At 37.0% G+C, this 288,358-nt stretch overlaps 8 protein-coding genes across 17 annotated transcripts in view; 4 read left to right on the top strand and 4 right to left on the bottom strand.

The window, feature by feature from the left end:
* LOC137392204 (caspase-3-like) overlaps positions 1-48,648 on the top strand; it is a 49,621-nt gene extending 973 nt beyond the window's left edge. The window contains exons 1-7 of one of the 4 annotated variants that reach the window (XM_068078856.1): positions 728-825; positions 7,033-7,143; positions 18,188-18,275; positions 34,636-34,811; positions 45,193-45,365; positions 47,502-47,682; positions 47,772-48,648. In XM_068078856.1, coding sequence (XP_067934957.1) covers positions 7,074-7,143; positions 18,188-18,275; positions 34,636-34,811; positions 45,193-45,365; positions 47,502-47,682; positions 47,772-47,968 — 885 coding nt within the window. In that variant the 5' untranslated portion in view covers positions 728-825; positions 7,033-7,073 and the 3' untranslated portion in view covers positions 47,969-48,648. Of the gene's footprint in view, positions 1-727; positions 826-7,032; positions 7,144-18,187; positions 18,276-34,635; positions 34,812-45,192; positions 45,366-47,501; positions 47,683-47,771 lie in introns of those variants that run through there. The other 3 variants (XM_068078865.1, XM_068078878.1, XM_068078871.1) reach the window with 3 other exon arrangements.
* LOC137391064 (uncharacterized) lies at positions 2,072-3,886 on the top strand. Its single transcript, XM_068077412.1, has one exon. It carries the CDS (start codon positions 2,072-2,074, stop codon positions 3,884-3,886), a length of 1,815 nt encoding a protein of 604 aa, XP_067933513.1.
* On the bottom strand, positions 48,600-68,732 carry LOC137392184 (UDP-N-acetylglucosamine transporter TMEM241-like). Of its 3 annotated transcripts, none has more exons than XM_068078837.1 (13): positions 67,910-68,732; positions 67,559-67,605; positions 67,169-67,243; positions 66,646-66,727; positions 64,407-64,484; positions 64,094-64,168; positions 62,481-62,535; positions 62,278-62,359; positions 57,286-57,320; positions 56,639-56,708; positions 54,989-55,113; positions 53,572-53,629; positions 48,600-49,028 (listed from the first exon to the last, which is right to left on the bottom strand). In XM_068078837.1, the coding sequence occupies exons 1-13, from the start codon at positions 68,015-68,017 to the stop codon at positions 48,953-48,955; spliced, it is 966 nt and encodes a 321-aa protein (XP_067934938.1). In that variant the 5' UTR covers positions 68,018-68,732; the 3' UTR covers positions 48,600-48,952. The 3 variants fall into 3 exon arrangements, with proteins under 3 accessions (XP_067934938.1, XP_067934930.1, XP_067934945.1); XM_068078829.1 differs by having other exon boundaries at positions 53,572-53,633; positions 54,993-55,113; positions 67,910-68,731; XM_068078844.1 differs by lacking the exon at positions 53,572-53,629 and having other exon boundaries at positions 54,993-55,113.
* Positions 68,733-69,347: 615 nt separating this feature from the next.
* Positions 69,348-88,858, bottom strand: LOC137400555 (apical junction molecule-like). Of its 2 annotated transcripts, XM_068086886.1 has the most exons (20): positions 88,741-88,858; positions 88,430-88,558; positions 87,699-87,929; positions 87,382-87,558; positions 86,997-87,089; positions 85,550-85,633; positions 83,409-83,604; positions 81,383-81,580; positions 79,195-79,294; positions 78,661-78,931; positions 76,777-77,257; positions 76,060-76,207; positions 75,732-75,914; positions 72,798-72,978; positions 72,381-72,473; positions 71,867-72,036; positions 71,308-71,535; positions 70,709-70,927; positions 69,630-69,795; positions 69,348-69,573 (listed from the first exon to the last, which is right to left on the bottom strand). In XM_068086886.1, the coding sequence occupies exons 1-19, from the start codon at positions 88,751-88,753 to the stop codon at positions 69,631-69,633; spliced, it is 3,360 nt and encodes a 1,119-aa protein (XP_067942987.1). In that variant the 5' UTR covers positions 88,754-88,858; the 3' UTR covers positions 69,348-69,573; position 69,630. The 2 variants fall into 2 exon arrangements, with proteins under 2 accessions (XP_067942987.1, XP_067942983.1); XM_068086882.1 differs by having other exon boundaries at positions 69,348-69,795.
* A 1,517-nt stretch (positions 88,859-90,375) lies between these two features.
* Positions 90,376-126,180, bottom strand: LOC137410624 (cAMP-dependent protein kinase catalytic subunit 1-like). 4 transcript variants are annotated; one of them, XM_068096073.1, is made up of 12 exons: positions 126,056-126,180; positions 125,477-125,674; positions 122,766-122,795; positions 121,832-121,893; positions 119,245-119,373; positions 113,737-113,835; positions 110,235-110,317; positions 109,195-109,321; positions 106,916-107,011; positions 98,532-98,654; positions 97,451-97,615; positions 90,376-91,443 (listed from the first exon to the last, which is right to left on the bottom strand). In XM_068096073.1, the coding sequence occupies exons 2-12, from the start codon at positions 125,517-125,519 to the stop codon at positions 91,318-91,320; spliced, it is 1,083 nt and encodes a 360-aa protein (XP_067952174.1). In that variant the 5' UTR covers positions 125,520-125,674; positions 126,056-126,180; the 3' UTR covers positions 90,376-91,317. The 4 variants fall into 4 exon arrangements, with proteins under 4 accessions (XP_067952174.1, XP_067952175.1, XP_067952172.1 ...); XM_068096074.1 differs by lacking the exon at positions 122,766-122,795; XM_068096071.1 differs by lacking the exons at positions 125,477-125,674; positions 126,056-126,180 and adding an exon at positions 123,102-123,177.
* A 302-nt stretch (positions 126,181-126,482) lies between these two features.
* Positions 126,483-132,155, top strand: LOC137407632 (sterile alpha motif domain-containing protein 15-like). The gene is made up of 4 exons (XM_068094084.1): positions 126,483-126,596; positions 129,490-129,588; positions 129,701-129,788; positions 131,355-132,155. The coding sequence occupies exons 1-4, from the start codon at positions 126,483-126,485 to the stop codon at positions 131,486-131,488; spliced, it is 435 nt and encodes a 144-aa protein (XP_067950185.1). The 3' UTR covers positions 131,489-132,155.
* Positions 132,156-133,309: 1,154 nt separating this feature from the next.
* LOC137393680 (inositol 1,4,5-trisphosphate-gated calcium channel ITPR1-like) lies at positions 133,310-222,672 on the top strand. The gene is given in 56 exon segments (XM_068080324.1): positions 133,310-133,405; positions 134,169-134,265; positions 141,154-141,224; positions 148,628-148,746; positions 152,211-152,297; positions 155,984-156,142; positions 158,720-158,875; positions 159,180-159,353; positions 160,696-160,872; positions 161,604-161,783; positions 165,277-165,437; positions 170,831-170,984; positions 171,182-171,319; positions 175,569-175,762; positions 176,187-176,339; positions 176,525-176,728; positions 177,363-177,509; positions 178,316-178,420; positions 179,511-179,525; positions 180,353-180,503; positions 181,287-181,446; positions 183,019-183,194; positions 184,988-185,099; positions 185,952-186,003; positions 187,510-187,675; positions 188,927-189,073; positions 189,669-189,800; positions 191,629-191,775; positions 192,010-192,135; positions 192,992-193,009; positions 195,230-195,430; positions 195,647-195,898; positions 196,122-196,286; positions 197,165-197,375; positions 197,577-197,749; positions 198,201-198,349; positions 199,864-200,020; positions 203,504-203,674; positions 204,643-204,774; positions 204,895-205,072; positions 205,201-205,283; positions 206,357-206,554; positions 206,823-207,023; positions 208,605-208,715; positions 208,858-208,986; positions 210,131-210,352; positions 211,713-212,031; positions 212,560-212,729; positions 212,982-213,146; positions 213,317-213,512; positions 213,642-213,698; positions 214,923-215,050; positions 215,167-215,332; positions 219,962-220,122; positions 221,408-221,569; positions 222,268-222,672. Coding segments are annotated over 55 exon segments (8,223 nt in total). The 5' UTR covers positions 133,310-133,405; positions 134,169-134,170; the 3' UTR covers positions 222,358-222,672.
* A 47,674-nt stretch (positions 222,673-270,346) lies between these two features.
* On the bottom strand, positions 270,347-270,802 carry LOC137391058 (protein FAM200A-like). Its single transcript, XM_068077406.1, has one exon. The coding sequence runs from the start codon at positions 270,800-270,802 to the stop codon at positions 270,347-270,349; it is 456 nt and encodes a 151-aa protein (XP_067933507.1).
* Positions 270,803-288,358: the final 17,556 nt, after the last annotated feature.

The raw sequence follows: 288,358 nt of genomic DNA, 5'->3' as shown, positions 1-288,358 counted from the left end.
ATACCGCAAATTAGCCAGAGAAGAGAAATTGTATAAATCGAATCGCCTGATGGAGAAATAGAAATGATCACGGATACCGAACGTCATAAACGGTCTTTTTATGATTTTGTCGTCATTATACTTTTATTTACAATACACATTCACAAGGTTTTACAAATCTTAACACACTTTTTACATAGTATTATATTTTTAATAAGTATTTTTAAGTAATATATTATTTAAACGTTAATTTAGGACTTGCCACCTATTTTTCGAAAAGTGTTGGCATCGATAACAAAGTCCAGGAAAGTAATCACCTCATCATCCTCGTGAATGCAGATCATAATTAAATTTAGGTGAAAGAAGATCGAAAGAATAGTAAAAAAACAAGATTAGCAGGACAACCTTTGTACTAGTTTATGGCTCTCGAAGAATCCGTCTCCACGACATGAGAGCTATGCGCAGCCACTGCGCAGTCGCTGTTTCCTTGCTGCGAATTTGCACTGGCTTCGCACTGATCAGTGCGCAGTGATTTCAGTGCGAAGACGCCGTTTCCATGATTCGGAGATAGCGCAACTCCGAAGCACTGCGCATCATGGAAACATAGTGATTGAGTGTTACACTCAATGGCTCTGGATTTAAGCTAGAGATAGAAACAATAGGTAACCGCCCCCACGTTTTATAAAATTGCAGACTACGTTCTAATACTAGTTGCGTATAATCAATAGTGAAGCCATTTTCCGCTCTTGGAATTTTTAAAAGGAAACTGCCCGAGAATTGCCATACTAAAAGTTTATATCGCGAACTATCGCGTCCGTATTAACATTAGGCGTTTTCGCCACTACGGTATGTTGTTGTTTTTGTGGGACTACCAATATTTTTAACAAAATTTATTATAGCAGATTAGCTCGGTTTCGCTTTTGTGTTATTAAAATGCCTATGCACTATAGCAAATGCTTAGAAAGTGTGGTGAAAGAAGAAAGTCATGACATACAGCTTGCGCTTGTAGCGGGGCATTGTTACATAGTTGTGGTTTGCCTTTGGAATGTGTTCGTTACTGGCAGTAAGCCTTACTCTTATGTCATTGGCTGTGCCCTTTTTGTCTATCTTGTGTTGTTTGAGATTATGGTATTAGTAGGCACTCACTTCTCACTGGCAGTGGTACAATAAAGTCATATAGTGTACAGCACATTTCAGCACAAGCTATTTCGGCATTATGACAGTGAAGCTTTCAGATTTAGTACAGAGTTATGAAGATAAAACTAGTGGGGACTTTGGAGAGTGGTGCGACAAACTCGAGTTGATAGCAAAGCTCCAAAAAGTAGAGGATTTGGTATCATTCTTGCCGTTATTTCTTTCCGGGCCAGCATTTGCTGTCTATAAACAGCTAGATGACAGTACTAAAGGCAATTATATGAAGCTAAAAGAAGAGCTACTCCAAGCATTCAGTGATAATAGTTTTAGTGCATACGAACAGTTACGAACACGGACATTGGTCGATGGGGAAACTGTGGATGTGTACTTGGCCGATTTACGAAGGTTAGTGGCCTTAATTGGCCAGACAAAACCGGAACCGCTCTTAAAATGCGCTTTTGTTTCTGGGCTACCCGATGAGATCACTACCCAGCTAAAATCTGTAGCATCTGTAGAGAAGCTAAGCTTGACGGATCTGGTTAGCCGAGCGAGAATGATGATGTCCAGCAGAGCAACAGATGCTGGTTCTTGTGCTATTGGCTATACAAAGAAGGACAGTACTTGCTACGGATGTTCTAAGGTTGGGCATACCTATCGCCAGGGTGGTGCGAGCAACCGCAACAATGCAAGGCGGCAAGTTCAATGTTACAGATGCCAGCAATTTGGTCACATCAGCCGACACTGTAAACAAGAACAGGGAAATGACAAAGGGGGGGTATTGTTGTTGGATGCTTCCCCTGCCCTAAAGTAAGCAGAATGTTACCATTCAAATCTGTTAAAATTCAAGGACATGACAATGTGGCATTAGTTGATAGCGGATGTGAACAGTCTGTTATACGCCAAGATTTGATTCGCCGACTAGGGGTTACAATTGCAAGGGCCACCTCAGCTAGTGACTATGCTAAACGGACATGTTGGTAAATGTGCAGGAGAAGCATTATTACAAGTGACAGCCGAGGGTCAAACAATTGAGCTAAAGTGTCTCGTGGCGCCGTATTTGGTGTGTGGCTGTTCCATGATTCTCGGTATGGATGCCATTATAAGACTTGGTGGCATGGTGGTCTCCCAAAGCTGTGATGTGAGTTTTATGGCATCTACCAGAGTGATCAATGTTGGAGTAGTTGAAAATCAACAAAAGTTACTCATGAACGAAAAGGAAACAGTTGTAATCGACGACAAAGACTTTAACGCTGTCTTCGATGGCTCAAAGTGGACAGTAAGCTGGAAGTGGTTAGCAAAAGAGCCTGTGTTGCGAAACAATTGTGCCGAGTCTCGCGTCGCTGAAGACAAACAGAAGGCGTACGAGCTGGAAGTAGAACAATGGATTAACAATGGATGGCTACAGCCTCACAATGAGAAATTACATGGAAAGGTAACAGGAGTCATACCGCTAATGGCTGTCGCCCAGCCAAACAAACCAACCAAAGTTCGCCCTGTGATGGACTATAGCAAAGAATTAAACAGTTACATTAGCAATCATCCAGGGTGTGATGTGGCACTGTGCCAGGATAAACTAAGGAATTGGCGTAAACTTGGTGACAATGCATGTGTTTTGGATTTAAAGAAAGCTTACCTGCAGTTACATGTACATGAAGACCTTCATAGGTTTCAGGCTGTGAACTACAAGGGTAAGTTGTATGTCTTGACTCGAATGGGGTTTGGGTTAAATGTGGCTCCAAAAATTATGTCAGTTATACTACAAAAAGTTTTAGCGTTAGACGAAATTGTGGCCAAAGGTACTGATCACTATGTCGACGACATTTTTGTCAATGAGGCTGTTGTGTCTGCAAAGCGAGTGCAGCACCATTTGTCAAGTTTTGGGTTAGTCACAAAGGAACCTGTACCATTGTCTGATGCACGGGTATTAGGGTTAAGGGTGACTACAAATGGTGCTAAAGTGAGATGGTCGAGAGATGGACCCTTGCCAGCGGTTGGCACTAAAGTTACAAAACGAGAGCTGTTTTCTGTTTGTGGCAAGCTAACCGGCCATTATCCAGTAGCGGGCTGGCTGCGCGTGTCATGCAGTTATATGAAGCGTTTAGCAAATGTAGTTGAATGGGATAGCGACATACCAAATGATGTGGTAGGGATGCTTCATGAGACATTGAAATACACAGAGGAACATGATCCCGTCGGAGGTGTATGGACAGTACCAAGCTGTGACCATGGAACAGTGTGGTGTGATGCTAGTAGCATTGCTGTTGGGGTTTGTATAGAAGTAGGTGATGTTGTGGTCGAGGATGCGTCTTGGTTAAGGAAAGAGGATGATGGAGCACACATAAATGTAGCAGAATTGGATGCTGTGGTAAAGGGATTAAATTTGGCCATGAAATGGAACCTGAAAAGATTAACTGTAGTAACCGATTCCAAGTCAGTTTATGCATGGGTGCAGTCTGTTATAACGGATAGTCATCGACCGAAGGTTAGCGGGTTGTGCGAAATGATAGTGAGGCGTAGGTTGGGGCTAATTGCACAGCTGATTGATGAGTATGAGGTGGAGTTAACTATCAAATTGGTTAACTCATCCAGCAACAAAGCTGACGTGTTAACCAGGGTGAGGCAGAAATGGTTAGTGAATACTACTAAAGTGGCCAATGTAGCAGTAGTGGATAATGCCGCTAGTTATGACGATGTGAGGAAAACCCATGACCTGCACCATTTTGGGATCGACAGAACCTTGTATATTGCTGAGCAAAGGTTAGGTAAACGGTGAGCAGGAAGGCTGTAAAAAACATTGTTGAAAATTGCCCGGCATGTCAAAGGGTGGATCCTGCCCCCATGCGATGGACTAAGGGAAATTTGGAGGTAGAAGGAGTTTGGGAACGGCTTGCTACAGATATATGTCACTACAGGAATGTACCATACCTAACTATTATAGATTGTGGTCCAAGCAGATTTTCAATATGGGTAAGACTACAAAATGAGACAGCATATGCAGTGTCACTACAGCTAGCTCGCGTGTTTAGAGAAAGAGGGCCTCCTGTCGAAGTGCTTTCAGACAACGGACCCTGTTTTCGTGGCAATCGTTTTGAGTCATTGTTGCAAACATGGGGAGTAGAACACATATATAGTTGTGCATATCGTGCATCTGGTAACGGAATAGTTGAGAGAATCCACAGGACAATCAAGCGTATGGCTGCACGCTCGGGTGGTAGTGTCAGTGACATGGTATTCTACTACAACAATTCACCTAATGCTGAAGGAGGGGTGCCGGCAAAGAAGTTGTATGCGTATGTGCCTAGGCTGCATAGATTAGTTGGAGAGGGAGATGGTATGCGACGACAGCGAGACGTGACCTGTAACCCATTTAGAGTAGGTGATCAGGTATATGTCAAGCCAGCAAATGTAAAGTGCACATCTGTATGGAAGTTAGGTACAGTGACTGCACTAGTATCAAACACTGCTGTGGAAGTTGACAAGATGACTCGTCATGTTGCAGATCTGCGTCACGCTTGCAGAGAAAGTGAGGACGACGATAGCAGGGAAATTGAGATTATCCAGAATGATGAATGTATAGAAGCAGATTTGGCAAATGTTGAAAGGCATAGTGATTTGGCCGTACGCAGTAATAATCACCCGCCAGTATCGGTGGTAGATAACACAGTTACCAGTAGAAGTGAAACACGAGATCGTAGGCCGCCAAAGTGGCTAGCAGATTTTTACGTAGAGTAAAAGGAAAAAAGGGTTTTGTGATCTATAGGATCAGGGGGAGCTGTGGTGAAAGAAGAGAGTCATGACATACAGCTTGCGCTTGTAGCAGGGCATTGTTACATAGTTGGGGTTTGCCTTTGGAATGTGTTCGTTACTGGCAGTAAGCCTTACTCTTATGTCATTGGCTGTGCCCTTTTTGTCTATCTTGTGTTGTTTGAGATTATGGTATGAGTAGGCACTCACTTCTCACTGGCAGTGGTACAATAAAGTCATATAGTGTACAGCACATTTCAGCACAGAAAGTCCTGTGCGAATTGAAAAAAGTAAACATGGCAGTCCGCGAGTCATGTTCTATGAATATTTTGGTATAGATAAATATTCTATTGCTCATTGTTAAGGTTGTCATATGGAGTTTTTTTCAAATTCAATGAAATCTCCTAGGTTTCATCGCTCGTTGATCTTGTCTGAAAATTGACATTGGAACAGTAAATAGGTAAAATGGTTTGTTTTTCGTAAATCCATTAAAATACTGTCATAAGCATACTCAAGTTATCATATCAAAGCTCACAGGTTAAATCACGAAAGAAGATTTACACGCAAAATCAATATTGCATTCTTAATTCAGTTGTGTTTTGAAATCGCTTTGCAGATAACATAGTGGTCTGTATGACATGATGATGTTACTATGGCGCCTTACAGTGCCTCGCGTTGTGTGTTAGCAACGCGAGTTGTACAACTCGAGTTGCTGTTCAAAGAACTCGGCCTGGATTTTTAATGAACTCGAGTTGTGTTACGCAAAACTAACCTGGGTTTGTAAAAAAGCAAAGTGAGTAATTGGGTGTCTCATTTACAGAACTGCATTTGCGCATATTATATACAATTTAATAATTGATTAATAATAATTTAAATATATATTTAAAATATATGTATTGGCGATATTTGCACATGTTTATTTATATAAATACAAAGACAATTGTAGAATGTAAAAAGCAAACTAAAAACAATCTATGTGGGGGCCGGGCCACTTCTTTTTCAAATGAAAAAAAGAATTCTCTTTCTAAAACCTGACAAGAAACTGAATGAACACTGAAAATGAACAAACCAGAAATTATGTCTACGACGTTTAATGATGCACCAAAAAAATCCCATATAAAAAATATAGCTAGAGAAAATGAAATGATGAGATGTTCTCAAGCCGAGTTGTTGAACTCGAGTTGCTGTTGAAAGAACTCGGCCCGGATTTTTGATGAACTCAAGTTGTACAACTCGAGTTATATTTACAAACTCTAGTTTGTAAATATAACTCGAGTTGTACAACTCGAGTTGCAAACTTGGGACACTATAATTCGCCATTAGCTCTAGTTTTACAGTACATACATACATAGTTCTATTAGCTAACGGGTGCCTATTGATGTACCATTGTTAATTTAACCAGATCTACGGTTATGCTATCGTAATACCAATATATTGCACCTTACTTTTGCAAACTCGCGTTGCGTGTTCACAACTCGAGTTGTGCAATTCGAGTTGTACAACTCGAGTTGTGAACACGCAACGCGAGGCGCTGTAAGGCGCCATATGTTACTGTCCCAGTTTATTATTATTGCAAGTTACTACGGATTATAGTCCGAACCTCAACGGGTTTGAAGCTTGCCGAGTTTGTATATCGACAACGGTTGGTCTCAATCTTATTATAATAATAAGTAAGCTTATCAATATTATAATTATTATACTTTTGCATTATTATTTTATTTATGGAAGTTTATAGTCTTACAATCTATAGTCTTGTTATTTTCTTGCGTTCATTGATTTTCTTAATTTCTTCTCTTGAGCAGTTCATTTACAATTTTGGTATTATGATAATGATTATGCAAAGGCATGCTATCAATTTGAAACTCGGTTAGCTTAGGCTTATATACTTCATCAGATAACCACTGGAGGCTATTTCTAGTTTGTGGGTGTAAAAATTTTTCTATCACCGTGATATTGGTGGTGTACAGTACAGCATAAATTGTCGATATTCAGACCAACCTTTGTTTAGATTCGGACCAACCTCTGTCGAGATTGGGACTTGTCTAGGTTTGGACTTGTCGATGTTGGGACTGTTTCATGTTACTACAATCCTGGTTGAATCTGTTTGTACCTTTACATCATTTATTATTACTGTGTGAAAAAGGTTTACTTCATGCATGGTTTAATAAATTGCAGAATAAAATTTTGGCAATAGAGAACAGCTTTCATATTCTTTCATGGCTAAAAACCAGACATCCGATGGAGCAGTGCAGAGGTTACCACGAATCACTTTCCCTCCTGCTGCTCGTAAGTGCCTATTAATGCTGCAGTTCTAATATATGGCATTCGATGAATGTTTCTAATGACACATTTAATCGTTTTTCTGTCATAATTTCTCATTAATTAAACAATTTTTGCACACAATAATATTAAATACTTGTGTTAATGATCCACCTTTTTGCCGCCGAAAGTCATTTGAAATTACTGTCCAAATAGTAACCTGGTGAAGATACTTTTCAGTATTATTGACTTACATACTTCAATTTGGCAAATTCTTTTTTCTTGCATTCAACATCCATATAAAACTATAATGTGCAAACTATATGTAAGTTGGTGGGGTAAAGGTATTAGCAGTTTCACACAAAGTACAAATGTGAGCCAAAGACAACCTGGTTTTTCAAGTATCGCAGTTTTTGAGAATCCACAATTGCAATTAATTCAGTAAAAGGATGATGTTAATCAAATTTTGGTTATGAAAGGAAAAATGGCTGTGGCCCTTCTGAGAGAAATAACACTTGGCTATAACATATTTGATATTCGCAGTGCAAAACTTGAAAATGTAATCTTTTTATAACTTTCAAAAAGGCACTATGAAATATTTAAGCACATTTTTCTTCGGTGTGATCAATGCTGTTGATCATGCTAAATATATATACCAGCTTCCAGTTTTTCAGTATTAAGCCATTTCCCATTTTTGAATGAACGAAACCAAAAGTAGAGAATGCTTGAGCTTAAGGCGATTGTAGTAAAGAGTGTGATGTCATAATGTAATTTATTACACAGAGTAGTAAGGGCAACTGTACCAGTTACAGTTGCCACCTCAAAATAAACCCTGCTTGAAGATTTACTAAATATGTAAACTCGTATGTCCTAACTTCATAGGTCCTAACTTCATAGGTCCCAACTTCAAAGGTCCTAACTTCATAGGTCCTAACTTCAAAGGTCCTAACTTCATAGGTCCTAACTTCAAAGGTCCTAACTTCTTAGGTCCTAACTTCATAGGTGTAGCTATGTTCCGTATAGATATGAGAGGGGTTTGTGACTGATGCAAACTTTATTGGCCAAAGTTTACAACGTAAAAACTACAATAGAATTATGCATATTATAAAAAGCATCAATAGACAAGATTTCGCATTCAGTCAAAATTTACACCAGTTTTATGATATATAAAAGTTTTACATCACTCTTTAAGCAGTTGTTAAAAGATAGCATTGGTAAAGTAGCATATAATGAGGTATAAATTCAGTATTGTCACAGCAACAAACAGATGTAAATCATTGAAATGTTAAACTACAGCCATTCTGCTTAAACTATAAAATTGCAGTTGAGAAATATATAGTGGCTATATAAAATGAGAAATTGCATACCTTGTACTCTCTGTCACGAAACTAGCTAATACTACAATCTGCTTGAGAGATACAGTCGAAAGTGTCACTCGTACCTTTGAGCGCACCTCTTCACTTTTCGTGCTGTACTGCGGTCTTGAGACGGTATCTCGCTTTTATACAGTGGCAATCTTGTAAACATGTAAACAACTACTGCTAAGTATAAAATTAGAACTTATAAATCACTAAAATAACTTTTGCAATTGGTAAGCAATAGGGTTTCGCCGATTCATTTGTTGCTTTTACTATAGGTGACAGCGTTGCCACTACATTTTCATCATTGAAAGTTAGTGCATTGCGCAATGATGACCAGTTCAGGCAGCCTACCAATTAATTATCCACCAGGTCAAATAAACAGCAAACAGGAAAATAGACAGCCAACCCAAATACATGAATCATGGCAGCACCATGCAACCCTTCAAAACACAAGTGTGTTGATCACGCTAGGGCTGCCGTTACACTCCCCCCTTTAATTCGGCCATATTTTATTGGGACGAATTCAACAACTTGCAGCTTAATAAGATAACATGTGAGTAATATATATAAAGGCGGGGTGAGCGAGTATCAGCTAATACTAAACTATTACTAAATTAAATTGGTGCATTTACGAATTGACAGGCTTGCAAAGAAAAACTAATTTGTGTATAGGTCTCTCTACGATAGAATGTGGTGAAACACGCTTTCCTTTGCTGTTCATGTTACTATCTGCCATTAGTAGTTTGGCTTTTCTAACTAACCCATCTTTGCTTGGTATTGTTGCTATAACCCTGGCTAGCGACCAGTGGTTTCTGTGTTTAGTTTCATCTTTTAAGATGACTATGTCATTAATTTCAATGTTTGGAGTAGCTTCTGTCCATTTCTGTCTGGCTTGAAGTGTTTGCAAGTATTCTTTGCGCCAGCGTGACCAAAATGTGTTGGCCAAGCTTTGTACTACCCTCCAACGCTTTCTGGAGTAAGCATCAGTTTGGTCAAACTTGCCGGGTGGAGGCAGGACAACTTTTGATTTCATTGTGAGTAACTGATTAGGAGATAGCGCAGTCGTGAATTTATCTTCGCTATTCTGCGCAGTCAAAGGTCTGCAGTTGACAATAGCCATAGTTTCATAAAGGAATGTTCGAAGTGTGCTAGTGTCTAGTCTATTGGAGCTATTCATGAGGATAGAATTTAGAATACTTCTAATTGTGCGAATGTGGCGTTCCCACACTCCTCCCATGTGGCTTGAATGAGGTGTATTCGTAACAAAGTCAAAATTGTTCTCTTGGGCATACATTGATAGTTTGGAATTGCTGCTTTCTGCTAGAGCCTTACGTAGTTCGTTTGCAGCACCTATGAAGTTGGTGCCCCTGTCAGTGTGAATTTGACGAATTGGACCTCTGATTGCGATGAAACATCTAAGAGCGTTAATAAATGCATCTGTGCTCATGTCATCTATGACTTCGATATGAATGGCTCTAGATGCCATACAGGTAAAGATAACCCCATAACGCTTGAATTCCTTTCGATTTTCTTTGACTACGAATGGGCCAAAACAGTCACACCCTACGCAAGTAAAAGGCGGGTTGCATGTTACTCGTTCACTTGGCAAGTCTGCCATCTTTTGCGTCTCAGTTGGACGTCTTTGTTTTCTGCATGATACACACTTGTGGATATAAGAGGTTACCATAGAGTTCAATCCTATTACCCAGAATCCTGCTGACCTGATCTCACACATTGTCATGCCTTTTCCTTGGTGTTTAACCTTCTCATGGCATTCTGCTATTACTAGTCTTGTGACATGTGAACTTTTGGGCAGTATGACTGGGTGTGTTTCTGCGAAAGGCAATCTGGCTGATTTCAGTCGACCACCGACTCTCATAACTCCTGAGGCATCAATAAAAGGGTCAAGTTTGGCCAGAGTACTAGACTTGTTCAGAGTTCCTTGCTTTACTTGCTCATACTCTGTGAGTCCATCTTGTTGGGCCCACATCATGATAGTCAGTTTTGCCTTTTCATATGATTGTACGCCAAAGTCAGGATTCGCTGGTGCCTTTTTCAATCTTGCCCAGTTCTGTAGCTTGCGCACTGCTCTCACTGCCGATGAGAGTTTTGAGTATACTTTGAGTCTTTCAGCCATTGTCAGGTCCTTTGATTTAAGTATGCTGTGGCATTTAGCTTTGACTTCTGGGTCAACGAGTTTAAGAAGAACATCTTCTTTGGCCGGAGGTATAGGCTCAAAGCAGCTGTTCCAGAATATTTCTGGCCCGGTAAACCAGCACGAGTCTACCAGCTTTGCGACAGTAGCTCCTCGTGAGGCTATATCCGCAGGATTACTGTTTGTACTGATATGGTGCCATTGGTCAACAGTTGTTATGTTGCATATCTGTTGAACTCTGTTAGCAACATACACATGGAACCTACGTGCCTCATTGTGAATATACCCTAGTACTAACTTAGAGTCAGTCCAGAAGACCTCTTTAGTAACGTTTGCAAGTTTTAGTTCTGCCTTTAGATTGTGTGCTATTTTTGCAGACAGCACAGCAGCTTGTAGCTCTGCTCTTGGAACTGTTACTTGCTTCAGTGGGGCAACTCTGGATTTGCCGCAGAGTAGAGCACAGTGTACTCGTTTGTCTGAGTTGACATAACGTATATAAGAGCATTGACCATAGCCTGATGCACTTGCGTCTGAGAAATGATGCAGTTCTGTGACTATAACTTGGTCGAAGTCTGGTGGTTTCAAACACCTGTCAACTTTCACCCTGTTTAGCGCTAACAGATCATGTGTCCATGACTGCCATTTTGCTTGTAGGTGTTCTGGTAATGGGTCATCCCAATCCAGATTGTCTCTGCACATCTGCTGCAGGACTTGTTTTCCCATCAAAATGAATGGTGAAATGAAACCTAGTGGATCAAACACTGAGGCTATGGTGGATAGAATTCCACGCCGAGTAGTTGCTTGGCTTTTGAGCATGACTCTAAATTGAAACTGATCATTTTCAACACACCACTCTATGCCTAAAGCGCGCTCTATTGGAAGTGTGCTATTTGCAGCTTGCAAATCAAGATCTTGAAGTGTCTCAGCTTTTTCTGAACTTGGTATGGTTCTAAGAACCTCTTTGTCATTGCTCACAAACTTGTGCAGTCTGATATTGCCCTTAGAGCATATGTCAATAGCTCTATTTATTACAGCTACTGCTTGTTCTTGTGAGTCCAAGCTAATGAGTCCATCATACACATAAAAATCATGCAGCATAAAATCTTTGGCTTGTACACTGTATGGATCATTTGGATTGTGTTTGTCAGTAGCCAATTGTCGCAGGCCAAATGTTGCACATTCTGGAGAGGAAGTGACTCCAAAAAGGTGAACAGCCATCCTATACACCGCTACCTCTGACATGCTATCATCTTTGAACCAGAGGAATCTGAGATAGTCTCGATCAGATTCATGGACTTTGAACATGTGGAACATCCGTTGTATGTCGCACATGACAGCTATTCGGCCTTTTCTAAACCTATGCAGTACACCTATGAGGCTGTTCAAAACGTCTGGGCCTTGTAACAAGTGGTTATTAAGAGACTCATTGTGGAACTTCGCACTACAGTCAAACACGACCCTAATCTTGTCAGGTTTTTTGGGATGGTACACTCCAAAATGAGGAATGTACCAAACCCTGCCTGGTTTTGCCTTGCTGTCTGTGAGCACCAATTCGGCATCTCCAGACTCTATGATAGAATTCATGAATGAAATGTAGTCATTCTGATATTGTGGGTTGTTTGCTAGCTTTTTTCGTAGAAGCTCAAAACGCTTTTTAGCCATGCATAGGTTGTTTGGCATCTCTGGCCGAACTTTGAATGGCAAAGGCATTGAGTAAAAGCCCTCTTTAGTTTGCTCTGTGTTTTCAGTAAGTGTACAGACAAACTGCTGATCTTCTTTTGACATGGAAGTTTGTTTAGCAACAGAGTTCTCAGAGAAATCTTGTTGCAGCAAATCTATGATTTCCTTGCATGAAGGATCTTTATTTACTTTGTACGCAAAGCTAACAGACATGGGTTCACGTTCAACGTGGCCTGGATTTTGAAGCGTTGTTACAAGATGACTAACACGACTTGATCTATCCAAACCTTTTCTAGTTTTGCCTACTATGCTCCATCCTAATGGTGTTTGCACAGCATATGGATCAGAAACATTTTCACCTATTAAAGATTGAAGAGGTATAAGAGCTCTAGATGTGTCATAGCCTATGAGCATGCCTACCTCTACATTGTCTAACTTGGGAAGTTCGCACGCTATCATTTTCAAATGGGTCCAAGATTTCGCTACCTCTGCTGTGGGTATGTGATCTCTATCTAGGGGTATAGAGTCTCTTGTGTATGCACATGGAACTTTTATTTTGTCAGTATTTTTGTAACCACGAATGGTTAGGTCATTGTGCATCATACATTGCGTGTTTTTGTTCTTAGATGTCATTGTTGTTAGTTTCAATGTGGTTTGTCGACCTAGTGTATCTAACTGGGCTACTGCTTGATTGGTTACAAATGTGGTATCCGACATTGTGTCTAGCAGGGCATATATCAGTACTTCATGATCAGGCTGATTGCTACAAGATAACCACACTGGCACTATCATTGAGTTGAGTCCTGTTGCAGCTTTTAACCTATTGCATGTTGCTTTTGATCTTGTTTGACTACTTTCCTTGCTTTCTGTGGGTGCATTGTTACCTTCTTTAATTGTGTCAGCAGTTTTGGAAGTAGGTGCATATGTTGCAACAGTCGGTGGGACAGAATTTGAAACATGTTTAGGTTGCATTGCATTATGAGTTGTGTTTATGTTCTGTGTGGTTTGCACTTCTGTTCTACTGCTTGTTTTGTCAATAGGTGCGACTAATTGAGTTGCCCTTTGTTTGTCAAAGTGAAGTGCTGTGGGATGTGGCCCACTACATCTTGTGCACTTAGCCTTGTGTCTACATTGCGATGACCTGTGGCTTGGTTTTAAGCAAGCCCAGCACAGCTTGTTTTCTTGAACAAAGCTCTTCCTTTCATCCTGTGTTTTATTTGCGAACCTTTTACATTCTGTAACCCTGTGGTTAGGAATGTTGCAAAATGTACATCGCTGACCATCATTATTGCTACTTGACAAGCGTGCCATTGATTTTGGTTTTTCTGGTCTTTTGGCTTGTTTGAAGTCATCTGCACTTGCAAGACAGCTCATGAGCGTGGGGTCATTTACAATGTCTGATTCGTCACCAAGAAATTTTACAAATTCTTCAAATTTTGGAAATTTACCATTGACTTTTTTGTGTTTCACTACTTGCCGCTTCCACCTGTTTGCTAACCAGTCTGGAAGTTTGCTCATCAGCATGATGTTTTGCTGGGAGTCATTTAAGACTGCTAGTTCTTCTATTTGTTGCATGGCTGTTTGGCACTGACCTAGAAAGTCTGCAGACTTTTGAATGCCTGTGTGATCATTGGCTCTGAGTTTTGGCCATTGTTGCAGTTTAGAGCGAAATGCTTCTGCTACAGCAAAATCAGATCCAAAACGATCTTTTAGCTTTTGCTTAGCTGTTAGATAAGCCATGTCCGATTTTAATATAAAGGCACCACTGATCGCTTCTTTAGCTGGACCTGCTACGTACTTTTTAAGATAATGAATCTTGTCAGCATCTGGAATGCCTGAGTTTTCAACTAGTGTCCTAAAGGAAATTTCCCAGTCTACATATTCTAGCGGATTGCCTGTAAATATAGGTGGGTCAGGCACTGGTAGCCTGCTACTGCGCATAGCTTTAGCTATTGATTCAGCAAGTATGTGCATGTCTGATGCACCACTTTTTTATGATCTAGTATTTACTGTTGATTCTGAGTTGCTTGCAAGCTTTTGCTCCATTTTTGGTGCATTATGGTCATATCTAATGGCTGAGTGAGAAGAGGCAAGAGTATTACTAACAATAGAAATGTGTTCAAGAGCATGGGTAATCTCTTCTCTCTCATCTAAGTCATGTTCTTCAAGAAGTTGTCTTCTCTGATTTATTAGTTCCTTTTTAGTCACAAGCTCATTTTCTTTCATGCGCAACTTTTGAGCGTGTAGTTTACTTTCTAGCTCTTTGAGCATGCATTCGTCTTCATATTGACGACGAAGTGCTTTTATTTCTGTGTCTACTTCAGCAGCCTGTATTCTGGCAGCTGCCAGTTTAACTGAACTTTTAGAACGCATGCTGATAGAAGGTGCTTCAGTATGCAAAACTGCTTGACTCTGAGACATTTTTTGGTCACTGCTTTCATGCTCACTTTCAACTTTGCTAGATTCTACATAATTTTCCATGAGTTTCACTTGCTCATCATGTTGGGTTAGGCCTGAGTATTTTGGGTCAAAGCCTCTCAAGATTTCTAAATCAGCTTTTGTATCTAGGTAAATGTTGGTCAACAATTCCTGCTTCTCTAAATCTAAGGTGATCAGCTGATCACCAGTGAGTTTATTGAACTTTCTAATATTGCGTTGAATGTTCTGTTTTCTAATTGCAATAGCATTCTTGATTGCCTTATCACTTTGTTTACGGTTTGTCTTGCCTATTGTGATATCTATTACCTATTTGATGACACCTAGATATGGAGTGTTAGGTAGCGCTGCGTCATAACACTATTGTGAGTTTGAAAAGGTTCCAAAGGAAATACCACAAAACAACAAGGGGTCGCCAAATACCAACCTATGTGCTGCTAAGCAAGCCAGTGAACAATCAAAATATAGGAGCTTGACTGGTTTTCATAAAAACCCCAATTAACTGCCCAATTTTAATTACTTGGTTCACGACCTAATTGCTATTTACTTACTACAAATTTGTGAAATTCCAATGGCTTACCAATTACAATTACAAAAGTGAAGGTCGCTAAATAACCTAGTCCTATTAGATTGCCACAAAAAGGAGCGAGATTTTTCACGGTTGCTTTGTTGTGACTCACCGAACCTTCTTTCTTGATCTTGAGATTGAGGATAATCTGGATCCTTAGATGTGTAAATAGTTTCACTTCTACTTCTTTGTTTGTATCCTTCTTTAGGATATCTCTCCACTTGGCTTGAATCCCTCTTTAGGAGACAAGTTTTTACTTTAGCTATGTTCCGTATAGATGAGAGGGGTTTGTGACTGATGCAAACTTTATTGGCCAAAGTTTACAACGTAAAAACCACAATAGAATTATGCATATTATAAAAAGCATCAATAGACAAGATTTCGCATTCAGTCAAAATTTACACCAGTTTTATGATATATAAAAGTTTTACATCACTCTTTAAGCAGTTGTTAAAAGATAGCATTGGTAAAGTAGCATATAATGAGGTATAAATTCAGTATTGTCACAGCAACAAACAGATGTAAATCATTGAAATGTTAAACTACAGCCATTCTGCTTAAACTATAAAATTGCAGTTGAGAAATATATAGTGGCTATATAAAATGAGAAATTGCATACCTTGTACTCTCTGTCACGAAACTAGCTAATACTACAATCTGCTTGAGAGATACAGTTGAAAGTGTCACTCGTACCTTTGAGCGCACCTCTTCACTTTTCGTGCTGTACTGCGGTCTTGAGACGGTATCTCGCTTTTATACAGTGGCAATCTTGTAAACATGTAAACAACTACTGCTAAGTATAAAATTAGAACTTAAAAATCACTAAAATAACTTTTGCAATTGGTAAGCAATAGGGTTTCGCCGATTCATTTGTTGCTTTTACTATAGGTGACAGCGTTGTCACTACATTTTCATCATTGAAAGTTAGTGCATTTCGCAATGATGACCAGTTCAGGCAGCCTACCAATTAATTATCCACCAGGTCAAATAAACAGCAAACAGGAAAATAGACAGCCAACCCAAATACATGAATCATGGCAGCACCATGCAACCCTTCAAAACACAAGTGTGTTGATCACGCTAGGGCTGCCGTTACAATAGGTCTTAACTTCAAAGGTCCTAACTTCAAAGGTCCTAACTTCAAAGGTCCTAACTTCTTAGGTTTTAACTTCATAGGTCCTAACTTCAAAGGCCCTAAATTCATAGGTCCTAACTTCAAAGGTCCTAACTTCTTAGGTTTTAACTTCATAGGTCCTAACTTCAAAGGTCCTAACCTCATAGGTCCTAACTTCAAAGGTCCTAACTTCATAGGTCCTAACTTCATAGGTCCTAACTTCATAGGTCCTAACTTCAAAGGTCTTAACTTCAAAGGCCCTAAATTCATAGGTCCTAACTTCATAGGTCCTAACTTCAAGGGTTCTAACTTCAAAGGCCCTAACTTCAAAGATCCTAACTTCTTAGGTCCTAACTTCTTAGGTCCTAACTTCTTAGGTCCTAACTTCATAGGTCCTAACTTTATAGGTCCTAACTTCAAAGGTCCTAACTTCAAAGGTCTTAACTTCATAGGTCCTAACTTCATAGGTCCTAACTTCATAGGTCCTAACTTCATAGGTCTTAACCTCAAAGGTCCTTCTGTAGCATTGTACTACATTTGCAATCAATCATCTTCATCACACTTGCTAATTCATGACAGAGGAGTATTTAAAAATTTGTTACACACACTTAGATAAGACAGTTTACAAGTCAAGCAACATTGATTTTTGCCAAATTATAAATAATGATGAAAGTTGTGGTGTTTTCTCTGAAAAAAATTTGTTTTTTGTGCTACACCCGACTGGGAAGTTTGCCTGTTACTGGTTTTGCTGGTAAAATTATTGGGGATAGATTTACACGCATCTCTAAGCTATTAGATGCTCTTTATGACAGAAATTAGTTTTCTATCTATAACATCTCAAGACTGACATCTGTTTCTCAACAGTTGAACACTTATTAAACAGTTGAACAGTTATTATATCCGTTTTTGACTACCAGAACACAATTTAAAATCTTTTAAATGTTGTGGATGCTTATATTATCCATAAAGTTTGACTTCTGGCAGCGAAGTAACTGGCCTAGCAATTCTAACTATGAAAGTTAGTGAAGTCTAACAATATCTAGAGAAATTATATTCAAAGGATGATATGTGCTTTCAAATTTTACCCTCACGAGTTTTAGCTGATGATAGTTGTAGTTGTAGCCTCTGGTTTCAATAGAACTTGTCGGTTTGATACATAAGGCTATTTTGTAGATACAATTAAACCTCTACTTCTGGAACATAATTTGTCTATTAAAACAGAGTGTTTGGGTCAAATTTTTTTGTAGTTCATTTAATTTGTTCCACAGCCTAAAAACCTATGAGAATTTTATAATAAATGCTGTAATGTTTACATGTAGCAACATAATGAATGCCTTATGTAAAGATTTGTATAAATATTTTAATGGAAAAAAATAATGAGCAAAGAATATTGTTATTTTTAATTTATATTAGAGACAAAAGAGTGCAAGGGTAGACCTGGTGATGTGTGGATTCAGCGAAAGTGGTGGCGAAGATAGGAAACATACCTGATTCTAATTTGCACTAAATCATGTCGTTACTAATAGATCTGATGCTTGCTTCATCACTTTTTAAATTATTAATTTTCACCCATTGTTTGCAAAATGGTGCGCTTCAAGGGACATCAAATGCCATATCTTTAAAGTTACTTGGAGTGTAGAATCAAATTTCAATTGTCGTTTAAGGTCCTATGTTAAAGCAATCATATGTAGAGGTTTGATTGTATTGTAATTGCACTGTATACGTATACTTGTAACCATTACTGCTACTATTGCTAGCCTATCAGCCAGTCCACTGGCGGGGCCCGCGGCTACCTGAATACTCCGATTATGACGATTCGACGTTTGAGTACCTGGTGAAACGGAGGTTAGTTGCTGCCAAAAAGCTTTTGATTGTGACCAGACAAGCTATATTGTCACATCATATGTACTTTTACCGCTATCATATCCTAACATCAATGTAGCGTGACAACTATGCCAAGATGCATTATAAATTGGTGCCATTCGCAAAGCCTTCATTCCTTTTGTTTGCTTCATATATTCATGCGTGTCACATTCATGGGTGATGATGGCAACTAATGATACTCTTGTGTGGTTCATATATTCATGCGAGTGACAGTCATGTGTGATGATGGCACCTAATGATACTCTTGTGTGGTTCATATATTCATGCGTGTCACAGTCATGTGTGATGATGGTACCTAATGATACTCTTGTGTGGTTCATATATTCATGCGAGTGACAGTCATGTGTGATGATGGCACCTAATGATACTCTTGTGTGGTTCATATATTCATGCGTGTCACAGTCATGTGTGATGATGGTACCTAATGATACTCTTGTGTGGTTCATATATTCATGCGTGTCACAGTCATGGGTGATGATGGCAACTAATGATACTCTTGTGTGGTTCATATATTCATGCGAGTGACAGTCATGTGTGATGATGGTACCTAATGATACTCTTGTGTGGTTCATATATTCATGCGTGTCACAGTCATGTGTGATGATGGTACCTAATGATACTCTTGTGTGGTTCATATATTCATGCGTGTCACAGTCATGTGTGATGATGATACCTAATGATACTCTTGTGCGGTTTATATATTCATGCGTGTCACAGTCATGGGTGATGATGGCACCTAATGATACTCTTGTGTGGTTCATATATTCTTGCGTGTCACAGTCATGGGTGATGATGGCAACTAATGATACTCTTGTGCGGTTTATATATTCATGCGTGTCACAGTCATGTGTGATGATGGTACCTAATGATACTCTTGTGTGGTTCATATATTCATGCGTGTCACAGTCATGTGTGATGATGGCACCTAATGATACTCTTGTGTGGTTCATATATTCATGCGTGTCACAGTCATGGGTGATGATGGCAACTAATGATACTCTTGTGCGGTTTATATATTCATGCGTGTCACAGTCATGTGTGATGATGGTACCTAATGATACTCTTGTGTGGTTCATATATTCATGCGAGTGACAGTCATGGGTGATGATGATACCTAATGATACTCTTGTGCGGTTCATATATTCATGCGTGTCACAGTCATGGGTGATGATGATACCTAATGATACTCTTGTGCGGTTCATATATTCATGCGTGTCACAGTCATGGGTGATGATGGCACCTAATGATACTTTTGTGTGGTTCATATATTCATGCGTGTCACAGTCATGTGTGATGATGATACCTAATGATACTCTTGTGCGGTTCATATATTCATGCGTGTCACAGTCATGTGTGATGATGGCGCCTAATGATACTCTTGTGTGGTTTATATATTCATGCGAGTGACAGTCATGGGTGATGATGATACCTAATGATACTCTTGTGTGGTTCATATATTCATGCGTGTCACAGTCATGGGTGATGATGGTATCTAATGATACTCTTGTGTGGTTCATATATTCATGCGTGTCACAGTCATGTGTGATGATGATACCTAATGATACTCTTGTGCGGTTCATATATTCATGCGTGTCACAGTCATGGGTGATGATGGCGCCTAATGATACTCTTGTGTGGTTCATATATTCATGCGTGTCACAGTCATGGGTGATGATGGAACCTAATGATACTCTTGTGTGGTTCATATATTCATGCGTGTCACAGTCATGGGTGATGATGATACCTAATGATACTCTTGTGCGGTTCATATATTCATGCGTGTCACAGTCATGGGTGATGATGGCGCCTAATGATACTCTTGTGTGGTTCATATATTCATGCGTGTCACAGTCATGGGTGATGATGGAACCTAATGATACTCTTGTGTGGTTCATATATTCATGCGTGTCACAGTCATGGGTGATGATGGCACCTAATGATACTCTTGTGCGGTTCATATATTCATGCGTGTGACAGTCATGGGTGATGATGATACCTAATGATACTCTTGTGCGGTTCATATATTCATGCGAGTGACAGTCATGTGTGATGATGGTACCTAATGATACTTTTGTGTGGTTTATATATTCATGCGAGTGACAGTCATGGGTGATGATGGAACCTAATGATACTCTTGTGTGGTTTATATATTCATGCGAGTGACAGTCATGGGTGATGATGGAACCTAATGATACTCTTGTGTGGTTCATATATTCATGCGTGTCACAGTCATGTGTGATGATGATACCTAATGATACTCTTGTGCGGTTTATATATTCATGCGTGTCACAGTCATGTGTGATGATGGCGCCTAATGATACTCTTGTGTGGTTCATATATTCATGCGTGTCACAGTCATGGGTGATGATGGCACCTAATGATACTCTTCTGTGGTTCATATATTCATGCGTGTCACATTCATGGGTGATGATGGCGCCTAATGATACTCTTGTGTGGTTCATATATTCATGCGTGTGACAGTCATGGGTGATGATGGCACCTAATGATACTCTTGTGTGGTTCATATATTCATGCGTGTCACATTCATGGGTGATGATGGTGCCTAATGATACTCTTGTGTGGTTCATATATTCATGCGTGTCACAGTCATGGGTGATGATGGTACCTAATGATACTCTTGTGTGGTTCATATATTCATGCATGTCACAGTCATGGGTGATGATGGTACCTAATGATACTCTTGTGCGGTTCATATATTCATGCGTGTCACAGTCATGGGTGATGATGGCACCTAGTGATACTCTTGTGCGGTTCATATATTCATGCGTGTGACAGTCATGGGTGATGATGATACCTAATGATACTCTTGTGCGGTTCATATATTCATGCGAGTGACAGTCATGTGTGATGATGGTACCTAATGATACTCTTGTGTGGTTCATATATTCATGCGTGTCACAGTCATGTGTGATGATGGCACCTAATGATACTCTTGTGTGGTTCATATATTCATGCGTGTCACAGTCATGGGTGATGATGATACCTAATGATACTCTTGTGCGGTTTATATATTCATGCGTGTCACAGTCATGGGTGATGATGGAACCTAATGATACTCTTGTGTGGTTCATATATTCATGCGTGTGACAGTCATGGGTGATGATGATACCTAATGATACTCTTGTGCGGTTCATATATTCATGCGTGTGACAGTCATGGGTGATGATGATACCTAATGATACTCTTGTGCGGTTCATATATTCATGCGAGTGACAGTCATGTGTGATGATGGTACCTAATGATACTCTTGTGTGGTTCATATATTCATGCGTGTGACAGTCATGGGTGATGATGATACCTAATGATACTCTTGTGCGGTTCATATATTCATGCGAGTGACAGTCATGTGTGATGATGGTACCTAATGATACTCTTGTGTGGTTCATATATTCATGCGTGTCACAGTCATGGGTGATGATGGCACCTAATGATACTCTTGTGTGGTTCATATATTCATGCGTGTCACAGTCATGGGTGATGATGATACCTAATGATACTCTTGTGCGGTTTATATATTCATGCGTGTCACAGTCATGGGTGATGATGGAACCTAATGATACTCTTGTGTGGTTTATATATTCATGCGTGTCACATTCATGGGTGATGATGGTACCTAATGATACTCTTGTGTGGTTTATATATTCATGCGAGTCACATTCATGGGTGATGATGGCACCTAATGATACTCTTGTGTGGTTCATATATTCATGCAAGTGACAGTCATGGGTGATGATGGTACCTAATGATACTCTTGTGTGGTTTATATATTCATGCGTGTCACAGTCATGGGTGATGATGGTACCTAATGATACTCTTGTGTGGTTTATATATTCATGCGTGTCACAGTCATGTGTGATGATGGCACCTAATGATACTTTTGTGTGGTTCATATATTCTTGCGTGTCACAGTCATGTGTGATGATGGCACCTAATGATACTCTTGTGTGGTTCATATATTCATGCGTGTCACAGTCATGGGTGATGATGGCACCTAATGATACTCTTGTGTGGTTCATATATTCATGCATGTCACAGTCATGGGTGATGATGATACCTAATGATACTCTTGTGTGGTTCATATATTCATGCGAGTGACAGTCATGGGTGATGATGGCACCTAATGATACTCTTGTGTGGTTTATATATTCATGCGAGTCACAGTCATGGGTGATGATGGTACCTAATGATACTCTTGTGCGGTTCATATATTCATGCGTGTCACAGTCATGGGTGATGATGGCGCCTAATGATACTCTTGTGTGGTTTATATATTCATGCGTGTCACAGTCATGGGTGATGATGGCACCTAATGATACTCTTGTGTGGTTCATATATTCTTGCGTGTCACATTCATGGGTGATGATGGTACCTAATGATACTCTTGTGTGGTTCATATATTCATGCGTGTCACAGTCATGTGTGATGATGGCACCTAATGATACTCTTGTGTGGTTCATATATTCATGCGTGTCACAGTCATGGGTGATGATGATACCTAATGATACTCTTGTGTGGTTCATATATTCATGCGTGTCACAGTCATGGGTGATGATGGTACCTAATGATACTCTTGTGTGGTTCATATATTCATGCATGTCACAGTCATGGGTGATGATGATACCTAATGATACTCTTGTGTGGTTCATATATTCATGCGAGTGACAGTCATGGGTGATGATGGCACCTAATGATACTCTTGTGTGGTTTATATATTCATGCGTGTCACAGTCATGGGTGATGATGGCACCTAATGATACTCTTGTGCGGTTCATATATTCATGCATGTCACAGTCATGGGTGATGATGATACCTAATGATACTCTTGTGTGGTTCATATATTCATGCGTGTCACAGTCATGGGTGATGATGGCACCTAATGATACTCTTGTGCGGTTCATATATTCATGCATGTCACAGTCATGGGTGATGATGATACCTAATGATACTCTTGTGTGGTTCATATATTCATGCGAGTGACAGTCATGGGTGATGATGGCACCTAATGATACTCTTGTGTGGTTTATATATTCATGCGAGTCACAGTCATGGGTGATGATGGCACCTAATGATACTCTTGTGTGGTTCATATATTCATGCGTGTCACAGTCATGGGTGATGATGATACCTAATGATACTCTTGTGTGGTTCATATATTCATGCAAGTGACAGTCATGGGTGATGATGGCACCTAATGATACTCTTGTGTGGTTTATATATTCATGCGAGTGACAGTCATGGGTGATGATGGTACCTAATGATACTCTTGTGTGGTTCATATATTCATGCAAGTGACAGTCATGGGTGATGATGGCACCTAATGATACTCTTGTGTGGTTTATATATTCATGCGAGTCACAGTCATGGGTGATGATGGTACCTAATGATACTCTTGTGTGGTTTATATATTCATGCGAGTCACAGTCATGGGTGATGATGATACCTAATGATACTCTTGTGTGGTTCATATATTCATGCATGTCACAGTCATGGGTGATGATGATACCTAATGATACTCTTGTGTGGTTCATATATTCATGCGAGTGACAGTCATGGGTGATGATGGCACCTAATGATACTCTTGTGTGGTTTATATATTCATGCGTGTCACAGTCATGGGTGATGATGGCACCTAATGATACTCTTGTGTGGTTTATATATTCATGCGAGTCACAGTCATGGGTGATGATGGTACCTAATGATACTCTTGTGTGGTTTATATATTCATGCGAGTCACAGTCATGGGTGATGATGGTACCTAATGATACTCTTGTGCGGTTTATATATTCATGCGTGTCACAGTCATGGGTGATGATGATACCTAATGATACTCTTGTGTGGTTTATATATTCATGCGAGTCACAGTCATGGGTGATGATGGTACCTAATGATACTCTTGTGCGGTTTATATATTCATGCGTGTCACAGTCATGGGTGATGATGATACCTAATGATACTCTTGTGTGGTTCATATATTCATGCGTGTCACAGTCATGGGTGATGATGATACCTAATGATACTCTTGTGCGGTTTATATATTCATGCGTGTCACAGTCATGGGTGATGATGGCAACTAATGATACTCTTGTGTGGTTCATATATTCATGCGTGTCACATTCATGGGTGATGATGGCACCTAATGATACTCTTGTGTGGTTCATATATTCATGCATGTCACAGTCATGGGTGATGATGGTACCTAATGATACTCTTGTGTGGTTCATATATTCATGCGTGTCACAGTCATGGGTGATGATGGAACCTAATGATACTCTTGTGTGGTTTATATATTCATGCGTGTCACAGTCATGGGTGATGATGGCACCTAATGATACTCTTGTGTGGTTCATATATTCATGCAAGTGACAGTCATGGGTGATGATGGTACCTAATGATACTCTTGTGTGGTTCATATATTCATGCGAGTGACAGTCATGGGTGATGATGGCACCTAATGATACTCTTGTGTGGTTCATATATTCATGCGTGTCACAGTCATGGGTGATGATGGTACCTAATGATACTCTTGTGTGGTTCATATATTCATGCGTGTCACAGTCATGGGTGATGATGGTACCTAATGATACTCTTGTGTGGTTCATATATTCATGCGAGTGACAGTCATGGGTGATGATGGTACCTAATGATACTCTTGTGTGGTTCATATATTCATGCGTGTCACAGTCATGTGTGATGATGATACCTAATGATACTCTTGTGTGGTTTATATATTCATGCGTGTCACAGTCATGGGTGATGATGGCGCCTAATGATACTCTTGTGTGGTTTATATATTCATGCAAGTGACAGTCATGGGTGATGATGGCACCTAATGATACTCTTGTGTGGTTTATATATTCATGCAAGTGACAGTCATGGGTGATGATGGAACCTAATGATACTCTTGTGTGGTTCATATATTCATGCGTGTCACAGTCATGGGTGATGATGGTACCTAATGATACTCTTGTGCGGTTTATATATTCATGCGTGTCACAGTCATGGGTGATGATGGTACCTAATGATACTCTTGTGTGGTTCATATATTCATGCGTGTCACAGTCATGGGTGATGATGGTACCTAATGATACTCTTGTGCGGTTTATATATTCATGCGTGTCACAGTCATGGGTGATGATGGTACCTAATGATACTCTTGTGTGGTTCATATATTCATGCGAGTCACAGTCATGGGTGATGATGGTACCTAATGATACTCTTGTGTGGTTTATATATTCATGCGTGTCACAGTCATGTGTGATGATGATACCTAATGATACTCTTGTGTGGTTTATATATTCATGCGTGTCACAGTCATGGGTGATGATGGTACCTAATGATACTCTTGTGTGGTTCATATATTCATGCGTGTCACAGTCATGGGTGATGATGATACCTAATGATACTCTTGTGCGGTTTATATATTCATGCGTGTCACAGTCATGGGTGATGATGGCAACTAATGATACTCTTGTGTGGTTCATATATTCATGCGTGTCACAGTCATGGGTGATGATGATACCTAATGATACTCTTGTGCGGTTTATATATTCATGCGTGTCACAGTCATGGGTGATGATGGCAACTAATGATACTCTTGTGTGGTTTATATATTCATGCGTGTCACAGTCATGGGTGATGATGGTACCTAATGATACTCTTGTGTGGTTCATATATTCATGCGTGTCACAGTCATGGGTGATGATGATACCTAATGATACTCTTGTGCGGTTTATATATTCATGCGTGTCACAGTCATGGGTGATGATGGTACCTAATGATACTCTTGTGTGGTTCATATATTCATGCAAGTGACAGTCATGGGTGATGATGGCACCTAATGATACTCTTGTGCGGTTCATATATTCATGCGTGTCACAGTCATGGGTGATGATGGTACCTAATGATACTCTTGTGTGGTTCATATATTCATGCAAGTGACAGTCATGGGTGATGATGGCACCTAATGATACTCTTGTGTGGTTCATATATTCATGCAAGTGACAGTCATGGGTGATGATGGCACCTAATGATACTCTTGTGCGGTTCATATATTCATGCATGTCACAGTCATGGGTGATGATGATACCTAATGATACTCTTGTGTGGTTCATATATTCATGCGAGTCACAGTCATGGGTGATGATGGTACCTAATGATACTCTTGTGTGGTTTATATATTCATGCGTGTCACAGTCATGTGTGATGATGATACCTAATGATACTCTTGTGTGGTTTATATATTCATGCGTGTCACAGTCATGGGTGATGATGGCGCCTAATGATACTCTTGTGTGGTTTATATATTCATGCAAGTGACAGTCATGGGTGATGATGGCACCTAATGATACTCTTGTGTGGTTTATATATTCATGCAAGTGACAGTCATGGGTGATGATGGCACCTAATGATACTCTTGTGTGGTTTATATATTCATGCGTGTCACAGTCATGGGTGATGATGATACCTAATGATACTCTTGTGTGGTTCATATATTCATGCGAGTCACAGTCATGGGTGATGATGATACCTAATGATACTCTTGTGCGGTTTATATATTCATGCGTGTCACAGTCATGGGTGATGATGGCACCTAATGATACTCTTGTGCGGTTCATATATTCATGCATGTCACAGTCATGGGTGATGATGATACCTAATGATACTCTTGTGTGGTTCATATATTCATGCGAGTGACAGTCATGGGTGATGATGGCACCTAATGATACTCTTGTGTGGTTCATATATTCATGCGTGTCACAGTCATGTGTGATGATGATACCTAATGATACTCTTGTGTGGTTTATATATTCATGCGTGTCACAGTCATGGGTGATGATGGCGCCTAATGATACTCTTGTGTGGTTTATATATTCATGCAAGTGACAGTCATGGGTGATGATGGCACCTAATGATACTCTTGTGTGGTTTATATATTCATGCAAGTGACAGTCATGGGTGATGATGGAACCTAATGATACTCTTGTGTGGTTCATATATTCATGCGTGTCACATTCATGGGTGATGATGGTACCTAATGATACTCTTGTGCGGTTTATATATTCATGCGTGTCACAGTCATGTGTGATGATGGCACCTAATGATACTCTTGTGCGGTTCATATATTCATGCATGTCACAGTCATGGGTGATGATGATACCTAATGATACTCTTGTGTGGTTCATATATTCATGCGAGTGACAGTCATGGGTGATGATGGCACCTAATGATACTCTTGTGTGGTTCATATATTCATGCGTGTCACAGTCATGGGTGATGATGGTACCTAATGATACTCTTGTGCGGTTTATATATTCATGCGTGTCACAGTCATGGGTGATGATGATACCTAATGATACTCTTGTGTGGTTCATATATTCATGCATGTCACAGTCATGGGTGATGATGATACCTAATGATACTCTTGTGTGGTTTATATATTCATGCGTGTCACAGTCATGGGTGATGATGGTACCTAATGATACTCTTGTGCGGTTTATATATTCATGCGTGTCACAGTCATGGGTGATGATGATACCTAATGATACTCTTGTGTGGTTCATATATTCATGCATGTCACAGTCATGGGTGATGATGATACCTAATGATACTCTTGTGCGGTTTATATATTCATGCGTGTCACAGTCATGTGTGATGATGGCACCTAATGATACTCTTGTGCGGTTCATATATTCATGCATGTCACAGTCATGGGTGATGATGATACCTAATGATACTCTTGTGTGGTTCATATATTCATGCGAGTGACAGTCATGGGTGATGATGGCACCTAATGATACTCTTGTGTGGTTTATATATTCATGCGAGTCACAGTCATGGGTGATGATGGTACCTAATGATACTCTTGTGCGGTTTATATATTCATGCGTGTCACAGTCATGGGTGATGATGATACCTAATGATACTCTTGTGTGGTTCATATATTCATGCGTGTCACAGTCATGGGTGATGATGATACCTAATGATACTCTTGTGCGGTTTATATATTCATGCGTGTCACAGTCATGGGTGATGATGGCAACTAATGATACTCTTGTGTGGTTCATATATTCATGCATGTCACAGTCATGGGTGATGATGATACCTAATGATACTCTTGTGCGGTTTATATATTCATGCGTGTCACAGTCATGTGTGATGATGGCACCTAATGATACTCTTGTGCGGTTCATATATTCATGCATGTCACAGTCATGGGTGATGATGATACCTAATGATACTCTTGTGTGGTTCATATATTCATGCGAGTGACAGTCATGGGTGATGATGGCACCTAATGATACTCTTGTGTGGTTTATATATTCATGCGAGTCACAGTCATGGGTGATGATGGTACCTAATGATACTCTTGTGCGGTTTATATATTCATGCGTGTCACAGTCATGGGTGATGATGATACCTAATGATACTCTTGTGTGGTTCATATATTCATGCGTGTCACAGTCATGGGTGATGATGATACCTAATGATACTCTTGTGCGGTTTATATATTCATGCGTGTCACAGTCATGGGTGATGATGGCAACTAATGATACTCTTGTGTGGTTCATATATTCATGCGTGTCACATTCATGGGTGATGATGGCAACTAATGATACTCTTGTGTGGTTCATATATTCATGCGTGTCACATTCATGGGTGATGATGGCACCTAATGATACTCTTGTGTGGTTCATATATTCATGCATGTCACAGTCATGGGTGATGATGGTACCTAATGATACTCTTGTGTGGTTCATATATTCATGCGTGTCACAGTCATGGGTGATGATGGTACCTAATGATACTCTTGTGTGGTTCATATATTCATGCGTGTCACAGTCATGGGTGATGATGATACCTAATGATACTCTTGTGTGGTTCATATATTCATGCGAGTGACAGTCATGGGTGATGATGGCACCTAATGATACTCTTGTGTGGTTTATATATTCATGCGAGTCACAGTCATGGGTGATGATGGTACCTAATGATACTCTTGTGCGGTTTATATATTCATGCGTGTCACAGTCATGGGTGATGATGATACCTAATGATACTCTTGTGTGGTTCATATATTCATGCGTGTCACAGTCATGGGTGATGATGATACCTAATGATACTCTTGTGCGGTTTATATATTCATGCGTGTCACAGTCATGGGTGATGATGGCAACTAATGATACTCTTGTGTGGTTCATATATTCATGCGTGTCACATTCATGGGTGATGATGGCAACTAATGATACTCTTGTGTGGTTCATATATTCATGCGTGTCACAGTCATGGGTGATGATGGCGCCTAATGATACTCTTGTGTGGTTCATATATTCATGCGTGTCACAGTCATGGGTGATGATGATACCTAATGATACTCTTGTGTGGTTTATATATTCATGCGTGTCACATTCATGGGTGATGATGGCACCTAATGATACTCTTGTGTGGTTCATATATTCATGCATGTCACAGTCATGGGTGATGATGGTACCTAATGATACTCTTGTGTGGTTCATATATTCATGCGTGTCACAGTCATGGGTGATGATGGAACCTAATGATACTCTTGTGTGGTTTATATATTCATGCGTGTCACAGTCATGGGTGATGATGGCACCTAATGATACTCTTGTGTGGTTCATATATTCATGCAAGTGACAGTCATGGGTGATGATGGTACCTAATGATACTCTTGTGTGGTTCATATATTCATGCGAGTGACAGTCATGGGTGATGATGGCACCTAATGATACTCTTGTGTGGTTCATATATTCATGCGTGTCACAGTCATGGGTGATGATGGTACCTAATGATACTCTTGTGTGGTTCATATATTCATGCGTGTCACAGTCATGGGTGATGATGGTACCTAATGATACTCTTGTGTGGTTCATATATTCATGCGAGTGACAGTCATGGGTGATGATGGTACCTAATGATACTCTTGTGTGGTTCATATATTCATGCGTGTCACAGTCATGTGTGATGATGATACCTAATGATACTCTTGTGTGGTTTATATATTCATGCGTGTCACAGTCATGGGTGATGATGGCGCCTAATGATACTCTTGTGTGGTTTATATATTCATGCAAGTGACAGTCATGGGTGATGATGGCACCTAATGATACTCTTGTGTGGTTTATATATTCATGCAAGTGACAGTCATGGGTGATGATGGAACCTAATGATACTCTTGTGTGGTTCATATATTCATGCGAGTGACAGTCATGGGTGATGATGGCACCTAATGATACTCTTGTGTGGTTCATATATTCATGCGTGTCACAGTCATGGGTGATGATGGTACCTAATGATACTCTTGTGCGGTTTATATATTCATGCGTGTCACAGTCATGGGTGATGATGGTACCTAATGATACTCTTGTGTGGTTCATATATTCATGCGTGTCACAGTCATGGGTGATGATGGTACCTAATGATACTCTTGTGTGGTTTATATATTCATGCGTGTCACAGTCATGGGTGATGATGATACCTAATGATACTCTTGTGCGGTTCATATATTCTTGCGTGTCACAGTCATGGGTGATGATGGCGCCTAATGATACTCTTGTGCGGTTCATATATTCATGCGTGTCACAGTCATGGGTGATGATGGTACCTAATGATACTCTTGTGTGGTTTATATATTCATGCGTGTCACAGTCATGGGTGATGATGATACCTAATGATACTCTTGTGTGGTTTATATATTCATGCGTGTCACAGTCATGTGTGATGATGATACCTAATGATACTCTTGTGTGGTTCATATATTCATGCGTGTCACAGTCATGGGTGATGATGATACCTAATGATACTCTTGTGTGGTTCATATATTCATGCGAGTCACAGTCATGGGTGATGATGGCACCTAATGATACTCTTGTGTGGTTCATATATTCATGCGTGTCACAGTCATGGGTGATGATGGCAACTAATGATACTCTTGTGTGGTTCATATATTCATGCGTGTCACAGTCATGGGTGATGATGGTACCTAATGATACTCTTGTGTGGTTCATATATTCATGCGTGTCACAGTCATGTGTGATGATGGCACCTAATGATACTCTTGTGCGGTTTATATATTCATGCGTGTCACAGTCATGGGTGATGATGGCAACTAATGATACTCTTGTGTGGTTCATATATTCATGCGTGTCACAGTCATGGGTGATGATGGTACCTAATGATACTCTTGTGTGGTTCATATATTCATGCGTGTCACAGTCATGGGTGATGATGGTACCTAATGATACTCTTGTGTGGTTCATATATTCATGCGAGTGACAGTCATGGGTGATGATGGCAACTAATGATACTCTTGTGTGGTTCATATATTCATGCATGTCACAGTCATGGGTGATGATGATACCTAATGATACTCTTGTGTGGTTCATATATTCATGCGAGTGACAGTCATGGGTGATGATGGTACCTAATGATACTCTTGTGTGGTTCATATATTCATGCGTGTCACAGTCATGGGTGATGATGGTATCTAATGATACTCTTGTGTGGTTCATATATTCATGCATGTCACAGTCATGGGTGATGATGATACCTAATGATACTCTTGTGTGGTTCATATATTCATGCGTGTCACAGTCATGGGTGATGATGGTACCTAATGATACTCTTGTGTGGTTCATATATTCATGCGTGTCACAGTCATGGGTGATGATGGCAACTAATGATACTCTTGTGTGGTTCATATATTCTTGCGAGTGACAGTCATGGGTGATGATGGCACCTAATGATACTCTTGTGTGGTTCATATATTCATGCGTGTCACAGTCATGGGTGATGATGATACCTAATGATACTCTTGTGTGGTTCATATATTCATGCGAGTGACAGTCATGGGTGATGATGGTACCTAATGATACTCTTGTGTGGTTTATATATTCATGCGTGTCACAGTCATGGGTGATGATGGCACCTAATGATACTCTTGTGTGGTTCATATATTCATGCGTGTCACAGTCATGTGTGATGATGGTACCTAATGATACTCTTGTGTGGTTCATATATTCATGCGTGTCACAGTCATGTGTGATGATGGTACCTAATGATACTCTTGTGTGGTTCATATATTCATGCGAGTGACAGTCATGGGTGATGATGGTACCTAATGATACTCTTGTGTGGTTTATATATTCATGCGTGTCACAGTCATGGGTGATGATGGTACCTAATGATACTCTTGTGTGGTTCATATATTCTTGCGTGTCACAGTCATGGGTGATGATGGCACCTAATGATACTCTTGTGTGGTTTATATATTCATGCGAGTGACAGTCATGGGTGATGATGGAACCTAATGATACTCTTGTGTGGTTCATATATTCATGCGTGTCACAGTCATGGGTGATGATGGTACCTAATGATACTCTTGTGTGGTTCATATATTCATGCATGTCACAGTCATGGGTGATGATGATACCTAATGATACTCTTGTGTGGTTCATATATTCATGCGTGTCACAGTCATGGGTGATGATGGTACCTAATGATACTCTTGTGTGGTTCATATATTCATGCATGTCACAGTCATGGGTGATGATGATACCTAATGATACTCTTGTGTGGTTCATATATTCATGCGTGTCACAGTCATGGGTGATGATGGTACCTAATGATACTCTTGTGTGGTTTATATATTCATGCGTGTCACAGTCATGGGTGATGATGGTACCTAATGATACTTTTGTGTGGTTTATATATTCTTGCGTGTCACAGTCATGGGTGATGATGGCACCTAATGATACTCTTGTGTGGTTTATATATTCATGCGAGTGACAGTCATGGGTGATGATGGAACCTAATGATACTCTTGTGTGGTTCATATATTCATGCGTGTCACAGTCATGGGTGATGATGGTACCTAATGATACTCTTGTGTGGTTCATATATTCATGCATGTCACAGTCATGGGTGATGATGATACCTAATGATACTCTTGTGTGGTTCATATATTCATGCGTGTCACAGTCATGGGTGATGATGGTACCTAATGATACTCTTGTGTGGTTCATATATTCATGCATGTCACAGTCATGGGTGATGATGATACCTAATGATACTCTTGTGTGGTTCATATATTCATGCGTGTCACAGTCATGGGTGATGATGGTACCTAATGATACTCTTGTGTGGTTCATATATTCATGCGTGTCACAGTCATGGGTGATGATGGTACCTAATGATACTCTTGTGTGGTTCATATATTCATGCATGTCACAGTCATGGGTGATGATGATACCTAATGATACTCTTGTGTGGTTCATATATTCATGCGAGTGACAGTCATGTGTGATGATGGTACCTAATGATACTCTTGTGTGGTTCATATATTCATGCGTGTCACAGTCATGTGTGATGATGGTACCTAATGATACTCTTGTGTGGTTCATATATTCATGCGAGTGACAGTCATGGGTGATGATGGTACCTAATGATACTCTTGTGTGGTTCATATATTCATGCGTGTCACAGTCATGTGTGATGATGGTACCTAATGATACTCTTGTGTGGTTTATATATTCATGCGTGTCACAGTCATGGGTGATGATGGTACCTAATGATACTCTTGTGTGGTTCATATATTCTTGCGTGTCACAGTCATGGGTGATGATGGCACCTAATGATACTCTTGTGTGGTTTATATATTCATGCGAGTGACAGTCATGGGTGATGATGGAACCTAATGATACTCTTGTGTGGTTCATATATTCATGCGTGTCACAGTCATGGGTGATGATGGTACCTAATGATACTCTTGTGTGGTTCATATATTCATGCATGTCACAGTCATGGGTGATGATGATACCTAATGATACTCTTGTGTGGTTCATATATTCATGCGTGTCACAGTCATGGGTGATGATGGTACCTAATGATACTCTTGTGTGGTTCATATATTCATGCATGTCACAGTCATGGGTGATGATGATACCTAATGATACTCTTGTGTGGTTCATATATTCATGCGTGTCACAGTCATGGGTGATGATGGCGCCTAATGATACTCTTGTGTGGTTCATATATTCATGCGTGTCACATTCATGGGTGATGATGATACCTAATGATACTCTTGTGTGGTTTATATATTCATGCGTGTCACAGTCATGTGTGATGATGGCGCCTAATGATACTCTTGTGCGGTTTATATATTCATGCGTGTCACAGTCATGGGTGATGATGGTACCTAATGATACTTTTGTGTGGTTTATATATTCATGCGTGTCACAGTCATGGGTGATGATGGCACCTAATGATACACTTGTGATTTTAGACGTGGAAGAATTTTTATGATCAACAACTACGATTTTCAAAGTAAGATGCCTAACAGAGACTTTTCTGGCTTTGATAGAGATGCTCTCTTCTCAGCCTTCAGACATATAGGCTACAAGGAAATTGAAGTCTGTGAGAACCTAACGAGTACTGAGATGCAACGATTGGCTGAACATAGTAAGAACATTCGCTACCTACTTCTGTTAATGTTTAAGCATCTTAAGCGCCTGATATCTTTAATGGTACAATAAGATAATTTTACAATATTTATACCATAATTACTTTTTCGCATTTGAACTTATGTTGAAACGGGTTTAAGATTTGTAGATACAGGAAAAAGTCTATAAACTAATATATAATATAGATAATATATAGTATGAATGAATATAACTAAGAAATGATCTTTTCATTTTTAGTGCTAATAAAATAGTGTTCTGCCTCTGCTGTTCTTTTCATTTTTAAACAAGTCTGATCAGATATATCGAAAATTCAAGTACTGTTAAATTTTGCCGATATAGTGTGATAGACTAGTTTCTTAGCAATGCATTCATAAGACAACTTGGGTGTGATAGCGATTCTCCTGTTATTATGTTTGTAGTAGGATTTGTTTTGCTGAGGAATAAATAAAGTTTGTCAAAATTCTCAAACAATTGAGAGCTTGTTTCAGATAGCCGTATAAAATGCTGGCTACCTCACTTGATGATTGTGTAAGTAAAACTTGTACTTACAAAAAGTTTTACATACATGTATTAAATTTCCTGGTTATGAAACGCCTTTTTGTAGAAAGATTGCTTCGACATACAAAAGATGTTTTAGATGCGAAAGACCTAAAGGCCATTCTAATTTTATGGCTCATCTATTTTTTTTTGAAAAGCACAAAAAGAGAGAATTTTCAATTTTGCTGCGTATTCATTTTTGATTTATTGTGTATGTTTTGAATTTAGTGTGTCTGTTCATTTTAGTTTTTAGTACTTCAAGTTTTGTGTTTTCTGTATGATGACACAGTTTTTAAGTTTATCTTGACGTTAATAAGCCTTCTTTAAACATTTTTGCCAATAAATTTATCAGTGGACTCAAATGGTCATGTTTTGTTAAAATACATATTTCACCATTTATCAAAACATCTTCAACACAAGAAATTATATTACTTGCAAAGAAGATTTTGCAATACATTTGGGACCCGTGAACAAAGTAGAGACTATTTCAGTACAAATTCATTTGCAGTGGATTCTCATTCACTCTATATAAAGATATAGCATTTTAATTGTTACTCACTTTTATGAAAATAATTTTACATGTAGTTATTACAAAAATAATCATGTCTTTTGTATATACGCTGCCTAAGTTAATGGCAGACCATGTATTTGGGTTTGTGGTGCCAGTCGGCACATTCAACAGCTAAAGTGTTGAATTATGTTGTCACTATTCGATGCTAATATAATAATTGTATTCAATTTTCACATGTTCATTGTTAGTCATCTTCTACATACTTAATGTCAGATTTGAGAAATTGGCTTAATATTGAGATATTTATTTTTCTATGTACGAGAAAAGCACTAGTGATCATATTTTCTACCACAGAATGTATGACTTTCAGCTATAATTTTCTGGACAGTTCTCATAAGAGTGCGGGTGACTAAGCGTATACCTTGTTGCTAATAAACGGTAATTACTTGTAAATATTTATCATAGTGATCGACGAGGCTACAAGTGGCTTATAAATGTATATTGAGATTTTAGCAACTTTGAAATTCTTTGAGTAAAAATGCGGGAGGTGAACATGAGTATGTTTCGAGGGCTTTTAGGTTTTGTTACATTTGAGTAGTTTATAAAGTTGTTTGAAACAGATATGAGGATGTTGTGTAAGATCTTGTACAGGGTCACAAGGCTTTATGATGAAACCTACGCACTAATTGCGTGGCATGCTGACTTTTCTCGTAAAGTTATCCCTTTTTGATCAGAGTGACTAATATCGTCACTCTTTGACTTTGTCCTTGATTAAAGAAAGAAAGGTCAATACAGAGACCTGATGGCGAAAATTAGTTATTAATTATTTATATATATATATATATATATATATAGATATATATATGTATATATACTCTTCTATATATATATATTTCTCAAAGTTTGTCGTTTGTAGGATTGATTGTCTGGCTATAGATCTTAAAATCTTGGAATAAATATTCCGTACCGAAGAAGATTCGATCTCGGACCCTGCTGTTCGCTAGTTCGACGCTTTACCCACTAGACTGCAAAAATCGAATTGCTAGCCTGCCTATATAAGTCATTACATGAGAGCAAATACCTAACTGCTTTGCGTCAGAGCCGTATAGTTTTACAGAGTCCCGCGATCAACAGAAGCGTATACGGGAGCTCGCTCGATTCCAAACAAACCGGCCACGCCCACTATTTTTTATATAAGTTATAATGGAGAGGCCGCAACATTAACCACAAAAAATCACTCCCATGGGCAGTCGCTCTAAAATTGATGGTTGCATTATAAACCATTTGAAAGAGGACAAAATTCCCTACAAGAAGATATTGATAATTTTTTTCTATTTAAGAAACTAACCCCTTCAATGCCTAAATTAAAAAACATCTTACCTAAATTGATTTATAGCTCGAGTACTGATGGGATTTGTATCGGCAACCAGTTTCTGTTTGGGTTTCTAAAGGAATTACGTTTTAATTTTTGTGTAAAAACCATGGATGCCGCGACTAATCAGATATGACATAGTGGCTGGCAGCAATATCCATTTGAATATATTAAACTTGAAGGAAATGTATTCACAAGCAATATTCATTTGAATATTGCTTGTGGATACATTTCCTTCAATTCTCCGTCTCACAAACACCAAGGTACTATCAGCTGAAGATCAATTAAGCAAAACATATTGTATATACATGTAGTATCGCAATACATATGCAAAAACCAGGCTCGGGCAACATATGCCTTTGATATTAAGATCAAAGGAGCAGATGATCTTAATATCAAGTTACAGATATTAAGATCATCTGCACGCGACTAAATAAAAATATAATTTATGTAGCAGTGACAAACCACAAAAACAAAATAATAGTGCAGTAAAATTTGGAATTCTGTTAAAAAGCATTCGCAACAATGGTTTCAGGTGAGCAGTTGGATACTACTAATATTTTGACAATATATTAAGCTGAAAAATATTAAGCATAAGAAAATATAAACAGAGCGAGTAATGAAAAGAACATTCGGCTTAAAAGGCGCTCTTCGGTTCTGCTCCTCAACAGACGCTTTAAGCTAAGAGTTAACTGATGACGCCAACTCTTCGCACAAGATCTCAAGAAGTGCAAGTGCAGCAGTATATATCGCAAGGTTATTCGCGGAGAGAGCCATTACAGGATGGCGGCTGTTCATCAGATCAAACCATTTGTCAACGGCTTTGACAAACCAAGCTGTGGTCAGGTATGACACAGGTCGTCCCTCCTTCTCCACGAGATACTGCAGGCCTGCACCGACTGAGTTACTAAATATGTGCAGTGCCTTGCCAACATTCATCGTTCTAAAGTGAGCGCTGTTAGTCAGATCGCCTAACTTAAGGTATGGTGTCAGTTTAAGATCTTTATTTTCCTGGAATCTAACGAGGTCCTCGACATGACCTATCTCCACTGTATTCGCAGGCAGATGATGTTTGTTGACTGTGGTAGCAGAAAGAGTTATTGTCCTGTGATTGAGAAAAGCGTTGGCAAGGTTTTTGATGACATGCGGCACATCAGCTATGAACTCAGTAGCACTGCCTTCAATTACCGCGGATGTAACTAGAGTGTTAATTTTGCTGGTGACTCCAAACTGTCTCCACATACTCCGGTTACCAGGACCCTTGTCTGAGGTGATTGCTATGACATTCAGCCCGAGTGCTTTCGCCTTGGCAATGATATCTATTATGGTGATCTTTAAGCTCAAAGCTGACATTGAGCGACCAGTAAAATGATACCCGACCACCTGCTTCCATCTTTTGGCTATGCCTGCAAAAATCACCCAAATGTAAATGTGAAAGGATAAATGGGTATAGTTTGAATTTGTGATAATAATGAAATTGAAGGATAAGTTGAATCAAGCTAAATACAAATAAATGATGTATTGCCTATCACTGTTTAGTTCATGAACAACCCTTGGACTCTAAAAAAGCCATGAAAATCATGTATATAAACAGGGCCGACAACAATATGCCGACAACAGGGAAAACCAAAAATCTATTCAATAAAAAAGCTTGATCCCAATATGTAGTTACAAAGCTAGCTACTGTCTCCATTACATCTATGAATTAAACCACTATTCTTTATCAATCAGAAGACATGCTCTTACCACCCAGCATGAAGACCAATCCATGATTTGCCTCCCCTTGATGGCCTGGCAGTGTTATCTGGCCCAATACTTTTTTGCTGCTACGGTCATACTCTACAGCTTTCTTCAGTTCCATCTCATCAAGGGTGAGACAACAGAGCTTGTCAACATCGCTCATAGAAGCAACCTAAAGTAGCATACAATAATCACTGTAAGATCTAATGTATAAATTATCTTAATATATATACATCTTTGGACTTTATAAAAATGATCTCTGACAACTGGGTACATTTTAACAAACATGAGATAGGAGCGAACGCCAACAGTTTCATATGTTCACAATAAACAAAACTTTTGCAACTTATTTATGACTTTTTTGCTGGATCAAGACTTGTCTAGAAAACATAACATATATATATATACCTTTGGGCTCAAATATTCAAACACTGAGCACAGCACACCGGGAGAAAAGTTTATATGTTGCGCACGCTGTTGTAGAGTTCGTATGGAAGGAAGAGGAAATGCCATGGTTAACAATTCTGTGTAGCCCGTTGTTCCACATGCAAAGCGTAGCTTTAAAGACTTTTTAACAGTCTCCAGCTCCCAAGCAAGACCGCGAGTGCTTCGTCGAGATAATGCCGATAGCTGGTCCTTGTTAAATAACATGCACATTTTTATCTCGTGCTGTCTAAGCTTGGCTTCACCCGCCCTTTTCTCTTTCTGTGCCTAAAACAACAAAATTATGAACACAACCCAAGCAAACGGAAGTATTTTAAGACACATTACAGAAATACATGAATGATTCAATGTGCAAAAACACCACCCACTGTAACAATTGGACAAAAATGTTATTCTTTACAGAAAAATGGCAGTATGTATATATAGTGTATATAATTACCTGATTGAGTCTTTTTTGAAGGTCAATAACCTTGCGTTTGAGTTGGTCAACCTCCGAATCACCGGTATGATGGAGTAAAAATAGAAAGGAAAATGAACATTGAGGAATAGACATTAAGCTTCTTTAAAACAACTTAAAATATTCAATTACTCAGCTTTCACGCTGTCCTGTGCTTCTCACTCTCGTGTCTAAGGATGATGTTTAAAGTAGATGAAAGGTTGAATGACGAAAATGTCACAGCTGTTAGTATTTTGTTAGCATCATTCTGTTAGTATTTCTTCAACCAGACACACAATAGTAAAAATGTTAGCTGTTTGGTGATATGTTAGCCATACCATGCATTTCAGGATGCAGTAAGGCACAACACATATTAGTGTTAATTGTGATGGTAGCAGAAATCTATTACTGAAACAGATGAATCACGTGCAATACTACATTAGCAATACCATATGCCGCTATCTACCACAGACACACACAGAGCAGTTACACACTTAAAATATGTACCACTTTGCTGAATTGGCTGCATGTGAAAAAATAGAGCATGGCAATAAATTGTGGTCAATATGAGGAGTTCTTTGTAACAGGTTAAAATGTAACATTAAATTTGATTAAAATTCCACCAAGTCTCACCAAACTGTCCAACACTGCCAGACTCATGAAAATCAAGGCAGCTAGTCATGGGTAAAGCAACTGCATGAGATGCATGGCTGCTACTGCTTTGGTGTCGGCCTTCTATGGCCTTGTGCCTCTTGGCTCTCTCTGTCTGAGGGTGTGGTCTTTTGTGAGCAAATACAGTAGGGATAGCTCCGGGTTTCAAACGTCTCTTCTCAGTCTTAGTCAGAGTAAACCAATGCTATTCAAAATGTTTCTGTTAAATATTTATCAAACATATCATACATAATACATGTATATCATATAATTTTCGGTACACACATAAAATCAGGCCAGTAAGTACATGTACAAGCAGTATGATTGCAGGCTTAAGGCTGCTGCTTGATTTTCTTTTTGAAACATATATTGATGTGATCCATGTCATGGTCATAGTGGTGGTGGTGATAAAGACTTGTTTTTAATCTACAATTCACCCAAATCAATGATACTTAACTCATTTCTTTCTTTAATTTCCCTCTAGCCTAAAACACCAACTAGCTAAATGTCATTACTGTTCCAGAAAAAAAGTAGTAGAAAAAATCTGAATTATTATTGGTTTTATTATTACGAAAAGGGAGACTCACCTCACAGATTACAGTTGCGTTGCCTGGCTCTAGAAGTTTAGGGGCTCTTGGGTTGCTGCTTGCGTTTAACCTACTGACATTTTGAACCCATATATTTTTTAATGAACTGTCTCGAGGGAACCGGAAAAACTGCAAACCAGCTTCAGATCGGTTTGTGCACTTAACTGCCCAGCAATTTACCATTTTAATAGACAAACCGCAATCGTGTCTACGAGGCAAAAGATCGAATGCGCCTTGCAAATTATTTTGGCGCCTGTTCTTGTTTAGACAGGTATTAATCAGATTAAAATGGTCGGAAACCACACTTCTTGTATATGATTAGAAAGCAAAATTTTTGCTTATTTAAATGGTATTGTACAGGTCTAAATCCACGATCTCTTTCTTTGCAAAAAAGTGAAGTATTGAGAGCAAAGTACAAAAATTCCATTAGAGATCAGTATGCCGATCGGGTTTGTTTGGAAACAAGCGTTTTTGTTTCCGGTTTTCGGTCACGGGACTCTGTGAAACTATACGACACTGCTTTGCGTATGACGCGGGTCATAGCATAACGTCACAAGAAGCTGTTCGCTCACATTATTAAACTGGCTAATAGCGAGCAACTCTCACTACTTCTCATTGTTTATAAGACAAAACCCTTTTTTCATGATATGTAGTTTTAAAGTTAGAATGGCAAATGTTCAAATGTTATATGTTAAAAACAAATCAATTTTCTGTCCAAAGACCTTTCTATTACCCGAGCAACGCCGGGTGGCACTCCTAGTAATATATACATGTATATATATATATACATTTCTCAGAGTTTGTCCATCTGTTTGGATATCTGTCAGTCTGTCCGGCTATAGCTATTAAATTCTTGGATATTAAAATTTCGCATTCTGCTGGATTCGAACTCACGAAGATTGCAACTGCAGGTTTGCAATATACTTATCCATCCACGAGATCACAGAGGCACTTATGATTGGTAGCTTTTACTGCCTATATACTTTATACACCCTTTTCTCAATTGCACGCGCTAAAGTTAATGGCGTAATAATCGAAACTCTTAATTCTATGAAACACGATGCTTTTTCGGCTTTTCGTGAACTTCTATTTCCGGTTTAATTGAAAATCGGCAAAGGCCAATACTTTTCACGCGGACAATTGTATTATCTCAAGTAGGAATAGCCTCTAAATTCTCTCTCCATTCAGGCAGACAAAGTACGAGGCATAGACAGTCCGATATCTCATTTTTACATTTGTACCAGTATCGAGAGGTACCAGTATCGTCGTATTCAGAGTTTTGATGGATAGCTTCTGTTGGAACAATAACCTTTTTATATAAAAGGTTATTGTCGCTATGCTCAAATAATATGTTATTTAGCATGTGCATACGGTATACGGTAAGAGCGTAGATCAATAAGGCTTGTATAGCCTGTGGTTGCAATCTTCATGAGTTTGAGTCCAGCAGAATGTGAAATTTTAATTCCAAGATGTTAATAGCTATAGCTGGACATACCGAAGGACAGACGACAAACCTTGAGAAATATATACCTATGTATATACAGTGCACCCTCGGGATACGGTATAGTTCCGTTCCAGTGTTGGCATTGTATGGTGAAAAATTTGCATGTAGGGTGTTGAGACCATTTTAATTATACAATGCAAACACCCCCTGGTAAAAATGGTCAAAATTTAAAAAAAGTTTTACATATTGAAAATTAGTAACAAAATAGTATGTTAATTTTAGTAACTATAGTTACCTGCAGTAACTGCATTGTATTTAGGGGTTATGATCTGCAATAAAATGCAACATTATAATGTGTGTACCAGATGCAGTACGTACGGTAAGGAGTTCTTACCTTCAAGCCGTACGTATAACATAAACTTTGAATTCACTTCAAATAAGTTTGGCTTACTAAACACACACTTCAAACTAAGTTTCAGAATGTATTTTCTACTATTTCACTGAATTTCAAATTTTTTATGATTTAAATTTTATCGCGTGTCAGTTTCTGTCTTCGGTTTCACTATAACATTTAGCGTGTCTGGTTTAAACTTTTTCAACCTAATTTGACAAAAAAGTCCGAGCGATGCAGTTCTCGAAAGCGGCCTCTCGCACACTTGACCATTTAATTGCCATCGAAAAGAAAGGTGAAATTTTATTTACTATACAGTACATACATACATTTGGAGTAATGGGACTTGAGCTGGTACATGTAGCGAGTAGAGAGGAGGCAAAAAGGTGTCAATGCTAATTACGTTACTGTACACTTGAAAATAAAATTACTACATAATGAAATAGAACTTTTAGCAGCTCTCTATTCCTGTCGAAGGGATCGCAACTCCATTTTTCTACTGGTTTTAAAAGAAAAAGTTTACCACTTTTGAGTCCTGAAAAGCAGAAATGGCCGGGAAGACACAGCTTTCCTGCTGGTGCAGAGAGTGCTCGAAGAAAACAAGCTAACTTGGTGCAATATGGAAGATATCCTACTCGATCGCTTATCGAGGATGATGCTTGCTAATGCAATGCAGACAATTGCTAGCTAGCTGATGCTTATAAAAAGGATCCAGAGAAGGTTGTAGTTTGTCTTATATGAATTGTGCACAATATTCGATGTAACCATACATACAGAAGTTTGTACGGTTACACTTACAACTTACACCTTGGAACTTTAGCAAGTTCTAGAAGGTAATGTAGATGCGTCCACTATCTTGAGTAGCTAGTTATATGAGTTACATACATACGATGATTTTTATTTACGTAGTAGAAAACAGGCCCGCTTGCAAAGACATGATTAAACAAGAAATAAAATAAAACATAAAATGAAATACATAAAGCATGATTAAGCATGAAATAAATTAAAACATAAAATGAATAAAATATGCACTATATATATATATATATATATGTATATATATATATATATATGTATATATAGAGAGAGATATGGAATAATCATTATTCTATATGCACTGCCTTTACGGCATTGAGCACTTTTTTAGTCAGAAGATTTCCATTAAATATATTAGTAATAGATATATATATATATATATACATGGATTGCTTATTGCTGGTTTATATGAAGGATTGTCGAGAGTAGCTTGTACAGCTGTTATACAAAATGTTGCAATAAACTGTCAGACATTACTATTTCACCCAATATGAGGTCATGCTAATTAAAAGTACATGTTTCAGTAAAAAAGAATCATCTCATAGCGTTCACCCATAACCAATAATAGGCTGTAATTAGGAAAATGCCAGTTTCTCATTTTAACGCCAGGAGGCGGCTTTGCCAAAGTGTGAAGGAAGCAGATTCGCTGGAACTGTTTGTAGTAATGTAGCTTATAAAATGCTCTATTTAGACTACTAGATTAATCCAATGTGACGATAGACTGCAGCCTTGATTGAATAGCCTTGCTCCTTCATACATAGAACCAGGTGAAAATTATTAAATGCGCTTTTAAGCATGGAGTTCTTGATAACCCATAGTTGCAGGAGTTCTTGAGAACCCATAGTTGCAGGAGTTCTTGAGAACCCATAGTTGCAGGAGTTCTTGAGAACCCATAATTGCAGGAGTTCTTGAGAACCCATAGTTGCAGGAGTTCTTGAGAACCCATAGTTGCAGGAGTTCTTGAGAACCCATAGTTGCAGGAGTTCTTGAGAACCCATAGTTGCAGGAGTTCTTGAGAACCCATAATTGCAGGAGTTCTTGAGGACCCATAATTGCAGGAGTTCTTGAGAACCCATAATTGCAGTTCTTGAAAACCCATAGTTGGAGGAGTTCTTGAAAACCCATAGTTACAGGAGTTCTTGGGAACCCATAGTTGCAGGAGTTCTTGAGAACCCATAGTTGCAGGAGTTCTTGAGAACCCATAGTTGCAGGAGTTCTTGAGAACCCATAGTTGCAGGAGTTATTGAGAACCCATAATTGCAATTCATTCAGTAAAAGGATGGTATTGATCCAGTTTTGGGTATGAAAGGAGAAATGACTGTTGTCCTTGTGAGAAAGATAACACTTAGCTGTGACATATTTGGGATTTGCTGTGGAGACCTTTGCTTTTCTTGACCTCAATAACTAGTACAGAAGATAAATATTATTGGTTGTTTTCTGGATATTGCAGTTGCACAAGCGGACTATGAGGAGTATGGAAATATGGTGCTAATAGTGCTCACCCATGGCGATGAAGATAACCTGTATGGGGTTGATGGTGAAAAGATAGCGTACAAGCGTTTGCTTCATCCGATCAAGAACTCTTCGAAGCTGAAACGTATACCGAAGTTTTATATAGCGCAGGTATGTGGCGATGAGTTTAATTTACAATCTTTGGGAATATCACGGAGCCTCTATGTACAAGAGGCATGTTTTAAGCAGTGATCTTGTTTGGATGTCCACGAAAAAATTTTAAGGTACAACGTTCAGATAAATGGCTGAGCGATCAAGACTATGTAGTCCTCAGCCTCAGTCGAACGGTTATCCTGAGAATTACAAAATAGTTCTCAATTTAAGGTAAACTTATATATTATGTGTAACTGCTTACATATTGTAAAAAGTTTCTCTTCTTTGTGTATCTCCTTACCTTTTTGCACACCCATCTCACTCTACCACCATGTAGATGTATGCCGCACACCCATCTCACTCTACCATGTAGATGTATGCCGATCACCCATCTCAATCTCACTCTACCATGTAGATGTATGCCGCACACCCATCTCACTCTACCATGTAGATGTATGCCGCAGGCCCATCTCACTCTATCATGTAGATGTATGCCGCACACCCATCTCACTCAACCACTATGTAGATGTATGCTGCTCTAATAAAGTGCTTACAACAAAATTTTACTTCGTTTGAATTATTTTGTTGCATTATTTGTATATTCAATTATTTTAGGTAGTAACTAGTGTTTTATAATATTTAATTAATAAGTTTTTAGTCATCTATATAGTATATACACGTATAAATGTGCATCTCTGTCTGTCGTGTGTCCAATTACACTGCGCCCTTGGGTTTTTGATGACACTGTTATATGATTTTTTCTCCTTATGATATGGAACACAAGGTTTTTTGCCTTCGCCATACAAAGTTTTTTTTTGTTATACGATATCAACAAAATTTTTTTCTTGAAATCCAAATTTGGCAGTCAGTGTGCTGAATACGTTGGAATAATGAAGATGCTGATAGTTATTTGCCGAAAGCCTTCCCACAATGCAGGAAAGAGATATGAAGCTCGCTCTCCCTCAGTGCAGCATTATTAGTTATCGTGAAAACGAAACCGGAAACAGATAAGTGAAAAATTTTTAGCTGATAACAAAGTTGAAGTTTAGTAAAATACATACTAAAACTTAGCTTTATGTACATGTATGTGTTTAGTAAGATAAATTAATTTACATTAAATTCAACGTTTATGTTATACGTCTGTCTTGAAAGTAAGAACTCTCTATGGTATGTACTGCATGTAGTACATTGTAATCTTACATTCATCGTATCTTACATACATTACATTGTATCTTATTGCAGATCATAACCACTGAACACACTAAAATTACTAAGATAACATATTATTTTATTACTAGTTTTTAATATGGACAGTACTTATATAAAATTTTGATGATTTTTTTCAGGGGGTGTTTGCATTACATATTAATTACGGGTTTCTATACCCCTTTATATGACATTTTTGCCTTGTAATGCCAAGACTTGAATGAATTAAAATTGTATGGTGAGAGACCACTGTATAGCGATAAAATACACACGAACAAAACCTGCTTTGCACTAGATTTGAACTCAGAACCACTGGTTTTGCAGACAGACAAGCTAACCATTACACCAAGCAGCCACATTGCTATACAATGGAATAATTGTGCACATGCTTATTGCACCTGCCAATGCGTTTGGCATTTTTAATGGCAATTGGTTAAAACACACGCATCATGTTTTAACCAATTTACTAGAAGCTAAATTTTACTATGGCCCCAGACTTCCCACTAATGCTATAAATGTATGCATATACGTATATAGCATGAACTTGATTAGACTTGTAGCATACACAGAAATAGACAAACACCTTCATTTAAAAGTTAGAGTGGTGAATGTTGTAACTTAATCTTGTTTTGATCGAAATAGTCAGTGAATAGTGAGCTGCAGGTTAATAGGTTCACATACAAGTTGCACAACTAAATATTTTTGTTAATATCTATCTCCATCTTGTTAATATTTATCTTCATCCTGTTAATATCTTTCTCTACTCTGTTAATATCTATCTGTATTCTGTTAATATCTATAACTATTCTGTTAATATCTATAACTATTCTGTTAATATCTATCTCTACTCTGTTAATATTTATCTGTATTCTGTTAATATCTATAACTATTCTGTTATTATATATCTCTCCTTGTTTTATATCTATTTCTAATGTGTTTTTATCATAGGCATGCAACCCCACGGTCAATGCAGTACATCCTGTTGCAACAGAAGTGTTTAACGGTGTTCAGCCAACAGTCTCTAATCTTGTACAAAATCTTGCTGAAGATGCTGCGAAATGCGCACCGGACCGTCATTGTACAACATACCCACAATCAGACATGTTAATTGCCTATTCTTTCATACCAGGTAATAGATATCTTTGTATCATTTCCAGTGCTATATGTCACATCACTTGTTACCAAGAAAGATAAAATGTTGCAAGTCTTTTTTGACAGGTACTCCAAATGGATCAAGATTTATCCAGGCTTTTGCAGAAGTTCTGCGAATAGATGGTAGGAGGCTGGGGGTTACCAAGATGCTCACAAGAGCCATGCGTCTCATGTCCTACACGCCTGGCACTACTATGCCAAACAAATCCCTTCCAAGCCCTGTGGTTATATCTCAGCTAACCAGCGAGTTTTACTTGGCCTAGGATGGCAGGTCCTACAGCAACAACCTTGCACATTCTATTTCCCCTCCCCATCATACACGCATCGAAAATCGATTTTGATTTCACTCAGAGGTTTATCACAGCTCATGCTGAGGTTTTCCAACCTCAGCATGATGTTTCCTCTAGATGCCTGTAAAAATGGTAGGACAGTAACACAGGATTTTGCCTTGAACTTGCTTTGGGACAGCGGTTGAGCTATAGTGCTTCCAAGGCAGCTCTATTGATGCAATGAAAAATTGGGTTTTTGGTTTTGTGGGTCACTTCAAACCTCCTGTATTTTAGGTAAATAATGTTCATACTTTGCTTCTGTTGTATGTTAAATATTGCCATGCTAGAGATATGTGTAGGTGCATTTGTTTCAGCATCCGTTTCTTAGTTTGGATAATTGTAAAGAATCACTGCATGTGCAACAAGCATGTGCAATCCACATCAACTTTTTAGTACTTGCTAGTATGCCCTGTTACTATGACTGGGGTAAAACAATCAAACAATTTCCAAAAGCCTAAGACTATTTTTTTAGTTGCATTTGACCTACTTATCTCTGATATATGCCAAGTAACTGCTTCTCACTCATATCGATTAAGGTTCAACACGGGCCGGATGGGTATTCATGTAGTCATCAAGTGTACATATATTTTCAATAAATCATACAAAAACTTCAACAGACTGTGTAACTTTTACACACCAAACAGCTCAAATAAAACTGTTAATAAATTATGTCATTGGTTCTTTAACCGAAACCAAATGTACCAGTTTACATGAGCATGCGCATTAACTAGTAAAAAATAGCACCAATATATAATTTAAGTAGGATAGCAAGTTACTACCTCTGTGACTCCATTAGATCTTTACACAATCATGAAAGCCTACCATGTATGTTGGTTAATCATTTGTCATCAATTAAGTTCCTTGAGCTCCCATCAAGTGAAAGGTGTCTTACACAGCATGAGCTGTTTTTTCATAGCTTTAAGACTCTGACACCGATGTAAAGTTTGCTTCGCTGGACTGTATCGCAGGAACGACCAAGCATGATATTAGACACCTGGTTGAAAACATTCAAATATGAGTAAGAACCTCAAGGTGAACTGTACCATCTATACTGACGCATCACAGCAGTTAATTGTTCAAAGTAATAGATACCCATTCTTACTAGTAAAATACCATCAAATGATGCTAAAGCTTCCAATATTGTACCGATATGAAAGGGAAAAGGGATTCTTTGACAGGAAAACAATCATCAGACAATGTTACAAACCTCACAAAGAAACCACCGTTGACAGCAACGTTGTTATTGTCTACACTACTCGTGTGTGTAGTTACTGTACAATTAAAAAACTACATCTAGTTTTTTCCTTTTTGAAGGGTCAAAGGGGTGAGTTGGGGAAGATCTTGTCTAGGGAAGTCTACGAATTAGACTATTTACTTGTATTTTAAACGTAAGTGGTAAAACATATTTACAACGTACGCAGCCTCGGGTACGAACTATTTACATTGAAGGAGCGTCTACTATACATACAGCAGAACATACATGGCATACATCTATTTAATGTATAAACACTCAACAAAATCTTTTAGATAGCATGCCCTTCAACAGTATGGATGTACAACTAGACAACATATCTATTGCATAAATACATAAGCTTTTAGTGACTGTCGTGCGCTAGAAATGAGCATTTTATTAATTTTTTCCCAAATCCAAGTAACTTGGCTATAAACTATGGACCATATACACTCTCAAATATCCACACACTATGTCAAACCGTTCCAACATTTACTTTGTATAATGCATTAGTCATATCTAGGAGCAAATCTATATACGTATGTGAGTCTGTGTGTACTTTGGTTTGTCCAGCTATAGATATTAAGATCTTGGAATTAAAAGCTCACTGCACACTGGATTTGAACTCACCGAGGCTGCAACCACAAGTTTCAAATCACTGAGCTATACAGTCCTTAGCACTATGCTCTTATCATATACCCGTATGCGCACGCTAAATGTGCACTTTTGATTATTAACTAATATTACTTCTTGCATCGGTTATTTTTAGGAAATTGTTTTAAAAAACTAATTTTTAGGTACCATTACCTATTATTTGTAATTTTTAAATTTGCTGTTTCAATTTCAAATGTGCTGTTACACTTCAATTTTCGGTTTTTCATAAGGTTCGATTGCTAAATCGGTAAAGGGTTATACTTTTCATGTGGACAATTGTATTATCTCAAGTAGGAATAGTCTTTACATTCTCTCTCCGTTGAGTTCAACAAAGACAGTCCGATATCTCATTTTCACATTTGTACCAGTACTGAGAGGTACCAGTATAGTCATATTCAAAGTTTTGATGGATAGCTTCTGCTGGAACAGTAATCTTTTTTATACACACACACATTTCTATGCACAAATTGTTATTACCGTATGTTAACCTTAGTAACTATAGGTACCTACAATGACTTTAGTGCATTTTGTGGTTATGATCTGCAAGATAATATAACATTACAATGTACAATGCGGAGTAAGTTAGCAAATTTATTGCATCCAAAAGGCTTAATGTCACTCCGCCCGAAGGAGCGTGCAAAATATAGGCACCATTCCCTTTGCTCGTAAAAGGGTTACCTAAATTGTTCTTTCCAAAATTCTGACAAGCTATTTGAAAAATACAACGCCAGCCTCTATTTGATCACCACTTCTACTTGACCACTACTATAGAAGGGTTGAAAAATAGAGCGCCATGGCGTTCAAATAGAGGTTTCACCGTATATAGCACAAACTTAAATTTATATTACACATAAAAATAAACAACACCTTCATTTAAAGTTAGAATGGTAAATTTTGTACAGTAGGCGCTCCTACAAAGTAAATAATCAGTTCCAGGACCGTTTACGTTATTGGGAATTTACGTTATAAGAACAATAACAAACATGTAAATTGCCTGATCCGTTCCTAGATCATTTCAAACTCACCCATTTGTCCACGTAAAAGAGAAAACTTGACTTTTTTAGTTTGTGCGCTGTAACGCAACTGCAGCACTATCGGTTTGCATCGACAACTTTTCTCCTTTTTATGATCAATCTCAATGGTTTTATAGACCATGATTGCGGGAATTTTACGACAAGTTGATGGGAACTGCACATTTCCAATATTCATTCAAGTCTATTATGCAATGTAAAGCTAATAACAAATATCTTGTATGTGTACAATAAGGCAAAACAAAATATTTTTATTATAAAAAGCGGTTCTACCTGGCCATCGTCTATCTGTATCCAGGGGGTCAAGGTTAGGCTATAAAATAATTTTCGACAATACTCCAACTCGTGACATTCAGATTAGTAGACCGACGCTTTAACACCTACACCTATCGATCACCTTTGTATTTATGAACAATTGAGCAGCTATCCTATTCTCCTTTTTGTCGACACATTTAACAACCTATTACGACTAACTAGAATGTCGCGAAAGTTATATACAGTAATACTTCAACTTACGAGTGCTCCAACGTACGAGAAACTTGAGATACGAGCCAGCTTTCAAGCAAGTTTTAGCACTAACATACGAGCCATGTTTGAGATACGAGCACTTGAGTCAGTTGCCAATTATGCCGGATGTGTTTTATGAGAACAGCATCACTCTGTATTTTTCAACTGCTCAGGTTATACTGTTGTACCGTGTTTTTTGTGCACGATTTTCTGTGCAGAATTATGTGAATTAAACGTACTGTGCGTAGACCGAAAGTTTGCCAGTAAAATGAAAGAAAATACAAAGAAAAAGCAAATGATAACAATCGATATTAAATGGAAAAATATTGAAAAATATGCGAAATGTGTATGCGTGATTGAGCTAGCTCGGCAATATGACAAAAATACATTCATAATTATCAAACAGAAGGATTATATTCAGGGCATTTAGTTCGCAAAAGGACTAACCATAGTTTCTAAACGGTGCAGCGATCTTCACGACCGCTGATGGCATTGGACAAACAATTGGCCGGTGACAGCATAACTGAAACGATGCTATGTGAAAAGGCCGGCGCTATCTATCCAAACTGTTTAATAGACATTCGGACAAGTTGGCTAGTGGTCGTGCATTAACCATTTGTGACGACACCTGTGTTCGTCCTAATCGCAACATGTTGCAAGGGCGACAAAGGCAAACGTCCTTAGATAGGTTTATCTTAAAACGGCCGGCTAGTCGTGAAAGCGAAAAAAAGGAAATACTTCTCGCTAACCAGCAAGAAACTTCAAACTATGAAAGCCGAAGAAATGTTAAGTGAATGAAAGTTTGCTTTTAGGTTTGCTTCTAAGTTTGTCTTTTAACACTTTGATAAAATCTAAATTTATCAAAGTCTGTCAACTGTTGTAACGAAGGATAACTTATATCTCCCTCCCTGGCAAATGCGAGTGTTAACTGCTATTGTATGTATTTAATTTTACATTTTAATTAATCACATTTCCTTGCATTATTTTTTATTTGTTGCTTTATTGAAAGCATGTAGTACGTAAGGACAATAACCAACATGTTCTTTCTGTTACAATATCTTGTTTTGAGTGTTTTATTTGCTTTTTTAGAGTATGGAAACCAATCAATATATATTTAATTGTTCTATATATAAATGAATTGCACCAACATGCGAGTAAATTGACGTACGAGCTCAGTCTCGGAACGCATTAAGCTCGTAAGTTGAAGTATGACTGTATAATGCTGTACGCACGGCGGTTTTTCTTCCACAAGTGCAGAGAGATAAACTAACAATAAAATCAAATTTGAAAACTCGCCCGACTTGACACTATGTTATATGGAATTTTTTACGTAGTAAAAAATTCCATATAACGAATTTTTTACATAGTAAAAAATTTCTCATAAATGTTTTACGTTATCTGGAATTTACGTTAAAGGAAGGATACGTTATAGGAGCGTCTACCGTATATGTTGATTAACAATAAATTTTCAGGGCAAAACCATTTTTATTACCCGTGCAACACCAGGCATTCAGCTAGTATTCTTATAAGAATACGTGGTATTTTGATTGAACCACCCCGGAGAAATTAGCCCTCAGTAAGTACACACTTCAAGTAATTGTATATAGTATTAAAACTAGCACGTGGCATGAACGACGAAAGAAACTAAAAATAAACATCTGCATCATACGTAAAAAACTGCAGTAAAATGATAGTCAGTAAAAGCCATTGTTGTTACTGCAGAGTCATGAGCGAGAGGGTCGCCTCAGCAATTTGTAACTTCTGTGCTAGAGCAAGTGATAGAAAGTATACGGTATAGCCTGGTCTAACATTCACTAAATAAAGCTTCACTTGATTTATATAATCTTTATTATTTTAAATTTTTACTCTTCAACCTTTATTATGTTTATTTACCAAATTTTAATGTTCTGATAAATTTTGGAAAATTTGTTGGAAATAACTTGGTATTTCAGGACAAACATTCGTTAATATTTTTCATCAAAATGTGAAAAAATCCATAAATAGAGTTGATCGTAAGTCGAGGTTTGGCTGTTTTTGTTACAGTTCCGTTCACGGTGAACTATCACACTAAAAGCACATTTCTTATTTAAACGCAAGCGCTTTCAGACACTTACCATATTGTAGTAATTGCCAAAGTTCTCTCGAAGACAAACTGTGAGAGTATTATGGCCACTATCTACAATTCAATGATGTGTTGTGCAAATACATTGACAACATAAATAATGTAGAGTGCACACGACCAGTGCATCGGAAATCTCAGAAGGCTATACAATGGTCCTTCACTTATATCAGCCTGTGAAATAACGCCAAGTTCGATCTTTGCATATATTAGATCAGCAGTTGATATAAGCTAGCTTAAAAAACAAACTATAATTAAAATACAGCCATACCTTGGCTTTCAAACATTTCTGATTTCAACTAAATTGGATTTTGACCAGGAAATTTAAGATTGTTATGCTTCGGACTTGGACCAAAGATTTGCTTTTCAGCCGAAGCGAAATAAGCTGAGGCTGGTCTCAATATCCTACTGTACATTTTTTATTGTTCATTTTATTGTTCATTTTACTGTTTTTATTGCTAAAATTGGTCATAATAGAAGACGAGAAAGATTTGTGCCGCGCTTTTTTATTTCACACAATCTTTGTTAGGATATTCTACTGTACTCTTTCATTAGAATTTTTTAGATAGTAACCTTAGCATAACTTTAAACCTTAGGTTTCGCTCCATTAATGCCTATGTTAAAATTTGTAAAAATAAAACATGAAATGTTGTTTTTTTTCAGGATCTTAGAAAGGATATATTTTATTAAAACAAAACACAAAGTCCATTTCTACACTTTTATATTTATGGTATACAATTCACAAGACTATGAATGTGACACGCAAGGGTGTGAGTTGCTACAGCGCAAGGGTGTGAGTTGCTACAGACACGACGGTAGATTCACCAACCTAGTCTAGCATATTATTATATTTTATTTGACAATCACTACTTTACATGTTGCATGCTCCCTTATTACCTATGTATACAGTTTATGATATAAAACAACAAAAAATGTTTTAAAATTTTGTTTTTCAGAATTGGAACGGCTTTAAATAATTAGCAATGATTATAATGGGAAAAAGTAGTTTCAGATTTTGAACAAATCCCTATTCGAACAGCCTTCTGGAATTGATTATGATCAAATACTAAAGTTTGAATGAATTTGGTTTACTATGTTGCTTTACAAAAAATAAATGGTCTAAATTAGCTTGTTTATCTCGTATGTGGTAAAGAAAATGGAGAGATGAGAGCATGAGAGAGAAACAATACGCGTGAATAGTCTGTGCCCAAGTAGCCTTTAAAAAAGAACAAGCAATCTTCATTTCCTGAATCTATTTTTAATTTAAGAGGCTCGTAGGCAAATAGCTTGTTATTTTATCAGTTTATCTCCCATGTAAGTCTACAACTTGTATAATTTACGATGTGATGAAGAAGAGTAAGGTGAGGCGTGACACGGCAAGTGATCATTGTATATTGAAATGTTAAGACAACAAACCCTTGATAGAGCGGTGTAGCCTGAGAGAGAATTGGCTCCAGTTAGGTGAGCAGAGGAAGAGTCCCTATCCTGATTTGTAAACTGAAGGTAGAGCGCACTGGAAAAGGCACTAAATACTCCGCTGTAACAAACCATTAAAACCGGTGTTATTAAAGCTACGGTTTCGATCAGAGTCCATATCTACTATATAAACGGCAATCGTTGTCTGTCTATCTATCTGTCTGTCCGCCTTATAGAGCGGTCTTTTCTTTTATCGTCGTACGAATTTCGGTCGTACGAAGCGAACTGAATTAATATGTGTAGTAACGGTAAATAAATTATAGAGCGGTCTTTCTTTTTCCATTCGGTCGAACGAAGCCAACCGAATTAATATGAGTACTAATTATCGTAATTTCGTAATATCGTAATTTCGTAATATGGACTATTAGCCGCTACTTTTCTCTGACGATTTGAGCCAAGCGGCTTATATAAAGGTGTGGCGATTCTGTTGTTTTTCTTTCACCGCTCGAGCGCATTAACCGAAATCCCCTGTTAGCACGCTTTTTAAACGGCAAATTTTCTGCCGTGTTAAAAAGCACCTTTCCTGAGTTCTGCGGCCTATACAAAGGTGTCTATACAGCTATGCAAATGTACTATTCATTAAATAAAATAAATTAATGAGTAGTTATTTACATGCAATTAATATTTACTGCCAACGTGTACCGAGAAGGTCACGTAAACGTTTGTTTCTTGGAGCCACTAGAAAAACGCATTTCTCACCTACTAAATTTCCACATCAAAAAGGTAAGTGTTTCTTATACGATGTTGTATTGTCTATGAATTGCCACATCTCCACTACTTAATAACGTTGGATTTGCCGCTGTTCGTGATAGTGGGTCATGTTCATTTCCTTCAGCAGCCGAGTTACTAATTTTTTTCCAGCTCTGAGTAGGCCTACTGTAACTTACTATTACAGAACTTTCACGAGTACTCCGAGGGTTGCGATACGCTATTGTGAAAAGAAAGAGAGCAGCTGCTATCGACTTACTGTCACCCTGCATCAGCCATGACCAGCTATACGTCGCCTGCTCAAAAGTAGGCACACGCCGAAAACTGTTTCTTCATACGCCCGACAGAAAAACCAAAAATGTTGTCTATCCGCATGTGTTGCGTTGAACTAAGGGAGAGAGAGGGAGAGAGGGAGAGCGAGGAGGAGAGGGGGGGGGAGAGAGGGAGAGAGAGAAGGGGAGAGAGAGGGAGAGCGAGGAGGAGAGGGGGGGAGAGAGGGAGAGAGAGGGGGAAGAGGGAGGGAGGGAGAGAGAGAGGGAAGAGACGGAGAGAGGGAGAGAGGGGAAAGAGGGAGAGAAGGAGAGAGAGAGAGGGAGAGCGAGGAGGAGAGGGGGGGGAGAGAGAGAGAAAGAGGGAGGGAGAGAGAGAGGGGAGAGGGGGAGAGGGGAGAGGGGAGAGACGGAGAGAGGGAGATGTAACTGCATAGTTGGCGTTGTTTTACAGTATGAAAGACAACTCTCAATAAACCTCTTGCTGTACAAGAATCTGATCCCGTTGACGGGTAATGCAGCTAGTAAATTATAAGCAGGAGATCAGCATTGTACATTTTCTGGCTGGCATTAAGTAAATACTAAGGAGTGAAAAAGATCGGACCTTACCTCAATACTACTCCAATGTAGAACTTGGAGAAATAGAGATTCGGGTATGCTTTGACAGCTTGTAAATCCCCTGCAATAACATCTAGCTAGAGACAAGGAACAGGAACATGGCTGTAAAGATGGCAACAACCATGCACTGAATGGAACAAAAGTTAAAAAAGCAACTTGCGACAATAAGAACATCTCTGAGTACAACAATAAGAATAAGAACATCTCTGAGTACAACAATAATAATAAGAACATCTCTGAGTACAATGATAAGAATAAGAACATCTCTGAGTACAACAATAAGAATAAGAACATCTCTGAGTACAACAATAAAAACCAGAACATCTATGAGTACAACAATAAAAACCAGAACATCTCGGAGTACAACAGTAAGAATAAGAACATCTCTGAGTACAACAATAAGAATAAGAACATCTCTGAGTACAACAATAAGAATAAGAACATCTCTGAGTACAACAATAAGAATAAGAACATCTCTGAGTACAACAATAAAAACCAGAACATCTATGAGTACAACAATGAAAACCAGAACATCTCGGAGTACAACAGTAAGAATAAGAACATCTCTGAGTACAACAATAAAAACCAGAACATCTCTGAGTACAACAATAAAAACCAGAACATCTATGAGTACTTACCAAAAAAGAAGGTGCAAGGAGCTAATGAAAGGAACCTGTAACAGACACAAAAAGAATAAATTTGACAGAGTTACAGTAATTACAGTGGAAAACCAGGGACAGAGCAGGTACAGTTAAAGCTTTAATACACCAAGGTAATGTATTCTTAGATATGCACCTTGTAGTAAAATTATCACAAGCCGCTGTAAGGGTTACTAAAAGGGTTTCAGTCTACATCCTGAGCAAAATCTTAGCTAATCCCTTAGTGGATACTGCAGACAACAACAAACACAATTACACAAATGCGCTATACAACACCATGTAAAAGATTATTTGCAAAAAACTAACTTGTGTGTACAATGTCCCCTTAGGATGCGATTACCCTGATATACGATCTTTTCACTTTACGAAGTGGAACATGATGATTTTTTCACCTCGGCAGTCGGTGTGCTTATTACGTACATCAAAATAACAAAGACACTGAAATGCTGTTGACCGAAAACATTTTTACATAGGCTGCAAGATGCAATATGACCGATTTCTCTCAGTTCAGCAATTATCATGTGTAAAATGGTAATATTTTCCCTTTAACCCATTCAGGCCTGTTCCCGGTTACTACGGGAAGAGTTGTGTTCTCCAGGACCCGTTCCCGGATTCTACGAGTTAAATTTTGATTCACTCTATTGCTTAGCTGTTTAGGTACATCGGTTTTATTCATTCACCAAACGAAGTTTAAGAGCTTGGGCATCATTTTGATACCAAATATGTGATTGGACAAGAGAGTTTTAACAAACAAATTACGTGATAGATATCAACTGTTTTGAAAATTTGTTGGTCACCATTTTGGAAAAGGTTTATCCGAACGATGGCAAAATTTTTAAGTGAATTAGATGCGGTAATCAGCTCAGGGGAAGAAAATAGCAACGAAAGTAATGTTCAAGAAGAAAATGAGAACTTTCTGATAGAAGAAGGTAAGTTTTATGTGGCTATTTATAGAATTTTACCGAAAAAAAAAACGATAAAACGCCGATATTTTTCTTGTGAATTTCAAACAAACTTTATTCTAACAGTGTAAGATATAGATTTTTTCATGATACACATGATTATAACATTTTCAATCCATTAAAGTTTAGATCTTTTTGCAGCATGAACTCACCACTCTATTACCCCATAATAAATAATAATTTAATGATTTCCTTGTAGAGCTACAAGATAATAAAAATTTCCTATTTCATCTACATGTATATCCAATTGTTCAACCCACAGTTAGTCAAGCATATAGTTCTCAACCTCAACATCTACTATAAACTAGCCCCAACCACTAGGCTCTAATAATGGTTGATTGGGGACACTTACCACAGTAATCATCTTCATGACTTTCTGTGTTTATATCTACAGTATCAAAAAATATTTGCAATTTGTATTACTAATTGTTAGCTGCAGTAGACCACTTATTTTCAATTTTTTATCAGGTATTTACCCTGACAAGCTACTAAAACACAATTTTTTCTAGGCTGTACGAGAAGTTTGAAAGCAAATAGGTTGCTTACTACCGATCATATTTGCTACATGTAGGTGAAGACAGTCAAGGGCTTGTGAGTGATGATGCCATTGATGATGAGCCTAGGGCTTCAACATCAATATCTGATGAATACTGCATCAACTAACTTATAATGGGAGCAAATATGCAAGTGTAGTTGGCATCAAATAACTCTCACTGTGTCATCATTTTTTTATGAACACACCCATATTATACATGTATATATTGTTTCGTTTTCATGCATATTCACTTTTACTGTATTTTTTACAATATATTTTACTGTATTTTTACACATATTTTCTTTGCTGGTGAATGTCTGTTAGCTGGTAACTTGAGTATCTTTTTATATGCATAATATATTCATAATAATCTCTGCAATGCATTTCAATATAAATTAACAAATTGTTTGATTATATAATTGATAAAACTGTCAGTGACGCAGTGATGGTTAGAAGCTTGTGACACCTGTTCTATTGCTTGGAATTGAGAAATCTTTTTTTTTATTTGCTGCTGATAAACTTTGCTATCAATCTAACATAGGTCCAACAATGTCAGTACCAAAAAACTGCTTGTGAGCTGCTATGAAACATAAAAAATAATTTTGATCAAAAAAAAGTTCACGAAAGTAGTAGAATTTGTGGTTAAGAGAATTTGTAAAGGTGCACAGACATTTATATCAAATTGTAGCCTGGAATGTCTTTGTTAAGCTGCAAAAAACAAATCAAGATTATTTTGAAAAGAACTATAGTTATACTCAATTTTGAGTTGCTCTATTTTAATTGTAAGGCTACTGAAAAATTAATTAGGCTGGGGGGCAGTCAACCAATAACTAATTAGTCCTGAATGGGTTAAACCCAGTAGCAAAGTTGGAGTTGCAATCCCTTCAAACAAAAGGTCAGTGGTCAGACACGTTCAGGCTCTCTTGCCGAATTACATTGAAAAAGGTTTTAACAGTAACGGCTAAAACTACATTAAAAACGAATGCAGAAACTAATAGGCAATAAAATTTTATTGATAAAAAGTTGAAATTCAGTAAAATAATTAAAAATATATACTCAAACTTAGCTCTAAGTGTCTGTTTAGTAAGCTAAACTTATTAAAGTGAATTAAGTTTCTGTTTCCATACGTCTGTCTTAAAGGTAAGAACTCTCAACGGTACGTACAGCACATAGCTCATTGCAACGTCACATTTTAATGCAGATCATAACCAATAAATACACTAAAGCTACTGTAGGAAACTATAGTTACCTACAGTAGCTTTAGTTAACATACAATTTTGTTACTAATTTTTAATATGTACAGCACTTGTATAAAATTTAGAAGATTTTTACCAGGGGACGTTTGCATTATATAATTATTATGGTTTCTATACCCCTCCATACGATTTGTTCACTATACGATGCCAACCCTAGATCGGATTAAAATTGTATTTTGAAGGTGCGCTGTAGAAGAAAAGTAAATGTATGCTTTGAATGAGTAGATTTAAAGTAGAGGTGATGATAGAGACACTTGGCATAAGATACTCTAACATATATGAGGTATAGTTTAAGCTATCACAGCCCACCTTTCCTCAGCCTACACGACTGAGGAATAAGTTGATGTCACCTATGCAATGGTTGGCCGCTGCCAGTAAGTTTTAAGAACCTAAACCATAACTGTCACATACAACTTTTATCGTATTTTCTAGGTAAATCAGACAAGCTGATTCAGATTTTGTACTCAAAATAAAGATTGATCCACTAACCTTCAAAGTCAGAAAGGCTTTTTTAAAGCGTTTCAATAATTGCCTCGAAAACAACACAATCGACATCACAAGCTCCGCCAATAAATATGTGACGAAACCTAGCTTTTTCAGGAACAGAAGTTGGAGATGTTTAGTCCGATTTAGAATAATAGAGATGGGTGTCTTAAAACCCATTATCTAAATCCAGCCTGTAAAATAATCTCGGTCTTTTATGAAAGGTATATAAACTATTTAAAATTGCTCGTAGCTTGTTACATGATGTTTACATAGGCTGAACGCCGAGAAAAATGAGCTCAAAAAGCGCGGTTTTATCACAAGTTAGCGTTGTTATCGCACTTTTTTGAGCTCATTTTTAAATATGCAATGTTAAATAGCTTATCTACCTTTCAGAAAAGACTGAGATTATTTTTAAAGCTGAATTTAGATAATAATGGATTTTAAAACAACCATCTTTATTATTCTAAATCGTCTAAACACCCCTAACTTCCATTCCTAAAAAGCTAGGTTACGTCACGTATTTATGGGCGGAGCTTTTTGTGCCGCTCGTGTTGTTTTCAAGACCGATATTAAAACGCTGTAAAAAAGCCTTTATTACTCTGAAAGTTAGTGGACCAATCTATATTTTGAGTACAAAATCGGAATCAGCGTGTCTGATTTACCTAGAAACTACAATAAAAGTTGCACATGACAGTTATGGTTATATAGCCAGCTGCACAGCCGCTGCCATAGATTACACACCATTCAACAACATTGACTATCAGCTTGAAATTGGTCGTACAAATCACTAGCTTTCTATTTCATAAACCTAATGCTAAAACTGTCATCAGAAGAGCATTTGAATATAAATCTTTTCTAGTTTGGTGTCTGAAAGCAGAATGCATACATTTAATAAATTGATGATAATATAATTGATGATTTGTTTATAATCACATTTAACATGAAACATTAAATTTATTATACTGTTGTACACTTACTACAATTGAAAATTCATTTAAATACAAAGATAAATTATGACAAACAATAAGTTCATATTTTATTGCTTACAGCAAAAGTGAACCAATGAAACGATTAGCTTCTACCAAGTGGAAGCAAATACATTTTTAGCGCATGCATAGATGTAGCAAGTCGGTCATCTCTATTAGTAGATTCATGATTGTCATCATAATAGTCCACCCCATACTTACTGCTACCACAAAATAAATTATCTTTATTTCCTTTGTAATAAATTACTTTAAAAGCATTCACCTCTATCTCAGTGTTCCTCATGTAATGCATTCCCTAAACCATAAACTAATTCATCAATTACTGTATATCACTAGAAAGTGCCAAAACAAACACAAAATCCAGCTAAATCCAATTTCCAGTTTTAGATAAAGCTTTGGCTTTCGAGCTATATTTCAGCTTTCACACTACCTATCACCAAAATTTTAAACTGAAATGGAAAGGTTTGATCTTTAAATAGTTATACCAATTTAAGTCAATCATTCTGATTGCATGATTTGCGTACAAGCAGTATACGCATCAATCGAGAGCAAAGTGTTCATATAGCTTTATCATGTTTTATTTCTTAGATTTTCTTTTACATATTTGCTATATTCTTCACCTTCACTTACAAACTTGTGAGGCTTGAAAATTTTCAACATCGCTTGTTAAAAATTAATATGGGTGTTTCTACATTCCAATGTTAAGGCAATAGTGAATAGCGGTTGATTGTAAAAGGACAACTTACGCAAATAGGTTATTGGCCAGGAGTAGAACTTCATGGTCTAGAATGTCTCCTTCGTGCACATGCTCAAACACGCAACAAAAACCTGCAACAACAGATCCCAGAAATATTTTTATTAATAATACCTTTATTTTGCAAACACATTATTTTGTTCTATCATTATAAAAAGAATTACATTATACAAAGCTGCTAAATGTAACACTTACCGAGTGAAACAACGTGTATGAAAATCCAGAAATAGGCAGCAGGATTTATAGCAGTCTAAAATAAAATTATAACCTAAATTTTAAATACATCAACTCCTTCAATGTCAGGCTATTGCAAGTAAAATTATATTTGGCGTCTTCAATAAGCGGGCTTTATTGTCAAGTGGCAAAAATAAGTTTGGAGTAATATGCTCTTACAGAATAACAGACGTACTTATAAATACTATTGGTAAAAACCTTGAAAATGATCTTAACATTATTTTGTAAAAAAACTGTTGCTTTTGGTCTAGAACAATATATTGTAAGATCTCTCGCTGCACTTTATATCTACTGCTCTTGAAATTTCACAAGTCCATAACCATGTAAAAGCATGCCACTTGATATTTGGGCAAAAATAATAAATAATGATCAGGAAAAACAAACACAGTGCACCGCTGAGTTACGATTACCCCCTTACGAGGTGGAACACAATGTTTTTTCCCCTGCTATATGACAACCAAAATTTCTCTCAGAATTTTAATTTGGCAATCGGTGTGCTGAATATGTCAGAATAACGAAGAGGACACAGGCTATAAGATCATCGTAGGTTAATTGCAAGCAATAGATACCAACTGGTAGAGACACATATCAGTTTACTCAGGCATATATATTTTTAGAGATCAATGAAAAGTTGGAGGTAAGTTAGCAAATTTCTTGCGTCCAAAAGGGTTAATGTCGCAAGGCCCGAAGGAGAGTGTGAAATATAGGCGGCATTTACTTCGCCCATGAAAGGGTTTAATTTATCTTTTTAATATTTTGATGAGATGTTTAAAAACTACACCTGTATTTGTATTTATCACCTTTAATAGAGCGCCACTCTGAGGGAAGGTTTGAAAAATAGCGCTCCATGGCGTTCAAATAAAGGTTTTACGGTATTTTACTGTTCATATATAGCAAAATCTTTATAACGTAAACATTTTTTTAAATGGATTATTTACATTGTAGGAGTGTCTACCCCATTTATTCAAATTTGATCATTTCTCCTTCATCTACAGAGAAACACAAATAAGTCATTTCCATCATTTTGCTATCCAAACATTGATTGGATAAAGAATATTTAGCTTTAATGTTAGCTCTTTGATACGCACCCCAGCCATGCTTCTCCATTGTAGTTATAATTAACCTCTTACATATTTCATTATTTTTATACAATGTATTATTCAAGTGTGTCATGTGTACAGGGACATGTACAGGGACATGTACAGGGACATGTATAGGGACATGTACAGCGACATGTACAGCGACATGTACATTTACAAGGACATGTCCCTGCAAAGGCCAATAAAGCAGTTTTCTTAGGTGTTAAAATTATGATTCATACTTTAAAAATGTCTATATAGTTTCTATTTTTATGGGTGAGCCTAGAGCGTAACCCTGGCCAAGCAGAAGCGTAACCCTGGCCAAGTAGGAGAGATTACTGTATTACTGTTTACCTAAAAGTGTTAAAAGAAAAAGCACATAAGTGTAAGAGCTCAGTAAATAATAAACATGAGCTAGGGGCTAAACGGAGAAATTGAAGCAAGTGATAAAAATGAAAGGAAGAATAACACACACAGTGACCGAGATTAACTCACTTGTTCGTTGAGCCATATGAAGGCGCAAGCTGTTAATAGCACCATTTCAGAGAATATTGTGTTGTTTTTCGGTCGCTGAAAGATAGTAAATGTCATCAGGACATTGGGTCCTGCCAACAAGGCGCAAAAGACGAAAAGAATGATGATCATATCATAACAAAGCCTCAATGACAAAAAATCTCTTCACCTTCACCACACACTCCGGCCATATCAGATGCTTTTTTACAAAAAAATTCAATAATCAGTAACTTATATCCACAGATATCAGTCTTTAATGCGCAGCAAAACAGAACATGAAAAATCATGCACTCACCTCATCAAGGAGAAACATCTTGAGCAATGTCACAGACACCAACGACAGATTTTGCATGCCAAGGAACACCGGGATTGGCTGTAAAGGAAGACAAGTTTGCAATAAGCATATTATATAAACAGGACCCAGTCAGACGTGTAAGTAGAGGTGTAAGTGTAAATAGAGCTTCTCAATTTCCAAAAACCCTCAGACGATTTCATATTGCAAATTTGCATTAGCATATCGAATGGCAATATATAGCGAATCAGCTATCTACAGGCAACTATAGGTATATCGCGATATTATTAGCTAAAAAGGACTTGTAAATTTCTGTTAAGATCTTTTTATGTATTTTAACTTGAAAATAAACTTTTTGTGTTTGTGATAATTAGAAACATATATTTCATGAATACCCATGTGTGTGTGTGGAAGGCCACGGAATGAGCGTATTGTAAAACTGGAAGGCCCATGCATATTAGTTCCGGTATCACTCTATCTGAAAATCCAAAAAGGTATGAGATAAATCGCCATTATCAAATTGTTAAATAATTAAATCGTTTATACGATCGTTTATACGATCATTTATACGATCGTTTATATATCTTTTTAAATTTAGACGATATCTTTTTAAATTTTTAAATCTTCAAACCGTCTACATTCAAACTCGTCAACAAACATTTAAATCGCCCTATCGCGAAGCTTTAGATATAAGACATCCACAATTATTACCAACCTGTAGGTAGTGTCTGTGACCTGCAAGTGTACAAGGTAGCTAACAGAACAGTTGAGTGTGTAGAAAAAAAGAGGCTATTATTAAAAATTTACTGAGGTCCACAGATATAAGGATGGCTGGGGGCTAAGAAAGCATTAAAACTCTCCAAATCATCTTGTTACATAAACTAATATAATTACTTGGTGCAGAAAGTACCATTATTATTATTAGTATTATTCGGAGAATAAGCCCGAGTGGCACATACAGTTCAGTTCTAATAGCTATAGAAAACCAGTTTTTATTCTGTTATTCTGCTACAGTAACAAAGCTCCTTCTCATCATTAGTTTTTTGGTAATTGTCTTCACTGGTACAATTAATTGACTCGTCTGCTCTTGTCTTAGACTTGCGCTCATTGAGATATTCTTATGGATTGAACGCAAAGCCATGAGAGATGCAGTGGCACTGGTGCCATCAGTTTTATAACTACCAAAGTCATCAACCACTACTCAATAAATTGAGTCGGGAAATGATGGCACTGAGAGCAGAGATTGGAATGAACTCTAGCCTATAATAAATCTGGAGGTCAAATCAAACTTGGGCTCCTCTTTTCAAGCTTGTTGAATAACCACCATTCACATGATAGAGATTTGTCACTGATCATAGAGATTCACTGCGGTCCTGTAGCAAAATATCCCCTACTATTACAAACCGTCTGTGTCTGTCTTATCTTTCTTTTTCATTTCATAAAACAATAATTATGGAATTATTTAAAGTTTTGAATACTGCCTAAACTATAAATTATAAAAAAATATTTGAAAAGTTTGCATTCAGAACAAGCCCTTTAAACGATGAACAAGACTAAGAGGGCAGTGATAATAAGTTTAACCTTCGAACAATAGGCTAAGTAGAGAGACCCAAAGTGCAGATAAACCTAGGTATACTAAATTAATTTATTTTGAGATTTGTTTAGAACGTCGGGTCCATCGAATTTTGAAAGAAATATTTTTTATTAAAACACCTCAATTTGGTTTAATTTGTTCTAAAATCCAAAAAACAAAGATAAATCTTTCAAGTAATTACACATGGCATTAAAGCAAATGCTTTCCATAAAACTATGCAAAAAATTAAACATAATAACTTTAATTATAGGTCAAAACTAACTTAATAAATTACCTTCAGTAAAAAGAGTATTTTTGTTATTTTACCTTTGCGACAGCTAAATGGAAGTGCAGGCTCAGCCGTGTGTAAGTTCAGGGGTAGAGGAAGCAATTGAAATATGTAGGAGAGCTTACTCAAACTTACACTAGAAGAAGTTTGAATTGGCTAATATAGTTTCGTATTATTTTTATGTTTTACTTTTAATTTCTACCAAGTTTTTTTTACTTCTACTCACAAAACTGCAATGTTTCAAAATTTTCCGACAACATATGTTCGAAATTCCTAAATATGCCGAGACAAACATTTGCTCAAAAAACTTGAAATGTCTTAAAAACTCATATGGGAGGGTGATTGAAGCCAAGGTTTAACTGTATGGTTGAGATACTTACAATCTTGGTGAGAGCCTTTGATCCGGCATAGATGGAGCAAACAAAGAATATGGCTTCAGGTAGATAATGTATATCAACACACCTACAGAAGCAATACACAGCATATGGCTTCAGGTAGATAATGTATATCAACACAACTACAGAAGCAATACACAGCATATGGCTTCAGGTAGATAATGTATATCAACACACCTACAGAAGCAATACATAGCTACTATCTGAATTCACCGGGGTCCATCAGGGTAAATGTTAGATGAAGCAATATCGCTAACTAATCAAAGCTAACTATACATCTATAAGCATTTATATTCCCGTATGAATGTTCTTGGTTTCATCAAAATCACCAAGTCTAAATGTTACAAAACAAGAAACTCCAAAAATCTGCCTGAATACTGAGGAAACTATTGATTTTTATGACACCAACTATTGTTGAAGTATTGGCATGATTGGTAGTTTGTGGAAATAATTCATGCATAACATAAGATTATAAAAATAAAAACACAAATGCTTGAATTCTGCTTACCTCCGCAGCTTGCTTGCACTGTTCCGTCTTTTAATAATACATATTAGAACTATAAGACTGACAAAACACTGCCATCTGCAAGGAAAAGGCACATAGTGACAGTGCATGCATGCTGCAGTGAAAATGAGGAATGGAAGAAAAAAAGGCATTTATCTTAACTAGCGCAAATAGACTCCAGTAAAAGAAAAGGTTTCCAACAGCACCAAGTAGAATGACAGAAAACGAAAATGATGAGTCTGAAACATAAAACTTATACTTCTCTTATTGGTGTAAGAAGATACACCAATAAGAAAAGTATATAAGATACTACAAAATATGTTTTGGGTTTAACAGTCAGAACCAAAACAATGATAAATAAACATTTTTATATATAAACGTGGGACTACTTACCCTTGAAATATTGTTGGAAATGTGAACTTGAGTATTGACAATATATACTATAAAAGAAACACAAAATCATTAAGCAATTAAATTATAAATACTGCAAATGGTACTTCATAAAAACGTTGAATTAACAAAAATTAATGGTTGTGTCAAATATCCTAACAAACCATTTGATCTTTAACAAAAATATGTCCATATTTGCATTGCTCATGACTAGAAAGCTGTAAATCAGCTTTAATTAAGGAAATAGATTTGCGTGTCTAATGAGATTTTTGGATTAGTCTCACCAACAAGTATGAAGACTAACGTTTGTTTCTGAAAGAACCTAGGAAACCTATCACTAAAAAGATGACTTACCTTGTTAACAAAAAGTGAAGCAACTCCAAAAATTACAAAAGATATCCCTAGAGCGTACGGCTTCATGGAAACTTTTAGATAGTGCTTGTAAAGACGTTGTCGTTTCATTCATGAGTATTTAATATTTGTTCTAAAACATATTTAGGTTTATGAATAGATTTTCGATTTTGGTGCAAAGTCCTAATAATTCTATGTACTAGGTAAAGTAACTTCCTTAAGGGTAAATCAATGAAAACAAGAAACGATCTGAAGTTGTTGCACTATGACTAGGTTAATCAAGCAATGACATAATTTTGCAACCAGTGCTAGCAATTTCAAAGGATATAAAAAGACAAAAAGCCTTTGTGCTAACCTATTTCTCAGCAAACAGACTTCTGAATAATTTTAAAGCTAATCAAATAGTTGAAGGTATTTGCGAGAGTTTTAGAGTTTAGATTATGGACCAAAATTAATCATAAGCGCCATAAGTTCTATTATGGTATTTTGTGAAAATAATAAAACGGGGAAGGAAAAACGGCGAAGACAGATGCTAATTAGAACTAGAGATTTACGGCCAACTCCACACGACTACTTTCGCTTTTTTAAGAGCAGGCCATTCTCCTTTTATGACGATGACTGTAACCAATGTTAGACCTTTTTACGTTCAGTGACTACTGAACTTTGACATTTATTTTTGTAATGTTCCAGACATGCAATGCAAGTTCAGAACTAAGTTGACATGTGCTTGAAAAATAGTCGCCTGCAACAACAACGGTTTGATGTTTTCCGCTAATAAAAATATAATTCAATTTTCTACATTGACTAATTACTACTAGAGTACAAGTTGTGGTTTTCTTGTCAGTGTGAGCGCTCAGGATAAGCCATACAATGAGCTTAACCAATCAGATCGTACTGATCTATCTTTCGACCAATAACTGATATCGTTTAGCGTCAAAAAGTGTACGACTTGAAACGCTGTAATTATAGAGAAAGCATGTTCATTGAAACAACAACTCCGTGATCTTCCAATATACACCTACCAGTATATCGGTACAGTACAATCAATTCATGGGTTTGATTAATATTTTCTCGTTATATGGTGCGCCTCCACGAAGTGTGACTAGGCGAGGTTTACAAGGGTCCTTAATCTGGCACTGTTTGCTAGAGCTAACATAATCGTTTGAGGGTTATTAAAAATACAAAACAGTCATAAGAAACGTTGCATACATATCTTAATATAATTTTGTAAGCAATATTAAGTCTACAAAGCTATTCTACCATGTGCTACATAAGCAAAACCTATTATACATTTGCAGTCACACAAATATAATAAAATTTGATGCTTTGTTTAGCAATGACCTGAGGCCTATGTAAAACACATTTTTGCGCTAGTACCCTACCTGTTCACTAGCTAGGTAATATAATGTTTAGAAGCTAGAACAAATGAACAATCGGAACATCATGCTTGGCTTTTTATTTAATCTAGACTAAGCATATGAAACCGCATATACGCATATATACAAATAAATAGGCACCTTCAATCCTAAAAGACTAGCAAATCATCTTATAGTAAAACCCGTCACACAAAGCAACAACAATTCTTCAAGCACAACTGAAAAAACAAATTTTAGACATGGGTATATTTTAGCAAATTGTATGAACTGATTGACGGCTGTCTCTAGCACCTCATAGGCCTGTCTGGTAGCGGCTCATGTTACTGATTGGTGGCTGTCTCTAGCACCTCATAGGCCGGTCTGATAACGGGTCATGTTAAGTTGCTGAACTACTTTTTCAGCGTCAAGTTGTCGGAAGTAATAATCGTCGTCGTCACGTTTTAGCTGCTCTTGAAAGTCCTTAATATCCCGTTCCATCTTCCTTCGAAGCTCCATTTTCATTTTATTAAGCACCTAAATGATCCATATAACCAAATAGAAATCTATTTTGTGTGAATCTGTAAGCTTAAATAAAGAATATTGCAAATGGGTCATAACAATTATAAGCAACATAGGTTTTGCATTTGTAATAAACTTGAAGGGTAGTCGGGCAGTTATCAATAATTGGTTTTCCAATATACTCGATGAGTATACTCGATATAGTTTTGTATAACTGACTCTATAGTACACTTTATAGAGTCACTAGGTGAATGTCCAGAGTTGCGCAAATAATACGAGTTTTTGCACAAAAAATCAACATGTATTTACCATCTGACTTTTAAATGAAGGCGTTTATTTATTTCTAAGCATGCTATAAGTTTAAATAGGTTTATGCTACATATACATATGGCATTTTGGGGAAATCTAAGCATGTATTTTTCCTCTAGTAAAACTTTTCTTCTAGTAAATTAGTTCAAGCGTGAACATAATTATGTATATTAACAAACCGCCATTAAATATTGGCAAAGGTAATAAGTATGTGCACAATTAATCTATTGTATCGCAAGGTCTTGTTGCTTAGTGGCTAGCTTGCCTGTCTGGAGAACTGGAGGTGCCGAGTTGAAATCCAGCGTGAAGCGAATTTTTCGTACCTATAACCTTATCGCTATAATTGGACACACGAATGACAGATGACAGACATACACGGAAATTTATAAAGATAGTTACGCTAGACAAATTCTCACTATTGCATTCATCTCTTTTGGCAATGTAAAATCCTAAAAGACGAAACAAACTTATTACAAACTGAAATTGCTTGAATGTAATTCAATGCTGTCAAAAGCTGTGCACATCAGATAATACTTAGCATTGACACCAAGTGCTTCAGTCTTGTATTGCGACATCACCGAAGCACTGAGCAGCATTATCTGTAATAAGTATGCAATACCTCTGCTTGTGCAGCATCCCTAATTTCCACATTTTTCCTTTCTTGAGACACACTTTCAGCGAGCATTCCAAACTGATCTTTGTAAAAGTTCTCGAGTGACTCCACGTCAACAGCCTGTTTCTGAGCCCTCTTCTCACGCTGCTCTCTCGCATACACTCGCAACACTTGCATCCGCTCTTTTTGTACTCGGAGACCTTCGGCGAACAGACGCTTGAAGAGCTACAAGGATAAACACCCACATGAGAAGCGATGCTAATCCATAGCGAAGTAGTCATTTAGTCATTGATTTATGCTTGAATTAAACACAACCAACCTGCAAAATCGACAAACTAATACACAACAAATCAACAGCCGAGATCAATTCCATATTTATTTTCTGTGCAGACAAAATAGCGAAATTCTAGTTGCAAGGAAGATGAGTCATACTGCTAGGTACACTAGAAGCAAACCTAGTAGTTTACTACAGCTCACTCTGTGCATTATACTCAAGAAGTAGTAACATAGACAGGTACGTGTATTCAGTATAGCTGGAGTAGCACGAAATACTTTAGTTTTGTGTTTACCTCAGAATCATACGTATTTGCACCTCCTTTTCATACCTGCTCTTCTTTTGTCTTGTTCTTAAGCATGCTCGCTTTCATCCTAGTAGAATACTCATCGTAATACTTCTTTACTCTGGCAGACTGAACTCTAACATCCCTCTCCTTTCGTTTGCTCTCTATTTCCGCGTTCTCTTTCTCTCTCATATCCTTGATGCGGCGAGTGTGCTCCAGCTCTTTCTGCATGATGTTCATAAGCAGAGCTTGTCGTTTTTCTGCATCCTCTATCTATAGAAAAAGACACTCATTCATTAGCGGCGGACGATTAGCGTAAGACAAAAACAGCCAGTAAACAAGAATGTGTCAGCAGATTGGAAGAACATAAGACAGCAGAGCCTGGCCAGGGCTTTTCAAGTTTACAGCTTGGCTATCTTATTAAAAAAAGGTTCTGTAACATATTCTAAGCATCATACAATTTGTTTTGCCAGAATCCTAGTAATGACCTGTAGCATAATTATACTAAAAAGAAAACACTCATTTTGTGAGTCATGCAGCATAGGCGAGGCCAGCACTGCCTCGACTAATTGTTTTCTCCCTAGCATAAAACTGAACAGCATACCGTAGCCTGAGCTTTGCTCTTTTTTCTCTTCTCTGCTTCCATACACTTGCTAACTGTTGCTGACTGCTGCTGATGATTTGTCCACATCTTCTGTATGGTTTCGGGCGCAAGATATAGGTGAGGGAACTCATCCATCAAGTTGGGTAAGAAGTTCTCGTCATCTGGATCCACTGAATAATTAATTCACAAAGGTAACATGATTAAAAAATATAATGTAAAATGTTTAAGGTAATATTAATATGGTAAAAATACCATATTTTAACTTTGTTTTGGCTAAGTTCAACCAGACGTACATAAAAATGAAAATGTTGAACGATGATTGAAAAGGTTAACAACGCTTGTCCTCTAAAAAAGGAAATAATGGGCCGGCACATGTTTTGGACATGTAGTCAGTAGTAGTAGTTTTTGGACATTTTACTGCTTTACATAAATTTATATTTGTTAAAAATAATCAAAATTTTTGTGTTGTATATCGCACTCGCAGAAGTCTTCAGCCAATTATGCACTAACTCACATGCTTGTACTGAATCAGACGGTACAGCTGCCGCAGATGATGACGTCCTCGGAGGTCTTTTCTTTATTATCCTTGATTTCGGCAAGAGAAAACCTGTCAAAATGAATACACCTGGTAGAAGACATTATTATTATGATCATTAAAACACGTGACTATACAAAGCACCAGGTCTAATGTTGTATCTACTGAATACATGTATTTTTTCAAAATTACTCAATGAGTAGTGTACATTTGTTGAAAATACAGAGAACAGCATAATTAATTCAATTCAAATGTTCATAGATTTTTATTAGTTAACTCAGAAAATTACAACAAATGTTGTTGCCTGATCAAAGATTGTATGAGTTATTCTGGAAGGAGTCTGATCTCTGATTTTCATCAATAGAACATAAAGATAAGCGAAATCAGCACAGGAACCTTTTGGGTTTGATGGTCGCTTGCTCTTGGTTGGCTTGTCCCCATATGCATCAGCAAGTTTCTGTACATTTGATGCGAACTGTTTGTCTTGCTTGATCACTTCAGACTTTTCCTCCTCAAGTCTGTCTCTGTGTGCATCAACCATGTCACTAAGGTCTTCCCTGTATTGCTTACTAAGCATCTATGAGAATATGAAAGGAGATAGCAGTGCTACTGGAACACAGACGTAGGGAAATAGAATCAGTTGCAGGATGGCTGAGCAAGACAGACTTACTCGGTCATGTGATGGTTAAATCTCTACATAAAGTGAATGAGATTCTATATATATGCTTTGCATATTAAACTGACATACATATATATTAAAGCAAATATTCTTGTAACACAGTTTGTATGCGGTTCAATCTGTTGAAAACAGCATATAAAAACTATGAGTGCTTGAAGTAATTACATGCAGCATTAAAACAAACAAATTATATATGGCTATATGAAAAGATAACTTTATAAACTCAATTCAGACGAAAAAACTAAATTAGTAAAATACTAATCAGAAAAAAGGTCTTTATAGCTATTTCCCCTTCTAGATATGTGAATACTGGTGTATGCTAGATATGTGAATACGGGTGTATGCTAGATATGTGAATACAGTATGTATGCTAGATAAGTGAATACGGGTGTATGCTAGATATGTGAATACAATATGTATGCTAGATATGTGAATACAGTATGTATGCTAGATATGTGAATACGGGTGTATGCTAGATATGTGAATACGGGTGTATGCTAGATATGTGAATACAGGTGTATGCTAGATATGTGAATACGGGTGTATGCTAGATATGTGAATACGGGTGTATGCTAGATATGTGAATACAGGTGTATGCTAGATATGTGAATACGGGTGTATGCTCGACTATGCATAAGTGTGGAGTTAACGTGCACTAAGTAGTTTAAATTAATCTACCTAAATTTATTATTTCACATTTTATTTTCAATTCTTACAGCCTTTTTATTTTTACTCACAAAAACTGTACAGCTTACGCTATACATAGTCAATTGACTAATGTTTTTAATTTTTGCATTTAATTTTTTTCATTTTAATCTTTTACTTTCCCTTACAAAATTGCAATGTATTAAAAAAGAATTGGACATCCTATATAGAAAATGACATTGTAGGTTAACACAGATACATGTATTTACTGAAATTTTTCATCACGCATAGAGATATTTACGAGTAACGGTGATCAGAAGTTGCAGGAAGACTATTCAAAGTGAAAACTCTTTAACCGAAATACAAACACACCTAAATAAAATTTTCAATGCTTAATTTTAAAGTTCTCTGCAGTATATTATCACTCATAATAAGTGCATGCATTATTGTACACTCGTCGGCTGCCATACACTGCCATGAAAAAAGTTCCTGTAACTTACTTCTAGTTACAGAAACTAGGAATAAAGAATAAATTTGAACTTGAGGTGTTTTGACAAACAATAATTAAAAACTTAGATTTCGCATTCAAATGTTCCAAAACATGCAACCCGCATAGCATTTGAAACACTGACACTAATAGCACTCATACATTTGTTAAGTATGTTTATACAGTTGGTTTGTCTCAAGGTCTATGATAAGTCAAGTATAAATACCATGGTTCAAAGTAAGCTGATCCTAGAAACGAGGCTAGATAAACGTTCAATGTGGTCTTTCAGTAAAGATAGAACAAGAATTATACTTTGATGATACCAACAAAAGCCTGGCATCATAGAATAGCCTCAAACAGTTAAATTTAAACCTTGTAATGATCAGAAACATTGTCTGGGTCTTACTACATTCATGGGTATGCTATGGAAAGAACCAGGAGTTTATACATAATCAATAACTCAATAAATAATAACTCAATTAGATGATCACGTAGAGTAGAATATAAGATATACTAATGAACTTGCTCATATTGTTTCTGCTGCATGTCTGCAACTCACTCGACTATAAATAGCGGACAGACCAATTAGCAAATATAGCAGAAGTGATACGACTTGCGGATTAACTTGACATAAAAAATTTGGCACCATTAAAATTGTCCCTTCGAACGAAATTTTAAAAAATACTAGTTTATTGGTAAATACATGTAGCGTACGAGTAGATCTGCCACCCTTTACAACTTTATAAATATAAATACATGTAGCGTACGAGTAGATCTGCCACCCTTTACAACTTTATAAATATAAATACATGTAGCGTGCGAGTAGATCTGCCACCCTTTACAACTTTATAAATATAAATACATGTAGCGTGCGAGTAGATCTGCCACCCTTTACAACTTTATAAATATAAATACATGTAGCGTGCGAGTAGATCTGCCACCCTTTACAACTTTATAAATATAAATACATGTAGCGTACGAGTAGATCTGCCACCCTTTACAACTTTATAAATATAAATACATGTAGCGTGCGAGTAGATCTGCCACCCTTTACAACTTTATAAATATAAATACATGTAGCGTACGAGTAGATCTGCCACCCTTTACAACTTTATAAATATAAATACATGTAGCGTACGAGTAGATCTGCCACCCTTTACAACTTTATAAATATAAATACATGTAGCGTGCGAGTAGATCTGCCACCCTTTACAACTTTATAAATATAAATACATGTAGCGTGCGAGTAGATCTGCCACCCTTTACAACTTTATAAATATAAATACATGTAGCGTGCGAGTAGATCTGCCACCCTTTACAACTTTATAAATATAAATACATGTAGCGTGCGAGTAGATCTGCCACCCTTTACAACTTTATAAATATAAATACATGTAGCGTGCGAGTCGATCTGCCACCCTTTACAACTTTATAAATATAAATGATGACAATCAAACGGTAAGTTCATGTCCAGGGAGTTGTCAGGACCAACACGATGACCCCCCTATGGAACACATACTTTTTCTTGAAGTTTTTCCTTCCATTTTTCTTCGTCTAAAGTTTTTCTTACAGCTTCTACTACAGACTTAGTTTTCCGCTTTCCACCAGCAGAGCTTCTTGAGAAATGAACCTGTTTGTCTTTTGGTTTCACGCCTGACAACTTTGACTTCCAGTTTGGTCTCTTGTAGCCAATCAGCTCGCTCTAGATTAGAGATTTCATAACAATAACACAAGAAACTTCAGCAGGATATATCAGGCGCCATTACTGTTATACTGGTGCTTGAGGTAAAAACTGATAAATATATCTGTTGCCAACAAAATTGTTATGTTACAATACAAGCTCTTACCCGGTTTTTGGTGGTACTGTTTTGTGTATCAAGAATAAATCTCAATGGTCGACGACTACTACTGGAGTTGTCCACCTGCAGTCTGTCAGTAGCAATAGCCTGAGCTGCTCTCGTTCTATACATACCTGTAGTCTCATCTCTGACGCCCCTACAAGCAGGCCACAGATTCTGCAACAGAAGTTCATAACCGCACAAACCGATATGATTTAACTGGTTAGCCTATCACAGAATGATTTTGCTGAACTGATAAGACATATGTTTGACAGATAGAAACCAGGCTTGTGGTAAAGACACAGGAAAAAGAAACACACAGATAGCGTAGGCTTTGCAAAACATAACGTGACCCAGCCAACTGCATCGATGACTTCACAATGCATCAATGGCCTTCATTTTGACACGAGCAAATGACAGGTGACAGATCTCGTCAACAGGATGCATTAGAGACATACAATATGTTACAGTTAACATAGAGCATATCGAATTATTGTGCACGATACTGCACCAAATACTAGGTCTTTCAAGGCCTCACTCATTTGCCACTTCCACGCAGTGTCATTTTTTCATTTTATCTTATCACAGAAAGCTCATAAAAAGGCGTATCTGCTGCGTGTATCTTTATTCATTTGATGTATCCTACAACGTATTAGCCTATGCTCCAACAAGGTGATATAAGTAATCAAGCTGCGTGTGTAGAAAGACGTGTTGAACAAAGCTTACCGACCACCAGGTTTGGTGCTGTCAGATAAAATAGAGCTGTCTTCCTGACTCGCCTCTCTCAGCACACTCTCCGATCTATGGCCTTTTCTGACTCCATCAACCGATACGCCACGACATGTTTTATACGTGCTAGTTGTGGGTTCACTCCCTGTGACATAAGAGCTGGCATTTGGGTCACGGCCTGTTACATATGTGCTGATGCTGGGGTCATGGGCTGTGACATAGGTGCTAATACTGGGTTCTCGGAGTGCGGTGTGCCTCGAAGAATGGCTATCTGCTGTTGTTGTGAATGGTATCGGCTCGGTAATACGAGTTGCAGGGCTGGCTGTGAGGGTATCAGAAGGCCGGTCACCTAATCCTGTCACATTTGTCTGTTGTCTGGCAGTGAGAAAGCCTGTAGCAGTGTCAGTCCTTCCGTTTGATAACCCGGTATTGGTGCAAGAACCCCGCAACACTCTCGAAGTAGGACCAGCATCCGTGGCTATAAAATTGATACAAGAGAATAAGAACAAAGAACAAAATAGTAAGAAACATAATATATTATGTTTCTCAATGTACTTAAACATTGATATCAATGTATTATAATTATCAATTATAATACGTATATTAAATTAATTGAATTAATTACAATTATAATTAATAAATATTATCAATGTTTCTCAATTATTAATATTAATGTTTAAAATTAATATTAACATAATGCGTTATGTTATGTCCATGCTGCTAGTTTAGCATATATGCTATAATAACAGCATGGACATAACATAACACGTTTTTACAATAAACAAGTGAGTATAAGTGTACAGAAGTGTACAATCTGACAGTGTGATACATAGCATGAAAGTGTAAACGGACAAGTGCATATTTACTAGTAGTATACAGTGCACCCGCAGGATATGATTTGGATCCGTTCCAGGGTTGGCATCGTATGGTGAAACAATCGTATGTAGAGGTATAGAAACCATAGTAATTATATAATGCAAACATCCCCTGGTAAAAATCCTCTAAATTTTATACAAGTGCTGTGCATATTAAAAACTAGTAACAAAATAGTATGTTAACCTTAGTAACTATAATTACCCATAGTAACTTTATTATATTTAGGGGTTCTGAGCTGCAATATAATGTAACATAAGGTACCATTGCAGTAGGCCTACATACAGTAAGGAGTTCTTACCTTCAAGACAGACGCACGTATAACATAAACTTTGAATTCACCTCAAATAAGTTTATAGCTTACTGAACACACACATTTAAAGCTAAGTTTGAATATGTATTTTCAACTATTTTACTGAATATCAACTTTTTATCGCTAATATTTTATCGCTTATCAGTTTCAGTCTTCACTTACGCTATAACTTTTAGCGAACCAGTTTAAAACTTTTTTCAACAAAAGTCAGCAAACAAGTATGACGATGCTGTTTTCATAATGAATTGGATTTTTGTTAGCAAGTTCAGGAAAGTTGTTTGACCTTCTGCTTGAAGATATCGCAACTCCGACTTTGTTCTTGGTTTAAAAGAGAAAATTTAACTGTTTTACACACGAAAATTGCTGAACTGAGAAAAATTGGTCATCGTGTCTTTTTCAGGCGTTGTGAAAATATGTTTGGCAAACAGCATTTGCTATGGTGACGTATGTAATAAGCACACCGACTGCCAAATTTGAACTCGGGCGAAAATTTTGTTGAAGTCGTATGGTGAAATAGGATTCGTATGGTGAGGTGAAAAAATCATCATTTCCACTTCGTAAGGTAAAAAAACCATGTATCAGGGTAATTGCATACCAAGGGTGCGCTGTACCAAATTGTACAAAATTGTAATGTTAGAGTGTTGAATACCAGGAGCACGGAATTTCACAGAAAGTACCAAAAATAGCTATATTACCAGTCAGGTATAGGCTGCTCACTGATGGGTCAGCGCTATCACCACCAATGTTAGCATGGCTAGAGGGTTTGCTATCAGCAGACGTGGGTAGGTAGTACTCGGTAGTAGACAACTCTCCAACATCTCCGTCAACAACGCTGTCTGACTTGAGTGATTCTAATTTGTCCGTAGCTGCATTCCTCAGTGCTTTCACTCTCTCGTACAGAGAAGCTGATTTCTCAATGGCTGTTTGGAATTCACTCGAGTGAACAGGGGCAGAGAATTCAGTTGCCTAAAACACATTTTGCTGTTACCTAGTTAAGTAGAGATGAGATTAGAGGCTCAGCTTTAATGATAAATTATCAAATGTAATTGAGGGGCTACTACTCACCCTCCCGATTGCAAACAGAATACTGATCTACTTCCTGTCTGCTATCGGCTAATAACAAAAAAGGTTGAATTTACTTCTTGTCTGCTATTGGCTAATAACAAAAGAGGTTGAATCTACTTCCTGTCTGCTATTGGCTAATAACAAAAAAGGTTGAATTTACTTACTGTTTGGTATTGATTGGCAGCAGAATCAGGGTTCTCGTGCGCAACTTTTCCATCAAAGTAATCAACTAGCCTATCGCTCATGTTCTGCCTCTCATCTCGTCTGCAAAAGTAATGAAGTAGTAAATAAACCACTATAATTGATGAAGCAGATTTCAGAACAATATATTAATACATTGTTTAGTTACCAACTGTGTCGAAGATGTGATTGCGTCAAAAAAGTCAATCAAATGATATCAAGACCAATAAAAGGCTAAAACAAGCTAAAAAGGGTAAGTTATAAACTTATTTAGGATGAGGTACCATAAATTCCGGCGTACGAGTCGACCCGGTGTAAGTCGAGGTGTAAAGTTTGATTTAAAAATCCTGGTTTTGACATGTACCTGCCGTATAAGTCAAACGCCTTCGCTGGCTCAAATCGTTTGATCGCTAATAGTTCAGACGGCATCAGAGACAGAGCAATACGTAGCTGAGAAAATGGCATTCAAAATCATCATCAGCAAAAACGCCCATGCTTTTGTGCCGTCGGCAAGACATGCGACAAACAAGAAAAGAACGAGAAACAACAGCAAAGCACAAAAAACAATATTTCACCATAATATTGGCCCACCTGGCCAACAGAACAAAACTGGCACCTTACAAAATATGCATGTTTTTAACAGAATAGTCATGCCGCAAGACAGATATCTGTAAGGAGTCACGATTTATGTACAATCATACCTTTACATACGAGTGCCCCAACATACGGGAAAATCGAGATACGAGTTCAATTTCAAGCAAGTTTCTCCCTTGAGATACGAGTAATCTATGAAATACAAGCATACGAACCGGTGCCCGATAGACACTATCTGGTCAAGTATGCCAGAGGTCGCTTTCGAGAACAGCATTGTTTGATCTTTTCTTTTAATCAATTTGAAAAAAGTTTTTAAAAGGTTGGCTTAAAGTTATAGTAACGTGAGACAAAATGTGTGAAACCAGAAACAAATAATAGAAATTAAAACAACAAAATTTAAGTGTAGTAAAAAATCAAATCTTAGCTTTAAGTATGTGTTTAGTAAGTAAAATTCTTGTAAGTTAATTTCAAAGCATCTGTTGCATAGCGTCACAAAAGATTAGTGTACTGAACGTTTCGCTAACAAGTCTCTAACAGACAACCTTTAGCCACTACATCTGTTTCGAAGATAAAAACTTACAGCAGTGTACATAGTAATGTTACACTTTATTGCAGGTTTTAACAACTAAACTGTTATTTGTTACTTTGCGAGGTACTAATAGGTACTAATAGGTACTAATGATGGTTACAATAATTAAACACACATTTTCCACCGTAATATCCCGTTTGTTCATAATATGGTACCAGATTAATTTGTATTTAGTTATTTTATTATATATTTTAAATAGTGCCTTGAGATGCGAGTAAATTGACATACGAGCTCAGTCCCAGAACGCATTAAGCTCGTATGTCAGTATGACTGTACAAGAAAAAAGGATGGATGGTAGTGAATGTGTCAAATGGAGTACCAAAGTGTGGGCTTGTAGGTAGATACTACACAAAAGGCATTGGATTCGGAAAAACAACCACATTATACCAGACAAAGAATCTTAGCAATGACAATTTGAATGGTAATAGGACTTTGTGTTTGATACATCTCATGTTGAGTAGGAGTACTAGTATTTTATTATTTTATATATAATTCCCTATTTGTCATACTATGTAATGTTGATTGGCGATGGTTTTTTAAAGTTGATTTTTACTAGAATTTGTGTAAAAAAAAGTGACTGCCGTATATGTTGAGGATAGATTCTTAAGCTTTAAATTTGGTGTCAAATTTTCGATTTATAGAATTTACAGTATGTAATTGGAGAACAATACATAGTAAAGCGCATAAGCGTTCTTTCACTATTTTTTATAACTAATTTCAAGAGATGAAAATGCAAAATAGCAGATGATAAGAGAACACCAATAAGCAGTCTGCCATACCAAATCAAGTGTGCAAAAAGGATTGTATAGCAGCCAATGATTCAAGGATGAAACACCAAAGGTTCTCTAGGAGAATAAAGAAACTCTAGGAAACTCTATACAATGGAATTTGCTGCTTTTGACTTTTCGTCCTAACAGCTGAAAGCACTGTTTACTTATCAGTAAAACACCAGGAAAAAGCCTTAAATAGCAATATTTGACTAAACAAACTTGTGAGAGGAAGCTTGCAAAAGAGGAGGGGATTGGCCTGACAGCCCTCTTGACTCATCTATATGTGAAGGAACATCAGCCAGAGTGTCATCGTTGTTTAAGGTTCTATCGCTGACGAATGAAACGTGGCGCTTTGCCTGTCTAACTTGCTTGGATCCCCGTGGCCTTTGGGTGTTCTTCATTTGATCCACTTCGTTACTGAGTCATAACAATAATAAATACAAATAAAAACTGATTTTAAGTCATCAGTGCTAGTGCATGGCTATCGTGAAGGGCTACTGTGTGACAATGTGTTAAGGGAATGACAACTCATAACATTTTCGATGTCTAATAAGAGGTTAACAAAAATTCAAATTTGTGCCCCTAATCACACAAACGACTGCAGCTATATTTATGTAAGCCCATTAAAACCAATAATGTAAAGTCATGCAGTCGTTAATGAAATCTTTGTTGAATGACATTCAAAAATTTCAAATCATTCATCTTCATTTAAACTTGACGATGGACTTAACTGCCATCAGCTGGCAAATCATTTTATAAAGGTTTCACTTCACTCGGTTGCTCTTAAACTTTAGGTGGTACCAATAGTCATGAAGTAGCCCCAGGACCTTAGCAAGTGTCGTAAAATTTGAGACATGTTTCTTTCTTATTCAAAATAGGATCCTCAGGCTAGATTATCTTTCTAATAGTCTAAATATATACATCTGAGTGTACGTCAGTCTTTTCAGTTATAATAATGAAGTTTTAATAACAAGGAATAAGCTTCACAGAGGATATCATCTCGAAACCGGCAGTTCTGGAGGTATCAAACTTACCCAATACACTACGTCATCACTAGGCATAGAGATCAATAATAGTGAAAGTATTCTTTACATCAGTTAAAATACACATAATAATGTTGCATCGCGTGTAACCATTACCAACTGGCCTCACGGTACACGACCTCACTAGAAGAATGCTCGTCATTGCACAGGTAATAAAAACAGCTTATAAACAGTTACAGGTAGTGTAGTGTGAAGGTAATGTTGCAAGTAAAATAATGTAAGTTATGTAATGTTTATAGGCCTAAGTAGTTTTTATTACCTGTGCAACGCAGGGCATTCATCTAGTCTTCAATAAAAATGACAAATGACCGCTGTATTTCTGTGTCAATCATTGGATTTTGACTAATGGTTTCTTGTTAAGTCCAGAAGCAAGTGAAATGTAAGATAATTTTATGGAGCAAATTTCTGAGAAAAACTTTTTTAAGTCAATTATATAAGCAAATACAGTGGCCAGGCAAATTAGTAATTATCGGGAGCGATTTGATTATTGTTAGGTTCAGTTAACATCAAATCTGATCATAATGGCTGTCACCAGAATTCAGCTACGCTTAAAAACTGGATAAATGGTTTCTCGTGACTTTTAATTGCAATTTATAAATTAAGAAGATTATGAAAGGCAAAAAGAATTTTTACATTTCAGCCATTGTTAAGAATTACTCGTGAAGTTGAAATACATTTTTTAATCAGTTCTAGAGTGTGCTATTCGACTTCCATGAAGGTAAATTAGAACCTGATATAATTTATGAATTGATTAGAAAACCACAAAATAAACTTTAAAATAGGTTGAAGAAGTAAGCTGCTTGATAATCAGTAAGACAACATGAGATCTCTGAAAGTCACAAGTACTGAAATTATGCTGGCACTGTTTTAGAGCTTGCGACTGACTATTTGGCAGTGAAAGGTTTATGGACATTAAAGTTAGCAGCAAATAAAATCTATACAGTTTTATGACAAAAATAATTACAAATTACTTGAAAGCATAATGAGTAGATACTTATGTAGAAGTGTCTTTGCATCTTGATTGATTACTTAGACTCTTGCTGGTCGCATAGAAGGACTGCCTGTTTGACTACTAAGTGGACCAATCGTTCAGATGGCAATGTTACACAAGTCCACTCTCCCACCTTTACAACAACTAAATAAATACTACTAAATATGTTTTTAAGTAAATGGTTGATGTATCAACAAATGGCACAACTGACCTCTTCTTATCTATGTCCTTCTCAGCAGAGTTACTCAGTTTAGTAGTTGAGCGAGTCTTGGGGCGGGTAACAGGCGTATTAGCAAGAGCAATGAGCTCATCTGTACTCTCCCCTGTCTTTAAAATCTCATCTGCCAGTTTATGAGCGATACTTCGCTCTGGTGGCATAAATGGTTTGATGAAAGTGGCATCATTCCCTGTCACACAAGTAATTTCAAGTCAAAAATATATTAACAGATAGATCTATTTTTTGTCTATCAAAAAAACTCTCAAACTCTCTTAGAAAATGATCGCATTAATTTCAATGAGTTTTCAATACTGAGAGTATTTACTGTAGTTACCAGTAGAATAATAGGACGAGATGAGATGCGTGGAAAAACATTACCTAATTAGAAAACTAAAACATATCGACAAAAAAGAGCACATGAAACCTTGTTGAGATGAACGGTTGATGACCTTCGAGTGTGCAAGTTGGTCATGCATATCACACTACTGCCTTGTATACCACCTACGTACCTAATCCATTTAGACCCACCAAGGTACCGTATTTGTTTGAGTATAGTTCGCAACCTTAATTTTTGAATCAAAATTGGTATATAGTGTTTCATTTTTCCTCAGGTCGGACCTACATGTAGGATAAACAGCAACCTAACGCTGTGAAAGATCTGACTATGACAAAGTTCATTGACCATATATGGTAGATCGGTAAAGCATCATTTATCAGCAAGGTGGTAAAAGCACACTCACAAAACCTGTTATGTATTTGCGAGAATGAAAGTTAGTTGGTTCACAACAAATGCTTGTACTCGCCATTTTTTATTTAAAATAGAAACTGACTGGTATGAGGATGTACCTCTTAAGCAATGGCATGAGCATAGGGAAACGGTAACACACAAACATTCATCTCTAAAAACATTTCCATACGCAACAAAAACAGCGGAATAGGAATTTCCCTTGTGTGTATTCAAAGCAGCAAAGGGGATTGTATGTAGAGTTGTATGTTTTTGTACTTCAAATGTTTATTGAAGATCAGCACAAAGCTTTGTATTTTATACTCGAACAAATATAGTCTATTGCTTTGGTGTGCTACAAATATAGTCTATTGCTTTGGTGTGCTACGAATATAGTCTATTGCTTTGGTGTGCTACGAATATAGTCTATTGCTTTGGTGTGGTACGAATATAGTCTATTGCTTTGGTGTGGTACGAATATAGCCTATTGCTTTGGTGTGCTACGAATATAGTCTATTGCTTTGGTGTGCCACGAATATAGTCTATTGCTTTGGTGTGCTACGAATATAGTCTATTGCTTTGGTGTGCTACGAATATAGTCTATTGCTTTGGTGTGCTACGAATAAAAAAAGGAAAAATGACGAAGTCTTCATGCATCTGCAGCAGGAGAACCAGAATAGACCAATCTAAAAGTATTGACTATTGGCAATTATATAGATGAATCTATAGATTGGCAAACAGATTGCTGCACTTAACATGCTGGAGTATGAACTGTAGGCTTGTCAACAACACTGCTATACTACATGCATTCAACAATAATGCTATACTTCACGCATTCAACAATAATGCTATACTTCACACATTCAACAATAATGCTATACTACACGCATTCAACAATAATGCTATACTACACGCATTCAACAATAATGCTATACTTCACACATTCAACAATAATGCTATACTACATGCATTCAACAATAATGCTATACTTCACACATTCAACAATAATGCTATACTACACGCATTCAACAATAATGCTATACTACACGCATTCAACAATAATGCTATACTACACGCATTCAACAATAATGCTATACTTCACGCATTCAACAATAATGCTATACTTCACACATTCAACAATAATGCTATACTACATGCATTCAACAATAATGCTATACTACACGCATTCAACAATAATGCTATACTACAAGCATTCAACAATAATGCTATGTCGTAGGCCCTTATGTTACATAAAGTTGTAATAATAGTGTTATGTTGGTCACAAAGAGAGAACCATATCAAAGTTGGCATGTTTCTAACTCTGAAACATGCAGTGTGCGGCTACAATAAAATTTTGGAAGGTCTAATTAACTTCAGGTAACAAAGGCTCAATATTTTAAAGATAAAATACCTGCTGCCTTTGAAGGTGCTGTTGGACTACATCTGTCAGGTACTTTGGAACCAACAGGTTTTGCAGGTGCATCAGAATCAGACTCTGCAACACACTAATGCTGTCAGCCATGTACAGTAAACGCTCCTATAATGTAAACGGCCTATAACGAAAATTCCACATAAGGTAAAGAATTTATGTAAAGTTTTTTGCTTCATCCTACATAAGAAATTCCATACTGTGTAAAGCGTCAAGTCAGTGCAAGTTCTCAAATTTGATTTGAAGAGAGTTACTTAGTTAACATTAAATATATCGGATATTTTCTTGCCTCACTTGCAAGAGAAAATGATGCAGAAGGTTAGCTCTATCTATATTTATATTTCTCAAAGTATGTCTGTATGTTGTATATCTGTAGGTCATTTCGGCTATAGCTATTATTAGAATAGCTGTAGCTGGACAACAATGTTGTCAATGGCAATGGGGGAATGAGGCAATGGCTAATAGCTTGAAAGTTACAGTTGTTTGACAAAGTTTTAAAACCTTAACGGTTGTCTTTATTTTTCTCTTAATTTATTTCAACTACTCAAAACACTTCTCTCATGATATGTAGTTTGAAAGTTAGAATGGGAAATGTTGTTATATGTTAAATACAAATCAATTTTCTGTCCAAAGACTTTTTTATTACCCGGGCAACGCCGGGTAGCACAGCTAGTTATACATATGTACTAGTAGCCTGGCAGTCTAGTGTGCTGTGAGAGATCGTCAGGCTTGCCAATAAATACGTATAAGAATAAGTAGCTGCACAAGTATACAGAAATACTTAAAGGCGGTCGATTGATCCAGCGATGTGTTGGAGCGATGGTGTATCAACCCAAAAGTCACCAATGATGTAGTGTTGAAAGCTATCTTTTATACTAACCTCTAACCTAGCAATGGATAGACAAACTGACAGACACCATGTTTAAAGTGATGATACATTTATTTTACTTAATTTTAGACATTTAATTTTTTTTCACCAATAGATGTTGCTGTCTAGAGAAAAAATCAATTTAAACTAACATTAAGGTGTGCACTCCCCTAAATCTATCGTAAAAATTCTGAATCATGAGCCCTAAACTGAGAATATGTAACAAGAAAAAAGAGAACTGCTGTTGATACAGACCAATAAAACAGTTCCTGTACAGGTTCCTGTACAGCCATTGATTTTAGAAAGTTAAGACTAGTTCTTTGCCTTTTTAAAGGGCCAAAGGGGTGAGTTTGAGAAGATCTTCGAACGAATTAGGCAATTTACAAGTATTTTACTGTTCGTATAATGTAAAATCCCTATAACAGAAACATTCTCGGAACAGATTATTAACGTTGTAGGAGCGCCTACTGTAATGCATAATAGATGAGAGCAAATGAAAATGGGACAACAGGATGCATAAAAAACAGCATGTTGTTATTTATAGGAACCAGTGCGAGCTACCTGTACAAGACGGGTTGATGGACTGCATAGAGCTGCTCGCAATAGGCTGAGATATAGGAGTAGGTGTGGCCTTCTTTGACCTGCGCCTTTCACCTACAATATGCCAGTCCGCCAATACCATGAGATGAAGGATGTGTCACAAGCCAACACTGCAATACTAAACAGCTATACAGTGCTAAGAGTTGTCTGTACATTCAGATAACAACAATTAGAGAGCATAGCAAACAATACAGAAATACTATGTGTTAACGAATGTATAGAAACTGGCATTCTACTCCAACAATAGCACACAATTCCAAACAAAAAAGAGAGTGATTCAATTGTTTATAACCAACTGTGAAGCGGGTCTTGGTGTCATGCCTTCCCTTTTCTTAAAGATAGTTACCTGTTCGCCGAGACTTCTTATGGTTGGGGCTTGCTGTGGGACTTGAAAGAACATGAGATGATGCAAAACCTTCTACAGTTTCCCCATTCTTTGTAAAATTTGTCTTGTCCTTCAACTTTGACTGCACAGCTGCACTAAGTATTGATTGGTCAGCAGCATCTAATCCGGTACTTGCTTCTGTAGACAAGTATTAAAATGAGCAGTCAATCGTTAGATAAACTTAAGTTAGAGTCGACAGACCTGTTGCTATATTATTACGTAGCTGATACTAAAATAATTTCGCTTATACTGTTGTTCTATTTAAAAGAAATATTTACCTCTACTACTTTCGCTAGTTGTCTCCTCTTTTTCTATTCCATCAAGTATATATTCTAGCAAGCCTGAGAATATATCCAGAAGGTTCATGACAGACATTCGTCTCCCCTGGACCACATCTTGTCCTACGATGTGGGCAAGTGAAGTATGTAGAACGTCCATGGCAAGGCTATCAATTACACATTGCATGTTATGCACCTCATCTTCTTCACAGGTTGTGGGTAAAACCAAGTCTACAAAACAAGATCATGCGCTGTCCAATATATTCATTATATAATGAGTTATATATATATAACTAATAATCAGAATTGATTCATACTTCGTTTGAATTGTTTTGTATGTTGAAATACAGCAGTCAGTAGACTAAAAATCCGTGAAGACTACAAAGTCACAAACGTATGAGTATAAAATATGTACAAAGGTTTGAAGTATATGAAATTTTTTGTATTGCATATGATTTATTATGTAATTTAAACCCACATTCGACCTAATCACCAGAATTAATAAAAGAGCTATAGATTGCAAAACCATTCATTTATAGTCGCAATAGATTTGAAAACTACACAATTACTATTTCAATTACACAGAACAACGTTAAACACAAATTAATATAAATGTTGGTGAAAATCTCGGTTCTATAGTCAAGAATTAAACAGGCACAAAATAAAGTAAACACTCTTAAATTTGATGTCTATAGCTTAGTGTCAAATTATGAAAAACGCAAAAATATTACCCGGAATAGGTTCTCCACACAGGCCTTCATACATAGTTACAAACATATCAGCATTGAGATCTGCAATTGTCTTAACCCTTCTGGGCACAGTGAGCTGTGCTAAAATAGCATTAGCAGTAAAGACGATTTCTACAAATAAATTAAGCAAGGTTTTGGACATCTCAATATGGTGAAAATGCAGCATATCAATCAAACAGAACAAGATTCAGAGTTGAGCAATACCCTCGACTAACAATCATGTTCAAAACATTTTACTCTATTGAAACGAAGGCATTTTGTGAACAGATATGCGTTGTTATTTTCATACTTACTTTCGTCGTCCATTTTATTATTTTAATTATTCACTTGTGAATTAAGTAAGCCAAAATGGCATATTATAACGGGCAGACGAACAACGAGCAGAGACGGATTGTTGTTTAAATATGGCAGAAGCAACTACAAGTTTATACTTGTTGCTCATTTGTCATCGACGTTGCAATAAGAGGCCAGCGGACCATTCGTAAGCCGGCTTTTAAAATAATGTTTGTCAATAAAAGCACATGGTGCAGATGCGTTTATGCTCAAATATGATCGTAAGGGTACGCAACTTCGCGATTGAATATTGAAGTTTGCAAATTATACAATCGGCAAATTGATGTCTTCAAAACCTCTTACCTACTGCAGTTCACTTAAAACACCCAGCATAAATGCCATGAATATCAAGTTTCAGGTGTCCATCGACATTTCTTGCTCTCGAATTCTTCTTTTCTGAAGATACCAATGCTAAAAAATACAGAACTAACAAAAATCAAGCAATTTGAGAGAGTATTACCGTATATCATAAAAACAAAAATTACTTGACAATCCTAACACAAACTTCATCAAATCATTCAGTTCTACATAAATGATGAACTCATAACAACCAAAAAGAATTCAGTCACTATACTTTCACTAATACAGTAGTATTGATGCAATACATAACATGAATTTTTTTTTCTTACCTTCAAAGCTATGAGCTCAGTGACTGACATTTATAAAGCTAAACTGCATAGGCGAGGCGGTGTATGAGAACTTCAGTGATTGATCCACTTCCTTATAATGAATTAAAAGTAAATTCGATGCTAGACTAACAAAATGTATAAGCCTACTTGTTTCTTCTGGTTCCTCACCAAATCTTGTAACATTGCAATATGCCAGATATGTGATGAAGTGGGCGCGGTATTTATCTGGCTGAGTTTACTGAAATCCTACATTTATGATTGACCGGCGCAAACATACATATCTGATGGGCCAAGACCTCAAGCTGGCTTAGTAGTGTTCAGAGGTGTAATGGATGAGACAACTTATCCAAAACCAGTTCAATGTCCCGATCACATGAACAAATTTATTACAAGTCAAAGATATTGGCAATAGCATTACGAAAAGGAGATCTCAGGTGAAGCTTAAAAATATTCAAAACTGGTATTTTACTTAGCGATAGTTCATCTGTGGTTAGAATGATCCTGACAAATTTATCTGTTTCACTTTAGTCATGTAGAAGATAGATGTCTATAAATTTGGAATATGATTGTGTCTGTGCAGCGTATGACATGGTCAGTTGGATATTGTCCATCATGTTTGTTGTATGAGCAATTCAGTCATGTCGCAGCCATTCTGAGTAGATGCTAAGTTATGAACATATTATTGTGAACTGTAATATCTTGTGTGACTTGTTGGCCATATGTGTTAAATAATCAGAATAAAGAATAAAGGAGACCCATTTCAGCCATGAGATATAGCAATTTTAAATGATACACAAACCGAGAACTGCATACCAACTACCGAGCACAAGTTGTGTAACTTTACTATTTCAGTACAGATTTAACACCTTGCATCATCATAAAAAACGAGAGCAACTAAACCAATCTAGTAACCCACACAAGTGCTTTTAATGATCTCTAAATTTCGGCGTCAACAAGAACAAAGAGTATGCGTATTTATGTATATATTACGTTGATGATGGCCAACTGTTAGAGGGTAACAAATCACAAGAGTAATCAATGAACAACAACTAGAATAGACATGCGCCAAATCTTTTGATACAAAAAAAAACAATACCGGCCAAACTAACACAAAAAGTGCTTTGAATAGATAGCCTGTGTAAATGTAGCAATACATCTGTTAAAATGTGACGAGAACATGAAACTAGACACACCACACATCGTGTTGCAAGGCTGAAAGGAGCTACGCCCCTCACTCTACCTTACTCCACAATCTAGCGTTGCCTTTTTAAAAAAAGTCTAAGTAAAAAAACTGTAATCAGCAGTTTCATTGTCAGCACAAAAGGCAACATGTGACAATAGAGAATGAGATAATGATGTGATTGAAAGAAGAAATAGTGTTAAAATCGAACAACAGGTTCAGATTCCCTTCGACTGACTAACTGGCAAAAGGAGCTGCTGCACCCTACCAGTGTCACACACAAAATATATCGGATAAAACTAGAATAAATTAGAAAACGTCTATGACAATGATGCTATCTGGTTACAGATGAAGTCAGGTGCAGTAAAAAACACAGGATGCATATTTCTAAAAAATGCAAACAATGGTGCAAATGGCCTGATATTCTAAAATAGAAATACAGCTATATATCTATATTATTGTATAGTTGCTTGACTCTTGACTAGCTCCATAACTAATTCTGTCAGATACAGAGAGGTTAAGTACAGCGAAAGAATGATGCTCTCCTCTAGGTGCTGCCAAACTGAAAGCTTGCATTCTGCCTTACAGCGATACATGTCCTCCAACAGATTAGCTAGCTATCCTTCAGTTTCTAGCGACATCCCAATGGATTACATGTGTCACAGCGTCACTGATCCCCCTGGGAGTCTGTTCAGCGATGTGGAGGATAAAGGTGCAGGCTACAACTACTAGAACTCAGCAAATTCCTTCGAGCATTTCTCAGTTGACGATATCCTAAGAGGCTCCTCTTCGTAGTCATCGAAATGGCTGGCATCGCCGGGCCCCTTGCATTTGGGTATAAAAGGTGCCTCAACCTATGCAATGTACATGAATTTGTATTAGAACTCAGTAACAACAGTGCACTAGAATAACACAGATAATATTACTGACCCCACTTTAAGATAGACTAAAACTGTGAGAGCGACAACAGACTGGCAGGTTGTGAAGAGTCATGCTACCGAATGCAAATAGAGAGTATAAGGAATGAGGAAGAGGAGTGTTAACCAAAGCAGACGTAAAACCACAGAGCTTGGTAGCATATGATGCTCTCCACATATATCATGCTACTATTCCTCTCTTTGGCATCAAGGCAGCTCAGCACGCAAAACCACCAAAAAGATACTCTACACTTTTGCCAGAGACAGCAGCCAAAGTATGACTCGACGATGTGAAATTTGAAGACAACTTGATCAGCAGAAAAATAAACAGCGCGGAAATGAAAGGCCACATATTTTTCTACGGCTAGCCAAATCTAGCAGTTGTCTAACTAAGCTTCACTGGCTCTTACGCTAAAAATTAGCAAAGTCCTCCGCGGCGCGGTCAGTAGGAGATATTGTGAACAAATCTTCATCTTCCGGATAGTTGTCAAAGAAAATGCAGAGTTTATCAGCATCAGTCTGATCAGAAGATAGTACAGGCTTGAGTGGAGCTTCGATCTAGGTGTGGCAGAGAAAAGGGCATGAAACGGTGACAAGGTGATACACAAGGAGAGACTACTAGAGAGTTCACTGAACATTGGGTCATGTATTTCGACATACTTTTCGCTGCAATCAAATCATTGAATAAAATCAAGAGAGCCAAAAGCACTGATGAATGAACGCAACTCTTTTACTATGATTTAATTGTCTATAGATAGTAATTACAACAGGTTTGCGATATATATTTATACATATATATATTATTTATATATATAAATGTATATATATATTTATTTATTTATATATGCATCTTAAAACATCTAATGGAATGTCAGCACTATTTGAACGCCACCTCTATTTGACCACCACTATGAGAGAAGGGTTGAAAAATAGAGCGTCAACCTTTATTTAAAAGCCACCTCTATTTGACCACCACTTTGACAATCTTTGATCTTTACGAACCCATAATATCAACTGATCAGTAGAAGTGTCCACAAAATCGTATTAATGATGAATTGTTTACATCAATAACAATAAATTCTCTTGCTGTCCAACTCCAAATTTTTTCGCTTTTGTCTCGTTAAAACCATGAAAGCAACACCATAGAAATAATTAATAAACATCTCAGGCAGACTTGATACTTTGATGTACATGTATACCAAAAACCGTTTACATTTACATTGGCAGATGAACGAATAGTTTTAGGCCGAAAGTTACGGTTAGCGAGCAAAGCTTTTACGCATTGCATTTGGCACAAATGCAATGCGTAAAGGTTTTGCTCTGCCAAAAAATTGTTTGGCAGTGCAAAAGAGTTGAGGTCAGAAGACATTGTAGAAGGTATTAGACAACCAGAATATGTTTATTCCATCGAAAGCAACAATCAGAATGCAGCAACCCGAGCAAACCATGCAAATCTTTTTGTTTTGAAAATGTTAATACAGTAGGCGCTCCTACAACGTAAATAATCCATTCCAGGAACGTTTACGTTATAGAAATTTTTCGTCATAAGAAAAGTGAAATACATGTCAATTGCCTAATCCGTTCCAAGATCTTTCCAAACTCACAACTTTGGCCATTAAAAAATAAAAAACTTGACTTGACTTTTTTAATTTGTGGGATGTACCGTAACTAGATTATTATTGGTTTGCATCAACAAATTTTTTCCTTTTTCTGATCAATCTCACTGGTTTTATAGAGCATGCTCGCAGTAATTTTACAATAAGTTGATGGAGAACGCACATCTTCGACGTTCATTTACGATTGATTTATTTTTTTCCAAACAGCGAAGTCTATTCTGCAAAGTAAAATTAATAACAAAACATTTATGCGTCTACAATTAAGCGAAACAAAAGATAATTTCACTACAAAAAGACTTGTACTACCTGTTCGTTTTCTATCAGTATCCAAGGGTCAAGGTTAGGATAAAAGATAGCTTTCAACGATACCCCAACACGTTACATTCAGATTAGTAGACTAGCGTTGTAACACCTGCACCAATCGATCGCTTTATTTATGAACAATTGAACCACCCTATTCTCTGTTTTGTTGACACATCCGACAATCTATCACGATGAACTAGAATGTCGCTAACATTGTATACATGTATATGTGTAATAGATATAATGCTGTACACACATTGTATTTTCTTTCGCAAGTGCAGCGAAATAGATTAACATTCAAATTTACGTTATGTGGAATTTTTTACGTAGTACGACGCAAAAACCTCACATAAGTTTTTTACGTTAGTGTATTGTGTGCGTCTACTGTATTAGTTTTAAAATGTTACTATTTGTTGCTGCGTGTATTATAATGATGGTTTGTTTAAGTTACTTGTTCTTGAATATATATGTCTAGCGTTTGATCGATGATTATTATTTTTATTAATGTTATAAATTTGCATATTTATAGCATATTATTTGATAGCATGATCGCGGTAATCTGCACTCAGCTTAAAATGGATCGACGCTCATAACACCTGTTCTATTGCCCATAAAAAGCCAGTTTTGGCTAAAAACTGTAGCAAACATATTGATGAGTGCAATGAGCTTTATACAGCCTTGTTAAATATAGTAATAAAATGGAAATATGGTTTTAAATTTAAAAAAAACTAAAGCTTTGACAAATTGCAAAGCAGGCTAGAAGATCATCGTAGGTTAATTGCAAGCAACATATATCAACTGGTAGAGTAAGACATGTACCAGCTTCCTCGTGCATATATATTTGAAGATCTGCAAGTTGGAAGTAAGTTAGCAAATTCCTTGCATCCAAAAGGGTTAATGTCACACCGCCCAAAAGAGAGTGCAAAATATAGGTGACATTCAATTCACCTGTGTGAAGGGGTTAACTTTATCTTCTTAACACGCCGACAAGAGATTTGACAAATTCAATACCACCCTTTACTTGAATGTCACCTCTAATTAAGCACCACTCTAAGGGAACGGTTAAAAATAAAACGTCATAGGGTTCAAATAGAGCTTTTTATGGTGATTATGTGGAATAAATCAGTGCAACATTCCTTTGTGGTATCCATTATGTAAAATATATATTTCACCACCATAAGATATTTTTTTGTATATGATGTAAACCGATGCAAAGTACTGCTTACGTGTAACAACCACCCTAAAACTTACTTAAAAACGTATTCTTGGAGATATTCATAGAACTGGTTAAAGACACCTGTCTTGATGTTAAGAATATATGTGACAACGAAGACCTACCTAGGTCATAAAAACATGGCCAGTGCTCTGAAAAAAAATAAATGTGGTAAGATTTCCTCTAATCACTCTAAGCAACGAATACTTCAAATGTTTCTTGGTTCACCGAAAATAATTCTACCACAAACCTCTGTTATTGACTATTACAATTAGTTTGATTTGATTATTTTTAATGATTGCCCTCTAATTTGAATTCCTAGCTGGATTAAAGGCATTTGAAACCATCCAAAATTTCATTGACCAAGTTTCGAAGTATGTTAGAGAAGCAAGATTTTGTGGAACACTTGACCAGCGAATGTTGTGCACATAAAATGACAAATGCTATCAACAACAATTGTTAATAGCATTTGCATTTTTAGTAGCGTTATAAATTAAGGCATTTGAAATTATTCAAAAGTTTAGCAGGTTTGCAACAAATTTTGAACAAATATTTTACCCTAAAACAGCTGTGAAGGTTCATCAATGGCTAATCAGCTGATTGCGCAATTTTGTGATTACCTTTGAAATTAAAAGCAGTCAGTCTGAAAAAACTGTAGAAAACCTTGATGAAGCAGCTTCAAAACAATGCATATGCAAGTTGATTGATTCAGCAATGATTATGATTCAGCAATGATTATGATTAATAATGATTACATAAATCTAGTGGTAAAAAATCAGGGCAACTTTTAAACCTATATGGACATATATTCATACCTATGGCAAGTTGAAAATGACAAAATTGTTGCAACAATTTTTGGAATCGCCCATTGCGTACATTCTTTTAGACACAGAGCTTTAGTATGTTTCTTTCTATTATCTATCCTCTATTTAAAAACAGCTTAGTTTGATATTCATACCAGCTGCTTTGAGTGAATAATGAAGGATTGCAAACAACCAATTGCAACTTCATTTTGCCATATTAAACTTTGAAAAACAAAAACCTGTTCCTTTTATTTTACTGGATCAGCTACAGTAGTTACGATAATCTATATTAATAAATTAAACTTTATCATTGTCTGTCTGTTGGTCTGCGAGAATGCAATACGTTTCCAGTTTTATCAGATTCCATCCAAACTTAACACAAGAATATTAAACATCCACCAGAGGGCTATCTGATTGAAAATAAAAGGAATCCCGAGCATTGCTCAATGCTAGTAAGATAAATCTAGGAGGTATTCTATGAATGTTTTATTACCTCTTTTAATAAAGGTCAAGGCCACTTTTATTAAAAACCATTGAAAAACACCATTAAATGTTATAAATTTGGAGCTAAATCTCTGTCTCGATACAAATGCATGTACAGTGGACTTTCGTATACTATCCACCCGAGGGCGCACTGTACATGCAAACAAAAAAGCATGTACAGTAGTGCCATTGTGTCTTTGGCCCAAAGCAGCGCAAGTTTGCCATGAAAATTTTATGAAAGTTCCACTTTTGATTTTATAGCCGTATTGGCTACAATCCTGTGATAAATGTTTAGAAACATCTCGAAGATCAATTCAAGAATAGTTTTGAGCTGCTAGAAAATTATTACAACGGCGTGGTGGTTAACTAATAAAATTGAACTGCTATTTTTACCAAACTTTATTGAACATGGTCGACAGTAATTTATGAGTCAGCTGTTGAAAAGTGTTTCAAAATATCAATAAAATAGGTTTCAAGCTAGAGATGTCTGTATTGTTTGATTTACAATAGTATTTTCAAGCTAGATAATCTTTATAATCAGTCTTCAAAGTGTAGAAAAATCAACCTTGGATGGATTCCAATGCCCATGTTAGCTACAATTACTTTCAAAGAAACAAAAAAAGTTTTTATTTTCCATCTTTAAATAAAGCAAACTACGCCAAATTTTTTTGAGCTCTTTTCATCGCTTTTTTAAAAACTATTATAACCATTATAAAAGCTTGATGCTCATTGGACGTCATTTAAGTATTATTCTACTTATACCTTAAACTTGGTCAATAACTCTGCAAGAATGTAGTTGATATTTAAAACCTTTCCAAATTGAAGCAATTTTCATAGATTCTTGACAATGAGGTGAAACTCTGGTAAGAGATGGGACCTATCGTCCTATACCCAAGAGATGGGACCTATCGTCCTATACCCAAGAGATGGGACCTATCGTCCTATACCCAAGAGATGGGACCTATCGTCCTATACCCAAGAGATGGGACCTATCGTCCTATACCCAAGAGATGGGACCTATCGTCCTATACCCAAGAGATGGGACCTATCGTCCTATACCCAAGAGATGGGACCTATCGTCCTATACCCAAGAGATGGGACCTATCGTCCTATACCCAAGATGGGTTAAGGTTGTTGTTAAGCTATGTTCGTGAAGAATGTTAAAGTTATTCTCTTTTTGGCTACGAAAGCGGTTTATCTACTTGGATGTAGTTATATTACAAAGGTTGATCAGAGCCCTGTTACAGTCGCCATAGTTCGAAGTGAACTTTATTTGCCTATAGTTTCTGTTTTGGCAATTATACAATATTAGTGGTACATGTTTACGCATAGCCTATCCATTACTCGGACTCAAATTTGAATGTCAATGCACTTCTATTTGTCTCCAAAAATATGAAACATTTGTGGCAGCACAAAACCCGATGCCGCTTCTGGCTAAAGTAATATAAATGTTTCTCCTCATATAAACTGATACACCACTTGCCTGCTAGCAAAGTGGTAAAAAGTACCAGAAACTGTCAGCCTACCTTCTTCTGATATATGGATATCCAGTCAGTTGAGCTGAACCACTTGTGACACTTTATATCATTTACACCGTTCCTTAGATTACCGAACCTCTTTGTCAAATCCACCTGCAGGAGGTTCCTCAGCAACTCTCTGAGATCATGACTGAAGTGGCCAGGGAATCGTACCTGAAAGAAATAGCAGACATCAGGCGCTTGCAGCAGAGTAGCGGACTACAGAAAACTTGAACGGAAGCCAGGAAATATTTATGGCTGAATATCACCTAAGAAGTAAGTTTGACTCCATGGATTTCTATAATTATACCTATTAACATGATAGGATTCACAGAGATAACAAAGCTTTTGCTCGCTGTTTTAAAGGTTTCATGGTTTGACTGTGACAATGTTAATAAGAAAAGTTAAAGGAAGATGATTAAAAGAGTTAAAAGCATAACAATGAGAATCAAGATAATATGAAACAATAATTGTGATAGTATATTCACTGCATTTTCATTCTTTGAAGATATTTCATAAGAGTCGTCAGTCCTTTGAACAAATAAACTCAGGTGGGTTTCAATGGTTGTAATTAAAACTAAAGAAGCAGTTTTAATTATAAAGTGGATTTTGCTTGCAGAAGTTAAAATCATCAACAATTACTCGTCTCCATTTACCAAAGAATCATTTCATAAATTTGCTCCTCAACAAATAGTGTCGCAGGAAAGCCTCTTGCAAGGCACAAATTTCCATAGTTCTGCTCGTTTCCAGGCAACAAATATGATGAAAGTCTCATCTTAAGAAGAGGAGACGCAGAGACTCATTAGGAGGTCAAACCTTCATCATGACTGTTGTTAACAAATAAGGGTTGCATGTGTTGGCTGTATCCCAGTGTCATCATTGAGACGATATAAACATTAGAACATGCCACCATCGCTTCCTTCATTACAAACCAGAAGGTTTAGTCTAGCAATTGGCAGCTGGAAAACTGCCAGTTTAAACACAAGTTCATATGGAAAATTTACAAGGATGTGAAAAATAAGACCATAAAGCTATTATTTAGCTCGGATCATTAATGTAGCTATTAGAAGTAGTATTATGGGCACCTCACCCTGCCAGAGACAATCTTCTCATATATATGTATCGGTTGGTCAGCAAAGAAAGGGGGATAGCCAGCGGCCATCTCATAGACGAGGACTCCGAGTGCCCACCAATCGACTGCCTTATTGTAGCCCTAAAATGAATAATGAACTGCGTGCTAACTCAAAGACCAACTAAAGGCTGGTTCACACTACATTGCCATATGTCAACGCTGTCCTTTCGGCGTTCACCGTCGACTATGTGCGCCGTAAACCTGTAACATCGACGAAGTAAAGCAGATACGTCGGAAAAGTTTGCAGCTGCCAAACTTTCTGGATATTTCGCCGAGCATCGATGTCAGCCTGTACAATGTGTACCAGTTTGGTGATAGCAATTAGCAGTCGCAGATAGTGTGATTTATTTTTGTTAATGATAGTTGCTGCGGGACTAGTATTTGATCCACGCACGCTAAAATGAAGAGGTTCCTTCGAGAAAAATTAAAAAGAAACACAAGAACACTACGTCACGGAGTATTCGCTGATGCAAACGTGGATGGTTCGTGTTGGTGTGAACATTGTTACCATCGACAATAATTAAAGTATTGTGAAGTCAATGCCGAAATATGCCGTTTTAGGGTGACACAACCTCAAAGGTAAAGAGTGAGGAAGCGCGTGATATCTTCACTTCATGTTTGATTCAAAACTGCTTTTCTATGAAATAAAATATCCGTTTCAGAATATGCAACAAGTGCACATGGAGGTAAATTTATTTATAGCTTGTCATAGCAACTATGAATGGCTTCGGCTCCATTTAAGATGAATGAGAGCAAATCGTCAGCTTACTAACTTACCAGTATTCATGGCAATCGAATACCAGTACATTCTAGGTTAAAAATAAACCCACAGCCCACCATACTGCATAAGAACATCAACATCATACTTTAGCATATCTTATTCCAACGAATGATGTTTCCAAATCTTTGCATCATCTTATCGGCCTATGCTAAAGGTTCATTTTACGTCAATTATAAGTTTCAAAGCCTTTCATGGTTTGTGTCCTTATTTTCTATGTGACAGTTACAGGTTTTCTTATTTCAGCTTCAGTGAAATGAACAAATTGCATATATAACCTTTAACAATTATTTTGAAAATATTATTGTTAGCTCCTTGACCAATGTTCCACCTGAGATACGTTCTCTTAACAGAGAAAAGTATTCCAAAAGCTATGTCAAACCATTTATTTGATTGACTGACTGTGGCCATTTAATAGATAATTTGGAAAAAATTTCTGTTTGAATTGAAATTATTGACAATAAAGTAATATATATTGCAGATCCATCAGTAATACTGCATCTATCTCTAATTTAGCATAACATGTACAGCATAATTAAAATACTGTATGCACATTTACATTAGGTGAAAACCAACGTGACCTGAACAGCTAATTTTCTCCAGTGCCTAAAGCCTGGTTCCCATATACGCCGCAGGCACCAGCCGCAAGCACCGGCGACAGCACAGCACGGCTACCAGCAGTGCAATGTGGACCTACGCGCCGAGTATCGCGGGTAGTTGCCAGCGGTCAACGCAAGAGTTCAGCGCTGTACAACTTCCGCGAAGCGCCGCAGGCAAAGTTTTCCCAAAATGCACTGTACATGTGATGGTTAACACTGTCGAGACAGCATGGCTAGTGGTCATTTTTATGCGTTCACCAACGACGCAGCTTTTTGTGAACAATTAGCCGCCGAGCCTAGCGCCACGAGTGTTTTGCTGCGCGAGATTACCGCCGGGTCTCCCACTCGATATGAGAACCTGGCTTTAGGCAATCAAAGACTATAGCCGACAGGATTGTCTCATATCTTTGTATCTGATAATTTGCTGCAAGTTCGTTGGAAACTACTTGAGGTGACCAATGAGAAGTCAGCAACATTCATGCGTTGTCGAGAGGCATTGAGTATATGATGTAGGCAGTGATTACAGATAGCAACTAATTAGAAGGGACGTTATTAGCACTAACTACTAGGCATGCCACTAGCCAACTTGTAAAAACTTCTAAGGACGCCTCCCTAAGGTACAATGATTTAAATCTCACACTTTTTTGGTGTCAAAGTACAAAGTGCCATTTTGTTTGACAAAATAAATAAACAGAGATGTTTGTTATTATGCCCCCTGAAACATAAACTTGGTTGTCTCACTACTGTCTCAGGATAGAACCCCTACCCAACCACCTCTCCACTGCTAGCTCCACTACTTCTAACCAGCCTTCTCCTCTAACTTCTTATTCACCCATCAGCCATCCCCCATCATTAAACCACCTTTTTGAGTCACATTTCTACTCCATCAAACCCCTACCACCCTCTTCCAACTAATCTCCTCAAAAACTACCATCATCCTAAAGTTCTTGCGGCCTGACCTCATTTCTCTCCTACCTCTGTTGGTCAAAAGTCAAATCAAGGCATCTTCATGACCATGTTTAGTGAGAATCTATTTTAAAAATCAATCAACAATCTCCAGAACAACCCACTAACAAACCTGACACCACAGTTGTGGGTGCTTGTCCACACAATACAGCCATGACAAGACATATATCTGAGCATGACTCTAGTCAGGAAATTCTTACACGATACAAGCCATTGGTGTATTTTATACGAGCCGAGTGAATGACAGAACTGTTCTTGTTCTATTTGTTAGACATTGCTGGTTGATGCGAACTAGCTTGCTTTCTACTATAACGCAGGATCACTATTTTTCCTTTTCTTTCAGTTACTAAACTTCTGGTCTTTTGTTAATAATTACGAATGACAATGTTGACAAAAGTGGCTTACAGCATCAAGAGTAGCAGCCTGTACCACTCATTTCAGATAGTGGGTTCGCAACCGAACTATCCCAAAAACTTGCCTTCTCACATGGCTTGCTTAGCCACATGAGAATATTGTGAATATGAATATTATTATTCATAATATTCATTATGAATAATATCATTCATAATGAATATTATTAATATTATTCGGTTAATTATGAATAATGCAAATAACTTGATCTACTGTTTAAAACAACTGTATCGTGACTGTAGCTATTTTGAACAAGCTTCATGTCCAAAAATGGCCGTAACAACATTAAAATGCCTTTTGGTCAGCAACAACTATTCTCATTATTTCATATTGTCAGAGGTGAAAAATGACCAGTGTTTCACCATCTATATAAACACCAAAGTCTATCATCTGTTGTTCAATGTCTGTCTCTCCAGTTACAGCGATCAGAATCTAGGATTGAAACATGCGCTTCGTGCTGGATTTGAACTCGTGAAGATTGCAATCACAAATATTTAAACAAGCGCCCCTAACCACAAGGCTACAGTTTTTACAATACTTTAGCTCTTACCGTATACTGTATACTCTTTTCGCGATTGCGAATGTTAATTAATACACTGCGCTCATGGGTTACGATCCCCTGCTGTAAATATCTTTTTCGCTTTACTTCATGAAACAAGATGATTTTTCGTCTTCGCCATACTAAGGCAAATTTGTTTCCGCCATGCGATATCAAAACTTTCTCTCGAAATTAAAATTTGGCAGATGGTGCACTGATTACAACGTAGTAAAAAATTTCGATATGCTTTTCGCTGAAATTACTCTCACAACGCCCGAAAGAAATGTACGCTGCTCGCTATCGTAGTTCAGCGTTATCCCTTATAAGTTATAGTAAAAACGAATTCGAAAACAGATAAGTGATAAAATTTTAGTTGAAAGTTGAAGTTTAGTAAAATACATACTAAAACTTAGCTTCAAGTATGTGCTTAGTAAGCTAAATTCTTAATGTTAAATTCAACGTTCATGTTATTTGTCAGTATCGAAAGTAAGTACTCCCCACAGTACGTACTGAACATAGCACATTGTAATGTTACATTTTCTTGCAGATCGTAACCACTAAATACACGGCAAGTAAATATAATTACTAAGGTTAACATATTGTTTTGTTACTAATTTTTCATATGTACAGTTAGTGCTGTGCGATATGACACCACATGCCAAAACGATATATTGGTTCGATATATAAAAGTTAGAATGGTAACTGTTCGTATATGTTAAATAAAAATAGGTTTTCTGTGCAGACTTTTTTATAACCCGGGCATACAGCTAGTAATACATATGACTTTTATACAGTTTCTTGACGCTACAAAAATCATTTATGTCAACCTCAAATGATTGACATAAGGATCACAGCTCGTTTTAAGCAGCTATTGGTAAAACTGGTAACAAAAATAGTACGCTAAGGGTACACCAAACGCATACACCTCAAACTTCATGATACTTGGTTGAGAACAGTCGTTATTCAAGAAGGTTGGTAGCTCTTTACATTTAACATAAATAACCAATCAATTCATCAATCAATTAATCAATCAATTCATCAATCAACTCATCAATCACACGTAGCTAAACCTTTTTGTAAAAGTCACTTTTTTATATTTAAATTAATACCGTAGACGCTCCTACAATGTAAATGATCCATTCCAGGAAAGTTTACGTTATAAGGATTGTATGTTATACGAACAGTACAATACATGTGAATTGCCTAATCCGTTCAGAAATCTTTCCAAACTCACCCATTTGGCCATAAAGGAAGAGAAAATTAGACTTCACTTTTTAATGCGTTGGTTCTATCGTAACTGTAATATTATTATGTAGTTTGCATCAACAACTTGTCTCCTTTACTAATCCATTTCACTGGTTTTATAGACTATGATTGTGGTAATTTTACAATAAGTTGATGGGGAACGCACATATTTGACGTCCATTTACAACAATTTGATCTTTTTTTACACAGCAAAGTTTATTCTGAAAAGTAAAACTAATAAAAAATATTTTATATGTCTACAATAAAGCAAAACTAAAATATATTTTACTATAAAAAGAGCGGTGTCTACTTGTCCGTCGTTATCTGTAACCAGAGGTCAAGGTTAGGATAAAAGATAACTTGCAGAGCTACTCCCAATTCGTGATATTCAGATTGATAGACCGACGCTGTAGCACCTGCACCAATGGATCGTTTTTGTATTTATAAACAATTGTGCAGCTACCTATTATTTGTTTTGTCGACACATCTGCTGGTCAATCATGATGAACTAAAATGTCATGGAAGTTGTATACGAAATGTAATAGATACAACGCTATACGTACATCGTTTTTTCTCCCAAGTGCGGTGAGATATGTTAGCTTTCAAATCGAATTTGAGAAGTTGCCCCTACTTGACACTACATTATATGGAATTTTTTACGTAGTAAAAAGCAAACTTAGCATAAAATTTTTACGTTGCCTAGAATTTACGTTATAAGAGGTATAGATTATAGGAGCGTGTACGTTATCAGAGGTATGCGCTCTATAGGAGGTATACGTTATAGGAGGTATATGTTATAGGATCATCTCCGTTATCGGATGTATACGTTATCGGATGTATACGTTATAGGAAGTATACGTTATATGAGGTATACGTTATAGGAAGTATCCGTTATAGGAGGTATGCGTTATAAGAAGTATACGTTATAAGAAGTATACGTTATAGAAGGTATACGTTATAGAAGGTATACGTTATAGAAGGTATACGTTATAGAAGGTATACGTTATAGAAGGTATACGTTATAGGAGGGAGACGCAATAGGAAGTATACGTTATCGGATGTATGCGTTATAGGAGGTATACATTATAGGAGGTATACGTTATATAGGAGGTATACGTTATAGGAGGTATACGTTATAGAAGGTATACATTATAGAAGGTATACGTTATAGAAGGTATACGTTATAGAAGGTATACGTTATAGGAGGTATACGTTATCGGATGTATACGTTATCGGATGTATACGTTATATGAGGTATACGTTATATAGGAAGTATATGTTATAGAAGGTATTCGTTATAGGAGCGCCTACTGTACTGATAAACTGCGGCGCTAATGTAAGTCATACAACAGACTTTTGAGATGTTTATAAACAGTTACCACTGGTTTGTATTCACAATTGAACAGCAGAATACAATCTGTTCCTACATTATATTCACTTTGTATGTTGAAATTGAAGACAACTCCTAATTTTTTTGTATTTGGACACGATGATCGCCCTTGTATTATGTTGGAGAAAATATACAGTGGAGTCTGAATAATTCAGACCTGGATAACTTGAATTTCTGCTTAATTCAAACATTTTAGGTTCCTGTTCCTCTCATGTCACCTACCATTGTAAATAGTCTGACTAGCTCGAATTAACTGACGAATTCAAACTAAAAGCGTAAAAATAAACAGAGCTGAATACGTTAGTATTAGTCGGAATCATAGAATCAAGCGCAACTGCCGAAACGTGTATTCCTTGGTGATTGTGAGAGGTGGTCAAACTCGAGATTGGCAGCTAACACGACATCGATGGAGCAAGTTGCACTTCTGGTAAAGCTGTCTTTATTTTGTGAACTTTTAAAAAAATTGAAAAAGGGCTCGCTAAACAAAGATTGTTGGTCATGACTATGCATCAGACTTGCGCAGTGGTGAACATTTATCTTGGACAGAGAAATGAATAATCAAAGGCTAATCAACAATCGTAGTTTTAAGCTTTATTCAAAGCTTGTTTCACTTTGCAAACATGTCTTCAGAATTGAAACAGAATAGCACACAAAAAATTCATCAGTATAATGTGGATATTATTAATGTAATTCTAGAAAGAGTAAAACCAAATGAGATAGCAAAAAAGCTTAACTTTCTAAATCTACTGTATTACCATGGACTAAGAATAAAGAACAGTATGTTATTACTCTCATGTAAAATAACAAATCTAGTCGTACTCGTAAATACTATCAATAATGTTGAATTTTGAAACCTAAAATATATGCAAAAACTAAACGAGTAAAATTATAATCAGTAAAATAACAATTCTATTGTTACGTTATCTTTAAAACACTTAGATTCAGTGATAAAATGTGTAACAGAAATACGTGGCATAACTTATACTACTCATCTACTTGATTCACAAATAATATTTATTATTGTCAAGCTTTAGTTTTAAATTCTAACAATAAGTCAAAATTAAACTGTAGTTTTTATTAATAATTGCTAAACTAAAAAAGTTGGAAATTTCATGTGATTTCTTTTTGCACATTGTTTCTAGATAGTTACGATAGCAGCACTAGTTCTTGATGACAAGAGTTAATCGGTGAATCTAGCTGAGACCTGCTTGAGGCAGTGCGCCTTGGAATTCCAAGAAAAAATCCGACTCAAAATGTATTCCCACACCCCATTCAGACTACTAATGACTGCCGACAGACATTAACCAAAGCAGACACTAACCGTTTAACAGTCAAAGATTTCCAGATAAATGAATCGACCTTAGGCGCTCTGTTATCATTTATACTCCATGTTTTACAGAAATATACTGTAGTACATTTTATATAAGATCTACACTTCCGTTTTCATTACATTAAGTATTTTTCTCCTGCATTATCCATTATTGTGCTAAAACATCACTCGTACACTAGTTACCTATTAAAATGTACGCTAACATATAAAACCTATGGCTCATATCTATATAGATTTTCACATAAGTATATAGGGGTGATCTGACTGGAGCGGATATGCATTATAGCTATGAATTGATGGAGTAGGTCAATCTTTCCTATCGAATTACCGATAGAGAGAGTGATGAGTAATTGGTGTAGGAGGAACTATTTACAGTCACTTAGTGGCAACAAAATGATCGTTTTGAAAGAAAGCTGACAGAGACGACTGAGCAAGGGCACGGTACGCCATTTTTAACTAGCTCAAACTCAATATTTGACTTGGCTAATTGGCTGGTGATGCCAGAGGCAGCAATTTAATAAAAGCTAAGTATAGACAGGGGACTAGAGCGAGAAGTGGAATACAATTCGCCGAATGACTTGTCAAGACCCCGAGCTTCGACTCATCTAATAAGCGTGAGGGACGACACTGCGAGCGCTTACACCGGTCTATGCACACATATATTTAACTCCCTAAACCAAATTACCATGCCATCAACATCGATCCCCCACCCTATCAACCCCAACACCCTACTTCACATGCTTCAACTATCTCCCTTGAAAACTGAATAAACAAAACTCTTGAAGCTCTGAAGGCTATCATATTGAGATAAAGTTTGATGACGCGAATAGACTCGTGACTAACTGCATGCAGTAGAGTTTTCACATAGGTGTGGAAGCGACAGTCTATATATTTGGCAAAAATTGTTAGAGGACAAACAACTCTATTTAAAACAGAAACAGTTTTCTCATAGGATAATTAGTAATTGTTTGATATGTATGGGAAATGTCCAGGGAATGTTTTATCCTGTTCACCGAGTCATCTCTTACTCCATTCTCTATCCATAAACCAGTGACCCTGGCGACCTTACTCCATATAACACCTACCTTGCTGAGAATAATCTCTGGCGCTAAGTATTCAGGTGTACCGCACAGAGTCCATGTCCTCCCTTTAACTCTTTTGGCAAAACCAAAGTCAGTGACCTGAGTAGGAGAGTCATAGCCATGAACAAGACACAATTTTCATCAGAATACGGAGGCACCATCAATTATTTTAATCTTTATGAATAAGCAATCCACCAGCATATGAGCCATTCAACCTAGTGCTCTTTTGAAAGCTTTTCTACATGTATAATGGTAGAAGCATGAAAGGGAATTAATAAATCTCCCAGTGGTTTCTATTAAAAACATCTATTTTACCATTAAAAATTGTATATGATGATTACAAGAAACGATCGGATACATAAAATAAACTATCTAAATAATTCAAATAGGGTATAGGTGTTACTTGCACAAAAACTGATGATGCAAAGGCATTATATCATCATGTTAAATAAATTTGGCTTACGAAGCATACAAAATGTCTCATCCTCTTGGGGATTTGACTGTAGACTCACCATCACAAATCCAACACTAATTTTGTCGTGTGAATATCACATGAGAGTATCCAAGATTAGCAATGCTTTAATCAGACAAAGAATCAAATATAAATAGAATGCATGAAGTTTCCATAAGAGTGCATCACAAGTTGGCAACGATGCAAAGCAAATGAAGAAGCAGCGGTGAAGAGCAGCTCAAGTAGCCAGCTTAGCCTACATGCGGCATATAAAGCTCAACTGAGGGAACTTATGAAAGGGAGCAGAGCTAACCTAGCGGCTGTGGTATGTAAAAAACAATCACAGTTTTCACGAGCCAGTGTTTTATCAAGTGTTTTAAACATCGTTAGCAGCTCAAGGTTTCACATTAACCTTAGTACCCAAATGTTTCAGAAAAAACGAGCCGTCTGGTAAAATAAAACCAAATACTCAAACATACTTGAACTTGCATTCTCAAAGGAACTGCGGTCTTTATGACGAGGACTGTAATGCTCTAAGAAGAACTAAGAAGACTGCTTCATGAAAACTGACCGATTGAAAGAGTTCCTCTGGTCTATACAGACAGCCCCTTGTATACATCGTTACTTGAGCATGCAGCTACGTCATATTATTTTATATATTCAAAACATATAATTGATTTATACTGAAGTTTTCGTCCAAGGATGAAGGTGATCAAGTGACCTCCCAATAAATTCTAATATAAGTATTCTGGTCACGGATAAAGCTGGTAAAAATGGCAAGTTTCTACTCATGCATATGTTTAACCCGGCCAGTGTTGAACTCAAGCGCCAGGCAAATATCCAAGTCCTGACCCGATGTTGCCATTTTATTTCGCTAGTTCAATATGCAAATGACAGTGATTGGCTCAATTTTCAGAAAACAAAAGCAGAAAGATAGAGCGAGTAAGTTCTAATGTTTAGCCAAGTGTTAGTAATTCACTGGTAGCTACCGCACCATAGCTACCCTTGCTACGAATGTTAACAAGGGTAGCTATCTCACCATAGCTACCCTTGCAATGATGTTAGCAAGGGTAGCTACCTCACCATAGCTACCCTTGCTACGAAAGTTAGCAAGGGTAGCTACCTCACCATAGCTACCCTTGCTACGAATGTTAGCAATAACCAAACAAAGCAATACACGAAAATTAAAATTAAAAAAATGTAGAGAATACAAAATGTCTGACAGAAATGTAACAATGGCTGGTAAGCATGTGTGTTTGGCAGGGCGCACAACAGACAAAAAGCACAATTTTACTACCTTCAAGTATCCAAGAGCATCGATTAGCAGATTCTCAGGCTTGAGATCACGATACATAATATCAAGATGATGTAGATATTCCAGTACTAGAACTATCTGAGCGGCGTAAAACCGTGTGTGAGGTTCACTGCGACAGAGACGAAGAGAAGACATTACAGTTGACGAACTAGTACCACAAACTAGCCTATCTAGGGCGCGCTGCAAGAGGAAGAAGAGAAAAGGCAAAGGAGCAGAGAAGTGCACATGATTGGCGATAAAGAATTACAGGTAGGATGGTGACACAGCGGAGATGAACCACCATACCGCAACACGCATAATACACATGCTAAGCACAGCTTCTGACACCAATGTGTGTTGCCAAGCGGGACAGGGTGTGAAAAGCACATTAAAAGACTGGGCAGGTAGAACTGATAAAGTAGGAGACAAGACAAGTACATGCAGAGAAGAGTCAGCTCTTCCAGAGACTGGGAATTAGAAGAGCAACGTAGCACAAAACTACGTTTGCACAGTCAGTTGGCCTCCTCCCGCACTTACTTTGAGATATCCATGAGTGTCGATGAGTATATTTTCTGGTTTGAGATCGCGATAAATGAGGTCTAGGTAGTGGAGATACTCAAACGCGAGGACAATTTGCGAGGCATAGAACCTCGAGTGTGATTCGCTGCAGGAAAGAGCAAGAAAGCACGTCTAACAACGTAAGTCAACAAGGATTAAGCGGCATGGAAAGCAATACAGGCATTCACAGAGGAAATGTTAATGTAGTTGTATACTGACAACTCGCGTATCTATTCAACAAATAGAACATCTATCCATGAGGCGTGTTCAAAAGATAATCAAGGTTGCTCATAGAAAGTGAAAGCGATGAGCACCGATTGGTACAGGCACTAGATAGCAGCGTGCACGACCAAATTGGCCTCAAACCTGCCGAGTACCACACAGCAGTTACATCAAAACCCACAAAAGGAGTTTGAAGCGTTAAGCGATGCAGTGCTAAGGAAAGCACTCCTTCGACGGGCTCAGCAGGGCGTCATACTGGAGAGCAGAATGTGGAGAAGGGATGACCGCTGGAGGGCAGTAGTTATACATGAGCATGAGTGAAAAACAATGCATTTAATTAAACTATTAGAGCAAAAGCATGATATAAATTCTGCGTAATTACATTTATGACTAGAGACACGTCAACAAATGCAGACCAGGTGTTGCACAACTTTAAGGCCTACCAAGGAACAAGCCTATGTTGCGTAATCACCTAAATGCAGCTCATATATGTAAAGCACTATAATACCTTGCACAAAAATCTAATACAAATTTAAAGCTAGCAATCCCTCAATAGAAATTGACATATTGACATGAACAAGATGATTGCTACCAATGATCCTCGCTATATCACTGCAAGTGTATGCCCAGCACGGTAGCACATAAGTCTGTGTTTAAAACAGGCAAACGATGTAATACTTAAGAGTTACCAAGGCATTTCATGAGAGAAAACAACTGAATTTGTCTATTTTGAGATGAGCAAATATGCATATGTTGTATCAGTCTAGAATCAGCTGGTATGAGACATTTTTACATACCTGAACCTTCCAATTCGTCTAAGATGTGAGAACATTTCACCTCCGGGCACAAACTCTAACACCATATACAGATTAGAGTTATCCTGCAGAAACAGAAAATAACAAATGACAACAGAACCACTCGCAAATGAACCAGTGCAATTGTAGCGTGGAATATCACATCCGGCTGGCTAACTACATGTAAATAAAAACGCAAGCTATGGCGCAATCAGCTGGATGTAGAAATATCGCATGAGGCTCAGTCCTGCAGAACTTGTGTTAGGTCGGATCACCAATTGGAGACATTCCATCGCTACATACTTCACACGGAGTGAGACAGATCGGCATGGGACAAAGACTACGCAATGAGAAAGAGTTGTTCAGAAATGCGCCTGAAGCGAGCAACCATCTGGCTAACCCAAACGATTGCACCACAAGCAGACCCCTCGGTGCACACCACAATCAGACCACTTGGTGCACACCACAAGCAGACCACTTGGTGCACACCACAAACAGACCACTTGGTGCACACCACAAACAGACCACTTGGTGCACACCACAAACAGACCACTTGGTGCACATCACAAGCAGACCACTTGGTGCACACCACAAGCAGACCACTTGGTGCACACCACAAGCAGACCACTTGGTGCACACCACAAGCAGACCACTTGGTGCACACCACAAACAGACCACTTGGTACAGACCACAAGCAGACCACTTGGTGCACACTGCTGCCATTAAAGTTACCAGACACTGAAAGAAGTAGTAACAAAGTTAAAACTACGATCTTACGATAGCAAACGAGCTAAATAGCATCTTCCAGAATCACAATAGCTCTACGTCTTCCACACCAGACCGATTGAACATATATTCTTATTATATATTATATATTCTTGGCTGCACCATGCAGGATTTTCTTAATCAGTAGCATGACTAAAGATACATTTCAGCAAATATTTGACTTCATACCCAAATTTACAAGATTATTGTAACTTTATCGTTTAGTTATTCATATATATAATTCGGTTGTTATAATAATATTATTACAAAATTAATATAACGTGAATTAATACCATGCATTTACTTCAGACATTTGAGTTTTGAACATGGGAACACATTAAATGAAATAAAGTGCAGCATACATGCAGTCGTCAGATAGGAATAATTTTGTATGTCGAATTTTGACTGTACAGTGCCGTTTGAGCTAATAACAATAGAGTATCAATATGCAATGCATTGATAATATTTTACTACTAACAATGCAAAAAATTGGTTTGGAAACCTTTTTGTTAGTTTCAGTCAGCTAATAGCCTAATATAGGTAGTACAGGTAGTCGTCGACTTACAACCTATGTGACATACGTCCACCTGACTTTACGACCACGACCGTGGGAAGGTCAGGCAGTTCTGTGCGAGGCGTAGCGTAAGCTGTTCTTCGTTATTTCCGCAAAGCTTTCTCATTATTTTTTAGTTAAGGCAAATTTTATCACCCGCACAATATCACAAATAATTTCTCTCAAAATTGAAATTTGACGATTTGTGTACTGATTATATATACATTATAAAGACATATACATTGCTCGTTCAGGCAAGTTCAGCGTAATCCGTTATGGACCTTATAGTAAAAACGGATTTGCAAGCAGATACATGATAAAATCTTAGTTGAAGGTATGAAGTTTACTAAAATACATACTAAAGCTTCCTTCAAGTATGTTTTTAGTAAGCTAAATTCATTTAAAGGTTGACTTGCAACAAAATTCACATTACAGTTATTTGGTATCAAAAGATTCACCATGTCTTTCTCTGTTGTGTTGTAGGTGTCAAATATGTGGAAATCTAATTACAAGCTCTTAAAAGCTCAAACATGAAAAGCTGCCGTAGATTGGAATCAGTTTATTCCTCTGACATTGTCATTACATTTGGTTATTGTTTTGTTTTTTAGCTTTTAGGAGCTTGTAATCACACTTCCACATATTTTGTCCCTACAACACAGCAGAGTAAAACATGGTGAATCTTTTAATACCAAATAACTGTAATGTGAATTTTGTTGCAAGTCAACCTTTAAGTTAGATCAGAATCGACAGAATATACAGAAGCGATTTACGTCCAAATCGACTTGTGACCAGTCGGCACCAAACGCGGTCTTAAGTTGACAACTACCAGTATATACCTTTTCAAATAAAAAATTGAATGGTTAAAACAGTAATCAGAGGCATTGTTAATTAGAGGCATTGTTTATTAGAAATAGTTAAGCCTGAAGCTCTTAATGATATGCAGTATATGTTCATACGCCCATGTACTTTTATAATAGCCGGCTCAAATCCTTAAACAAAGTAACACATGCTTAACTGTGTGCTAAAAAATTTAAATAGTCGCAATTTAGCCAGCATTTTATTCCACACCCAGAGAGTTATCCGTATATCAATAAATGATCACTGGCTCTAGAATCTAGATATTTGAAGCCACACTAGTAGCACTCGCTACGCTATATTGAACCGAATGTCTAGATGAAGTTTGGACACGCCAATGCACAATACCAATAGGATAATATAGAGCACAGGTATTCTAAATAATGTACAAAGAATTGAGCGAGGACATAATATATAGACACGTATATATGCTGCTGTATAGTAAACTACGCCAGTAGAGAGAAAAGCACAAAGAATGAGCCTGATATGTAAATTCCATGGCTATTAATAGCCATCTTGATAGAGAACAGATGCCTGAAACACTTGAAAGCATTATTATGTTTGAGCGAGACTGCCGGAGTACATGAATTACTTCTGACAGTTGGCTGAGCAGTCGCAGCCGCCTGCCGAGTGAGTCAACCCAATGAAAATGAAACTATTCAACTTGAGAGCTCGTTTTGGGGAGATGTCTGTGTAATGCATTATAGAGCAATAGTATGAAGTTTTCTCTGTTTGCTCGGCACGATGATGCCTTTGGTAACAATTTCATATTTTTATCTAAACCATTCATACATTTGAGCAAAAAATATTTACTACAAAAAGTATCATGTATAGAGTAGAGAACAAACTGCTTAACCCGCTTATGATTGTTGCTAGCATCCAATTCATGTTGGATTGAAGTGATTTTGTCTGGGCAAATGACCAGGAGCAGGCAAATATATCTCAAATTTATAGTATGACAAATTCTACTTCCGAGTAATTTGCCTTGTCAATGAAGTAGTTTTAAATGGAAAAAGGTAGATCAGGCCATAATTGATCCTAACCATTGGCTGCTCCATATGGAATTCCGTTGGACAGCATCACAAACAATCCACCAGCATATAATAAATTACAGATGAAAACAGGTAATGTACATGCCAACATTATTTGCGATTTACTCAAATTATCTTGGTAAGAGATGACATTTTCAACATGACTAGTACCACCCAACCTCAGTAAACCATGAGTAGCAAAATGACTAAGTTATTACCCAAACATAAATGCATCACTTATTCATTCACTCTACTGCTTTATTTGGTAAAATCCTGCTGCTTAGCAGCAGGATATACATACCTTGAAATGGTACTCAAGGGACACTAGAAAAGGGAAGTTGATTGCCTGTAAGATCTTCTTTTCATTGAGTGTGTGTTCCACCTGCTTTAGCTTGACAACCTGAAACATTTAGACACAAATAAAGACTGCATATATATCAAATGGCTATAGGTGAGTAATTCTCTGTCCATAACCTAGAGGGTATGCACGACTAGTTATTAAAAAATATCTTCCACTGACTGGGGTATGTGATGAGCTTTCGTTTTGTCTGCAGTGTATCAGCAAGCTTGGGAGTTATTTTTCATTTGCCAATTTCAGTGATATGTGACAAACACAGTAACTACCTATATCTACAGCCCAAGAACAAACCCAACACATTCACTATGTTTCCATGATGCGCAGCGCTTCGGAGTTGCGCCCTCTCCGAAACATGGAAACGGCGTCTTCGCACTGAAATCACTGCGCACTGATCAGTGCGAAGCCAGTGCAAATTCGAAGCAAGGAAACGGCAGTTGCGCAGTGGCTGCGCATAGCTCTCTTGCTTTGGAGACAGATTCTTCGAGCGCCATTAACTGGTACAAAAGTTATCCGGCTTTTCTTTTTTTTCTATTCTTCCGATATTTTTTCACTTAAATTTAATTTTGGTTTGCTCCTACGAGGATGATGAAGTGATTACTTTTTTTAACTTTGTTATCGATACCAACACTTTTCGAAAAATAGGTGGCAAGTCTTAAAGCAACATTTAAATAATCTATTACTTGAATAAATATTTATTAAAAATATATTATTTGTAAAAATTGTGTTAAGGTTTGTAAATCATTGTGAATGTGTATTGTAAATAAAAGTATAATGATGACAACAGCATAAAAAGACCGTTTCTGACGTTCGGTATCCATGATCGATTCTATTTCTCCATAAGGCGATTCGATTTATACAATTTCTCTTCTCTGGTTAATTTGCTGAAAACCACTGCGCAGCATGAAAACGTACATTCCCTCGACTTCGGAAGGGGGCTGCATCGCAGTACTGAGCACCATGGAAACATAGTGATTTATTATAAGGCCAGCATCCGGGTAGTATAATATCATGGGACCGCATTCAGGTAGCATAAAAAATTAATCAGGTTGCCCTAATGCATGAGGATTTAAAGAGAAATTATTGGATAAATCTTTGAAAGATCTGAACCGAAAGGCAGCTAGTCACTTGTTATTACTAGCAATAAGAGCCATGTATTAGAGGTAGCCAAACGGAGCAACTACAATGACCGGTTACACTGCAACGCTATCAATGTTATAGCTGAGTGTATTATCGATGTTAAACACAAGATAAGGACTGTAGAGTCGGCTAATGGTGAGGATACCTTTGTAGAGTAATGTATCAAATTGCAAAAAAATGCCACTACTTTCCTTACAGATTAAGGAGGAGCCTAAATAGAGAAAATACCTTTACGTCAAAAGTCAAAGGGTGTCAATCTGCCAACCGCAACTTTAAATTTTTGAGGACCGCCCGACTCCCATTATACGGAACAGTTGCAGCCTGGATACTGTTTGAAATGACACTGCGTGATCCAACTCTAGTAGACTAAAGGACAATTGGTCTGAACCTCATAGATCGAGTGTCATGATTCTACCCTCATACACTGAGGGGGATATGCAAATCTTATCTTGTACTTGATGTGACCTCAGCTTTTTATGGCAGGCAAATAAAAGGATATTCACATCACCTTGTACCAATGGCGATAACTGAAGAGGTCATTAGCTGGGGTGACCAAGGAACACGAGTGATGTGTAACTGAGAGAGGGATAGGTCAACACACAGCCCTAGCTATATGCTTGCAAATATTGATCAGCAACGTTGAGCAAAATACTATAAGCTCAGCAGTAATTGTGATTGCTGATGCTGCCTAGTGAGTGGCACTTAAAGAAAGGTGTCCAGCAACACTCAGACCCTGTCAAAACGACTGAATAAATTTTCATATTTTAGACCCAATTGTGTACACCTACTTTATCATAACGATTGTTGCTAGGGATTTATCACACTGTTGAATCACTCTACTTACATGTATATTTCTAAGCTCAATGAATTCAAAGTGACATAACACTGATTATAGTTAGGTTTCATTATATGGCTAAACGTACCCAAGAAAAAAAGCATTGGTATGATCATGTGCAGTACGCAAACCGACGAAACGCGTCTTTTGTGTAGATAAAACGTTGGTGATGCGTCGGCAATACGTCATTTCAAAATGAAAATGTCAGTTTATGACTGTAGAGATAGAATCGATACATCTGTGATTGGCTGAAATAGTTGATTATTACAATCTCGATTCAATTTTATTTCCAATGCATACTACCTGCGTCCGAGATATGCTTTTGAACGATGATGACAACAGCATTTCTCATGAACGGTTATTAACATACAAAGTTTACTCGCTAGTAAAATATATGCAGAAGTCACTAGCATAAATTGGAATTGTTTATAAAACATTTCAGCTATTTTTTTGGGTAATCAAGTATGTTGAAATCTTCTTTCCAAAGTTCAATTCATGTCATGAACTTGAAGTATTTGCGTATTTCCTTGTTTTTATCTTTGACATGTAGCGTTTTTTGAGCAAAATAAAAATGCAAATACCTGCACAAATGCTATTGTTATAAGAGATCCAGTGAACACGTCATGACCTTCACACGACCAAGGCCAATTTTTATTGGTCGATCTATGTTTCAGCATGACACATCATCTGGTAACAACAGTGAATGTAGCCACAGAAAATTTCTACAGTATGCATCGGCGATGCATTTCGTCGGCGTATGTAACCGGGCAGTAAAGAGTCGATAAGTATACAGTTTATAAAGGTAAGATGAGCACAGTAATATATTTATAAGAAACTCAGACTTTATTGTACGAAGAAAATGAAGCTCTTGCTTTTTCAGATCCAACAAATAATTTCTCACGGCAATCATCACACGATTTCCTAGAAACTGACAAAAAATTAATTTTCACCTCTTCGATAAAAATTCCTGGTTTAAAAAAGTTTTACCTGGTCGATAAGAATAACTTTCTTGCTTTTATGGAAGTGTAACACAAAAATCTTGCAAACCATAATAAATAAAAACTTTTTCATGTTTAAACCTAAGTATCAGGTAAAATTCAGATTTGTCTCCCCTAGTCTTCCTTCCACCCGATGGTACATTCAAATACTGCGTACTATGCAGTTTTACAACCTGCCTAAGAAGTACTTCTACAAGTGCGTATGGCTGAAAAATTAAAAAATTTACCGTTTTTCATTTCTAGTGCAGTTAAAATGGGAGATTTTGCAGACTTGGTTTTTCAAATTTTTGATAAACATTAAATTTGCTAAATGCGAAACCAAATGTCAAGTAGGCTAGTTATTCACTTTGCTGACTTTCAGAACTACTAAAACAGCGGCGATTAAAATACTTAAATTCAAAGGCTTATGAAGCACATTCTTGAAAAATTTGGTTTAGTCATAACACGCCTGCAACTATTTTGCTAATAACCTGTTTTTGTGACGAATTTATATCTACTCTGTTTCTAAACTCGCCAAAAATTCTTCAGGGTTCAAGGTTCTGCAACAACTTTACAAAAAAAATGGTGCAGTAATAATGTGTTTCCTACTGCATACCGATTATCAGTAAACTAAGTGAATAGTTAGTTAAAAATCTCAAGTCAATGTCAGGTTGTGTGTTGTCATTGTCAATGCTTTATTAAACCACAGTCCCCCTCATAAGATATCTACCGTACTTTTCGGACTATAAATCGCACCCCTATATAAGCCTCATCTGCTTTAATCTCCAAAAGAAGATAATAAAACAATACATAGGCCGCACCTTTGTATAGGCCACAGAACTCAGGACGGTGCTTTTTAACACGGCAGCAACTTTCCTGTTTAAAACGGAACAATACAAAACACCATTTCATATTTAAACAGTGCCTGTTTAAATATAAAACGGCACTTTTTCGTATTCCGGATAATACGACATTTTTTAACCTAGTGTCTAACGGAACAGTACCGTTAGGCATTGTTTCGTTTTTTCTTTCTCCGCTAAAGGTGCACTAACCGGAGATTCTGGTTAATGCGCCTTAGTGGTGAAAGAAAAAGCCACAGAATAGCCGCATCCTTATATAAGCCGCATGGCTCAAATCATTGGAAAAAAGTAGCGGCTAATAGTCCGAAGAGTATGGTACTCTTATATAATACTAAAACAAATCACGCTGTGCTAAAAAACAAATGTAATAATCTAGATCAAATGTAAAAACAAAATTATTAAAATAATCTATAAAGATAAGTTTTCATTTCCTTTGCCTAGGAGACATGTGAGCATAAATGTAGGCTTGGCGATGCATGGGTTTGGAGGTTAAGTGAGTGATAAAAACATGTGACATAACATGCTCCTACATACACTATACATGGCTTAAATTAATTAAAACTATATATTTTTATTATGCTCATGATTTGTGTTTAACTTTTATCAGATGTTTGAGTTTTCCGTCCAGAACTAAAAAATGCAAAAATCTTAAGATATTGCATGTTGGAAATTCCTTTGTATGTGGAGACAAATATTTGCTCAATTTTTAAGTTGTGTGTGTCGAGGATAATTACGTTGAAATGATGGTGAGTCAAGGTTTATGGTGAGTCAAGGTTGATGGCGAGTCAAGGTTGATGGCGAGTCAAGGTTGATGGCGAGTCAAGGTTGATGGCGAGTCAAGGTTGATGGCGAGTCAAGGTTGATGGCGAGTCAAGGTTGATGGCGAGTCAAGGTTGATGGCGAGTCAAGGTTGATGGCGAGTCAAGGTTGATGGCGAGTCAAGGTTGATGGCGAGTCAAGGTTGATGGCGAGTCAAGGTTGATGGCGAGTCAAGGTTGATGGCGAGTCAAGGTTGATGGCGAGTCAAGGTTGATGGCGAGTCAAGGTTGATGGCGAGTCAAGGTTGATGGCGAGTCAAGGTTGATGGCGAGTCAAGGTTGATGGCGAGTCAAGGTTGATAGCGAGTCAAAGTTGATGGCGAGTCAAGGTTGATGGCGAGTCAAGGTTGATGGCGAGTCAAGGTTGATGGTGAGTCAGGTTTCGACTAAATAAATATAATCAAGTGACAAGAGAATGTAGTCACCGTCAAAAAATAGAAACATTTCAAGTAAAACTAAATTGAAAACCAATGATTTACTTGAAAACTGAAAGTTATGTCAAAATTAAATTTGACCAAAATTTTTTACGGCTATGCTTTCAAATGCAGTGTTTTGTGTTGAGAAAATGGTAATACTCGATTGTCAAATTCAGGCAAAGCTACATGGAGTTATTTGAGTAATCACATTTTTGTAGAACAAATTTTACGAATCCACTTATAATAAAAATTCAAATATTTTTTTGCCTATAAAAATCGTTAGTAGGAATATAAGTTGCAAAACCAGTTATACAACTATATAAGAGGTTTGATGAATGTTGGCTAATCTTTGGGTAGCACTTATGTCGGGTACACATCGCTTCATCTAGAGAGTGGCCTTTCACCAACCTTTTGTTTATCAAGTATTTTCATGGCATAGTGCTCTCGGCTTGGTTTGTGCTGTACAAGCATGACCCGACCGAATGAACCGGTGCCCAAGGTCTTGATGCGGTCGAAGTCATCTAGACACGCGGTGTTCTGCAATATAAAGAGAAATTAATCCAGTAAGAAGGTAGCATCTGTAAGCGTATGAAAGTGTCTCTATATAACATAGAACCATCCTATAAAACACAGAGATGTATGTTAGAGAGAAATATGCAACTACATGTAGCAACCTTAATCTATTTGAATTTACATGCACATTCAGTAGGTCAACATAAATGTTGGTCACCATGGTAATGAACAAACATTTTAGGTTTTAGATTAGAAGATTAATAAAAATATAACCGTGGACTGACACCAAGCCAGAAAGGATCGACAGAAAATAGATTGACACAGCTTGAAAGATCAATCCTATCAAAAAAATAATGTTCATGAAGATGGCCGTGAATGATTGACCCAATCGACCAAAAAGTAGGTGGCCTATTGCAAAGCAATAAATATGGCTGATAATGTTCAGACACACGAGGCTGAGTCACCTACTGTTGCTACACCCCTACACTTCGGCCCTTCAATACTTATCTAGACTAAGTAGATTGGACTAAAAAGAGATTGACCTTGTGAAGTATCATGGATCAGCAGAACTTACATTTTACAAAGATCCGAACATTCAGACGATCAACAATTTGTTTGATCATGGAGAGTGGCTAGTTGAAAACAAAACTGCAAGAATAGAAAATTTTTAATTTAAAAAAAAGTCAACCTTGACTTTGCACAACATTCCTCTTTTGTTACAAACAATTGTCAAACTATTTGCATTTATGTTGTAAGATTACAGTCAAATCTCTACATACGATGGTAACTCATTTTAAATTCTGGTTCTCAAGTTGTAACTGCTTGTTGGAGCAAATATTCCCATAATAATTTAACCATCGTTGATCTAATTTTTTCTGCAACCCACGAACCTATGATAACTTCTGAATAAATACTGTGGGGTAAGTACACATAGAATTAAAACTATATGTATTATGTAAGCTATGTCAACAAGCAGATGTAGAAGTTAAATTAGGAGTAAAAGGCTGGGGTGATAAAGTGAAGATTAATAAAACAGATTATTACTGCTACTACAATGTAAGGATAGGAGGTTGGCTGTGCGCAGGTTCGGACAGTGTTCATAGAAATACGAGGACATTTTCTGCATTAATAAGTGTACGTAAAGTTCAAACTAGCAACTTATATTTTATAACTGTCTCCATATTTAATTTCTACTTTTTCGTCAGCCTTTTCTCTTCTACTTACAAAACCGCATTTTCAAAAAACTGAGTATCATATGCAAATAATTGTTTCGGCTGAAGTGTCTAATATGTCATCAAAACTGTTGCGTGTTAAAAATTTTGAATATTAGGCGATTGTAAGAACAGGCTGACAAAAAGAGTAGAAAAGAAGTATGGAAACAATTTGAAAAAGTAAGTTGTTAGCTTTAACTTTACTTACTCTTATTAAAGCAAAAAATTCTCTCATATTTCTATCAACTCCATCATAATGTGAATAAGTTAATTGCATGGCTCAAGAGTCTATTCATGTAGGAAGCATTCTTCAAAAACTACATCGACAACAGTTCCGAATAGTGACTCCGGTAGTATACATGTATATAGAGTCAACTAAACGGTAGTATACATGTATATAGAGTCAACTAAACAGTAGTATACATGTATATACAGTCAACTAAACGGTAGTATACATGTATATAGAGTCAACTAAACGGTAGTATACATGTATATAGAGTCAACTAAACGGTAGTATACACGTATATAGAGTCAACTAAACGGCAGTATACATGTACATAGAGTCAACTAAACGGTAGTATAGATGTATATAGAGTCAACTAAACGGTAGTATACATGTATATAGAGTCAACTAAACGGTAGTATACACGTATATAGAGTCAACTAAACGGTTGTATACATGTACATAGAGTCAACTAAACGGTAGTATACACGTATATAAAGTCAACTAAACGGTAGTATACACGTATATAGAGTCAACTAAATGGTTGTATACATGTACATAGAGTCAACTAAACGGTAATATACATGTATATAGAGTCAACTCAACGGTAGTATACATGTATATAGAGTCAACTAAACGGTAGTATACATGTATATAGAGTCAACTAAACAGTAGTATACATGTATATACAGTCAACTAAACGGTAGTATACATGTATATACAGTCAACTAAGCGGTAGTATACATGTATATAGAGTCAACTAAACGGTAGTATACACGTATATAGAGTCAACTAAACGGTAGTATACATGTATATAGAGTCAGCTAAGCGAATAACAAAATCTCGGTGAAAATGTTTACCAACGTGAACATTAGAGACTACCAGCTATCCAGACTGTCTGCTTACGAAAGGATTATGAAAACACTGTGTATGCTAAATTAGAGCTACCTTGCGCTGTTTATTATGCAGTGGCAACACAAGAGTGGCACCAGCTAAAACAAATAGCTGACGGTGACAGCTATGCAAGGATGTAGAGCACATATCGTACCTTGCCGGGTGATTGCCACTTGCTTTCAAACGCTGTCTTGCTTTCAGCCAAAAATATCTCCACTGAAAGTAAATAGAAGTAGATGATAAACATAAAATTGCATAGACCAATAAGGAGGCAAAAACACCACAGAAAACTATTGATGAGAGAACATGATAAAATCCTTGACAAGACACAACAAATCTGCATAAATTCAAACAAACATAAAATTACTGGGTATTGAACAACTGTTGCTCGTGAAATGACCAATTTGATTGTGGGGTTTCTATGCTATGAAATAAAGGGTGCCACAGATGCTGATTTCAAACCCACAAACAAACTCAATATTAAATTATTAAGACAGAAATATTTAAATAAATTGCCTCAGAACCTTCTACTGAAATAGGCAAAAGTGCTTGAGATGGCTGGTAAAAAGCAAGGAATGCGTTGTTAGCAGTTAAAACTACTGAGCACTTTGCGTCGCATATCAGTCAGTTAACCACGGCGCCTGGGCATGGACGCTGCATGGAGCAGGTCGCAAGCCTGCAAGCAGGATCGTACTCAAACCAAACCAATGCACAACATTAGCGATTTAACATGCAGCTTTGCGCCATTCTACTCCTATCCAATCAACTGTACAAGCATAACCAAATAAATCAACTGCAAACATCTCCCGGTGTGGCTATGAACTACATGTACTTGAAATACTAAATTAAGACAGGTTTCTACAACTAGGAATTCTGTGAAAGAGAGGATTCCTCACAGGCAGGCAATTAAACCGAGGAGAGCGAGGGAACCCTACTCGTTCTTACTCATATGCAACGCTAACTCAGCAAGCTTTCATACACAAACATTCAACACTTTGACAAAAACTAGGGGAGGAATAGTACCCAGCCATAGGCCGAGCTTCACCGAGCTCGAACCTATGGCTAGATGGAAGTGTGCACCACCATACCTGACTGGCCACTGATAGGCCGCCCAGCGTCTAAACATACAACACCAAGTTATTAACTGTGGCACATGCTCTATTCATAGCAGTAATATTTCAAATTATTCTTAAAATACAGATGAAATCTGTTTTTGTGGTACATTTTGAATACCTAGGATTTTTATACCAAGCTTCTATAGAAGACTAGGTTAATGTAAGTAATGAATTAGTTGAAAAATTAGCTCCATGAAATATTGAACTGTTATTATATAATATCCCAAACTATCACAGGAATCACATATAAAATGACAAGATAAAAGATGTTGAGATGTGTTGACTATTTTGATGGATATGATCACTTACTGCATAATCTATGACTATCGACATGCCTACTCTTGTTTTTCCGTTTTTTAAAATGATCCATAGCTCAGTGATTAATGCACCAACTGCACTTCGCTTTGATATTGTGCTAAATCAGTCACAATGGTTGCCGATAACAAGTCTTTTGGTTGTGAGTTAGAGCTCCTTTGTGAGTCCTTAGGCCAGCGCCAAAGGCTGACTAAACGCTTCCCTTATAGCCAATAGCAAGCCAGCGGGCCAACCAGATCAGGCGATTCAGAATTAGTAAAACTTCACCAAATACAATCCGGAGAGAATTTGGTGTATACTAAGTCTCCAAGACCCACGCAAGTGATGTCAGCGTGACAGTTTCTTATGGTTCAAATATCCTAGGAGCATCCAGGAAAGAGATGTTACGATTAGCAATGGAAATGTGAGAGAGACAAAAAGACTAACTGCTCTCCTCAGTCAAATAGAGCAGCGACTGGCAAGGTTACCCTTGAATCAATATTGATAAAGGTAGTGTTGAAACATAGGCAATGATGACGCTGAGTGCTTTATAGCCTCAAACGGCTCTTGAAGAGAAGATAATTGGATCAGCGATGAATTAGAACCGAACATGGTGCCAGCAAAACACAGGATGCTCCTGAGAGCTTATGGCACAAAAATAAGCACAATAGCTAACTCAATCATGAACAGTATGCTCTGAAGCAACTCTAGAGTAATTTGCAGAAGAATTGTCTTCTCACACCAGTCCCAATTTCTACTAAAATATTTACAAAGCTAGTTACAAACATTGTTTTTATCTGATGCCTTGCTCATAAATTTATGTTCAGACAGCATTTTACTAGAGACGGTTACAAGGCCTCTTACGATGCGATGCATTATCTACAACTAATCAATATTGTTCTTAATATAAACCAACTAGGGACATTACAATACCCGTGCTATTTTAGACCTCTCACAATGGCCTCCCAGCATCGTTGAATCCTATTATAATTATGCCCTTACGCTTGATGATATACTTTGATTGAAGACAGAGCGGCAGAGCTTGCTACTAGTATAACTTAGCCGCCATATCCGATACGAACTTAATATAACTATTACTGAGGACTGAACAAAGCATTACACTACAGTGACATAAAGAAAACAAGTTTACAACTGAAATTTAAATACTGTGTTCTACCCCCAAAATACAATCAATGCCTAGATATATGGTTTGATATACTACATATTCGTACATAGCTATCTCTAACATAGCTTAACCAAATTGTCTGACATCTATGAGTGTCATCCATCAAGAAAATCCAGAAAAAGTGGAGTTCAAATGAATAAGACCTTTTCTAAAGATATGCAAATGAGCGAAGACGAAAAGATAAAAATCCATTCTTAACAATGCTATCGGTTGCCAAATATGACAGGACTTTCAAACTCAATTAGACGAAACATCAAAGCCCAGTCACCCTATTAATAGTGAAGGTGTAGCCAGCCATGCTGAGCTTTAAAATAAGGTCTAAAAAGGTTCTGAGACGAGGCTATTAAAACTATAAAGATGCAGTAACAAACAATCTCGAGAGGAACTGGTACGAATGACGTAAAAAGAGCATGGTCATAGCAAAGAAATTAGACTGGCCTCCTTTCAACGCAAACATCTGTCAACTATAGCCAAAGTTTCAGCAATATCTGCAGCTGATTTTCAGGTAGCTGAAGAAATTAGTAAAGATATACATAAATCACGTAGAAGCATATCAAATCTCGTAACCAGCAGTAGAAATAGCGTTGTTCATCTATTCATTATATACCTCTGTTGTAATACGGCTTCTGATTTATTACCTGTTTTGCATTTTTATGCTAGACGAATAGAGCATGTTATAGATTATTTCCCTCTAACTTGGCATTTGCGTTTACAGGATGCTAGCAAAATTGACTCTACTAATGATACATGAATGGCCTATTCCAAAACATGTCTTTGTCTGGCTTTACATGGCATAAAAATTTTAATGAGAAAACTCTAGTTTTACATGAATGAGATAACGGAAAGACTAGCCTACCACTATGGCTGAATACAGTGAGAACTGTTAAGCAATAACATCACCGTAAAGAGATGATGCTGGAGACAAGGAGTACATGGTTATAAACCGCGAATGTTAAAATAAGCGGTTTGCTTATTGATAATACACTGGCGCGGTGTAGCTGCTTGGCGTTAACACATACATTAGGCGAGACATATCAAAATTAATTCACCCACCAAGCAGACTCTTCCAGACAGTAATATGAGTGACGACTATCTTAAACTGTTATCAAGCTTGACAAACCCACATTAGTAACATTTAGCGAAGCCAATGAGTGATACCTTTGCTGAGTTAATTCAACTCAACTTTACATCATAAAACACAAACCTTGTTCCCTAGGATTTGGACGGTTAGATGGTTGATTGCCCATCTCTAGCAACAGCCCACAAAAAGGCTGCAGTTAGCTGAAAGGGTAGTGATATAGTTGTGCTACTTTCCAATCCCACCGTTGTACAAACACTGAGGGAGCATATAGATGGATTAGAGACTAATATTATCCTTTACTTTCTTCCAAGAACCTTCAATCTAAAATGTTTAATAAGCAGCGTAACTCCCTAATAAAATAAAACATTAAATCATAATTCACAAATGTTAAAGTTAACGTTGTATTCCTGACAAGTTTAAGAGCGCAAATGCTAAACTCCGACTAAAAGTCTTGTTACAAACGTTCATAAAAACCATAAATACTATAGTCAAAACTAGTGTTAATAATCAAGCATATTTTTGAACTACTTGATGGGAGGATTGAAAACAAAATTATAAGCTATCAAATCAATAAAAATTTCACAATCATAGAGATAAATCGTGAATAACCATATAACGTTATGAATCATTATAAATAGATTACAATTTGGCACTTAGTAAAGTAATCATAGCTAGTATACACCTATTTAAAAAATAACTTACCAATAAAATTAGTAAATGTCAAGCAAAAGTAATTGCTCAGAAAAAGTTATGAGCTTCGTCACAGTTTAATACAAATTCTTCGCGCAAGCTATTTTTAATCATGTAACTCTTTACTTCTATGAAACCACAAACACCATCAAGATGGACGATTCAATTAAAATTAGTTTCACTTCGATCATTCCATTCATTATGTATTTTATAACGTATTAAATTAAATATATGAATGCTTATAGCACAATGCATAAAAAACTTTATATTTTCTTTAAAAATTATTGCAAATAAATAGTCATTTGTTGCTTTAAAGGTTTTACTGCGCGCATCCACAATCGTGTTGTGGTGAAGCGGGTACGTATTTGGATTGCAACCTTCACCTTACCCATAGTTACCTCAAAACGAAAGTGTAACATATTAAACTATTCGCATCAAGATGTCCGAAGCAATGATTGCTGACTTGAAGGACTCTAGAGTACCGCCATGCTTGTACTGGTCTCCAGAACAGGTTTCTCAGTGGATAGACAAGCTTGGTTTTCCACAATACAAAGTAAGTATTGACAAAATATAAGACAGATCGTTCTAACGAGTTTTAATAAAGTAAATGTAATAATTAAAAAACTCATGGCTAACAAATCCACTTGTTAGCTTATCATAACAAGTCAATTCATATCTAAACAAAATTGTAGCTTTTTTTGTGTTTGTTTGTTTTGTTTTTGTGTAAAACGGTTTTGTTTTATTTTTCACTTAAGTGAGATTATTGTAGATTCAAATGGTGTGTCTCCATGATGTTGAATTAGTTCAAAAAATTTTCAGATCACTGCGGCCTACTAGATTTGTTAGTGCATTTCAATGAGAAAGTAAACTTAACCTTACGATATCTGGCAAAAACAAAATGCTTTGTTGAGCTAATTAAGTTTGTAGTCTACAGCTTTTGCTGTTTGCACTACTGGTTTTCTATTCAGAAAAGGAGCTATCTGCAAGCTCACCAGTCTGTTTACTGTATTGCTTACTATAGTATTCAGAAGATTTTTTTAATTTTACAATAATTATTAATCAATAACAAACCTGAAAGTTTTTCTTAGTCTTTTGTGACTAACCGCCAACTAGTACAAACTCAGCCTTGCTGTTAGAGTTATGTGCAAAACAAACACACGCAATGTCTAGAATGAGTTATTATGTTTGAAATTTTCGCATATTCTTTTTATAAACAAAAAGCTATGAGTGCAAATGTCTTCTAGAATATGCTTCAGATACTATACAAAATTGACAATTTAAAAATGAGCTTACATCTCATACTGCTCTGTTTCTTCATCACCATCATACACACAAACTAAATGTACCGTTAAACTCTTTTTTATCGCTGTCTAATTTTGACTGAATAGCTTATAATTCTTATTTACTCCTATCTCGGTTTCCTTCAACATTGCTCCAATTTTCCTATCAATCATTTCATCCATAAAAATGAATGGCAATTAAATAATGTTATGCATCTGATTTTTCTCTAGTTTTTTTCACCCTCTTTCTTCTCTCTCACTCTCTTTCTTTTACATTTTTTATTCAGCCATTGACTGCTGGTTTGCCCACTAAAATATATCACTATATTTTAGTGGGCAAACTTTTAGAGTGGGTCTTTTGTTAAAGATTGACAAGTTAAATTGGCTCCTTGCAGCGCACAAAGTACTATTTCATATCTCTTATGAGACTTCCTTAAAACATTGTTCATGCATCCATATCCTGCTGAGCCAGAGGCTACAGAATGCATCAATTCAATTTTAAATAAAAAATTAAGTTTTTATCTATTGATTTCTACTAACCTGTGATTTACAAACTTTACCCTAAGTCAATAAGTCAGTCATTTTTGGTCAGCAAGGTATGGATTTGCAGCTTTCTGTCTGAAAGCAGACAGTTGTCACCTTTTAGGACAGTCTCATGGCAAACACTCAACTTGTATTCACTACATCCAACAGTTTGCTAGCTTTCTGGAGACCTGTTTTGAGACAACCAACTTTGATTCATGCCTTTCATAGAACCGATAATTTATTCAAAAATTCATTCTAGTTGTTGCCTAATTAAAATTTCAATTAGAGAAGCCTGTTTTACCAAACTCTCGCAAAGGAATTAGTCCCTCAATGGCACCATTTAGAAAGCAACCAAACAAAAGTTAGCAACTTTAAAGTGCTCTCATTCAATTAGATTACCTGTTTGGACAAAAGCTGTTTTTGCAGCTTTACACTATTAATGGCTTATAAAAAACAAACGAGATATATATAATAGTATATATATATAATAATATAGATAATACCAGCCTGTATTGACCGACTGAACCTGAAGGTCCATGTGATGACTATACTCATGATATTGAATGTTGCTTATCTTGTGAACTTCAGTATGTTACATGTATTTCTGGCTGCCTACTCAGCCTTCGTAAGGTTTCCTTGTTATCATATCAAAACCTTTACATTAGCTTTGAGTTGACTTTTACAAAGTCGTTTTACACTACATCACGGCAGTCTCAATAGTTAGTTTGAGACCTTAAAAACAACAGATCATCTTTTAGGAGACAGAGATCATGAACCAATAATGTTTTAGCTTGTCACATTTTAAATAAAATCAATTTCCATGTTGCAGCATAATCATAAAATGCATTAAGTGCACCTGACATGAATATGGAGAATAAGAAATTAACTATATGCAAAATATAGCGCGTGATATGCGTTTAGTCAGTAGTGAAATCGAAATCGATTTGCTCAATACTGTTAACCAGTCTATACCAGAGTGTGCCTAAAAGAGCACTAGTTCACCTAATAAATGCTCTCTTTTAGTACAATAGTAAACCTAGTTTTAATTGGTGTTAACAGCCGTTTCTCAACAGAGAATAGTGACCAGGAATTACATGTCGAATGAAAAGTGTGCAAAGCACGTGTTTAAGGAACTATCATATGATACAATACTGTCCCGACACCCCTGCCTTTTTATCTCTTCTATATTAGCAAAAAATTTTAAACGATTTACTAGATATATCCGTCTAGAAAGCACCTAAGTTTAGGTTTTCGGTTAACATCAATCCTTTTTTGTTTACTATCACATTTGCAGCTTTCATCAACAAATATGTATACCACGAGTCTTATCAGCAACATCAACTACCTTTAGTTGAAGTGACCCATCTCCCTGGTTGATTGACTCATAACAGTTTTAGTTACGGTACTACTATTAGTTACAACGAACTATTACCCTCAACAAAGATGTCCTTATTGTTGTATGAGAAGCTTTGCTCAAAAGAGGAAACGTTGTTATAATATAACTCGCAATTCACTTTTGTGCAAGACCAAGGGTTTTTATAACCAAATGAGTATTACTGTAGTTGTTTTCTCCTAAGTACTATATGTTGTTGTTATCTCCACTGAAATATATCTTATAGAGTATGTGACAATATTTTTCAGGACTGCTTTGAGAAAAATAAAGTTCATGGAAGACTTTTAGTTTTAGTCACAGCCTCTACACTTCCTAAGATAGGAATAACAGATTTTGATCATATAAAGGTAAGAGCGACAGCAAGGGCAATAATTATTGTAAGAATTGTTTTACTCTAGCACAAAAGAACTGGAATGTACAATCATGATTATGTTGTTTAAAAGAAATTGTATATTTCAGCAAATAACTAATGGTATACGGGAGATTCTTCAATTGGAAGAACCTTATTGGAACAGAAGCATATCGATTCCTCCTCGAAATGTTGCAGGTATGAAGTTGTTCTTAAAGTTCATCAACTGTTTTATATAAACTGAGCTATAGAACTAACATAATATGATCATCAACACCTGTAGAACTAACATAATATGATCATCAACACCTGTAGAACTAACATAATATGATCATCAACACCTGTAGACCTAACATAATATAATCATCAACACCTGTAGAACTAACATAATATGATCATCAACACCTGTAGACCTAACATAATATAATCATCAACACCTGTAGAACTAACATAATATGATCATCAACGCCTGTAGACCTAATATAATATGATCATCAACACCTGTAGACCTAACATAATATAATCATCAACGCCTGTAGACCTAATATAATATGACCATCAACACCTGTAGACCTAATATAATATGATCATCGACACCTGTAGACCTAACATAATATGATCATCAACGCCTGTAGACCTAACATAATATGACCATCAACACCTGTAGACCTAATATAATATGGTCATCAACAACTGTAGACCTAATATGATATGATCATCAACACCTGTAGAACTAACATAATATGATCATCGACACCTGTAGACCTAACATAATATGATCATCAACGCCTGTAGACCTAATATAATATGATCATCAACACCTGTAGAACTAAACATAATATGATCATCGACACCTGTAGACCTAACATAATATGATCATCAACGCCTGTAGACCTAATATAATATGATCATCAACACCTGTAGAACTAACATAATATGATCATCGACACCTGTAGACCTAACATAATATGATCATCAACGTCTGTAGACCTAATATAATATGATCATCAACGCCTGTAGACCTAACATAATATGACCATCAACACCTGTAGACCTAACATATATTATTAATATGATCATCAACGCCTGTAGACCTAATATAATATGATCATCAACACCTGTAGAACTAACATAATATGATCATCGACACCTGTAGACCTAACATAATATGATCATCAACGCCTGTAGACCTAATATAATATGGTCATCAACACCTGTAGACCTAACATAATATGATCATCAACAACTGTAGACCTAACATAATATGGTCATCAACACCTGTAGACCTAACATAATATGATCATCAACGCCTGTAGACCTAACATAATATGATCATCGACAAAGTATTCTAATAAATATATCTTTGCTATTCATAATATAATAGGATCAAAATAATGATCATATTACATTATGATTATATAGTATATATTTCCTATTATATTAAGATTATATCAATTATATTTTGAAATTTGAACTTATTTTTACGAAAATAATTTTTTAAGCAACTTCAGCTTTTTTGGCTGGGATTATATATATACCCGATAGTTTATTACAGAAAATATATTGTGTAGGTAGTTGGAAGAATACCACCGATATATTTATTAGAATACTTTTTTGTATGATAAAAAATTTGAAACATTTTGTTGAAGCACGAAACGATTACATTTTTGTTTTGACATAGAAAACTTTGCAGCAACCAACCATTAGTGTGTGAACAAACATTTCTCTATCCATAATATTCTCTTCTGTTGATTGTTGTTACAGGAATGTACATAGAGAAGAAAGCCATGAGAGGTCAATATGCAGACAACCTGACTTATCAGCTTTATTTGGACACGCACGAGGAGCCTCTGTGGCAGCCTCCCCTCAACAACCACTGTCAATTACTGCCTCACTGACACTCAAATTCTATTCAGTACATAGTTCCACCGTCTACAACCATTTTTACACTTTCTGACTATTTAATAATACACATTTTTAGAAAAAAAAAAGATTTACATTTAAACTTATTTCTATTGTTTCTGTAGACATTATTTATTACCTTTCAGTATTTGTATTCCCTGATACCAACTAATAAACCAGCCTTTCTCTCACTATTTAAGTTCTACTTGTACCACAACATTTTTCTTAGTTTAAAATGTCTGACATAAAAGTTGATTCGCAACGCAATAATTATGCGTATTTTATACACAATACAAACAAGGGATTCAGACTAAAAGGCACACTTGAGTTGGGTTAGGCTATATATACATATAGCCTATATATGTCTGTTGTTTCACGGTTGGTCGGTTGTTGTTAGGATGTTGTTCGGCTGTTGTTTGGTTGTTGTTCGGCTGTTGTCCGACTATTGTTTGGTTGTTGTTTCACTGTCGGTCGGTCGTTGTTTGGCTGTTGTTCAGCTGTTGTCCGCCAATATCATAATCTTATCATAATAATATTGTTGACAATCATTCAAGCTAAAAATACAATGAAATTCTTTAGGAAAATTTTTGTTTTCTCAGGCAAAAATATGCTGACACAATCTTTTAAATTAGGGCGGAATTACATGTAACGTACTGCATTAATAAAAACTGAAGACATGGACATGAGATTAAGTGTTTGTGCTTTCATGGTGGGAGTTGTATATAACTGCAATGGTTCTGTAGCCGCACAACTTCCATTCCTGAGGCTTTGAGCAGGGAAATTACTAAAACCCTCTTCTGATATCCACCCTATTCTGACAGATCTTCAATTCGCTAATGCTAATAACTTATCTGAGTTTAACTGCAGTTTCTTCCTCCATGCAAAGTTAAGCGCTCTTCTGCTTATCTTAACTGGTCTGTAGTGTAGTATTCTATAATGGCAATATTGACAAGCGCTTCATCTTCCATCCTACTAACATGACTTTGGAATTTTAACTTCTGCTTCTGAATTCCTTCTCTCTATGGTTGTTCTTTGGTTAACTCATATACATGTCATTGCTGGTTTTTTGGGCCAGTACACATCTAACACCTTCCTAAGTTGTTTTCAATGAAAACTGTCTATTGCTCTTGCTATACCCTAGATAATTGTCCATGTTGCACTGTTGTAGAGAAACATCCTTGCTACGTAGGCATTAAATGCCGTAGCTTCATTCCGAGACTAAACTTTTTGTCTACAGTGTTTTATTTTCTGCCTGGCTTCATTCGCAAATCTTTTCCTTCTTTTTATGCAACAGCTGTGTATATTAGTGTTTCTGAGTACTTGCATTTTTTTCAGCTCATGTCGCCATCTTTGTTGATCTTATATTCCTCTGTCTTAGTTTTATTTATCGTCAGGTTCCTTTTTTTGAATATGACTGGTATTTCATTTTTTACTTTCTCTATTTCGTGGCCAAACAAACGTCTGTCATCTGCATATTGCAGCAAAATAAAATGAACAGTCCTTTCTGATTCTGAGTAATTATGGTGTTCTAAGTGCCGGGGTAGGCAACTTGCCTCATTTAATTTTGAGTAGCAGTGATCTGATCTGATTTGAGGTGTTATTTGTTGATTTTTACTTTTGCATTCTGGTCTAATCCCATCCTCCACTGCTCTCGAAGAATATAGGGTGAACAGGAGTAGTTCATTGGAGTTGTCTACACGCCAAATTTTTAAAAACGAAACCGTAACAAAATGTTTTTGGTTTCGCTTTGGTATTGACCTCTTCAAATCTCGTCTATGCACTAGGTGGCGATTGCTGAAACGCTTCAGTGTTTTACCATCGCTAGCGTTTCGTGGTCGTACCGCAAGAGTTGGCGTATCCTCGTTGTTGTCGTTTAACCATGCCCCCGTACAGGAATTTCTAAACTGTCAAAGGTACAAGGAGACTATATAATGATGTTTAATTTTATGACATTTGTAACTGCATGTATTGTTATCACATGATCCGTGATATTAAATTTGGTAATTTTGATCTGTAATTCGGAAGTCATTTGCATGTTGCTCGAATTCAATACCGTTCAAAAAAGTCATAACTAGCTATTGCATATGCTAAACGTGTTTCATATTTGCGCATATTTTCGTAAAAAACTAGTATCTGCGCTAGAGAACTGCATGCGAATTGATATCGCACAAGATTTCTGGAAGATTCCTCTGGTCTAGTGAAGTGCGTGAGTGTACATGGAATGTAGGACGTATTTGAGAATGCGAGTTTTTTTCAATGATTCCTCTGTACATTGTAAAATCAGCTTGAACTTATAGTATTGGAATATATTTTTACGTATTGTCTTAAAAAAGTATAGGCATATTTAGCCCTTTTGTTTAACCCTCTCTAATACAGATTATTGCATATACGTTGTCAGAATATCTTGCTCGAGCTCTGTAGATGTGCGATTGGAAAACCAATAATTACAGAAAGACAAGCCTACTGTACGATGGCGACAGTATTCATAGGCATTAGTTTGTAGCATCCTTGTGACCAGGTAATGAATAACTGATGATTTTACTGAAACTTGATTATTTGAGTGATTCAAAGACAAGATCAATCACTAATACGTGGAGATAACTTTTTAATTCAGTAGTAAGACAGATCTACATTATGCTAATAGCTTTTCTGACTTCTACCACTACATATTTGCAGCAATGGCGGAAATGAGTGCAAACAGTTTTCTTCACATTGGAGACATTCTGTCTCTATATGCTGAAGGATCTGTTAATGGTTTCATCAGCACCCTTGGGTAAGTCTTTAAAGTATGTAGGCCTACTTTAGTGCAACGGGTGTGATGGTCTTACTTATTAGTATGTGATCACAGTACGAACTACTCCGTGATATTGCTTAAGAATTTTCAAGCTGAACTCTGCAAGTATGCATGCATTCTAAGGAACATACGTATATGCATACATTCTAAGGAACCTCTGAAATTAACATGGCTTACATGTACATAGACAAGTATGACAACTAGCCGGTACAACTGCTGCAACCCAGGATGGCCTCTAACACTAAGACTAATGCTACCATTTGTAATCAGCATATCATCCAGAAATAATGATACATATTAATAGAGTGCCTTAAATTGAGGAAATAGACAAGTATCAATGCAATGCGCAGATATTAAAATGGTATTTTATGATGCTTGTCAAGACCAATCACAAACGTCATAGAGTACCCTTTTAATACCTCTAATAGAATTGAAGGCTACAAAAAATTGACCTACAAACAATCGGAGGATAAGTTGTTAAATTTCCATACCAAAGATTATTGTTTTCTTTCACAAAACTTTGCTTTATAATAGGGTGATTCGATATCCGAGTCAAAATGCTGTAAGTTTCTTGTGTTATTAACTTATTAGCTTATTCATAAAACACAATAGAAACGCTAATGTATAAATAGTACACTAATTGCTATCAATAATTCAGTCATTTCTATGATTATGTTATTACAAAACATAATGTTCTAAAAACATCAAAAATATATATAAAGTTTAATTTTGAACTAAAACTTATTCAAAATTGGTCGGTTATTTATTTAAGATGAGTAGTCATTTACTTTATCAAACATCAACACCGATATCAAGTGATATTGTTGAAATATATCAATATTGATTTATATAAAGCGGTGCTAGGGCCCGTATTTACAATATTTTGGTCGAGCCCTTTTAACCGTTGTTTAGTCATTAAAAGATGATGAATAGTAGTGATGAATTGTTACATAAAGTACATGTACGTGTTTCCTTGTAGAAGTTACTGTAGACCAATTAGAAAGTAATGACTAACAAACAATTCTCTTACTACAATCAATGAACTGTTTCAATTTTTTTTATCTTGCAAAATATTTGTAATAGAATTATTGCTATTGAAGATTTTTTTTAAATTTTTATGTCGATCACATTATGAAAAAAAGACAACTCTACATATATCTATATTTTATAGTAGAATGTCATGGGGCCATTATTACCAATCGCAGTTTGAAGGATTTTTTTGTAAATTGTTTGTACATTTACAACATTCATAATTTTTTTAATTGTATCACTTCATACAGTTGCATGCTTTTCATAAAACTAATTGTTGTCTCTATCGGAAAGTATGCCCATAGCTCCGCAATGCTGTCAAATTTATATAAAAACTATCCATATGATCACCTTCAGTGATACAAACATATTCTCAAAAGGTTAAAGCCTTGATAGTTACAATTAAGTACTGTTCAACCTCAGTTTTCAAATCAATCCAAAGTTGAAAAGAAACTTTAGCTTCTGATGTTGAATGACAATTTGGCGCTTTAAGACCCAAAGATAAGCTAATGAGACTCAATGTGGCTCGGTTATCAGCTGACACTCTCCTATTCCCTGTATTCAACGGCAAGGTGCAGTGTTCATTTGGTTTAAGTCTTTAAGACATGCTGACTGTGATTTTTGATGTTCATTAGGGTATAATTTTATTGCTATTTTATTTTCATATTTTACTAAGATAAAACACAAAACTCTACTTCCACCTTTTTATTTTACTCCAAAATCTGAGGAAATGAGGCCGGGGCACAAGCTGCTACAGATTGTAAATAACTTCCCTGACCTAGCCTTCTCTATTAATAAAGTATTTGTGAAAAATTAAGTATATGTTACATATTGCCAGGATTAAGTATATGTTACATATTGCCAGGATTAAGTATATGTTACATATTGCCAGGATTAAGTATATATTACATATTGCCTCTCGAAGAACACTTCTGTGGCTTTAAACAGTGTAAATAGCTTAGAAATAACTCATTTTCTAGTTTTGGAATGGATTAGAATTATTCAGATAGTCTGTAATGGGGAAGCTAGTTGGGGGATCGAGCGATTTGCTTTTTGAACAGATCTTTGGAATTGCTCACTGTCGAAACCTGAGATCAGACAGTGACCAGAGTAAGACAAGCACTATGCTTTACATTTTACTACCATATCCACAAGCATATCTTAGTTCGATTTAAACAATTTTAATACAAATCTTGTATACAAATATGCTACAAAACATTTAGATCATTCAGTTTTTAGGCTGCGCTATGCTTTTATAAATGCCTATCTTTTTAAATTAAAAAACAAAGTTCTAAATACTCAAATGTAATCTTGCAATGTTTATTTTTATTACTCGCAGCACAGCTTTACTTGCTCCTTTCTAACATTCTTTGTTCAAGTTCATAATCAGGAAGGTCAGTTGCAAAATTCCACAGGTTGGTTTGTGATGCGCTAATGGTTTAAATAGCCAAGTTTGCAAAGATAAGTGATACTTTGACATACATGCCATATTGATGAGAGCTTGTGTGGTAGAAAGAACCATATTAAACTAAAAATGACCTTGTTTGAATTAGCTCATGATTTGCTTAAGCAAAATAGTTATTAGTAAAGGTAAACCTTTACTAAGAACTATTGCTAAGTTCATCAGTTTAGTGCTCCCAACTACAAACTAATAGTGTACTAACTACTAACAACGCTATGGTAAACCGTGAGTAGGACCTTAATTAATGATTGGCTGATTCCTTTCTGCGGCTAAGTTTATATAATGTTGCTAACCTTCCTAAATTATCTGCGCTATCTCAGCCCTACGCATCTCTAAATGAGAGTAGATAAAGTGTGTGGTTAAGATAGTCTACAATAAACACAATTTCAACGTGTTTGGATAACTTAGAATCTTTGATAGCTATTCTAAAACAAAGAGTTGTTTACGCATCATTTCAATTTCTATGATTTCGGTTTGAATAAGTTTGCACCATGGAGAGTGTGCTGAGTGTGGACTATTTATTCCGTTAGTCATTATAATAAGAGGAGTAATGATACAGAGTATTTTTATTTGTTTTTGAGGATAAATGTTTCAGCGAAATGGTTTTCCACAATATTGGCTGTATGCGCTATTCTGTTGCATTGTTTGTTTTCTTACATTCAATTTTTTCAGATATAACTCTTTCTCAATTCGTTTGTTAGCATGATGCTGATAGCACTTAACTGGCATGTGAGAACAGCAAACACTTCAATGCATTTGTTTAGCTGACGATGACAGGCGTGTCTTTTAGTTTTCCAGTTCTAATGGTCTTGTCTATTAAGTGAAAAAATTCTATCTGAATCATAATCTCAATCATATCATACTCATAAAATGACTCATATTTGGTGACTCATTGTGTAACCAAGTCGCTCAAACAGCTTCTTATAGCCGTAATCTGATATAGTTTAGCAGGCTGGTCCATTGCGCGCTCTGTGTGTGTATAACCTGGACAATATATATCCTATCTAGGATTAAGTAAGGATTATATTTACATTGTCATCAAGTTAAAATACAGCATTTTCAGTTACCATAACTTTTAAAAACAAGACTCCTCTTTTCAATGTTTAACACATTAACAGTAGTATAGGCCTTACTACAGTCATACCTCTTGACATACGAGTTTAATGCGTTCAAGGACTAAGCTCTTATGTCAGTTTACTTGCGTTTGAAGGCACCATTTCCTATATGAAATAACTTGTGTTTACTATAATATTTACTATAAACTTTAACTAACTACATATAACTTTAATTCATTAATCATGGTTTCTAAGATTGATAACGATGTTAAAGAAAGAAGTAAGAATCATAATCAGATAATCAGTTACCTACAGTAACTTTACTAAATACAGTAAAGTTACTGTAGGTAACTGCATTCACTAAGGTTAATATACCATGTTGTTACTAATTTTTAATCTGGTTAGTAAGCTACGTATATAAAATTTTGCTGTTTTTACCACGGGTGTTTGCATTAGATAATTACTATGGGTTTCTATACCCCTCTATACGGCATTTTCGCCTTACATTGCCAACACTGGGACGAATTGATCTCATACGTCGACTGTATCTCGGGGCCCACTGTATTTTCATTTGCATATTTATATCTGCTTCACGATGAGAGGGAGAGCTCTTTTTCAGCTCATGATCAGTCACATGATTTAGTTGATGAAACTATGGATTAGCTTTAAGCTTTGAACTTGACTTTAGCCGAATTCTATATGATGAGCTACAGAGAAATGTACACCAATAAAACTATTTCTTATTTATCGATTGGCAGTGGTAACACTGCAGCTCATATTTGCGCAATCAAGAAACACATTAAACACATTAACATTAAATACAAAAACATTAAGCTTGATATCACAAAAACTCTAAGCACTTGTTATGACAATTTCAGTCATATGCCATCGAAGTGTTGAAAGTGTGATATCGACAAAGTCTACCCACTGTGTGAAAATGGTTATAGGCCAAACAACTTTGTTTTAATAATGGTTACATTCTTCGTGAAATAATTTGTAATCATTTGGTATGCTGGCCCGCGAGTAAAAATGAAGTAATGAAATGTGTCGATGAAACGTGATTTACTGTTATTACAGCTATATAGCAGACTATCCATACGACTGCCTAATGCGTCAATTATACCTGCGAAACTGCGATAATCAAAACTTAAATTAACCATCTAATTATCTTGATTTGAAAATTTGGTTTAGGATGGCCAAATATTCCTGATGTACATCGATTTTAATAATCATATAGGGTAATTACAGTTACATTACTTATACTGTCGTGGAAAATGATTCGTCAAATTGAGAAAACAAAAAGGTTTCTTCGTGAAAAGCTAAAAAATGAGAACGCTATGTCACCAGGTATTGCTGATGTAAATGCGGATAGGTTTGTGATAGTGTGAATATTGTTATCATCGACGACCACCGATGTATTGTGACATCAATGTCGAGGTATGGCGATATAGTGTGGCCTTACTGCTACATTGTCGCTGTCAGCAAAGCTTACTACAAGCAAGTTTTATCAAACCACTGTAATACAAAAATAGTTGTGTATAGTTTCCATTTTTGTCTGCACTTAAAATATGATGATAGCCAATTTTTTTAAATGTTTGCGGTCTACCATTGTTTGAATTATTATTCAGGCAGCATTAGAAACATGTAGGTGACAGCATTTCTGACAATCTTTATCTTGGTTAACATAACTGTATCATGAAGTTAGTAAATGGTGTTACCGTTCCATCAAGTCCGGTCAACACTGAATGCTATTTAAACACAGTAGGGCAACTAGCTGGGAATTAAAAAGTTCCCAGCAACAACATGATCTTATATGATGTGAACTGAAATGTTTGCTTTAGTCAAACTCTCGCGACCCATCATCATTATGATCTTTACCCGTGTTACACTTTACATTTGCTTACTTAAAACAATTTAGAAAAATGTTTTCAAGCAGGTTAGTGTATACTTATAAGGAGCTACCGACATTTTAGCAGTTTAATTTTTCTTATTGTTCAGTTTACCTAAAGTCGATTGTTTATACATATAGCCCAAAGGCTCTGAGCTCGCTGTGCAAGAATGCATCTGACAAATTAATATTAACTTTGATGTCAGACATTTTTCTGAACGTGTCTGTCCTAAAGTCTCATAGTCGGTTCTGTTGAATGATACTTTATGCAGCCGCTTGTAAATACTTTAAATCTGCTCCCACTGTCTACCACTGTGCGCATTAGTTGTGAACAGAATTAAGAAATGAAAGGAGTTATTGTGATGACTTAAGCCTGCTTAGATTCTGTACTGAACCTGTCTATATGAATCTATATTAGGGCCAAAACTATATGCTAATGGCTTCGTCTATATCTAGGTATGTGAACATAATTTCTCGATAGCATTGCTGGCAATAAAATGGGTCCATTGTAAACCAGGCTTTCCAGCTTTGAGTCTAATCACATGATGTTCTATGAAACTATCATGTGACATGGAAACCAATATAAAATGAGCCTTCCACACGCGGTGCGTAGGTTAGTGTTTATGATAGAGCTTCTGTAATAGCACCAAATTACTCTTTTCTCAATCTATAGATGCTGCTGGTTTCTTTTATTGTAATCTGTTAACATAAGTGTTAAATTTGTTTACATCTAATAAATTATACAATTAGCTGCTGTAGAACACGAGCTAGCACACAGATAACCATTTCTACCTAAAGCAGTTCACACTCCTTGTTTTTAGAACATTTTATTTGACTTCGAAGAAATCCTGCATATACATGTATGCCTAGAGGATACAGTTACCGGAATCTGGCGCCGGGCGATATTGCAGATGCCTGATAAAAATGTATAAGAAGGTTAATCCTACGGCATACGCTTGCATATTACAGTGATATCGGTTCAGAAGGCCAGGAAACTAGAAAAATAGTTTACTTTCCAGGTGGTTAAGCAGTTTCCTTGAATTTTTGGGTCTGTTCTACCCTCCAATCCACCGTTTTGAAGTGAAACAAAACTCCTTCTAATAAACCTCAGAAAAGCTAACTACTAGTTTTTCATTTAATAATTCTACTTGCATATGCTTTAGCCCTTTAGGCCAGTTCTCTGAGAGTGTTGGCTAATATCTTCAAGCTCATAGCAGAAACTACCAGCACAGTATAAAAGAATGAAATGCATAGCTGTGCTCAGTACGACCATCCGGTCATATCTGCTGTTACAGAATACAGTACATCCTCACTGTTGTTTTTCATTTTGTCTTTTAATCACACCTCTGCCTGAAAAGGCCATTCCATATGCACGTGATATGAAGAAACCTTTGCCTATATTCTTACATATCGCTAGTTATCTTGTTACGCAGGTTAGTAGATGACCGATGTGTTCTAAATACCGATGCAGGGGATCTTACAAACCCTCCTAAGAAATTTCGGGGTATGTATAATTCATGTTGATGTAAAGTTCATACTGACTGTCTAATCAAGTAAGGTAATTTATTGTCTCCTATCAAAAGGTGCCTTTGCACTATGACAATGTACTTACAAATGCAGAATAGCAAAGTGTAATTGGTTTCATGTTCATGTGCTCAAATCCCAACGTACTTTTCTCATGTTTTATGCAACTTTCGCGAGAACTCTGAACATTCATACATTGCTATGGTAAAACCCACCAAGCTGACGTAGGAGTTGACACTTTATTTTTTCCGCTCACGACTGAGAGCTGATTGATTTTCAGTTTTTTATACAGCTAAACCTCGACTCATGTGTTGCCCAGTATAGGAGTTCTTTTATTTACAAGTCATGGTAGAGCCAACATTTTGTTTGTTATGAGCTAAAATTTTGGGTAGGAGTCATTTTTCGGGGAAGCCACCCCTACATATAAGGTGCACATAAATAAGGTCTGGTGTGTGCACAAGTGTGTTCACGTTCACCCGTGTTGTATCACATAAAGAACAACCGCTAGTGTACGTCACATGTTTATTCGCGTTGTGTGCTGTTTTATTGTCTACTACAAAGGTGTATTGAGATGAGTTTCTATCTACCATAACTGGACTAAAGCAAGCAGTAAGTTCAAAGGTCTTGTGAAATGATAATAAAACATGAATGGTGCATATGAGTCAATGACCTGGCCGGAGTGTACTACCGAAGTACTTGTGAATTGAGTGCAAATGATCAAAGTATAGTTAAACAGGCAAAACTTAATGATGTAACGATGGATGTTAAGTTTTAGTTAATAATCAACAGAATATTTTTCCTTTGCCAGTGTATCAAGTCTGTTGTTCGGTCACGAAATAATAAATTGATCACTATCATTGATTTTGTTGTGAAGGAAAGTTACTTTTATATTTGGAGTTGAGAAAATTGCTTTTCTTCAACCACTGCCGTCTCCGTTGGCTACATTCAGTGGTTGCTAAAATAAGAAAGCTAAATTTTAACTTTTTTAATTTAACAAAACTTGTTTTGGCTTTTATCACGCATTGGTAAAATATTTGCAAGGCTTTATAATTTAAAAACATGTTTGTTTTTATATTTTTCAGTTATAACGATATGCTTCTCAGGACTAAAATGCATTAATTTGATTAAGTTGGTTGATATACGAGTTGATTGATGACCAGCCCAATCAGGAGATCAATTATTCACTCATCTCAAGGTTGACTGTATGCTATTTTGAACATTATTTCCAATTTTTTTTCTGCTGGTTTTTTAAGTGCAGTCAAGTCTCAACTAGCAATCATTACTACATGCAAATCTTTTACCATACAATGTAAAATTTGAGAGGATATTTGTTTTGACAGATGAAATAATTCCCAACATATGGCTGATCATGCATTGTTGAAAGTTTCCAGTTTTCTAGGTACAAGTAAAAAGTTGGTAAAAAACGAAAATAAAACTTGAAAATATTGAAAAAATATACAATTTGAGCTACTATAAACTATGTCTAGTGTGAGCTGGGCTGTGCATTTGTATGTAGTGTTTTTTGTCGGAAGCTAGCCTTTTTCTCTCAGGTGCGCTGTACCACAGGCGGTGCCAACAATTTATATTATACTTACTGCAATCAGACAGGGTATTTTATGGCCAATATATATACATATATACATAAGCATACATATACATTTATGTATGTGTTATATGTTTTATATAAGCATATATATATACATATATAAAACATAATATGTTACACTTAATTGAAGAATAGACACTATAATAAACAAGGTATAAAATGAAATATACAAAAGGTCAAAATATATCATCCAAACCATCGGGATATTATGATTACATAATTGAATAGACATCACAGGGGAGACAATTTCTACCATTCTACTGTCAAACGTATGCATTTGCTGGACTTGCACTTGGGTTGAATTTTCTCTGAAGTTAAGTAACATTAAAAACCTCTTAACAGATTATATTTTATTAACCTATTTTACACACGATTTAGGTTTTTCTATTGTTTATAGTTTCAAGTGCATTTGTTTCTATGCTACACCTAATTACTTTTAAATTTCTAATTTGATATTAACCGATTCAATCAAATGCCAAATTTTGGTTTTCTCAATGCGATTGTGATATTCACCTAATAGGATGTTCGCATCTCATCATCTCATCTTGCTTGAAACTCATAGCAATACTTAGATTAAGCCTGGTTCCCATATACATCGCAAAGCACCGGCGGTAATATCGCTAATATCGCGCAGCGAAACACTTGCGGTGCTCGGCGCAGTTTAATGTTCACATAAAAGCCACATCATTAATAATATCGTAAACATAATTGCGTAATCAAATAAAATGTTCGCTCGCCACGCCGTTCTTATAATGGTGACCTTTACCCGTACAGTGCATTTCGGGAAGGTTTTGCCTGCGGCCGTTTGCGAAATTTGAACAGCGCTAAACTATTGCGATGCCGACGGCAACTACCGGCGGTACTCGGCGCATACGTTCCCATTTCATCGCTAATAGCCTGCGGTGTGTCGCCGGTGCTTTGCGACGTATATGGGAACCCGGCTTCAGTCTCAGATCATATTTCGAACATGTTGTAACAGCATACTGTATGTCAATGCACTCTTTATCATTGTAATGCCAGACTCCCAATGGCATATGCGTGTTTCGATTGGTTGTGTCTCGATTGGTTATCGACTACCATAATTCACCTGTCGACTATCTACTATACAACTGGCTAATTCAAGCTACAACTCCAGGAAAAAATAGGTTGAGGCCAAAAAAAGATAATTATTGAACATCAACTCGGGTTGCACTGTTACTACAGGGATATCAACCTTTTATCTAAGATAAGCTCACATAAATCACATGGCATCTCATTATATCTGGCCTGTGGCTAGCAATTTGTCTTGAGAATCATTATGAAAAGTTGAATGAAACATCTACAAACAGGCCCAAGGGCATGCTCATATTAATACTCTGCTATAAAGTCACGTTCATATTACACAGTCTGTTTATATTTTACAGAATCAAGCAAGATATGCAGTACATTATTCATTTGCTTAACACTTTCAGAATGATTGCTGTAAACCCAATAGCTTACATACAGTTATCCTTTATAAACTCCTGAACATCACTAATCGGGGATTTGAATTACAAATAAACTATGTGATATATAGCATTTTATTTCTCAAAGTTTGTCACAGATACCATGATAAGAATGAACAAGTGTTTACTTGAACGACTCGTTACAAAGTATTTATGGCCTGTTCCAACAAAATCAGCCATAGCGAGGCAACTCCAGTTTTAATTGTTTTGCTTATCAGATGCAGAATCTTTTACAGATTCAAATTACATTCAGTTACATGTAGTTACTTTATACTTCAAAAATTGACAATTTTAGAAAATAAACAAGAACGCAACATTATAACTCAGTTAAAAATTGCATTTAAGTAAAATGTCCTAAAGTTTGTATTGGTGGTTGTTATACATTTTTGTTGTTTGCTCGCCTAACGCTGTAGCAATGGCTATCCTATATTGATGCATATAGATAAGTATGCTAAAGAAACTGGGAGGATTCTAATCGTGTCCCATAACCTTTGCAACCGCGTTCTTATGAATGAGTCGTAACTTTTACAACCGCGTTCTTATGAATGAGTTGAGGGGTGTTAATCCCGATAAATTTATTTGTGGCTAGGCCAAAACTAGCAGTTTGATTATACAAAGTATTGTATGATACCACATATTTTGTCTAATAAACACATCTATACAGACAGTTTATTGATTAGTAACCATTATGAACAAGCAAAACCTAAAATTCCTGACCTTTGTAACCAACTAACCAAGTGTTTGTCAACAAATTTCAACTATACTGAGTACAGTAAATAAAATAGTGTAAACATATATCATTGAATATATCCATGATTTTTTTTCAATGAACTGTCAAAGATTGCAGCTGACTTAAATGTAGATAATCTTTACAATGAGCACATATTTAGTTGGTTTTTAGCAATGAGTGCTGACTAGCTAACTGCATAAATATTGATGTTTTTAATACACTTTCAGTATCAACCGCAACTTCTACCCCAACCTTATTTTTTCAGATTTTTGTGTAAGCGAGTGTAGAATCGGCTCGCTTGTTTTATTTTAATGAAAGGCAGACCATCAAAAATCATCTGCAAAAATCATACAGAAACGTTTTTCACTTTTTATCATCAAAGCTAGTCAGTGGTTGACTTCGAAAGATTATGAGAAAAAGTACATTAGTCAGCAACCACTCTGTGTTGTCAGATTTTCTTTGCAAATCTCCGAGGTGTTCAAGTTTCAATACTTTTTTGTATCTGATGCAAAGGTAAAAGTTTTGTTCGAATCCATATTTTTTAATATGTAAAGCATTTGAAAATGATTAGATTACATCTATAACAAAACTATTTGCACTGTGAGTTTTGATTGGTTCTGGTGGTCGACTAAAGACTTTCAACAATGGATTAAGTTTGTGGTAGAAAGTACAAAAAGCCTTTTATTAGACGCAATATAAAAAGAGATGTAATTTGTTGAAATGTTGGAATTTTCAAAAGTTTAAAATATGATTTTAATGTGTTGAACTTTAACCCGTTACATCTTGAAAGTACAACCACTGTGTTATGCTCAATTTAGTAGGTATACGTGTAATTGATAGCATTCGGTGTCATACTCTTGAGAAAACCAAACTCCACAATAAAAAATACAATGATCTGGGGCATGCCATTACTCCAGTCAGCGAGAGTTCAATATTGGCGATTTTCACTTGCAAACTTTGTTTAAGCATTGAATGAACTGTAGAACCAAAGTTTGAGCTTGAGTAATTTTTAAATTAGTACGTATATCTCCTAATTGTATAATAAGTATAACGTAATTAATATAAGTCCTAATCATTGGCCGGACTATGGATTTTTGCTTAATGAGTTTGTATTTGTATATTCTTTAAAGCCAGACAAAACATCTGTTACATCGTTCCCTTACCTTCCTTTTAAAATTTAATATGGTATCAGAGATATTTAATAAGCTCAGGTTAGTTGTTTCATCTGGTATAAGTTTTTACTTCTTACGCTGATAGATTATGATGCTTTCATCCAACAGATCTGCGGCAACTATTTGTTGTTGTTTAACTGTCAGGTGCCAGCAATTTACCAGGCTTTTGCCAGACGAAGTGTTTATCACAGTGAAGATTCAGCTCATTGGCAAGTGGAGTTTAATGAGTGTGTCCAAGAATCGTTCGTCGATACACTCCTAGCTTCCGACTGAGATGCAAAAAATCGTGTTAATTGTTGTATCATTGTGACATTCGATAAATGGATCCCCATATAACTCTAGAACTTACAATAACTCTTCCCGTTGGATGCACAAAATGAGATTGCATTGCGGTGAACTATTAATAATGTTTATATTGCTGCTATAGGTTTTTCTTTCAAAGGATAGGCTGACATTTAAACCCATAGGCCCTTGTGAATGATAGTTGATTATGCTGCTTTGACCTATTTGGAACAGAGAATTGTTTTACTGCAACATCAACTGACCCTTCATCGAGTTACTGTTGTAGAATGGAAATACAGTTGAAGCTCCTGTAATGTGTTGTGTGCCTTCTGTAACATAAATTCCACTTGATGTAGAATTTAGGTGAAATTTTTTCTCCGAATTATGTAAAAAATTCTATTTGTCATAAAGTGTCAAGTCAGTGGAATTTCTCAAATTTGATTTGAGTAATGAGAGTCCTATAGCCTTAAAAATATCATTTTCTCTCTTGCCGTACTTTGTAGGAAAAATGATGTATAGGGTTATTTATATTATATATAGTAGCACCCTAACAGCCTAGGGAGCTGTGAGAGATTGTCATGTGTGCCGAGAAAGCGCAGAGAATAAGTAGCTGCATAATTATTCAGAAATACATAAAGACAGGTTGGTGCAGGTGTTAGATTGTCAGTCTACCAATCTGAATGTCATGAGTGAGAATCTCGTTGAAATCAGTCTTTTGTACTAACCTCTAAAACTAGCTTGGAAATGGTGGCTGGACAGACAAACACCGGTCTTGTGATAGTTATATATATTTTTGTTTTACTTCGTTTCGGTATCAATAATATTTTTTTTCTGTGCAGCATAGACCGTGCTGCCTAGAAAAGAAAAAGAAAAATTTATTTAAATTCACATCGAAAGTATGTGCTCCCTGAAACGTAAAATTACAGTAAAAGTGAAAGTATTAGTGGAAGTGATAGGAAAAAAGAAAAGGTGTCGATACACACCAATAAATAATACCACAGTTACTGTACAGTCATTAAATTAAAAATTACGTTTAGTTTTTTCTCATTTGAAGGAACAAAAGGGTAATTTTTGGATGATTTTGGAACGAATTAGGTAATTTACATGTATTTTACTGTTTGTATAACATAAAATCTCTATAATTTATACATTCTGGGAAAGGATTATTTACGTTGTAGGAGCGTCTACTGTTTGAAATACAGTACCAAATATAGTACAGTATCAAATACACAGTGAAATATGTCAGCAATTGGGCTAATGGAAATGATGTGATTTTTGAATACACATGGACCTTTTCAGTAATTTATTGAAGACCTTTTTATTTCGTTACGTAACTGTGGAGGTCTAGTCTAATTAATTAGTCTAAATAATTAGAAGTTGTACAATAATTTATTGCTGCTCCTTATAACACGAAGATTGATGTATATACGTAATTGATCTTTTGCTGGGTCAACTGCAGAGTTGGTGATCCTTAATTTAGCGGATTTTTGCTGAATTCATTGTTGTTTTTTTCAAGTGCAAATAATTAGCAACTTGTCCAATCACATGCCTGCAATTGCTTATCCAAAAATAAAATCTGTTGGACCAGCTGATTCGTTCTCTATCGACCACATTACCATACATATGCATACACGGAGTTACTATAAATCATGCTACTCTTGCATTCGTAATTGCTCAATTTTGTGAATCTGAATGAGCCAGCTGGTGTTTATAAGCACTAATATCAACTCCATTATGGCTAGAAATCAGGGCAATAAATACACACGCGCATCTATGCATATTATGCTAATAACCTTCCTTCAGCCATATAAGCCTTGTGTGTCTCATTAGCATTGGCCCGACGTAACACTATAACCTAATACTAATAATTGTGGCCTTTTCTTACTAGCGGTATGTACACGCATTGGCTACTACTGCTATGCGGATATTTCTTGCTTGTATGTAACCCAGACGACGTGTTAGATAAGTCTGAGAAATATTGCCCAGCAGTCTATCATCTACACTATGCACTGGTATGAGTTGATAGGTGTAGATGACTCCCAATGTATACCCCACCATTTGGCTTTAGTCCATGTTAGCTTTGCACAAAAAATTTATGCTTTGTTGCAGACTGTCTGTTCAAGATCTGTCCAATGAGCAGGTACTCTGCCCAAAAACAGTTTCGAAAGGCTTCCAAGCAGTCGGGGGCGACAGACGCTGCCGAGGCGGTGCTTCTAAAGAAATTACAAGTAAGACCCGGCTTGCTATATCAGTTGAATATAGGACCATCATGATGGCTGGTAATGAAGTAGTTAAAGGGAGACTGTTTGCAGTTGTAAGCTGGAGGCATAACCTTAAAGTCTTGGCTATATAAGCTTATGAAATGAATCCTTACTCTTAACATACCGTAGAGGTTTACTGTGGCTGCAATTCCTGATGCTACTGAATGACTGGTCGAATTGTCAAATAAGTTGACCAATAAGAATCGGCCTCAGTCTAGACAAGGATATGACATTTTTGCTAGATTTTTTAGTACTGTTATTGAAGCATCTTTGAGTACATATATACGTATGATCTAATTTGGATTGTCACAACATTGTGTTAGCAATAACCTTTGTGTTCTTTATCTGCATTTCTATATTTTTCTAAATAAAAAATTGCAGGGTGCTAACAATGAAAACCCGCATGTTCTAAACTTACGGGTTTCAGAAACTAATATTGGTTCATGATATTAATCAACTAGAGAAAAGCTTTATATTTCAGCGGATCAGATTACCTAAATAGTTTTGTGAAAGCTTTGTATGGACTGTTCCGTTTTATACTTGTCACCTTCATATATTTGCTACCTGTGAAAATATCTTCGTTATAGCTCTGCCGTCATCGCTCAAAGTCACATCTTGAATGAATCCTGCTTTGCTGAACATGAATAAATGGAATCCATATTATGTTGTTCGAGACTTAACTCTTTCGACGATTCTCTGATGTGTCATTTTTTCTACTGATGTTGACCAGCATGGTTGTTTAGACACAACGCGGCGACAATTTGTTGCCGAAAACAACAGACAGCTTTGTAAACTTAAATCTTGTTCTATACTACTCTGCAGTTTTAGCTTGGATGAGCAAGGCAATACTGCTCAAGCTAAATACAGGGTAGTTGTTAGTACGTACTAGGCTCTGGATCAGGCTGTGTAAGGACAGTCACCAGTCTTGAGATGTAACTAGTATAATATTAGGCTGTCTCTAAACAAGTTGTTGGTACGAGCGACAGTCACTGACCAGACTCAAGTTAAAACCTGACTAGGTTCTCAAACAAGAATGTTATACTCAAGCATTTCTATGCATCTCACATTTATGCTAGACACCCACACGTTATGGCAGCGTGGACTACCTACAACTACGACTTTTTGGGAATTTGATGAAATATATTTTGTGCCATCTGAGATCTCTACCACAACAATATATTATAACCCATCGCTACTCCTCTGCGCCCTTCCGATGACTCCCTCTTCACGTCAACTCTGACAAAACATGGGGCTATATTGCTGTTTGCTTGATCAGACTTTTTTCAGCGAGACCAGTGACACTTCCATTTTTTTTGTTATGGTTTTGCTATATACATCACTCATAAGAGTGATTTTCCTATAGCTATACATTGAAAACTGTATGGACACTGATGGTCCTAGCGGGCACTTGTCTGGTGCTTTGCATCTCTAAGCTTGACAAGTGAGCAAGAATAGACACTTCAATACACTTCCCTAGAGTTAAGCTTATTCTTGATGATGTGCAAGGATTACTGACTCGGGGACCTGCGATAAATGTGAGGAAATCTATGAATCTTTCTTTATCTTGGTGCAGGTCTTGTGGCTACATTGAAAAATGTTTTACCTATTGAGGTATCGACACAAGCGTCCTTACATTTATTACCTATTTCTGATGACATGGTCAACAGGTCTGATGTACCTTTACGTAACCTGTCTTATGAGCTAATTCTTGTTGATTCTGCTTGAATGTTACTATACATTATAAGCTACTATTGCTATTAATTTCTTGGCAACTAATAACGTTAAAAATAGTTGTTAGAAAAGAGCAACTACATTGCCATCATACCTTCGACTGCAGTCTTATTAGCAAATAGGCATTTTATATAAAACTTTAGCAAGTTTGATCGTTCGGTATAGTCTTCACGCGATGTTGTTGACTTCAGCTCGAGATCTGCCTTGTCGATAACTTCCCCATATAGGCTGACTGTAAGATTAGGTCTATAATAACAATTGAATTTGAATTTAATCCGCCATGCAGATGGCTGCGCGAGGGTTTGTGTATTTCCTTGTACCTTATTGGTTTCTTTTCTCATCTGTGTATAACGACAGTCGACTGGAGAACCCCTAGAACAGTCGGTTTTTATACCTACACTAGCTGAATGCAGACAAATCTGCGTTTTAATAAAAATTAGTTTTCTAGTCAATTGCAAGAAGGGATAAAAAGGCTGCTTTAGTCTCAAGTTAGAGCTGCTAAGAGAAGAAACAAGGAGCTCTAGTTTATTCACACCTCGTGAGCTCATAATCTCTTATATTACCTGTTAGCGCAACTCAATAATTGAGTTCAACAACTAGAAAAGAGGATTGTCAGTAGATATTCATGGTCATGAGAAGTCAGCTACCGTAATTCCGCACCTGTATAGGAATATACCGTCGCTTTGAATGTGGTCACATTTGTTTTGAGTAAATCCACTCATTCAAGATGAACTCGCATATAATTTTGATCGATTTTATCAGAAAGTATCTGTATTTTTCTATGATTTTCAATTGTTTTTGATGTTTCAAGATCAAAATCGACAAAACTTGATCGCGATTAAAACGCTTGGGTCAATCACAAGTGTGATATCGATGTCTATAGTTGCAAAGAGACCAACAGAATAGAGATGTTTGAGGCAGCAACTTGACCACGATAACCAATATCAACTATTGCATCGGTAGCAACTAGTGATGTCATTTTGCGCGTAGTTTTCTTCTGCGCCTTTTAACTGCGATCAAGTTTTGTCAATTTCAATCTTGAAACATCACAAATAATAGCAAAATACCAATACTTTCAGATGAAATCTACTGCTACTATCACAGAACCAAACGGTTCGGTGATAGAACTTGCAATTTAGTCTCCCCAAAAAATCACAACGTATGTTGGCATGCAATCACCTGGTTTGTAACAGCGATTGGTGATGTTTGATTTGTTTATCTTTGTTTGTTGTTGGCCTGTAGGATTCACTACGGAGCAGCCAAAGATGACAACGGAGTGATGTTTGACATGTTCATTATAATAATTATTGTCCAAGTGGTCTGAGTGAGGATAGTCATATGATAAGGTTCATTCATATATGACAAATGTGTAATGACTGACGAAACATTCTCGACCTTTCAAAGGCTACTTGTGGTAAAACGTTTAAACCTAGAAATTGCATATAGCTAGCAATTCACTATTTAAGCAAAAAATTTCATTGGAAGGTGCTCTGGGGTTATAAATTAGCCTCTACAAGCACCCAGTCTTAATGGACTATCATGTTCCCTATCCTAAAGCATCTAACTGAAAACCTTCAATTCTATTTGCTATTGGCAAAGTCGAAAGAGCTGCTAGGATTTTTGTAAACACCTCACTTATTCTTTTATAACAGTTTTAGCCTTCAACTGTTGGTTAATCCTAACATTCTTCTTAACTGTAGCACGCTGCTGAAACAGAGAAGAAACAGAATGACCTGGAGAATTCTAAGCTTTTGGGCACAGAAGTTCAATATGGAGGAGTCATTCAGGTTTGTTTGCCCACAGCTTACTCTGATGCGATTGCTTCCTAAGCCAGCTTATTTTGGATTGCCGGTTCATACTTGGCAACCCATGGCTTATATATATATATACTAACTGCATTACCCGTCAACGGGATCAGATTCTTGTACAGCAAGAGGTTTATTGAGAGTTGTCTTTCATACTGTAAAACAACGCCAACTATGCAGTTACATCTCCCTCTCTCCGTCTCTCCCCTCTCCCCTCTCTCCCCTCTCCCTCTTTCTCTCCCTCTCTCTCCCCCCCCCTCTCCTCCTCGCTCTCCCTCTCTCTCTCCCTCTTTCTCTCCTCCCTCTCCTCCTCGCTCTCCCCCCTCTCCTCCTCGCTTTCCCTCTCTCTCCCCTTCTCTCCCTCTCTCTCTTCCCTCTCTCTCCCTCCCTCTTCCCCCCTCTCTCTCTCCCCCTCTCTCTCCCTCTTTCTCTCCCTCTCTCTCCCCCCCTCTCCTCCTCGCTCTCCCTCTCTCTCCCCTTCTCTCCCGCTCTCTCTTTCCCCCTCTTCTCCTCGCTCTCCCTCTCTCTCTCTCTCTCCCTTTCTCTCTCCCTCTCTCTCTCTCTCCCTTAGTTCAACGCAACACACGCGGATAGACAACATTTTTGGTTTTTCTGTCGGGCGTATAAAGAAACAGTTTTCGGCGTGTGCCTACTTTTGAGCAGGCGACGTATAGCTGGTCATGGCTGATGCAGGGTGACAGTAAGTCGATAGCAGCTGCTCTCTTTCTTTTCTCAATAGCGTATCGCAACCCTCGGAGTACTCGTGAAAGTTCTGTAATAGTAAGTTACAGTAGGCCTACTCGTAGCTGGAAAAAAATTAGTAACTCGGCTGCTGAAGGAAATGAACATGACCCACTATCACGAACAGCGGCAAATCCAACGTTATTAAGTAGTGGAGATGTGGCAATTCATAGACAATACAACATCGTATAAGAAACACTTACCTTTTTGATGTGGAAATTTAGTAGGTGAGAAATGCGTTTTTCCAGTGGCTCCAAGAAACAAACGTTTACGTGACCTTCTCGGTACACGTTGGCAGTAAATATTAATTGCATGTAAATAACTACTCGTTAATTTATTTTATTTAATGAATAGTACATTTGTATAGCTGTATAGACACCTTTGTATAGGCCGCAGAACTCAGGAAAGGTGCTTTTTAACACGGCAGAAAATTTGCCGTTTAAAAAGCGTGTTAACCGGGGATTTCGGTTAATGCGCTCGAGCGGTGAAAGAAAAACAACAGAATCACCACACCTTTATATAAGCCGCTTGGCTCAAATCGTCGGAGAAAAGTAGCGGCTAATAGTCCATATTACGAAATTACGATAATTAGTACTCATATTAATTCGGTTGGCTTCGTTCGACCGAATGGAAAAAGAAAGACCGCTCTATAATTTATTTACCGTTACTACACATATTAATTCAGTTCGCTTCGTACGACCGAAATTCGTACGACGATAAAAGAAAAGACCGCTCTATAAGGCGGACAGACAGATACACAGATAGATAGACAACGATTGCCGTTTATATAGTAGATATATATATACTACTGAATGCCCTGTGTTGCCCGGGTAATAAAAAGGTCTTTGCCAATGTGTGACTCTCTCATCTATGCTTGTAACTTTCTGACATAACTCTAAATTTCAAAGTTTTTGCCTCATCTCTCTCTATTAAACCTTTTCCTAAACTGTCATAGGTCTTTTTGTCGGCTATGATAGTTTTTAAGAACTTGAGGAGTAGCGTTCTGGTTTTCTGCATGCATGGTGTTTTCTAGCCACCATCTGTGCTTCCTATTCGGCTTCTAGACTTATTTAAATTCTCAACCTTTCATTCCAAAGTTTCTCAACGTTTCATTCCAAAGTTTCTCAACGTTTCATTCGAAAGTTAACAGTAAAAATTATATCAAATGTTGTGGAACTATTTTAAATGAGTAATCTGGAATGAATTTTTAGTTACATGAGTAAATTTTTGATGAGTTCCTGTATTTGTTTTTGGCGCCTAGGATGTTCTTTATTCGACAGTAAAATCGGTTTAAATATGCAACATTTATACTGAGTTTGACAAAGAAATTATGATGAATGTTGCTTATTTAAATTATCTGAACTTGGTATACAAACTTGATAGTGAGAAGAGGAGGTTTTTGCTGAGCTATTGTATTTTTTTATTGCAACTCTATATAATAAAATAAACAAATGGAAATATTGAAATTACGGTAGCTGTTTGAAGTGAGTCTTCAGTGAAGTTGGATGTATGGTATTGTTAGTAATTTTAAACTTGCTGCAGAGCCAAATTGGTTATTTAAAACAAGGGATTTATGGTCAGCCATTGATAGCAAATGACTGACAGCTAATGTGACACAGTACTAGAGCACTAAAATTAATAATATTGTCTCGTTGTTGACGGAGTTGTGGGTACCTTCATCTTTGCAACTGCTATTCTAGAGAGGATTGAAAGTGTTGGTGCTGAAGCACGCTGGAGACGAAATAAGAGGCATTGTGAAACACTAATACTAGCATCACTTTTGCTATGAGCATTTTGCACGTTTTTTTCCTTAACATTCATAGAAATCAATTTTCGTTACGACATATTTAATATAAGTGAAACTTTTTAGTATTCGTGTTTAATAATTTTGCTTTTTAAAACAACCTTTATTTACAATACCATTATATTATTTCGGAGAGAGAGTTTTTTTATCCAAGTCAAATTAATTTTTTGCCGTGTGATCAGAGTTTCGTTTTAGAACATATTCATTGAGGATCAGTTAGCTAATTATGACATAGCTGTAGGCGAAATAATTCGGTGCTCCTTATACAAATGAATTCTCTAGCGTTCAATACAGCATCAACCTGCGTCAAATCAGTTGCGATCTTGACATATCACCTGGGTGCTCTCGCCTTTTCTCAAGGTAGAAGATCATAGTATCATCAAGAGAAGACATCTGCTACTATTTCTTTGAGAATTATAGCACATTGATACCTCCTAGTATTGCCACGATGCTCATGCTAGTCATGCAAGAGCGTCAGGGATATTCAAAACTTGCCTTCACAGCACAGAATATAGGCCCTTACTAAAACTTACAACTGAGTGAAGGCTGATGGTAGTACAACAAAAATCTGACAAATACAGCTAGTTTCATTCCTGAGCTAGTCTACAATATTTAGTTAAATATATAAGTTTGCCAAGGTACAACCACTGCCACACACTTAAAAGTCCTATTCAACCATTTTTCTGGTAAACAATATTTTAGCAGCATGTTATTCAGCAGAATCTTTTTACATATACCGTAATTGCCAAAGATTATTTATGTATCTTTGACGATGTTACAGGAGAATTATACAAATTATTATCGAGAAATAACAACATTATGTTCTTCCATGTTGAAGCTAAATTTTGATGGGTCATTTCAGCGAAGGCATGCTCAAGTCTTATTAACTGGCTCTTTTTACAAAACTGACTGAAACCTTAGAAAATCATGCTTTTTATATCTTTACGTCAGTTTAATTTGTATTCCATACTTACATTTATATATACAAAGTGATTGTAAACGATCATAAAAATTCTGGGCCATCTGAACTTAGGTGACTTTTGACGTGTTGTAAAGGAGTCAGCCCTGGCAAGTGGCAGGTATTATGAGTTAAAGTGTCATATCTTCTAATTCAATTTGTTAGTTGCTTCACCTAAAGAGCAACAAGTACCTGACGGTGAATAAACGACTTCCTGCCAACCTAGAGAAGAATGCTATGAGGGTGACACTAGATATGGCAGGCAACGAAGGCTCCTGGTTCTATATTCTACCTTTTTACAAGCTGAGAGTTACCGGTGACAAGGTTTGTCTATCCGCTCATGAACATGTATATATCTGTACTAGAAGGAGGAGTAAAAATTTGATGTAAAAAAAACCCAACGTTATAAGCGAAGTAAATTATCAGCAAGTAACAAAAACGCATCGAGATTTATACAATCACGGTAGGCCCTATATATTTATTTTGTTAGACAGTCAAACAGTCTTCAAGGGAAGAGTGTAACTCCATTTCATGTGACACGAGTTGTTAACGTTGATAATTACTAATACACATATATGTTTGTGGGTGTGTAGGTGTGCATATATGTTTGTGGGTGTGTAGGTGTGCATATATGTTTGTGGGTGTGTAGGTGTGCATATATGTTTGTGGGTGTGTAGGTGTGCATATATGTTTGTGGGTGTGTAGGTGTGCATATATGTTTGTGGGTGTGTAGGTGTGCATATATGTTTGTGGGTGTGTAGGTGTGCATATATGTTTGTGGGTGTGTAGGTGTGCATATATGTTTGTGGGTGTGTAGGTGTGCACATATGTTTGTGGGTGTGTAGGTGTGCATATATGTTTGTGGGTGTGTAGGTGTGCATATATGTTTGTGGGTGTGTAGGTGTGCATATATGTTTGTGGGTGTGTAGGTGTGCATATATGTTTGTGGGTGTGTAGGTGTGCATATATGTTTGTGGGTGTGTAGGTGTGTGCATATATGTTTGTGGGTGTGTAGGTGTGCATATATGTTTGTGGGTGTGTAGGTGTGCATATATGTTTGTGGGTGTGTAGGTGTGCATATATGTTTGTGGGTGTGTAGGTGTGCATATATGTTTGTGGGTGTGTAGGTGTGTGCATATATGTTTGTGGGTGTGTAGGTGTGCATATATGTTTGTGGGTGTGTAGGTGTGCATATATGTTTGTGGGTGTGTAGGTGTGCATATATGTTTGTGGGTGTGTAGGTGTGCATATATGTTTGTGGGTGTGTAGGTGTGCATATATGTTTGTGGGTGTGTAGGTGTGCATATATGTTAAATCAGTCAATATTTATACATTGAGATAGGCGCTAGGGTTTATCAAAAATGACTTGAACCAGGTGCAGCATGATTATTTAAAGGTGTCATGCTTGTTTTAGAATTTTGAAGTATTTCTGTTTTATGTTGACTTCAGTTCCGGTTCCCCTGCTTTGAATGTGATAGTATGGCCAGGCGTTTTAGTAATAGTTCTTACATAGTCAGAAACTCTTAATTAAGCTATGTTTCTTTTTTAATATAGAATCTCAAGCTTGTCACTGAACATAGTGAAATTTTTTAAAATCTTGAATGTTGTTCGCAGTATTTAAATTAATTTATATAGCCTGTATTACTGCTGACTACGCAATCCCATCCTCATTCATGCCTCTTGACTAGCGCTCTTCATAATTCGCAGGACTTTTATAAAGTGTCTTTTAATTACTTGATCCACGGAAAGATATTCATGACAGATTGCAATTGCGTGGAGTGATGTGTCAGGCTAATTCTTGGAAAGCTTGTATAGGCTCCTACGAGGTGATCTCACACTGTTTATATTACGGGTAGCTGCAGTGTATAATTAGCTTGTTTGTACTTGATACAACCTGCAGCCATAACTGATTAGTTTATTCTTCATTTCTTTGGAGGGAGATCTGCAATAGCTGACAACTCTTTGTTTACCTCGCTGTAGTTTTACTGTATTTTATTGAAGTGTCAAGTAGATCACATTTATGTCTGTTTTATATCAAGAACCATATTCTTACATATTGTTACTATAAAACCAAATGCATTCAACATTTCCCCTGAGCTACCATATCGACCTTGTCTAAGCATACAGTATCTCACCTGAGGCATGGCTTAGACTCTGTACAAGCACACAGTATCTCACCTAAACACGTACATAAACTAAACACGTACATAAACCCTGTACAAGTGTTAGCCTTAATAACTACTCGTTACTCACGAACAATAACCTGATTTAAATATATCAGCTTATCAGAAAAGCTGTAGAAAAGTAGCTCGTGGGCTGACACGAACACGTCTAACTTGAGTTCAATGACACATCTTTTTTGCTTGGTAAGAAACGCAATGTTAGGATAAAAATAATGATTTAGCTATATGGAAAACATCAAAATAAACACTTATTTACCATATTTGCATTACTGTATAGACAAGTGGTCATACATCGCATCATTTGCCTTACCATCATGCGCAATGATTATTAATATACATAGCATTTAGTCTCCAAGGAATTCAAATAGACGAATCTGTGTGACCTTTGAGAATTGCATATATATAGTTTCCAGTCTTTGATCTATAGCATAACTTTTATGAAATAATCAGACAATTGAAGGGTTAGACAAGTTTCTTATGTGATACATTTTAATGAAGTCTGAGAATTCGGTATCAGATGGAACTTGGAAAGAATTATTTTAGCGATCATACATGGTGTCTCGGAGAGTACCACACTTTCTGACTCGCATCACGTATGTAAGTCAAACTGCAGATTCTGATTCTGCTATGATGGTTTAGCCAGGATGGACCACGGAATAGTTAGTCAATCTACCACATTTGCCACAGTCTTTAGCGTATGCATAACACGTATTGCCAGGTGGTGGTGGGAGATAAAGTGACGCTGAATCCAGTGAATGCTGGACAACCCCTACACGCTAGCAACTATGACCTTATAGACAATCCAGGCTGCAAGGAAGTGAACGCTGTCAACTGCAATACTAGCTGGAAGACAGTGCTCTTTATGGACTACAAGGTATCTGACCATTCTATCATTTCTAGCGTTTTTCTTCTCCTCGATGTCTTGGAAACTATTCACCGTCGAGAGAAGTTTGTATCACTTATGTTTTGGACAGACTACCCATCCCTATTCATGCGATGTTAGAGCTCTCGTGCTTTAGCATTGGTTGACTCATCTTCAACTGCAGCGTGTAATCGTATCTTGCGATGATTTATTGTGCCTGGCTATTGCTTAAACTATGTGTTTTTGTAATTTGTTGGAACACGACCAAATACTTAATAAGTTTAAAATTGTTTGTTGTTATGCTGATTTGATCTAGGAGAATCAGGACGATATACTGAAGGGTGGAGACGTTGTTCGACTGTTTCACGCAGAACAAGAAAAATTTCTTACATGTGATGAGTATAAAAGAAAACAGTACCTCTTTCTCAGAACAACTGGTCGAACATCTGCAACATCTGCGACTAGTAGCAAGGCATTGTGGGAGGTAGAGGTAGGTTTGGTTTTTTGAGGCGCTTTTGATATTCATCATAATTATCAAAAAATGTTATCCCATTTGGTGAATCAAGGAAGCATAAGAAAATAGTATTGATAGTAACTAAAATTGGTGATCTATAGAACGATGTGCATGGAGTAACTGCTATTGAATCATAGCAATTATGTTTATCTTAGAACCCAAAAATCTCAATCACTTTGTAAGTAATCCCCTTTAAGCTGGCCAATATTCTCATTAACTCAGCACTGGCCCATGTGGAAACACCTTGCAACATACTTTACTAAACGTTAAACGCAACTAGCAAGAAGAAACTAGCATTAGAATAAAAGACTCAATAAAATTAATCTGTTTACGTTGCAAGCAGCCTTCTCATATTTAGTTGAACAACTAATGATCCTGAAGAATGCTGATATCGATACCTACATGGAGAGTCGCTCATAATTTTTCAGAGTTGTGTTGTCATCATTTTGGTTAGTTATGAGTCGATCTAAAAAGTCACATATGCTCTTAAACATTCCTTACAAATTTTTATTTCTCAAAACACCTATTAAAATTTATAGTTTGCATAATTAACATTATAATATGATTGTTTATAATTAACATTATAATATGATTGTTTCTCTTGAATGACGTGTCGTAAGTATGCTTGGAACTGGAATTACTGAGTACTTATCAAGTCAGCAGACTAATTCATTAAGACGTAAAACTATCCGATTTACTCTGATGACATTCCAGATCTTGTATACTGCAGAGACAGCTTTTATTGTTGCCTTCACATTAGCACTAGTGTTTTATAAATAAATCTAAAACATATTTGGCATATTCTAAACACATTTATTATAAAGCAGATGTTTGGTTGTCAGTTTCAAAGCATTAAAATACTCGTAAAGATTTGCGGCTAAAGCTGTTGATGATGCGTTGCTATGTGTTGTTATGCGTTGTTATGCATGTTCTTATCCACTGTCAGTGGTCCTTAACTGATGCTGTCGCCACGTACTCTCCTATAACCCAATCAAGAGGGAAACTACTGAAATTCTTTCAAGACCATGATGTGCCTCACATATATAGCTCATCATGTACTGCTTGCTCATAGTGAATCTCAAAGCACCCTATTTCCTACCTTCATTCAGGTTCTACCAATTGGTGTTGACTGCATCTAATATTTAAAGATGTTGTTCAGCAAAATCTATAATAGAAGTCATAAGACATCTAAGAATTTGGTGGTGCATTCAGGAATTATTGGATGAACATCTCAAGATTCACAGTCAATCTGTGTATGTGAATACAAAACCTGTGAGACTTGGACATCACAACCTTATTCTAGATGTAACATTTTCAGGTTGTTCAGCATGATCCTTGCAGACAGGGTTCAGCTCATTGGAATAGTCTCCTCCGATTCAAGCACTTGGCTACCGGACAATATCTTGCTGCTGAGATAGACAATGACCCAAGACCAGATGCGATGAGGGACAAGCTAAGAGGCCCCGCCAATACAGCTGTTTACACTCTTGTACCGGTACAGCTCCTTGGTCTACAATTGGCACATTTACTCTCATGGCTGTCTAAAATGTATATGCTGCTTTTATTATCACTAGAAAATTGACTTTATGAAAAAAATATTTATATTACACGAAACAATCTAGGTTTAATTAGTTTTCACTCCTTAAAATGAGCTATGAAATTTGGAATTACCCTCTCTCGCAGTCAGGTTTTATTATATGTGACGAGTCATGCTGACTGTGAATATAGCTGTACTATATGTTGAATCGACAACAATCAACCATGACAATCTTCACATGATTTGGAACGCTGTATAGGTCAGTGGGAATACTTCGCTTTAAACTTTGGGGCTTCCTTTCGGTTTATTAAAAGGCTATTAGTTTGCTCTGACTGAGGCCAGGCAATGAGATCAGCTCTTATTGACGCATTAAATTGAGCGATAGTGTTTCTGGTATTTAGTGAACTTTACTGATGTGCTAAAATGGCAAGTCATTGTTTGTAAAATACTGTTTTAGTAACCTTTGCCAGTATTTTCAGAATGACTTTCTTGATCAAAACTTTTCAGCACTGTATTATCTTAAGATCACCATTTTTAAACGACCCAAAAAGTTTGCAGGAAAAGCAAACAAAATATTAGAATGTGTAACATTATTGACTTCGTGCGACTACACAGCGGTTGGTAGCCTCTTCAGAACTTTTAAAAATAGTTTTGTTTTAGAGCAATTTTAACACCCTTACATTTGTTAGGTTCCCCATGGCCATGACATAGCCTCCATATTTGAACTTGACCCTACCACGATGACACGTGGAGATAGTTTGGTGCCGCGATCCTCTTACGTTAGACTGAGGCACTTGTGCACAAATACCTGGGTTCATTCAACCTCTTTAGCTATTGATGTTGATGAGGAGAGAGCTATCATGAACAAGGTATGTTCTTGAGTTAGATTTATACAAACGAAATACAATTTCATTTTAATGTTAACATTCTGCACAACGAAATAAAACTAGCGTAGACTGGGATGCCTAACCTTTTCTTGAGTTTGGCCATATCAACGAACCAAATTATTTTGCGTACCCAACATTTAGTAAGCACACAGAATGCTCTCCAATTGTTTGCTTTAACATGCATCCAAATCATTCAACTAACTACTATACATTTGGTACCAAATTTATTATGATTTTTGAATTTGTAAATTTGAGTATATGCACTCACATTGCATCTCTATACAGTAAACCGTCCTATAACGTATACCTCCTTTAACTTAAATTTCACATAGCGTAAAGAAATTATGTAATGTTTTTGCTTTGTACACTGTAAAAAATTTCATATAATGTAAAGTGTGAAGTCGACACAATTTCTCAAATTCGATTTGAATAACGCGCATGTTGTGGCTAGCCTTAACATATCAGTTCCCTTGTTGCACTTGAGAGAGAAAATGACGTATCGGGTTATCTCGACTATATATATATGTGTAAGATTTTGTATTGAGACTCATAAGATTTCAGAACCTCTTAATAAGATTTGACTGAAAATATACTTTAACATGTAATTTTACAACAAAGTTCTTTATTTATATAATCTCCACATTTTATTCTGTCATAAACTGTACAGTATAAGAAATATTAACTGAAAATAAAAATAAAGTAAATGTTTTACTGATCATTGAGGTCATGATAGTAATGCATCCTGAAGTATCATTCAGTTTTGTCGTTGTTGTCCCTCGGATAAAGATGAAATATTAATTCCAAAATGTTCTCAAATTAAAGTGAACAACTTTTGTTACAGTTTAATTATAATTTGCAAGCATTTTAATCTTCACACACCAGTTTAACTGTTATTACCACTTGCAAAACAGCATTACACTGGTCATTAAAATTTGCTGCAATAGTTATGGGCTCGCTTGTAAAAATTATTATAATTACCTCACTACTTCATCCAGTCAAACATAGTAAAATAAAAGATTTGACACTTCTAGCAGTATTTCACAATAGTAATTGGTCTTGAAACACCGGCATTGCGAAAAATTTACATTGTGACTATGACTCCAATTTAACCCTATCTCACCATCAGCGCTAATTACAAATTATCCAAGTCTCTAACTTTAATGATGAAAAAAAAATTTGTCTACTTCATTTGCAAAATAGAATATATAGAAAATTGTAGAAGAGATAATTGTGAATTGCTCCCTGTTGGTTTCAATAACATGCACCGCCTTTTTGAGGGTATATATGAGAAGGGATGATCGTTATAGTTGTCACTCTTTAATTTATTAGTGTATTTAGTGATTATTATTATAATTATAAATATGTAATAACATTATTAATACTAAATACATTATTATTAATTATTATCAATAGTACAACATCATATTTAAATAACACCTAAGCTCAGGTTAATACTGCTGTTAGTAAATATTTATTGTTCATATTCTATAAAATATTTATTATTAGTGTTTAAAATGTTGTTATCAACAATTACACTGTATATAAATAGCATAGCTAGTCTGTGTTAGTCAAGTAACATAGACTAGCAAATAAAAAGTAATAGCTCTTGTTCTGTCTCTTACGGAAATCTGTAGTGTCATGAGTTTTATATCGTTCGTTGAATAAAGAAAAAGTTTTGCCTACCATGAACCATAAACAATATATTTATGTAGATTTTGATGCTTACAATTGATTGCATTTATGCATACTTTGAGGGTTGTTGATGCTTAAAAGGTCCAGAGCTTCGAGGTGCTGCTCCGAACTCCGTTGGGGGCTTTCACCGTCCTCCGAACCCCCAGGTGTTCATAACTAGTCGCCTAACATTTACAACCACCCCAACTTGCAACCAGAGAATACTGGCCTGGTCTACTGAATATGTTTGTTACTAAATACCATTTTGTCATGTGTATGTGTCAGTCAGTCCGCAGAAATGCCATGATTCTCCACATTTTATGGCCGATTACATGCAAATTTCATGTGCTCCGTGTTCTGCCAGGCCACTAAAACATTTGATTTTAAAACTCTGGTATTCTTGAGAACCAGTCTCTTGAAGACTCACCTGCAAGACTCACCTGCAAGACTCACCTGCAGGACTATCTGATTGACAATAAGAATTCTCATTCATCACCGGGTGTACTGCTGTATGAAACAAACAGAATTATATCACCGGGTGCACTGCTAGTATATGTATGGAACAAACAGAATTATATCACCGGATGCATTGCCAGTATATGTATGAAACATACAGAATTATATCACCGGGTGTACTGCTAGTATGTGTATGAAACAAACAGAATTATATCACCGGGTGCACTGCTAGTATATGTATGAAACAAACAGAATTATATCACCGGGTGTACTGCTAGTATATGTATGAAACAAACAGAATTATATCACCGGATGCACTGCTAGTATATGTATAAAACAAACAGAATTATATCACCGGGTGCACTGCCAGTATATGTATGAAACAAACAGAATTATATCACCGGGTGCACTGCTAGTATATGTATGAAACAAACAGAATTATATCACCGGGTGTACTGCTAGTATATGTATGAAACAAACAGAATTATATCACCGGGTGCACTGCTAGTATATGCATGAAACAAACAGAATTATATCACCGGGTGTACTGCTAGTATATGTATGGAACAAACAGAATTATATCACCGGGTGCACTGCTAGTATATGTATGAAACATGCAGAATTATATCAACTTTTTATTTGGTGCTTTGAAAGTCTGAATTGTTATAATGTAAACATAGGTGCGACAGGAATGAGAAAATGTAAGTTTTGGCACGAATGCTCTCTATTTCGTCTAAGTCAGACGGTGATGATGTGATAATATGTAGGCAGCTTTGGAGGTACTAGTATTGGCCCAAGTTGTGACTTTGTTATGTTAATTGTACTAAGAGGTTGCTCGTGTAGAGTGAGGCTTCGAGATATAGTGTTGTAAATAGTTGTAAATGGCTGAAAGTTGGTCCTTAGGTGGGTTTTGTTAGTAAAACTGAGTGACAGTGCAGCTATCAGATGCAACTTTTAGAATCCCGCTACCCTGCAGTTCAATCAGTTCTAATTGCAAGCCACTCTTCGCAGAAATAGTAATGGTAGAGCAAATGGTAGCGATTCCTTCTTTTGGAATAGCCAGAAATCAGTTACGTCTCTATTCTTAATTTCGTATTTCTAGAACTCCAACTTGATTTTGCAAGCCCTGACGAGCTTCTAGCTTTTATAAATCAAGTACCCTTTGCCTTATAGATGGTTTGTTATGTCCACATGCGTGTGGTATGACTGTTAAGCCATTCTAATTGTTTGCAAGATATTTTTCATTTTTTTTAGCAAATCGCAACGTTTTCATAGCACAGCTACAAAACCTGGCCATCGTATTTGTCTGAGATTAAGCTGTGCTCTCATGTTGTATGTACATTTCCAGGTTGGTTGCGCATCCATTAAAGAGGATAAAGAGGCATTCGCTATCGTGCCAGTGTCTCCACAAGAAGTTAGAGACTTGGATTTTGCAAATGATGCGAGCAAGGAACTTGGCCATATAGCTGGTAAACTCGAGAAGGGCTCCATCACACCGAATGAGAAAAGGTTAGTCATTCTAGCAAAGGCAACAACAAGTTATCTGGTGAAGCGTTACTCATCTAGTGTAGTTTGTTTACATGAATGGATGGTTTTACTCAGCTGTCGGTGCCGTGTTGCCTGAGAGATTTGGTCTCTTCTAGTGTTTTTACTCAAGTAAATGTGTTATCAACAGAGATTCAGATGCATAAACTTTAACACTAAGTTTGGCAAATTTATTTCTTTATTTTTGATGCGCGTAAGTGACAGACAAAATAAGGGCTTTGATAAATTTGATGCTAATATATATATACATTGTTTCAGCGTGTCTAGAACAGCCCTTCTCGGAGTTTTACTATCCAGGGTCACGAATAAATTTGATTGGCCTAGCGATATCCCTTAATCATTAAATTAATGAAATTTAACACAATTGTTATTTTGACATTTACTTCCTAGTGTTGAGCACTCGCTACCTATTATGATTGAGAAGTATTTTTATACATCTTCATAACTACCTACTATAGTATAGTTGAGAGGTATTTAATATGCATCTTCATAACTACCTACTATAGTATAGTAGAGAAGTATTTAATATGCATCTTCATAACTACCTACTATAGTATAGTAGAGAGGTATTTAATATACATCTTCATAACTACCTACTATAGTATAGTAGAGAGGTATTTAATATACATCTTCATAACTACCTACTATAGTATAGTAGAGAGGTATTTAATATGCATCTTCATAACTACCTACTATAGTATAGTTGAGAAGTATTTAATATGCATCTTCATAACTACCTACTATAGTATAGTAGAGAGGTATTTAATATACATCTTCATAACTACCTACTATAGTATAGTAGAGAGGTATTTAATATACATCTTCATAACTACCTACTATAGTATAGTAAAGAGGTATTTAATATGCATCTTCATAACTACCTACTATAGTATAGTAGAGAAGTATTTAATATGCATCTTTATAACTACCTACTATAGTATAGTTGAGAGGTATTTTTATGCATCTTCATAACTACCTACTATAGTATAGTTGAGAGGTATTTAATATACATCTTCATAACTACCTACTATAGTATAGTAGAGAGGTATTTAATATGCATCTTCATAGCTACCTACTATAGTATAGTAGAGAAGTATTTAATATGCATCTTCATAACTACCTACTATAGTATAGTTCACAAGTGTTTGATATACATCTTCATAACTTATACATGTATTTGTTTTAGAAATGCAGCCGTGTCGCTGGCTGTTTATTTTAGCCATAGGAGGTACAGATGTACAAATGCAGATGACTAAATTCAATATATCACACTTGAAAAATGACTGATAATATTAATAAATGAGTAAATGAACAAAATCTTACAAGTAATGCCCTCTGCAATACATTACTTTATGTTCTCTGCAATACATTACTTTATGTCCTCTGCAATACATTACTTTATTCCCTCTGCAATACATTACTTTATGTCCTCTGCAATACATTACTTTATTCCCTCTGCAATACATTGGTTTGTCCTCTGCAATACATTACTTTATGTCCTCTGCAATCCATTACTTTATGTCCTCTGCAATACATTGCTTTATATCCTTTGCAATACATTGCTTTGTCCTCTGCAATACATTACTTTATGTCCTCTGCAATACATTACTTTATTCCCTCTGCAATCCATTACTTTATGTCCTCTGCAATACATTGCTTTATATCCTTTGCAATGCATTGCTTTGTCCTCTGCAATACATTACTTTATGTCCTCTGCAATACATTACTTTATGTCATCTGCAATACATTGCTTTATGTCCTCTGCAATACATTGCTTTATGTCCTCTGCATTACATTGCTTTATGTCCTCTGCAATACATTACTTTATGTCCTCTGCAATACATTACTTTATGTCCTCTGCAATACATTACTTTATGTCATCTGCAATACATTGCTTTATGTCCTCTGCATTACATTGCTTTATGACCTCTGCAATACATTGCTTTATGTCCTCTGCATTACATTGCTTTATGTCCTCTACAATACATTACTTTATGTCCTCTGCAATACATTGCTTTATATCCTTTGCAATACATTGCTTTGTCCTCTGCAATACATTACTTTATGTCCTCTGCAATACATTACTTTATGTCCTCTGCAATACATTACTTTATGTCATCTGCAATACATTGCTTTATGTCCTCTGCATTACATTGCTTTATGACCTCTGCAATACATTGCTTTATGTCCTCTGCATTACATTGCTTTATGTCCTCTACAATACATTAGTTTATCGACTCCGCAATACATCTTTTTATTTCCTCTGCAGTACATTGCTTTGTCCTCTGCAATAATTTAAGTTCTTGGATGGAAATTTTTACCAGCTCAGCTCACGCTGTGCGGCAGTTACTGTTTATACATTGTTTTTAGTAGATGATTTTTGTTGTACTATTGATTTGAATTTGATGTAGTTTAAGTATGGATATGAGCTGCGTTTAACGGTGGCCTCAAGTTAGATATTCGTTATTGCTTATGTTTCAGAACCAAGCATGTTTTGGTTTTTGCATATATACTCACATATATCACATTTGTTTTAGAGTTACGTAGGTTCTCAATTTCTGCAATATTTGAGTTGATAGTGATATGCTTTATCTATGTAGTTTTCTTTTCTGTTGCGTTGCACTGCTGTATAACATTACCCAATATCTTGGTTCTTCTTAGTGTGACCCTGATAGGCAGTTTAGATTAAGTCCTGCGTGTGCTGTTGCAGTTATTGGTAATGCAACACGCTGCATCCTTAAAAGTTAGCTAAGGGAGAGTATATCGGGAATATGATCACGGTATCTATCTGTGAAATTATCTCTAATCATTTGCGAAGCGTTGTTTAAAGTTTGAAGTAGCATTTTTATGCCAAGTTGTTATGCACCTGTACCGTATTCTGGGATGATTCTTATTCAATTTGTAGAAAAATTTTAAAACTATTTCAAGAAGTACATCTATCTTCGCTGTGGGAATGTTTTCATGGGTCCTAAATGTGACACTGACTTACCTGCTAGCGTAACGATTTTCTGATTTGCTGTTGTTCGAGACCTACTCCATTATCCAGCAACTCATAGACACCATCTCATTTCTCAGCCTTGCTGTTTTTACTGTTTAAAATAATATTTCCATAGATTAACTCTTTGATTGACTTTGCAACATATTTCGTTCTGTGATATGGAGATAGTTCAGTCTTTCTCGATATACTCAACCTCACGAGTTGCCTTTGAACTCAGGCCAACCAATCGAATCAAAGTCAAACCGTACAAACTACAGTTAGGCTTTATGTCTCTCTGTATTGATTGGTTGATTTGAAGTGTAGGCTATGCAACAAGGCGATTTTACTACGCTTTTAAGCCTTGCTTCCCTCTACTCACGATATGATGTACATGTTGGCAGAGCATACCCAGGGGCCTCGACGACATTCGAAAGGTTTGATGCATGCGGTCAGCTCATCCGTGGACAACATTTGAATTTTACAGTGTGAAGTTTGTAGGGATGCGTGCCGTAATACCCATACCGTGTCTACTATGTCTGTGCTATGTAACAAGTTTTCTGCTAAGTTCAACTTTTGCTTCATTTGCATCGCAAAGTAACCCTGTTTAACTCTTTCCCTGCCAGTTATGCCTACTTCATACGGTATGTCATATGTTGTCCCTTTTTCGCATCTCTCTATCAGTGTGATCACACCTACTCATCTTTCCTTTCTTTCAGAAACACATGAAAAATATTCGGCGCTGCTTTTCAGCAGTGGAAGCTAATATGTGCTTTAGATTGATATTGATAGTAGCCGTTAAGTTTGAGGTGTTGCGTGTGTCATTCCTTGCTTGCTGGATATGAAATAGTTGCAAATATGTTAGTGGCACACCGGGTCATTTGAATTGCTTTAGGAGTTGTGAGCACATGTTCTATTCCTTATCGGTTATATGTCGATGCAAATTGATAATCGTTCTGTGGTCACAGCTGGCATGATATCAGAATTGGAGCATACGCCTATTGCTTACATATAATTCTGCTGCTGTTCCCTAGTACTCCGCATTTTCAAGGTGCTGCGCACATGGAGTTGTCTTCTACCACGCTAGTTAGGGTTTTAGTCCGCTTTTAAAAGTTGCCTTCTCATTATTGGTTGATTTCTCCATTGAACATTAGTTTAACATTTAACAAAAGTATTGGAGGCATTGTTGTTTGATATCGTGTCAAATCCTTTGCTATTACTACAAATGTGATAGACTCCGCTTGTTATTTTATATTTTATTGTGTTTTTACTGTGGTTCTGACTCCTCCCTATTCTTTACTTGCTAAATGCTTCCTAAATGCTCTTTTCCTTCTCACCATCTCTAAATGTAATGTTACTATCTCTACCATTGAATACCAATTGCACTCATTTCTCTCAGCTGCAACCTTTATTCCTCAGAAATCTATTGTGTTTGTGTGTGTGAGTGTGCACCTACCTGCCTGTACCTACCGTACCTGCAAGTTTGGGATTCTTGGCTAAATTGGCAAATGTCTGTTGATTTTGACATTAGGCTTAACTTGTACTTTTAGCGTAGAAAAGTAAAAATTCTCAAATTTAGATATAACAATTAAAGTTTTTGATATGGGTTTGCATGCCATCCTTGTGCATGGCGGAAGTCATGCGGGCTGATTTGCCTCGCCTGTGATGGAGCAAGTCCATTTTGGAGTTGTATCACCGCCAGTATTGCTAACTGCTGCTACATGTTGAGTTGTTGACACACTCTCATAATACACAAATAGTTTTAGCTATTTATTTGGGAATAATTGTCAAAAAATTTGGAAATGCTTTTAAAGTGCTTCGTTAAGTTTAATGTTGCTCGTATATAGTTGACAACTGTTCAAAGGCGAACTATAGGACAACTTCAAGGTAGATCACGTTTCTTATCCAGTTATGAACTATTATATCCCATTACTCTTTCAAACTTTTCTTTAAATATATTGTTCAAATGTTGAGTATCGAGGAGAGGTATTGTCTATCAAGTAAAGTATTTTTGTCATAAAGAGTTTTTGCATCGTAAACTCATGCTTGTCATAATTCTCTCTATATAGTAATACATGTATTTAGTTATTGGTTTCAACTAGAAATCTGGCTTTTGGCTCATTTATACTAATCACGCATTCACAGTTTAAAATTCTAAAACATGTCACGCGAGCTCGTTTTGATGAAGCACAATTTCATTGAAGTCATCCACTGTTGCCTCGTATCTAATTTATGGGAAGCAATTCCAAATTGATCAATTAGTCTGTTGAATCAATTTAAAATCAATTTGCTCGCGCTTTCGTGCATCGTGCTTTCTTCCATCGTAGCAGGTGTGACTAAGCTTATTGCTTCCTATAAGAGTAAGTAGAGCGTTTCTGTGTAGGTTCGTAACACAGTTGCTCAAAGAAATCATATTCTTCGTGGGAGATGACCAGTACAATGGAGGAGGTAAACATGGTGACCCTCTTGAGATGGATTTTACTATTAAAGATAGAGAACGCCAAAAACTTCTTAGAGAGCAAAATATCTTAAAACAGGTATTTTATGACCCATGAAATGAAGTTGAAGCAATTTTATGTGTTGTTTGTTCAGGATATTATTATTTGTTGAGTTCATAGGTGGAGATTACTTATCTTGTTCAAGTTTAAAGAGAGAAGTATTGAACTCAGCGTTAGCCATTGGAAAAAGACGTAGGTACCGGGTAAGCTTTCACAAATCATAATTGTTGTTTTAGATATTCAAAATATTGCAAGCGCCTTTCCAAGATTATGGTGAAGGCCCGATGTTATGCATGGAAGACCTTGCAGACCAGCGTCATCGACCTTTTCGGCACATTTGTCAGCTGTGCTATAGAGTGCTGAAACTCTCTCAGGTATTCCTCTTTCCAATTTGCTGCAATATAAAACACTGCTAGGTGAATGCCTATCTAGTTATGCCTGAATAAATATCTGTCTCAAGAACAGGAGGTTGCAAGTTCAAATCCAGTGCACAGCAGATTTTGCATTACTAAAATTTTGTTGCTATAACTGGTCACACGGACATACAGACCAACAAATAAAAAACAAAAACAGATTTATATATATACTAGTTGAATGCCCGATGTTGCCTGTATAATAAAAGTCTTTGCACAGAAAGTTTATTTTTATTTAACATATAACAACAGTCACCATTCTAACTTTCAAACTTTATATCATAAGAAAAGTGTTTTGTGCAGTTTAAAGATTAAGAGAAAAAATAAAACAACTGTAAAGGTTTTCAAACTTTGTCAAGCAACTGCAGCTTTCAAACTTCATATCATGAGGAAAATGTTTTGTGCGGGTCAAATAAATTAAGAAACAAAATAAAACAACTATAAAAGTGTTTAAATGTAAATAGAAATAATTAGCAAGTAATAGCAAAATTAAGTCTGTTTCGCTACGATTACAATAAAAGATAATTTGGAAATGATACAATTAATACAAACTGAGAAAACAAAATAAAAATCCCGAGTATGTTGAATTAATAATAACAATTTGTGCATAGAAGAAGTGTGTATAAAAAGGTTACTGTTCCAGCGGGAGCTATCCATCAAAACATTGAATATGATGATGCTGGTACCTCTTGATACTGGTACAAATGTAAAAATGAGATATCGGACTGTCTTTGTCTGGTACTTCGTCTGACCAAACGGCGAGAGAATGTAGAGGCTATTCCTACTCGAGATAATACAATTGTCCGTGTGAAAAGTATTAGTCTTTGCCGCGATTTAGCGATTGAACACTACGAAACCTGGAAATAGAAGTGTAACTCACATTTGAAATTGAAACGGCACTTTGAAAAAATTACAAAAAAAACGTAATGGTAGCAAAATCAGTTTTTAAACAATTTCAAAAATAACAAATGCGAAAGGTGACATTAGTTAATAATCAAAAATTCTCATTTAGCATGCACCTTTGCACGGTATACATGTGCCTACAGTATACGGTATATGATAAGAGCTATAGAATGCTAAGGTCTGTATAGCTCAGCGGTTAAATGCGTGGTTTGAAACTTGCGGTTGCCATCTTCGTAAGTGCGAATCCAGCAAGATGCGAGCTTTTAATTCCAAGTCTAGCTATAGCTGGACAAACTGAGCCACAGACTATGAGATTTATATATGGATACATTACTAGTTGAATGCCCGACGTTGCGCGGGTAATAAAATAATTACCCACTGAATTTGAGGAACTTACCTCTTAAGTTAGTAAGTAATTTTTACTAAAATAATTGCCGTTTTTGCAGGCGGCTTAATAATCATTCCGTTACGCGTAATGATCAACTGTGCTAGTTAATAACCCCAAGCGGTTTAAGAGAGTATTTTAACCGATGTAATGAATATCTTGACTATTATTAATCAGTAAGCTCAGTTGGACACCTTGTCTAATGGTTAAGCTAGCCGCCTCCAGATCTGGAGGTTCTGAGATTAAATCCTGTGCAATGTAGATTTTTTGTTGTTAGATTTTAATCGCTCTAACTGGACACAGGGTTTAACAGGGATGAAAACAAAAAGACCAACAAACATACATACAAACATTTTTATAGATTCATATTAACAACAGAGTAACAGAATCTTATGGGTAGCAAAATGTTACAAGACTGTTAGTAATAGTATGTAGATTTTGAGCTTCATTTTAAGTTGATATCCACCTCTCTAGCTTTCTTCAGTAGTACTTACAGATTTTTGGGCTCAGTGTATGTTGATTGCGGTCGTCCTCTCTTGTGTTTTTATCTCTGTTAAATGCAAAATATAAAGTACCTGACAGCAACTAATGTAGTAATACAATGTATTACTGCATCAGTTGCTGTAATGTATTAATCGCAATAGTAATGTAATAATCACAGTATTTTTGATGACCACCTTGTGATGTCTACCAGCAGGTTCTTGTTAATGCCAGCAGGTTCTTATTTTCAAGCTCAGCATAAAAATTTTTTTTGCTTTCAATGATGCTGCCTGAGCGTCAACTACAAAACGAGGAGTTGTTTGTCTACAAGATAGCTCATTCATTATTGGATAATACTGCAAAAGATTGCGGTGATATATTAACAGGAAACTAGATTTGAGCAATCAAAATGAATCTACCCTACAGGATGAAAATATTCGTTGGTTATAAAAATTCGCGATTTCGCGAACAGTCAATTCCGCGAATTATTAAATTCCGTGAATAATTAGTTCTATTTTTAATCACAAGGGAGAATAACTACTGCATCGAATTAAAAACTAGCTGCTAGGCTAGTTTTCAATATAAATACTAAACGTATTTGAGTTCCAAAACATTTTTAAAATCATTGCTTGGGCTTTGAGCTAACACCATTGCCAATGCATCACATTTCTTTACAAAATCATTCAAGGTTGTCACAAGATATGCAGAATGGCGTCATCGCAAAAATAGCCGCTAGGCAGAAGTACTAAACGTAGCCGAGTTCTAAAACTTCTTTAAAATCATCGCTGGGCTTCGAGTTTTATTGCCATTGCATCAAACTTTACAAAATTATTCAAGGTTTTCACAAGTTATTCGGCATGGCTTCGTCATTGCAAAAAATCTCTCCTAGTCTTTTTACATTGAAATCAACTCCATCAATCTCTAATACCGAAGTTGAGGACGATCATGATTTTGATCTGGACATTATGGTATGTATTTGATTTGCAGTGCAGATACGTTTTTCCATAAATAACTGCATTAGTTAATTCTTTTGTTTAAAAACTGATCGCTTTCATTAAATACTTCAGCTATTGTTTTTGTACTTCCTTAACACTTATTAATATTTTTTCTTTTTTGTGTTTACTGCCGATTAAGAATGAAACAACCTACTCCGATTACGAAAACTAGAGACAAGTAGTAATATTCATCAAGGCAGGAATATTGGCAGAGAAGCAACCAGTCAACCTAGACCCCTTCATCGACAACAACTCCTTGATATCGCTGCAGCAAACATGATTAAATTATATATTTTATTTCATGTATAGATATATTATAATTTATTACAAACTTGAGTGTACAAATAAAATATTTCAAATACAAATAAAATTTTACAAACGATGAATGGAGTAAATATAAACAGTTTAGTCTATATGGCGGTTGTCTAGAGCAATAAAATTAAACTGATACTCTTGATAAGTGAATACTAGCGTGTAATGGTGCTCTCTAACTAGTTATTTTGGTAATAGCAGCTCTATATCGCTGTCACTGTCTTGGGTAGATGTTGAAGGCGATTCTCTCGCTACTACACGGCTGGTAAGGAAGTTATCATCAGAACTCTTCTCTTGGCTTACTATTGCAACATTCTGCTAGTTGGCCAAAGATTTGTGCTCGTAAAGGCGTTTTTGTTCCTTTTTTAAAACAGATATATTCTCCTCGTTAGTAGCTGCGGTCACTTCTACCTCTATTTCCAGACCTCCCTGAACGATTGATGATCTTCTAAGAATGACATATACCACCCTTGCAGTCATTGTGCTTGCGTGTATGATGAAAAATCTCTCTCTCACACTAAAACAAATAATGAAGCGGTAGAGATGGAAAAAATAAATATTGTGTTTTACCGAAGAACCAAAGTAAAATTAAGCTAATTTAGTAAATGGTTTTGAAAAAACTCATTTCTTGCCACAAATTGTTGGTTCATCAAAGGCCTCCAAATCTATGAATATTCGTAAAAACCTCTGAACGCAGCAAAAAATTTATAGCTTAGCACGATCCACCCATAGTTGTAAGCTAAATAGAAAACGAAATACGCGATGCGCACATGCGTAGGGTCAACTCTATTGGTAGACGTAATAGAGTTAACTCTTCATAGAGAGTGACGGCTTTCAGCCGCAAATAAATTAATCCGCGAATATGCATGAAATGGTAATTTTCACGAAATTTAACTCGGCGATTGAATTCATCCTTTAGGGTGTAAGACAATTATATATGATGGTCTAGTATAACTTATATCACTACATTATAGTTGTCACTACTGTTATGATAAAAATTTAAAACTTGAAGTTTTTGTGATTTCAATGAGAATAATTGCATTTCTTGTGCCAATACGGACAGAAATAATGTTTATGAAGCGTGTTTCAATGTCTGTATTCTGAACAGGCGCTATGTGGAAAGTCTGTATTGCAGGTTGGCTATAGAAAAAACCAGGAGACGATAGCTAAGTGGTTCCCATTTATGCAAAAGCAGATTGGCTATGGCGTGCTTGCGGAAGATACAATAACAGCGCTTCTGCACGACAACAGGAAGTTGTTAGAGAAGCATATCACAGCCTTGGAAATTGAAACATTTGTCAACCTCGTTCGTAAGAACAGAGAGTGCAGGTATTGACCACTTCTTGCAAGTTCATAAGAATAGGGAGTGTAGGTATCGACCACTTTTCACAAATTCATAAAAGTAGGGAGTGCAAGTATTGACCTCTGTTTGCATACTTTGATGAACTTGGAATTAGTAATCCGCAAATTAGTAATTCATAATCCTTATTTCTAACAATACTCTCACGCTAGCATGCACAGACATGCAGATTCGCTTTCTACTTTTTGTTTTTAGCAGGTGACCTAGTTGTACAATTTCAATTTTGGGATTTTCATCCGCTGTATTGAGTCTATCAAGTTTGGATCAGAACACCCGAATTTGTTTTTATTCGGCATTGTTTGACTACCTAGCCTGTAATCAGTACGAGTGTCGTATGTGAGGCTGCCCCGTGACTGCTAGCTACTTTGTATTTAGATGAATCCTACTCTATAGGTTCCTCGAATATCTGTCGGACTTGTGTGTCTCGAACAACCAGGCTATTCCCATCACTCAAGAGCTCATCTGCAAGTCTGTACTTAGTGAGAAGAATGCTGATATACTCATAGAGACCAGGTGGGCCTCACCATATTTTACTGCTGATTTTTGGTTAGTCATCTGGATCTGTTGTTCTTTAATATGGTCTCACACATGGCTTATCTGGTGACAATCCCTTGCGATACTACCAGGAATATTACTCTTAACTACCATAGGTCATGCTTAACTATTCCCATGCAGTGGTCGATATATTTTGGCATAGAATGTAAGACTGACTATTTCTTGTGGGTGTGCAGGTTGGTGAAGACGGAGGTTGAGGTAGAAATGGAGATAGAGGGGGTGGAGGAAGGAGAAGCTCCTCAGATGGTGATTACAACAGAGGAAGAGGAGGAGGTAGAGCTTTACTGGGAGAATGGGGCACGAAGGAAGCCTATCAGGGACTTGGCTGCTGGCTACCAGGAGGGAAAGCCCTCAGACAGAGCAACTTTAGATTACTACAGGTCAGTAGTATGCTGTCAGTGGTGTACTGTCAGTAGTTTGCTGTCGGTAGTATGCTGTCGATAGTATGCTGTCGGTAGTATGCTGTTGGTAGTGTGCTGTCGGTAGTATGCTGTCAGTAGTGTGCTGTCAGTAGTGTGCTGTCAGTAGTATGCTGTCAGTAGTATGAGTTCACATTAGGCAATTTAGAGATGCCATTTTTTAGTCACATTGTTTGACATTCGACGTATCTGATCAGACAGTGATTTATTTCAACAGGGTCTGTTTTATTCATTTGATAATAGATATGAATTAAAGACTTAATGCTGGTGTTAAATTAATTTTAAATTAGTTTTTAAAATTAATTATGTACGTTCCAAAGCACTACAGTGACTAAAGATTGTCATATGTTAACGCTGATGAAGGTGACTCGGGTGATTGCTGATAATATTCTGCTAGCGGCCTGTTGAGGGGATCAGAGAGTTGGGGAGACTTATTGCATACGTTATGCCGAGATTCGAGCATAAGGCATGTTTTCATATTGTATTGTAATTGCTCATGACATGGCTGATTGTAAACGCTGCTTCTCGATAGCTAACAGTTATCTCACTTGCCCTACAATGCTGTGAATATTAGAGCTAGTATTTTCCTTTACAGATACCAGCTTGACCTCTTCTCACATATGTGCTTAGATAGACAGTATCTTGCCATCAACACTCTCTCTGCCCAGCTCAACATTGACCTCATCCTTCGCTGTATGTCAGATGATGCTTTGCCTTGGGATCTGCGTGCCGCATTCTGCAGGTTAGGTTACTCTTGGCTCAATATACCTAATTTGTATTTTAGACAAGCCGTAGGTAATTACATTTACCTATGTGTAAGTTAGGCCTAGAGGATAATCGTGACATCCAAAGGCTAACTGTGTGTACATGGCACCCAGAGACTGATTGTGTATACATGACACCCAGAGACTGATTGTGTGTACATGACACCCAGAGACCGATTGTGTGTTCATGACACCCAGAGACCGATTGTGTGTACATGACACCCAGAGACTGATTGTGTGTTCATGACACCCAGAGACTGATTGTGTGTACATGACACCCAGAGACTGATTGTGTGTTCATGACACCCAGAGACTGATTGTGTATACATGACACCCAGAGACTGATTGTGTATACATGACACCCAGGGACCGATTGTGTGTTCATGACACCCAGAGACCGATTGTGTGTTCATGACACCCAGAGACTGATTGTGTATACATGACACCCAGAGACCGATTGTGTGTTCATGACACCCAGAGACCGATTGTGTGTACATGACACCCAGAGACTGATTGTGTGTACATGACACCCAGAGACCGATTGTGTGTACATGACACCCAGAGACTGATTGTGTGTACATGATACCCAGAGACCGATTGTGTGTTCATGACACCCAGAGACCGATTGTGTGTACATGACACCCAGAGACTGATTGTGTATACATGACACCCAGAGGCCGATTGTGTGTTCATGATACACAGTATTATGTGCTTGAAACTCATCAATATTTTGGTTTAGCGTAGTATCGGTTAAATGTGTTACCGCAGTACCTAACCATTGCAGATTGATGCTGCACATGCATGTCGATCGGGAACCTCAAGAGAATGTAACTCCTGTGAAATATGCTCGACTTTGGAGTGAGATACCCACCCAAATATCTATTGAGGAGTAAGTACTTCTGTGTTAAACCATAACTGTCATGTACAACTTTTATTGTGTTTACTAGGTAAATCAGACACGCTGACTTCGATTTTGTACTCAAAATAAAGATTGGACCACTAACTTTTAGAGTAATGAAGGCTTTTTTACAGCGTTTTAATGCCGATCTCGAAAACAACACGAGCGGCACAACAAGCTCCACCCATAAATACGTGACGTAACCTAGCTTTTTAAGAATGGAAGTTAGGGATGTTTAGTCCGATTTAGAATGATAGAGATGGGTGTCTGAAAACCCATTATTATCTAAATTCAGCCCTCAAAATAATATCAGTCTTTTCTGAAAGGTAGATAAGCTATTTAACATCGCATATTTAAAAATAAGCTCAAGAAAGCGCGATAACAACGCTAGCTTGTGATAAAATCTTGTTCTTTTGAGCTCATTTTTTTCAGCGTTTAGTCTATTAAACATCATGTGACAAGTTACGAGCAATTTTAAATAGTTTATCTACCTTTCATAAAAGACTGAGATTATTTTACTGGCTGAAGTTAGATAATAATGGGTTTTCAGACACCCATCTCTATCATTCTAAATCGGACTAAACATCCCTAACTTCCATTCCTAAAAAGCTAGGTTACGTCACATATTTATGGGCGGAGCTTGTTATGCCGATTGTGTTGGTTTCGAGATGGATATTAAAACTCTTTAAAAATCCTTCATGACTTTGAAGGTTAGTGGACCAATCTTTATTTTGAGTACAAAATCGGAATCAGCGTGTCTGAATTACCTAGAAAAACGATAAAAGTTGTACGTGACAGTTATGGTAGTCATGGTGCTATGGTGCTGATGTACATTTATGTGCATTGCATTTATGCATGGAATTTAGATGCCTGCTAGTTAATTCTTATCATCATAATGAGGTATGATGTGATTGTCTAGGAATGTTGAGATGTGTTGCTAATGTACAGATGAATCAAAATATGAGTTCACTCACCCTTGAAATAAGTTTAAACTGGTATCAATATTGCTGAATGTTTTTCGATCTTTGTCATGTTGCTAGATAATGTATGTACATATAATTGAATGCGGATTGATTTGCAGGTTCTCGCAGATGGGGTATGCTTCGTGTAGATAATATGCATCCACTTTTTCCTCATATTATTTGATACTATTTGGTGTATAGTTATTGCACCGTGGCTAGCTTTGTGCTAGTTGAACTCGTTACTTCTTGCAACAGTCAACTCTTTGTCGTCTGTGCTGCCTTACCGGGTGCTGCCAGTTACAACTGAACAACTGTAGGTCATGAAACTCAAGGCAGTATATGAGAAATTTTGTGTTGAGCTGTAGTTGATCTATTTTAATGTGTCTGCCTACAAGCAGCCCCTCATTTTGTAATATGTCTACTAACCAACATAATTTTAAAAGCAGTGAATCGCTTGCAATACTGAACCCCTGTGTATGTTCACATATGCTTCAGGACTTCATGAGCTAGTTGCTGTACTGTTATATCTCTACTAGCCTTAACAGTTTGACAACTAAATCACCTCAATCCCGTCTCCTGAACATGGAGACTACTCGTAACTTTCCAAGTTTACACTTGCGCTCATTGTAATAATGTAATAGTGAGCAAGGTTTGTGCGAGTTACCAATTGCATGTAGACATGCGTGTAGCATTACCATGTTGTAATCAAATATGAGGTTTGTTTATTTACCAGGCTTAACACAGTGTGCTCCTGCGGCTCCTCTTGCATGCCTACATCTGTTTGTGCATGGTTGTAGTTGGACAGCTACTTCATTCTATTTCTATGACTACATGTATCTAGTTGAATCACGTATCCATGCCTTTTGCTGTTTGTAATCGTCTCCTTTTTGTACAACTACTGATGCCGCTTTCAACCGCCAGTTTATATTACTAGCGCGGTACGTGGTGTGTAATTTTGCAGCTACGAGGCGACTTGCAGTCCTGATCCAGATAAGGAAGCTGTTAAGCTGAAGTTTGCAACAACATTACAGTTTGTGGAAGAGTACCTGAGCAATGTTGTTAACAGGTCATGGTCCTTTGCTGACAAAGAGCAGAATAAGCTGACTTATGAGGTGGATATTCAGTGTCATGTTGTAAATGAGTAATGACCTATATTCATAATGTTTATATCCTTTTGGTGAATACTTCTGTGGGTTAGTGCATTTACGAACATAATATTTCATAAGACAATACATCTATATGTCTATACATCTATCGGTTGATGACTATGATGATCACGTGAAGTTCACACAAACAACGCTCCATTTCACTGGTTGCTTCCAGTTTGAATAGCCAATCCAATAAATTGTAAATATTTGCTGTAACCCATACTTCGTTGAGTCATGATTAACATGAGTCAATATTAATTTTATGAATTTGTATAAATGTTTCTGATAGTACCTCTAGTTCACTACTACCTGATCGTAGTAGTGAACTCATTGTGTCTGGCCTGCATACATTACCTGTAAAGTAGTCAGAAGTTCTCATTGTAACTACTTGTGTCGTAACTACTTGTGTCGTAAGAAAAATCTTTAAAGTTCATTTTTTGCTTATCTCATCTGGAGACACCAATAAGCATTTGATACATTTATACTAGCAGAGTGCATGGTTTCTGCATAATTTAGCAAAAACCCGAAAAGGTTTCTTTCTTTACATCAGTGTTTTAGTACTAAAACTCATTTTTAATGCTCGAGCGAACAGATGTGTTTTGCCATCTGCAAAACTAGAAAAGTTATAGGTTATCATCTGCATTAGCAGCTTTTCCTTAATATTTTCTCTTGTCATTCATGCTCAGAGCAACATTGTCGGTTTTCTGTTTCGCTATTCTATCGCAGTGTATTTCTTTCTCTATGCAGGTTGTCCAGCTCTGCAGGAATCTCATCTACTTTGGTTTCTACGGCTTCAGCGATTTGCTAAGACTAACAAAGACTCTCTTAGCAATCCTCGACTGTGTGCCTGATCAAATGTCTGTTCATAACCAACTTGGTGCCGAGGTAGTGAAGATTAATACTGCAGGTTAGTTTAAGTGCTATGCTACAAAGAAGCAGTTTCGCGCTGGTCGCAGTTATGGACCAGGGGCTGAGGGGCTTTGCGGTTGTTCTCAACTTCCTACTGTTCAAGTTATTTTGATGAGATCGCTATTGCTTCTCTGTCTGTGTGAAGCATTCATTTGTGCTCTTCAGGCCGCTTACAGACTTTCACAAAAGTTGACTGCAAATGGAATTTTTCTCCCAACATTTTCTGAGGTCATAGTTCTATACGCGAAAGAAAAGTGATTAAAGAAATGGTTTTTTTGTGTATTATTTGTATCATCGTTTTTGAAAAAAACCATTTTCCATGTTTTTAGGAATTGATTCCGTTGAATATTTAAGTTTTAAACCTTATGCTGTCGCATGGCATTGGTATTACCTGAATGATCTGCATCTTTATTGTCTCTTGGATCACTTTGCACCGGTTACTCTCCTGATGGCCACCAGGAACAGGTTTGCTCATTTCATCAGAAACATGTGACACTATAAACAGCAGAAGGAAGTTGAGTAGGCTTTCTGTTGATTTTATGCAATTGGCAAGAGTTTGGGGATTATTAGACTGAGATTAATCATCATGAATAGTAAGGGCGGGACATCCAGCTCAAGTTTTCCTTAAGTTGTGCTACCTTACAGCTTGTTTTTAAAGGCTTCATTTATACTCAGCTCGTCAGTTTGTCGCCGAGCATGTGCAAGAATGCTATTTTAAACAATTAGACATTCAAAAAAACTCGTAACAAATGCTTTTGGATTTTCTTTAGAATCTTATTCTGCTTTGTGTTTAATGATTGTTCAGCGTTAGATCCTTCCCACGCCTGTCTCAGCTGTTCTTGTATTTCCCGTCTTTATTATGTAAATACGTTAGATCCTTCCCACGCCTGTCTCAGCTGTTCTTGTATTTCCCGTCTTTATTATGGAAATATGTAGGATTGCTGTAGTTTATCTTTCTAGGAGAATAGTTATTGAATAGCCTGACTGCTAGAGGAGCAGCCATTCAGTTAACAAGCTAGCTCAGTACTCAATGTTAGCGAGTCCAATCGTGTACTTTTGTTGGTGGATAGTCCGTATCGCATTCAGCATTAAGAACTAAACACAAGCAGTGGGAACTTTTGTATCTCTGAGATCAAGTTAAATTTCTCTATTAAGTGTTTGTAAAAAAAACAAATATTGTATGCTACTTTTTATGCCTTTTTGGTACTTAGCCAATGATGTCCTCTCTCTATTAGCATTATGACTAAGCCAAAATGTGATTGCTCTTCGTCTTTGTGTGAAAAGTTGCCTGTAAGTAAAAGTGCCTAGTTCTCCTACTGTTCTGATCAGATTGTTTGGAGTTTGCAACCCGATCACACTTTTAACCATTGACAGATTGTTTTCAAACGATGCATGCTTGCTGTTGATTTTTTACTTTATAGCTTCATTTCCTTTCTTTGACCTTGACATACGAATAGCACATCTTGAATATGTTCCTGCTACACTACCTTGTGTTACTGGTGTTTTACAGACTGATTGCATGAGAATGTGTTTACACGCAGCTCGCATGCAGCCTCTTGTGTTTCTCTAGGGAAAAGCTCAGTTCTGAAATCGCTAGGCGGTGTCTCCTCAGTGCTCACTAACATAATTCTAGCCACCTCTCCTCATTCTCCAGGAGCTGCCTCCACAGACGCATCTCATAAGTGCTCCAACAAAGAGGATGCTATCGTCATGAACACCAAACTGAAGATTATTGAGATATTACAGGTATGTCCGAGTGCCTTCTCAGTGACTGTCTTCATTTCCAATCATACCCATGTGACAAGTCTATCAGGTTGCTGCCGATTATTGGTGGTAGACATATTGATTGTTCTGAATGGAATAGCTTCAATAGCATTGCAATACATTCTTTCATTAAAATGGATAACTCAAATCTAAATATGCTTGCTGCGTGTGATATGGAAAAAAGGGTCAGTGGAAACAACTCTTAAACTTTCAGAATCGTACGTATACCCATGTAATAAGTAGAAAGTCTTTGTAAACATTTGATCAACAATTTGGGATGTCAAACATTGATTGTGATATAGATATTGAGTATTGATATTTAATGTTAGAGTAAAGAAAAATCATTGCTTGTCTGTTATCGTAGCCACAGATCTTGTGAATCGTCTTACCACGCCAAAGGGTTTAACAACTCTCAAATCCTTTACCTCATGCATGTACATGTTTTCGGTAAAAAGAAAACCAGGATTTGTTAATGCCACATTTCGTTTTGGGCGATGAATGCATTGCTCTAGTCTGCTACTAGCCAATACAGCTGTTGTTGCTGATATCATGCCTCCAGCTGTTTATATTTGTTGACATCGCTACTGCATGTATCCGTTTTAGTTCATTCTCAACGTCAGGCTGGATTATAGAATATCATGTCTGCTCTCAATTTTCAAACGAGAGTTTGATGAAAGCTTGGCACAGCAAGCGCAGAATGGTAATTAGTATGTAGTTAGTTAGCAAGCGGGTTGAGATGATTCGAAAACTGGCCATAGATTGTGTAACCTTACACGTGCTTCACTAATTGTTCACAGGTTTACATACCGAAATCACTTGCTTTTTACACAATTTATGGCCTGCATCAATATCCTGAAGGCTTTAATCTACTGCTAACAGTTTCTATACCACCTCCCATCTCACGCTTCACTGTTGCAGCTAGCTTGTTTCGCACTTCCTAAATATTGGGCACCCTCTTCCAAAACTAGCATACGTGTACACCTCAGCTAGCTAATAATAGTTGCCTAGAGTTGTCCTCTCACACAGCTTTTAGCTAGTGCCCACATCTTCACCTCGCAATTTCAACTGATCAGTCAACAGCCAATCTTAGTTTGCCTTAGAATACTGAAAAGCCTGTAATAAAAGCAGTAACAAAAAATTGAAAATTCTGCTGGTAACGAGGTGCATAAAACTGGTATGGCTTGTTGAATATGCCTTCAGAGTGATATTTACACAAGCGGGTTGACACATTTACACAAGTGGGTTGACACGTTTACAAAAAGTAAAGGTCTGCTCCCATGAAGCAGTTTGACTGGGACAGTAATTAGTTTGGAACTGTTTAGAACTGACATACCTTCTGTTGCAACAATACCGTAGTCTGTAGATGTGGAGACTACCAGTAGATTGCCAGTAGAGTGCCAGTAGACTGCCAGCAGAGTGCCAGTAGACTGCCAGTAGACTACCAGTAGACTGCCAGTAGACTGCCAGTAGACTACCAGTAGACTACCAATAGACTGCCAGTAGACTACCAGTAGACTACCAGTAGACTACCAATAGACTGCCGGTAGACTGCCAGTAGACTACCAGTAGACTACCAGTAGACTGCCAGTAGACTGCCAGTAGACTACCAGTAGACTACCAATAGACTGCCAGTAGACTACCAGTAGACTGCCAGTAGACTACCAGTAGAGTGCCAGTAGTCTAGTTTTTGCTTGTTGTTGTCTCATGCACTTCCCTCTAACCGGTTGGCTAGTCTTTTCTGCGAGCCACTGGACTTCCTTTCTTCTGTGTTTTAGTTTATAATGGATGCTAAACAAGATTATTACATAGTCAGTGTGCTCGTCATGTATAAGAACAAGTTGAATTCTCCACCAGCACACTCTGATGAGAAGAAGAGTGCCATTATCCGTATGTTGGTTGAGTGGTTTGCAAGCATGCGAGCAGCTCTCCACATTGTGGAGGTGGCGCGTGTCTCGGTCTATAACTGTACACTTTTGTATTGTTGGCAGTTGCACGTTCACCTCTTCCAATGAGGCAGAGTCTGCAGTTTGATTGAAACACCATCACCATATGGGGGCACCTGGTTTCTAGTGACCATTGTCTTTTATCGGGCTGTAGCTATGCATGCGTGTTTTGTTAGTGTTTGCCTCAATGCTGTTAGGATCTCAGGCTTGTGCATCCTATTTTGGCATTAGCTTACATCCCTGGTGGTAGGACGACATGTTCAACTGTTTTTACGAGATGGAATCTGTGTAGTTCATTCTTTTAATTCAAGTCAACATCCCATTCATCGTGGGTTTCTATATAGCAGGTACCTCTATTCTGAGTAATATGAGTACATGTTGACTCAAACCTGCATCACTCTATTGTTTAATGCTTTCTGGAGTTGGTGTACTGGAGTTGTTTTCTTAATGCATGCTTTGGGCTGCTTCATAATTGGTACATCATATAAAACAAATAACATTTGTTCTAACATTGCTTTGTTCTCTTCCCTATTGTTCTTCTCGCTAAATATTCAATTTGACATGAATTTCCTTTTATATGTGTGCAATTTTATACTTTTCTACAAATAGGCCACAAAGTTTAATATATGTGGCAAACTTTTATTATCACAAACCTGCATTTAGTCAAAGTTTGTATATTTATATAAATGAAATGCCAGCTGTTATTTTTTCTGTGTGATCCATTTGCATAGTTGGTAGACATGCAGATTTCTTTGATTGGTAACAAAGATATACATTGCTTGTCTGATTGCTTTAGGTTTGGACTTGAATAACATTCACACACAAGCGGAGACTATATTTGAGGGCAGGTAGGTCTAGCCCTTTATACCTCAACTCTGGCTCGATGAAGATCATAGTATCTCCCTAAGTGCTTCCAAATTTCATCGGGTTTTCAATTCCTTGAAAGTGTCAAACATTGTCCTATGCACATTTTTAAGGTTGCATATACTAAATTTTGCTTTAAAGAAAATAAGAGATATTTAAGTCAATTAAACACATAAAAACAATAGATAAGAGAATTGTCAACGAAAAACAGATATAACGTATACAACAGCACTATAGGAGATTGGAACAGATATAATGTATACAACAGCACTATAGGATATTAGAACAGATATAATGTATACAGCGGCACTATAGGAGATTGGAAGAGATATAATGTATACAGCAGCACTATAGGATATTAGAACAGATATAATGTATACAGCAGCACTATAGGATATTAGAACAGATATAATGTATACAACAGTACTATAGGATATTAGATCAGATGTAGTATATACAGCAGCACTATAGGATATTAGAACAGATATAATGTATACAGCAGCACTATAGGAGATTAGAACAGATATAACGTATACAGCAGCACTATAGGAGATTGGAACTAGTAAGAGACTCCGTTAATGATTAGTCACAAAATGTGGTTGTAATCGATGACACGCACAATTTTTATAATAAACGAACCTATTTTTAACTCAATTGTTTGTTGGACGTATCATCAAACTATTGTACTAACTCTTACTCCATTTGCTATTTGGACCATATATACATGATTGTATGTATGAGTGACTTTGCAGAATTATTTGTTTTCTTGTTTAGTTCTTCGGCTTTTCATGATTTATGGCTAGAGAATTAATGACAAATTTTTTAAAACATCAAAACCATTCTTTCAAATTTTGTTGGGTAGCACAGAGGAGCTGGTATACAGTGCCTTGACTCTCCAATTGTTGAAGTTCTGCATATTTATTTACATTAACTTTTGTTAGATTTTCAAACACCGTAAGTTTTGCATGATAAAACCTTCATTTGCAGTCATGGAATCCCATTTTATTTAGCTTTATTTGCAGGAAAGCTTAAAATACCAGTTCTTAGACCATAAATTTCACAAATATACAAAGGTTATAAGGTTAAAAATGTATAAGTATACAAAGGTTACTTACTTGACTGGGAGAAGTGGCCCTGAGTCTATTATAATCTGTTATTGAGTCACCTCTTTCGCGTTGAATTGGAGAATTTAACTGCAAATTCTAGAAGAAAAAATTTTGATAATTTGCTTTCTGTTTGAACGCTGGTGTACAGCTAGTTGTTTATGGTTAATATTTGTTCGTGAGATGCAAAAGAAGTTTATGCCTTTGTTATAAACGGGCCCAGCGACAAAAACCAGTAACTTTATTTGACTACAAGTAAATAGGCCACAGCATTGTTACTGTTGTTGGTTATCAAGCCTGGTTTAATCTAGTTACACATCTGTATTATGATATTTACTCCAACTGATATCCCTAGTTTATATTACCGGCACAAACTCAATGTTACAGTGATCTTCAGAGTGATCTTGACCTAGATGGACAGGGAGGAAGGATGTTTCTGCGGGTGCTATTAAATCTTGTCATGCATAACTATCCTTCGCTGGTCTCCGGGGCCCTGCAACTCCTCTTCCGACACTTTAGTCAACGCCAGGAAGTCCTGACAGCCTTTAGACAGGTACTGTATATAAGTGCAAACACGGTATTTTCCATAATGGCTAACACACGCAGATATGTTGTCATTTGGCAATTGTCTTATATTCCAATTTATCATCTCTGTTCTCAATCTGCAACAAAAGCAAGCATTTATTGATTACACTGCCGGTTTATTTACCGTAGGCTCTGGCAGCATCGCTATGTGTTCAATACAAAGATTTCAGCAGGAAGTCCATATACATTCAAACTGTATTGCATTAGCGGGTGCTACCTATACTTGACCATAACCAGCAGGTGCTGCCTAGAAGTGACCATAACCAGCAGGTGCTGCCTATATTTGACCATAACCAGCAGATGGTGTCTAGACTTGACCATAACCATCAGGTGCTGCCTATACTTGACTATAGCCAGCAGGTGCTGCCTATACTTGACCATAACCAGCAGGTGCTGCCTAGACTTGACAATAACCAGCAGGTGCTGCCTATCTTTGACCATAACCAGCAGATGCTGTCTAGACTTGACCATAACCAGCAGGCGCTGCCTAGACTGGACCATAACCAGCAGATGCTGCCTATACTTGACCATAACCAGCAGATGCTGCCTATATTGGACCATAACCAGCAGGTACTGCCTAGAATTGACCATAACCAACAGGTGCTGCCTATATTTGACCATAACCAGCAGATGTTGTCTAGACTTGACCAATACCAGCAGGTGCTGCCTATACTTGACCATAACCAGCAGGTGCTGCCTATATTTGACCATAACCAGCAGGTGCTGCCTATATTTGACCATAACCAGCAGGTGCTGCCTAGAATTGACCATAACCAGCAGGTGCTGCCTAGGCTTGACCATAACCAGCAGGTGCTGCCTATATTTGACCATAACCAGCAGGTGCTGCCTAGACTTGACCATAACCAGCAGGTGCTGCCTATATTTGACCATAACCAGCAGGTGCTGCCTATATTTGACCATAACCAGCAGGTGCTGCCTAGAATTGACCATAACCAGCAGGTGCTGCCTAGACTTGACCATAACCAGCAGGTGCTGCCTATATTTGACCATAACCAGCAGGTGCTGCCTATATTTGATCATAACCAGCAGGTGCTGCCTATATTTGACCATAACCAGCAGGCGCTGCCTAGAATTGACCATAACCAGCAGGTGCTGCCTAGACTTGTCCATAACCAGCAGGTGCTGCCTAGACTTGACCATAATCAGTCGCTGTAGTTTATCTCAACAGAGTAATAATGACACATTGCCTCCTGCTCAGGTTCAGTTACTAATATCTGCAAGTGATGTGGAGAACTATAAGCAAATAAAGGCCGACTTGGATGATCTGAGAAACATTGTGGAGAAATCAGAGCTCTGGGTCTACAAGGACAGAACTGATGATGACGCTGCTGACCTCGAGAAAAAGGTTCAAGTCGTGTATTTACTTACATTGAATAGACTTGCCAGATGTTGTTAACTGACCTTAGGAGAATTTGTGACTTGTTCACCGAATGCTCGAACCAAACAAATTTTAGAATCTTTCTCTAGACAATTAAAAGCCTAAGCTACACTAGGATGCAAAGAAATGTCTGTTCTTTCTCCTCACTATAATTTGGTTAGGCTACATGAGAGGACAACTCTTAATTTCATATCTTGTTATTAGTAAACAATTGGTCAAGATGCCTTCACCCCAGTTTATTGAGCATGTGAGATGATCATGTCATGAATTCTTCCATGCTGATGAACATCTTTCACAAACCATCAGGTCTTTGTGGAATGGCATATTGTAGGAATGCTTGTTTTTGCTGTTTCTATTAAAAGTTCTGGTTGCTTTTGTTAATTAATTGGTAAACAGTTCAAGGTATAAGGTTCAAGCAACTGTCAAGCTTGAGAAACTGCCCAACTGTTGATCACTTAACGGAAAAATGGCGCGTGTCTGGTTGGTGCTTGGTGTTACCCAGCCGTAACCTCTGGTTGGTGCTTGGTGTTACCCAGCCGTAACCTCTGTGCCTCTTTTTGAGGATGAAAAGAAGGACAAAAGCAAGGAGAGCAAACGTCACCCATTTATCTCCAGACACAATAGTTCCGCAATAGACCTAGATATCGGGCCCTTCATTGAAATGAACTCTTCTAAGAATTACAAGACCATAAAGGTAAGATCTCACGTCGGTTGTTGACAAAGAATGGTCTAACACAGTCTAATTCATAAAGCTTGCCCTTTGCAGAGCCACTGGAATGAGGCGCCGATTAGACTGCAGGTAATTTCACACTAGGTTTCAGGTAACTTTACGTTAGATCGCACACACTTTGTTCTGAGCGCAGTTGCAGGGTGGTGGCACTACGCAGCATGCACTTTCCTCAAAACCGGATTGTTGCGCAGTCATGCCTTCGGCTTTCTTATCAGTCTTCTAGGCATGCAGAGTGTTCCCGCTTCGAGGTTTAGCCTCATGCGTTTTGCCCTATATTACCTTTGAGTGCGAGTCGAGCATCTTCATCTTGTTACGAAACAGTTCTAGGAAGCCATGCAAAAGTGGTCAATAAAACTTTCGTGTTTAATATTGTTTTTCTTCAGCGATGTTAGATACGTGAAGCCTGGCGCTTGACAAATTTTCTCTTTATTCATTGTGCCTTGCTGCGGAGTTAATTTTTTATCTTTGCCGTTGTTTAGCATTATTTAGCCAAATTAAAAAAGCAAGACTGGTTAATGCTTAATGTGGTCAAGTTTTAACCAGAATGTCTTATTTGAAGGATTAAATAGACAGAAACAAAGGGAGCAATACACGACCTTCTGTTTCTGTTGCTACAAATATACTGGACAATACTATTGTAAAGCAAAATTTTCCCTTAAAAATCATTTCAATAACTGTTTTAAAAACTCATCTGCGTTCAATAAAACACTTGCTCACTTTTCAGAATATATCTTACACAAACATCAGGCTTGTCTGTTATAGTTCTATCACTCGGCTGGTTAGTATAGATGCAACATGTATTATGCTATTGGTCATGTATGTTCATCTACCGCTTCATATTAGCAATGATATACAGCCCCAAAGGATAGCCGACGGCGCTCATATGGGCGGGGTTTAATGATGAAGCTCTGTTGGGATTAACCCGAACACGGCACCCGAACAAACAAATATGCTGAATAAAGCACCTTGTAAATTTACGAATATTATGAGCTATAGTGGTTATTTTACTTATCTGTTGAATTCATTTTGTTGTCAAATAAATATAGTATCCCAATATTGTCACCGTTATGATCAGTCAGTTGCCATTCACAAGCATTCGTGATATTAATAGTCACAATCGTAAAATAGCTCAAATTCGGTTTTGCATTTAGATTTTGAGTATGAAAACTACACTGCACAGCTTTGCCTGCTGTCCCATCTTATTGGCAAGGTAAAACAATGTGAAACCGATGAAAGACTTTGTCATTTTATATTAGGGGTGGCAAAATATTAATCAAAAACTAGAAAAAAAAATGCCGTTGTTCGGGTAATTATATTCAACTTTAGGCATATACTACGACCTTTACTAATTTTAAAATTACTAAAAGTAGGTAATTTGAAATGTTTTATTTTGAATAGATACATTATTTTGGTTAGATATTACCCCTACATTGCAGAAATTCAATGTTTGCTATTGTGACCCGCGGGGTCTACTGGCTGAATAAGCTAATGAAACGATAACAGCGATTCGTGTTTTCTAAAACCTAACAAGGCAACGCGACCGCCCCGCGAGAGTTGTGTTTGCTTTGAAACCCAGGCTAGCACAATCCTAATAGAGCTCCATCATTAAACCCCGCCCATATGATAGCCGTCGGCTATCCTTTTGGGCTGTATATCATTGATATTAGTTACAAATCCGACTCCTTTTATGCTACACATTTACTCAGGTAGTTTTATCATTATGAGTTCAAGGTGCATCCCCAAGATGTTCTCCAAGCTGTCATCTAGCTTTGTTACCGTCATTTCTCTTTAGATTGTCTTGCAAAGGCTTACGGATTTATGCGCGACCCGTTCCTCAAAAGGACAAATAGTTCGACCTAAGAAACACGAACAGAGACTACTGAGGAATATGGGAGCTCACCTTATCGTTCTCGAACTCTTACAGATTCCCTATGAAAAGGTAGCCTTTGTTAGTTCTTTGAATGTATATTGTAGAGTTTGGTCATGATCTAATCAAGATTTGCTAAATCCACAGATTCTTCTCCTAAAGATTTTAATTCCGCAGGCTTTTGTGTAGATGATTGGTAACTAACCAGCCTGTGAGCATATAGAGTTTTACATAGAGTTTTACATAGTTTTACATTTTACATATTTTCTCCATTTTAAATGCTACTCCAGCCACTCTGCTCTGTAGAAGAAGGATACGCGGATGCATGAGCTGATGAGGCTTGCCCACGAGTTCCTCCAGTGTTTCTGTCTTGGTAACAAGAACAACCAGAGTCTCCTGCACAAAGACCTTGAGCTATTCCTCACCCCTTCGGTGAGTCTATTTGATCATAGGTGAGCCGGGGAGGAGGCTAGACTCACCCCGTGTCTGATCATAGGTGAACCGGGGAGGAGGCTAGACTCACCCCGTGTATCGCATTCAGTGGGAGATCATGTTTCAACCATATGCCAGCTTTTCTCTGTTATTCTTTGAAATCTCATTGTCATTATGTGAATTATTATATTACATTTGAAAAAGGTTGTATTGCATTATAGATTAACTGCTCAAGTTTCTGTTACCAACCTTTTATGGCAACACTATTGCGTACAAACGATTTTTATTTATGCAATGCCCATCTCTGATTCGTAGCCTTTTGATTCTGACTGGGTATGACCATATGTAGGTGTTTTATAACCTGCTTAGTCATAAATAACTGAATTGTTTCAGCAACCATAAAATGTGCCAACAGGCATGGTGACTATAGATATAGTGATTGTGGTAGGAGGGCCTGCCCTAGCGCTTCAGAGTTGCCCTCACCATCTTTCTATCAACATTCTGCACCACCGATATTTCTCTGCTTCGCTGCTAGCGTTAGCACTTTTACGAGTCGCTTATATGCTATGTTTATGAATGTTGTATAGCATAGTATCGCTTATTCTGTAATAGGTTATGCGCTCTTTGCGCAAAGACCATACATATATCATTTTAGCATAATATAATAGCATTTTGTTGAAAAGGGTCACTACATCTATTTGTCTATTCATACATGATTGAATTTTGTTGATGCGAGGCAAAATTGATGTTTAACAGTCATCCTTTGCTTCTCATTAATACTTGTATGAATAGGATTTTGCTCTTTGACCTCTACCAGTTTTTTTATCAGTGATCCTACTTATTGTGCTTTTACTAGGCAATGCCCAATCAGGCGGTAAGTTGGAAGGCTCTCATGAGTCTGCAATCTGTACTTTGCTCAATTGCTCCAGTCATCTCTGCCCATCTTCAAAGAGTGCTTGTTGAATATGCATGTTATGGCTCGGTCTGCAATCAGCTCTTAGCTCTCTATCGATCACAATATACTAATCTTGCCTTCCGTTAGATTATCCTTCCTCTACCTTTAAATTCTGACCATAAATTCACAAGTGGCTATTCCCATGCTAACTGTAAAGGCGTATGTGTTAACTTCGTTCAACAAGATTGTTTGTGGGTAAATCTTATAAGCTTATAGATTGGTAAGTTTCCCTTGATCATTTACCGCTGAGGCTGCTGAGGAAAACATTCATCATCGCTGTAGAAGTGATTGGTAATGGGCGTGAAACAGCTGATTCTGATATGATTACCAGAAAGCAGTCTGTTAGGCAGAAGCTAGAAATCGCTATAAATTATTTTTAAATATTAGCAAATAATGCATTCGTATTACACTGAGCTGTTTATGTTGCTGATTAAATGTGTTGGTTGGTAAAAGACTATTCTACCACTTGAAAACCTACCACTAGTTCAAGATTTATGAGCGTTTTCTATATGTCAATTAATTCTTAGACGATCCGTGCAGGAAGAGACAATCCTAAATGCTACTCTTGTTCATTTGTTGTTAATGTAAAACATCCTGAAGCATTTGCTCTCTAGACTGTTACTGCTGCATGAAACTTGCATGCAAATTTGAGTCAGCAACCTCATTTTCTGAAAGCGTGTTCATGTTTACATCTTCATAGTATGTTTATACCGCTATGCATGGCCTCACATAGGTAACTAATATTTCAGTACATGCATGAGCTTAGTAGAAGTTACTAAAAATGTATAGTTTATTGTGTGTAGTTCAGTAGGTAAATGCAAATATTTTCTGTTGCACAAAGTCGATGTCAAATCAACTTTGTGCAACAGAAAGTCGATGTTGATGGAGGAGGCGTTCATATTACATACGGTATATCAGGATAAATACGACACTCTTTGGTGATGTAATGTACTTACATTTAACTTGCTGAAATATTTGCTGCTTCGCAGATTCTTCTTTTACCGCCCAATCATAGGAACCCCTTTTAAGATGCTGCTTTCGTTTTCTTCGGGCTTTGCATTTCTTTCTGGATAACTAAAGCAGGGAAGAGAGGGAGCTATAATCTAGAGATACGAAGGCTTGTTATTTAACTTGAGCAAGGGGAAAGAGGAAGCTATGATCTAGAGATATGGTACCTTGCTATTTAGCTAGAGCAGGGGAGAGAGAGAGAGCTATGATTTAGAGATATGAAGGCTTTTTATCTAATTATAGCAGAGGGAGAGAGAGCTATTACTTAGATATATGGGACCGCGTTATTTAACTATAGCAGGGGAGAGAGAGAAAGCTATGATCTAGAGATGAGGGAGTTATTATCTCTCAATATAGCCATCACTCTGACTAAACTTTACCTCCTTGTCATATTTTCCTGTCTCTTCTTAATTACACTTCTGGCTTTGTTACACGGGTTTCACATTCCCTTCATCATGCGCACATACCTATTCATCTTTATAACATATTACTATAACATATACTATTATATTCTATACAACTCGCTGGGTGTATACCTGAATGCTCAAACTGTTTTTCCTGGCAGCATTTTGGCTTTTTTGGCTCAACCCAAATGTCAGATCCACTTAAGAAGAAGGTTCTAGATAGTTTTATTTAATCGTCTGAATAATTGGAGCGTTTCTTCTACACATGCTATTGCCATCCTCTCTTCATTTGTTTAAACAGCCGACTGTCCCTGGTAGTCAGTAGACCTTCAAACCTTAATATAGGTTTCTACCTTCAATTGCATATTCCTTAATACGAGGAATGACAATTCTCATATTTGTCTTAGATGGTGTGGTAACACAGATATTATGAACACTTTGACTAACTGTATGTGTTCCATGTGAGTGATTAATGTGTGGAGTTGTCTCTCTTTCTTAGTAGTCTCCAGACTGGGAAAACTAGCATTTTCAATTTTTAATAACTTTGTTGTAGAAAACAGCTTGCAAAGTGTGACTTTATTTATTTATTTTTACACACGGCTCAAAATAATGTTCAACTTTTTATGACTTATGTTTTTGGTTATCAAACGTATCAAGTTTATTCTTTTTCATAATTATACGGCTTATTTGAGCAAAGAAACACCAACGCGCATGACTTATGTTATAGTTGTGGGATGCACAGACTGCCAGGGCCATATTCCTTGACAACCAACAGCTGTGCAATGAGGTCACTGAGCGGGTAGTGCAACATTTTGTGCGTATGATAGAAACCCATGGAAGGTATGTTGAGTATCTCCAGTTTCTGCAGACGATCGTTAAGTCTGAGGAGAACTTCATCAGGAAGACTCAAGATATGGTAATGAATGAGGTAGGCATCTGCCAACTAATCTCTGTCGCACACGAGAATCATCATGTTAAGTCTTTCTCCCTCTACAATCTACATGTTACTGGTTTTATGTTTCGCAACACTCAAATGTTTAATTAAATATTACGCGTGTGCTTCATTGTTCCTTACCTATGGGTTGTACTATTTACGGTGTGAAGTTAATTTTCGTCTTACATTTTAAATAAATGTTTTTGGCAGCTCGTGAATGTAGGAGAGGATGTACTGCTGTTTTACAACGATAAGCAGTCGTTCCAGGCGCTTGTACGCATGATGAAGGAGACTGAACGACACAGCGACACAAACAGTGCTCTCAACTATCACATCACCCTCGTACAGTTGCTAGCAAACTGCACCGAGGGTAAAAATGTCACAACCGAGATGAAGTGTATTTCACTGCTACCGCTTGATGACATCGTGAAGGTCGTGACTGACCCTGACTGCACCCCGCAAGTATGCTTCTCGTACTTCATTATCTATGACAGGTTTTGGTTTGAACCTTGCAGATGCTATGATCAAATGACTGCTATTACTGGTCATTTCATCAGGTCCTAGGGGTAACTGATGAGATTCCATCTTTTCTACTGTAACCCTTTTTAAATTCCCCTGAATATTGCACAGAAAATTGGTAAGTGCGCACACCTTTTAACTCATATTCTGTTTCTTTACATTGCAGGTGAAAGCAGCCTACATCGATTTCCTAAATCATTGCTACATAGATACAGAGGTTGAGATGAAGGAGATATACACCAGCAACCATATGTGGACTCTGTTTGAAAGTTTTCTAGCCGATATTGTGACAGTCACCACATCCACTCTGGATAGATCACACGCTGACAAGGTAGCATCTGACATGACGTGTGTCTGTTGATAGGTGTGACTGTACCTAAGTACATGTATTTATGAGAATTACTTTGAAACAGACAACTTTCTTTTATCAGTACAAAGTACTCATAGAGTTATTATATTTCCGTTCTTGCTAATCTGGAAATGTCAAACTAGTCAATTTCTGTCACCTTCTTCTACTTGTTATTATGAATGCTATTACATAGTTAACTGTAAAATCCATAAATGTACCCTTACACAGAAGGCAGGTTAAAAGAGGCAACTCAGACTTTAGTCATAGTATAGTTCTAAAGCCTACAAAGTTGTTGCTTAAAACAGTTACAATCTCTTGTCACACACCCTTCAAGTGCATCTTGCAGTCTCTGTACCCAAATATATTGCAAGCAACAGGATGTCAAACTACGACTCAATTCAATGTTTTCAATTGCTAAATATCTAACTTGGTTGGATAATCTTATCGAAGAAAGCTTACGTCTTGCTCTCATTCATGAGCTACAAACTGTACAAACTACAAACGGTTCCTCTTCCCTTTTTTATTACTTAGTAAATTGCTGCTTGTCCGCCCACATTTGCCCGCCCATGTTTGCCCGCCCACATTTGCCTGCCCACATTTGCCCGCCCACATTTGCCCGCCCACATTTGCCCGCCCACATTTGTCCGCCCACATTTGCCTGCCCACATTTGCCCGCCCACATTTCCCCGCCCACATTTGCCCGCCCACATTTGTCCGCCCACATTTGACTCATCTGGATTACCTCCGAGTGACTAATTCTAGTTGTAGGACGTCACTGATGGTTTTAAATTTCCAGCATTTGAGTTGTTAGACTCTTGAAAAACTAGAAATATCCGTCAATTCCTGTGTTGTTATTGCAGACATTAGAAGATTACGTCAGCCACATTATCATGTCTGTCATCACATCCTTCTTCAACTCGCGTTTCTCAGAGCAGTCAACAACGATATCCGCGAGGCAGCCTGTTTTTGTGAAGTTGTTGCAAGGAGCATACGGACTGTCAGCTTGCACTTGGCTAAGTGGGATACAGAAGTACCATGTGGAAACCTGCATTAAGACTCTTTCTGAGATAGGTGTGTACTATAAGTGCTTCGACCTTCTTTGTATTCTGTCGCACTCGTTTCTTTATGCAACTATCTCGTAGTACTTCAGGTTGCTTGTGGTATTGGCTATTAAGTTTGTCATAATACGCTAGTTTTCTAGAACAATCTATTAACGATTTACTACGAGGCTATTCCAACAGCATTTCATTCTGGCGAGTTCTTTGTTTGTAGCGAAAACAAGAGGCATAGCCATACCGACAGACCTGGATAGCCAGGTAAACTCCTTGTTCAGCACCAACAAGCTTGTCATGAAGTCAACCAAGCACTGGATGTTTCTTGGCAAGAAAAAGGAGTCAAGTAGTGCGCTGTCGCGAGACTACAAGAGCATCATCGAAGGGCTACAGGTTTCCTTTTAACCTTTCCTTTACTAGTCTTGAATAAGTTAGAATATACATGTATGTGTGATGCTAAATTGTGGACGGGGAATGATTTCAACTGGATTTGGGGCGTAAGTGTTTTTAGATATCTCTGTGAGTTTTCAATTTATGAATATCAGTATATATTTGTAAGTCTAATTATTTCACTTTTTGGAAAGATCAGCAAAGAAGCCCATTCTATGAACTACTGCAAGCGTTGTTCAACTGTAAAACTTGGCAAATATCGCTATAAAACCATTTTATATAACGTGACATGGACCTGCAAAAATATTTATTATTTTTTGATACTGTTTTATACACCAGATATCTTGGTAAACTGAAAAGACTGGTATGTTTTCTGCTGTTACATATTTGAAACTTGTAAACTGTTGAGTTGTTTGTAAAGAGCTGCTCGCTTATGAAGTTTGCTCCTTGTCAGGATATCGTTGCCTTGTTGGAGGAACAGTTTCATCCTCTGGTGCAAGCTGAACTATCAGTATTGGTGGATGTCTTACACAAGCCAGAGATCCTCTTTCCTGTGAACACTGAGGCTAGAAGAGACTGTGAGCGAGGTGGATTCATCTCTAAGTAAGTGACATAACATCCAGTCATATGTGCTAATGCGTCATAGAGCTTGAATTAATCGTTTAGTATACATGTGATACAGAGAATGCAAGGACTGTCTTTTCTATGCAACATATGCTATCTAAAGATTGCCTGCTGTATCTTACATAGACTATTTATCAGTTGTCTTCTCTATATTACTTAGACTATTTAGGGATTGTCTTATCAATGTTGTGTAGTTATTTTCTAAATTACACAGATTATCTAGGGACTACCTTCTCGATATGACATAGACTATTAAGAACAGTAAACTACATACCCCACAGGATGAAATTATTCGATGGATTTAATAATTTGCGAATTCACGAAACTGTCAATTTCGCGAATTATTAAAATCCGCGAATAATTGGTTTTATTTTTTACATAAGGAAAAATAACTACTATCTCAAATTAAAAACTAGTCGCTAGGCAGAGTTAGTAAACGTAGCTGAATTTCACACTCCATTAAAATCATCACCGGGGCTTCGAGTTAAGCCCATTGCCAATGCATCACACTGCTTTACAAAATTATTCAAGGTTGTCACACATTATTCGGAATTCAGCACGGCGTCATCATCGCAAAAATCTCTCCTGCAGTTCTTTACGTTGAAAAAACTCATAACTTACCACAAGTTGTTGGTTCACCGAAGGCCTCCAAATCGTTGAATATTCATGAAAACCTCTGGCTTTAGTCAACAATTTATAGCCTAGCGTGATTAACATCAATTTCTTAGCTAAATAGAAATCTAAACACGTGGTATACGCGCATGAAGGTTTTATTCTATTGCTAGCTGCGTTCACAGATTAATTTACTCGCGAATGTGTTCATCCACGAATAATTTAGTCTGTGATTATGCATGAAAAGACAATTCTTGCGAAATTTAACTCCGCGAATGATTTCATCCTGTAGGGTATGATACGCTCTATTGGGATACTGTCTACTCTATATAATATTGTCTATTTAAACTGCCTGCTTTATGTGAAAAAAGTATAAGTAAAAATCGTCTGCTCTTTTTTATAATCTATTCAAGGACTGGGCAATAAGCTTCGCTTTATTTTTTGATCATGTACTCTATTGGTTGATGTTCACCTTCGGCCTGTGTACTCTATAGAATATTGCATATCTGGTGACTATATACTCTATGGTATTGTATATTCCAAGATTGTTTGCATCATATGGAATTCGTCCTATTTTGGGACTGTGCAAATTGTAAGTTCGTATTTTTGAGATAACAAACCCTATTGGATCATGAATACCTAAAGATTATACACTATATTGTACATTGTCTAATTGATAAACATGTATTTCAGGTAATACACACTGTTCTATATTTTCCTGCTTATCATAATAATGTGTTAGTAGAAGGCAGCCATTTTATCAGCCCTTGCATCCTTTTGCACTCCTGCAGCTGCTCGCACTATAAAGCTGCTATAAGGGAGTTGCCTTCATTGTCGCAGCTATGCGCTATGCATGTCTACTGGTATTAGGTTCAGTGCAGTGTATGTAGTATATATATAGTGTATGTAACTATGTCCGTACTTAGGTTGATAAAGCACTGCGAGAAATTGTTAAGTGACAGAGATGTGCGGCTATGTGTTAAGGTACTGCAGACCCTCAAGGAAATGATGTCAGTTGACTATGAGTTTGGAGACAAGGTTAGTTACTAGCTTCTTTCACTAATACTAAACTATGTTCACTCTATTACACTACCATCCAAACGCATTGCCTAGAAACTGTGTATTGATGTCCTCCTTGTATTCCTGTTGCTCTTCCGATTCTTTATCTGATTAATATTATGAGTATAGTATTAATATTGATGAGGCAGACAAGTAACATCTGCTTATTTACAAAAAAATATTTTCTTTAATGAAAATGCATGCAGCTTGTTCCTTACGACAAAGAGAGCACAATTCTTTAAGAAACAGACGGTAGTGGTAGTGTTTAGATGTTTTTAGCTAGATCAAGACGAACATCAGTTTACTGACTGGTTATCTCTTGTCTGCGGCAAATATTGTTTATTACGAGGGTTCTAGGTTTCTAAATATAGTTTATTTCATCAAATGATTTTACAACTTACTAATTGAAAGCATTGATGAAATGATAGAGCGAGAAGAATATTCCCAGACCTCTTAAAAGGGTTGAAGTCATCCGTGAAAAGTTAGTCTTCATGTCACGGACCAATTGCTCATTTAGATAAATCAAGGTATTATCTTTTATTATCGTAATGAATTATTTTACAAGAAATATTAATTATTATTTTATTGCGGCTCATATAGTTAGGCTACATCACTTCTACAAGAAATAATGGCAGCTGCTAATCCTGCTATATTGTGTATGGATTGCTTGTTCCTTTCCCTTTTTACTATTTAGTGATGAACTGCAGAAAAATAGCTATAAGTTGTGTTTCGGTAATCGTTTTCTGGGTTTGTTTTTTCACTTGAATGTCACCTGTACTTCCCTGCCCCATCTATTAGCCGTGTGACCCAAACATCACAGAACTCTGAAGCTCATGTGAATGCCCATGGAAGTCTTTAGAAACTCCAATTTTTCAAGACATCAGTCTCAATATCAAGTGATAAAGCTATCTGCTACCAAACCTTGTCATACAACGTTGTTCCATTTGATGTAACTTTGTATGCAAAAGCCATCATGCATCAAATCAAATATTCATATAAGATTGTGATGTTTTGGTTTAATTCATTGTAGATAAAAAAATACTTCAATTGGTTATAGCACTAAAGAAAATGCATTATATAAAGCTGGGAAAATAAAGTAGGAAAATATAAAATGAAAGTAAAAACTGAAATAATAATCAGTAAAAAGAGGTTTTTTGTTATTTCACCTTTGAGACACATGAGTCGAAGTCTTGACTCATCAATGTGTAGGTTCAGAAGTAGAGTCAGTGATAAGTATATGTGGGGGAGATTACTCCAACTTTCATTAAATGAAATTTAAATGAGCTTAAGTTATATTTTTGTATTATTTTTATGTTTTATTTTCAATTTTTTTGAATGCTAGTAGTAATATACATAATATTGGGACTTGATCAGCTACCATTGTGAACAATAAAGATATATAATGTCAACTTTCAATGCAAGATTGCTTGAGTTACTTACTTAAAAAGAACGGGCTAACTAACATATTTTATTCAAAAATCATGATTTTATGTCAACACTTTTAAATGTTAATCAGTTTGAATTTGCATGTATCAATATCTAGTACAGAGATACCTTTACTACGTTTACCAAATAATGGCTGCAAAAGGCAATGTCATTCTGCAACATTTTGTTAAGTCTAAATTCTCTGTTTCCTTCTGCAGAGGCCCTGATGATATGCTCTTGTAAGCCTTCAAGGCCCCTGTTAGGTGAAAAACTGAAACTGAGGGAACGTGTGTAAAAAAGACATTTTGAGAGTTTGGAATTTTTTACCACGACATATTAGCCCACAAACATTTTCGGTATCCACTGCTCTGTTGTATAAAAGTATTGCTAATGGTATGAGATGCTGTGACTAACCACTTGCTGATTGCTGTTAATAAAGAAGAGGCAGCAATTGCTGCCAGAGAGGGTAAGAATAAGCAATGTTGTGCTTATGTATTTTTTCTCTTTCCAATTGTTGTCATCTAGTGTAGTTCATGATTTTCGTGAGTGTCTTTTACTCAGTGTCTGGGTCTCCTGCATTTATCTCAGTTTTTTTGGGCATTTCTCTATTCTTACTTCTAGCGCTTGCATGTCCCATTGAGTAATTAAGGTTGTGAGTTGTGTTCCCCTCAGTCTCCCAAACATCCCTCATTTAATTTGGAAATAGAGATCATATTGTATGAAAAGATGTGCCGTGGCAATAGAGCGTACTGATAAAAAACTGGCATGCAATTGACTTCATGACAAATGTTCTGCTGCAGCATGCGATGTGGTCTTCAGTTTTCTATTATTCGTATAAGTTATGAGGCATTTCGAGGCAATTTGGAGCGAATTTCAATACCGCCAATGACTTCTTCAATGCTGTTAAGTTTGCAGATGTATTTCATTTAGGTGTTATCACCACATAAAAGTTGTAGTTTGCCTTTGTGTTCTTCAATAACTTGCACATATCTATAATATTTGAACAATTTGAGATTTGTTGCTGTTACATTGCTATATTGTCCTTGTCACCCTAGCCATGTCTATGCATGGTCTCTAAGGCTAAAGGAGGTTTCCATCATGCACACAAATCAAGTACATGTACATGTAGTCATGTTGTAGCGGATATGTAGAAGTACTTCTGATACGTGTTTGCCACATCCTTTTTGGAGAACTTAAGGCATTACAATTGCAGTTAATGACGTTATATAAAAGGGGCCTAGAACAATCACTGTTTGACTATCTTTTGCTCTTTAAGTATTGCTAAATCTTTAGTCACAAACCACTGGAGACTAGCCTATGTGGGTATTCCATCTGGACTCTTTTTTTAATAAAATAAGGTTTGATTGGATGGGCCAACCTGACGTGACTTCTGGCTTTAGCAAAGCAAGCTACATACGGTAACCTTATTAGTTGAGATGAACTGTTTCTCAGCAAGTAAATAAAATTTGCACAGATGGACTGAGAATAGATAGGAGTGTGAGCACAGATGGACTGAGAATAGATAGAAGTGTGAGCACAAATGTACTGAGAATAGATAGGAGTGTGAGCACAGATGGACTGAGAATAGATAGGAGTGTGAGCACAGATGGACTGAGAATAGATAGGAGTGTGAGCACAGATGGACTGAGAATAGATAGGAGTGTGAGCACAGATGGACTGAGAATAGATAGGAGTGTGAGCACAGATGTACTGAGAATAGATAGGAGTGTGAGTGGACATGAGCAAAGACGCAATAAGAGCAAATGATCTGTGAGCTGAAAAAAGGACGAGAGTTGGAGTGTAGCGAAGTAGAATAAAGCAGATGATCTGTGAAAAAAAGAACATGAAAAATGATTAGATGAATTGGCAGCAGACGGATTGTGAGCAGATACTATTGTAAATATTACTGTAATCCTTCCACATGTGAGAAGTATGTGGCTGCATTCTAAACACCAAACATGTACTCCCTGTGTATCAGGAATCTATAAAAGTATGTCAAAAAGCTGGGAACGGTTGTTAAGGCGTTTATTTTTACAGGGAGAACAGCTGCGGGCTAACCTTCTTGACAGGTACTATGGGAGGAACAGAAAGCGTAGCCGCAAGGACTCAAAACCTGTGTTCAAAGTGTCAGTCATGCAAGTAGCTCCCACCCATGGACCTGGTTCTAAGATGCTGTGCAGGGCAGCAATGACCCTTGCTGAAGTTCAGGTGGGTATTCCTTCTCATGCTCCTTTTATACATTTTCTTTTTTTAGGCTCCGCTCCCTTTTCTTTGTTTTGAGTTCGGTTTTCTATTACGGTCTTTTTAGCCGTCCGGACGTCTTCAACGGTGACCGAGTCTTGTCCTGTGTGCGGAAGGCCTCGCCCTGTGACCGTGGTGGCCAGGAGGTCGATCGCCACGGCCCTGGTCTCTGCTGTAACATTATATTATTCATTTTTAATGATTTTGTTTGCACAAATTTTGTTATTCTGATTAGCATTATATTACATTGTGGAGGTTGAGGCTATTATAAGTTGAACTTCTTTTGGATTTCATTTTAAAGCATACTGACGATTAATCTTGCACACATACAAGTAAATATGACGCATACACATAAATATATTAGCCTGTGTTACAGCGTCTATACTCACAAATATGCCAGTTAACTACTCAATCTTTCTCCAGAGTGCCTCAACCTTAATACATACATTAATGTTGGCAGTTGAGATACACACCGTGTTTTTATGACTTACATGATAACGATTCAGAGCTGTGCACAAGTAGAGTTATCAAGTGTTTGAATAGACATTCGCACGCTGCGGATCAGTGCGGGCGTGTTTGTCAAAAAAGGATTTCTATGTCAGAGGTCATAGCAGAACTACATTCAGAACTGCTCCAATTGAAATGAGAATGCCTGAGGTGTGAAAAATGTTTAAAATGGAATAGCTTGCTTGGCATTTTTTTGCGCATCATTCACAAGTGTTGTTTCCATTTTTTGCGAGCATGATGGATTCGACAAACATTTGCGGGTAACGAAACTCGGACTTTAAAATTTTTGCCATTCCCACCATGTGGATGACGCAATCCTGCTGAGTAACCATAGAAACAGCAATAGTCAACATGAGTAGCTTATTGGGCAGTTTGCCTTTCAACTGTGTGTCATTATGCTTAAAACCTTAAAACTGTTGATTTTGCAGTGCCACCTAGACAGCCACGGTGCTTCCAATCTCGTCGTGAACCTCATCATGACCAATGCCAATCACCAAGTCTTTCTCGAGACAGTTGAGCTCGGCATCGCTTTACTTGAAGGTGGAAATGGGGTCATTCAGGTTAGTCTCACCCCATTTCATATAGCTCTTGCTAAGGCAATACAGGTGTAACGCTTTGCACCATCCGGCTGAGAAGGTGTCGAAGGCTCCAGTAAAGGCAGGTGGCTTCATGTGTTGTAGAAATCTCTATTTGGACGGCTCACTACGGATAAAAATGCTGAAAAGTTTTTCAAAGTTTTCTATGACCGAATGCAAAACGCACAGAATGAGATTAAATCTACTGTGGCGCCCAACACGGGGGATGTGATGTGCCGCTCCACCTGGGCTGAAACTGGAGCTAAGGATATGGAATCTCAAGGTGAGGCTTTAAAGTAGGGAACATTGCTGCGTTCTGCTCAAATATTATTCAAATTTTGTCTGTTTGAGAAGCTTGATGGTTTGATTGTTTATTATTATCATCATCATCATTATTATTATGATTATTAGCCTTGAATGGGCACTACGGCCATGCTAATGTTAATGAGGAAATCAAGGATGAACTGAACGCTGCTGCCAGCGAGACTAACAAGGTACTACAGGTCAATTTTATATTTTTTGCTAATATTTCATATGCTAGCTTTTGTGGAATTACAGACGAATGTTTATCATGTGCCAGGGTCGACAGTGATTAGTCCTTGGGACCTATGAGTGCCATAGATCATTACTTATCCTTTGCATGCCACTTTTAACACATGATTAGAATGTTGATTATTTTATCTATTAGAAGAGCCCCTGTGAATAAGTCTATTAAAACATTTAAGCATTGGGGCTAGTCTATCATATGATAATCGCCATCATAGCTTACAAACATTAACCATTTACAAAGATCTCAGACTATGGTTTATCTTCATGCTTTAAGAGGTATGCGTTTACCCATGCCAATGAAGTCTACCTCACTCAGTTATCACGTGCCATCATGTACCTCAATAGTCATAAAATTCCCCATAATTCTTATAGAATTTTGATGCTAGATGATTGAAATTTAGGTGCCACCCTACATGCATACTCACTATGCATATGGATTTAGGTGCCACCCTACATGTATACTCACTATGCATATAGAATCTAGGTGCCACCCTACATGTATACTCACTATGCATATAGAATCTAGGTGCCACCCTACATGTATACTCACTATGCATATAGAATCTAGGTGCCACCCTGCATTTATACTCACTATGCATATAGAATCTAGGTGCCACCCTACATGTATACTCACTATGCATATAGAATCTAGGTGCCACCCTACATGTATACTCACTATGCATATATAATCTAGGTGCCACTCTACATGTATACTCACTATGCATTTAGAATCTAAAAGTATTGTAAACATGAAGTTATTGCTGATCGTAATTGCTGTATTTCAAAAAACAGAACACTCCTTAGGGTGAGTCATATGGCGTGTGGCTCAGAAGTGGCAGCCAAACAAATCAAGCTAAACATATTTTGGTTATAGTTTAGCTAACACGTTACATCTGCTATAATGTATTAACGATGGTAGTCATTTCTAGATCTACATGTACATCCCATAACACCTTTTTGGCATTGAGCCTGTTTGTACGCTGCCCTTCTTTAGGATAATTATTGCCCTGTATCACAGGTCATGCAGGATTTAAGAGCATCAAATGTTCTCCAAAAAGAGCCAGAATCGACGGTTCAAGTTGTAACCAATGTTCAAGGGTTTGGTCGACAAAGGGAAAAACCAGATGAGGTTGAGATGCCACCAGTAGTCTCTATTATGCAGCCCATACTGCGATTCCTCCAGCTTCTCTGCGAGAATCACAACAGAGATCTCCAGGTTGGTACTTGTAATGTATGCAGTCAAATCAAGACTCGAATATTTTCTTGGATTTTTGCTATTATTACCAATTGCTTTGTGTGTCAGTATTTACATATTGAGGAGGCATAGGCACTTGACTGGTAATAGCATATTGAGGAGGCATAGGCACTTGACTGGTAATAGGTTTGAAATCATTCGACTTCCGCTACATGGAGTGAGACAGGCATGATGTATTGGACTGAGATGTAGTGAGACAGGCATGATGTATTGAGCACATCTTCCGTAGAACTATCTGCGATGTCAAAACAATAAGACTAACTACAACCTGGTCTGTGAGACCCTGCGTTTCCTCGACTGCATCTGCGGAAGTACAACGGGCGGTCTTGGTCTCCTCGGTCTGTACATCAATGAAAGAAATGTCGGTCTCATCAACCAGACACTTCAGACCCTGACTGAGTACTGCCAGGGACCTTGCCAGTCCAATCAGGTAGGCCTGCCACTTCCTGTTAGGTCTAACAGTCGTTTGCTAGTTGAATCCTAAACATCTGCCCGATGTCGGCTGTTGAATATTTGCTATCTCTTTGTTCCAGCCATCATTCTATCAGCCACTTTCTCATCAATTAGCGCCTTAAAGCGTACATATTTGACTGCACTCGCTTTGTTGTCTGCTCCTGTCAAGTAACAGGAGCCGGCAAAACCTAAAATAGAAAGGGGAGAATGAGTTAGTTTATTTATGTTATTTAGCACAGCGCAATACAGTAATACTTCAACTTACGAGTGCTCCAACGTACGAGAAACTTGAGATACGAGCCAGCTTTTAAACAAGTTTTAGCACTAACATACGAGCCATGTTTGAGATACGAGCACGTGAGTCAGTTGCCAAGTATGCCGGAGGTGTTTTATGAGAACATCATCACTGTGTATTTTTCAACTGCTCAGGTTATACTTTTGTACCGTGTTTTTGTGCGCGATTTTCAGTGCAGAATTATGTGAATTAAAAGTACTGTGCGTAGACCGAAAGTTTGCCAGTAAAATGAAAGATGAAATGCAAAGAAAAAGCAAATGATAGCAATTATCAAACGGACAATTATTGAAAAAATATGCGAAATGTGTATGCGTGATTGAGCTAGCTCAGCAATATGACAGAAATACATCCACAATTATCAAACAGAAGGATTATATTCAGAGCATTTATTTAGTTCGCTAAAGGACTAACTATAGTTTCTAAACGGCGCAGCGATCTTCACGACCGCTGATGGAGAGACTGCTCAGGCATTGGATAAAAGATCAACAATTGGCCGGTGACAGCGTAACTGAACGAAGCTATGTGAAAAGGCCGGTACTATTTATCAAAACTATAAACATTCGGATAAGTTGGCTAGATGTCGTACATTAACCGTTTGTGACGACACATGTGTTCGTCCTAATGGCAACATGTTGAATGGGCGACAAAGGCAAACGTCCTTAGATAGGCTTATCGTAAAACGACCGGCTAGTCGTGAAAGCGAAACACAGGAAAAAATAGCTAACTAGCGAGAAACTATGAACGCCGAAGAAATTTTAATCACGTTAAGTAAAAAATGAAAGTTTGCTTTTAGGTTTGCTTCTAAGTTTGTCTTTTAAGACTTTGATAAAATCCAAATTTATCAAAGTCAACTGTTGTAATGAAGGATAACTCTCTATAACTCCCTAGGATATCTCCCTCTCTGGCAAATGCTAGCGTTAGCTGCTATTGTATGTATTTAATTTTACATTTTAATTAATCACATTTTCTTGCATTATTTTTATTTGTTGCTTTTTAAAAATTTGTGGTAAGTTAGGACAATAACCAACATGTTCTTTCAGCTGCAATATCTTGTTTTGAGTGTTTTATTTGCATGTTTCAGAGTATGAAAACCAATTAATATATATTTAATTGTTCTATATATAAATAAATTGCACCAACATGCGAGTAAATTGACATACGAGCTCAGTCTCGGAACGCATTAAGCTCGTAAGTTGAAGTATGACTGTACAATACTTGTGCATGAACAATATATATTATTCGTCTTCTCCTACTTTGTTACAGAATGCCATAGCAATACATGAAAGCAATGGTATTGACATCATCATAGCCTTGGTTCTCAATGATATTAATCCTCTTGGCGAGCAGAATATGGGGCTCGTGCTAGAGTTGAAGGTAAGGAATGAATGATTTATTCTAAGCTTGTTTAAGTTAAATATATTTGAAAAACAAGCAGTTTTTCTGTTAGAGAAGAGTATTGCAATTATTATCCATGTAAGTGGAGATGAATTTTAGAGTCACAAATATACTGTTGTAGAACAATGCTTCTAAACTCCTCCTAGCTATTATGGAGAGTCGACATGACAGCGAGAATGCTGAGAGGATTCTGGAGATGATGAGCCCAAAAGCTCTGGTAAGACGCGCAGATATTATAAACAAGCCTTAAGTAGAGAATAAGTAATAAAAAAGTATAACAGTGTAGGGCTATTAGTAATATAAAAATAATATAATTATATATTACTATCAAATAATATAATTATATATTACTATCAAATAATATAATTAGTGATATAAAATAGTTTCTAAACCCACATTCATATATAAATGCCGTCGAACATGTATAATTTGCCTGAGGATAGTTTGAATCCATGAATAACTTTCGTGGCTTTGTTTGCTTCCAGCCCACGCAACGATAAATTGCTTTAGATAATTTAAACCTAATACTCATAACTCAAATCTTTGTTCGTTATTTTGCAAGAGATGTTTTTAGATATAAAAAAGAATGTGCGTTCAGCTCACTGGCTATCTAGACTGCAATTATCACGTTAGAAGATCACTTTATTGCAAGCCATAGAGATAAACATTTACTTAAACAATCACTTTTCGTATTTCTCAATTGCCAATATTACTCTGCTTTGTAAAATATTTTTGTTAACAATGTCAACAAAGATTTGCAAAATAGTATTTTACAAGGCATTCACTTTGCAATGCCTTCGTGAAATCAAGGGAAAATGTGGAAACCTATGAACAAACTTGAAATCATCGAGGAGATTGAAGCAAGACAAAAGTCATCAACAGTATTGAAAAGGGAGTCTCCCAAAAAATGAAGTGGTGACAGAAGGTTAAACACAAGGGCTGCTGTGTGACCAAAGTTCATCATGATTAAAAGATTGTTCAATGCTGTACAATGATTTGGATGGTGTATCGTTGGATTTGATCATAGACCTATTAACTCTACTTAATAGTATAGTTACTAGTTATAGTTACTAGGTCTATGTACAAGCTATTCTTCAAACTAATTATATGTATGTGTATATAAATGTATACATGCTATACAAACTAATTATATTTATGTGTATATAAATGTATACATGCTATACAAACCCGCATGTCATATATACATACATGTATTTGTTTCCATAGTCAATGTAACATTCCTTTCACATCCCCTTATATTCTGCTAGATGCTAAACGTCCAAGAACCTCAACATTGTAGTTGTCAACATTTGTTAGATCTTCAATGAAAATTAGTCTTGAGGAGCAAATTTTTTTTGTTACCAAGCTGGCTACTACTGATATTTAATAAACAGGTGAAGGTGGCCAAAAAGGCGTATCATCAAGGAGAAATGCAAGGCAGTGTGAGAGTGGATACAAGGGATGAGGAAAACTCTCCTCGAGAGGTTGGACACAATATATACATTCTAGCTCACCAACTCGCTCAGCACAACTTGGAACTGGCCGAGCTGCTGAAGAGTAAACAGAGCTCAGACGAGGCTCTTATGTACTATGCCAAGCACACAGCTCAGATAGAGGTAGAGGCTCTTTGTCCATTTATGTACATTATTATCATCATAGCAGTCTGTCTGCGCAGCAATAATAGTTTAAATTGTACATTAATCCAACATCAACAGTCAACTCTCTTTCTTGCCATCTTTTGCTCTATACCATGATTATTTCTTTGTATTTCTCTCTCCTTAAATTATAGTCTTATTTTCCTTAATTGCAATTTCCAGTTCATTTGGCATCTAATAAAGTTATGAACAGGTCATAAGCTCGACAGTATCAAAGAATTAATTGGAACTTGAGCTGTTTTACAACCTGTAGTCATTTTGTTATACGGTTGAAAAGGGAACCGTATAACAAAATGGTGGTATACAGTTATTAAAATATTTTAAGAACTGTAAATTTTAAAAACTATTTACTACTTACATACTATATATACATATATATATATATATTATATATACTGATGATGAAGAAGGTTGCAGTTCACTAGAAGCAGAGTGCTCAATATTAAAATAGAGCATTTATATAAAATGTTTTAAGAACTGTAAACTTTAAAAACTATCAACTACTTAGTTTCATGTAAACAACCATGAAACTTTAAGTAGTAAATAGTTTTTAAAGTTTACAGTTCTTAATACATTATATATATATTTTTATCCTCACTCTGGTTTACCCATGTGGGTGGTAACGTCTACTCAAAGTCTGGTCTCCTACATGAGAGTTTGAGCACTCTTCTCAAGATCTTAGCCATTGCCGATAACGCGTGTTTCTGCGACTCACTCGTGTTGATTGTTGCCAGTATTGGCCAAGCGACATTTATATTACGCCCTCAGGCACACTTACATATATATATAGTGGTTGTAATGTTTGCATAATACTCTTTGCATTACACTTTGTCTGGAATAATACTTCAAGGCCTTCTTTCACAGAATTATTGAAATTAAGTAAAATAAAACAGTAATTTAGTAACGTGTAGAAGTTTGTGAGCTACAGAGTAGTTAAGGATATTGCATACATTCTGTATTGCGCTTTTAGGCTATGGCTTCTGATTGTCCATGTCATAAGTCAGCTTAACGTGTATTCATTATCTTTTATTCTGTGATCTTCACTGTTGTTTACAGGTAGTACGGCATACGAGTACTACAGCTAGTAGCATGTACATGTAGTATGGCTATTTGTATATACAAGTACTACAGCTAGTAGCATGTACATGTAGTACGGCTATTTGTATATACAAGTATTACAGCTAGTAGCATGTACATGTAGTACAGCTATTTGTATATACAAGTATTACAGCTAGTTGTTTACTCAGTAGTTATCAGTATATACACAGTACATGTACTCTATTCAAGGGTGAATAGTGTTTTTGTTTCTCCTATGTCCCAGATTGTGAGAGAAGACAGAACATTGGAGCCCATAGTATTTCCCATCCCAGAGATCTGTGAATACCTGACACCAGAAACGAAGATGAAGGTCTATACGACGGCGGAGAGGGATGAACAGGGCAGCAAGGTCGCTGATTTTTTCAGTCGATATGAAGACATGCTGTCGGAGATGCGCTGGCAAAAAAAGCTGCGCACAACTCCGTTGTTGTGTAAAGCAGCCCAACACATGTCTCTTTGGAATACCATCTCTTTCAATTTTGCTATGCTCATCAACATCCTCGTGGCAGTGCTTTATCCCTTCAGCGAGGAGCGCAAAGAATGTAAGTGTCATTTGCTACTTTCATGGGTATAGAAGAGAACAAAAGAGAACCAACTAAACAATCTCTGTTTATTTTTATGGTGAAACCATGCTAGTTTTAGGAAATATTTAATCATTTTAATCGTTAGTTGTAATTGGTGCACAGTTTATCGCGAAATCTGGTACAGAAAAGTTACAAGTAAATTCATCCTTTTTTGTTCATTGTCCTGTTGTATCTTTCCTTCAGAAATGAAGAGTTGAAAATATTTTCAGTAGATGTATATCATCCGTATTCCATCAAATATATATCATTCCTACTCTATCAGATGTGTGCAATTTGCACTTAGAAGGTTTCTGAAGGTGGTTAGTGTTCATGATTTTGATAATGAAGAATAATGGTTAGCTTTCATGTAGCGCTCAATCTTACCTTCGCAGTAACACCAGTTCGTCTAGTAGTACGATCTGTATATACACGACATCATCTGGCTGCTACAAGCAGTATCAACAGTGCACTGTACTGGTGCAGTCATAGAATTAAAATTGTTTTTAGTGCAAGATTGGTCCGCAGTTGCTTGGATACCCCTCATACTATCAGGCATAGCCTTGGCTACAACTAAAGTCTACCCTACTCTAGTCAAAGCTTTCTTTGTCTCAGCATTCTTCAAGCTACTCATTCTATTTGGCACGAGCCATACTCTCTTCCTCTTAGGCGCTCTCATGGTAAGTCACCTAAGCAGATCTATGACTAAACTCCGCTATAAATAGCTCTATTAGTCAACTTGATCTATTTTTGGTGGATTCCTCAGTAATTTGCATACGCATTTTCTTGTATGCCGCAAAATGCTATTCGGAGGCTATTGCATAGTGCATTCAGAGTATAGCCTTACACTTAAACTTTGTTATGTACTCGTTTTAGCTTTCCACACTCCGTAAGAGAACTGAGCTATATCTTTTCGTGTAACCTTGTTTTAGGTTATCAATAAGGCTGTCTTCATAATGAGTCTGATGGGGAACAATGGTACATTCACCAAACCATTGAGGGTTATACTCCATGATCCCGAGACTGTCTATCATTTCATCTACCTTACAACATGTCTGTGTGGCATGTTGATACACCCTTTTTTCTACAGCCTACTGGTGAGATTACAGACACTTCCCTCTCAAGGCTCACCTTCTACTTGTCTTTACACTTCAGCGACTACCTGGCCTTTACATCACTGATGAATGTAATTTCTCTGCGTTTTTTAAAAACTTTGATTTAGCGGGTACAACTGCATTGCTCAAAGTAGTCCAAATGCTTATTACAGCTCCTGGATGTCATCGTCTACGAAGAGACAATATTCAATGTTGTACGATCAGTGACGAAGAATGTACGGTCCATAATTCTGACGACAATGTTGGCTGTCATTCTCATCTACTTGTTTTCAATAGTCGGGTTTATGTTCTTCAGAGATGATTTCCAGCTGGAGGTAGATGATTCTCCCCTTGCCATAGCTAACCAAGGTACTCGGGTTTGTGGCTACATTGTTATGTCTCTGATGATAATACAGTACATGATAGACCAACAGCAAATCATATTTAAGGGCTCGCTTTCAAGGGAATTTTTATCCGTGATTTTAATATGATCTGCAGGTGCTTGTTCCACAGAGGCTAACTGCACTGATGAGTTCACTGTAACCACCTCTTCAGGTAAATAATGCTAATATGGTGATGAGAATGACCGTCATAGGCTAGGTTGTAGACCTGTAGCAATTGGCAGCATGGCTATAGAGCATTTAGAGCATGAACATACCTAGTGCTGCCATGCCAAGCATGTGAAGTTTTACACTGCATTAACTGCACAACATTACACAACAACTTACAACTGCATCAACACTGCATCTGCTGATGAGGTCAGGGAGTGTGTTTCTTTTGACACCTGTTGAAACATGATTTTGAAACCTCTTTCTTTTGAAATGTGATTTTGAAAGCTATTGAAACATGCCACAGATTGTTTACGATTTCGACAGATTTTTTCACGTGCCCGTGTGAAACAATCTGTCAAAATCATGTTATAATGATAACTGGATGACCGATTTATTATATATGCTTAATACTGATTGATTGTTTTACTTATGGCTACATTCACTCCAAGATGAGACAAGGAAATGTTAATTGCTAGAAAGTATATCATTTGCACCAAGCGTCCATTTCTGGTGGTTTTGATGCTTCAAAAAGGTTATTATTGAAAATTTGTCACTGTCATGAAGACAGCGGCTGTAACGCAACTGGTATATTATCTCGAGGTTTATCTACAATAATCAGTAGACAAGTAAGGTGACATGCAAGTTTGCAGCCAGTTGCAGTGCAGTGTCATATGCATATGGCAATCAGTTGCAAGTATCATATGCATATGACTCCCTGTTGCAAGTGTCATATGTATATGGCCACCAGTTGCAAGTGTCATATACATATGACCACCAGTTGTAAGTATTATATGCATATGACCACCAGTTGAAAGTATTATATGCATATGTCCACCCGCTGCAAGTTTCATATGCATTCAGCCACTAATTGCATGTTTCATATGCATACAATCACCAATTTTATGTGTCACATGCATATGGCCACCAGTTGCAAGTGTCATACGCATATGGTTCTCAGTTGCAAGTGTCATATGCACACGTCCACCAGTTGCAAGTGTCATATGCATACGTCCACCAGCTGCAAGTGTCATATGCATTCAGCTACTAATTGCATGTTTCATATGCATACAATCACCAATTTTATGTGTCACATGCATACGGCCACCATTTGCAAATGTCATATGCATATAGGCACCAGTGTTATATGCATACGACCACTAGTTGCATGTGCTGATATAAGTAGTTACTTGTATTGATAGACTATAATGTAGATTGTAATCTAATCTAGATGAGAATAAGTCGGCCAACTCGGAAAGAGCTTGTGACCGCCTCATCATGTGTATAATAACTACCCTAAACCAGGGCTTGAGGAATGGAGGAGGCATCGGCGATGTACTTCGCAAGCCAAGCAGTACGGTGAGTATTTTTATTGTGTACAAGCTGATCTACGATAAAGTTATCTGTTAAATCAAAAGTTCTTGTATCAAGTGTGGTCCAACACAAATGTAACAACAGCTGTTATTCTGTTACAGGAGCCTCTGTTCATTGCAAGAATAGTCTATGACTTGCTCTTCTTTTTCATTGTCATCATTATTGTGCTCAACCTCATCTTTGGTGTTATAATTGACACTTTTGCTGACCTGAGAAGTGAGAAAACTCAGAAAGAGGAAATACTGAAAAATACCTGCTTTATATGTGGTATGTTGATAATCAGGAGTCAATGTGATCTCTTTGTATGTGATATATTGGCGATTATGAGTCAATTTTATCACTTTCTTTGTGGTCTGTTGGCAATAATGAGTCAATTTTATATCTTTATAAGTGATATTGCGATGGAAGTCAGCAAAATGCTAGCACCGAGTGTTCTGGCTAAGAGGTCACTAACTAGCTGCATACACAATCAGCTAAGCGATTGGAAATTAGCCAGTTGGCTGAGCACAATTGGCACAGCTATAGTCAGCTCAGCTAGCAGGACCAAGGTCGGCACAGCTGAGACCATCTCGACTATAGGGACAAAGTCGGCTCAGCTATCAAGGCTATACCCAGCATAGCTAAGGCTAGGCATATTATCGCTTATATTACAGAAGCCGAGTCATGTACGCACGACCAGTCAAGCTTGAAGAGGTGGAGCTTAAAGCGTATATAAGAAGCCCAGATTAGCAAGGGAAACAGAGCTCTTGAGATCCTTTCACTGTGCAGTTACTTATACGTTTATTGCATATTTAACAGTCCCCTTATATATTTGCTGCAAACTATATACTCATTTGCCTTGTACTCGACTGGTTTAATTCTTGGGGAGCAAGGAGAGGAACTCGGTCGGCTTCTTTACACTGGTGGAATTAATGGGATCATGAATCCCAACTCCACAAGAATCAGGACACCTCAGGATGCTTTAACCGAGGCTATCATCGTGATAGTAAGGGGAGAGCTCCAGAGAAAGCGAGTTCCCTGAGGCGAGATCACCTTTTGATTACAGTAAGCCTTAGCTGCCATAAGGGCCATCTGCCTCTGAGGGTCTGAGAGATACTCTTGTAAGGGTTGGCATCAGGCACACTTGCAGTGCGGATAGAAGCACAGACCATTCAGCCGAAGTGCTGGAAAGGATGATGATAGTGGAAGGTGGCTGAGGCCAATGGATAGACAGACGGCCAGCTTACTCCATTTTCAAGAGGCTCTGTGGGAGGAGGAAGAAGAGAACTGTGGACAAGACAACTTAGTGGACACCGTCTTTGACACACTGATAGCCTGGTTCTGCCTCTTTTCTAGGCAGTTGCGATCTGAAATGACCACCCTGAGGCGAACCACAACGACTACCCTCCAAGAGTACACTTGTTAAGTAGAACGGCTAGTCCAAGTGGAATACCGGGACTTGCCAGCATGCTACCGAGTGGACATCGCCAAGGAGCTGTTTTGCAGCACCCTGAGCAACTTTAGTCTACAGCACCATTTATTGGCTGTGCCCACACCTACATTGACTGACGCAATTTAAGTTAGCACAGAGTTTCTAAAGGTCATACCTTAAGAACGCCAGTCAATGGCCGTCCAGTCTGTAGAAGAAGGGCAGGAATAAAGAACTGTAGTCCCGCGGGACCAGACCATCAGCCAGCTGACACTACTCGTAAAGCAGCATCAATAAACTGCATCAACTACAACTGTAGGAATACTCCTCCAATGCCAGGGTTTTGGGGGCTAGGGGCACGCCCGTAAAGACTGCCCCAGCCAGAAGCCACCGAAGTGAGGAAATGGTAAAGGGCTGCAACTACTAAAGTGCCAACTACTTGTTGCACCGAGGCCCGACAGTGAATTGACCCTGGCAGAAGACCCTTTGGACCGCTGGTTAGAGACACCCTACTGAGTTGGACTCCAGTCCGGAAAAGCCCAAAAAGTAACAGAGAGCCGGCATAGAGAAAGTTTGCTTCCAACACTCCAAACAAAGTAGCAGTTAAGGGGCCTCTGGCTATAGCTACCCGGAGTTGCTATGAGGCAATAGGAAAGCTGAAACCTGGAGGATGGGTCGGTTGAGGAAGTCCGACCCAAATTCGAGCGATTCACCTCAGGCTGCATTGTCAGGAGTGCACTCAGAAACCAGTCCAAAGGATCCTGGTCTATGAGTAGTCGGAAGCCTGCCATAAAAATGTCAGGGCAGTCTTGCACAATGCCCCCTTTCCAGGCTGAGCCAACACATTAGGAGCCTGCTCCAGAAGTATTTTCCTTTGGACGTCCAAAGGATCCCAGCCGGTGCATCGTCGGGAGCCTGCCTTAAAAGCGGCAGGGTTGACTTGCCTAACGCCCCCTTTCAGACTCAACAGTCACCAAAAGTCTGTCTCGGCAAATTCATGAGTGTCAGGCCCAGGATTTTGACTCCGGATCTTGACAGTGAATCACCCCAGAGATCTTGACTCTGAAGGCAAGGGTGGCACTGAACCTATCAGGGCGCAGGCTCTGGACCGATCAGGGCGATCCATCCATTTTCTTATCAACACCGGGTGTACCATGAACTTGCTGAGTGAGCAAACCTTTCGACAAGCTTTCTCTAAGCGTGAGGGATTTGCTTGAGAAGAGTGACAGTCATGGTCTCATGGCCGGTGGAACCCGGTTGCCATTCGCCGGTGTCGTACGTCTACCCAATAGGCGTGCCTACCATTTTTTGCTGGCATACATTCAGTATTTTTGCTGTAAGAGCAGAATTTCTGTCATGTAACTTCAAGTTAAAGTTTTTTTAAATTGGCAAAAATTTCTGCACAATAATCAATGCATTTAAAAACAAAAAATGTTTAATATTTTTGTAGTTTAGTGAAACCGACTTCAAAAGAAAAAGGCTATCATTTTTGCAGTTTGACCAAAATGCAGGCACACATTACCAAATATAAAAGTGTAGTTGTCAAAATAGTTATTGGTTCATTGTTGAAGAATTTTACTAGCAAAATCTATTCAGGTCGCTGTTTACAATATTTCTTTCATTTATCTTAAACTAGAAACAAAACAAAAAAACTACGATTTTATGCTGTGTTTCGTGAATAAAGCAAAAACTATGCAACTGGTTTGTTTCTGGCACGACAACCTAATCTCCTAAATTTATTGGGGTAAAGTTTTAGGTGGATCTGATAACACTGCGATCTGTGATCATTGTTTTTGTATAGTTACAAAAGCGAGTCGTTATAAAGGCATTTTGGTAGAAAGAATGATATTCGGGAGCAGCTATAAAACTTATAAATAAGCCTACTGTCAGGGCACAGGCACACCATAAAGCTAGTTCGTAGCACATATTATTAAAAGTAAAATATATTCAGTATATCTAAGTTTTTTTTAAATGTGTTACATGGGACTACACTGACATCTTTGCTTTGGCGCACATCATGTAATAGATTGTTTCACTTTAGATGTCAATGTCCATGATGGATTTTCCGTCAACACAGTAATTATAAAGGGAAAGATTTGTGAATTTCGACTCGAGTCGTTTTGCTTTTTAAAAATACAGATTTGAATCAATTCCTCTATGATGACAGTAAAAACTCAATTCAATTCTTACTGGTAAGATGCTCTGAGTCAATACAATTCTACAGTAAGTAAAACATACTAGAGAATCGATTCTTTTCAATTCATTAGTGAGTTGAGCCTTGAAGCACATAAATTACATAATTTGTTATCATATATTTCAATACATCAAAGTCTTGGCTCTCGAATGAGCCATTGTTTGACATGGTGAGACAGACATTGGTTGGTGTTTATAGGATTTCCCCAGAGCTCTCCCGCAGAAATGTTCAATGTTATAGGCTCGAAAATTTTGACGTCACAATTTTTATATTCGGTGTTGTGTGCTCTTACCGCTTATTTTATTGCTTACCCCTTATATTTATCAACTACGATAATGACGCTAGTGGCAGGCGAAGGTAGGACAACTTCACAGAATCAATGAGGATGACAAAGGAATCGCTGTCATTAGCTCTCCATTTACCGATTATTTCTATGATAAATAACTCAGATTCCAAGCACCATACTATGTTTTCCCGATGATATTATGCGCTAGCTCTCTCTCTTTTTACTATGATGTTGAGGAGCACGACTGAGACTAATTAATTTCAAGCATTGCGTGATCTCACGAAAGTGTGATTGACGTATAGTCCTTTGGTCGCACAACTACAGGTCACAATTTATTTGATGTGATTTCATTACATTTATCAATAGCAGTATATTTATTGAAGCATAATTAATTAACCTAAAACATCTGTTTGTATTGGTCGGGCGTTAGTACGATCCCTGGGCATTGTTGATTATCTAGAATCCTAGTTTATTATTAGCGCTCCTTGGGTTTAACAGCACTGAATGTCACAGAAAAGCGCAGCCTCAATGGCAGCGAAAGGTATCGACTACCTAAGGCTAAATAATAATTATGACATCACATTGTGGGAGCCGCAACCAAGTGTTTTTTTATTGCAGGACATACTTTTGACACCCTGTTGTTCATAGTTCTATTATTTTTTGTGTATTAAATATAGGTTCATTCGAAAGCCAAGACTCTGATGTATTGAACTATATAATAAAAAAATTATATAACTTATGTGCTTTAAGGCTTACTCGAGCATGCACGTTAACTCGAGTGCCCATCTCTGGCTTTCTATCTCTATTTGTAGCGTGTTGTTATTAGCCCTAATAACATATCATCTGCATGTTTAGTATGCTCATGTGTAGGGCATGCATGTTTAGTGAACATGTGTTGTTCACCCTTGGGAGATTATCTGAAAAGGATAGCTCATTTCAACTTGCCTGTTCTGCCTGTAACAAATTTAACAGATTAAAGATGGCACTTATGAAGTCAATTCTGTTTAGGTCTGGAGAGGTCATGCTTTGATAACAAGAGCACAAGTTTTGAAGAGCATATAATATGCCAGCATAACATGTGGCACTATCTATACTTTATTGTGCTCATCAACGTTAAGGATCCGACCGAGTTCACCGGTCCAGAGAGCTACGTTTATCGACTCGTCAAGGTTGGTGTTTTGCCGTAACAAGCTTTCATACATGTCTAGACCTTTTGAATTTTCTTCGCTGCAGCACTTTCAGACTACGAATATCTAACAACCCCTTTATATGAGTATTTCCATAAATTCATTAGGATCCAGGCGATGTCATATCAATTAAGTTCGTACAGTAATGCTGGCTATGTCACGGGTGGGTTTGGCTTGTGTTCCAGACCCATCCTCGAAATGAGCATTTCTATGAAATAGAATTATAATTTTAACACTTCGTAACACTTAAACTGCTTTGTAAACATTCGCAATTACAATATATGTAAGTGCATGCATGTGTCCTGGTACACGGTACTTACTTGTATAGTACATTATACATACAATACTGCAATCTGTAAGAGAATAACGAGAACTGTACTGGGAAGTATGCCTTGAGCCAATCAGCGTGAGGGTAGCAAAATGCTGGAATGTATGCCTTGAGCCAATCAGCGTGAGGGTAGCAAAATGCTGGAGTTATAGTCAAGTTCCGTTCAATAGTTAAAAAGAAGTCTCGAGCTACTGTTGTAAGAAATTATATTTTACCGTGCACTCCGCATTCATACCTGTGTGATGACACCAACGGTGTATCGCTATCTGTATACAAATTGAGGCCAACGAAAACCCGCAATACAGCGAAGCCATGGTAGTCGAAGCTGTGATGTAGAAGGAAATGCTGTACATGATAAAACATCTGATTTTCACGTCTAAGCGATAGTCATTGTATACATGTAGTCGGAGGATAATCAAATATCGTTGCCCTAGTAATTAGAGTGTGAATAATGTACTTTATTGCTTCGCAAGTTCTATAACATAAAACAGATATTAACAGAAACTAGCTAGGAAATTCCTAGGAGATGTCATTTTTTCTAGTTGGTAAAAAGTGCTTACAAGGTCCTAAGCTGTTTTGATTCTGTAACCAGAATGCAATGATGCTGCCATTATTTCATGAACCTAGAATATGTCGATGGATGTGTTTTTAAGCACTGACAAGCGATATGTTGAAAGTACTATCGACTCCTGATTGTTTGATGGGATTGTTTAAATCGGAGTCTATTTTTGATCTGCTGCAACATTTCAGATCATTATAAACATACGCATTGATTGTTTTCACTTCAAGAATAGAATGACAGCATTCTGTATTTCTCAAAACTAACAAATGAAGCAGCAAATGAGTATCCTTGCTGTCTAAAACCGTGGGCTGCTTGCGCTATAATGCTTCAGACATTTATATGATGGTACTGCAGTAATGCTGCTCCATCTGCTTTAGGAAAGGCAGCAAGATTGGTTCCCACGAATGCGTGCAATGTCCCTGGCGCATGATGCTGATGACGGGGAACAAAATGACATCAGGGTGCTACAAGGGCAGCTTGAAACAACCAATAGGATTGTGAAGGAACTTTCTATCCAGCTCAGCGAACTTAAAGATCAGGTATTGCTACTAGTGTCGATAGTGTTGGTAGTGTTGGTGGTGTTACTAGTGTTGGTGGCGTTACTAGTGTCGATAGTGTTACTAGTGTCAATAGTGTTACTAGTGTCGATAGCGTTATTAGTGTCTATAGCGTTAGTAGTGTCGATAGTGTTACTAGTGTCGATAACGCTACTAGTGTCGATGGCGTTCCTAGTGTCGATAGTGCTACTAGTGTCGATGGCGTTCTTAGTGTCGATAGCGTTACTAGTGTCGATAGCGTTATTAGTGTCGATAGCGTTACTAGTGTCAATAATGTTACTAGTGTCTATAGCGTTAGCAGTGTCGATAGTGTTACTAGTGTCGATAGCGCTACTAGTGTCGATAGCGTTACTAGTATCGATAGCGTTACTAGTATCGATAGCGTTACTAGTATCGATAGCGTTACTAGTATCGATAGCGTTGCTAGTGCCGATAGCGTTACCGGTGTTGACAGCGTTACTAGTATCGATAGCGTTACTAGTATCAATAGCGTTACTAGTGCCGATAGCGTTACCGGTGTTGACAGCGTTACCAGTGTCGATATCGTTACCGGTGTCGATAGCGTTATTGGTGTCGATAGCGTTACTGGTGTTGATAGTGTCATCTGCAAGTGATCTGTCAGTGTTTGGCATGCTATCAGGCTGTCCAACTGGTCATAAGTGTTTGTTTCCATGTTTTAGATGACAGAACAGAGAAAACAGAGGCAACGGATGGGACTGATGAATACGCAGAACCCTCTCCTTCACAATGGCTGGCACTCGGTAGCTTAGGCAGACCATCTAACAGATACATAAGGACTGTTCTGATCAGTGGATATAAGCACACAGTATTAGTCCATGATGGATGTCTCATTTTTTCACTCCCAAGCTAACTGCAGGTTTTACACAAACCAAGTATGGGATGAGTCTCTTCAGTGAGTTTAGTGTCATCAGGTTTTTTGCACCAACAGTTAGGCGAGAGCCGTAGGAGCTTCTGCTCTTTTTAACATTTGTTGCTAGTCATTATAAAGTTGTCAGTGCATTATGCTACTGACTCCAATAATTATGGTATGCAATTTTTAATACACAATAAATAATTTTTCTTGAGTTGCGCATTATAAAATAGATGTTGGTGGTAGATATAGCTATTCAATCAAAAAATTTTACGCATCCAATATACATGGTTGAGTACCCCAGCAAGTAGTTGTGAAGTGAGGTAAGTAACACAGTAAGTAGTTGTACAGTGAGGTAAGTAACACAGTAAGTAGTTGTAAAGTGAGGTAAGTAGCACAGTAAGTAGTTGTAAAGTGAGGTAAGTAACACAGTAAGTAGTTGTAAAGTGAGGTAAGTAACACAGTAAAAAGTGATGTGAGGTAAGTAACACAGTAAGTAGTGATGTGAGCGATAGAAAGTAACCAAGGTAAACAACATGAAGCACACATGATGGTTGAACTGCTACAAAAAGTTATATTCAAAAGCTAATTGGTGTAAGAAACCTGTACTTCATATACGTAAAATACAGATATGATAGAAACCTGTACTTCATATACGTAAAGTAAGAAACCTGTACTTCATATACGTAAAGTAAGAAACCTGTACTTCATATACGTAAAATAAGAAACCTGTACTTCATATACGTAAAATAAGAAACCTGTACTTCATATACGTAAAGTAAGAAACCTGTACTTCATATACGTAAAATAAGAAACCTGTACTTCATATACGTAAAATAAGAAACCTGTACTTCATATACGTAAAATAAGAAACCTGTGCTTCATATACGTAAAATAAGAAACCTGTACTTCATATACGTAAAATAAGAAACCTGTACTTCATATACGTAAAATATGATAGAAACTGAATGAGTAAAATCTTTAAATTAAGAATTAGTTTGCATCATATAAATATAATGGTATAATATATATAAATATTGTGGTTACAATTTTTGGGCAAATAGTACAACAGCTACAACAAATTCGTAGCACATGAAAATGAACATGAATTTGATATCTAAACCCAAGCGGTAATAAGTTAGCTTGTTGCTTCATCTCTGCTGATATTCCCATATTGAAATATGATTAGTCAATATGCTACAGATTCGCAATTTTCATTTCACCCGGGAACGGCCAGTTTGCTCCCATGACACTTATCTGTCCGACCTTTAATGGAAACTCTTCAACATGAAACTCGTGAAGCTTCATGCCTATAAAACAGCATTTGTAGTTGCCAATGTCTGCTTTCTGAAAATTTGATAATACAGATTATACACTGATGAGCTGGTATTACAGAGATCACCGCAAGAGCTCTTAAATTGATGTGCACAAATATTCACATGTGATGCAATGTACAATCAGTGCTTTCACGTCTATCTTCTCATCCTACTGCCATTCAAGCATTGTGGACTGGTAGCTTTCTTTCGTTTTAGTAATCAGAAGCGTTTTGCATGACCTACTAAATTTATATATAAGGTAGGGAGAGCTAGAGCCTCTAGGCTAAATTACACAAACAAAAGTAAATTTATATAGATGTTAGTCATTTCTTTGTTCAGCTAGAGCAATTAAAACCTAGGAATGAGCAATACGCTTTGTACTGGATTAGAACCCATAAAGATTGCAACCTCAAGTTGCAAACACACTCACCTAACCACAAGGCTAATCCATTCGTACCATATACAGTATAGTCTTTTCATGTTTGCACACTCTCAATTATTACTTAATCTAAAATGCCCTTGGATCATGAAGTTCTGTTATAAGATTTGCGTTCGCTTTACTACATAGAACACAATGTTTTTTCTGTTCTCCTCATACATGGACAATTTTTTTTCAACTTTTTTCTGCCTCATGATATCAACGAAAAGTTCTGAAGAAATTAAAATTTGGCAGTTAATGTACTGATTAGGATGAAAGAACAAAAATGTCAATACGCTAATTTCTCCCACAAGACCTGAAAAAGATATAGCCTACACTGCTCGCTATCATTCAGCGTTACTTATTTCAAGATATAGTAAAAACGAATTCAAAAACAAAAGCAATAAAATTTTATATGTCTGTCTCAAAGGTAAGTACTTCGTACGATTCATATCGCTCATAGTCTATTGTAACGTTACACCTTGCAGATCATAGCCACTTTATACACTAAAGTTACTGTAGGTAAATATAGTTACTATGGTTAACATACTCTTATGTAATTAATCTATAATATGGTGCTGTACATATATGAAATTTTGAGGATTTTTACCAAGTGTTTGTATTAGATAATTACAATTGGTTTCTATACCACTCTATACATTATTTTTGCTACAACTTTTAAATGAAGCAAAGCATATAATTGTATACCAAATAATTTTTCATTGTAATTAGCAAACAGACGTTATTTAGCCATTACTTGCAAATTATTTCACATTTGCATTCAAACACTCTTACTGTCTTTTTTTAAAATTTATTTTAACAACACACCTCTTTTATATGAGTTTTAAAAGTTACAGTTGTTTGAAAAAGTTTAAAAACCTTTGCAGTTGTTTAAATTTTTCTCCTAATTTATTTGCACTGCACAAAACACTTTTTTCATGATATGAAGTTTGAAAGTTAGAATGGTAATTGTTGTTATGCGTTAAATAACAATTAATTTTCTGTACGAAAGTTTTTTTGTTACTCAGGCAACACCAGGCATTCAGCTAGTCCGCTATATTTAAAGGACTACTGCACCAGTGTCGCTTTTAGTATTGCCCGTTCTATATCGTTTACAGTTTCACTGCCACCAATTAAACTCACGTATAACCTGTAAATATTATATTATTGTTTTCAGCTTGAGAATGTGAACATGAACGACATGATATTTTTGCATTGTTATTCATTTTCAGTCATGGCGAACCTGATCAAACCAGCTTGATGATTTTTAAACAGGAGTTAAATAGACAAAAATGACAGAATAAACAGTGAGTAGTTAAAAAACTATCACTTTATATAATATGTTGATTAAACGAGTTCTATAAATATGTATTGCATTAGTTTAACTAATGTAAGTTGTCAAAGCTTTTCCAAAATATTAGATATTAACAATGAAAACAATGTCGAAAAGGCTTACAAATATGTTGTCAATGATTTCAGAAATATTTTATCTTCCATAAAAAGCTCACTATTTAGAAACTTATGGCACACACAGAAATAAGCACACAGTCATTTAAAAGTTACAATGGTGGACGTTGTACTTGTTGACTAAAAGTAATTTTTCTATGCAAAGACTTTTTATATTCCCGGTACACCGAGCATTCAGCATAGTATATATTCGGGCATAGTATACATATAATTATAGCATTTTGGAGAAGTCTGAGAGCATATTTTTCTTCTACTAACCTTTTTTTTAGTAAATTAGTTCAAGAGAGCTAGCTGAAATGTGAAACTTGGGTATTTATAACCAATGGCCAATAAAGATTCACAAGTGTAATAAGAATGTGCACAATTATTTCATAGTATGTTCTTTTTATTTACATAGTTGGGTAATGTAAATAAGTAGGTGTTACAGCAGAGCACCGTGGATGATGGTACAAGCGTGTATTTCTAGGCCATCCGTGGCCACAATACGGCCTTTCTTGAGGATTAGTCTTTCACATTTTTCAACGAGATTGTCATTCTAATGTCTTTCCTGTAGATCTGAATAAGGGGTATTGATGTTACAATGTCTCTTTTCTTTATCCCAGGTGTCTTTTCAGAACTTCAATTTGAGAGCTGGATTTGAAAAGACCTGGCAATGGCCTCTGCATTTCAACTTCTAACTAAGAACACCCTTTTTATAAATTGTGGGTGAACAATTTGTTCACTCGCTTGTTAGCTAGCTCTTTGGTTGACCATTTCAGTCGCATCGAAAATACTATTAACTTCTGTTCAGCAGATTCTAGAGCCTCCTTTACAAATTCCCATTTTAGCCCCTCCAAACTGGAGGTTTTGTCTTCAACTGCGTCTGCTAACATTCTTGCACTACACCTTGATTTTATTTTCGAAGCTCATTTGTCAAGATGGAATGAAGGTTTGTTGCTTGGATAACAGAGTTTTAATACTCATCTCCTTTAGGGTGCTGGTTGCCATACTGTAGGTTAGCGCTTTTGTCTAAGTAATTGATTTCGTCGCGATGGATTCCAGTTCTAAGTTATATCTTCTAGAAGCCTCTTAGGTGTAAATACAGGACATTTATTTTGTAACAAAACAACTCCAATAGGCTGCACTATTAACAAACTTGCTGTCAACAAGTAGGCAGTAATATCGTAGTCAGTTATATCATAAACTTGAATAGACAAAAACCTTTTGCAAAACTTACTGTTATGCCAAACCTGACACTATAACTTAGAGAGCAAGGTTGTTAACCCACTTAATATGCATTTAGATTTCTATGGCTAGGAAAGCCAGGGTGACAAAGGATGATACACAGTCTATTATAATAGGTGGGAGGTCAGCCTAATTTTATGGCTAATAATGAATGATTAAAATAGACAGTGTATCAACTTACTATAAAAGGTAATGGGTATCCAATGACAACAGAACAGGCTAGATTGTCACTTTCCGTTATAAGCTATTATAAAGGATCTGATATGATCCTTTATTGCTCCACAATGAGCCGAAACTCTTGGAATACAAAGGCAATACACATGTATACGTTTGTATAATATATAATAAATGCAGTCCATGCGAGTGCAACAAGTAACTGTATATAATGAGACTTTCCCGTGCTCTGCCAACTTGGGCTCTTCATATAGTCTTCGTGTCAGCAAGCTCTGCCTCTTTTACGGGAAGGCTGACTCGGCGGTACAGTGGTCCTTTTAGAGCCGGATCAATAGTAGTTCGGTTCTTCATCTGACGGCTCGGTGGTCAACCAAACTGTCCTCACTGACCAACGGCTGGCTCGGCTAAGAGCTGGCTCAGTCTCTTCTTGCCAGGTCTAGCGGAGCCTGTTTGAGTATCTAGCAGCTCAGTATCTCGCAGATATCTTGCAGCGGGGCCGCAGCTATCATTTTGGCTTTGGTACTGCCAGCCGGTCATGGTGGCTTCCTTAGCCCTCTTAGAACTTGCTATATAAGTCTATTACTCTGGGATATTCTAGAGTGGAAGTTATTACTATCCAGGTGGTTCAAATCACTACAAGGCATTTTTATTGTCTGAGTATTGATCACTTTTCTAATAAGAACTAGGAATTCTATTGCTAACAAATTCTTTAAATTTCTATCATTCTCAACTTATGCGTAGATCCAACTTCTTCATATAAAATGCTATCTTTACATATTTCACTAATCCTTGTGTTAGTTACTCCGCTGCATTCATACAACTCTGGTAGGTACATAAATATATAGTACACTACCTTAGACTATTTTACACACATTTAATTTAAATAATAAATGAATAATATGAATACTTTGAATGATAACATGACTCAGATGATTGCAGTTGTTAGTTTAGGCATTGACTGAGGTATTTATTCTGGCACTCACTAATTAGCTGGCTTCTTAATTTAATAAGTTAATCTCTGGTTATTTTATCTACTAGCCTCCAATTTAAGGAACTTTTGATAAAATATCAGATATTGATATATTGTGATAACAAAGAGTAAAGCTATAGAGAATTAAATATTATGAGCGACATCGAGGAGCTAGAATACAAATACATAGTCACTTGTTTGAATATTTCTAAGTTTACTTTTTAAGACAGTGAGTCATAAATGACAATATGTAAAAATAACTCTCTTGCACCGCACTCTATTCTCATAACTTTCATATATAATGAAGTTGAAGTCTTGCAATGCTCTGACAGTTTGAAAATATAGGAGCTAGCTCTGATTCACTGCAAATATATTTTTCAGTTGAAAGACTTACATTGCAGTTATGCATGGATCAGTGCAGTCAGACCAGCGTATGATATCTTCATTATTTTACATTTATTTAAACTATCATTGATAATCATAACATGGTATGAGACGATATGAGTAAATTACTGTTGAAAATCATATTGATACAATTAACTTGTCATTATTTGATATGAGCTGTAAACTGTTGTCATCCAACCTAAAATTTTCACTGCGAAGTAATGAATGGAATGTGTAAATTATCAGAACATTTGACTTCGATATTTTCAGGAAGTATTATCAAAAGAAAAAGCTGCCATTCAATCTAGTTACACTAAAATTTCTTTATTTTTGTTTGTTCTAGTTTCTTAAAAAGCTTGAGGTAAATTTATTTCAGAAAAGCACTTTAAAATTTTTTCGGAAATTGTGTTTAAAGTTTATTGTTATAACAATCTATCTATAGATCGTCTTGTTTGCTCTTATCAGCACAAAAACACCTCTTATTGCGGTTATTGATATGATAGTTTCTATTGGGCACAGTCAAGTACGTGTGTAGCAGTAATGTTCTTTTTAGCAACTGGACAAAGTATGTTACAAAGTAATTTCAATTATTCACAAGTTCAAGAGGCAGCAGAAGGTGCTGTTGCTAGACTTCTGTGTCAATTTGATCCTGAGCCCCTCTATACTCAATTTAAAGTATTCAATAACAGCATTAACGAGTGGAGTTCTCAGGTAAAGTTCATTTCTGTTTCCATTAAAAGTTTTACTGACAATTTGTACCTTTTACTTCTTATCCAATCACAGACTAGGTTACAGCTTGTGAGTTTTATAGCAGTGAACATCACTTTTCTAAGTACCGTATTTTTCAGTTCTTGTTGAATAAATTGTATCTAAAGTGTTTTCACGGCATTTATGATGTGTTTTAAATAGTTTCACGATTCATCATTTTAGATTAAAATTAATAGAAATAAAAGTTGTTTATAATGAGCTCTAGCATTGCTTTTTGTGATAAGCAAATATGTTGGCCAGCAGTTCTAGTTGTGCACTAGTTAATCTTTGTAGAAGTGACTTAGATTGATTGCGGTACATCAGTTTGGAAATATATTAGTACAACATTTCTTTACCTATTTTCCTAATGTAACATCGCAACGAAAAGGTTTTTTACAGTATTGAATCACACAGCTTTTTATGGAAGACTATCCAATAGGCAACAAACTTCTTTAAAATTAGTCTGCTGCTGTTGTCCTCAAACATTATAGTCTTTTATTGTGTTTCCATCATTATCAGCCTGCTTTAGAGAGCCAGTGTCATCAAGATTTTATTAACCATTTTTTCTTTAGTAATATGAGTTGCATAAATTTTTGGTAAATGATTGGGTTAAATTAATTTCTTTTTAAAGCCGGTCATCAAACTTAAATGTTATCATTCATTTAATTACACATAATGTACTTTGTAGCTTGCTTTGAATATATTTCATCAAAATCATCTGATACCAAAATAAGTGCATTGTTAGCTTGTATTTGTAAATATTTAATATGTTATATGCTACTTGAATAATACTGTGGCACACTTTTATCAAAGAACCTATGTTTAAATAAAACTGGTTAAATCAATTGAAATTATTAGCGTAAAATATGTATAACAGTTCATATCACATTCCTACTAGTGATTTTTAAATATAATAATAATCATATTAATTAATACCTATGAGTTTGCATCATAACTGAAAACACGTCATACTCCAAATCGGTAATTTGTATAAAATCACATAGCATAAAAATCTCTGTTTGCACACCATCTTTATTTTAATATTCTAATAGAACGTCACTATAGAAAAACAATTAAAAAATACAGCGATACCCTCTAATTGAACGCCACCTCTGCCTGCCCCCACTTTTGCCTGTCACTTTGACATTCTTTGATCTTTATGTACCCGCAATAGCAAGTGAATCAGTAGAGAAGTGTCCACAAAATAAGACTAATAATGACTCCATGGCATCAATAGCAATTAAATGTTTCGTTGTTGTTGTAGCGGTTGCCATGGTTTTAATGATGGCGTACCTGAGAATATCAATCATCAAAACTACACTCCGTTTCAAAGTCACTGAGGTCTAAATCATATCGCCCATGTGTCCATAATGTGGTTTACAATCTTACCTGAATGGTCAAAGTGTTTTGATGAACGATGAGAATACTCTTCAGGATCACCATACGACTTATTAGTGGTCATTGTTTTGGCGTATTCTAACTTTAAAATGTTAAACCCGTCTTTAAAATTACAAACATGATGCCCATTCTCTAACTCAATAGCTTTACGTCTTTCTTTAAAACTTGGAAAGCAACACCATCAGAATAATTAACTGTAGTACCAGGCTAATAATTTACATCTAAGGTTGTTCTTTCTTTAACTCAGTTTGATACTCTGACTTATATACAAACAGTTTAGCAAAAATCTTTGAGGGTGATGGCATTAATTTTGATCGTCTAAAGGAGAGTTTGAAAGATAAGTGACATTAGCATCGCTTAACTAGTAGAATGGTTGAATCTATCTTCTCAAAATGCTGACAAGCTAGTACAGGGCCACTCTGTACAGCAACACTCTGTATTTGAGGATCACCTCTAATTAAACGCCACTATAGATAAAGGGTTGAAAAATAGAAGCGCCATGACATTCCAATAGAGGTTTTACAGTATATTACCCTAAATGAAAACTCAGTGATCACTATATCACTACTTAATTTTATCACTAAACTATGACTTTGTAGACCATTTGTTCAAAGAAAGCAATTTTTAACCAACATCAAAGTGCTGATGAAATTATTCTCTCAAATCGAAATGCTGCCTGCGCCAAAGAAACATTTGAAGTTAATTTTACTGTTACCACAAACACTCCTACACGATATAAGTGCTCGGCTTACTACATCGGAAGAAAAGCAAGTTTTGAAGAAGAGTACATACTATTGATTTACAGTAAGTTAAGAGTAACTATAACTATTGTATTTGAGTGTTCTTTTTATTTTATTTGCTACTAAATTAGCTTAGAATAATTCAGACTTAAATTCATTTTATTATTCTATTAGCTGAAAAGTAGGAAATTAGTAATATTGACCAGCTTAACTCGCAGAGTTTAAATCTTGAAGCATCATCCAATCATACATTTAAGTTTGCCAGTATCTGTGATACGATTGATAAAATGTTTGACAATACATGTACTTCAGTAAATTCGATTATGGTTTAGACTATGTATTTTGTAAAAAGCATGATTGGATTTAATAATGATTGGTAAAATTTAATAATTGATAGCACAAAGGCTTCCATTTACGCAGTACATATTATATACAGTGTATGATGTAATAATATAACGCCATTGCAGTCTCTTATTCATATTTTTGGAATAATGCAAAATACTGTTTATTAAGTTGGATGTTAAATATAAAAAACCCATAGTTATGATATAATCCACAAAACTTTAGTTAGTGTTTACACTAATAGTTTAGTCTTGAGTTTAACTACAGATTTTAAAACTTTCAAAAGAATTTAAGCTCCATTAGTTTTTTTTCAACATCTTTTTAATACTACTTTTCTTTAATACTATCTTTTCTACTTAGTTAAAAAAATAAGATACAGAACTCCTTTTTTCTTCAAAAATATTCCTCTAAGGCAGGTTCTGAAATTTTACGTTACGCAATGTTTGTAAAATACAGTGTTTGCTTGATAACATAGAAAAACCTGTGGTCTGTTTCTAGCTGTACCTACTGATTCTGAAATTGTACAAACTCCGCCAAGCGCACTTATGACTGAAGGATCCTTTCTAACTTTTACATGTAGTTCGACTGCCATGCCTCCTCCTAAACTGCAGTTTGAGTATGATAACATGATTGTCCAAGATGGAATCACCCACGACCCTGATCCTTCTTTTATATCTATTCACAATTCTTCAGCTACAAGTACCCTTACTTGGTCTGTTAGAGTTACAAGGTCGTTGCACACAAAAACCCTTCTTTGCGTGGTCAAAGATCATCCAGCTTTTGAAAGAAAAATCATTGGTCAATATGAGATGTTTGTGTATTGTGAGTATTGTCATTATTATTATTAATCTAATTGTTATAACATAAAGGTTTTTTTCCCTGCTCAATCTATACTGTCTGAGGTGCACAGAACTCTGTATATCACATCATGCAGTTACAAATAGCTTTCAATATGGCTTTGTTTCTGTATCTAAAAGTAGTTATATGAACTATCAAGAATAGTTTCAATTATGCCACGAATGCTGCTAGCAACGCATCTTAAGTTCAGATTGGACCACGATTAATTGAAACGTTTAGAAGCTCAGAATAGTATTTCGTATGCGATAGCAGAAATTATGTGAATTTTGGTGTTAAAAAAACAATAGAAAAATAAAAAACTTCATACAATATGAAGCATCAAATAGGTGCAAACTCTAAAATCTCAAAGTAAGTCTTAAGATACAGTTTCCTCTTATACCACACTTCAGAGAAAATAACTACATGTACTTATAGTGGTGTCTGTATTATGCACACCAGTTCCTTAGCAGTCTGGTGTGCCATGAGAGATCATCAGGAGTGGTGATAAATAAACTGAGAATAGTTAACTGCACAATTATTCAGAAAACCTAAAGACAGTGGGTTGGTGTATGTATGAGAACCCAAATAGCCTTTTCCATCTAATACTCACTCACCAGTTTTATTGTCCTTTGTTAATTAAACCATTGTTGTGTTCGGGTCTAAGGGGCCATGAGAGTTGGTTCAACGTGTTGTGTGTTTGACCAACTGTGCTGGTGGTTTGGCAGTGGAATCGGACTGTCTTCGGTAGCCGGCCCTGTGTCTCAACATGTATTTACTTCTTGTAATTACCCTCCATCCAAACTTGGCATTATGGTTTTTCAATTCCATTGAGCAACACACAGCTGATGATTAATACACAATTTTTCTGATCACAACATTTTGACATTCATTCTGCTAATTGGTTTCAGTGTTGATTCAATACAGCAGCAACATATCATCTCCAAATCAGTGATTTAAAACCACCTTCAAACACTCACAAGCTACGAACCTTGGAACCTAGCGTAAACCGCTATAGTGCATATGTTTAAGCGCTTGCCTACCAATCTGAATGTCACATGCAGGAGTCTCGTTGAAAGAGATATTTTATCCTAACTTCAAACCTTGAGTTCGAACAGCTTTTATTATAATATACATGTATATAGATTTTTGATTTATCTTATTTTACTTTAGACTTGTGTAACTTTTTTGCAGCATAGACTTTGCTACCAAAAAAGCGAAAAAAATTGATGTTAATTGACATTGGAAGTTTGCGCTCCTCTTAACTTAACAAAAATTACTGTAATCATGATCCCTAAATCAATTTAAAGTGATAAGAAAAAATAGAAAAGTTGTCGATACAAACTAATAATTTACTTTGCAGTAATTTAATTGAAAAGGTAAGTTTTGTTTTTTCCTTTTTAAGGGGCTTCAGAGTTAAAAAGATCTTAAAATAGATTAGGCCATGTACATGTATTTTACACTTTGTATAACATTAAATCTCTAAAACTCTCGGAGCGCACTATTTACCTTGCAAGAGCAGCTACTGTATACTAGAATTAGTTATAAAAACTAATTCTTCAAATGACCTCAAGTTTGATGTATTGACATTAATCCCTTTGCTTAATCACAGGATGCTAGTCAACTGTTTCACCTAAAAATGGCCCAAAATGTATGACTGTTCATATTGCTCATTAAGCTCATTTTTTAAAGATGTAATGTGAGTAAGCCATGCAATTTTTGGAACAGTGAGTTTTTTTGCCTAATGCAAATAAAACACATAAAAGTAGTAGTTTTTATATTTGTAGCCCAAAATATATAAAATAATTTCTATAAAACATACTTGTAAAGTCACTTTAGATAGCTAAAGGTACGATGTTGAATAAGTTGTCGTAACTCTTCAGCAAAGGAGAACCGATTATGAGATATAAATATTTAAAACGCAATTGTTAGCTAAATTATTGTAAATTGAGTAATGACTTCTAGAAGTAATAAAGTTTAGAATTGATATGAATAGGAGGGTGTTTTACTTGTTGGTCTCGAATCACTATGCTCATGGTTGCCCAGGTTATGCCATCCAAAGCAACAGATGAAAAAGCCCAATGTGTGACACATGCGGTGAGCAAGGATATTTGAAAAAAAACACCTAGTAGTTGGCAATATGTCTGCACAACAGAGAAGTTGGCAGGGGAGAGTGTCAGCACCAGATGTTCCTCGACAATGTTTGTAATCAGTCAAGTTTTGCCATTCACCCCTATCAGAATACGAGATTGCATGATGAAAACTCTAGTGAACACCGGATGTCAACAGTCGGTGCTCATAAAATGGTTTTGTCGAAATTTAGGCTTGGCAGGATGCAAAATGCCGAATGGTAAAAGTACAATATGCCACAATGGAGCAGTAGTAGATTGGTTAGCAAATGATACAAATTTAATAGCTTGATGCTTGGTAGCTCCACTGCTTGTGATGCCAATTATTGAAATAGTCATTATAATCATGCTTGGAGGAGAGTATGTTAGAAGTAACAATGATGGCACTGTGCAGTGACAGAACATGACACAGAGCAGGTGGAGATTGATGAAAGCAACTTCACAGCTGTGTTTGATGGTGTGAAGTAAACAATGGAGTGTAAATTTGGAGATGGTGAACCAAAACTGGCAAATCTGTGCAGTGAATACACCGTATTTAAAGATTATAGAGATATCGTTGATGATGAAGTAGGTCAATAGATAAATAAGGGATTTCTTGAAAAGTGTAATCAGCACATCCTTGGCAATGCAAACAGTGTCATGCCACTAATGGCTGCACGCCAGCCAAACACGCCGATAGGTTAGACCAGTAATGGATCATCATCATCATCATCATCAGCGCAACACTTTTATTAAGAGTAACCCTGGGGTTGATGTAGCGGTGCACCACAGAAATTACAGGTATTACACAGACAAACTAATCAGCCTAGATACTTGGACTTGAAAAAACATGCTTACAAACACATGTGTTGAATCAATTGCAGAAATTTTGAAACTCGAAGCACAAAAATATGGTATGAAAATGATGGGTTTTGGTTTGTGCGTTACTTATAAAGTGAGTTTAAGGATAATTGCAAAAGCTTTTGCCCAAAACAGCCCCATATCAGAAGACTCACAAGATTGATGACATTGAGGTAGACAAAAATGGTGTTACAGCTGAAGAAGCCAGGTGAATTTTGTCAAAGTATGGCTTAGAGACAAAGTAGTTTGTGCCATTGACAAACTCCGGTGTGCTAGGCTTGAGATTAATCAAAGATCCAGATAACCAGTATAAATAGTACAGAAATGAAATAGTCTCCATATTGTAGGAGGTGCCCATGAAAGGGGAGTTATTCTTAGTGTTTGAGAAGTTGATTGGTATGACGAGATGGCTGAGACTCGACTGTAGTTACCTAAAACCAGAAACCAATGAAATAAGATGGGATGAAACTGTGTGTTTTCCACAAAAGTCATGGACAGAATCTTTTAGCATGATCCAGCCACTAGGCATGGGAGTGTGAGTATTGTTTCAGAAGGTGTTGTGTTATGGGATGCAAATAGTTTGGCAGTTGCTTGCAGTTTGGAGGTAGATGGAAGCATTGTGAGAGATGCGTCATGATTAAAAAAAGGTGGGTCCAACTTCAATTTTGCTGAGTTAAAGGCGGTGATCAAAAGGCTGAATATTGCTCTGTGCTGAGAGATTGGTAGACAGAGAGTTGTAAATAATTCTGCCAGTGTATATGGCTGAGTGGGTTCAACATTAGAAGAAAGCAAAAATCAAAGGGACAATGGTTCAAGTACCGATGGTGATTAGGAGACGGCTTGGGATTTAAATTGGTAATGTATTAATAAATTAAAATGACCATTTCACTGGTGTCATCTACATCTAATCAGGTGCATTTGCTGACCAGGTTTTCACAGGAGTGGCGTAAAAGTGTGTGTCTAGCTGTAGTCACATATGATAAAACCAGAGAACATGTAATGAATTTCATGATAAGAAAAATCTTTGGGACAGAATAACCCTGTTTTGGCAAAAGAAATTTGTAAAAAAATATAGATGACGAGATTGAGGAGCAGGTGGTGGGTTCTTGCAATCAGTGTCGGTGATATTTTAATGCTCACTTATACCTCCTTAACCCCGACATTCCACAGCTTTGTCACTTCACCGCTAGGATATCTTGCCTTCACACCACTACACCGCTACACCTCACCTCATCTCACCTGCAATTCCATGAAAGGGTACCGTGAATTGTTAAACTTATAACACTATCAGTATTTGCACTTTCTTGGTAACAATTTCAAGAAAAAAATGAAATGAAATGTAAATGAAAGTACATACATGAACTGAAGCAAAAAAAGAGTCCCTCTTCCTTTCAACTTCATCATATACTCCCCAATACTCCCTAATACTACCTAATCAACTGGCTTTATGTTGTCACGACTGCATAAAGCTTATGAGCTCAGAAGACACAATAGCCTGAGCTACACAAATCCCATAGTACAACAATGGGGTCATTAGTAATCACTGTCATTGGGAAACTCGAACACTGGATCCAATTCGTCGGCTTGCTTCGATGATGCGTTACAAAATCTGCTCGCTGATTTGGCATTTGTTTACTGTAGAGTCTTTTACAGAGAGCATTATGTATCTCTCCAGATCATTACGTATCTCTCCAGACCAATGGGTGTATCTAGCAGCCATTGGTCGATTGCCATGCACCTTGTCAGCCAACAGGTGTGTTGGTGCTAAATGTGCTAAATGAATGGAAAAATGTCTTATACCCATTATAAATCTGTAACTCAATAAACACCATTAAAAGTTTGAGGTTTTGCTTATACATGATGATGGCTTATGCACAAGGATTTCCATTAGATAACATAATTATTGTAAAAGAAGCTGCTGGTCTCTTATACTTTCTACAAGACTGTCAAGCATAACATCGAGTGTTCAACTGCAATGATATATATACATGTACATATATTTAAATTAATAAATGACATATATCAGAATATATGTAAGATTGGCAATAAACCATATGCAAACATGCAGAGAGTATGTGCATACAACTTCCCTTAATGATCATTTTGTGCTCTTTTTATAGATTTTCTTTCTTTGCAGGCTTTGCCATGTTGTTCTTAGTTCTGCCTTTTGTTTTCTATTATGGTCTCTTTGGTTGTCTGGGCGTCCTCAACAGTGGCCAAGCCTTCTCCTGAATCCGGAAGGCTTGGCCCTGCGACTGCCATGGCTGAGAGGTCAATCGCTATGGCTCTGATCACGGCACTCTACCGTAACACTCTGCCCCCAATGGAGGCCTTGGGGAGAGTACCCTATCTACTTTGAGCTAAAATGTGAAAAACAGCTGTGATCAAATTCACTGCTGCTAGACACTCAACTCCAACCTGGCCACCTCAGTATCTGCAAATCCTTGATATGCTCCTCTCAGGTGTCGGACCCTGATGAGTTGACTCGTCTGCATCACCATTTGCTGCCACTGCCTGCCATCTTTGAGTAGCTGTCAGGCCTGCTCCTCAGAGGAGCAACTCTTCTTCTCTTGTCTTTTAGGCGTTCCTCCAGCAGACATCTCGTGTGCTAGTGAAACTCTTGAAAAACAAGTCTGTCATTCCCTCCAGCTCTTTAGTTCTATTGAAGAGGTAGAGACATGCTTCTCTGGCGGTGTGGAGATCCTGGTCATCAGTTGATTTTCAAATTGTGCATTCTGGTCAGTGTAAATTCGCTCAAACTGCTACAGATAAACCCATGTAGCATCTGTTTGTCAAACGCACTTGCCACCATTGAAGCTGTAGCCTCTGCATCTTTCTGTGGACCCAGAAAATGCAGTTTCTCTCTATGAGTAGAATGGAATGTTTCGCCTTGAAGGCTTGGCCCATATTTCCATTTCCGATGCTAAATGTGCTTTGGTAGTGTGTCAGCAGTTGTGCCAGTCATTCAGCCTGCCCCGGTTTTGTGCAGTTAGGTCTGGCCACCGCATAAATATCTGCCAGGTGGGCTGGCCTTCCTCCCTTCAACACGTTCACACCTAAAGGTGCGAGTCTTGAGCCGGAGAGAGATAGTTCGTCATCTACCTGGTGAATCTCTATTCCCATGTACGCATCCATAGTACTGCCAGCTCGAGGTGGAAGGTAAATCCGTAAGGTTGAAACATCGTGCCATGACGCTTTCTTTGGTCCAAGCCAGTTCAAGCTCATTGCCAACAATAGCACATCTAGACACTCCTTAATCACTCCTACCGAGCAGAAGTTCCTGGTTGTCACCCTGCACAGAACGACAATCTTGCTTCGCCACCAAGTTGCGTGCCACCTAGACCTTACTAAGCAACAATCGGCTGTACCTGTCTGTGCAGGTCAACAGGCGACTGTTCACAGATACCATGGACTGATAAAACTCTATAGCAAATTGATGGGCCACCAGGAAGGTCATTCTTAAAATAGCATTCTCGCTAATCTGGCTCCTCACAAAAACCTCCTCAGTTTTCACGTCCCGAAGCTGTATGAGTAGTCGTACAACTTTGTAAAAAAACCTGGTTCCATTGGCCATGAACCCCTGGCTGTCACTTTCTTCTAACAAGTTCCTTGTGGCATGAAAGAGCTTTTAAACCACTTGCTCACTTAGCAGGTTCGTAGTACACCCAGTGTCAAGCAAGAACTGAATGGGTCGCCCTCCAATTTTCCGTGAAGGAAATAGCTAGTGGAGTGAGGGCCGGTTCAGTGCTTGTACCCGGGAAAGCTCAGTATCACTGCCACTAAGACAAGCAGGCCTATTTTTGTCAGGCACTCCTGAGGTCGCCAAAGCAGTGTACTGGAATACCTGCAAAACCTGATTGGCTCGTGTATCATGGGTCGAGCTACCGCTTTCAAGGTTAGCTTTTGACTTCATACCGGGCTGTCGCCCTTATCACTGCTATCGGGGCATGGCCTGAGAGCCCACACCTTTCCACTGCAAACCTGGGAAGAGCAGACCTCCTCTTTTTTGGCTCCCCGTCTTGGCACTTGTTCTTCCGAGCTGGAGCTCCTCTTGGTCAGGTCTACTCAGCCATGGCTTGGTCAGGCTGGCCACTACAACCAGCCTCTGTCACAGGGTCGAATGATTTTCTTTTGCTTGGGGAATATGGATTTGAGGCTTTGGCGCTACCCGTAGTCGGCAATACTGTTGTGGTCTGTTACCGTTTCTCTGATAAACCAGCTTGCTGGGACAGTGCCTACGCACGTACCCGGGGCTCCACTACTCCAGCACTGTAAACGCTTCAGCTCTTTTCTCTCCTGAGTCCGGCTCTTTTCTTGTTCTAGCTGCTGCACTCGTGTCAGTTGCGATTTGAGCTGGGCCAACTGACTGATTGCCTAGTCTGCACTACCACTGTCTGTTCCTGTGAGGTTTTTTCCTCAGTCCGGATGCTGGTTACCCTCCTGTCTTTGAGCTTAATCTGCAGGCACTCTGCCCCGGCGTGCATGGCCTTCATTAGAGTGGTCACAGGCATTACCATCATGTGTTTCTGCAGACCGGCAAAGTTGGCCGAGCTGCAAAACAACTCCTTGGCCATGTCAATTCTATGGTGGCCCGGCAGGTCATCGTATGCCACACGGACCAGCCTCTCTACTTAACAGGCATGCTTTTAAAGAGAGGCTGCTGCGGCCCGTCTCAGAGTGCTCAGCTAATTGCCAACCTACCTGGGCAAAATGCCAAACCAAGCACGAAGCGCATCGAAAACAGCTTTTGCAGTCTTCTGCCTCTTCCTTCAGTGCCTCTCAGAAATGTCGCAGGCCAGCTTCTTCTGTCCAGGCATTGGCTCTGGCTACCTCCTGGAACTGGCTGACAACATACTCCACATCTCCAGTTTCTTCTGACTATTGAGGATTTGAGGTGCTTTGAGCCGATGGACTGGAGCCTGGGCTTGAGGTGCCATTGCTAGTCATTCAAGAACCTCTATCAGCTAGCTTGTCCCTCGGTCCGAGCTCCTTGAGCACCGGCTGTTGATATTTTATTTAGAAAAACTCATCGAACTCTGTGGTAGAGTTGCTCATGCAAAACGACCTACAGAGTTTAGGGAAATCTTTTTTCCTTTCTAGAAAAAACTCACTAAACTCGGGGGCAGGCTAAAATGGCGTACTAAAATCAGAAAAATTTTTTTCACTACTCACTCAAGCAGTGCTCGCCAACCACCAAGAGATGATGATACTGTTCCCAGCACACAGCCCGTCAGAGATGCTCCTGCTTCTGGACTCGATCTTGTGGAGCCAGGATCCTTTATTTCACTGCTGCTACCAGTGTAAAAGAAATAGCCAGTCTTCTTTACTCTCCACAAAGCAGTCAAGCAATAACACAGAACATTAAATTCCATCAATATATATATTTAAATAAATAATATGCATTAGAATACATATAAGATTGACAATAAACCATAATACAACTCTCCTTCACAATCGTTCTTTGCTCCTTTTTTATATTTTCCTTTTTTTTAGGCTCTGCCCCTTTTGCTTTTTCCTGCCGTCGGTTTTCTATTATGGTCTTCTCAGTCGTCCAGGCGTTTTCAATGGTTACCAAGTTTTCTCCTGTGTTTGGAAGGCTTGCCCCTGTGACTGTGGTGGGTAAGAGGTCGATCACTACGACCCTAATCACGGCACTCTGCTGTAACAATATGTACATGTATATGTATACCTACATGTACATATGGTTGACACCGCTTAATGTTTTTGCTCTTGTCAGCACTAATAACAATAACTGTTGAATATATATTAACGTAGTCACCTGTAGTAATAGTTCAAATCTTTTGACATATCTGTATATAATATGAAAAATGGTACAGGGACTGGCCAGCCAGGGTAAAGGTAGCTGTTAAAAATAAACTATGTAAGTTTAATGAAACTAAATAACACTTTTATCATGAGCATCCAATGATAATCTAGCTATTACGCTTTGAGAAACAATGTGTTGTCTTCCACGTCGTTGGCACCAGTTGCCATAGTAACATAAATGTTCATAAACACAAGCACACTACAATGCTTATTTGTTAGAATGTGTATTGATGGTTTATTTTCTTATACTTTATTGTCATTGCTTACTATATTCTAACCTGTGTAACAGCCTCGCAGACGTTGGCCTCTCTCTGAAAAATTCGCAGCCGCCTAACGGTTATTGCTCACTGCGGCCCATTCCTTGAAATCGGTTGGTGTGTCATGACATTTGGTTTTTTAGCAACAACATTCTATATTTTAATGGCTTGCACACTTTGTTCATTCCGCCTATAGTTTTTTGCCCGTATTCTTTTACCAAAACGTAAATAATGAATAGCATAGTTAACAAATCTTCTCAAAACTTTGCCACAACAAACTTTGGAAATTGGGCTATAATTTGGTCACAACAAAAAGCAGTTACTTTCTTTTTACTTAGAATTAACAGCATAATATTGCGGTTTTCATGTTTTTTTAAAAGTTCCGGTTTGACAAAAATGGATAACATTAATCAATGTACTGATTACAGAGAGCGGTATCTTTGTAATGCATATTGTAAGTTTGGACGTTGATCTGGAAGTCCGATAATATTAACAGATTGATAACATCATCTGTGATTACATTAAGCTCCCACTGTACACATTTTAATTGCTACGTAAAAGTTTAATTCTTTCTTGATTCTAAGAAAAAAGCCAGCTAAAAATTAGAATAGATAAATTATTGTATGAAACTCTAAAAACTTGTAAAGTATTTATTAGCCCAAAAAATTGTTACTACAGCCTTTCTATTTCTTTCATGATGAGAGTTTGCGCTGTTAGTTTACTGTAAGCTGTTTGCATTGAGACAGTTAGAAAAAGTGTTTAACAAATTTTTTACATCACATAAAAGTAAAATATTATAACTCAAAACTCTCAAAATAATAAATAGAAAGATTTGTTCTATTTGGAGTAGCTAACCATTGATTATGCGTACTACCTAAAAATTCTTATAGCAGCCTGTTGAACTAGATAGAGGAGCCTGAAAAATGTGCGGAAATGTGCGTGCACCATGAAAAAAGTAAAATATAACCATTAAATCTTTTGATCAAAATATTATTCATCAAGTTCTAGTTTATTCTTCTACAATTTCTGCTGTGTAGAGGCAAGATTCAACAAGTCTTTAAACCTCCTCTGTATCAGTATATGCGTACCTTAGTTGAGTGTAACAAACCTATCAATACTTATTGAGTAATAAGATTACTATAAATAGTCAAGACTTGATGTTACGACTATCATCACTTTATCAACACATCAGAGTTGGTTAGTAAATACTAGATAGTTGAAAACTTAATAATTTTTACAGTTACTAGTAGTATTTTATTCTACTGTGTGAACTGCAAACCTTTGTTGGTGAGCTTATAAAAATGGTTGAAAACTTTGAAATAGACGCCTGAATTGTCTAAAACAGGCTATTGGTTTTTTTTCTCAAAAATTAGCACCATAATGATATATAGGCATTCAATCTAGTCATACTAACAGTTTATTACGGTTCATGTTTCTTCCGATATCCTAAAAAGCTTGAGGTATGTATAATTTAAAAAGCACTTTGAATGGCTTTCTAAAAAGGTCTTTTGATTTGATCAAAAAGTGAGACATTTAGGTGAGACATTTTTTTGCATTTTATTCCAAAGCGGTTTGCCTCTTTATTTATTGTATGTGGCCAGTAAGTAGCTGCAATGTTTTCGTTTTGGTTGTTCCGTATTCACTTGAACTTTACACTGGTTACTTTGGTGAAAATTATACTGTTGGTGGCAAGGTAGAAGAAGGTGAAGGGTTGATTCTTATCTGTAACCATAGAGATAACCCAGCCTTTACTTGGATACAAGTAATGAGTAATAGTTTTAGAAGATGGACTAATCAGGTAAATTTCCACCACTGTTTCTATGATACCTTTCTTTAGTTTTCATGTTTGAGCCTGGCAAACCCATTTTTATTTATTATCAAAAGATTACATCTAGTCAAGATTACAGTTTGTGAGTGTGTAACTTCCTTTTCAGCTCACACACATTTTGTGTAAAGTGTTTCCATGGCATTTAAGATGAATTTTAGATAACTTTCTGGTACATTAATTACTACAGATGAAATTGCAGTTTTTAAAACTGGCCACTGTTGATTAGTGTGAGAAGCAAACACCGTAAAACCTTTAATTGAGCACCACCTTTATTTGAACGCCACCTCTAATAGAATGCTGCTATGGGAGAAAGGTTGAAAAACACAGAACCATCATTCAAACTAACATCCTCTCTCATGTATCGCCACTTTGACATTCAACATATTTCCTTTTATGAATCCACAATATAAAGTGATCAGTAAACAATTTTATACAAAATAACACAAATAATGACTAGATTATAACAATAACAATTAATTCTTTCTATGCTACCTTGATTTTAGTGATGGTGTGCCTAAAAAAGATCAATCATTGCAATCATCAGAACTACACATTGATTCAAAGTCACTAAATCACTAAATCCAATTTATTGTTTTCAGATTTGTCCATAAGGATGGTTTACAACCTGATATGAACTTAAAGTTTATATGAACAATTATAATACTTTTTAGGAACAGTGTGCAACGTATTAGCAGCCATTATTACAATGTATTGAAGTTCATTTTTTTCGGTCTTTTTCAATACTTTGAAAATGACACCATCAAAATAAGGATGAATTGTATTAGTCTAATACGTTCTACTAAAAGTAATTCTTTGTTTTACTCAGTCTGATTTTTCTACATATATGAAAAAGCATTTGGCAAAAATGCTGACTCAGGGGGTATTAATATACCCCTACTTAACAGAGAGTGCAAAATATATTAGCAACATTAGCGTCACTTCAGCCGCAAACAGGTGAACTTTATCTTCTCAAAATTCTGATCGGTTAGTTGACAAATTCAGTGTCACCTTCTAGTTGACCGTCCCCTCTAATAGAACCCACCAGTGAAGAGTTGAAGAATACAGAAGCACGGCACTCAAATAGAACAGTTCTAGTAGTAGTCTACTAGCTACATTTTGTAGAAGTAACTTTGATTGTTTTCTGTATATAAATATGTTAAACTACTGCCAAATTACTTTAGATTGTATTCTTAATAATGAATGACATAAAAAAGCTTTGAAACAGTGTTGTATGCAGCAACATCTTGTAGAAGACAAACCAATAGAGAATAGAGCTCATTATTACTATGTCAGCAACAGTTGTTTTCAAATATTATGGTACTTTAATTATTAAGTTGTTTTAAATAAATATATACCGGTAATTATTATTTTATCAGACGTAAAAAGGTCAGTCAATAATCATATAGTAGTTGTTTGTGTTTAGACTAAAACTGAATCTACTTTTATTAATGCAAAAACTCAACATTAGCTTTCTAATGTTGAGTTGAGAATAGCAATAGTTTTAATAATTTCTGTTATCAAACTTAAATATTAAATATTTTGAATAAAAAACTGATTATTTTGCATAAAGTAGAACATGCTAGCTTTCCTTACAATTGTCAATATCTAACATGTAATCTGTTAACTGTATGATGATACATTATTATTCAGGTATTGATATTTAATTAAAATTGACTGATAAAATTGCAGTAAATGGTGCAACAGTATGTCTGAGAGTTGATACATCATTTTACTAATTACTTATTACAATATTATTATTTAAAAATCTAACTGCCACAATATTTTAAATAAGCATCAAATAACAGAAAAGCAACACTCAAGCTAAACTCAAACCTTGAGTTATCATTAGAAACCATTTTGAAATTCATTACTTACCTGTCTATTTTAGATCATTTGTAAAAATGATGTGGTCAGGAATGATCACGAGCTCAACATTGAAGTAATTATCTCCAAACAAACTGCTACATGCACCAAAACAACTCTAGGAGTTTTCTTTACAGTCACAAAAAACTCTCCTACTCGATACAAGTGCATTATTGAAATAGATGGACAATCTTTCAATACCGAGCTCACCCTAAATATTTACAGTAGGTTAAAAACATAAATTATGTAATGTATATAGTATAGTGTATCTTAGCATATTACTTATGTTACTAATTTTGTTACATAAAAAGCCTTGTTAAGTTTTTAATAAACTGATAATTTTTTTAATTGCCAACGCAGTATCATGTACACTTGAGCGTATAAATATTAAACTTTTAGAAAGTGTCAAAACCTAAGACAAAATTTTCAAAGCTTACTTCACAGAAAAACCACTTCAGGTGGCATCATGATATTAAGATCCCTGTTTTGGTTCTTAATGTCAAAATACTTATTTTTTTTTTAGCTACACCATTTGATGCTAAATTCAAACACTCATCAACATCACCCTTGTCTCTAAACGAAAGAGCTTTGGTAAACTATACATGCCAATCAACTGCCAGACCTGCGCCTAAGTTACAGTTTGAGTATAACAACAAGGTTGTTCGAGATGGAATCTACTATGATCCTGATCCTTCTTTGATACATCTACAAACACCTTCAGCAACAACTACTCTAACATGGACTGTCGTGGCTCATGCTGAGATGAATGGAAAAACCCTCAGCTGTGTAGTCAGAAATCACCCAGCTTTTAAAAGAAAAGTCATTGCTCAATATGAGATGTCTGTGTATTGTAAGTGTTACCTCTGCCATTCATACTTACCTCTACTAATCTACTACCATATAATTATAGCTTTAGATGTAATATAGATACCCATCATGTTGTTGCTTACATGGAAAGTATTTCTTAGTTTGGTAAACAGTTTTAAACCTATAGCCATCCTACATGTATACATGTAGTCGTCAATTAAGTTTTTTTTATAGATATTAGTTATTCCTTGCCTTTTTGCTCAAAATAGTCTATAATGTACATAGCTCTGTATATTATACCATGCAGTTACGAGTGACTACCAATCTGGCCTTACTTCTATACATAAGGGTGATTATACGACCTTCTAAAAGTAGGCCATTTCATCACCCTTAGAGTATTGCGCAATAATTTAAACTACTAAGAGCAGTTTAAATTATAGTGCGAGTTCTGTTATCAAAAGATCTTCATTAGTTGAAACATTCAAGAACTAAGAATATAATTTAGTAAACTATATCTGGAAATCTTTTAATATGTTTTCAAGACTCTGTTTGAGGCTGCAGTTGTTTTTGAGCAAATGCCAACTTTTCGTGTAAATTTCAACTCACCACAAAAATCCAGTGCTTCAAATGACCTACAATTTGTGTTTATCTACAGAAAAGGCTGCGCTTAACAACATGATGTTAACAAGCTGTTTTACTTCAAATAGCTCAAAAAAGACGTTGTCTATATGTAGAACGTTTTGTCGGTGACGCCACCAGGACAAAAGAGTTTGAAGTGATGCAGAATAATTTGAGCGCTAGCCGACTTCACCGGCGTTACCAGCCGGCATCACCACAAGCATCCGGAAAAAACATCATGTCTTACAGCACTTTACCATCTACATACATGTGTGCCTGGTGATGGCAACATGTTTCCCATGACCAGCTGATGTCACTTTGAGTGACACACAGGGGGGGGGGGTCAAAGGCAAGAGTATTGTTCACCTCATTTATGAGACCAAGTGGGCTACTTTCCTCTAGAAGAGTGGATGGTCTGCCAACTTCTCCATAAAGCTGTGGAACCCTACACTGACCGTGGTACGCTGGCTCTCAGAGAGCCAGAAGCCAAGTTGGTCAGTGTAGACAGGCATGAGCCTAAGAGAGGCCAAACCCAAAAACAGATGGAGCTGCTGGAGCTAAAACCGACTCGGCAATGCAAAGTCCTTTCTCACTAGCTAAGCCAGCCTGAATTCATCAAGCAGTAAATCGACAGCCTGCCAGAATGAGGAAAAGAGCCAAGGAGTAAGCCAATAGTCCAGCCCAACTTGCCCAGTCCAGGAAGCACTGCTAAAAGCTCTCAGCTTGAAACATGTGCTCAAAGTGAGTAGATCATGTGTTGAAATGCCCCACGGCTGATGAACTCCTCTACTACTCACAAGAAAAGAGCACACCAGTTGTTGGAAGGTAGTCGCCACTGGTAAGAGCTAGCTTTCAGGACAGCCAGTTGATATGGGTCATAAAGATAATTGGGAGACCCCACATTTTCAGAGATCGAGCTTTGGCACCTAGAATAAAGCACCCGATAGCAACGGCTCTGATCAAGCTGATCTCTTTCTTGACACCGAGTGGACAGCTTCAAGGGCCTCCACTGGGGAGAGAAAGCGGTAAACGATCGCCGATGCCAAAACTGGATGCCAGAGAAAAGCCAGTCCAGAGGAAACCGGCGGCATAACTAGATCAAGACCAATTTGACTGATGAAGCAGCCCCAGTAATACTTTTAGTCAACCAAAGGCTGGCTGCTGATTAGACCATGCTACCGGTGGGTGGAACTGAGCAAAGACGAAATATATAACAGAAACCGCAGAAGCGACGCAGAGCACCTGGAAATTTCATTCTAAGCGGTTAATTGCATGCACACTTTTGACTGTGTACGTATATATTTGTGAAACACACGTATATTTATTGCCTTGCACTTGAGTGGTTTGATCCCTTATGGAGCAAGTAAAGGAACTCAGTTGATTTTTTACACTTGCACTATTCCGGCTTCACCTCTATGTTGGTTATGGAGGAACACAAATCTAAGCTCATTAGACTTAAACTAAGGAGTTATATTAACTTACCTTTTTACATTTTGTAAGTATTACCAAATATAAATACTAGAGTTGATCAGTAAAGTTCATTTTAGTTTGATCGTTTTCTTCTTGCGCTAATTTTCCTATCAACAAACGCTGTGGTTTTGACATTGTTGAACCGAACATTGGTTTTCTAATTTTTGTGACCTACCGCAGCCACATTTTCCTTTGCTGTTTACAAAGTGCTCCTTGTTTCTAGCAGTTCTAATCCCAAAAGCATTTTTTGTAGTTTCACCATTCTTATTGCAGACCATCGTCTAAAGCATTACTCACTCAGTTACAGCTAAAGTTGTTTTTTAGTCAGTGCTACTCTCTCTATTTCATGCAACACTGCAGGGTGCTCCGCTGCATTACAAACTATTCATTTCTACTTCACTAACCTCCTCTTACCACGGATAATGCTTGACATTTTTCTCTATTCATTCTATCTTGCCTGTTTTAGTTGGGCCTTATGACAAATATTTGGAAAGGCTGGTTTGGAATATTCATGATGGAGATTTAACTTTAAAATGTCCCTTAGATTATAATGGAAACGTCATATTTAAGTGGTACAGAGTAACTGAAACTGTCCGATTGGCAGTGTCTGATAAAAGAGATTACACTCTTAAAACAGCAGACTATATTAATGTAAGCCTCTCTCAGCTAGTCTTTTCAATCACATTTTAATATGTATTAAGATATGTTGTGGTAATTAATACTATAGGATACTAGTGATAAACCACGTATGTATTCTTTAAATTTAACCAGCTTGTTACCAAAATCTATGTATCAAATTTATTGCAAGTCTTGACTACTTGTTTATGACTGTTTGTAGCAAAATTTACCTGCTACAAACCGATTTATATGCACAGGAAAAAATATACTGAACAAAAATAAGGAAGCTGGAGCAACATTTGAGATAATGATAAATTCAAGTAAGTATACATGACCTACATGTATATGTTCAGTGTACTAGCAGACAAGGAGCTATTGTCTTATATCAACCACAACAAGAGATCAAACCGATGTTCTTGTGTGCCTAGATTTAGATCTAATGTTAGCCAGAATGGTACGTTCTAGTATAGCTAATTTACTATAGGAAATACATGTAGTAGTTTTAATAGAAATAGGAATTGGCTTCCCTTTGCACTATATCAATTTCACTTTATCAATTTTTATCAATATGCTAAGTTTGAACGAAGATATTGTGACTATAAAAGTACACTAATTGGCTTGTGCATACATAGCCAAAATTATCTTCTGCAAAAACAGGAATTGTCAATTAATGTTGAATATCTGTTTAAGACATCAACACATGCTCCAGTTTCACTATTACTTTCTTGGATAGGGCAGTTTTGAGATAATCTATTTTATAAGAGTTAAATATAAATTACCTGTATATTGCATTGGGCTGTCTCCAGAACACAGTTACTCCAAGTGTCTAACTAAAGCCTGGTTCCCATATACGTCGCATAGCACCGGCGACAGCACCGCAGGGTACCGCCAAAGACCGCCGATATTTGCCGGCGGCAATGCAATGGTTTAGCGCTGTTCAAATTTCGCGAAAGGCCGCAGGCAAAACCTTCTCGAAATGCACTGTACAGGTTAAGGTCGCCATTATCAAAACGGCATGGCGAGCGAACATTTTATTTGAATACGCGATTATGTTTAACGGTGCAGCTTTATATGTAAACAGATGCCGCAAAGCCTAGCATCGCAAGCGTTTTGCTGCGCAAGTTACCGACGAAGTCTCGCAAGCGATATGAGAACCAGGCTTTAGCTAAGAATCAATTACAATTCCCTGAAACCAAAAAGACTTACATAACACATTTAGTAACAGCTAATCTCCAGCACAAATGATAATAACCTATTAATTTCAGACAAGAGTAGGATAACAACAATAAGACAAACAAACAAGTATAATATGACACGTACACTCAATAAGAAGCTTACAATAATAAGACAAAAAACACAATTATGATATATATGATGCAACTACATTACTACATAAACATAATAAATTAATGTTAGATTGTTCTTGCAACCTTTCCATAGTGCAGTTACTCTTGATTGTGACTTTTAGATTTCTCATATTAATAAAAAGCCAACAGTCAGCAGTATCATTAGCAGCCGTGTTTCTTTTCAAGGACTGAGAAAAGTTGTTCATTTGTTGCTCAATATGCCACTGGAGGTTCTGTTATTGATGGAAAAGTAATAGAAAATGAAACTGTTAGGCTGTCATGTGAATATGAAGCTGAACCCCTCTATACTCAGTTTTTAGTATTTAATAGAACTACTAATAGCTGGAGTTCTCAGGTAAAGTTTGTAACTGTTTCTACAGTAGGTTCTACTTAATATTCACACTTTTCCTTTTCATCCAAAGACTAACTAGGTTGCAGTTTGTGACTTTTCATAAAAACTATCATAACTTCTTTAGTCGGGTTTCTTTTTATGGAAAGCTCATATTGCCTTCCCTTTCTTATTCCAATTACTTGTACAAAATACTTTCAAATTTAAATGCAAATCATTGATGTTTAGTGTTACCATGGTTTTAAAAATACATTTTAGATAAATTTTTGGATAAGCAAATTTTTTAATGGTTTTTCCATTGAACTAGTTACTATCCATAGAAGTCATTAAAATTTTGCTTTGTACAAGAATACGTTAAAACACAATAACATTACTTCATGTACTTTTCTTATGTAATATTATACTAAAGCAGTTTAAACAATGTTGTGTCAAACAGCTTTTTATGAAAGGTGATCTGATTGGAAGTATAAATCTTTTAAACTTGTCATCGGATCTGAAATTTTATAGCTTTTGTAAATATGAATAAAATCATTATTCCATCAAATGTAAAAGGCTCAGTAGTTATTCATCTTGTTGTTGTCTATATTTAGATTAAAATTGAAACCACTTTTAAAAATTCAAACATGTGAAGTTTGTTTAAAAGCACCACCATTAAACTTTAGAAAGCCAGTGTTACCTAGATACAAACAGACATTTGGGCTCTAGATAAAAGAGTTGCCTAGACTTCTGGTATAAATGATGGGATAAAAATATTTAGCTAAATCGAATTGATAAAACCAAAGCATCATCATTTGGATGGATTTTAATTTGCATCTTCACTTAGGTATTTGTGTGAATGAGACTAATGTAAAAACAGTCAAGATTTTCATAGATTTTTTTCACATTTAATACACTCATTTAAACAGACACTACTATTAAGGTTTGTGTGTTTTAATATAACTGGCTGATGTGATTGTAGTGCATGATGTACAACCGACAATATGTCTGAGTATTTATATCTCATGTTTAATCTGTTAATCGTTTATGTTTTTATTATATTAATGTACATATAAAGTTATAAATGTTCATGCATTCATAATACTTCAAATCAGTAACTGTTGACACAGAAATGACTGTAGTCGCAACTTCAAAATGGTTCTCACTCTATATTCAAACAGAGTTCTCACTCTATATTCAAACAGAGTTTTCACTCTATTTTTAAACAGAGTTCTCATTCTATATTCAAACAGAGTTCTCACTCTATATTCAAACAGAGTCCTCACTCTATATTCAAACAGAGTTCTCACTCTATATTCAAACAGAGTTCTCACTCTATATTCAAACAGAGTTCTCACTCTATATTCAAACAGAGTTTTCACTCTATTTTTAAACAGAGTTCTCATTCTATATTCAAACAGAGTTCTCACTCTATATTCAAACAGAGTCCTCACTCTATATTCAAACAGAGTTCTCACTCTATATTCAAACAGAGTTCTCACTCTATATTCAAACAGAGTTCTCACTCTATATTCAAACAGAGTTCTCATTCTATATTCAAACAGAGTTCTCATTCTATATTCAAACAGAGTTCTCATTCTATATTCAAACAGAGTTCTCACTCTATACTTATTGAAGTTTATTATTAAACTTTGTATTTCTAGATCATTTGTACACAGGATGGAATCTTTAATGACCACAAAAGTGACGATGATATAATTTTCTCAAATCAAACTGCTACCTGCACCACGGAATCGTTTCAAGTTACTTTTGTCATTGCAAAAGATGATCCTACGCACTATAAGTGTTCAGTTTACTACATTGGAAGTGCATCAAGTCTCGAAGCTGAATACACACTGAATATCCTCAGTAAGTCATGAATAAAATCTATAGCAAAAGTAAATTCTACTTTGCTAGTATCTGTTAATTTATCAACAATTCTTTTGAAAATAACACAAAATATATTTGACTTTAATACTCAGCATTTTGTGAAAAATGCTTACTTGTGTTATAATATATTGTTATTGAATTTTATAATATACCGGTACTTTTTATTGTTTCATCATGTAGAACTGCTAATTTATAAATTATATTTGTTGTGACATGTATGATGTAATGATATAGAGACACAGCGTTTTCTAGTTATTATTTTAAGAATATCTCTTTTGAAATTAGTTAGTATTACATGAAAGCTCTAGTCAAATTATAAGCTACTAACCACTTCTTTAGTGACTACACTGCAAGTGTGACCAACTAAAACTTTGTAGTGTAAACCTTCACCAGTTTATTGTTTTTAAATGATATTAATATAGATCTAAACGGAATCAATGAAATTTGTGACCAACCGGCCAAACAAATGTCAAGACTAAAATAACAAGAAATACATTGTGGCAAAGCCCCTTCTGGCAAGTTGTTTCTGACCAACAGACTGGAGTGCCTTTTGCTGAAGTAAGATCAGTTTGGGGCCTTTGTGCAGCTAGTATTCCACACTGCTGTGGCGGCCTTTTGCTATTTTTCCAGTTCAGAGATTTCTTACTGGAACAGCCCTCACAAACACATCTCTGTCCTCTGCACCCCCAGCATTGTAAAGATTTCCTCTTAGTAGTCTCTTGAAGCCGATATTTCTCCTGATGTAGCTGCTGAACCTGCTTTGTCAGCTTTTGAATAAGTAGTGCCAGCTGGCTGACAGTTTGATCCTAAACTACAGCAGTCACTTTTTCCAGTGCCTCTTCCACAAACCTGATGTCTATTGACTGGTGACCCTCCATTGTCAATGCGAGAGCGGGCACTGCCAACAGATATTGCTGTTGCCTCGGAGTGGTTCACAGTGCTGCAGAACAGTTCCTAAGCCATGTTCATCCTGTAGGGTGCAAGCCAGTTTCTGTAAGCCACTTAAACTAGGCACTCCACTTGGCAAAAGCGCTTTTGAAGGGTAATGGTTGTGTCTGTTCACAGGTTGCTCTGTTCACACCAAGCTTGTTTAGGAGAGAGATCAAACCATACTCGCAATGCATCAAAGATGGCTTCCACTCAGTCAGCTTGTCCACAGTTCACCGTCTCATCTCGCAGCTCTTTTTAGAGGTAGAGTAGACTCTCACCATCTGCCCACCGTTTGCTTCTGCAACCTCTGGAAATCGGCTGATGAAATACTCGTCCCCTCTCAATCCAGAAGACTGAAAAAAGTTATTTTGGTTAGCCAGAACCAAGCTAAGGGTACCAACATTGTCATCTCTAGTATGTACTTTGATAAGACAGTTGGCACATCGATTTGTGCTCCGAGTGCCTCTGGCATTTATCCTGTGGCCAATTTTTACTAGAGTACTTTGCAAATTCTCAGAGGCAGGCTGTCCTTTAGGAAGTTATGGCTCTCTATGATCAGGAGGTGATCTCACTTTAGAGCACTCTTTTCTCCCATGCTCTCTTTTTACTATTACTAGGATAGCTTCGATTTAAGCATCCAGAGGTTTTTTGAGATCCGCGATCTCACTGCTGCCACCAGTGTAAAGAAAACTGTCATGTTCTCTTTATTACTCCAAAAGAATAAAAATCACTGAGTTTAAGACATTAAGATAGATATATATTTCATGAATAGATGTAAGTCTACAAGCAATTCAATATGTGCGCAACAATGAACCACATGCAAGAGACTGCCTGCAATCACTGCTTCCCTTATCTTATCTGGGCTCTTTATATATTCTTCCGTCCTTGGCTGGCTTTGCCCCATCGATGTCTCAGCAAGGTGTCAGTCTTGGAAGCCATCCTTCAGCTGACCGAAAGTCTCACCAGTGGCTGTGTCTGCTGATAAGCTGTTTGAGATGTCGAACCAAGCCAGTCGAGACATCGGTCATGAGGTCAGCTAGGCTGTCGGCCCAGACCTCAACAATCTTCTGTCATGGTATAGTTATCATTTCAGTGGATTATGAACAAAAATAGCACACGGTTGTCAAAAAATATGTTTTATAAACTTGAAGACAGCTCTATAAAAGTGGAGACTGTGTATTATATACTTGTCAACTGTTGACTATCGATTCCTGACTATACAGTATATGAATTATTATGAAGTAAATACCTTGTTTCATTGTTTCTTTATCCTCAACTACCAAAATGCTACCTGTAGCTAGCTGCTCTACTTTCAACCCAAATCTCCTTTATAGTTTTGCTATAACCCATTACAAAGCTGAAGATTCTCAACTCTGTTGTACCTAAGATAGCTTCCAGTTTTATGGTCAGTTATGACCATTTTATATACCATTCAACGTCAGAGATCAGCTTTTTATTTATCTGGGGCCATTTTAACATAAATAATGTGTGAAACTTTTCTTCATCTAATCTGCCTTGTCTTCTTTAGACAGGCAATATGATCAAAACTTGCAAGTGCTAACTTGGAATATTCAAGATGGAAATTTAGCTTTGAAGTGCTCCTTTAATTATAGTGGAAGTCTTAATATCGTCTGGTATAAAATTATAGGAAATAGTTCATTCAAAGTATCCGAAGGAGCAAAGTACACTCTTAAGGCAGCGGATTATGTTGATGTAAGTCTTTCTCAGCTCATTTATTGACCTATTTATAAATAAGTATTGAATTATGTTTATGTTATTTATATTTTATTTTAACAAAATGCAAATCAAAATCTGCATTGGTTGCTTTTTTAGATATCAGGAGTGTATCAAAAGCTTATCTATGTTGGTAATAGTATGTCTGCACCATACGGTCTGGAATTTTTTAGAAAAGTTTACCTACTACAGCCCAGTTTGTGTGCAAAGGAACAAATGCCTTGAACAGAGATCATCAAGGTGAAACAAAATTTCGTTTGTTAATTATACCTGGTAAGTAAGCTTGGCCTACCTGCACAGTGTATTAGTAAACTAAGAATGGACTTATATCAACCTCAACGAGAGATCCCACAGATGTTCTCAAGTGATAAAATTATATCTGTATGTAGTCTATCAGCAAGCTGCTGTCGTAGCCTAAATAAACAGCAAGGAATAGCAGTTATGTTTCACCTGCTGCTTCAGAATTCTAACTTTAGTAAGTGGAGCGAGCTTTCAGCTGAAATTCTACCAAAAATATTTCTGCAATTAGTAATCATGTCATATATGTAAATAAACTAATTTGGGAGACATTATTTACTAAATTGGTTGGTTTATGACGAGTTAGTTTCTCATAATTCTTACTCGTCAGATAAAGGAATAAGAATCTCATAAGTAAGTCGCTTGTGATGAGATGAGTCACTTTGTTTGTCTTTTAATAACGCCTAGCTGAATCAGTAGGTAAACATTACAAGTTGTGACTCACTTATATATTTTAAACTCACCAAGCTATGAATATTCAGACATTATAATTAAAATGTTAAGCTTGAATAAACAACTTTCTGCAGTTTGTGTTTTATTTTGAGAATGTAGACTCAATAATTTTATCATTCTTTGGCTGCCAAAAATTGTATGTTTTAAAAATGGCTAGGTGAATAATATTGTCAAGCTGTTTTAAAAAACACAAGCTACAGAAGGAAACAGTTTTACTCGTTTAAATAAAGTGGATCACTCCAGATGCGCCTTTTTAAGTAAGTTTAACAAATACTGTTACAGCAGTGTTTTAGAACAAACTGATTACAAACTGGTGCAGTCTGTGACTTGTGATAATCTAATAACTGACCCAAAATTATTATCCTGATGCATTCATTCAAAACTGGGCAGTCTTATTGCTGACCTAACATTATTATTTTAATACTTTTATACAATAGTAGGCAGTCTTATGGTTGACCCACCATTATTACCCTGATATTTTTTATAAAAGAAATAGGCAGTCTCGTAGCTGACACACAGTTATTACTCTAATACTCTTGTATAGAAGTAGGCGATCTTGTAACTGGAAGGTGTTGATATTCTCAATACAAAATAAACATTCATTTGTTATGGTCAGCATTATTCCTTTAATAGTAGTGTGAAGGAAGCTGGCCAACCACCATCCAGGCCATACACCAAAAGAAATGACTGGCCACAATCCTACCTGACTGATAGAAAGACAGTTTGGCCGAGCAAGGTCAAAATAAAGAGATGGCTCTTAATGAGACTAGTGGGCTCAGGAAACTACAAGGCTTCCTGGGTGCAATACAGTATTACCATCAATAAAGTCCAAGCTTTGCTACTAAGGCCTGGCCCCTGAACAAGCTGATAGACAAAGGAAAGATACGTAAGTGAGGAGACAAGGAGACAGGTAGTAAGGACCTTTTGTGAGTCTGAACGACAGCATCTCCTCTGTACCCATTTTTGACTCTCCCGATGTAAGTTTACTACGCATACTGGATATGAATGCCAGTGAATGTGCGGCACTGTAGAAATGAAACTAAAATGGAACTACTGCATCACCCAGGCGGTGTTATTTACACTGATCAAAGCTGTCAAACACTTTTGGTCCAACCTGTTCAGGCTCAAGACAGACCATGCGTAACTCTGTTAGCTGTGCTGGATGAGAGTATCGTCCAACCTGGTATCTCACTGGCTACAGATCCTTGCCAAATTCAGCTATACCCTAAAGCACCCCACAAGATTAGGCCACGGTAAGTCCGATGAGCTGAGCCAGCAGACATGTAATGAGTGCTGGCTGGGCAAATCATTGAGCTGAGAAATGGTGGATTCACCAAAAAGGAGCAAGCCAAAGAAAAACGACTTTTACTGTACAAAGTGAAGGAGTGAAGAAAAATTTGCAAAAAGCATCAGCTTGTCAGATCACGTGCTTGACATTTGGCAGCCCACAACTTGGGTTAAAACTTGATGTGCCATGGAAAGAAAGCTGGCAGACGTGTAAGCAACTGGTCGAGGACCAGTAGCCACCTTGTACTAGACGCTCTTGAATAATAAAGAGCTGACCTGGGATGTTGGAACTGGGAGGCAGAAAGTTGGTTGGAAAAAATTTGAAGCTGCATGACATTTAGAATTTCTTTAGGTTACGGCTAGATCAAGTGCTGAAAGGTGAGGCATGCCATCATGATCAACTCAGTTGGTGGGTCATCCAAGTTGTCTAAAAAACCAGCATGTGGAAAATGCACATTTAGGTCCACTAGGTGGTGGGTCAAGGTGTGCATTTACCCATTTTACAGCAACAGTGAGGAGGCTGGTCAATAGTTGCAAGGTGTGCCGAGCTGCCAAATATGGTGAAACAAAAACAGTTAAAGAAAGTTATTACAATTTACACATCTCTTCCCACTTATCAAGCTGGGCATTCAGGACCTTTTCTAGCAAATTCCCTGGCCAAAAGTGCAGTAAAAAATCTGGAAATGCTGGCTCTAAAGATGCTAAGAAAAAACCACCTCAAAGTATCAAAACACCCAGTTAAGCTGGCAAGTAAGTCGAATAGGGTTGAAAACAGTACCGGTATGGCACAATGCAGTTCAGCTAAGACAACACAAAAGCGGATCGCCATGGGAATTGCACATGCCTAAAAACTGCTTGCGCTAATTCAGCGCAATCTCAGTGCAATGATACAATGATATCAAAAAAAGCTCCGTAACAACGGCCATTTTGTAGAAATTTATTTCCATCCTACATAGACTATTACCGAGTCATATTTATGTAACACTATTGGCTATACATGACTATTTACTTCCTTTCACCATATGAATACACATCAAGGTATGCTTAATGATTATTGTAAGGATATGTTGAGCCAGCTGGAACCATTAAAAGCAGGATCGGAGAAACAGTTGAAGGCCTCTCAGACTCAAATGAACACTCTGGTCCTATATGTAAAAGCATGTTTCCAGCTAACTCAAACTAAGTGGTTGGGTTGGTCAGAAAAGAAGAAGTGAACCAGAAATGCAAAATGTCGGTATAATGCTGAGTTCGAGAACATTGATTGCAATGCTTTTAAAAAAGCAGGATACTTCCCGTTGAGCCACATCTGGTCAGCATTCAAACCTGCCGCTGAGACTTGCCCAAACGGGTCCACGTTGTACCTTACGAGGAGTGATGCTTTGAGCTAGATAGGACCAGCTGAGCCGGCTCACTCTCTCCGGACGAGTCAGCACCCTTAAAGATGCACAAAGACTCCGACTGGCTAGAGGAGGTGAAGCCGATCGGCCCACTTATGGCTAACTTAAAAAATCTTTAGCGTTCTTCTCGGGGCAAGACCCCTACTTTGAGGAAAGTGCAACAAGCCAAGGTGGACATCTGTCAGATTACCCAGGTTGCCGCCAGAGCAGAACTGACAACTAAGAATCTGCTAACAGCCAGGAATCATTGAGAAGCCAGAAGAGAGTAAGGAGGTCTCTCACCTAAAGTCGGTCACACTAAAAATAGGAGGTATTTGTCAAGCAGCTGGGGCTATGAAATCAGTCTTCGACGAGGCTGGCACCATCTTCTCTAGTACTACACGGTCTTTGTCCTCCTTGCATGTGGCAACACATGTCTAGGGACCAGATGATGCAGCACCAAGGAATGGTGCTTCAATAAAACAAGTTTCTCAAGAACAGAGACTGAAGCCCAAATCTGAGGATAGATCAGTGTATTCTCTCCTTAACCACGGCTAGCCAATTTTACTGGGGTCAGTGGGAGCTGTGAGCTGGTGAGGAAAAGCATTGGCCTTTAGAGGAGATCACGTTCTTTGCTGGAGAGCACACTAGTTCCAGAGAAACCAGTCAAGCTTTCCCTGCTTGTCGACCCCTTGTCTGAATCCTGTCTGCCATCTCACTAGCTAGTTACTACAATGTAGACAAGAGAAAAAGGCTTGTCTGCTTCTGATAAACAGAAACCTTTAGGAAGATGCAACCAAGGTTAGAGCCGATATCACATCTGACCCATGACTGAGTCAACTAAAGAAGAAAACCCTATGACAGGTGATAGAGTAACTGGAGTATGGATTGACAATATATCGTCTCCAGTCCCAGTTGATAACACTTCTAGGTTAAATATTAAAGCCCTCTACAGTCTAAAATAGAAAGAAAGAGTGTTTAGGAAGCATATCCACTAATATGTTGGCTATAAAACCATCCATATGGTAAGAAAACAGCCCTGCCCTACAGAGAGAGGAATGGCTTGGGCCCAGTGAGCCGATAGGCAAAATAAGCAATCAGGCTGGATAAGCGATCGGGTGGATGAGTACCTGGCCAAATTCCGACAAGCTTTAGAGAGGCCGCCTAGCTCTCGAGTCACTGTAGGCGGGGACAACTGTATAGAAAACAAAAGTCAAGCTCGAGAAAGCCAGAGCATAGAAAGTTTCATAGTTGGATTGTTGTTCAATACAGCATGGTCTGCTATATACATTTGTACCACTTTTATACAAGTATATTTTTGTCTACTCAAACAGGCGACTGGTTTCAAGTTGAAAAGTGAAGGGTCACTGCAGATCCTTCACAGTAAACTCATCAAGCTTGCAACTACATAGCTGTTATTAGAAAAAATAATGTCGTCACTATTAATCTTACAAAGATATGATATGCACTCATGTAGTGATAATTTATTTGGATTTTTTTGTACTAAAACAATTGCTATTATTTTCGCTATAGCATGGGCATTATTTATTGTGCGGTAAAATGGCAGCAAATTTTCTAGTAATAATATAATTATCATTATTTTTACGATAGTATAGATGTCAGTGATTATATAGTAATATGGCTATCAGTATTCTTGAAGTATTCTGTCATCTGTATTTGTATAATAAAGCGGCAGTCATATTTTTTATAATAACATGACCATCATTATTCTTGTAATAATATAGGCAATCATTATTGTTGTAGTAATATAGTTATAATGACCATATTACAGTCATCATTATTCATCTAAAATGAAGTTATTATTATCCTTTCAATAATGTAGCCATCAATAATTTATCATAATATGGTCACCATTATTCTTATAAAGAATAAGTCGGTTTATAGCCTGCTCTAAATTCTGATTACAAGTTGTCTTATCCTGATTGAGTATAGTTTTCCATAAGCAGCTGTATTGGTCTAGATAAGCAAATCAACAAAAATCGCCTTTTCCATCATCAATGCATTGATGTAACGCATCTGCAATTGCTTTGAAGTACCTCATAGTTGATAGTAGACAGTGTTTGCAAACTAGTATAGTGTCAGTGTCAATAATTGGTTATCTACCAAATGGTTCTTTACGACTTTTCTGGGTCCGAAAATATTTCTATTTTAAGTGACTCTTTAGCTCCGTACTGGTTATCCTATGCACGTTTTATCGCTATCATATTAATCTTCTGTATTCACATATACTATTAATATAAGAATAGGTAAGGTTGTTACAAGAACAATACTTATGATATTATGTAGTAGCCACATGTGTATACAATGTGATAAGTAAAACACTCTTTTAGCCTTGATATTGTTTTTAGAAATTGTTCATTATACTGAATTCTTACTATCTAGTTCTCAGTTCAGTTGTTACAGCCAACAAACAGACAGTTAAACTATTTTGACAACAGACGAATATTCACATGCTATATGGGAGGTACTAGAGGTTTCACTGTACCCAAATCTAATGCAATGCAAACAGTGATTTTAAAAATGTCTTCATAATGGATGATGGCAAACTAAACAAAAGGTTGGAGCCTAGAGTAGATCAAACTCTCACTAAGGCAGACGGAAAGCATGAGACGGCCGAGGAAGGAAATACTATAGTACCTTCTGTTACAAGCACTGTGAAATGAAAAGTTGGTCTAAACTCAAAACACCATAACCTAGAGGCGAAAAGTGTATGTTCAAGCCAATTAAACTTGGCAGCAGATTTGCGCTCTAATGATGTAAATACACAAGCAAAAAGTAGATGTTTGGCTAGAATATCAAGGCGGGAATTTAAGCAAAACATAGGTCATTATACTAAAGTCTGTAGCAATATTGTGGTGGACGCCGGGCCATGACGTTACATTTCTTATTTTATTGTATGTGTTGTCCTTTTTATTTTATCGTTGTTTTACTCGTTATGCTATCACTTATCGTCACTTGTTGTCATACCAACGCACTAGCGATCCTGTTTATTCACTTTGTTAGCCGGTATTCTTACCGTTTGCTGTTAGCCGGAGCGGGTGATGCTATTATATATAAAGGAGCGCGCTTACTAGTTGAGCAGAGAAAATGGCTGTACGCTCCTCGACTAGTGGATTTCCTTTTCTAAAAAAACATTGAACGAAATCACGCGCAATTTATTTCTGCATGAAATAGTCTAGATCGTGCCAAGTAAAGGCTGGCAAATTCCTTTACAATATTCTTGAGCTTGTCGTATCTGACAGAGATGTGCCAGTCACACGTGTCAAATAAGAAACTTTTTGGTCTCAGTGATGTTATATTGCTGGTCAAAAGGCAAAGAAAAACTAGATGTAAGGCTGAAAATCAGATTGTGATTTAAAAAATCTATATAACTGACAATGATAAACAAAACTTTTCGAGCAAGCCTGTGGTGTGTAGAATATTATTGACTAGTTTTTAAAGTTTCTCTATGAGTTTTTTGATGTATGTTTAAGCTTAGGTAATACAAAGGTCATCAAGTCATATTGAGCTCCCACCAACTCTTCCTCTCTCTCCAGTTCAGGAAAGGTAAAGGCATATAAAACAGCAACTCCGATTTGCAAATGCATTGATTCCAACAAGCTAAATCATGATATGAAACCTATTACTCACTTAAACAGCTTTCTTGACAGCACAATTGCAAAAATATTAGAATATAAACTCGTAATACTACCAGTTACTCTCACTGAAAACACCAAATTTCTTACTACATTCATCATACAGCTTAAACAGTTAAATGATGTATCTTTCATCCTTGTCTGTTTGGTATTTTTAAGAGACTAGATAAATTATCCAGCAAATGAATGACTTATTAGCCTAAAACTCAACTAATGAAAAACATGAGAGGAAAAGCTAGCCACTTTTTCATCAAAGAGTACTAACTTAGCTAAACATCTTATAGATCTCTGTTTAGAAAAGAAAGCTAATTGTGAAAACAAATTTCAAGAATTACTAGCTAATGGTTTGTTGCTATTTTATATATACATGTATAATATCAGATATAGATACCTATAGATGTATCTATAGATAAAAAAAAAAAAAATAATATATATATATATATATATATATATTCCAATGTAGTGTGTTAAAGCTGCCAAATAGTGCTCAATGAGTGATCAGAGCTTAAATATAAAATTTATTCATGTAAAACCTTAGATAAAAAACAACTTCATTACTATTAGTTTCATGTCTGTTACGCAGACAATCATCAGATAAAATTGTTTTGGTCCAACTGAGTTATATATGTAAGAGAGGTGTAATTACTATAACGACTGATAGCTATGTAATTGCATTTCGTAGTGTGTATTTAGTAGAATGTCGGCATGTGGAAGCTAGCTCGTTACGCTTGTTGAGTGAGCTCATTTCTGGTTTTGTGAGGATGATGTACTTTTCTGATATGCACAGGTTACAACGCTTGGTGGCTGGGTCGTATGGCCTTGCGTGTTGAATGATTTTCCATTTAATTGTATACGGTGTGTTCAGGCCTTTTAGCTGCCAGATGTAGTTACTAAGCTCTGTGGCAGATTGCTTGTCCTGGTGCCTGAAAGATGATATGTGGCCGCTGAGTCGTGTCTTAAAGGTATTTTCTGTGAGGCCAATATAACTTTCTGTAGGTTTGCTATCGTCGTCTGCGGTGACTACAGCTTGGTAAATGAGCGACTTGCTAAGACACTTTCCTTCGAGAGGGCATTCATTTGGTGCGCGACAGTTGCATGTTTTGTTGTTTGCTGGGTGCGTCGAGGCGTTGTTCAAGAGCTTCTTATTGTGATTGTTGATGGTTTGTTTGATGTTAGGCATGCAGCTGTAGCCAATCTTTGTGTTGTTTCTATTAAATAGCTTTCTTAGAGGGTGATTGCTCGGAAAAGATTTATTTAATACTTTGATGAATGTCTGGTCGATGTTATTTGCCACGTTTCTGCTATATGGTGGGTTGAACCATGTGATTTTTCTTCGTCGCCTGTGTTGTTTAGTTGGTGTAGTGGTCTCATGGGGTGCGAATTTCAGCTGGTGTGTATATCCGCTTGCTGTCAATGCCTGCTGGTACGGTGGTGCTGCTCGGTTGAACTCATTAGCATCGGATGAGATTGCTGATAGTCGGTGGTTGATTGCTTGAGGTAGCTGCTTTATAATGCAGGGTGGGTGGTTGGATTGAGTGTGGATGTATGACGGGATGTTATTGGGTTTGTTGTACGGTGAGTATTTCCCAGTTGTTAGGTCGAAGGTGACGTCTAGGAAGTGTGTCACTTTTTTGTTGGTTTCGGCTGTGATGTTTAGTCCGTGCTTCTTGAATATAAGGCAGAGGTCTTTTTTATTTTTCCCTTACTAAGTACTTTTTTTTACTTATCCCTTACTAAGTACTTATTACTAAGCCCTTACTAAGCGTACTAAGCAAGCTTAGTAAGGGCTTAATGAGCTCTTACTAATCAGAGCTGTGAGAGCAAGCATAAAATCACATTGAGCCATCACAGAGAGCGGTATGCGTATTTTCACCAACGTATATGGCCCAATGAATCTATTAATCTCGCGTAGCTCAAGCGTTTAGCATATCATCTGGGGAACGGGAGGTTCCGAGATCAAATCTTCTGCAATAAGGATTCTTTTTAAATTCTTCAATAAGATTTTAATAGCTATAGCTGGACAAACCGAATCGCTCACATACAAACAAACTTTGAGATTTACATATATATATATATATATATATATATATATATATATATATATATATATATATATATATATATATATATATATGCATTTATACAAAAAAATGTTTCCTCATCCCGGTTAACCCATATAGGTGGTAATTTTTGCTCTAACTCGGGTCTCCAACCAGAGACCAGGGAGTTTGAGCACTAGCCTCAAGATCTTAGCTGTTCCCAATAGCGCACTTTTCTGCAATTCACTTGAGTTGATTGCTGTCGGTATCTAGGCAAGCCAAATTTTATGCGCCGGTGTTATTGCCCCCAGTGCTCCAATGACCACTGAAATTACAGTTGTTCTTACATCCCAGCATTTTTGAATCTCTTCTCCAAGAGGGAGATATTTCTCTACCTTTTCTTTTTCTTTGCTGGCTATATTGCAGTCATCGGGTACTGCTATATCTATTATAGTAACCCTTTTGTTCTCCTTGTCTACCACCACTACATCTGGTTGGTCTGCTAGGACATGCTTGTCAGTCCAAATGTAGAAGTCCCAGAGGATCTTAGCGCAGTCATTTTCATTAACCTTTCCAGGAGCTTCTCACCAGTATCATGGTTTATTAAGGCCATACTTATCAGATAGACTTTTATACACAACACCTGCGAAATGATTATGCCGCTCAGTGTATGTGTTTCCTGTTAGCTGCTTGCATCCACTGATGATGTGTTGGATGATCTCAGGCGCATCTTTGCACAGTCTGCATCTAGGATCGTCTCTAGTGTGATAGATTTTTGCTTGGTTGCCTTGTTGAGAGCACTTGCTCCTGGGCTGCCATGATTAGCGACTCTGTATTGGCCGTTAGGTTTCCTTTGTTCAGCCACATATATGTCTGGTGAAGATTGCCAACCTTAGATATTTGTCGATGGTAAGCACCATGAAAAGATTTCATGTGTCAGTCAATTTCCTCATCATCAGGGCGGAGCTCCATTGTCAGAGCCGCTGATTGAAATTCAGCTAGCAACTTATCTGAAGTGGCCACGGAGGCTGCATAGGCTTTGATGCTTTGTTTTTCCTTTTTCACTGTTTGCTGTACACTTTTGAGTCCCCTACCACCATCTTTCCTATCGTGATACAATCTAGTAGTATCAGATTTTGGGTGGAGTGCTCCATGCATGGTCAGCAGTTTACGAGTTGCTATATCTGTTTCCCTGGTGGCTTCCTCAGCCCACTTAAATTATGCCTGCTGGTTATCTTATTACTTGCATTGCGTAGGTATTTATTGTTATGACTTGATTCCTGGCATTGAGCTGGCTTCGTAGGATTTTCCAAAGGCGTTTCTTGTATTCGGTAATGGTTTTGTGACATACCTCAGCTTCGTGGTTGATGTTGCTTTGCATAATCCTCCAGAACTTGTACCCTTCTTCTATATCTTTGATGGTACCATTTGGCATTCTTAGGCCATCCGTGAGCATAGAATGGCCTTTCTTAAGAATTAGCCTTCCACATTTCTCAATACCGAAGATCATTCCGATGTCCTTGCTGTATACCTGAGTGAGGTGTATTAGCGAATCAATGTCCCTTTCTTTGTTAGCGTACAGCTTGGTGTCATTCATGTAGAAGAGGTGGTTTATCTTGTGCCACTCTTAAACTGGTACCCATATTGAGTCTTCTCCAGGATATTGCTTAGAGGGTTTAGGCATATGCAGAAGAGCAGCAGTGATAAGGAGTCGCCTTGATAGATGCCTCGCTTAATTTTTACGCCAGCTCTTTGCTATTAGCCTCTAGTTCCATCTTCCATTTAGTCATTGACATTTTGATGAATGCCACAAGAGCAGGGTGAACACTGTACATACTGAGGCACTCAAGTATCCAACTATGGGGAATGGAGTCATAGGCCTTTTTGTAGTCAATCCAGGCCATGGCAAGATTGGTATGCTTTCTTCTGCTGTCTTGACAGACTGCCCGATCCACCAGTAACTGATGTTTGGCTTTTCGGGTGTTACACCCAATTCTTTTCTGAGCACTGGTCATATAGTGACTCATGTGCTCTTCCAGATTGTCTGCAACTATTCCTGAGAGTAGTTTCCATGTGATGGGCAAGCACGTTATTGGTCGATAGTTCTTGGGAGTCGGACTCTGCATTGGATCTTTTATTAGAAGTACAGTTCGTCCTTTGGTCAGCCATTCCGGATGGTTGCCTTCTTCTATTAAGAATTCTATCTGCTTAGCCATTCTGGTGTGAAGTGATGTCACTTTCTTCAACCAGAAGGCTTGAATCATGTCATGGCCAGGTGCTGCCCAGTTCTTCATACGCTGCACTCTGTACTTGATGTCCATTTCGCTGATGGTGAGTCCTTACTGAGCCACAGTGTGTTGGTGGCTCTCTTTAAGCCTCTTCAGCCAACTTGCAGTGGTGTTATGAGTAGTCTCTTTCTCCCAGATGATCTTCCAGAACATTGAGGTGCTGGATCGGAGAGGATCTGACATTGGCCTCCGCAGTTCACCTTTGAACTGGGAATACACTCTAGATGGATTATTGATGAACGGTTTGTTCATTCTCTTGTTATTCCGCTCTTTGGTGTACCGCTTCAGTTGTGCCGAGAGTGCTACTAGCTGCTGTTTGGCAGAACCTAGAGCTTCTATTGTGGCTTCTCTTTTTGGACGCTCCAAACTGCGGTTAGATCTCTCACTGAGCCTACTAACTCTTTCTTGCGCAAGTCCTTGATCTTATTTTGTAGCCTCAGCTGGCAAGATGGAATGGCTTGAAGCCTTGTTGACAGCGGCTTAATACCCATATCCTCAAAGACGAAGTTTGCCGTACTGTAGATTAGTGCATTAGTCCCACTGATCGATCCAGTTGAGATTGACCCAGTGCCAAGTTGAGGTCTTCTAACAGCTTTTTAGGTATGGCCTTGCTAACTCTCCGTAGTGGTACCCTGCTTCCATAATCATTAGCAGCTGGCATCTTGTTGATGATATTTTCTGCAAGCTCTTTTACCCTTGGGTCAAGCTCAAAGTGAATGTCTTCTTCAACCCGTGAGTCAACACAAGATTGTGTATGTGTGACTGTGTGTGTTGATATGCACTCCTCGTTAGTCGAGGTTACTTGGGTGAACTGTTCCCTAATTTCATATACCTCAAGTTTTGATATGAGATGCCACTTGATTATGTTACTCCTCTGAGCTACAAGTTGCTTAGCGGTTAGTGGCAATTCAGGGCACATGCTTATCCACAGTTGACGCATTCTTCCCATGTAGCCCCACTTTTGAGATTCACTCATAAAGTAGCACTGCATGAGGTCCGTGTTATCACTTCGAGCCCAATTCATCCGTTTTGAACCAGTAGCCCATTTTTCACTGCCTTGTCCTGGTTCAGCTACAGGCAGCGCGGATCTTGTTTGGGCTGGGTGACATCAGAGCCGGCATGACTTTGGTTATTGCACTCATCATAGAGGTTGTTAACGTTATACAAGCAAGTGTCTTGTCTAAGGACCACCAGAACAGTGCAGTTGTTGGGGTTTGAACGTAGGACCTAATGATCGCTGTCCCTATACCTTACCAACTGAGCTATCTGTCCTGTCTGACAGACAGGACAGATAGCGCAGTTGATAACGATATATATATATATATACACTATAGTACATATATATATATATATATATACATGTATATATATATATGCTAGTTGTGCCACCCGGCGTTGCCCGTGTAATAGAAGAGTATTTAGACAGAAATTTGATTTATATTTAAAATATAACAACATTTGCCATTCTAACTTTCAAGCTACATATCATGAGAAAAGTTTTTTGTCTTATAAACAATGAGAAGTAGTGAGAGTTTTTGCTATTAGCCAGTTTAATAATGTGAGCGAACAGTTTCTTGTGCCGTTATGCTATGACCCGCGTCATACGCAAAGCAGTTAGGTTTTGCTCTCATATAATGACTTGTATAGGCATGCTAGCAATTCCATTTCCGTAGTCTAGTGGGCAAGGAGTCAGACTGGTAAATGGCTTGGTCCGAGATCGAATCTTGTTCGGTACGGAATATTTATTCCAAGATTTTAAGATCTATAGCCGGAATGCAGACATACTTTGAGAAATATATATATATATAGATAGGCCTTCATAGAGATTTGGCATATATCTGTCACAAGTGGCAATGATTGGCATTAATGTTTATTCATATCTATGGGGCAGTACGCGCTTATGTTGCAAACCCTCTAGGAAAGCCTCTGTATCATGGAATTAATCAACATAGAGGCATGACCTCTAGTTGCTACGGTTTATGGAGAGGGTCCTCTACAAACAGGGTTAACAGTAAAGTCTTCAAGTCGAGCCGTGGCCTTCATGTTTGTTGCGCGCGTTTTTCTAGCACTCTGTGGTGCACAAGATGAAGGAGTTTGTATCAAGGCATTTTGTTGACCTGTCTAAAGAATTTCAACTTGACAATTGTCTAGACTCTAAAGCCAGTAATCTTGAAGGTCTTCTCATTTGTCTTTTTTCCAGGTCCATGAACAAAACAAAGGTTCGTCTGAAAAGCACTCAGCTTCAACTCTTGCAGTCAAATCTCAGCCCCATAAAGGAGCGTACTCAGTATGCAACATCCTTAGACTCAGTACCCAACATCCTTAGACTCAGTACCCAACATCCTTAGACTCAGTACCCAACATCCTTAGACTCAGTACACAACATCCTTAAACACAAACTTGAGTACCAAGAATAAGTTGAGTAAAGCAAAAATTCAACCTTTACCCAGTTTGGAGAATATTCTTTGATCAATGATGATTTTCTTAAAGATTATGATTATAGGTACGTACAGTTTTTTACATCATCCAGTGTTATTTTATTAATTGTAAAATAGCGTCTTGATTGATAGTGACATGGTGACTGTCTTTTTAAGGTGATAGTAGGACCAAACTGGTTACTTAGCCTGAAAAACACTTTAAGTTCAATAACAGCTCATCTAAAGTTTAACATAGTGCAGCATCCTCAACATGTAGCAGCTTTCTTACAACCCTTACTCCTCTGAATCCTAGTTTTAGTATTGAACCTTGATATGTTGAAGTTCCTATCACAATGGAACGGCATAGAAATGCCTGTGTTAGATGACAAGTTAGAGTGTCACATGAAAGACATGAGAAATACAGTTCAAACAAGGTTGAGGCAAGCATCCAGCTTTTTTTATGGCTCTCGTAATAGAAAGATTTATAACATTTGTAGCAGATTAACTATATGCTAGCGGCTTTTAGAAGCATCATTTGATTTTATTGAATATTTTACACTACAATTGAATTTTATTAAAAATTACTAAATTATTATTTCAACAGCCATGACAAAAAAGGTTTTAACATATATGTAAGGGTTTTGGTGAACAGTAGCTTGTCGCATAATTGGCTGACAAAAGTACAAAGAAACTGACCCAAAAAAATTCTCAAACAATTACTTAATTGATTCCACAAGATTAAAATTAGCCAAAACCAATTGACTAACATATGAATCAATATGTCAATACTAGTTTGATCAAACATTCATTTTGGTGGCTCATATTACGGATAGCGGGCTGTCAGCAGGGTGTCATTTATCTTCTCTTGGTAGAAGTTATATCGACTGAATAGTAAACAGCAAAGGCTGTTGGATTTTCTGTCAGGTTATCACACATTCAAGTAGCAACTGCAACTAGTGAATTCAGCTGATGAGAATGATTTAACTTTTGAGGTCACCGTCCTGAAAGGCAACATGACATATACTGTATGACAGTGGTTCCCAACCTTTTTTGCTTTTACCCCTTTGCAAAGTTTTCAAATACAAATTCTCCCCTTGAAAAATGTGAAGTGTAAACCTATACTATATTGTATTCTCTGAAAGGGCTACACAGGTACATATATGTAGGTCAGCAGCATATATACATGTATTTATTTGTTAAATAACAGAGTAGCATATATAGTAATAAATCACGTCAACATTATTGTTATTCCGGTACACTCAACGGGTGTGGGGTGAGATTACGAATTTTAATGAGACGGCTCCTGCTGATGCCTCAACAAACAAATCAGGCTTTGTTTTTTATAATGCACATCTCAAGTCGCTCTCAAGGTCAAGTCGATTTCTTTTATCACTTTTAAGGTGCAGCATTGATGAAAATCCTACTTTGCATAGGTAGGTACAGCTAAATGGCATCAGAATCTTTATTGCCTTTCTGGCAATGAGTAGAGAAATGTTTCTTGCTGAGAGCCAAAACTGGTCGATAGACAACGATCTGAGATTATCTTTCAGTGCAGAAATGTTGACCAACTCAACAAACTCCTATTGTAGCTCCTTCAGAATTTCTTCAACAGTGCGTTGAAATGGATTTCGTGTGATGTTGAGCATCTTATTTTTTCCTGAAGGTAGCTCAGGGAAGTAGCATCCAAGTTCTGTTATGAGATCAGACAGATGTTCAGTACTGGTTGCCACTAGACTACCAGGAGCAGGTTTGTCTTCCAATAATTCAGTGAGGGTGGGAAAGGATACTGTGTTCCCAGTGCAGGTATGCCACAGTACCAGCTTCGCTTTGAAAGCATCAATGCTGTCATGAAAGGCAAGGACATGACGATTGCTCCCTTGTAACTTCAACTTGTTTAGTGAGGCAAATATATCAACCAGGTATGCAGTCTCAAATACATAGTTATCGGCTTTCATGGCTGCTAAATGTTCATGCTGACCTTTATTTGCAAGAAATTTCATAACCTCCAGTCGTAGCTCAAAGAGCCTGCCTAACATGTTTCCCTTCGACAACCACCTCACTTCAGTATGAAATAACAAAGTTATAAACGCGACAGCACTTTCAGAACATTGTGCTGAGAACAATCTGGTATTTAGTGTTGATGCTTTGATGTAATTCACAACTTTTATGTTCACAACCAAGTTTGTTTCAACGCTTGTGGAAGAGTTTTTAATGTCAATGCTTCACGGTGAATAAAGCAATGCACTCCTTCTATATCAGGGTTCTACTGCTTGATCTGTTTTACAAAGCCTGATCTACATTCTAACATAGCAGGTGCTCCATCAGTACATACACTTATTACATAGCAGGTGCTCTATCAGTGCATACACTTATTACATAGCAGGTGCTCTATCAGTGCATACACTTATTACATAGCAGGTGCTCTATCAGTGCATACACTTATTACATAGCAGGTGCTCCATCAGTGCATACACTTATTACATAGCAGGTGCTCCATCAGTGCATACACTTATTACATAGCAGGTGCTCTATCAGTGCATACACTTATTACATAGCAGGTGCTCTATCAGTGCATACACTTATTACATAGCAGGTGCTCCATCAGTGCATACACTTATTACATAGCAGGTGCTCAATCAGTGCATACACTTATTACATAGCAGGTGCTCTATCAGTGCATACACTTATTACATAGCAGGTGCTCCATCAGTGCATACACTTATTACATAGCAGGTGCTCCATCAGTGCATACATTTATTAACTTATTACACTTATTCTCCCAACCTAATTTGGCCTTTTTAAAGGAATTTTCAACTATTTTCAACACATCTCTTGCGGAAGTTGTTCTAAGCAAGGGCTGACAAAACAGAAACTCCCCTTCAATGGATGTGTCACGCACATATCTACCATACACAAATAGCTGGGAAAGACTGGCAACACCAGTTGACTCATCAAGTTGTATGGCCCAAAATGGGGATGCTTTAATCTTAGCAACTACTTTCTCTTCAATATTTGCCTCAATATCATCAATGCGCCGCTTCACAGTGTTGTTGGATGGTGGGAGGTCTTGAAATTTTTGCCTAGCTGGTTTTCCAAGTACTATTGATGCCAGTCTAACATACATGGCTTGATCAAGGTCTCTCCTATTGTATGTGGCTCTTTACACTAAGCAATACGGTAGGAAACAGCCTATGAAGCTGTAATAAGTGCATTACTATGAGCATGATAGAGATCTCCACTTGCATCAAGTCTGCTTCTCTTTACTTGCCGCTCTTTGGACTAAAAGTAATCCCGGTCGTTCTCAGCTCATGTGGGGGGAAATTTTTTGTAAGTGTTGCTTCAACTGAAAGGGTTTCATGGAGTCATCTGAGAAAGTCTTAGGGCATATCACACAGTGCGGAAGCCGAAGACCGTTTTTCATAAGATACGAAAACCCATAATTCAAGTAACTCCCAGTGTAGTCTTGCAGTAATTTAACTCAGTAGGCTGTTAAACCATCTACTATAAATCTAGATTTTTATAGTTAATAAAACCAGGGTGACAAAGGATGCTACACAGTCTATTATAATAGGTGAAAGGGCAGCATATTTTTATGGCTAATAATAAATGAGTGAAATAGACTGTACAAACTTATTATAAAATGTGGCAGGTATTTGACAAGGGAGTTTGCCACTTTTCAGTATAAGCTACGTGTATATAACATCCTATTACTGTAGGATATACTGGAGTGGAGGCTATTAGTGTCTAGATGGTTTAAATCACTGCAAGATGTTTTTATCATACGAGCATCATTAAATATTCTGCTAAAAACTAGGATCTCCATTGTTGACAAATATTTTGAAATTTTATTATTCTTAGCTTATGTGTAGATGCAACTATGTCATATAAAATGCTATCTTCACATATTTTATTAACCCTTGTGTTAGTTACTCTGTTGCACTTCTACAACTCTGGTAGGTACCTGCATATATAGTTCAATACCTTAGACTATTTTACACACATGTAATTTAGGCAGGTAATAAATGAGTAACATTAATACTTTGAATGATAACATGATTTGTAAATGAAGGAAGTTGCTGCTTTACTTCTTCATAAATATTCTGTCACTCATTAATCAACTGTATCTTTGATCTAGTAGGCTAACTTTTGGCTAGTTCATCTACTAGTTTCTAATTTAAACAACTCAACAGTTGATAAAATTCAGATGTTGATATCTTGTGGTAACAAAGAGTAAAGTTATAGAGTTAAATATTATGAGCTACATCAAAGAGCTAAATAATGTATCATTCACGCGATTTTGAAATATACATGTATATATTAAGGATTACATTTATTATTAACTAATACAGAACGCCATCGGTTTATGTTGTCTCTGTTATATGATTTTTCTTGCCTTACTAATTGGAACACCATGTTTTGTTGTCCTTGCCATATGAGGACAAAGACTGTTTACTTTTTCCGCCGCACGATATCAACAAAAAGTTCCATCAAAATTAAACTTTGGCAGTCGGTGTGCTAGTTATGTTGAAATAACAAAGATGCTGATATGCTATTCGCCAAAATCTCCCTCACAACGCCTCACTCTCTATCTCAGTTCAGTGCTATTTGTTATAAGTTATAGTGAAAACAAAAGCAAAAGCATAGGTGATACAATTTCAGCCGATAAGAAAGTTATATTATAAACATTATATTCTTATATCATGCTATATCATATTATATTCTATTATACTTTATTATAATTGTTATACTATTTTATGCTATGTTTTATTACATTATACTATATATATTACATACTATATGTTATATCATACTATGTATGATCACATCATAATATAGTATTCTATATTAGCAACAATACAATTAAGAATAAATAAGCTTTCAAGAAAATGATATGTATATTTTCCAAGTTTATCGAGTAAAAAACTTGGTTTATAAGCTGGAAGCAAAGCAACAGAATATACATAATTATGGTAAAACTCTTTGTAGCGGAATGAGTAGGAATTCTATCTCATTAAGCGTTAATTTTGCATGTAGTATAAGACAAGAGTAGACTTTCATGAAAATGATTTTTAAAATTTTCACAAACCACATCAGATTTTGAGCTGTATCTTCCTTCTTTCAGAGACTCAACTGCCATTCACTTCAAGAGAACTGGCTTGTGCATAGCATTCAGGCTGTAGTAATCTTTCTCATGGATATCTCGAGACATTCCAAAGTCTGAAATCTTTACAATGAATGAGCCATTTACACTACCAACATAAATGTGCAATATAAAATCAAAATTATAGCAAAACAGAATATACCATAAAACCTCTATTTGAACGCCACCTTTATTTGAATGCCACCTCTAATAAAATGTCACTATAAAAGAAGGGTTAAAAAATATCAAGCCATCCTTTAATTAATCCTTCAAATGAACACTTTTAGCAATTTTTTTACAATAGTAATTTGTCTTGAAACACCAGCATTGCAAAAATACACAGCGTGAATTTGACTCTCTTATTCAACTAGTGATTTTCAAAGTTTTGTTTGTGGTTTTTGATAGTTATGAAGGCGTTATGAAGGGGCTGTTTGTTTTATTCTGTTGTCTAAATCAAGGTTTTTGGCAATTTGTTGGGCTGTGGTAGATGTTTTGTTAATGTGTTGAGTATATGCATTCTTGTAATGTTTGTAAGGTTGGATAGTAGTGTATTTCTGTAATGCTCAGGTGTGAATCTGTAGTAGTTTGTTGTATTGTTGCCTTGGCTAGGACATTGTTATTGTTTCTGATAGCTTTTGCATCTTTTGTTAGTTGCTTGATAGTTGTTTTTGTAGTTGTAGTTGGTTTTTCATTGCTAGATTTTAATTGCTATAATTGATACATGGACAGACAGACAGACCAACAAACAAAAGACAAACATTGAAATTTGTGTATATATTATTTTACTGGCAACAATTTCTTTCCAAACCAAAAATGCTTTTCCCAAATTATGTCATACAATAATTATAAGAAGGGCATCAGTTAGCCAATAAAATTAAAAAATGGCTTGACATATGTTTAAAATATTTTTCTTTGCTCTTCCTACGACATCCTTCATATTCCAAATCTCAAACGAAACCTCTTCTCTGTTAAATTAGCCTCGTATAAAGGTTTGATAGTGCAGTTTGTATGTACCAGTGAATGGGTGGAAGACAAAGCTTGTCACATACATGCTGTGGTTACTAGACCTAACAAGCTGTACTACATGTATGTTGATCTGGGTTCTTCAGTTCACCAAGCAAACCTGACTTTATCTAATATTGTATGGCATCAAAATCTCACACACATCAATCAGTCTACTATTGAACACATAAATCATTTATTGATTGGGACCTGTACAGATCTATTGAATGTGTCAGTAGGTAGGCTTGCATGTGAGCAGCGTATTAAAGGTAAGATGACACAAAAAATATTCAAAGCATCTGCTGATTTCAAATCATGCTGAGTCCTTGAGTTTGTATGCTGTGATGGTGCCATGCTATATATATATATATATATATATATATATATATATATATATATATATATATATATATATATAGCATGGCACCATCACAGCATACAAACTCAAGGACTCAGCATGATTTGAAATCAGCAGATGCTTTGAATATTTTTTGGAAGTCAACTCTCATTGGTAATGGGATTTGTGTCCCTTGCCTAAGCTCTGAGCTGCACTGATGAGGCTTCAATAGCCGAAACAGTACTGTCTGTAGCATGAGTATATATATATATATATATATATATATATATATATATATATATATATATATATATATATATATATATATATATATATGCTATATTAGTGTGTTGGTAGTAGCAAGCATTTTATGTTGTTTATTGTTGCAGTTGGTTCACTCATGTATGTTAGTTCGGCAGTGTTGGGCCTGCAGCTATTAGTTTTGATTGTTTTAAGGTTCTGATATGTTTTAAGATTGGCTTCGAATAGTCTAATATAAAAGTCCTCTTCTTCACGCTTCTTTAAACGATTCTATGCATGCTGGTGCTTATCATTGATCATAACACTTTTCAAGTGCACTTTTTGGGACTGCAGCTATCTGGACCCTTGCATGTCTCCAGGGTACCTTGCCATCTGCATGCTCCCATCATGAATATAGAAATAAGCATTAGAGTATAAAAAACCTTCTTAATTGGTTTGTGTTCATTCCATACTAACTATTCTTAGCTACATGTAAAGATAAAATGTCTGGCTATCAATCCTTAGCTCTCTTAGCACTCATCTGTTCGACTGGTAAGTTCTTCAGGTTCTGCAATGAGTTTATGTTAATTAAAAAATATTTGAAATGTTTTAATGTGATTCTATATACAGTTGGTGTAGGCACCAAAACTTTACATAAAGAATGTCGATATGAATCGTTGTAAGTAATAACATTGAAGGGACTGTCAGCCAGTAGTCGAGTAGATAGCCCACAGTGAGTTTAACATACAAACATCATATACTATTAGTATTATTATTGTAAAAGTTTTTCTTCACAGTTGTGTGGTGGTAAATGATTGGTTTTAGTCCGTGTTGAGCCCGGGTCTTAACAAAAGGCCAAAGGATCCAACATCTTCCTCTATTCCACTAAGAGAGGACCTTCCTCAATATGTGAGCTGTTCCTAAGATGGCTGTCTTCTGTATAATCTCAAAAGAACATGTTCACTCCCTCCTCGGCCAAGTATGCTATATGCCTCATTGATATTGTTCCGAGTGCACCAATTACTATTGGTATCACTTCGGTCTTCACCTTCCACAGTCTGTTTATCTCGAACCCAAGCTCTTTGTATTTAGCAATCTTTTCATCTTCCTTCTGTACTACCCTTGTGTCTTCAGGTATTGCTATGTCTATGACCTGACACTGTTTAGTTTCTTTGTTTATTAATATCAGGTCTGTTCTTCTAGCTTCAATAACCTTGTCTGTCTGCACATTGAAGTCCCATAGCAGCTTTACTTTCTCATTCTCCAATACAGCTTCTGCACAGTGGTCGTACCATTTTTCTGTGGGGGGTAACTCATGTTTCTTGCATATGCTCCAGTGCACCGCACTTGCCACTTTGTCATGCCGCCCTTTATATTCTGTCTGTGCGATCTTACTGCATTCACGGACTATGTGGGACACTGTTTCATCTTTCTGCTTGCACAATCTGCATTTCGGATCATTTGTTGACTTTTCTATTTTGGCTTTCCTATAGTTGGTTCTTAATGCTTGATCTTGGGCAGCAATGATCAGGCGTTCAGTCTCTCGTTTGAGACATCCCCTCTTCATCTATTGCCATGTCTCCTTTGCTGCTTGATCCTCTGTCTGTCTTAGATGTTGTCCATTCATTGGCTTATCATGCCAGTTTTGCTTTCGTTCAGTTTGCTGATGATTTTTATACTCTTTTCATCCATCTTCACTGTTGGTAATTATGATCTTACCCGCTGTTCTTATAAATTCGACTGGGCTGCCTTCTGTGTACTTTTTCAGACTGTGACTTTCGTAATTCACAGTTTCCTCAAAACTCATTAATCCTCTTCCTCCTTGGTCCCTTTCAACATATACTCTATCTACATCAGATCTTGGATGAAGACCTTTATGCATTGTCATCAGTTTCCGCGTCCTTCTGTCCAGTTGCTGTAACTCAGTTTTCGTCCACTGAATAATCCTTGCTCCGTATCTGTACAAGGACACAGCCCATGTATTGATAGCGGTAATGAGATTTCCAGCAGTCAGCTTTGATTTCAGCACTTTCATGAGCCTGTGAATGTATTCTTTCTTGATCTTAGCTTTCGTTTCAGATTGTTTTATGTCGTCTGCCTCCATAACTCCTAAATATTTGTAGCTTTCATTATCTTCTAGTTCATAGATTTCTGTTTCATTTGGTAGCATGATATTTCCTCTGCCAGTTAGTTTCCATCTTATCATGGTGATGGTAGCGCACTTATCTAATCCAAACTCCATACCGATGTCATCGCTGAAGATTCTCACTGTGTGTTTCAGTGTCTCAATCTCATTCTTGTTTTTCCCATACAGTTTCAGGTCATCCATATACAGTAGATGGTTAACTGCACATTTGTTTTTGAGATGGTACACTGGTTTAACTTTGCGCAGTACAGTTGTGAGGGGTATCATTGACATCACAAACATCAAAGGAGAAAGACTGTCATCCTGAAAGATACCTCGATGGATCGATACTTTTCCTTGTTCTTTCCCTCAACTTTCTAGCTCTGTTTTCCATTGTTTCATACCTGTTGTCATGAACCTCTTGATGTTTTCTGAGATACCTAACATATCCATTACTTTCATTATTCATGAGTGGAGAACTATATCATACGCTTTTCTGTAGGCAATCCATCTCATCACCAAGTTGGTTTTTCTTGCCTTACTGTCTTTCATAACACACTTGTCTATTATTAATTGATCTTTAGTTCCTCGACTTTTTCTACCACAGCCCTTTTGTTCCCATGGTAGTAGTTCATTTCTCTCCAGGTGTTCATAAATGCTGTCCGAGATCATTGCAGTCAGTACTTTGTACATTATTGGCGGGCAGGTAATCGGTCTATAGTTTGATGATATGTTGCCTTTGCTTGCATCCTTAGGTATTAGCACCGTTCTCTCTGCTGTCATCCATGATGTCAGAGTGCCTCTCTTGATAATCTCATTCATCTGATTCACAATTTTTGTGTAAAAAGCTGTGAAGTTCTTGACCCAGTAGCCCTGTACTCCATCCAGTCCAGCGACTTTCCATGGTGATAATCTCCCAAGGATTTTTATAATCTCACAATGTTGATCTCTATATCAGTTTGTTTCTATAAATCTTTGTAGTCATGTTCAGCCTCTTTGATCTATTTGGCATTTTCTTTATGAGTGTGTGGCCGTGCCCATATGTTAATCCAGAACTCCAGAGCAGCATTGGGCTCAAGCATTAGTATCTGTTTCTGTTGTTTACCTTCTAGGCTTTGGTAGAATTGTTTCTGGTCTGTTTCAAATAGATGGTTTGTATGAAACTGATTCACTCTGTTAGAATATATCTTAATCTTTGCTGCTGTGGATGTCACTCTCTGTTTAAGTTCCTCAATCACTCGATCTATTCCTTTTTTTCAACCAACAACCTTGCTCTATTTCTCTTGTGATGAATTGTCTACCTTCTTTGATGTTATTCATCTTTGCTAGATCTTTACGTGTTTCCTCCATTTTTCTTTCTAGTCTCATTTTCCATGCCGGTATTTGGGTTCTCCTGCCATGTGTTTTCTGTCCTTTCTGTAATCTTTCTATTACCAGCTGTGCTCCTGCATATATCAAGTCGCTTGTACCTCCAATATCAGTGGTGTCAATAAACCCGATCACCTGATTGATCATTCCTGTTTCCTTCCTGATCTTATCTTTGGGTATCTTCTCCAATGTTGGCATATTTCGCTTTTGCTCCAGTCCCTCAATGATGTCTTTGAGGCGATTGGTTATCTCTCTCTGTTTTTCAATTGCTTTTGGCCTCTCGATTGGCGTCTCTATTATCTCCACAGTGATTTCGCTCTCCATTACTTCTTCAACTGTATCAATATGTTCATTTACATTGTTCTGAATCAGAACGTTTGGTAGTGTCGTTGTTACTCTCTGTCTCATCTCTTCCATCTCCAAGTCGGACATCAGTCCGTTTCTTGTGATGACTCTGACTTGATCTGCCATCCTTTGATCTGTTGTGCTAAACAATCCTCGATCTTTCCATATCTGATGCATCCTTTTCATGTATCCTATCTTCTCTGGTTGACTTTGGTAGAAGCATACCATTGCATCGATGTTGTTTATTTGTGTCCATCCTCTCCTCTTTTCATTGTGATTAGTTGTCCCAGTAACAGGTTGATGACCGCTCCCTGCCTGGGGTGGCACAGGTGAGCTGCCGGGCAAGAGTTGACAGGCTTGTCCTGTTTTCTCGGCGTCATAGGGGTTTCTTTCTGTTTGTGTATTCATCATACACAAACAGAAATTATTATTATTATTATCATCATTATTATTGGTAGTTAGCACAGCATGATGTTGAGCTGGTTTTGGTATCCGTGAAACTCGTGTCAGAACAACTAGCCTAGGAAATCCAAAACCTTCCTGAGTATTCTAGCCGATCCCAGCAGTGCAGCAAATTGTTCTTTTGTACTGGTAAAAATTTCTTTCTTGACAAACATTTAGGCTGATCAGCTCCTCCTTTAGATTATTGGTTGCACCTAATGTCCTAATAAAAATAGAAACAATCATCACAGATGTCTTTCAGACTTTTTGGTCTAATCCTGATATTTTCCATCTTTTCTTGGTCTTTGTCTTTTACTCTCTCAATTCCTGGTACAGCTATATCAATCAGCCTTTTGAGGTCATGCTCTTTGACCTTCAATACTAAATCTGGTCGTCTAGCCTGTATCACATGATCTGTTCGATTGCTCATATCCCGTAATAGCTTTGCTTCCTCATTCTCTAAACCTGTTTCTGTTTCGTGGTCCTACCACTTCTTCAATGTTTTGAATCCTCTCTGTCTAGATAGATTCCATTGCACTTTTCATGCCACCTCGTCATGCTTTTTTTGTACTTTGTTGCTACTATCTTACTGCATTCGTTTAAAATAATTATGAAAGTCATTTCTTCCTTCTTTCTGCATAGTCTATATAATGCCGGGTCTATCTGCTTTCCAATATGTTTCTTTCTCCATTTATTTGGTAGTGCTTGTTTTTTAGCAGCCACCAGCATCCCTTTTGTCTCTATTTTTATCACCGCTCTTTATCCATGCATATGTTTGTTTAGTTACTAGCCACTAGCCAAGGATATTGCCAAGTTACTACTTTTTAGTCCAGTCTTTAGTTCTTTTCTCTTTTTTTTTCTCTTTGTATTCTTTCTTGCTCCTTTCTTTCTCCATTGGCTTCAGCAACCCGTTGTAACCTTCTCTGTGTTTTCTCACATAATCTAACTATCCATGTTTGTCTTCCTGTATTGTCTCTTTTATTGATGTGAGTCTTTTTCCATCCTCATCCCTAAGAGAGTACAGCCATGGCACATTGGCTTTTAGACGAAGCATTCTATTCATTGCCAACAACACATCCTTGTTTTCCTGTCTATGTTTCCCATTTCTTCGTGTGTCTAGCTAAAGGCTCTAGCAAGGTATTTGAGTACAACCACTGCTCATGCATTGATTGCTCATATTATATTTCCTCCATTTACCTCTCAGTATTAATGTAAGTCTTCATCTGTATTTTTCCATCACTTTTTCTTTCATTGTAGTTATTTTTTCCGCAAGCTTACGGCGAGCGACGATATTGATAATCACCGTCTCCGAGGTCTTTTATCATTTCATTGTCAGGTAGTTTTATCCACACCATCTTTTTTCCGCCTCTTTTTATTGTCAACGTTTCAACCCAAACCTCAGTTTACATCATCTGTGAATATCAGGACTGCCTGACATAGGCTTTCCAACTCTTTTTTTATCTTTCCATACAGCTTCAGATGATCCATATAAGCTAGATGATTTATCTTTCCATTGGTGTTTCTGCTCATTACTTATCTTTACTTTGCATACTTTGCATTGTGTAGTAAAACAGACATGGGTATAAAGCAAATGAAAAACAGTAGGAGAGATAGTAAAACTCCTTGAGATATGTCCCCTTTTTATATCCATTGACCCTAAACTTTTTTTATTTGACTCCCGGTTAGTGGCCCTTTTTGCCATACATTGCTCCTGAAATGTTTGGATTTCTTTAAAGCTCTTAACATCTGCAGTGTCTCTAATATCCATGTGTGTGTCTCTAATATCCAGTGTCTCTAATATCCATGTGTGTGTCTCTAATATCCAGCGTCTCTAATATCCATGTGTGTGTCTCTAATATCCAGTGTCTCTAATATCCATGTGTGTGTCTCTAATATCCAGTGTCTCTAATATCCATGTGTGTGTCTCTAATATCCAGTGTCTCTAATATCCATGTGTGTGTCTCTAATATCCAGTGTCTCTAATATCCATGTGTGTGTCTCTAATATCCAGTGTCTCTAATATCCATGTGTGTGTCTCTAATATCCAGTGTCTCTAATATCCATGTGTGTGTCTCTAATATCCAGTGTCTCTAATATCCATGTGTGTGTCTCTAATATCCAGTGTCTCTAATATCCATGTGTGTGTCTCTAATATCCAGTGTCTCTAATATCCATGTGTGTGTCTCTAATATCCAGTGTCTCTAATATCCATGTGTGTGATACCAAATCACAAGCCTTCTGGTAATCAATCCAAACCATAGCCAGATTGGTCTTATTTGGCTTACGATGTTTTAAAATTACCTTGTTTAGCAATGAACGATTTTTTATTCTTCTGTACCCACGCCGACATCCTCTCTGTTTTTCTCCAATCAAATGATTGCGTTTAAGATATTGATAAACAGCGTCAGATATCATTGAAGTCAACATTTACCAGATGATAGGAAGGCAGGTTATGTGTCTATAGTTTTCTGCTGCTGTAACTTTACTTCTATCCTTCTGTATTAGAACTGTTTTTTCATTTGTCATCACGTTAGTGGTCTCTTCTTGTCCAGACATTCATCCAGATAGTTTGCAAGCTTCTTATGCAGTCCAGTAAGATTCTTTCACTAAAATCCCTGCATTCCATCAGGTCCATTTCCTGTTGGACATTATCTTGAAAGTGCTCTGTAATCATTTCATGTCCATGCATATCCTTATACCACGATGCCTCTCATCTCTCTTCAGGTATTTTCTCACTAATTCCAGCCAAGGATCTCTTTTATTTTAGGCTGTTAGGTTTTTCTGTTTGTTAATGTTCTTCTTGTATATCTCGATTAAACGTATTCTGATTGCTTTCAAATAACCTGCTGTGCTGAAACTGTTTGACTCTATTATCATATCCTCTGATCTTAGTTTTGGTTACTTGTAGTTGTTGTTTTGTTTCCTCAATAACTAGATTGTAACCTTTCCTATTTATGTTGTGTTCATATTCTACTTTATTTCTGTATTCATCATTAAAATTTGTCTCGATTGTCCTAATCTGCTCCAGTCAAGCTTTAACTTTTCCAATATTTTGATAGTCTGATTCTCCATTCCAGTTGTTGACCGTATCCGGTAATATATATAGTATGGTATGGTATATGGTAATATTTCCTAGAGGTATGTTCTCAATGCTGTAATTTCTCTTATTTATTTCTTTAATCAACTGAAGGGGAATAGCTGCCACTATTCTCCCTCCGCATCTTCCTCTCCAAATCTATGTTTGTTTAACTTTTCTTGTTTTACCATATCTTCAAGTTCTAACAGTTTAACATCCATTAGCCACTGTTTCCTGAAGGTAGCCCTTTATTGGCCTGCAAGTCTCTGATCTGTTAATATCATCCTACCTGTATCTCGCCAGAGTTGGCCCATCCTCTTCATGTAGTCGTTTCTTTTAGGGGCACTGGAGTAGTAACATTCCATTGCCAGGATATTATCCTGAGTGTATACTTTATTTGCTGATCCGTTGATCCTGCATCTTGGCCAGTATTTTTTTGACGACCGGCTTCTCAAATAATTATTATTATTTGTTCTCAAATAATTATTATTTGAGAACAAACAATATAATTATTGTTACACGCAGCTCACAGTATATTCCTGTCTGTGAGCAATAGAAAATTATTTTTTATTTTTTGCAATGCTAAAGATAATTAAAAATGAAATATACATACAAATTCTACTAACAATGATGAATAAGGCACAAGCTAGTTCACCTCTCTGGTAACAGTAGTATCAATGATACAATGTTCGGTAACTATGTACATCTGCAAAATTGGGCCCTTTTTCCTCAAGATTACCTAGCAAGGTAGATTAAATATATAGTATCACTCTATTTATCTCAGATTAAAACTCATTTGGCTTGCAATTACTTACTACTTAATTAAGTTCCCAAGATCTACGCTAGCTTTAGAACCTCAAGAGTTCAAGGTCCCATTTTACTAAGTTTGGTAAGTAATCAACTAGACCTGAACTGATGTTGACTTACCTCATCAACTCATTCAAATCAAAGATCACCTAAAAAATCAAATCAATGAACGGAATGTAAGCCATGATCAAGCAGAGAATAATCAAATACAGTTGAATACAATCAAGTGTAATGTTGAAATGAGTATACAATACTAGCTACCCAAACAGTTACGCTTGTAACTGCTTAATTGTCAACTATGTATATATACTATCTGTGCCACCCGGCGTTGCCCGTGTAATAGAAGAGTATTTGGACAGAAAATTGATTTCTATTTAACATATAACAACATTTGCCATTCTAAATTTCCAACTACATATCATGAGAAAAGTTTTTTGTCTTATAAACAATGAGAAGTAGTGAGAGTTTTGCTATTAACCATTTTAATAATGTGAGCGAACAGCTTCTCGTGGCGTTATGCTATGACCCGCGTCATACGCAAAGCAGTTAGGTATTGCTCTGATATAATGACTTATATTGGCAGGCTAGCAATTAGACTCATGTAGTCTTGTAGGCTAGGTGTGAGACTGGTGAACAGCTTGGTCCGAGATCGAACCCCCTTCGGTATGGAATATTTATTCCAAGATTTTAAGATCTATAGCCGGATTTCTGACAAACACACGACACACGGACTTTGAGAAATATATATATAGATATAAGATATATATAGTAGTATCAACATTATTTATATGTGTTATGTATTATGCTATACAGTGCACCTTCAGGATATGATTTTAATCCATTCCAGGGTTGACATCGCATAGTGAAAAAAACTGTATAGAGGGGTATAAAAACCATGATAATTATATAATTCAAATATCTGGTAAAATCATTAAAACTTTTTACAAGTACTGTACATATTAAAAATTAATTACAAAATAGTATAATATCCTTAGAAACTATAGTTACCGACAGTAACTTTAGTATATTTAGTGTATTTATTGGTTATGATCTGCATTAAAATGCAGAGAGGTCTGACTTTCAAAACAGACATACATATAACATAAACTTCAATGTTATAAGGTCTGACTTTCAAAACAAACATACATATAACATAAACTTTGAATTCACTTTAAATAAGTTTCGCTTACTAAATACATGCTTAAAGCTAGGTTTTAGTATGTATTTTTAACTATTTTGCTGAATTTCAACTTTTTATCACTAAAATTTTATCTCTTGTTGGTTTCTGTCAATATAATTTTTTAACCTAAATCGGCAAAAAAGCCTGAATGGCAAGAAAGCTGTTTTCGTAATGAAGTGGATTTGTGTTAGCAGGACAATGGATGCTGTCTGACCACTAGCCTTCTGCTTGAAGGGATGGCAACTCCAACTTTGCTACTGGTTTTAAAGGGGAAATATTACTGTTTTACACACAAGCATTGCTGAAGAGCTGAAAGAAATTAATCATTGTGTCTCTTTCAGACATTGTGAAAATTTTTTTCAGCAAACAGCATTTTGGTGACTTTGTTATTCTGACGTATGTAATAAGCACATCGCCTGCCAAATTTGAACTCGGGCGAAAAATTAAATGAATTCGTATGTTGTATATTTATATTTAATAATGTTGCATAAAACCTTGTACTCATTAATAGGTTTGCTACAGTTTTCAGCAAAAACCAGCTTTTTATGTGCAATAGAAGAGGAGGTACGAGCGTCGATCATTGTAAGATCAGATTACTGCAATAATACTATCAAAAAATATGCTATAAGTCTGCAAATTTATAAGTCATAAAACAATAATCTACCAAATGTTACAAAGAACATGTACAAGTTATATGTACAAGAACAAGTGACATAAACGATTTATCCTTGTAATACATGCAAAAACAACAACAAAGAAACGTTTTCGAAATGAAAATATGTGCATCATTTGCTCTACCAGTTGCATTCCGATTGTTGCTTTTGATGGAATGAGCATCTTCTGATTGTTGTCCAATACCTTCCGCAATGTCTTTTGACCTCAAATGTTTTTCTGCACTGCTCAACTAGTCGATATTAATGTCCAAACTATTTTTTGGCTGAGCAAAACTTTTACGCGGTGTATTTATCATAAATGCAACGCATAAAATTTTCCTCCCTAAATGTAATCTTTTGCATAAAACTAAGCGTTCATCTACCATCAAAAAAGTAAACCGTTTTTATATACATGTACGTCAACATATCAAGACTGCGTTAAATGAGGAACTACTATTAGTCTGAGACAGTTATTAATTATTTCTATGGTAGAGCTTTCAAATTTTAACAAAGAAAAATAAAAGGTTTTATAGTGGAACAACAAAAGAATTAATTGTTATTAATGTAAACGATTCATTATTATTATAATTTTATGGACACTTTTCTACTGATCCCTTGCTATTATGGGTTTGGAAAGATCAAAGAATTTCAATGTGGCGGTCGAATGGAGGTGGCATTCAATTAGAGGGTGATGCTCTATTTTTCAACCTTTCTTTCAAAGTGGCGGTCAAATAGAGGTAGCGGTTAAATAGAGATGGCGTTCAAATAGAGGGTGTTTGCAATAAAAATTACTATGGGTTTCTATAACCCTCTATATGACAATTCTGCCTTATGGTGCCATCAGCAAAATAGATAACGCCAAAAATAAATTAAAATTATATAGATAGGGTCCACATGTGCATTAATTGATATTACATTTTGCGTTTGTCTTTTAATGTTTTCTAAAAATCAATTATTTATCGCTACATCCTATCTTTCTTATTTGTAATTTTTAAATGTGCCGTTATACTCATATTTTCAGTTTCAGTAAATCTGTAGAAGCTAAGCGCTTTTCCCAGAAACACTTGTATTATCTGGAGTAGGAAATGCCTCTACATTCTTTCTCCGTTCGGTCAAACAAAGTATCAGACAATGAAAGTCCGATATCTCATTTTTTTACGTTTGTACCAGTATCGAGAGATACCAGTTTTGTTCATATAAATTTTGAATGCAAGGAGCTTTTGCTGCAACAGTAACACTTTTTTTACACACGCTTCTACGTACTCATTGTTTATTTGCTCTCACAATTTATTTGAACTGCAAAAAAGCTTATTGGGCTCATTGATACGTTTGCTACAATTTGCCGTCAAAACTGGCTTTTCATGTGCAATAGAAGTGGAATTACAAGCATCGATCCACTATAAGCCGAGTTTAGATAATTGCAATTATGTTATCAAATAATAAGCCATGAAACTGCGAATTCATAGTTTGTATAATAATAACCTATCAGGTGTTGCAAATATATATTCACGAACAAGTGGTATAAACAAACCATATTTATAATATATGCTGAAGCAAAATTGATATTTTTTAAGCAAAAATATTTGCATCATTTGCTCGGCTAGTCACATTCTGATTGTTGTCTTTGTTTGGAACCATTTTATCTTCTTCTGGCTTCTCAATACTTTCTACAGTGTCTGGTGATCTCAACTCTTCTGTCGCACTGTTGAACTAGTCGATATTAGAGACTAAACAATTTTTTAGCAGAGCAAAACTTTTATGCTTTGCTATTAGCAAAACCTTTCGCAAAAATAATGATAAACCTTTAGCCGCATGCACGCTAAGCGCAAAGTAGTACCACAGCCTACATCGTAATCGCAAACACTTTTCTTCGAACATCGAAGTATCAAAAGCGCACTAAACGAAAAACTGCCGTTATCCTGATACAGTTATTATCATTTCTATGGCATTGCGTTCAAAGTTTTTAAAAAAAACTATAAGCTTTGGGATTGAAAAACAAACTTTGATACAAGTATCAACCACCAAATAACTAATTGTTAATGTTGGAACTTAGTCACTATTAGTACTATTTTGTGGATGCTTTTCTGCTGATCACTTACTATTATGGGTTAGTAAAGATCAAGAGGTGCCAAAGTAGCAGGCCCTTTAGAGGCCGCATTCAAATATAGGTGGCATTTAAATAGAGGTTTTATGGTATATAAATATATATATATTTATATACTATAAAACCTCTATTCATCCCACGACCAAACACGAGCGAAGCAAATGTTTGGGAGCTTTATGATAAATGCATATGCGCACACAACTCCCGAAAAATTATCCGTCTACGACCGTTACCAAACCCTTGTACAATAACCCCATCAAAAGATTTAACCATTTTTGTTTAGAGCCGTTTAAGTATAATAATGATACAAATTGCATATAAACCTATTTAAATATGTTACCAAGCCTTTGAAAGGTTACTGCAAATTCCTGAAACTAACCCATCTGATTGGATTATACATAAATAGACAGATTAATTTGGCCTAAAATCGCGATAAAAACTTGACAAGCTTTTTTTAATCAAAATTAAGACCGGCCAACGAAACGCCGATAAGGCCGTGCGACAAAAAATAGAACCATTAAGTCGCGCGCATTTCACGAGAAAAACATGCACTTTTCACCAGTCTACGGCATTGTCCAATTGCCGAAGGTTTCTGTAATTAACGTAGAAGTACTGAAAAGTAATCGTTTCTTTTTAGTCGATTCTACAGGACTCTGACATTTTGGACACTTATAATGAGTACTTTGGTATTCCAACTGATGTCCAAAGCAGTGAAAGTAAAGGAAATGATGATGATATTTTTCTAACGATTCTAACAATATTTAATTATAAGAA

This window comes from Watersipora subatra, chromosome 1 (genome assembly GCF_963576615.1).
Source record: "Watersipora subatra chromosome 1, tzWatSuba1.1, whole genome shotgun sequence".
In the NCBI taxonomy this organism is placed as follows: Eukaryota; Metazoa; Bryozoa; class Gymnolaemata; order Cheilostomatida; family Watersiporidae; genus Watersipora; species Watersipora subatra.
Note: the sequence above shows the minus strand (reverse complement) of the source record. Positions and strands in the feature narration are given on the sequence as shown.

Bases quoted from the DNA above. Each gene is read 5' to 3' on its own strand.
- LOC137391064 (XM_068077412.1), top strand. From the start codon at position 2,072: ATGCTAAACGGACATGTTGGTAAATGTGCAGGAGAAGCATTATTACAA.
- LOC137392184 (XM_068078837.1), bottom strand. From the start codon at position 68,017: ATGAAACGACAACGTCTTTACAAGCACTATCTAAAAGTTTCCATGAAG. The intron at 64,485-66,645 runs GTAAGTATCTCA...CTTCCTTTACAG, and splicing joins CAAAGGCTCTCACCAAGATT to CCAATCCCGGTGTTCCTTGG. The intron at 49,029-53,571 runs GTAAGTGTCTGA...GTTTTCAACCAG, and splicing joins TTGGCAATTACTACAATATG to GTGTCTAATATCATGCTTGG.
- LOC137400555 (XM_068086882.1), bottom strand. The intron at 87,559-87,698 runs GTAAATATTTCT...ACTTGTCTACAG, and splicing joins AACTAGCGAAAGTAGTAGAG to AAGCAAGTACCGGATTAGAT. The intron at 72,979-75,731 runs GTATGTGTTCCA...ATATTCTCATAG, and splicing joins AGGAAAAACTTCAAGAAAAA to ATGCTTAGTAAGCAATACAG.
- LOC137410624 (XM_068096071.1), bottom strand. From the start codon at position 123,162: ATGGATCATTTTAAAAAACGGAAAAACAAGAGTAGGCATGTCGATAGT. The intron at 122,796-123,101 runs GTAAGTGATCAT...TTGTATGTTTAG, and splicing joins CGATAGTCATAGATTATGCA to ACGCTGGGCGGCCTATCAGT. The intron at 110,318-113,736 runs GTATGTATATCC...CTGTTTCTGCAG, and splicing joins CCCTTGAGTACCATTTCAAG to GATAACTCTAATCTGTATAT.
- LOC137407632 (XM_068094084.1), top strand. From the start codon at position 126,483: ATGTCCGAAGCAATGATTGCTGACTTGAAGGACTCTAGAGTACCGCCA. The intron at 126,597-129,489 runs GTAAGTATTGAC...AATATTTTTCAG, and splicing joins TTGGTTTTCCACAATACAAA to GACTGCTTTGAGAAAAATAA. The intron at 129,789-131,354 runs GTATGAAGTTGT...TTGTTGTTACAG, and splicing joins TCCTCCTCGAAATGTTGCAG to GAATGTACATAGAGAAGAAA.
- LOC137391058 (XM_068077406.1), bottom strand. From the start codon at position 270,802: ATGTTAGGCAGGCTCTTTGAGCTACGACTGGAGGTTATGAAATTTCTT.